Source organism: Lepus europaeus, chromosome 8 (genome assembly GCF_033115175.1).
Source record: "Lepus europaeus isolate LE1 chromosome 8, mLepTim1.pri, whole genome shotgun sequence".
Classification (NCBI taxonomy): domain Eukaryota; kingdom Metazoa; phylum Chordata; class Mammalia; order Lagomorpha; family Leporidae; genus Lepus; species Lepus europaeus.
In genome coordinates, this window is record NC_084834.1 from 12,315,572 (window position 1) to 12,602,727 (window position 287,156).

Consider the following 287,156-nt stretch of genomic DNA (forward strand, 5'->3'; position numbering starts at 1 on the left):
GCCAGGAGCTGCTTCTGGGTCTTCCATGCAGGTGCAGAGGCCCAAGCACTTGGGCCATCCTCCATTTGTACCATACTCCACTGCTTTCCCAGGCCATAGCAGAGAGCTGGATTGGAAGTGGAGCAGCCAGGACTCAAACCAGTGCCCATATGGGATGCTGGCACTGCAGGCAGTGGCTTTACCCGCTACACCAAAGCACGGGCCCCAAGAGAGCAATTAAGAGAGAGAGAGAGATTGAGAGATACAGAGATTGATCTGCTAGTTCGCTCCTCAGATGGCTATGACAGCCATGTCCACCAGGGGGCGCCGGTGCAGCAAGTGGCTGCTTCCCCTGAGTTCTTCACGCAGGTGGACACCTGTTCCTGCTAAACGTGTGTCCCTAAGGTGTTTTACAGCTGTCCATAGCTTGCTGGTTCTTTTTAAAAGATCTATTTTATTTAACTGAATGGCAGAGTGAGAGACAGGGAGTTCAGACAGAGAGCTTCTACCCACTGGTTTGCTCTCCAGATGTCTGCAATGACCAGGGCTGGGCCAGGCCAGGGCCAGAGCCAGGAGCTCCATCTGTGTCTCCCTCGCCGGGGGCAGGGACCTAAGCACTTGGGCTTCTCCTACTCCCTTCTCAAGAGCTGGACTCCACTGGGCAGTGTGATATGGCATCCCACACGGCACTGGCCCCTGTCCCGGCATCCCACACGGCACTGGCCCGTCCCGGCATCCCACACGGCACTGGTCCCTGTCCCGGCATCCCACACGGCACTGGTCCCTGTCCTGGCGGCTCCACTTCCCATCCAGGGCTCTGCTGTGGCCTGGGAAAGCAGTGGAAGATGGCCCAAGTGCTTGGGCCCCTGCACCGGCATGGGAGACCCAGAAGAAGCTCCTGGCTCTGGATCAGCGCAGCTCCGGCCGTTGCAGTGACCCAGGGGATGAAAGACCTCTCTCTCTCTGCTTCTCCCCCTCTCTGTCTGTAACTCTCTCTCTGATAAATAAAATCTTAAATATTACTTGAAGGCAGAGTTAGAGAATTTTCCATCTGCTGGTTCACTCCCCCAAAGGCTGCAACGGCTGGCACTAGGCCCATCTGGAGCAGGGGCCCAAGCACGTCGGCCGCTGTCCTCCACTGCCCTCCCGGGCCATACAGAGAGCTGGATGGGAAGTGGAGCAGCTGGGTCTCGAACCGGCGTCCCCCTGGGATGCCGGCGCCACCACAACGCCGAATACGGTGCCCCGACCGGGACTAGAACCCGGTGTGCCGGTGCCGCAGGCGGAGGATTAGCCTAGTGAGCCGCGACGCTGGCCCGAAAATGTGATTTTTTAAAATCATCTTGGGGATTCTTAGATTGATAGTCCTGAGCAGATCTCCCTCATGACCCTGCACTACTGCAGAGTGACTTATGCCCACGTCCTGCTGCTGTGGCTGCTAAACAGCACCCTGAGAATCAGTGCAAGATGGCGCAAGTACTGGGGTGTCTACCACCCAATGGGAGATCTGGAAGAGGTTCACTGCTCCTGGCTTCAGCCTGGCCCAGCCCAGCTGTTGCAGGTATTTGAGGGAATGATCTAGAAAATGGAAGATCTCTCTCTTTCTCTCTCTCTCTCTCTCTCTCTCTCTCTATATATATATATACACATATATATATACACATACATTTATAGTACGTATGTTATATACACACATACATATATGTCTAATGAAATGCAGATTAAAATAATGTCACTTAAAATAATCAAGTATGGACAAATTGACTCAAATACATACATATATCTGTCACTTTTCATTTCAAATAAATACACTTTTTTTAAAAGTCTCACTTTTAAATTTAAAAGGCAGAAGGAAAATATTGTTCACCTCCATTCCTGAAAGAATGTCCTTCAAAACGTATAGGATAAGGGGACCAGCATTGTGGCGTAATGGGTTAAGCATCCCCCTGAAATGCCTGCATCCCATACAGGCACTAGTTCTAGTCCCAGCGACTCCTCTTCTGATCCAGCTCTCTGCTATGGCCTGGGAAAGCAGTAGTGGCTTGGATCCCTGCACCCGCATGGGAGACCCAGAAGAAGTTCCAGGCTCCTGGCATTGGATTGGCCCAGCTCTAGCTGTTGCAGCCAATTGGGGAGTGAACCAGCAGGTGGAAGACCTTTCTCTCCGTCTCTCCCTCTCTCTCTGTCTGTCTCAAATAAATAAACAAAATCTTTTTTTAAAATGTTCAGGATATGAATCCTAGCCACACATTCTTTGGCCGCATAAACTATCCAGAAGCCAAAGAGTCTCATGTGTCTCAGCTTCTCTTAACTAGAGATGTGTCCGTGTTCTAGTCCTCTAGACATGTGAATATTAAGAATAGAAATGAGAATATTCCAATCCCCTTGTTACACTATAGTTTACCCTAAGCACTTATTCCTGCTGTAAACATTTAGCTTTTTTCTAGAAAGTCACAGAAGTTGTGTTATCATTTTGGCTCAGGGCAATAACTAGAAATGTGGCTGCCCATCTTGCTGTGGTTGTTCGTGAAGAGACAGGTGTTTCTGAGGCAAGTGAAGGCAGTAATTCTCTGACATCACACACAATTCTCTCAGGAAGCTCAGGGCTTCTTGGAAGAATCCTGGGAACTCCTGGAAGTTTGTTCTTTTCCTCTCTAATAATTTTAAAAATCCAATAGGTCAAGTTTATTGTCTACCTATTGTCTGCAATCTAAGGTCAGTGCAAAAAAGGGACTTTGTTTTCAGTATTTATAAAATAATGAGTAAATTTACAAAGTGTTCTTTAGGGGCAAACCCTTGGGCCGGCATCGCTCTGCCCTGGCTTTGGCCTTTGCGCAGTCCCAGTGGTTTGGGCGTTTAGGGAATAGGCTCATGGGTCCGAGCTCTCCCCACCTTCCAAAAGGAGGGTTCTTCAACCTCTTTACAACATTGACTTTCCTTGGTTAGCTTCAGTATGTGAAGTTGCCATTCTTTTATAGATCCGAATAATTTAAATTTGTAAATTCACGTGCTGTAATGTAATAAGTAATGACAGAATTATGCTCTGACTCCTCTACCAGATTTTCCATGTGTTAATTTCTTCTTAAACTGAGTTTTGAAAATTTTTCAGTAGAACAGCTGATATCTATAAAGTATCATCATGATGACTAGAGTTTTGGATTAGATTGACACTCAAATTAAAAAAATCTGTAATATTTTTGTATCGGAAAATTTATATGCCTGATATTATGGAAATTGAAACCTTCTTTCCTAGATGCAGTTTTTTTTATTATTGGGTGTTATATTCTTTTAGATATGGATTATTGGTTATAAAATTATCAAATTTTAACTAAAGTTTTTGCTTATTATGGATTTTTCTTTGTGGGCCCTATTAATAATTTTCTCATAGTTATGAAGTTTCAGCAATTGTATTAAATATTGGATTTCAATTTATATTAAAATGTTAATTAAATATTAATAGGCATGAATATTAAAACAAGAGATTAATGTTAATGTCATAACTTTATAAATATATAATTTAATATTTCTTAATTAATGGTTATATATTAATATAGTAATTATAAAGATAACATTACAATGATCAGAATGTAATCCCATTTGGATTCAAAGGAGTGTGTGTACTTCTTACTTAAACAGGTGGTAGGGCCGGCGCCACGGCTCAATAGGCTAATCCTCCACCTGCGGTGCCAGCACCCTGAGTTCTTTTCCCCGTCGGGGCACCGGATTCTGTCCCTGTTGCTCTCTTCCAGTCCAGCTCTCTGCTGTGGCCCAGGGAAGGCATTGGAGGATGGCCCAAGTGCTTGGGCCCTGCACATGCATGGGAGACCAGGAGAAGCACCTGGCTCCTGGCTTCGGATCAGCACAGTGTGCCGGCCACAGCGTGCTGGCTGCAGTGGCTAGTGGGGGGTGAACCAACGGCAAAAGGAAGACCTTTCTCTCTGTCTCTCTCTCTCACTGTCCACTCTGCCTGTCCAAAAAATAAAAAATAATAAAAAATAAACAGGTGGTAGGCTGAAGAAAGAAAGAGAGAGAGGGAGAGTTAGTTGAGAGATTATGGTATGCCATAGCAAAAAATCTTTAACAAAGTGCTCTCCAGAGGTGAGAGAACATGATCTGTAGCACTTCCCAAAGTCTGTGGTATAATGGGAAGCCAGGAGCCAGGAGTGCCCAAGTATTTGGGCCCACTTCTGCTGCCTTCTCAGACCACAGCAGAGAGCTGCACTGGAAATGGAGCAGCCGGGAACTCGAACCGGCGCCCATGTGGATGTGGGCGCTGCGGGCGGTGGCTTTACCCGCTCCCCCACAGCGCCAGCCCCTCCTGGGAGCCTTTCCCCGTGGGATCCAGCTGTCTGCTGACATGCCTGGGAAAGCAGAGGGAGACGGCCCAAGGCCTCAGGCCCCTGATCGCAGAGTGGAGCACGGGATACAGCCCCTGGCTTCTGCTTCGGCCTGGCCCAGCCCCGGCCTTCGTGGTCACCTGGGGGTTGAACCCCCAGATGGCCGATCCTGGAGAGAGAGCAAGAGGCAAGAGTGCTCGCGATGCCCCATGCTCTGCTTCTCTCCCCAAGCGGCTTGCACGGCCAGCGCCGGGCCAGGCAGAAGCCAGGAGGCTTGACCTCCATTCAGGGCGCCCAGGAGGCAGGGAGGCGTGCGTGGTCCCTGGGTCACAGGCTGGAGAGGCCGCACTGCAAGCGGCCCTGGGGCGTCGGACGCTGGACGCGGCCGGCAGCGCGCAGGCGCGTCCCGTGGCGCCATGGCGGCCGCCCGTGGGGAGTGCGCCTGCGCCTGGCGCTGGGACCCGGAAGTGGCCGCTGGTGCCCCGCGGTGCTCAGGTGGGAGTCCTCTGCGCGTCCCGTCGGCTCCTGCCGGAGAGCCTGCGCGAGCCTTCGCGAGCCTTTGCGAGCCGTCCTCCAGGCTGCCGGCGGAGCCTGCGGGAGACCCAGCGTCCCCGGGCTCAGGCCGGGCTCAGAGAGGCTGCGGCCCGAGGCTGCCACGCCGTTTCCCAGGCGCAGTTCTCTTCTTCGGCCCCTCGTGGAAGCAGCGGCCTTCGCGGGCCTCTGTCCTGCCAGCAGACCAGGCCCCCTTGGCGGTGAGTGATGCGGGGCTGCTGGGTTTCCCGCTGGGAGTCTTCCCTGCCAGCGTGCCTGTGGCTCTCGGGTCCCGAAGGCGCGGGTGGAGTCGCGGTCTTGGTGTGCGGATGGTCGGTCTGGAACGTTCCCCAGTGTGCGAGCAGCTGTGCGAGAGCAGAGGTGGCTCCGTCTCCTGCCGGAGCGGCCCCGCACTCCTGTTTGCGTTTGGATGGCCCGGCCGCCCTGCTCTAGACCCCCGAGACTGTTGACGGGGAGGAATCAGAGCGAAAACGCTCGTCTGTTTCCTGGTCCAGGAGGACAGTTTCTGGCTAACTGGCATTTGGTGTGATGTTAGCCTTCTGTGGGTTTTCAGTGAGAGGCCATTGTCAGGCCGAGGTTTACCTTCTGTTCCTGATTTGATGATTTCTTTTTCTTTTTTTTTTAATATCGCCAAAGTAGTGGGAGTTTTTGTGAACTAGGTTTTCTGTGTCAATAGGGATACTTTGTGGGCTTTCCCCATGTATGTTCTGTTCTGTGATATATTGATTGTGTATGGTAGCCATCCTTGCATTCCCGGAGTACCGCTCCGTTGCACCCAGCGTGCTAAGCTTTGGTTGTGCTTCTGGAGCGCGTTTGGTGATATTTTGTTGAGGAAAGTGACACCGCAGTCATGACAGATACGTATGTGCCTTTTCTTTATGATGTGTTTGTTGTGGATGTTGGAAAAATGTTGGTCCGATGGGATAAGATGGAAGATTTTTCCCCTTCATCTCCTTTTAGGAAGGGTTTGCAAATCATGGATTTTAACTCTCCTTCACACCGGAGTTGTGTGTTAATAGGCTAGGTGATGCATATAGTATCAAGTTCGATATAAACTTTGGTAGTTGGCCTTGATGTAGTATTTTATTTATAGCTATGTTTTCCTTATTTTTTTTTTAAAGTTCTTATTTGTTTATTTGAAATTCAGAGTTACATGCAGAGAGAGAGAGAGAGAGAGAGAGAGAGAGAGAGAGGGAGAGATCGAAAGAGAAAGTAAGTCTTACATCTGCTGGTCCTCCCCAAATTGGTGCAATGACGGGAGCTGAGCAGATCCAGAGCCAGTATTCAGTAGCTGGGGCACAGTGGCAGGTTTTCAGAATGGAGCACCAGATAGAGTCCTTGGCTTCTATTTCAGCCTGTCCCAGCCCTGGCCTTTGTAGCCACCTGGGAGGGGGGCGAACCACCAGATGGGTGATCACTGAGAGAGAGCAAGAGTGCTCGAGATGCCCCATGCACTGCTTCTCTCCCCAAGCCACTTCAAAGGCCAGCGCCGGGCCAGGCAGAAGCCAGGAGGCAAGAACTCCATTCAGGACTCCCAGCAGGGAAGGAGGCAGGGTCCTAGTACCAGGGCCATCAGCGGCTGCCTCCCTGGGCCCCAGCCTGGAGTAGCGGGACTGGAATTGGGTCATGGGCACCCCACACTGAATGGAGCTGCGTGCAGATGCGAACCAAGGCACCATAGTGGCCGACTGTGGGGAGTGAATTTGCGCGCTGTGCTGTAACCAGGAATTGTACTCATTGTACTCATCTCCTGCTCAGCCATCCTCAGATGCAAGTCTGCGCCTCATCTGTTCCTGCCCAAAAGCCTGTTCAAGCCTTGAAGAGCCGTCCTCGATGCTGCTGGCGGAGCCTGAGGGAGACCCAGCGTCCCCGGGGTCAGGCCTGAATCAGAGAGGCTGCCGCCCGAGACGGCTGCGGCAGTTCCCTTGCACTTGTGGACATTGGTAGGCGTGGTCTTCTTCTTCGGCAGCTTCCGGAAGACTACCCCTCGGGACTCGGTTGCTGTTCCAGAGGAGCAGAAGGGCTTGTTCTTTGGTGAGTTGGGCGCGATGGCCATCCTGTTGCGGGGTAGGTGGGGCCTGGGGTGCAGATAGCGGGCAAGGGGTGTGCATGTGAGGGCTGGAGGGGAGAGGAGGAGGAGAGAGGTGGCCAAGAGAGATTTGGGAGGAGAGAGGAAGGGGGGAGAAGGAAAAGGTGGCGTGAAGGTGGGGTGGCATGGAAGGAAGGGGAAGAACAGTGTGTGGGGCAGCGTAAAGGGAGGGCGAGTGTGACAGGAGTGCCGGAGTGCGGGTGGAAGCGGGGACTGGGAGAGGAAGGACTTTTCCCACGGCCCGGGTTCCGTTTTGGGGGTTTCCTGGCCCTGGCCGCAAGCAGTCTTGGCCGCGTCCGTGAGAAGCGGCCTTGACTTCTGGCCTCTCTTCCCTGGGTTGTTCTGAACTGTAATGTGTGTGCGGGAAAACTGGCCTGGGGCACGTGAATTAACTTGCATGTAATCCGGTGAATTTTCACAGACCGCACACAAGGACTAGAAAGCAGAAGCTTAGAGAAACTCCAAGAATCCCTCTGTGCTCTGTTGCAGCCTGTCCAAGGTTCTGACACCTCATGGTAAGTACTGGATTTTTTTTTCTTGTCAAAGATTGGTATGAAAGGCAGTTACAGTCGAGGCCGTGGCGGAGAGAGATTCAGTGTGTGGGTTCACACCCCAGGTGGCTACGATGTCCTTGGGCTGGGCCAGGCTGAAGCAGAAGCCAGGTACTTTATCCAGGACTCCAGTGTGGGTTCGGGTGCCCAAGTCCTTGGGCCTCTTGCTCTGCTTTCCTAGGCTTGTTAGCAGCCAGCTGGATCACGAGTGGAACAACCTGGGCATTTGGGGGTGGGGGCGGGCCGAGCCATGGCATAGTGGATGAAGCTGCTGCCTGCAGTACCAGCATCCCATTTGGGTGGTGGTTCGAGTCCCAGCACCTCCACTTCCGTTCCAGCTCTGCTGTGGCCCGGCCCAGCAGTAGAAGAGTGCCCAAGTCTTTGGTCCCCTGAAACTGTTTGGGAATCCTGGAGGAAGGTGCAGGCTCCTGGCTTCAAATCTGCTTAGCTCACATCTGCTCATGCTGAAAATGGAGAGAAGTGGAGAAAGTTTATAGTTGGCACTGATGGCAGAGTTACAGACAGTGAGAGGGAGAGACAGAGAGAGAGGTCTTCCGTCCTCTGGTTCACTCCCCAAATGGCCGCAGCGGCTGGAGCTGTGCCGATCCGAAGCCAGGAGCCAGGAGCTTCTTCCTGTCTCCTGCACGACTGCAGGGGCCCAAGGACTTGAGCCATCTTCCCCTGCTTTCCCAGGCCATAGCAGAGAGCTGGATCGGAAGAGGAGCAGCTGGGACTAGAACCGGCGCCCACATGGGATGCAGGCGCTGCAGGCAGAGGATTAACCCACTGACCCACAACAGCGGCCCCGAAAGCTATTTATTTTGTTATGAAAAGTTTTTAAATAGGTGGGTAAATGCTTATAAAGTGTTAAGGATCACCTGTTAGTTGAGTCTATGATTATATGAGCATATACGTCCTCTGTTGGTAAGCTGGCATAAAAAGGGGTATTCATAGGATTGATTTTGAATACTTGTTTTCTTATTTTCCAAAATAGTTTTAAATACATTTATTCTCCTTTTTCTTTTTTAATAATTTTTTGACTTCTATTTTAACTTGAAAAATTTTGTTCTATTCCTGTTGATGCTACCATTTGAGAACCTACACATATGCTCTACTGTACCAACATACACAGATACTTTATTTTTTTAACTTTTATTTAATAAATATACATTTCCAAAGTGCAACATTTGGATTATAGCAGCTTTTCCCCCAGTAACATCCATCCCACCTGCAGCCATCCCATCCCCCACTCCCTCTCCCGTCCCATTCTTCATCAAGATTCATTTTCAGTTCTCTTTATGTACAGAAGATCAAATTAGTATATACTAAGGAAAGATTCCAACAGACTGCACCCACACAGACACAGAAAGTATAGAGTACTGTTGGAGTAGTAGTTTTAGCATTAATTCACAGAGTACAACACATTAAGGACAGAGATGCTACATGGGAAGTAAGTGCACAGTGACTCCTGTTGTTGATTTAACAATTGACACTCTTATTGATGACCTCAGTGATCACCAGAGGCTCTTGTCATGAGCTGCCAAGGCTATGGAAGTTCCTCTGGAGTTCACCAACTCCGATCTTATTTAGACAAGGCCATAGTCAAAGTGGAAGTTCTCTCCTCCCTTCAGAGAAAAGTACCTCCTCCTTTGCTGGCCTGTTCTTTCCTCTGGGGTCTCATTCACAGCATTCTTAAATTTAGGTCACTTTTTTTTTATGCCAGAGTGTCTTGACTTCCCATGCCTGAAATACTCTCATGGGCTTTTTAGCCAGATCCAAATGCCTTAGGGCCTGATTCAGAGGCCAGAGTGCTGTTTAGGGCTTTGGCCATTCTATGAGTCTGCTGTGTATCCTGCTTCCCATGTTGGATCCTTCTCTCCCTTTTTAATTCTATCAGTTAGTAGAAACAGACACTAGACTTGTTTATGTGATTCCTTTGACATTTAATCCTCTCATTATGATCAATTATGAACTGAAACTGATCTTGGGCTCTGCACCCCATGGGAGACCAGGAGAAGCCCCTGGCTCCTGCCATCGGATCAGCGTGGTGCGCCAGCCACAGCGCGCCAACCACGGCGGCCATTGGAGGGTGAACAAAAGGCAAAGGAAGACCTTTCTCTCTGTCTCTCTCTCTCTCACTGTCCACTCTGCCCTGGGGACGGGGCAGGGAAGTAGGAGCAGTTAATTCCATTAGGGTGGGGGTGGAGCTGACACCGGTACTTGGCCCATGGGGCTCAGGACCGAAGCTTGCAGGCCTGGGCCTAAGTTGGCGTGTGAGGCATGGATGGCGCCACATAGGCTGCCCCTTTTACTAACAGTGCTGGCGGAGCCACTCTCTCAGTCCCCTCCTGTCTGACTCGAGTCCAGTCCCCAGGCAGAGCCCTGGGAACCTGCCCTGGAAGATGGGCATCCCAGCAATGGAATTGCAAAGCTATCTGCCTCCAGGACCTCGCCATGGCCGAACTTGGCACCCCAGTCCAGCCCGCCCACTGTGCACTCTCACCTGTGAGGATGGGGTCTTCCACTCTGCCCCCTCTTACCATCCCCGCTGCTTCAGATCCTGGTGGACAGTGGAGGCAGGTCAGAGGCAGTTGGGTGTGGTTAGTGGGGCTGGAACCATTGAATGGCTCAGCATGGAGATGGATACAAAAAAAACTACTCAGGTGACAACACTGTCTAGCTTTAATACACCAGTAGCACTTAAATGGAAAACCCTTCTGTATGGGCTAAACCCCTGTTCACGCTGCCACGCCCCCAACCCCCAGGCATTTCTAGCCTGCTCACCTCTCAACCACATCCTCTCCCCTCCCCCACAGGCCCAGCTCCCTGCTTTCCTGCTTGTCCCTGCTTGACACCCCAGGGCCTTTGAACATGCCCTTCCCTGGCCTTCTCTGCCCAGCGATGCTGAGTTCTTTGAGATTCTACACGGCTGTGACAATCAACTGCCTACATGGGGCCTGCACAGAGCAGGTGGTTACAATGTGCTGGTGGACCTGGATCTCCTCCCCCCCTTCCCTCTTTCCCCCTCATTCCTCCACTTCCAGGCTGACCCCTCTTGCTAAAGCCCGTAAGATTATAAAGCAGAAAGAAAGGCAGTTCTGTATGCAGTGTCTTGTCTGGTTATGCAGAAAATCATGCTCCTGTGGAATACCCAGATGGCGTGAGACCGTGCCCCGGCGCTATCCACACTGCCTTAAAGTTGGGGTCCATTTTTGTATGAGACGTGCTAACAGGACACCAGGCGATGTGCCAATGCATAGCTGTGTCCTGAAATGATCCAGTCAGGGTAACTTGTGTCGGTCACCCTAGGCGCTGAGCACTTTTGTGTGGGGGAGGCTATTCCAGATCCTTTCTTTGTGTTTTGTACACACCAATATATTATTGTTAACATAGTCACCCTATGGTGGATTGAACACCTCTCCTGCTCTAACATTGTGCCTGTCCGTCAACCTCACCCCATCATCTCCTTCCTGTCATGCTGGGCCCCTGGCGGTCACTATTCCACTCCCAACTTCTAGAAGGCCAACTGCTTTAGACTCCAGGTCGGCTGATCCTATCTCTCTGTGCCTGGCTTGTCTGTTTTTTTTTTTTTTTTTACATTTGAAAGGTAGAGTTAGACAGTGAGAGAGAGACAGAGAGAAAGGTCTTCCTTCTTTCCGTTGGATCACTCCCCAAATGGCCGCTATGGCCAACGCGCTGCACTGATCTGAAGCCAGGAGCCGGGTGCTTCCTCCAGGTCTCCCATGCAGGTGCAGGGGCCCAAACACTTGGGCCATCCTCCACTGCCTTCCTGGGCCACAGCAGAGAGCTGGACTGGAAGAGGAGCAACCAGGACTAGAACCCGGCACCCATATGGGATGCCAACAACACAGGTGGGGGATTAACCAAGTGAGCCACAGCGCTGGTCAGTGCCTGGCTTGTCTTAGTCACCACAGCATTCTCCTGTCCCACACGTGGGCAGGATCTCATCCTTCCCACGCTGATCAGTATTCTGCATAGACCCTGCATGTTCTTTATCCATTCATCAGTCGACGGACACTTCTGTTCACTCAGCTCTTGGCTATTGTGACGACCATGATAAAAGAGCAGAGCACTTGTCTATGTACTGATTTCATTTCCTTTGGCTGCATACCTGGTAGTGAGATTTCTGAATCATATGGTACTGCTATTTTTAATTTTCTCCAGGATTCCTCATACTGTTTCCCACAGTGCCTATGCTAATTTACATTCCCACCAACAATGCACGAGTCTCCTTCCTCTGCCAACATGTGCTATCTTTTGTCTTTTTGACAGTAGTCATTCAAACAGATGTGAAGTGCTCTCGATCGTGTGTTTGATTTGAATGTCTCTAATGACTAGTGATATTGAGCATCTCTCCATACGACTCGTGGCCCTTGGTGCGATCCCTTCTTTCGCCCATGTTTAAACAGAATTATTTCTGTGTGTGCTGTTGAGTCCCTTACATAATTGGGAATGTAACCCCTCATCAGACGTGGTTCGCGAATGTCGTTTCCCATGCTGCTCTCTGTCGATTCACTCTGTTGATTGTTCCTTTGCTGTGCAAGGCTTTTTCGTTTGTTGCAGTCTCATTTGTCTACTTTTAGGTTTATTGCCTACGCTTTTTGAGGTCGCACCACCTAACTTCCTGCCCAGACCAGGGTCGTGAAACTTTCCCCTATGTTTTCTTCTAAAAGTCTCAGAGTTTGGATTCTCACAGTGAAGTCGTTAATTAATTATATTTACACTTTTTTTTTTCATTTTATTTGAAAGACGGAGAGATGAAAAGAGAGACAGACACAGAGAGATCCTCCATCTGCTGGTTCATTCCCCAAATACCTTCAACAGCAGAGCTGGGTCAAGCGGAAGCCAGAGCCTGGAACTCCACCTGTCTTCCACGCAGGTGATGGGAGGCGAGCACTTGAGCCATCACCCTGTGCCGCCCAGGGAGCACGCTAGCAGGAGGTGGAATCGTGGTGGAGGAGCTGGGACTCCCATCAGGTACTCTGATACGGGTTGTGGGCACGCGTGGGGTGGCTTAAGTACTGCGCAGACACCCGCCTCTCAGTCCTCCGTCCACTGTGGGTGTGTCATTACAGCTTACCTAAGCCCCTCACGGTAGCGCACGGTCAGTTTTCTACAAACCTAGTCGACTGCTGTAGGACTTCTCACTGGAAAATATTTCATTTACACTCAGTATAATTGCGTGTAGGTAAAGACTTAGTACTGCCATTTAACAATTGTTTTCTAGCGGTTTTGTGTGTCCTTTCTTCCTTTCTCCCGTCGTGTTTTCCTGTGCTTAAGTAATTTTCCCTAGTGCTATGCTTGGATTGCTTCTTTGTATTTTTAGCGTGTCAATGATAGGTTTTTGCTCTGTGGTTACCGTGAGGCTTACAAAGAATGTCATATAGTTCTAATGAGCAGTTTTTAGCAGGTAACAACCTGGGTTGCATTAAAACTACTGTGCCACACTATAAAGGCTCTCTGCCCTCTCTTGTCTCATTCTGAACTTTTGATGCCACAATTTCACGTTGTGTATCACTTAGCAAATTATCATAGTTATTTTTATTTTAATGGTTTTGCCTTTTACCCTTCACACTAAAGATATAAATTGTCTATACTTCACCATTATATTATTAGGATATTGTGAATTTGAATATATACTACTTTTTCTTTTAAAGATTTATATATTTATTTGTAAGGCAGGGTTATGTAGAGAAGGGGGAGGGAGGGGGAAAGAAGGAAGGGGAAGGGGGGAAGAGAGAGAGAGAGAGAGAGAGAGAGAGAGAGAGAGAGATCAGCATCTGATGGTCACTCCCTGAATGCCCGCAGTGGCCAGGGTGGGCCAGGCAGAAGCCAGGAGCCTGGAACTCCATCTGGGCCTCCCACGTGCGTGCAGGGACCCAAACACTTGGTCCATTTTCTGACGCGTTAGCAGGGAGCTGGATTGGAAGCCGAGCAGCATCCCGTCCGCGCTCCTGTGCGACCCTGCGGTGTCAGGCGTAGAGCGTACACTTCTGCAGTGGGTCTGAGGGCTGCAGGTGTCTTCGTGCTACTCAGGAATATCCTTGTCTTTCAGCTGGGAGAGCCCTGGTTAGCATTTCTTTAAGGCAGGCCAGGTGGCGATGAACTCTCCTAGTCTTTATCTGGTGACGCCTTTATCTCTCTTTTGTTTCTGAAGGACAGGTTTGCTGGGCACCCTATCCTTGGTAGACAATGTTTTTCTATCCACACTTGGAATACATCATTCCACCCTCTGCTGGCCTCCTGGTTTGTACTGAGAAGTCTGGGGCCATCTATGCTGAAAGTCCTTTATATTCTGTTTGCTTCTTTTTCTTGCTGTATTAATACCCCCTCCCTCTCTTTCTGACAATTCACTTATATGACGTCTTGGGGTAGTCTGATTTGGACAAAATCTTATTGGTGTGACCCTTGAGCTTCCTCTGCTGAAGAGGCACATCTTTCTCCATATACGGAAAGTTTCCTGCCATCATTTTAAAAATAAGCTTTCTATACCTTTGTCTTTCTCTCATCCCCCTTTATTGCTAAAATCTTGTACATTTCTGATGTTATCACATAAATCCCATAAGCTTTCTTCCTTCCTCTTTGTTTCTTCATTCTTCCTAAGCTTTCTTGATTCCTCTTCATCGTTTTCTTGAGGCAGCTCCTTAACTCCTTTTGGTTCTATATCAGAGAGGTCGCATATCTCCATCCCACTGAGGAGAGTTGTGGCTTCGAATTTTGTCTGTTTGATGTGGGAGTGTTTCTCTGCTGGTTCTTTCTTTCTTTCTTTTTTTTTTTAAAGATGTATTTTATTTATTTGAAAAACAGAGTTACAGAGAGAGGCAGGTCCATCCGCTGGTTCACTCCCCAAATGACTGTAATGGTCAAAGCTGAGTTGATCCAAAGCCAAGAGCCAGGAGCTTCTTCCAGGTCTCCCACCTGGGTGCGGGTCCTTGGGCCATCTTCTACTGCTTTCCCAGGCCATAGCAGAGAGCTGGATCGGAAGAGGAGCAGCCGGGACTCGAACTGGCGCGCCCTATGCAATGCTGGCACTGCAGGCCAGGGCTTTAACCAGTTGCGCCGCAGCGCCAGCTCCTACCTGCTTGTTCTTGACACTTGACACTTGTGCACGTGCACCAGTGTCCGCTTGTTGTGGACTGAGTCCTGACTTCTCTCTTTGCGGTCCCCTTGGTTTCTGCCTGTCTTTCTGTACCAGGCCTGTCTGGAAGTCTGATTCCGGAGCCAGGTCAGCACTGGAGGCATCCGAAGTAGGCCCAGACTCACTATAAGAGTCCTGCAAGGCTGGCACAGCACCTTGGCTTGGAAGGACATGGGGAGTCCCAGGTAGGGTGCCAGGCCTGTGTGGGAAAGGTAGCCAAGGACCAGAGCCTGGAAGCTTAGCTTGCAGCCCACATGGGTTTGTCTTCCAGGAGATCCCTGCATAGTTGGGACAGTCCCCTGACGGCAGTGATGGGGGGGGGGGGCTTAGAGTGAGCTGTGAGACAGAGGCCAGCATGCATCTCACAACAGCCCCCTCTACAGGTGAGTGCAAAGGGAGGGACTGGGCACAAACTGAGTCCCCTCCCAGTGCACTCATCAGGAGTTCTCCTGGGCTGGGAGATACGGGGAGGTATCCCACTGGTCCTTTTAGCAGAGCAACTAAGCTGGGGCTGCAGCCGAGGGGGGCTGGAGCTGGGCCACAGGGGCTCTTTGAGGCCCACCGCTGAGACTGAAGTAGATGGGCAGATGAGCATCTCTGTGGAGGCACCAGGGTGCACACAAGGTTGACCTTGACTCCCTTGGCAGGTGGTGGGCACGGCAGGCACAAGGGAGAAAGGGCTATAGCCAAGCCCCCTGGGGGAACAGGACCATCTCCAGGCTTGAATCCAGAGGCATGATTGGCAGGTCTGCCGTCAGGCTATGGGTATGTGCACTCCTGAAATGACCCTTTGCAAAGCTTGGACTCCAGCAGACTTCCACAGCGCCAGCCACGATCCGGAGGCTCCTACTAAGAGACGTTTCTCTGTGCAAAGGTGCAGACTTTCTGTTGTCTGGGAGCAGCAGTATGTCCCAGTGGGACAACTTGCTGATTTTGATAAACACTAGTTAGAACATTCCCTTTAGGATTTGTTTCTCAACCAAGTTGCAGATACAGTTTTTGTGTCATTATTGTTTTTTTTTTACTATAGTATTGCTGTTAATATTCCGAAGTGATTTTTAATGATTTCATACCATGCAAGTAAGTGTTCTGAAACTGTCACGTCATGGGGTCATTTTCCTAATGCTGGTCATTAAGTAGTTTGCAGCCTTTACTGGTGAAATCATACCAGGAAAATTATCGCTGGGAAGGGATATTTATGAAGCAGTTGCCATGTTGGTTTTGCTAATTGTTCCAGAGGAGGAAACACCAGGATCTTCGACCGGAAGTCACTTTCCCGGAGTGCCAGAGCTAGTGGGCGGTCCAGCCTGGATAAACAGAGGGCTCACTTAGCACCTGCAGGGGAACTTAGGACCCTCAGTGTCTCACACCGGGGGTCTCCATCAGAGTCTCACTCCCTGGAGGGTCTCCATCAGAGTCTCACTCCCTGGGCCTCGCATCTGGAGGAAGAGTGTTTGCAGTTTGCCCTGAGTCGCTGCTGGGTACCCTTGTGTTGAGTTGAAATGAAGACCTGGGAGATGACTCAGAACCCAGCGGCGAGGGAGGGCTACAGGCTGCTGGGTAGGGGCAGGTGTCTCCCGCCCCCTCCTCCACCTCCAAGTCCTGTGTTGCTGCACACGCAGGGCCAGGCCACGGCTTCACAGCACGCTCGTGCCATCTCAGGACCCGGGCTCCAGCCTCCTGCCGTGGACAAGTCCCTCCCTTTCTCTGACTTGTCTCGACTGCAGGAAGCGCCTTGCTCCCAGGGTTGCTAGACAGGGAGGGCTTGAGCACAGTGCTGGCCCACAGTTCTTGCTGCCCGGTGTGGTCCTGAGGGGCTGCAAGGCTGCAGGGAGGAGGGCTGTGCTGCCCACACCCCTCCCTCAGAGCTGGGAGAGGGCTCCAGCTGTCCCCTAGGAGGCTCTGAGAATGCCTCCTGCCTTAGGACAGCTTCCCTGGAGGCCATTATCCGGTCCCAGCCTGATCCTTGTCTTGGCTTTGGAACACTCCGGCCCCATCACTCATCTCAAGGTCTGGACCGACTTGCATTGTAAAAAGCACAGCAGGTCCCCGCCAAAAGGCTGGGCCGTCCCCAGTCAGCACAGCGGAGGCTCCCCGCAGGTCCCTGCTGATGTCCTAGGCAGCCTGTGTGCTTGTGGTGTAGACACCCCAGAGCGGGAGACAGATGAGGCGGAAGTGAATTACGAGTGTGGGCCAGGTGGTGGCAAGAGCTGTGGGGACGGTTCCAGGTGATCAGGGCACAGTGCAGGCAGGGTTAGCACAGGGAGTGGACAGCTCAGGTCCTTGGGGGCGGGGCACTTGTCTCATCCCCTCCTGAGCTGTGTGTCCCTTTCTACCTGTACTATAGTTGCTTGTAGATTCCGTTTCTCTACGTGTGCACAAAAGCCAGAGGTTGTGCCCCACTGACCCCTGTGACCTGCGAGGGCTCCATGATGTCACCAGTGTTTGTTGACTTGAGTCACATTAAATGAAACCACGTGGAAGCCAATGACACATGATGCAAGTAGAATTAGCTTCAGTTGTTATCACTAATGCTTGCCCAGACTCACGAGGGTGCAACAGCAAGGAGTGTGAATTTATAGAACTGGGGCAGGGACTCCACACTGAGTACTTGTGAAGTTAAAAGGGCAACTCATCGGCTGGGAGACCAAAGAACCCAAGAGACATGGGTGCAGTCTCTGGGGAAAGGGATTTGTTTTATTTTTCATTTATTTGAATGGCAGAATTAGAGAGAGAAGAGAAACACACAGACGAATGTTCCATCTGCTGCTCACTCCTCAAATGGCCACAGCTGGGCCAGGACGAAGCCGGAGCTTCTTCTGGGTCTCCCACATGGGTGTAGGCACCCAAGCACTGGGGCCATCTTTGCTGCTTTCCCAGGTGCAGTAGCAGGGAGCTGGATCGGAAGTAAAGCAGCCGGGTCTTGAACCAGCACCCATGAGGGATGTTGGCATCACGTGGCTTACCCTGCTGTGCCACACGCTGGCCCCTAAAGAAAGGGATTTGGAAATAGATGTCCAGGGGCGTGGGTGTTTGACTGCCTTGTCCTGGGAGGGGGCTTTGTGTTCAAGGAGCCGTTCTGGTCCCAGACCACTGAGGCTCTGTGGACAAGGTTTGTACAGGCTTTGTGATGAGGCTTCGTGTTTCTCATCATCACAAAACGGTGGGTGCCGGCACTAGCACTGTTACCCAGCGTGGACACCACGGGGAGAACGTCTGCTTCTGAAGACACAGCGCCCCCTGGCGGTGTAAGCCTCACACAGCCAGGAGTGCTCGCACTTCAGCGCCAAGTCCTCAAACCACAGTGGTTTTGGAACTGCCGGGAAACATCAGACAAAGTCTGAACCAGGCATTTCATCCAGGGCCAGGGAAACAGAGGTGACATCGTCCATAGTACGATCGCTTGTCAGGTTCAAACCTTTCTTCGTCACATACTGTTGGCTGGAGCTGCTTCTCCCCTAACTGTCCATCATCATCGCGAGCAGCGTCCGTGAGCATGCCAATCGGTGGGCCCTGGGAGCTCAGAGCTTCCCGTAGCCCTGTCCGATGAAGAACACACGGAAAGCAATCTCACAGGCTCCCCGGAGGTGAATTTGTGTCCAGTTACATCCGGGGTTCTATGAGTCCTTTGTTACATGACCATCCCACCCTTTGCTGCCCTTGGAGCCCATTTTGGGTCCGATTCAGGCTCTGAACACCCCTGTTTCCTCTGCCTTGAAGCCAAACCCTAGCCAGCGCAGTTCCAGCGGCCTGGGATCGTCTTTGTCTGACAGGAAGGGCAGCCTGTGTGCTCACCACAGCAGGCACACCCCAGGGCAGGAGACCGATGAGGCCGAAGCAAATTACAATGAGTGGGAGCCAGGTGGCAGCAAGAGCTATGGCGAAGATTGAGGCTGAGAAAGCAGATAGCGGTTTGAGGAGGGAGAAATTGCGTTCATCCATCCGGATGCGGTGGTTCCTCGCCGAGGGTCAGGGGCCTGGACAGGGAGCCGTGTGGACAACCACGGGAGAAGGGCCCATGGTTCTAGGCCAGGATACATCATGGCATCTAACCCGTCTGGTTCCGAGCCTCGTGTCCCCTCCTGTCCATGTTAGAAGGTTGTTTGCATATCTGGTTCATGTCTCTGCGAGGACTCCTAGACACTGCTCATGCTCAGAAACCATGAGGCCACGTCCCTGCAAAACTGTGGCCACCTAGGGACCTGCAGCGATGAGCCCTCAAGGCCATCCGTGTTTGTTGATGTGAGTCAGCAAGCAGAAGCCGTTAACACACTGTGCAAGCAGATTTCGTTTTGATTGGTATTATTAAGGATTGCCAGACTCGTGAGGCTGACCCACCTCTGCCATTTTCCTTTCCTTTTTTTTTTTTTCAAGAGTTATTTATTTACTTGAAAGTCAGAGTTACGCAGAGAGAGGAGAGGCAGAGAGAGAGAGAGAGAGGTCTTCCATCCGATGGTTCACTCTCCTGTTGGCCGCAACAGCTGAAGCTGTGCCGATCCAAAGCCAGGAGCCAGGAGGTTCCTCCAGGTATCCCACGTGGGTGCAGAGGTCCAAGGACCTAAGCCATCTTCCACTGCTTTCCCAGGCCACAGCAGAGAGCTGGATCGGAAGTGGAGCAGCCGGGACTCGACCCGGCGCCCATATGGGATGCTGGCCCTGCAGGCCAGGGCATTAACCTGCTGTGCCACAGCGCCAGCCCCTTCCTTTTCTTTTTTTTTTTTTTTAAATTTTTATTTTTTTTTGACAGGCAGAGTGGATAGTGAGAGAGAGAGACAGAGAGAAAGGTCTTCCTTTTGCCGTTGGTTCACCCTCCAATGGCCGCTGCGGCCAGCACATTGAGCTGATCCGAAGCCAGGAGCCAGTTGCTTCTCCTGGTCTACCATGCAGGTGCAGGGTCCAAGGACTTGGGCCATCCTCCACTGCCTTCCCGCGCCATAGCAGAGAGTTGGCCTGGAAGAGGGGCAACCGGGATAGAATCCGGTGCCCCAACCGGGACTAGAACCCGGTGTGCCGGTGCCGCAAGGCGGAGGATTAGCCTGTTAAGCCACGGCGCTGGCCTCCTTCCTTTTCTGTTCCTTACTACGAATCATTGCTGCGACCAACACATGTGACAGCACGAAACAGTGGCCTTGGGAGCTCCCAGCTTCCCCTAGCCCTCTCTCCAAGCCAATCCATTGCCTTCCAGAGGGTGGATAATTACGTGTCATTAGGTCTAGCATTGTAGGGAAACCTGTGCTCTGTGGCTCATGCACCCTGTCCGGTCCTTGGAGCCCATGTGGGGTCCAGGTCCACCTGCTGCTGCACCGGCCTCGAGGCCAGGCCAGGGTCCGTGCAGCTCCAGCTGTAGGAAGGTCCTTCTACTAAAGGAGAGCTTGTTTCCTCCTGCGAGGGCTCCCCCTGCCTGAAGTCCCGCCCCGAGGAATCAGCCCTTTGAATCAAACACTGATCTCTATATGAGTGTTGCTGACTCCCAGAAATGGCACGCCAGAGCCGCAAAATCAGCCCTGAGAGCTGCCACATACTGAATTTTGAGTCCATGCCTAAGAAACTCGAGGGTGAGGGCGCCCCAGGGTTGGCCTGGGCTGGACACGAGGGGTTGGGGTGGCCTGGACATGGGGGGTGGGGTGGCCTGGGAAGGAGCATGAGAGAACCTTCTGGGCTGTTGAAAGCATTTGATTTCTTGGTTTTAGTGGTGCTTGTATTTGTCCTGAACTTGGGAAAACTGAACAGATGCGCACGAGTGACTTCATTTCCTGTAATGTTTCCCATCCTAGAATTAATTTTGCAATTACTGCTTTGGAGGTTGTTGTATGGACTTAAATTTATTTCCAGTACCTATGGGTCGGCACCAAGGAGTTTAGGTGTTGCATCCCACGGTGAGCCAATGTTTCCCTTTGTAAGAAACTGCCCAAGTGGTTGCCCGAAGTGGCTGTGCCAGTTTCTGTCCCCACCAGCAATGGATGACAATTCCTGCTGTCCTCAGCCTCTGCTGCACGTTGGGGATGTTGGTGCCCTGGGTGTTGGCTGTTCTGATTGGCACATGGTCCTATCTCCTTGTGGCAGTTCCCCATGGCCTGTGACACGGAGCATCTCATGTGCTTGTTTGTGGTGTGTGTCTGCAGCTCTTTTGCCTTTTTTTGAACTAAGCATTGGGCTTTTAGTGTTCCTTGTGTATTTTGGACCCAAGTCCTTTTTCAGATATGCATTTTGAAAGGGTTTCCTCCCCATCAGTGTCTTTGTCTTTTCATTCTCCAATTTTTCACCATGCACCTAGAATGCCATCACATCTCCCTGGCTCCTTGAGTGTGTGTGTGTGTGTGTGTGTGTTAACGAGCAGCATTAAGAAGGGGGAGTGGTTAGGGCCGGTATTGTGGCACAGCAGGTTAAGCCACTGTCTGCAGTGCTGGCATCCCATACGGGCACCAGTTCCCGTCCTGGCCGCTCCACCTCCCAGCTAATGCACCTGGGAAAAGCAGCAGCAGATGGTCCAACTGTACGGGGCCCTGCATCCTCGTGGGAGACCCCGTGAAGCTCCTGGCTTCAGCCTGGTTCAGCTGTGGCTGTCGTGGCCCCTTGGCAAGTGAACTAGCAGATGGAAGACCTCTCTCTCTGCCTCTCCATCTCTCTGGTAACTCTGCCTTTCAAATAAATAAATAAATAAATCTTTAAAAAGAAGTGGGGTGGAGGGGGGCACTCAAATGTATATCACTCAATGCAATCCTCTAGGAACTTCCATTTTGATTTGGGAAAGAAAAATGACTTAAGTGTGCAATAAGAAGAAAAAACAACAGGAGACTCAGAGCACAGTGCCTTGTGCCATGCACCGAGCGAGCCCGGGGAGACTGGAGGGTCTGGGGCATCGAGAAGAGGGAAGGAACCGGACCGGCTGGGAGGAAGGGGCAGTGCATTCCGGCTCAGGGGTGGGTGGCAGTGGTGTCACAGTGGCACAGACGGGAGATCAGCTTTGCTCTTCCTCACGCTACAGAGCATCCCAGCACTGGCTGGAGGCATCGCTATGGAGCCCCCAAATTTGGCCCGTTACTAATACTGGGGTGGTGGAGGGGAGTGGGAGGCATGTATTTCAAAGTCCAGAACACAGCGCTGGGCTGCTATTGCTTAGTTCCAGGGCTCCTTGAAGGGTTCGCAGTGAAGGTTCTTTCGGCTTGAGATTGGGCCCGGGAGGTGCATGTTCCGTTCCTGTCCAAGCGCCTCGTTGGCCGGCAGTGTTCGTTGGCAATGCTATGTTCTTTACGGAATTTTGATGATGACAAAGTGGGCACCATGAGTCTCGGGGCTGTGTGCCCGTGGTGGTTACCTCTTGCTCAGGGCCTGGGTTCCAGGAATGGAAACCCCTCAAGACAAAGCAGAACGTCAAAGTGTTATCTACGGGGAGATAGATGATCTAGTGAGTCTCTTCTTCCCCCTAAAGACTTAGTGTTTTATCTATTTGAAGAGCAGAGTTACAGAGATAGGAGAGGGGAGAGAGAGCAAGTGAGAGAGAGAGAGAGATCAAGATATCTTCCATCTACTGGTTCACTCCCCAAATGGCCACAATGGCCAGGGCTGGGCTGGGCCAGGCCGAAGCCAGGAGCCTGGAACTTCTTCCAGACCTTCCACATGGGTACAGGGGCCCAGGCACTTGGGCCACCTTCTGCTGCTTTCTCAGGTGCATTAGCAGGGAGCTGGATGGGAAGTGGAGCAGCCGGGACTTGAACTGGCGCCCATACGGGATGCGGGCACTGCAGGCAGTGGCTTAGCCCGCTACCCTACAGCACCACCCCAATCTCATGAGTCGTGTGTGCCTGTAGGGCCAGCTGCATCCCGCTCTCAATGCCATGAGTGAGTTTTAGTGAGATGTGATTGACCAATCGTCAATACAAGGCAAGGAACCTTTAAGCCAAGGGAGGGAGCCCCGAGGGCCATGGAGACCAGGACCAGGTGCGATCTGGCAGCGATGGGCAAGGCACTGACCAGGGCTCGGTGCCACTGCTGAAGGGCGGCCCCAGGACACCTGGGAGCAGGGGCAGTGGGGTGGGGCCAGAGTCAACCTTGGCCGTTTGGACAGGAATGCAGCGTGTGGGCGACAGGTTCTGCAGACAAACCTGGCCGACGCTGTAGTTGTGTTGTTTCCCAGAAATTCCTGCTGGCTCCCAGCGCTGTGGCCAGCATCCCGCTGAGAGGAGGCAGCCTTTCCCATAGCACAGTCATTTAGAGGGGAAAGAGAGAGAAAAAAAAACCACACCAGCAAACCTGGGGCGCATCTCCTTCCCGGACCTGTGGCTTCCGCCAGCTCTGACCACCTGGTCTCACAGAAGCAGCTGAACACAGGCTAGACCCAAACGGCAGCTTCCAGGCAGAGCCGGCTTTCGGGAGGGCCCGGGCCCCAGGCCGCAGCCCAGGGGCGCCTGGCCAGTGCCCCGGAAAGCATCTGAGCCTCTGCCCATGTGGCTCAGGGTTGGCTGAGGACACAGCCTGACTGCATCGCATTCCAGTTCCTGGTATTTATGAGCCTCCTTCGTGCCCAGACCTGGTTCAGCGCCATGGTGGAGGTGAGGGAGGGGCCCACCAGAGGGGCCCACCCTGCTCCCCTGCATCTCCCTGCTCCCGGATGACAAGGCCCCATGGTTGGGGTGTGCCTTTGCCATTCACATTCCTCTGTTTCTCACTTCTCGCCTGCCCATGAACTTCCTGAACACGTCCAGGGTTCCATTGTGATGCATTTCTAATATATTCTGAGTTTATCATTGTGTGTAGTTTTCTTAAGGATTGCTCAAGGCGTTGGAGTCTATGTGAGGATACTTCACAGACCCCTGGGCAGTGGAATTCAAAGAGAACTTTATTTCAGTGCAGAGATTGTGCATAACACACACTTGTCATGAACTTGAAGACCCCCTCGTCCACGTGAGTCCATGTGACGTCATTGTCATTGTTTTCCTGCCTGTTTTTACAATTTTTTTTAAAAAAATTATTTATTTGAAAGTCAGAGTTACACAGAGAGAGAAGGAGAGGCAGAGACAGAGAGAGAGAGAGCTCTTCCATCTGCTGGTTCACTCCCCAGTTGGCTGCAATGGCTGGAGCTGTGCCGATCCAAAGCCAGGAACCAGGAGCTTCCTCTGGGTCTCCCATGCGGGTGCAGGGGCCCAAGGACTTGGGCCATCTTCTACTGCTTTCCCAAGGCATCAGATGATGTTAAATATTTTGCCTTAACCATCAAATATGATGTAAGAAGCCTATGAGAATACTGTAGTATTCTTCTTGGTCTCCCATGTGGGTGCAGGGGCCCAGGCTCTTGGGCCATCCTCTGCTGCTTTCCCAGGCCGTTATCAGGGAGTTGAATCAAAAGTGGGGCAGCTGGGTCTCGAACCAGCACCCATTTGGGAAGTTGGCATCACAAATCAGCTATGCCACAATGCCAGCCCATCTGGGAGCAATTTTAATCTGCGCCAGTTGGCAGTTCTGGGTATAGAGAGGTCAATAAGGAAACTCCGAGAACTCAATGCCTGCCATTCCTCCTCTGGAGACTCCCAGGCAGTCTACTGTCTTCATCTTGCCTCTCTGGGTCTCTGCTGGTTTTGGTCTTGGGTTCACGTGTTTTGTTTTGTTTTGTTTTGTTTTGTGTGTGTGTGTGTGTGGTTGTAAAAATGAAGACTGGGAAGGAATGGAGCTGCTTAATCTTGGCAAGAACTGGAAGTTTCCATTCATGAAAGAAGGAAAGTTTGGATGCATTGGGAGAAGTTCGATGCTACAGTTTTTGTGTGAGTCGGTAACTGGGGCAGGGGAAGATGTACCTCTTTTGCGTGATGTTACGATCACAGTGGTAATTCGTGTCCAGCTGAAGAAGTCTCATGGCACGGGGCCAAGGCTTCAACAGCCTAGGGATTTTCTGAAGGCTAAATCTTGCTCTTGCCAATATCGCTTTGTGTTCCTGTTTATGTCTTCCTGCTACGTAGACTCCCTGGAGTCCTTGTGTTATCACAAGAGGTCAAAGTCCATGCCCGGCTGACTGCTTATGAGAGGCAGTGGATTTGATATACAAAAAAATTATTTACTTATGAGGGTGTGCCAGTGTGGAATCAAAATTTCCCAGCAACAAATGGAGCAATAATGCTGGCACTGCACATCTTTATGACTCGAGCTGATACCAAACCTTTGAACTGTGAACTAAAGGATGCAGAATCTCACTGCAGTAATTTGCGCTCTTGGCACAATTCCACGCAGACCCGCAGTTCCTGAGGGAAGACCGTGACTGTGCCCTGACCTCGCTGGTTTTATGCAGGTGGGATGTGCGGACAGCACTGAGACTGAGCTGTGAGGGGACTTCAGAAAGTTCATCGAAATGGCAGTAAAAGATATGTTTATTTTGGTGAAACAGCTTTTTGAAATCCATTCATAAGATTGGTCTTCAAAAAGTTTTTGAAAAACATATATCATGAAACAATTACGCATGGATTTCGAAGCATTTTTGGCATCCAAGTCAACTTGTCTTTTCAATCCATTTTTCCACAAACTTTTTGAAGTCCTTTGTAAAGCTCGGTACAACACATGGTCTATCCAGCTAGCATTGCTCCCCTCTTTTTGGAAAGATTCTCGTAGCAAACCTGCTGGCACTTGGCCTTAGACCGCCGGCCTCCGGAACTGTGCAGGAATAGGCTTCTGTTGTGTAAGTTACTCAGTCTGTGGTGGATTGTTATGGCAGCCCCCACAGATGGATACCGAGGCCTGTTAAGGTGTCTTGTGATATTGTCAGTACTGGGTTTCCAAGCCCTGTGGAACTTCCCCTAGGAGCATTCTGCCATAGGACAGCCACGACTACCTAACGCACCATGAGAGGTAGGAATTGTGGATCTGTTGACAGCAGGGTTGGTGACAGAGGGAAGTCTGGAGCTTGGCCTGTCCAACAGAGCAGGTGTGAATCCTCTCATTGTCCCTGGGGCCAAAACTACCAGGGCGGTGGGTTCCCTACCCTATCAGTCAGATTTTCATGATGACAATGAAATACCTGAGGCAGCTAACTTTACAAACAGCAAAAGTTAATTTAACTCATGGTTTTGGAGCTTCAGATTCAAGTTCAAGTGACCCTGTTGGTTTGGCATCTGGTGAGGATAACAGATGGCAATGGTGGAACTTGTGAGGAGAGCGGATCACATGGTGAACCGGGAAGTGGTGGGGAGAGGGAAAGGGGGAGGGGGAGGGGGAGGGAGGCTGGGATCAAACTCAGCTTTTACAATCAACCTTCTCTTGAGAACTACCTTCCAAGGGCATATTCCCAACAACCACCCACTAGGCCCACTTCCTAAACACCATAATTGGATTCAGTTTTATCTTTTGGTACCATTAACTTATGACTTCAGGGGATTTTCTTTCTTAATATATTTGAGAGGAGAGGGAGAGGCAGAGGGGTAGAGAGAGGACAGAGATAGATAGATAGATAGATAGATAGATAAGAGAGAGAAAGAGAGAGCACCCATTCATTGGTTCACTGTTCAAAAGCCTACAATGGCCAGGACTGCGATAGGCCAAAGCCAGGCCCTGGGAACTCAGTCTAATTATGTGGGTGGCACAGATCCAATTATATGAACCATCACCTGCTACTCCTGGGGTTGCATTACTAGAAAGCTGGAACCAGGAACCAGATCCAGGAACTGAGCCGAGGTACTCCATATGGGATGTAGACAGCTTAACCAGTGCCTTAACCCTTAGGCCACATACTTGCCATACACTTTGTCCACAATGTATACTGAGCACCCAGTAGATGTTAGATATTCTAGGATCTGGGCACATATGAATTTAAACTCCTACATGGGTTTAGGAACTGAATCATGTCCAAATCATAGCACTCACCAAGCACATAAAACCCATTTGTTCTGTCAATAGATAGCCATGATCATCTGGAAACACAAAATATCTACCCCAAATAGGAAACGCAAGAGAAGAAAAAGGGGTCTTTCAAAGCATCTATACATTGTTCATCCATACAGAAGTGTTCAGGATTTCTGTAGTTGGAGATTTTTGTGAAAGAAGGTTTGATAATGAAGATTTATGATATTCAGGGGCTGGTAACATGGCTCAGCAGGTTGAGTCACTGCTTGTGATGTATACATCCTGTATTGAAGCACCAGTTGGAGTCTTGGCTGCTCCACTTCCAATCCAGCTCCTGGCTAATGCATCTGGGAAAGCAGAGGAAGATGGCCCAAGTGCTTGGGCACCTGCCACTCACATGAGAAACCCGGATGAAGTTTCTGGTTCCTGGCCCAGGCTTGGCTGTTGTGGACGTCTGGGGAGTGAATCAAAGGATGGAAGACTTCTCTTTCTCTCTGTCTCTCCCTCTCTTGCTGCCACTCTGTCATTCAAGCAAATACAATAAATCTTTAAAAAAGAGCATTTATGATGATCGTGGTAAGCAGGTTGCACTCTTCTGCACTTGAAGTGTGTTTGTGGTGTCAGGATTATAAGACAGAATGTCCATGGCTTTGACACATTGCAATGACTTATATTCATTTCTGGGATAAGCATTGCCGTACCTCTCTGATGAGCTCCTGTATTTGTGCAAGTGTATAAAATGAATCTGTGACTGAGTTTTCTTTACATTTGGCCCTGTGGAGCCTGTGGAATGGTGTGCAGAGCATACAAGCCATGGCTGGTAGCTGTCATAGGCTTAAAAAGTGCTCACATAGGGAATACGACTCATTGTTTGGTAACCTCACAGAATTAGCAGTATGGCAAGAAGACACGAATTTATTTATTCAGCCTGCATGCCAACATTAGGACAGAGTTTGGTTTCATCCTCAATGCTTGGCTTGATACTGTGACATTTTTACATGGTTAAGAAGCACACAAAACCAAGTATGTCATATTTAGTCATTCATTTTTGTTTAACTGGAAGAAATTCCAAAAATGTACTGAGCATACTACTTTGAGCTGTCTTTCCTTTTTCTAAGATTTATTTTTTTATTTGAAAAGCAGAGTTACAGAGAAGGAGAGACAGAGAGAGAGAGACATCTTCCATCCACTGGTTCACTCCCCAAATGGCCACAATGGCTGGGTCTGGGTCAGGCTGAAGCCAGGGGCCAGGACTTCCATCTGGGTCTCCCATGGGGTTGCTCTCCACTGCTTTTCCCAGGTCATTAGCAGGGAGCTGGATCAGAAGTGGAGCAGCAGCTGGGACTTGAACTAGTGCCCATATGGGATGCCAGCATCACAGGTGGTGGCTTTACCCACTGTGCCATAATGCCAACCCCATGGAATGGTCTTTCAGTCTAGAGAATAACTCCGTAAAGGGCCAGCGCTGTGGTGTAGCAGGTAAAGCTGCTGCCTTCAGCGCCAGCATCCCATATGGGCGCCAGTTTGAGTCTCGGCTGCTCCACTTATGATCCAGCTCTCTGCTAATGCATCTGGGAAAGCAGCAGAAGATGGCCCAAGTCTTTGGATCCCTGCACCCACGTGGGAGACTTGGAGGAAGCTCCTGGCTCCTGGCTTCGGATTGGCCCAGTTCTGGCCATTGCAGCCATTTGGGGAGTGAACCAGCGGATGGAAGATATCTCTCTCTCTCTCACACTCTCTCTCCCTCACTCTCTCTCTCTCTCCCTCTGCCTTTCAAATAAATCTTTAAAAAATGAATAACTAGCCGGCGCCGCGGCTCACTAGGCTAATCCTCTGCCTTGTGGCGCCGGCACGCCGGGTTCTAGTCCCGGTCAGGGCACTGATCCTGTCCCGGTTGCCCCTCTTCCAGCCCAGCTCTCTGCTGTGTCCAGGGAGTGCAGTGGAGGATGGCCCAAGTCCTTGGGCCCTGCACCCCATGGGAGACCAGGAGAAGCACCTGGCTCCTGGCTTCGGATCAGCGCGGTGCGCTGCGGCGGCCATTGGAGGGTGAACCAGCGGCAAAAAGGAAGACCTTTCTCTCTGTCTCTCTCTCACTGTCCACTCTGCCTGTCAAAAAAAAAAAAAAAATGAATAACTATAAGCATCCACATGGAAGCAGGTAATTTTTTACACCTGAGTTCTGTATTCTTGGCCATTGTGGATTGGCTCAGTGATTACACCAGGCTCAAAAGGAGCCAATGTGATTCTTTTCTGACAGTACTGGCCATGGGGGTTGCTAAGCAGAGACGAGATTTCTCTGATGGATAGAGCAACAGATATTGGAACAATGATTTGAGTCCTCCTGACTGTTCCACTTCCAACCCAGCTCCCTGCTAACGCATCCTGGGAAGACAGCAGATGTTGGTACAAATGCCTGTGCCCCTGCCCCCTGTGTGGGAGACCTGGATGGAGTTTCTGGCTCCTTGTCTTCAGCCTGGCTCAGCCTTGGAAAGTGAACCAGTACATGAAACAGCCTCTTTGTCTCTGTCTCTCCCTTTCTCCCATTCAGCCTGTCAAATCAATCAATCAATCAATCTTAAAAAAAAAAAAAAAAAACACAGGCAGACAGGCAGATAGGTTAGCAGACATCTCCAAACACATATTCTTGCTCCTTCCTGCTAAGCCTGACTCTGGTGGTCCCGGTGCTTTTCTACCTTATCCTATTTCAGCTACTGTGCTGATAGAGCTCTCCCGCCATCTAACCAGGGGAGGGCCTCTCTCTGCCCTAGGACCTCCAGAAGGGACACCGTCCTGCCAACACCCTGGGGAGACCCATTTTGGACTCAGGACTTTCAAACCTGTGAGGTTACTACTCATCTTGCCGTCATTTGTTGGTAGCGGCAATAGGAAATTTAATAAAAGCACAACTGACGATTCTTAGGTCATTCATCTGTCACCTATGCTCTTTTTTCAATTGCTTCCAACTTTGGAAGGATACAAAGGGTCATAGGTACTAATCGACAAAAACACCAACACTACTTGCCCCAGTTTTGGGGATAAAGTGCACGTTGGAATCCAAAGGCAAGGGGGCCTATCTGACGGCTCCAGAACTTCAGTGACTGTCTCCATCTGGGCCCCAGACAACTTCCTTCTCTGATTTACTTGCTACTTCACTGTGCTCCCCTCTTTGAAATATATGTTCTGTGTTTTTCATGTAAGTAATACAGTGTGAATAAACAAATATTTTTTTTGGAATTACATGGGAGACAGAGAAACATACAAACCCAGCAGACTTGGTAGAAAAGCATGAGATAAGGGATATAAACCCATGGGGGCACAAAGGCTCAGGAGAGACTTCCGGGGATGGTGGGCCTGGGCCTGCACAGTGATCCTTCCTTCCCTTGATAAAGAAACTGGCACGGTGCTGGGACTCTTCCATTTTCTTGGCATGTTCATGGATGTTACATTAGGAGAAAAAGGTGAAACTAGGAGTTTGTTTCCAAAACTGCTATATCTTTTTCTTTGACTGAATGAAGTTATCTTTTGCAATGGAGTGAGTTTTCCACCTGAAAATGAAATCAGTACCCAAGTTGTATTGACACAGTCTTCACAGTATCTCTCAAATACGTTAGCTTTTCTCTTTCCACTACTGTGCCTCCCCAGGCCCAGGCTATGGAACTATTGTTATTTTCAAATAATTCATTTTGGCTTTATTGGTCCTCTCTCCTTTTTTTATGCATGGGTGGATTTTCTGTATTAATTATCTCCTCTTACCTTCTTTAAAAAGTCACTTGCTTGTTACATTTTTTTTTCTCACTGTTCTTTTAATTCCTTCAGCTAAGTTGAATGCTTAGCTCACTAATTTTCATTCTAACTTCTTTCTGATATGAATATTTGAAAATATGAATTTCTCGGTAAATGTAATTTTAGAGGTATTTTATACCTTTTTTAAAAGTTTTATTTATTTATTTGAAAGTCAGAGCTACAGAGAGAGAGGAGAGGCAGAGAGAGAGAGAGAGAGAGGTCTTCCATCCACTGGTTCACTCCCCTGACTTTTGGTCACATGGCTGGATCTGCACTGATCTGAAGCCAGGAGCCAAGAGCTTCTTCCTGGTCTCCCATGTGGGTGCAAGGGCCCAAGGACTTGGGTCATCTTCCACTGCTTTCCCGGGCCATAGCAGAGAGCTGGATTGGAAGTGGAGCAGCTGGGCCTCAAACTGGTGCCCGTATGAGATGCCGGCACTGCAGGCGGAGGCTTTACCCATTATGCCATAGCCCTGTATTTCATACCTTTTTATGAATATCTTTAGGGCTGTTTAATCTTAAGAATTTTAGTTGATTTAAATGAATGCTTTTTGGCCCATCAATGGTATAGAAGTTGTCTTAACTGCTAGATATAGGATATGTCAGTTTAATTATAATTTTTTTTAAGATTTATTTTATTTATTTGAAAGAGTTACAAAGAGAGGTAGAGCCAGAGCCAGAGAGAGAGAGAGAGAGAGAGAGAGGTCTTCCATACACTGGTTCACTCCCCAAATGACCACAATGGCCAGAACTGCTGGCACTGCAGGCAGTGGCTTTACCCGCTACGCCACAGTGCCTGCCCCTTAACAGTTTCTAAGCAAAACAAAGCAAAATAAAACAAAAAGGATAACGTGAGTGACTTTAGGAAGTGGCTGAGCTAATCTTTTATATATATATATATATATATATGTTTTTTATTTGACAGGCAGAGTTAGACAGTGAGAGAGAGAGGTGCTGCGCTGATCCGAAGCCAGGAGCCAGGTGCTTCCTCCTGGTCTCCCATGCGGGTGCAGGGGTCCAAGCACTTGGGTCATCCTCCACTGACCTCCCAGGCCATAGAAGAGAGCTGGACTGGATGAGGAGCAACCGGGACAGAACCCGGTGCCCATATGGGATGCCGGCGCTGCAGGTGGAGGATTAACGAAGTGAGCCACGGCACTGGCTCTGAGCTCATTTTTGGAGTAGTTAATAGTTGGGCATTACCAGGGTGTAGGTCAGGCAGGGACGTGTGTGTGTGTGTGTGTCCTCTCTCTCTCTCTCTCTCTCTGTGTGTGTGTGTATGTGCATTTGCTTTTGACCTTTGCCTCCAATGGCAGAGACGTGCGTTTACCTAGGAGGCACCGGCAACATACATGAGACAGCCCCGGGAATCTGTGATAAGCCATACAGCCTCACTCTTGTACCTTCTCTGGGAAACGAAACTTAAAGCTTGGTGACTCAGCTGGTGCAGAGGGTGGCACCAAGGCTCTTCCTGAGCTAGGAGGAAGCTCAGCCTGCCCTCCCATGTGTTTGCAGGTCCCACAGCACCCCGTAACTGCTGCTGGCTGTTGCACGTGGAAGGGAGAACTACAGACCACAGGTAGGGGGTTTGGTGCCTGTGTGAAGGAAATGGTGAACAAATGACAGCATGCATTTTGTGACCATTTTTTAAAAAGATTTATTTCATTTATTTGAAAAGCAGAGAGAGAGATATATATATATCTTGGGGCTGGCGCTGTGGAAGAGCAGGTAAAGCCGCCGCCTGCAGTGCTGGCATCCCATATGGGTGCCAGTTCGAGTTCCGGCTGCTCCACCTCCGATCCAGCTCTCTGCCATGGCCTGAGATAGCAGTAGAAGATGGCCCAAGTCCTTGGGTCCCTGCACCCATGTGGGAGACCAGGAAGAAGCTCCTTTAGATCAGCGCAGCTCCAGCCATTGTAGCCAACTGGGGAGCGAACCAGTGGATGGAAGACCTCTCTCTCTCTCTCTCTCTCTCTCTCTCTCTCTCTCTCTCTCTCTCTCTCTCTGCCTCTCCTCTCTTTGTGTAACTCTGCCTTTAAAATAAATAAATAAATCTTTTTTTTTTTTAAGAGAGAGCTTCCATTTTCTGGTTCATTCTCCCAATGACTGCAACAGCTGGGGCTGGGCCAGGCATCCTCCTTAGCAGGGAGCTGGAATAGAAGCAGAGCAGTCAGGACTTGAACCGGCACTCTGATATGGAATGCTGGTGCCACAAGTGGTGGCTTAACCTACTGTGCCACAGTGCCAGCCCCAGGGGCTACTGAACTTTTAAGAAGCACAAGTGGTATTGGAAGATGTGTGGGGAAGGAGGGCTTGGATGGGAGAAACTCAGCTCTTCTGTTTCTTAGCTGCAAGACCTTGGACAAGCTGAAAACCTCCCCGATCTTCTGATTACTTACCTGTAAAACTCAGGACTACAAGAGGATGTGTAGGAAACCACAGGCTGTTCTATTAAAGCAAGAACTGATATGTGCAAAATACCAACTTTAAATGCTTCTTTACCAAAAAGCAAAGAAGGAGACATCAATGAGATTACATGCTGTAGGGTCTTTCCTTAGTTCTATGGTTGGGATAATAGGGGGGAAGGGGCATTTGAGGAAAACTGATTTTTAAGAAATTTTATTTACTTATTTGAGAGGTAAGGAGAGAGAGCGGGAACTCCCGTCTGCCAGCTTACTCTTCCAATGCCTGCAGCGGTCAGCTGGGCTAGGCTGAGGTCAGCAGCTGGGAGCCCCATCCGGGTCTCCCAAATGGGAGGCAGGAACGCGACTACCTGAGCCGCCAGGTGCTGATCCATGGGGTTTGCATCAACAGGAAGCAGGAAGCAGGAGCAGAGCCAGGCCTCGTTCCCAGGTGCTCTATATGAACTGTGGCCATCCCAGGTGGTGGCTTAGCCACTGGGTCAGATGCCCACCCTGGAAGCTGACGATTGTACAGATCTTACAGGTGCAGACCAATGTGGATGTCTGAGTATGGCCACTAGTTCCTTCTCGATGGAATTCATGAGTGGGCTTGATAGAATCATGTTTATGCCTGTTCTATCTGGAGACGAGGGAGGGTTTTGATTCCCTTTTAGAGGCTCACATTGAGCAAGCTTGGGGCAGGTGCTTCGTTCCAACTCTGCCTTCTCAGATCTCCTGTTGACCTCCTAACTGTTGACCTCCTAATGCTGTTCTCTTCCTGGAATGCTTTATCCTGCTCCCACCTACCAACCTCCTAATCCATTCTCAAGCTGAAGTTCAAATATTGCATAACCTGAGAAGTCTTACTCAGCTGTCCCAAGCACTTCCTGATTTAAGCTTCCACAGCGTCAGGTCCGTCCCCTAGCTTATACCACAGCACTCATGCTGCCTTGTGATGGATCTGCTAACTTATCTTTCTACTTCTCCAGACCACGCCCTTTCTGGAGTTGATGTCTTCAAGGCTACTGCCTAGAATAGTGTCTGACATTGTAGTAAATGTCCCCTAAATGATGATTGAGTAAATTAACTAATGAAGTCGGTATTCATCAAGATGAAATTATATTTATAGGAAACTTTACTTTCTGAAAAAAAAAAAACAAGAGCCAGGAAGTGCTGAAAATTTATGGATTTGTGGCAGAAATGGTCAGCACTTTTACATCTTCCCATTTTCTATTTATACGCTTTTGCTTTTAGCAGGAAGCTAGTTTTTAACTTTTTAAAGACAAAGGGACTCAGGCACAGAGAGATAAAATGATTTCTCAGTTATGCAATCGTTGACTCTTCCCGATGATGATAGTATTGGGTGAGGAATCGTAAGATCCTTCCAACGCTCATTGACACGGATGATGGCATAGGACTTCTGTTGAAAGACCAAGAGCTGCTGGGTCACCTTTTAGGAGGAGAGTGATAAAGGCCTGAGGAGGAAAAGAAAGACAGGAAATTGAGGAGAAGAACAGAGGTCGCAGTGGGATTATTATAGGATGGAGTAGCTGTGGCTATATTTAGACACCAAGGGGAAGAAGCCAGGTAAAAAAAAGTGGGGGAGGAGAACATGTGGAAGAGGGAGGCAACCTTTAGACAAGGTCCAGGAGAGAGCAGGTGTGGACGAGGGAACACAAAGGGAACAGTTTATGCAAGACAGAAGCCAATAGAAATCGACTGTGGCTATCAGAGAGGAGAAAGGGAGGGGGTGAAGGCACATGTGTGAAGGCACTTCCAAAACTTAGTGGAAAATGGAATTTCAAATTCACTTTGTTTTGGCACAAGATATTTGAAATCCATGCATAGTTTTTTTCATAATACACATTTCCACAAACTTTTTGGAGATCCTAATGCTTATATATGAAGGATTGTGGCAGGCAATCGAGCCTCACAGAATGTGTCTTGGGATGAGTGTTTAGCATAGTGTTAAGACACCCACGTTCCACATGGGAGGACCTGGGTTTGGTTCCTGGCTCCTGCTTCTGTTTCCAGCTTCCTGCCAATGCAGATCCTGGAAGCAACAGTGATGGCTCCAGTAGTTAGGTCTCTGCCACCCACTTGGGATACCTGGCCTGAGTTCCTAGCTCCTGGCTTCTACCCAGCCCAGCCCTTCCATTGCCCGCATTTGGGAAGTGAACCAGTGGATGTGTGTGCGCGCTCTCTCTCTCTTCTCTTTCTATCTCTCAAGTAAATAAATAAAATAAAAAAAGAACTGTGTCCTAATAGTGCATGATAAATCATCAGTACGGAAAGCCAGCATGATATTCTCTGAAATGTTATGCTGGTCAAGGTACCCGCTGTACTGTGGTAGTGAACAGGAAATTTAACAGAGCCCTGAGAAAAAAGTGACATTCTTCCTAGGTAAATGTGTGCTACTTTCTATCTTCTTTATGAGTAAGAGTAGAAAACAAATGGATTTACCAGTGTGGCAGCCCCATGACAAGTGCCAGAGGCTATAGTGATGTGCTTCAGTACAAAGCAGGTGTGCTCGAATGGGCATCCATTTGTTTGATTTTTTTCGGTAGGCTGTTCACTGCTCTCACGTCCATGACTTCTCCCCTTTAGCCTTATATTTGCTACCGGCATCCCTTGTTTAGCACCTTCGTGATCTACTTGCAAAGGCACCCTCAGTCCTGAGGAAATGCAGTAGCCAGCCCCTCAGTCCCTCTGCCATCTGAGCTATTTCCTCGTGGAGCAGGGACTGCACTTTTCACATAGGCGGTGTTAGGGAGGAGCTCTGGGTGACTGCCTGGAGTCAGTGGAAGGGGTAGGGACAGGTCTCCGGGAAAGTGAACCTCATTTGGTGGCGTGGCTCATGGACGTGGAGCGAGCAGAGGCTGTTATCCCTTGGCAAGAGGGGGCGGGCAGCTTCATCAGCCTAGAGAATTTTTGAGGGATTGGGGGTTCAACATGCATGAGATTGTTGACCTAAATACCCATCCTACACTTTTTTTTTCCTATCAAGAAAAAAAATGGACACCTGCCAAGGCTGTGTATGAGATTCTAAGCATGATTTTCATCACACTGCCCTGAGCAGTAGGGAGAGGAGAGCCTGCCTTCAAATATTTGTCTTGAGGTGTTCTGAATTCAGGACACACCTTAAGTTGGCTGGTGGATGCCCTCTTTGTGAAAATTTTCTGGTGTTATGGATGGAAGAAAATCATTACTGCTCCCATAATTTTTTTTTAGAAATTTATTTATTTGAAAGTCAGAGTTACAGAGAGAAGGAGAGGCAGAGAGAGAGGGAGAGCGAGAGAGAGCAAGCGCTTCCATCTGCTGGTTCCCTCCCCAATTGGCAGCAATGGCCAGAGCTAAGCCGATCTGAAGCCAGGAGCCAGGAGCTTCTTCCGGGTATCCCATGCAGGTGCAGGGGCCCAAGGACCTGGGCCATCTTCCACTGCTTTCCCAGGTCACAGCAGAGAGCTGGATCAGAAGTGGAGCAGCTGGGGCTTGAACCGGTGCCCATATGGGGTGCTGGCATTGCAGGTGGCGGCTTTACCTGCTATGCCACAGCCCCGACCCCTGCTCCCATACTTTTTTTTTTTAATTTTTGACAGGTAGAGTGGACCTTGAGAGAGAGAGAGACAGAGAGAAAGGTCTTCCTTTGCCATTGGTTCACCCTCCAATGGCCACCGCGGCTGGCGCACCACGCTGATCCGAAGGCAGGAGCCAGGTGCTTCCTCCTGGTCTCCCATGGGGTGCAGGGCCCAAGGACTTGGGCCTTCCTCCACTGCACTCTCGGGCCATAGCAGAGAGCTGGCCTGGAAGAGGGGCAACCGGGACAGAATTCAGTGCCCCAACCGGGACTAGAACCCGATGTGCCGGCGCCGCAAGGCAGAGGATTAGCCTATTGAGCCATGGCGCCGGCCTGCTCCCATTCTTTCAAGTGCTGTAGCTAAAGCATTTTTTTCAGTGCCTTACCCTCCAGCTGTGCTTCACTAGAATTAAGCACAGAGTAAAGCATTAGCGACTGTGATCCTGCTGTGTGCCAAGGCTATGGGCACCTGTCTTAGCCCCAGCAACGGGATCACCATGCACCTTCCATCAGGGAGGGATCCAGCTGCAAGATTCAGTCCTGAAGATAGACTCTCAATGACCACTCCTGATCTCAATGCTCTTGGTCAAGGTTCCCAAGAAAGCAGAGACTGAGATCTAAAAAAAAAATGTGCTAATAGTTTATTAAGACGTGCAGTTTCAGGAAATCCAAGGTCAAGAAGAATGAGGTGGAGCAAGAGGAAGAGCCAACACAGAGGTGCAGCACAGAGGTGTTCATGGCTTAGTGTCCAGCACAGCTAATAATTCATTCCCTTGGGGTCATCTTGCAAGAGGCCATTTAAAGTGGGGTGGGCATTTGACCCAGCAATGAAGACCCCAATTAGGATGACCGCATCCCGCAGTTGAGTGCCTGGACTTAAGAATGACCTTCAACTCCCGAGAGCAGGTGTGCTTCAGTATACAGTGACGTGATGAGCTCTTCCCGCCAGCAGACACTGTCTCACTGTTGGCACCTCTGCTGGGGCCGCTCCTGCAGTATTTCCTGTTGAAAGGACACATAAAGCGAGGGCACATACGCTGATTCGAGTAAGAGAGTGCACGTTTCAGAACCTCAGCTGAGGACGTCACGAAAGTCACTGAGTGCGCAGAAACCAACAAATCCCTAATTTTAATTGGATGCTAATTCAGGGTAAGCTGGCTGACTATGCGCTCAACTCTGAGAGAGAATATGATTACTAACACTTCAAATGCTGCGAATTTGTCTTTGGAGACTCTTCCAAAAGGAAGGTGCAAACAGAACTTTCTACTATTTTCTAGATTTCTTGCTTCACATTCTTCTGTAGACATTATTTTTTTCTCTCTGTAAATGTGACTTTCATGCATGAGAGTACTTTAAAAAGTTTGTGGGAAATGTTTATTATGAAAAAACCATGCATGGATCTCATTGCTTTTACACAAAAAAAAGTCCTTTTAGTTCAATTTTTCACAGGCTTTTTGAAGCAGCTTCAGGTATTTTCAGAAGTATTTTGTGCCATGCAGTGGTGCCAAACCATCTTTTTTTTTTTTTTTTTTAAGATTTATTTGCTTATTTGAAAGTCGGAGTTACACACAGAGAGAAGGAGAGGCAGGGGGGGAGGTCTTCCATCCACTGATTCACTCCCCAGTTGGTCACAACGCCTGGAGCTGTGCCGATCCAGAGCCAGGAGCTTCTTCTGGGTCTCCCACGTGGGTGCAGGGGCCCAAGGACTCAGGCCATCCGCCACTGCTTTCCCAGGCCATAGCAGAGAGCTGGATCAGAAGTGGAGCAGCTGGGGCTTGAACCAGCGCCCATATGGGATGCTGGCACTGCAGGCAGCAGCTTAACTCGCTATGCCACAGTGCCGTCCCCACACCATCTTCTCTTGAATGACTTTGCAGCGAACATATTTGGGGGAAGGATTATGAAAAATATCCTCTTGAGTAAATACGAACTGGGAAGATTTAGAGAGAGAAGGAATAAAGCAGATGTTACTTTTGAAAGAGTGAACTATCGTGATATCTTATTTTTAAAGAAATGGGTGATGCTTAATAGGTTTGCTTTTATAGATCATGGCTACTGCACCTGCTGTGGCAGGTGAAAAGTCAAGCTCCAGTGACAGTGACAGTGATACTGAAAATGATAGCTCCGAAGCCAGTGAGACCACGGAGAGCGTGTCCTCCTTTGATCAGTTTGAAGAAGAAGATGACCTGAGCTCAGAAGGCGTCGTAGAAGAGCCGACTTCCAGGCAGCTGCAGTTTGAAATGAATGAAGAGACACCTCCAGGAGCTGAAGCTACAGTTGAGAACAGCTGTCAGTTGGGAGAATCAGGTGAGGGATTATCCATGCATGCGAGTTTCTTACATGCTTCTCCTTCTCTTTGGGAAAAGATTTATTTATTTATTTCCAAGGTAGAATGACACAGCAGAGAAGAAGAGATACAGAGGGGGAGATGGGGAAAAGGAGAGTGGAAAGAGAGAGGTCGATCAATCTTTCTTTCGCTAGTTCACTCCCCAAATGGCCTCAATAGGCAGGACTAAGCCAGGAGTCAGGAACTCCCTCTGGGTCTCCCACGTGGGTGCAGGGGCCTAAGCACTTGGGCCACCCTCTGCTGCTTTCCCAGGAGCATTGTCAGGGAGCTGGATGGGAAGTGGAGCAGCCGGGACTCGAACTGATGCCTAGATGGCCTGCTAGCGCTGCAGGCTGGGACTTTAGCCCACTGCGTCACAGTGCCGCACCGTGGCAGAACTTTTGAAGGTAGATACAGATATTTAGAAATTTATATAACCATTTATTTAACATCTCTCTCTTTCTCTGTCTCTCCATATAAAATATTCACATGAATTGACTTTGGAAGTGGCACATTGTTCAAGTTTTGTTTACATGTGTATTTTTGCAGATTTGTTAAAAAATTTATGTATATCATAAAATTCATTTGTGACTGAGAATTTATGAAAAAACTCATTTCAAAACTGTATGATTTGGCTGCCCTGGCCCACAATCATTCTGTTAGTGAGTGGGGTAGGCAGGCTGTCTTTATGGAGACAGCGATGTGTCTTTGACATTCTTAGGAACGTTCCGTTGATGTGTTTGCGCTTTGCATAAAATACAAATATAGTCAAAGGTATCAGCAGAAATTGTCTTTTAAAACTGAATATGAGGGGTTAGTGTTGTGTCACAGCAGGTTAAGCTGCTGCCTGCAATGCCAGCATCCCCTGTGAGCACCAGTTCAAGTCCTGGCTGCTCCACTTCCAATCCAGCTCCCTGCAAACGTGCCTGGGAAAGCAATGGAAGATGGCCCCGATGTTGGGGCCCCTGCTATCATGTGGGAGACTTAAGCAGAGTTCTGCGCTCCTGGGTCGATCTCTCCCTCCCTCTCTGTTGCTCTGCCTTACAAATAAATCTTAAAAAAATGAATATTAAACCTCTGTTATTTATTTTGAAAGGCCTTATTGAATGTGGGGAAATTCTAAAGAAACTCTCCAGGCTCCTTTGGTACTACCTGTCAAAATCCGAGTAAGTATAACACAAATAGTTCAAAGTCATACATCACTGCATGCTATTTCCCTATGCATGGCGTATTTTATTTTATTTTTTAAATATTCTTCCTTCTAAGTTGTTTTGTGTAACCTTCCAATGGGGCAAAAAATTAATGTTATTAAAAATAGAGAAATCTTTCCTTGGGAAATGTTATGGTCTAAGTCATTCAGGAGCCAGGAGTAAGTTATTAAAGAATTTGAAGAGGGGTGTAAGTGGAGAAAAGACTCAATTTTCTTTTAATACTGCACAATAAAAAGTAGCTGTTTCACTGACATTGTATTCCATTTAAAACACTGCGCAAGTTTCATGAAACTTGGCACAAGTTGACCAATGGTTAAACATTATATAATATCAGCAACGATGACTGCACCAAGCCAGTGTGTTGTGTTGTTTTCCTGACAATCATTTGTGTGTGCTTGTTAATGTGCTAGGGACTTTGCACACCACAGTGAAGAGAGTAAAAATGTCCTGCCACTGGTGGTTTATTGAGTCTAATCTTGGCATTTGGTGCCACATTCCATTTTCTCAATTAATTTACAATAGAATAAGTTTAGAATCAAAATGGAATTTATAATACTACAATACCAATTGTATTCAACTACAAAGTAAAATAAAAACTCAAAACATTCTTTATAACAAGCATATTTTAAGTATAGATTATGGCCTAAGCATATTTTGGTTCTAACCACTCATGTTTATCTCATCAATCCTCACAGCAATTGTATGAAGGATTAGCTGCTCTGAATTCTTTTTTTTTTGCAAGTCAAGAAACTGTAGCACAGGATAGACAAGCAACTTGTCTAAAGTCACATAGGACCAGGCTTAGAATCCAGAGCATTTGGTCTTAGCCAAAACATTATGTGTTGAAATTTGCAGAAAGTGAATTCTGAAAGAATACATAGAGAGTTAACATTTTCCTACTGTGTTTGAGTTTTTAGTTTGAGAGGAGCAGGATGGAAAAGAGAGAGAGAGGGAGAGAGGGGAGAGAGAGAGAGAGAGAGAGAGAGAGAGAGAGAGAGAGAGATTCCACCTGCTGGTGGGTCTCCCACGTGGGTGGCAGGGAACCAGCTACCTGAGCCATCACCACTGCCTCCCAGGGTGTGCTTTAGCAGGAAGCTGGGACTGGGAGCTGGAACCAGGACTCAAATCCAGGCACTTGCATGTAGGTTATAGGCATCCTAACAGATAGGCCAAATGCTTTCCTTTAATTAAAAGAAATTATATCTAGTAATAACCCACGTCCTAGCAGTTCTTGTTTTTATACATCACCAGATGTAGCTGGAATAACTTCTGATACCTGCTAAGCCTGTGTAGCTCTATGATGACTTTGGAAACCGCTTGGTGCTACCCTATAACTTGCAACTCAGTAATTCCATTTGCCTGAGTTCAGTCAAGTGGGCACTGAGGAAACCTGTGTTTCAGGAAGCTACAAGAATAGTCCTTGCAGCACAGTTTGCAGTGTAAAAAAAATGCATAGAAACAAGTCAGATGCCCATGGGAAGGAGGACACAGAATCAATTGTGATGTACACATCACAGTGCAGTAGTTCAGGCATAGCATCCTATAACCACATGCAGGATTTCAATAGTAATTAGTACTTGAGTTAAACAAAGAAATTTCAGAAAAGACGTGGGATGCCTGACAAATTAGGCATAATATACATCGTAAGAACTTAAAAAGTGAAGTGAGACTGAGTAAAATTGAATTCAAGGTGGTGGCTGCCTCTGAGGGGAGAGGCTGGGTAATGAGCTTTGGAAACAAGTCATTGGGAAGATATAAGTTATGAAAAATCTTGGGTGCCGGGTTCTAGTCCCGGTTGCTCCTCTTCCAGTCCAGCTCTCTGCTGTGGCCCAGGAAGGCAGTGGAGGATGGCCCAGGTTCTTGGGTCCCTGCACCCGCATGGGAGACCAGGAGGAAGCACCTGGCTCCTGGCTTTGGATCAGTGCAGCGCCGGCCGTAGCGGCCATTTGGGGGGTGAACCAATGGAAGGAAGACCTTTCTCTCTGTCTCTCAATTTCTATTAATTCTACCTGTCAAATTAAAAAAAATTTTAAAAAAGTTAAAAATCTTTTTGTTGCTGGGTTGAGTGAAGACGTCACAGATGTTGATTGTACATTAGCTTAAAAAGCAAATGCTGGCCAGTGCCGTGGCTCAATAGGCTAATCCTCCCCCTGAGGTGCCAGCACCCCGGGTTCTAGTCCCAGTCGGGGCCCCATATTCTGTCCTGGTTGCCCCTCTTCCAGTCCAGCTCTCTGCTGTGGCCCGGGAGTGCAGTGGAGGATGACCCAAGTCCTTGGACCCTGTACCCGCATGGGAGACCAGGATAAGCACCTGGCTCCTGGCTTCGGATCAGCACGGTGCGCTGGCTGCAGCGGCCATTGGAGGATGAACCGACGGCAAAGGAAGACCTTTCTCTCTCTCTCTCTCTCACTGTCCACTCTGCCTGTCAAAAAATAAAATAAAATAAAAAGAAAGCAAATGCCGTAGTTCCATGCATATAACCGAACAAGGATAATGACTGATTTAGTGTTTCACATTTGAAATACATAACAGTAAGCCTGTCAATCTAAAATGTATATAGAGATGCTTTTTTTTTGCAGCAATTTAAACATACGCGTACACTGAAGTGAGTTTCAGTTCCACTCTTAGGATGTCAGGCTCCAACCAGGGGCTTATTCTATTATCAAAATCATGGCAATGCCCTGGAAAACTGTTAAAGATAACAGAAATTTGTGATTAGTTTTTCTTTAAATTTCTTAGACTGGAAGAAGAGTTGCCCACCCAGTCAAACTAGATTTTCTCTGAGGCTGCTGCTCTGTCCACAGTCTTTGCCTGTTCTGTATTTTATTCAGGATGGTCAGCTTGCTGAAAGACTTTGTTGAATCTGAATTTTTTTTGATTGATGGAGATTCCTTACTCCTCACTTGTGCTCTCCGTGTGAACCTCAAGAGGGGGCAAAACCTCCACTTCTTCTACATTATGGAGCGATTTCTGCACGACTTTATTCAAAAGGAAGCCAGATTTGTAATTGTCTTTTTTAAGGTAACAGATATTTCATTCTCCATTCTCATCTTGGAAAATACATTCAATCATTTCAAAACGTGGCCCCAAATTACTTAATTATTAGCTATATTGCTTCTTCAGTCTGCAACTAGAGGCTCTGCTGGAAGGGCTAATACTAAATATTGTACAGAGCAGAATGGCCAACGAGTGTGTTCTTACCTACTTACACTTGTAGAGGCTGCATAAGTACATGTTTAATCATCTTAACTCTTTCTGTTAGTACAGTAATTCCCAGAAGCTTCACAAAAATAGCTAGACACTCATGTTTTATCTCTAAGATTAACATTTGTTTCCTTTTTTTTTTACAGGATGCAGAAAATATATATTTTAACTTCCCTCATTTTCTGGCCCTTCGTACTGCCTTGATTCAACATTTAGAATACAATACTGATGTCACTGTTCATACCGAGTTTTCCAATTGTTTGTCTCCAGAATGGGACAGATTTCTTGAGGAATGCTACCCGCATTTCTTGGTCGTCTCAGATGAAGGAATAACCGCTCGACAAACAGATTTTTTAAACATTTTTATCATTCATGCTCTTCAGAAGAAAATCAATATAGTACAGCCCTTGGGGCTAGAGTCAGATGTTCTTAGAATTTATGGATACCATACCTCAAGTCGCTTTGAGCACAGACAATTCTTTGAAATGGTAAGTCAGGTTGAACTGCCTAAGAAGTGAGCCGTGTAAATGTGGAAGAAACAACCCTGATAATGTAAGTCCTTGTTCAAAGAGGTTGGGCCTAAGAAGGCTCTGAAGGAATATTTTAACATGGGAAGCAGGAAAGTTTTGCTGTGGCTTTACAAGTCAGGTTAGTGGAAGTGAGTTCTGAGTTTTGGCAGAGAGAGGAATTGTTGTTGGGGATGAAGCCTTTGGGTGATTCGGCGAGATGAGGAACAAGAGTGTGGGCCAAGTTTAAGGGCAAGAGGCAAGGGAGGCTGGTGCCGCGGCTCACTAGGCTAATCCTCCACCTGCGGCACCGGCACCCCAGGTTCTAGTCCCTGTCGGGGCACTGGATTCTGTCCCGGTTGCCCCTCTTCCAGGCCAGCTCTCTGCTGTGGCCAGGGAGTGCAGTGGAGGATGGCCCAAGTCCTTGGGCCCTGTACCCCATGGGAGACCAGGAGAAGCACCTGGCTTCTGGCTTCGGATCAGCGCAGTGTGCCGGCCGCAGCGGCCATTGGGGGGGTGAACCAACGGCAAAGGAAGACCTTTCTCTCTCTCTCTCTCTCACTGTCCACTCTGCCTGTTAAAAATTAAAAAAGAGAGAGAAAGAGACAATGGAGGGGAGTAACCCAGAGAAGCCAGACACGATAGCACCATGGTGGGAAATTCTGTTTCTCCTGCATAAATTATACCAATGTGTGTGCACATGACAGCTCATACAGACACACACTCAGATGTGTACTTGTTTGAATATGTATTATCTAGGAGCGTTCTTCAAAATGTTCGTGGATGATAAGTTTGGTGCAAAAAATCTAACATGCATAGTTTTTTTTAAAATAATTTGTTTGTTTTTGTAAGATGGACAAATTTTATCTACACAGTTTTAGAGCATAGTGATACTTCCCACCCTCCCCTCCCTCGTGCCCATGCTCCCACATTCCCCCCACTTCCTTTCTTATTTTTTTTCTTTTAAAGATTTTTATTTATTTATTTGACAGAGTCACAGAGAGCAGAGAGGGAGAAGCAGAGGGAAAGATCTTCCATCCACCAGTTCTCTCTCCAGTTGGCTGCAACGGCTGGAGCTGAGCTGATCTGAAGCTAGGAATGCAATCCAGATCTCCCACATGGGAGGTGGGAGCCCAATTCCTTGAGCCGTCACTGGTTTCCCAGGGTGTGCATTAGCAGGAAGCTGGAGTTAGGAACTGGAGCTGGGAATCAGATCCAAGCATTCCCGAGTGGGATGTGGGTGTCAGTGTCAAGGCTCAATGCTCATACCATTTGGTACTTTTTAAATAGTTGCTTTTATGGAACTAGATAGAGGTTTTTTTTTTTTTTTTTTTTTTTGTTAGATTGCAATGTCTTCATCATTAGTTCAAGAAGACATAATGGAAGTTTATTTGATTTGAATTAATGGCTTTCTTTTTGTTTTCCTGTAGCCAAATAAACATGACTTTCCACCTTGTATTTAATTTAACTAGGGGTTTGTGATGTATACACATACGTGTTTTGTTTTTTTTTTTTTTGTATCTGTGTGTGTAGCATGAGAAACAGCTGCGACATGCCTTACATGCCCATGTGGTTTCCCAAACGTCACAGGAAGCAAGAATATCTGTGTGTGGTCGTTTGAAACTAAATGTGGAAGACCTGCAGAAAGAGGTAATGACCACGCTCCTAAAACTGAAGTTCAGCGGGCAGGAAATATACCTTTGATGGCTTATTGCTTCTAGCAAACAGCCCTGTCCTACGCTCGCCTTCACGCCCCCTGACTCCCTAGCCTTCCGTCTCTGGGAAGTGTTCTCTTGCAAGCCGCGTTCCTCTGAGGCAGAAAGGGTCTTGCTAAATTGATATCAAATATCCTGAAGTTGGTTAAAAATATTTTCTACAAAATACTTCGTATGCAATGTGTGTGATACTGGCCAGAGGCCAGTGCTGTGATAATGTTAACGATCCCAAGGCTTACTCTTGTGATGGGTGAGGTGGCTCTTGTGGACGCTGGCTTCCTGGAAGACGGGAATTGTTCAGATCTTGAAAGGAAAGGGATCTTTGGGGTTAGCAAATGCAAGGAAGCCATTGGCCTTTGGGAACGTCTCCGGAAGGTAACCGAAGCCAGTGGTTACTCTGTACTTCTGATTTCTTGAATCATGCCATCTCACATGGTTCCACAGTCCATAGAACAGTGTTTTTGGAAGACGAGGTATGACGTGGTGATGAGGTGGGGTTCGCCTGACTGTGGAGTCAGTAGACGTACGAGCATCCAGATATGTAGTGTCCCCTATCCTAAGGTGAACTAAAAGTCCCCACGTCTTTGGCTTCTTCTGGCCATTCTCCCTGCATTCGCTCTCTCACTTAACCATACAGCAATTTTTGTGACACAGATGCGTCGTTCCACGTGTCGTGCTAGGCGCTGGACTTACAGTGGCGGACAAGACAGAAAGGGGTCTTGTTTTCACAGGAATTTTAACCTATGTGAGCCAAGTAACCAGCTGTAACGTTGCAACGGAAGCAACTGCCACGGAGAAGGGTGCAGGTGATCCCTTGAGAAGCTGTGAGAAGGGAAGGGACTGGGCCGTCTAAGCAGGAAGTTAGACCTGCAGTGTAGCGTTCACTGCGGCTCTAGCTATGGTTTTTATTCGTGTCCTCTCTCTCATTCCTGTTTCATTCCTGGGATTTTTAACATCCTGTGCTCAAGTGTTACTGTGTACTTCTCTCCTTCCCAAACTTGTAGCCCTTCCTGGGGCTCAGTGGCCCTCCCCCACTCCTTAGGCCCCCAGGAGCACACAGAGTAGAACTAGGGCTGCCAATTTCATCCTCTGAGCTCCTCTGATTTCAAAGGGCAGCCTATGTGTGCTGGGATCAGACTTCCAGGTGGAACCGTTCGCTCTGTTTTATTCTAGTCATGTATCCAACAGCCTGTTGGATGTCTCCATTGTAGTTTTAGTCGGAGTTGCAAATTTAGCACCATGAAAAGAGACCTTTCTCCCACACCATTTTATCGGAGCTTTCACTATACCAGTTAACAGCATCTACATCCTTTAAGGTGTTCAGGCCAAAAAGTTTGGAGGAATCCTTGATTGCAGTCTTTCCCTCAGACTCCATCGTGTGCTCTTTAAAATCCTGTCACTGTCTATCCCGAATCTGGCGATTTCTCACCATCTTCCCCAGGATGAGATGCGTCTGAGGCTCTATCATCCTTCACATGGACAAATGCAGTAGACCAGAGGAGTGTAAACACCCAGTTGTCTGTCCGCTTCTGCTGTCCTTCTCCAGTGATTTGCTTTCTACATAGTAATCCAAGTGACCTTTTATTTATTTACTTGAGAGGCAGGCACACACACAGTGAGAGAAAGAGAAAGGGAGAGAGAGAGAGAGAGAGAGAGAGAGAGAGAGAGAGCAAGAGAGCGCTTTTGTCCTCTGGTCCATTCCCCAAATACTTGCAATGGGTGGTGCTGGGCCAAGCTGAAGCTGGGAGCTGGGAACTCAATGCAGGTCTTCCAGGTAGGTGGCAGGCACCCCATTGCTGGAACCATCACTCTGCTTCCCTGGATCCATATTAGCAGAAAGCTGAAAATCAGAAGCCAGAACTGGGACTTAAACTCAAGCACTTCAATATGGGAGGTGGGCATTTAATTCCTAGGCCAGATCCCCACCCCACCCCCAGCCCTGCAACACACTCCTTCAAAATATAAATCTGAACCCGAGGCTCCCCTGCTTGGGACTCCCTGGGGGATGCTCTTTTCAGTCTTAGTGTAAAGCCCCCATGAGACCCCACATAGCCTGTAGACACTGAACTGACGTCTTTAAGTGAAAGAATTGAGACCAGGTGACTTGTTCAATGACTGTTTCAAGCTTTTAGGAGGTGTTGAGTCTCCTGGTTCAAATCCTGATGCCTCACCACGGACTCAGATAAACGTCTTCAGTCCCCATGGCCCCCGTCTACTCCTGTCCGCGTCTCTTGCTGAGCGCTGTGATTTATCGCGCCTTTGCAACTTTCCCCCAAATACAAGGGTTCTCATGATCACGCCTTTGGTAGTAGTCGTTCGTATCAGTTTAGGGGAGGAGAGCTGTTGATCGTTAGCAGTGTGTATCCCATGCGTCTCAGTGACTTCACTGGCCCCTGGGAAGTGTCTGGGCTGACAACACTGAAGAATCCACAGGTTAATCATACAGAGACCTGTGGATTTGCCATGGCCTGTAGATCAGCAGGAGAAAGAGTTATTAATATTAAAATGGCACTTAGGACCTTATTAAATACCGGCTCAGCATCATTTTCCAAATTCCGCAGGCCTATCTTATATGTTTTTCTTTAAGTTTTTGAAAGATAAAATTTCAGTATTTTTCTAGAATTAATTACTATGTCAGCTTTGAATCTTGTTTCTTGGAATCACTGTTTTTCTTTTTTTTGACAAAGTGTTCTATTTCAGGTGCATCAAACGCTGTCCTTGCTTCAGGACCTGTGGCCACAAGGAGCTGAAATCCGAGGTGTTGTCTGCTCTGTTTCGTGCTCGGTGGCACTAAAGCTCTACAAAAAAATGTTACTAGATTTAGAAGACCGTGAAAGCCCAAACACATACACAGAAAACCGTGACACACAGGTGAGACTCCTTCAAAACCGATGAGCCGGTCTCATGCCACTTTTGATGATGTGACAGCGCTTGTGGGTGGTGGCCCTATGCACAAGCTCCAGGTCAAACAGAAAATACGACGTGTGGATCACATGTTTGCTGGCTAAGCATGGAATATCATTATGATCTCATGCTTATGAAAGCTGGCAAGACTCTTTATAAGATAGTTGAGATGAAACTGTCATCTCTTTCATCCCTGATCGCAGGACCAATATCTTCTGTCCCCTGGCTCAGAGCTGGTCATCATTGCTGCTCGCAATCTCCTGGGCCAGTTTCAAAGCATACGTGGTGACATTGCACAGAAGTTAGCATTTGTCAAAGCCAATAGGCACTGGGTCCTGACAATGAGCCCACTGTCCACTTTGTGGCTCAGCATCAAATTTTCTGTAATGATAGGGTTGCTCCTATTTGTAACAGTAGTGAGCTTGTAGAGTCTGAATTACTTGTCAATGCTTGCTGTAGCGGGCATACAGTCACCAACTTTTTACTGTTCTTGATGGTCTACTACATGGTAAGTAAAAGTCAAACAGCTACTCGGGGCAGAGCTGGGATGCAACCCATTTTTTCCTTTTCTGTTCTGCTACGTTGCTTTACCATATAGATCACAGCCGTGCTCAGCCCTGGTTCTACATAGGAACAGATGTGACAAGAAGCAGCTTTTCTGCAACCCCTGGTACTTCTGCTCTGAGGACATGAATAACTAGATGCTGGACATGTCCTTAAACAGAGGCCATCCCCTACCATTTTATCAAATGCAAGGTTTAGATACAGTGAATTTCGGAACTCCATGTATTAGGCAAAGCTCTCACTCCTAGGCAACATAGCTAGTTGTGTTGTTTTTCATCCATCACATGCTTAGTAGAATTTTTCTAGAGATAAAATTACCCCCAAAAGAATTAAATCGTCACATGGGAGAATTTTGGGTAAGGTGCCTTAAAATACTGTTACTGCATGTCTGAATTTTTTTTCAAGAAAATTTGACTTCTCGTTTGTATTTTTCTCTTTAAAATTTTTTCTTTCTTTGTTTTTATTTATGTGAAAGGGAGAGCAGAGAGAGAACACGAGCAAGTGCAAGCGAGCCCATCTGCCAATTAATTTCTCAAATGCCCACAACAGCCAGGACTGGGCCAGGCTGAAGCCAGGGCTGTGATCTCAGTGTGGTTCTCCCAGCTGAGTGGCAGGCATCACCTGGGGTCTTAACATTAGTAGGTTGGGTGTTAGTAGGAAGTTGGTCTTGGAAGCAAAGCTGGGACTCCACCCTCGACACCTGTTACGGGATGTAGGTGTCCAAGCAGACTCAACTCCTGCACCAAAGGCCCACCCTTGTATCTGAGTTTTTACATTGCCTACGTGCAAGTGGACATTTTAAAAATTCGTGTTTTTCTAGGATTTGAAGGAGGCACCCACACTCAGTGAAGCAGCAGACCTGTGCCGAATGTACTGTCTCAGTGTGATTTTCCTTCAGTGTTTACCTCTGATCCAAAGAGCTAAGAGTAGAATCATTACTCATAAATGGGACGCCACACTTTTTCCATTTCTAAGAATGGTAAGTGAACCACCTGGAAATTCATAAGTGCTCAAAATTCAATAAGGCAAAACGTGGCCGGTGTAATCCTGTGTCTCTACTGATACTGGTTTGCTTTCTATAGTCATCTTAAAAGGTTCTTTGTTTCCTGTATCCATCTTCAAAATGGCTACCAACAAACAATGCGTGTTTCCTGGAAAAACTGAGTCCTAGGTAAAAGCACTCAATACAAAAATGCAGTCCTCCCTAGTATAAAACAACCCCCACATTGCAGAGTTCATTGAGAAAACAACAACTCTAACGAGTATTATGTAAATAGTGAAGTAATGAATAAGGAGTTTACATTCATTGCATTTCACACTTTGTAGCCAGTTAAAACAGAGAGGACAGGAATAGAAAAGTCCTTTGTTTCATTGCATTTCACACTTTGTAGCCAGTTAAAACAGAGACAACAGGAATAGAAAAGTCCTTTGTAAGTTCTTAGGAAACTTAGGAAAATTTGAAAACCTTGGTTTTTGTACTTAGCACAGTTTGATGCTTTTATGTAGTTTGTTGTGATCTCACTTTTTTTTTTTAAGATTTATTTTATTTCTTTGAAAGACAGAGTTACAGAGAGAGGTAGAGACACAGAGAGAGGTCTTCCATCCACTGGGTCACTCCCCAAATGGCCACAGAGAGAGAGAGAGAGAGAGAGAGAGAGGTCTTTCTTCCACAGGCTCACTCCCCAAATGGTTACAACGGTGGGGGCTGGCCCAGACTGAAGCCAGGAGCTTCTTCCAGGTCTCCCACGTGGGTTCAAGGGCCCAAAGACTTGAGCCATCTTCTACTGCTTTCCCAGGCCATAACAAAGAGCTGGATCGGAAGAGCAGCAACCGGGACTCGAACAGGTGCTCATATGGAATGCCGGTGCTTCAAGCCAGGGTTTTAACCCACTGCGCCATAGTGTGTCGGCCCTTGAGCCATCTTCCACTGCTTTCCCAGGTGCATCAGCAGGAAACCGGATTGGAAAAAGAGTGTCTGAGACTTCAACCAGCATCCATATGGGATGCCTAGTGCAGGCCCCGTGGACCTAACTCTTGAAATGATACCATAAACAACTTTTAATTGTAAATCTGTAGTAAAGAAGTTAAATGCCCACTACTTTTATATATTTATTAGTTCAAATCAATGAGGAAGTATTTATTGAAATTATGATTTGGATGAGTTCAGAAGAAACATTTAATGTTAGCACTGAAAAATACCTCAAAGGTTATACATGGTTATTTCAAAAAGTTCATGGAAAGGGGCTGGCACTGTGGCATAGCGGGTAAAGCTGCCACCTGCAGTGCCAGCATCCCATATGGATGCCGGTTCAAGTCCTGGCTGCTCCACTTCCAATCCAGCTCTCTGCTATGGCCCGGGAAAGCAGTGGAAGATGACCCAAGTCCTTCGGCCTCTGCACCCACGTGAGAGACCTGGAAGAAGCTCCTGGCTCCTGGCTTCGGATCGGTGCAGCTCCAGCCATAGTGACCATCTGGGGAGTGAACCAGTGGATGGAAGGCCTCTCTTTCTCTCTCTCTGCCTCTGCCTCTCTGTAACTCTGCCTTTCAAATAAATAAATAAATAAATATTTTAGTATATGTGCTGCTGAAGGGAGCACAATAAATAAATATTTTTTAAAAATTTCATGGAACTACAAGGTATTGTGAATTTCCACAAACTTTTTGAAGACCCCTTGGATATTGCCCTTGTTATTTTGCAATGGGATGGACTGGAAGAAGGTAACTGGCTCTAGGCTCTTGATCTTCACTGTATGTCCTTTGTCTTTGTATAAGGAGTAGATCGTGCTCAGGGAAACTTAATTGACACAGTCACATTTTTGGAAGATTGTATATCATTAGCACCTGTTCTTCTCTCTCTTTTGTCCTTTTGTATTTTTTTTCCAGCTAAAGCAATGTGAATTTCTCATCCTAAAGCAATTAAAAGTTACAAATAATTGGAGTGTGGATTTCACTGGCCTCCCTGACTTAACTGATAATATTTTATGGAAAAATATTGCTTATTATTATGAAATTGAGTATCATAGAGGTATGTTTTAAATAGCTGTTCATTAAATAGTTTTTTAAAATTCATTGTCCATGCCTGAATGAGAATTGTATCTAGTAAATAATGACAGTGGGATAGTCATTCATCAATTAGGTTGAATTACATAAAAAGTTTCTCTGAAGATATGTTTTATTAAAAAGATTTATTTATTTAAAAGTCAGAGTTATAGAGGGAGAGGAAGAGAGAGAGAGAGAAAGAGAAAATTTTCTATCCACTGGTTCCCTCCCCAGATGCCTGAAATGGCCAGGTCTGGGCCAGGCTGAAGCCAGGATTGAGGAGCTTCTTCTGGGTCTTTCATGTGGGTGGAAGGGGCCCAAGTACTTGGGTAATCTTATGTTGCTTCTCCCAGGCCAGTATCAGGGAGCTGGATTGGAAGTGGAACAGCTGGGGCTTGAACTGGTGCCCATATGGGCTGCTGGCGCCACCCTGGAGATATTTTCTGTTGAAAGTCTGTATTTTCACAAGGTTCAGTTGAGGGTCTTTATGAGAGTTTTTTTTTTTTTCAAGAATAATTATGGGGTAATTGATTTGTTACTTGGGGAAAAAAAGGAAGATAAATGGAAAGGAACTATGGAGTTGTAATTTATTCTGTGTCTTCCATATGAGGTGCTTCAAAGTGTTCATGGATAATAGAATTAAATGCCACATATTCTCTCTTATGTGGAAGTAAAAAAAAAAAAAAAAAGAGGCTATCTGAACTTAGAATAGTGACCATAGTGACCAGTAGTGCCTGGGGGGAATGGAGGGAGGGAATTAGAGGGAGGTTGGATATAGGGTCTAAAACCCCACTAGACAGAAGTAACTGGTCCTAGTGTTGCACAGCACAGGGAGAGACCATAGCCCATAATAATGATTGCACAGTGCGGAGAGGAGCTGGAGGTGGGCATACTGATTTCCTGATTTGATCAGCTTTCACTGTTGAAATATTGCACCATGCATCATAATGGTGTGCAAGTATTGCATGTTAATTAAAAATGCAAGAAGTAAAGTATAATAAAATAAGTTGATTTTGGTATTAAAATTTCTGGAATCTCCAAAAAGTTTGTGGAAAATGAGTATGAAGAACACCTTATGCATAGATTTCAATTATTTTTTGCACCAGAATCAACTTTTAATTCCATTTTTCCATGCAGTTTTTGAAGAACCCTCCTACATCAGATATTGTCTATGTGTTGGAAAATGACAATGTAGCTTTGTTGCTGGCTGCTTCAGATAAGATGTTGTTCCCATGGAAACTGAAGTGGCGTACCAGCTTGGAGCATTTTCTGAAGGATGCTCTTCCCTGGTGCTTCCCTAAGCTCGACCTCAGATCCCATATTAAGACCATTGGTTCATTTTTCATTGGCCCGCTGGTTTTATTTTTGAGTTTTTAGGTTATGTTATTTTATTTGAAAGTCAGAATGCATGTGCGCATGTGAGAGCAAGAGTGAGAGTGAGAGTGACAGCGAGAGAGAGAGAGAGAGAGAGAGAGAGAGAGAGAGAGAGAGAGAGAGAATGTCTTCCATATGCTGGATCACTCTCCAAATAGCCACAATGGTTAGGGCTGGCCCAGCCAAAGTCAGGAGCTTGGAGCTCCACCTGGATCTCCCATGTGGGTGGCAGGGGCCCAAGCGTTTGGACCATCATCTGCTCCTTTCTCAGGAGTGTTAGCAGGAGGCTGGATGGGAAGCAGAGCACCTGGAACTCCTACTAGTGCTCCAATATGGGATGCCAGTATCACGGGTATCCAGGATGGGATGTCAGTATCACAAGTGGCAGCTTAACCCACTGTACCACAATGCTGCTCCCTGCTTTTTTTGTGACAGAAAAATATAACAATAGCAGTATCAATTTTATTTTTGCTTTAGGGGTCTTCAAATATTGAGTACATAATGAAAACATCATATTCTGTCCTGCGTTAAGCATCTAACATTAGAATCTAGTACCTATAAACTTTAATAACTCAGACACCTGTAACACATAAATTCAGACTTTGATTATGAATTGGAATATGTTACCTTCTCCTCCCTAGGACTCGACTTGGAATTGGGTGACGCTCTGATGCACAAATATCACAAGCTGTGGAACACAACGTTAGCCTTGTCAGAGGATAGTGACTTTGGAGACTCCATGCCCGTGAGGACAACTTCCAGACTGTTCCTTACACAGAAGGAAACATTGCCTGAAGGTGCTGACAGTTTGCTAGAAAAGATTTGCTTGTTATTTGAAAGAGAAAATGGCACAGAAAGAGAGGGAGAGGAGAGAGATCTTCGATCTGCTTTTTCACTTTCCAAATGGCTGCAACCTCTGGGCTGGTCCAGGCTGAAGCTAGGAGTCAGAAACTCCATCCAGGTCTCCAACTGGGGTGACAGGGACCAAGCACTTGGGACATCTGTTACTTTTCCAAGAGCATTAGCAGGGAGCTGGATCAGAAGTGGAGCAGCTGGGACTTGAAACAGCGCTTACGAGATGCTGATATTGCAAACAGCTTTAACTTGCTGCACCACAGTGCCAGCCCCAATAGTTTTTTAAAAGTGGATATCATTCCAGGTGGAAAGAGATTAGCAGTACAATCCTTGTTTAGAAAATAGGTCTGGTATTCATAAGTTTTACCTTTTGGCTGGGATAGTCATATTGAATAGCTTCTACTCCTCTAGCAACTCCTTTGCCTTGCGATTGTTTTATTTATTTTTCTATTTGGTTTCCCAATCAACCTTGCTGGTGGTATTATCAATCTCATTTTAGAGGTAAGATCTTGGGAAGGTTGTTGTAGATCAAACAGCAAATTCATGGAAGAGAGAGGATTTGAATCCGTGTCTGTCTGTCTCCATAGTCAGGTACAGAAAACATATTGTCATAGCTTTACTATTTTTTTTTTTACCAAAGGCAACTTTTTCCCTAAAGCTCTATGAAGAAATAGCTTAAATTTAAATAGGTCTTAAGGTGTTGTGATTGACAGATCAGATGAGTTCATTCATGCAGAAAAAGGTTTGGGATTTGAATGAAATATACAAAAGTTCTTTTGAATTTTAGCTAACCCAAGATGTGGAAATAAATCAATGCATTTTGTTGGTTCTGATGTTTAAATTTAAAACATTTTTATTAAACAAATTTATTTCCCGTGGTTCGGCCTATGGAAAAATAAGCAGAGATCTTTCTGTAGTCTAGAATAAATATTTGTCTTTTCTAGGTTACATAGTGATTCTTTGACTCTTAAAATAAATTCTACCTAAATCCATTCAGATATGAGAAGTTTTCAAAAAAATTTAATGGAAAATGAGTATTAGGGAAAAACTATGTGGGATTTCAACAACTTTGCACCAAAATGAACTTATCTTTTAGTGTCCTCACACTTTAAATAGTTCATGGAAAATGGAATTTTAAAACAAACTTACATTTTGCAAGATTTTGAAATCTACGCCTATGAGTATTTACATTTGTGAGTTAATATGTGGAGCAGAAATGTGATTTGAACGTCTACTTTGTAGAAATTCTATTCAGTTTGTATTTATTTAGTAATGAGAGATTACTTAGATTACTTAGGCTTAGTATTGCTATTGCAGAAATGCCTGCATCAGAATGGTGAATTTTAATTAGAGTTTAGTGTTCAAATATCAATTGTATTTCTGAATATTGCCAGGATCAAATCAAGAAATTCCCAAGCTTGGACTAATTCCTCTGAAATCCGAGGTTATAGAAGATTACGCTGGAGATATTTGGTCCGAACTACCTTTTGTAAGCAGGTATTTATCTTGCTTGTGATAGCTCTGTGGCTGTAACCAAATATCTTTGAGTATGATGGACTGCATCTATTGTATCTATTATAGATATGTGGTGAAAATTCACATTGAGAGATACTTTTTTTTCAACTTGATTGATTGGTATGATTTTAAAAACATTTATGTGTTTGCTTTAAACAACTCTACACCGCTTACATATCTTTACCTTTTTCTCCACAATAATGTCAGCATAATTAATAGAATAATGAAAGCAGTGGGTGGTTGAGGTGTGGCTGTAGCAAGGCCATAAAAATTCAAGGCCTGATGTGGGATACATCATCTATGTGGATCTTAAAGTCAGCAAAAATGATCAGTGGTAAGGAGGAAGATGGTAGCTTTGTCTTCAGTGAGAACAAGGAGGTGACAAAGAGAATTGTTGGGTGGCTGGGTTCAGGTTCTTGTCTATAATGCAAGAAAGAATTTGATCTTTAGATGTGAGTGATGTGAGTAAAGGTCGGCAGAGGAATAAGATTTATTATCTGTAAAGTGAAATTACACACTCAACAGGAAGCGCAGGTGTACCTGAGAGTGAGCTGCACCCAGCGAGGTTTGAGTTACCTCTTTTAGATGAACTTGAGAGACGAGAAGGATAGAATATTCATAGGAGGTGTTATGTGGGGCAGGGTTTTCCAGGGGTGGGGGAGAGTTGGTATTTGGGCACCTCCCATTTACTTGCCTTTTTAGGAAGTCTTGGAAGAGTCTGGTGTCAGGTGCGTGGAGGGAGTGAAGTGTCAGCAGTGATGTCATTGTAACTGGTTGTGGGTATGGTCAGCAGTCATAGGTTCCGGGCATCAGTTCTGTGATGATTGTGATTTTGGTTATCTTAGCCGCAGCACAAAAGGGGAGGGATTTGGGGAGTAGGTGAGGTCCTGGGGGAGGGGCTGGTGGCGCTTGGTTCCCTCTTTGTCTGTGACAAAGCTGATTCAGCAGAGAAGGTTATTGGAGTTATTTTAAATTAATTTATTCATTTGAAAGGCAGAGTTACAGAGAGGCAGAGGCAGAGGGGAAGAGAGAGAGAGAGAGGAGAGGTCTTCCATCTGCTGGTTCCCTCCCCAGATGGCTGCAATGGGTGGAATTGTGCCGATCTGAAGCCAGGAGCCAGGAGCTTCTTCCAGGTCTCCCAGGCAGGTACAGGGACCCAAGCACTTGGGCCATCTTCCACTGCTTTCCCAGGCCACAGCAGAGAGCTGGATCAGAAGTGGAGCAGCTGGGACTGGAACTGGCGCCCTTATGGGATGCCGGTGCTGCAGATGGCAGTTTTACCTGCTATGCCACAGCGCTGGCCAGGATTATTGGAGTTAACACTAAAGTAAGGTTGCTTATCTGTGCTCCACACCTTTATTTGCTAAAATTGTCAGTGTCACATTGGAGGCATAGGTTTCCGTGTTATAGAAGTGGGGATGGTGTTCTTGAGACAGCAGTTAAGTGTATTAAAAGCCCAAAAGTAAGAGGATAATTGGTTGAAAAATTAGCCAAACCGAAGAGATAACAAAGGAAGCAGAAAAAATTCCAAATGTAAATGTATATATGGCAGACAGGATAAAGCAAATCCTTGTGAAAGTAGCAAATTACTTTGCAAATGGTATGTTTTAAATATCTATATTTATAAAAAATCAAAGTCTCTCTGTACATAACACCATGCCATAAGTCAAATCTTGGTGGTCACAAATCTAAATGTGAAAGACAACAGTCACATTTTCAGAAGACAATACAGGGAAATATCTTTATGGTGCCAGAGAAGAGATGTCACGGCCTTCAAAGACAGTATAAAACTCCAAGTCATTAGGAAAACAATGATACATTTGACATTATAAAAATCAATAATAACAAAACAGATTTTGGAAGTCATTTAGAAGGTATATAAGCATCACAGGGTTAGCATAAAAGATTTAGGATGAAGATGTCCTAGAACTCATGAGAAAGAGAGGAATGACAGTAGAGAAAGAGGAATAGGGAGGAATAGATCATTAATAGAGAAGCTAGCAGGGAATGGCCTGTAAAACTGTAAAAAGATATCTAAAGGTCCTTGTGGTTTATTCATCTAATAAATGAAAATTAAAGCTACAGAGAGGCCCTATTCAACACTCTTCATTTTGATAAAATTTATGACTAAGTAAGGCCAGAGGTCTGAGGCGGTGGGCACGCTGGTGGCAGAAACAGAACCAGTAAAAGCGACACAGGTTCAAGATGTGCTTTGTCTGCAACCTGCAGCGTCCCTGGAGAAACTGATGTTTGAGTGAGGGTAGTTTGCATCAGTGCCACTGCAGGATTGTTTGTATAGATGCAAGCCATCTGTAGGACAAGGAAAAGAATATTGTGGAACAGAATATAAATTTAAAAAAATATTTATTGAGAGGCGGACACAGACACACAGAGAAAGATACACACACACACACACACACAGCTCTCCTCTATTGATTTATTGATTCACTCCCCAGATACCTGCAATAACTGGGTTTGGACTGGGGCTGCTGCCCACCCAGCGTCTGCATTAACAGGAAGCCAGAGTCGGGAGCTGGAGCCAGGAATCGAATCCAGGTGTTTCCAGTGTGGGTGTTTTAACCGCTGGGCTAAATGCCTGCCCCAGTAGTGGGATATTCTTACAATGCAGTACTCCACAGTACAAATAAATAACTGCATACGCATACATATACACACAGCCATGCACACCTCCACGTGGGTGAATTTCCAAACCACACTGCTTATGCAACTAAGTAAGCTAGAGAATGTTGTGACTCTCATTTATGGGCACGCTACTTGTAATGGTGTATGCACATTTATGTCATGCATGGGCATGATATACATATAAGGAAGAAGCTGCTTTTTAGAACAGAGAATGAGGAGTCGTCTTTGATGCAGCAGCTTAACTCACCACTTGGGATGCCTGCAATCGGAGTGCCTGGTTCAAGGGTTGGCCACTCCACTTCCAATCTTGCTTCCCGCTAATGTGCATGCAGGGAGACCGCAGATGATGGTTAAGGTCCATGAGTCCCTTCCACCCACTTGGGAGACCTGGATGGAGTTCTGGCTCCTTGCTTTGGCCTGTCCCAGCCCTGGCTGTGTGGGCATTTGAGGAGCAATCCAGTGGATAGAAGATTGTTCTCTATCTCTGTCTCTTGTCTCTGTCTCTCTCTCTCTGATTCTGTCTTTCAAGGCAAAAAAAAAAAGACATAAACATAAAAAAAGAGAAAAATAGAATTTCTGAGAAATATATAGGGGGCTTCAAATATATCTACAGTGGTTTATTTTTTCTTTATTTATTTGACAGATAGAGTTAGACAATGAGAGAGAGACAGAGAGAAAGGTCTTCCTTCCATTGGTTCACTCTCCAAATGGCCGCTATGGCCAGAGCTACACCGATCCAAAGCCAGGAGCCAGGTGCTTCTTCCTGGTCTCCCATGCAGGTGCAGGGGCCCAAGGACTTGGGCCATCTTCCACTGCTTTCCCAGACCATAGCAGAGAGCTGGGTCGGAAGTGGATCAGCTGGGTCTCGAACTGGCGCCATTAGGGGATGCCTGCACTGCAGGCAGCAGCTTTACCCGCTGCCCCATGGCGTGACCCCATGACTAGTATCTTGAATCTGCTCTCAGTTGCTGTCTCCTGGGCCCTGTAAACTCACTGTGTGCAATGCCAACGCCCACTGTCTGCTCTCACAGGCACCTGGAGGTCTCTCCGTGCGTCTCCATCATTCTCTCTTCTCTTCCCATGTTTTTCTCATCATCCTTGGCGATGCCCTTGACTTCCCTTTCTGTTTCTCATCTAATCTCGCAGCCAAATCTGTTCCTGTTCCTGCAAGATGCTTCTAGAGCCTGGCCTTCCTTGCTCACCCTGTACTGTGCAATCAACCCCCCATCACCCTGAGTGATCTCCTTCACAGTGGTGTCCAAACATCCGCTGCGGGGAGAGATCAGTTTGTTTCTCCCTGCTCAAACCTACTAAGGAGCCTGACTCCCTCAGATGGAAAGGACTCCAGGGTCTGCTGCTCTGTCCTCTGTCTTACTCTCCCTGCCCCCTTAACCTCATTTGAGCCTAATCTGTCCTCCTCTGAGTACTCCTCCAGGCTGGCCTCCCGGCTGTTTCTTGTACACAATAGCTCTCCCAGCTCACAGCCTTTCTTTCTTTTCTTTTTTTTAAAGATTTATTTTATTTATATGAAAGAGTCACAGAGAGGTAGAGCCAGAGAGAAAGAGAGGGAGAGAGAGAGAGAGAGACCCTCCATCTGATGGTTCACCTCCCAAATGACTGCAACAGCCAGAGCTGAGCTGATTTGGAGGCAGGAGCCAGGAGCCTCCCACGGGTCTCCCACGCAGGCATGGGGGCCCAAGCACCCGGGCCATCCTCCACTGCTCTCCCAGGCCACAGCAGAGAGCTGGATCGGAAGTGGAGCAGCCAGGACTTGAACCGGCACCCATATGGGATGCTGGCCCTGCGCCACAGCATTGGCCCCTTCACAGCCTTTCTGCCTGCAGTTCTGTTGGTTGCCAATGTTCTGAGCCAGACAACTTTGTACCCTCTGCTCCCATAGCTTCTCAGCCAGGCATTCTTCACCACTCTGCTTTAAGTGGCACCTCCTCCTCCTCCTACTCTGTCTCTCTGTGTGATTTTTAATCCGTATCATGTACCATCTACCATAGTGTGTATTTTACCTTTGCATTTCTTTATTGTCTGCAAGTCTCTGTGAATATATGAACTCTGTAAAGGGCTCAGTGTCTGGCCTAGTGTTTAACGTGCTCCTGTGCTTCTAGGAGCACCTAGATTCACTTCCTGGCTCTGTTCCCGATTCCAGTGCCATGTTTCCATGCACCCTGGAAGACAGCAGTGATGGTTCAGGTAGCTGAATTCCTGATACCCATGTGGGAGGCTGGATTAAATTCCTGGCTCCCAGCTTTAGCCCTGCCAGCCCCAGCCAGTAGGGAGTAACCAGTGGTGAGCACACTGTCTGTCCCTCTGCCTTTCAAATAAAATAAATAAATAAACACTCATTGAAGAGATTTTTATTCTAATTTGTACGCTGATATGTTCTCAGCATCCATAAGAGTTTCTGGCATATAATTAGGACTTAATGGATGTCTTTGGAATGAATGCATGGTAGATTCATGGTTATCATTTATTCTCTAATATTTTCTCTATGTTTGAAATATTACACAAATACACATACATACACACAAATAAAAAGCTGCTTTTTAAAAAAAGATTTATTTATTTATTTGAAAGTTGGAGAGGGAGACACACACAGAGAGAAAGAGAGAAAGAGAAAGAGAAAGAGAGAGAGAGAGAGAGGTCTTCCTTCTGGTAATTCACCCCCCGCCCCCAAATGCCTGCAACACCAAGGGTTGGCCAGGTGGAAGTAAGGCGTCTGGAATCCAATCCAGGTCTCCCACATGGTTGCAGATATCCAAGTATACTTGACCCATCATCAGCTGCCTTCCATTGTGGGTTAGCAGGAAATTGCAATCAGAATGGGAGCTGGGACACAAACCAAGGTGCCTGGGTATGGGATACAAGCATCTCAAGTGGGGTCTTAATTGAACACTGACCTACACACGTGTTTAATAAATTATACTCCCTCCCTCCCACCGCAGTGATGACCCAGCTATCACCTGGCTTTCTAAGAAGAGAGAGTTTGATGAGCTCATACATTGGCATTCCTCTCGACCTCTAAGTGATGATTTTGAAAGGACAAGAAACAGAGATAGTGGTGAGTATAATTCATACTAGGGAATGTTTCCAGCAGTTTTCTTGTTTAAACGAGCATCATGTGCAGAAGGGACAAAATTACTCATCTGAGGATAGTGACGTCTCACTTATAGTCTCCTCTCTCTCTACCACTGTATGCACTTCCAGTGGCTTGCAGGTACAGAAATGGGAAAAAGCTAGTTTCTGTAGGATGAAAAATTCTCATAAATCCATTGAGGGGGAAAAAAGTCATTGTGTGCAGCCAAGTCATTGTGTCTAGCTTTCTAATTTTCTTAGATTGTTACAAGTTACTTTATTATGTTATTATTGAAATTCCTTTTGTTCTTTACTGGTTTGCATAAAAATCCCCACCGTATTGTTTCACAGGACCTGGTGTTTATATTAATCAGGCACATAGTGTTGTAATTGCCAAAGTTAATAATTGTATTTATTACTTGTTATAAAACAATGGTTCATAATTGTATTCATTAATAAAAAATATTTAAATCACCCAAGAATTATTTTGGGTGGTAAGGTATCATGGACCAATATAGTTTTTAGACTTGTCTTCTTGGATTTCAAACTGGTGAAGAAAATGGATAGAGGTATGTATACACAGATATATACAGAGAAAAAGACCAGGGCGTGGACACTAGCAGCCTGACTGGTGTTGCCAATCTGGATTTATTCAGTGTCTGAATTCAGGCGTGCCCTGTCCCTGTCCTTGGCTCTGTGCTGGGCTCTGGACTTGCTCTTGTAGCACTCCTAGGGCAGAGGGAGAGGCGGGATGAGAGCAGCCATGAGAGAGGTCCTTACTGAAAATTCTAGGGAGTGGTACAGTCGGGAGCAAAAGGCAGGGAGGGAGGTGTCCAGGTGTCCGCCTGGAGGACTGGGGACGACTCTAGCCAAACTGGAACCATGCGGAGAGTCCTGCCGGAAGTGAGAGGGGCTGTGACCGGAAGTGGGAAGGGCTGTGACCGGAAGTGAGAAGGGCTGTGACCGGAAGTGGAAAGGGCTGTGACCGGAAGTGAGAGGGGCTGTGACCGGAAGTGAGAAGGGCTGTGACCGGAAGTGGGAAGGGCTGTGACCGAAAGTGGCAAGGGCTGGTGACCGAAGCGGCCCGAGAGTCCCAGTGACGTCAGACAAGTCGGGATCCTGAGGAGGTAGGGGTTTCGTCTTTCCCAGAACCGAAGAACAAGGGGAGGCTGCTTAAACGTCTGCCCCGGTGAGCCCGGCGCTCAGGTTGACGTGTTTAAGGGGAAGGATTTTTGCTTCCACCTTCGTCGTGCGCTCTGTGGGTGGGTGGCCCGTCGGGGCCTTGAGCATCTTGAACTGTGTTCTTGGCTTCTGGCATCTTCCGTTCAGTTCTCGCGGAGCAGTCCCAGGAACGGCCTCAGAGCAGTCGGGGAAGTTGACGTGAGAGTGGAGCTGTGGTTTGAACTAGACGTGCCAACTTAGTGCAGTGATGATGTTGAGGGCGTGGGGCTGCCTTCCGAAGGGGGTTCTCAGCGGGGCTTGGTTGTTGGAGCCCAGTTGGACCCCCGTTGCTCTGTAGCTTCCTGGCTCAGCTGCTGTGCAACCCTTCCTCTGCCTGAACTCTGTGCCCTGCCTTGACCCTCAGCACGGCCTGAACCATGGGGCTGCCCAATGCTGGGCTTGATGCAGAGTAAACCTTTTTTCTTCCTGCAGTTAGTTTTCTTTTTAAAGATTTATTTATTTATTTTAAAGGCAGAGTTACACAGAGAGAGGAGACGCAGAGAGAGAGAGAGAGAGAGAGAGAGAGAGAGAGAGACAGAGTGAGAGTGTTTCATCTGCTGGTTCACTCCCCAATTGGCTGCAACGGCCGGAGTGGCACCTATCTGAAGCCAGGAGCCAGGAGCTTCTTCCAGGTCTCCCACGTGGGTGCAGAGGCCCGAGGACTTGAGCCATTTTCTGCTGCTTTCCCAGGCCGTAGCAGAGAGCTGGATCAGAAGTGGAACATCTGGGACTCGAACCGGTGCCCATATGGGATGCCGGCCCTGCAGGCAGAGGCTTTACCCACTGCGACACAGCACTGGCCCCCTGAAGTTAGTTTTCTCAGGGATTTTGTTCTAATGATAAAAGCTGGCGAGAACACCTGCTCAGGCCTCTGATTTTCTTCAGGACGTGGTGTATGTAGTAGGTGTGGATGGGTGAGTGGCTGACACTCACCTTGAGGCCATGGGTGTCCCCAGCTATAAACGCCTTTGAGTTCAGCGCTGCCGCAGGCTTAGAGTGGTCTGGGAACTGGTGACATCTTGTTTCCAGAGTCCATTCTCTCCTAGAACAAGAATCTGGCTGAGTGGTTGTAGCCAAGTGTTTCTGGCCAAATTTGGGTATAGTTTTCAGAAACTCTGTTTCCAAGTTCATGCAGTGTTCATGTGCTTCGTTTTGGATCCTGTGTCCAGAGATAGCAACCATGTCCAAGAGCAGGTGTTTGTGGCTTTGATGCGCTGTAGGATGAGCAGGTCATATGTCACCCTCAACTTACTCTATGGGATGCAGCCATAATGCTTAGTAGTTGTAATAAAATGAATAAGTAAATAACCGATGTGATTTTTAAAAAGATGTGTTTTATTTATTTGAAAGCAGAGTTACAGAGAGGGGGAGAGAGAGAGAGAGAATCTTCCGTCTGCTGGTTTTTTCTGCGAATGGCCACAACTGCTGGCTGGGGCAGGCCAAAGCCAGGAGCCTGCAACTCCACCAGGATCTCCCACATGGGTAGCAGGGGCCCAAGTACTTGGACTGTGTTCAGCTGCCTTCCCAGGTGTATTAGCAGGAAGCTGGATCAGAAGTGGAACTGCCAGAACTTGTACTGGTGCTCATATGGGATGCTGGTGTTACAAGCAGTGGATTAACTCTGAGTCACAATGCCAGCGCCAATAACAGATGTTAATTTGGATCATCTCATGATATTTAAATATGGTTCAATAATTTTACTTTACATTTCCACATCTCAACCTCTAGAATAGTAATAGCTTCTAATTAGAATGTTATGAGTTTTGGCCGGCGCCGCGGCTTGACAGGCTAATCCTCCGCCTTGTGGCGCCGGCACACTGGGTTCTAGTCCCGGTTGGGGTGCCGGATTCTATCCCGGTTGCCCCTCTTCCAGGCCAGCTCTCTGCTGTGGCCCAGGAGTGCAGTGGAGGATGGCCCAAGTGCTTGGGCCCTGCACCCCATGGGAGACCAGGAGAAGCACCTGGCTCCTGCCTTCAGATCACTGTGGTGCGTCGGCCGCAGCACGCCAGCCATGGCAGCCATTGGAGGGTGAACCAATGGCAAAGGAAGACCTTTCTCTGTGTCTCTCTCTCACTATGCACTCTGCCTGTCAAAAAAAAAAAAAAAAAAAGAATATTATGAGTTTCTCAAGGAATTTGTCATAGCCTTTCTCATGAATGCTCTAGGAATGCAACTTTTATATATAAACAGTAGAGTCATGATATTTTAATAACTTTATTTCCCTCAGCTAAATCCAAAGATGCCAAAGAAAGAAGGGATACACAGAAACTGTATCGTTTTTATCATATGTTTGGAAGGTCTTTGGTAGGAAGTAACAGATCAGTAAGGATTACAAGAGCGGGCTCGCTGCCATCTCCAGCAAATTCTTCCAGGCAGAAGAAAAGACAACATCAGGTATGTTCTTGGGCTAGTGGAACTCATTGCTCTGGGGGTCTTGAGACTCTACTCCCACCCTGTGAGACCTGCGTTAACTTTACTCAGCATGACAACACTGGTAATCTCATGTTATTGGAGAAAAAAATTATTTTGTTTAAAAAAATACTCCCAAGTACTAACCATGAATTATAACAGATAAAGGAACTTATTCTCCTTTTAGAACACTGGGAAAATGAAGGGAAGTGTAACAAAGAGAACAAAATCCTAATGGGACCGTCACAGAATTGAGCACTCATAATGTTTTGGTGAATTCCCTCAGTCACACTTCTCTCCAGTGTTATTAAACATCTTTTGAAACATAATTTTGTGGATGGATACTCTTCCATAATATGGCAATGTGATGATTTGTTTAGTTATTTCTTTGTTGGAATATAGAAAAACAAGTAAGGAAAAGAAAAGAAAAGAAACATCCACATTCTCACATCCCACAAGTAACTGTATGAATATTTTGGCATATACCTGTGCAGTCCTATATTGCCTGTTGTTTTTTCTATATGTATTCCACATCTACTAATAGTATAGCTGACTTCTTTCTATATCATTAAATATACAATAAATTCACAATAGCATGTTATTTCCCAAATTTTAAGCAACTTTAATAGAAAAATTGAGCACACACACACAGAGCTAATTCAGGCTATTCAGAAAGGTACTTAAAGTATGAAAAATAACTAACATTTTACCTTCTTCTAAGACTTGGTCCTATTAACTTTGGTGAACATTCTTCCAAATACTTCCAGTCTATACCCACTTACTAACATGCACAGTTTTACAGTTTACATATGGCTTTATACTTTTTTCCCATTGAACAGTGTGCTTTCTAAAACGTTTTATTGCAATGAGTGAAAACTAAACTTTCCCTTTAATATTTGCATAATAGTCCATGTTTATTTTTCTGTGTTTCCTTTTTAATATGTGTGCATTATTTTACTGTTATAACCCTGGTGCTCTTTTCTGTTTAACCACAGAGATACCCAGTATCATTCTGTGAGTGTGCTTGCTTTTTTGTTTAACATCATCTCCACAAGGGATTTTGATTGCAAATTCAAATACCAGTGATATGAGTATTAGTCTATTTGTGTTTTTTCCCCTGTGACTTTCTGTTTGATATCCTTTACTACTTGCCACTGTAGTTGTTATTTTGCTTATTGACTGCTAAAACCTATGATGAGGGTATTTCAGAAAGTTTGTGAGAGAGTGGACCTTTGGCACAGTACTTAAGTTGCTGCTTGGGATGCCTGCATCCCGTATTGGAGTGCTTGGTTCAAGTTCTGGCTGCTCTGCTCCTCATCCAGCTTCCTGATAGCACACACCCTGGGAAGCAGCAGGTGACGACTCAAACACTGGGGTCCATGCCCCTCAAATAGAAGACCCCAGCCCAGCCCAGCCTTGACTGTTGTGGGCATTTGGGGAGTGGACCAGCAGATGGGAGATCTCTCTTCATCTGTCTATCTTTCTGCCTTTCAAATAAAGTTTAAATTAATAGATATTGAAAAGTTTATGTTCAAATAAAATTAGATAACTATTTCAGTGCAAAAATTTTGAAATCCAAGCATTTTTAAAATAATATACATTTTGGTGCATTTTTGAAGCTCCCTCTGTATTTGGTAAAAACACTTTCTTAGTGCTCATTTTGGTGCTTTAAGCAGTGCAGTCGTCGGGCTGTTATCCTGTAGACCGTACTCTGTAAGCATACTTTCTCCTCTTGCGTAGGGTGTGCACTCCCCTGAGGGGAGCTGGTATCATTTGCTAGTGCTCAGATGTTCTTAGATGGCCTGTATTTCCATACTGGGGGTGGAAGGCTGGGCTAAGTAAAGATGAGCCCTGAGAACTGCACAAGAGAGTTAGCCAGAGAATGGCCATGGTGGCATTTCCCATTGCAAGCAGTATTCCAGCTATTGCAATTTTAGGTCTGATTTTTGTCTATTCATAACTGCTTTCATCATATCCTGTTCTCTTGGCTACCACTGCACAAGAGTTGTATTTGATTTATATACAGTGCAATGTGTCACACCCCAGGGAGTTTTTGTAATTGAACCAGTTGGCCTGGTCATATAAAAGATACTTATCCTAATTGGACCTTTGTTGGGTGTTTCTTAGACTCAGCACAGATTTGGACTGCCAAACACTGGCTTTTAGTATAATGGGCTAAGGGATTAACAGCTGAGAAGATAGAAAAAAGGAATAGCCAATTACCGTCTTTGTGTATAAAAAAAGATATTTACATTTAATTCTTTGCAACACCAAAGGTCCAATTTGATATCCTTAAGTGCTCTGAATGCTAAGCTAATAATCCGAGATATTAAATATTTCCTTCCAAATATAAAAAGTATTAATCTGGAAACAATTGCTTTTATGTTTATTTAATTTTATTTCTATTTTTTAGAAGAAAACTGCAGAAAAACTTATTGAAGAAAATCAAAAGAGACAACTAGCTAAACTAGAGAGAAAGGAGGAAGAGAGATGGAATAATTTGTCTCTCTCTATTGAAAAAGAAATTAAAGAGAATCTTCACTCTGGAATCAAAAGACTAGAAGATTTTCTCCAGATATGTGCTGTTAAATCTGTAAAATTTATTGCAGAAATGGTTGGATTGGATGCCTGTTTCAAATTATGGAAAGAATGCTGTCTAAAACCAGGTATATAAGGACATCAATTTTAGAAGTTTCTTGAAATCAGAGATTAATAAGGACAGCAAAAGAGCTGGCATTGATTCTTCTGCGATTATGGAACTCTTTTGAAGTCTTAGAAATTAGAAGGATTTCCTCTTGTTGGATCCACAGTTGTTTGTGTGTGAAAGGCATTGGTGGAAAGAGTCAATTCAAAAGTCAATGCAGCAGACAGTTTTCATAGCCAGCCATTGGTCAAATACCATACACACACACACACACACAATTGTTAAATTCTCACAATTCTTTGGGGTAGGCTTCCTATCTTGATATAATACGTAAGGCCCTAGGAGAACCAATTATGTGCCTGAATGTCAGTGACACAGCAACATTTTTAATGAAAGTCTACTTCACTCTATATGCACAAATTGAATAAGTAATAAATTGGGATATAACCACAGTGTTGTGGCTGAAGGCCAGAGAATGAGCAATTTTGATTGGAGATAAGATAAAAAATATTTATCTCTTAGTTGTGGTCACATAAAAGTAATTATTAGAAGAGTAATAAAAGAGTATAGAATGGTCATGTTCTTAGAAAATTATTGTATCATTTTATGTAGATTATTTTGTTTAATCTTGATAATAGCCATGTGAGGTGGGCCCTGTGCTTAATATCTCCATTATAGAGAGAAAGAAAACAAGGCTGAGAGAAGTACTTTGCCATGTTTCTATGTCAGAAACAGGTGCGTTAATTTGCATTTCAGGTATGTGATGAATTTTGTGAATATGTGCCCTGTAGTTTTTGTCAAAGCAGGCATCCTGTTTTTTGCTTGCTAAGTCTAGCAGCACTTTTAGAATCTAAGAGCCCACACTTTTAATTGTCATGCAGAACTAGGAGTTAGGAGTTCTTTGATTATTGTGAGTGGTTCATGTGAATATGCTTTCTTTAAAATCTTAAAATTAAGTCAGCGCTGGGGTAGAGTGCGGGTTGTTATCACTCTCTTGCTTCACTTAGGTCATGCAATTGTTTTACTTCAACAGAAGCAGAATCCAAAGATATAAATGTGGTAATTCAGATGATGAAGAGGATTCACATACTGCACGAGAAATACTCAGAGTTGTTACAGAAAACACACAGGCAAAAATTAGCCAAATATCTAAAATATATCGGTTTTGACAACTTGGCACACACGTTATGTCCTCAGGTAAATGCCACGGAAGATATTACTTGACATTATTGTGAGTGTGTATGTGTGCGTTTGTGTGTGTCTGTGAAATATTTTATGGGATATATTGAGAATCAATACCTGTCACCAGAACTGTATATTCTGAATATATTGAGAATCAGTATACATTAGATTAAGCTAATAGTTCAGTTAACCATGCATTGTTCTGTGTAGACACAGGTCTAATGTCTATGACTGTGTATTTTTCTAGGAATCATATTTATCCACACAGCTGACTTCCCATCTTACCCAGGACACCAGGGCTATACGCGTCGGGTCCCTAGTTACCTCTGTTACTATTTCCAAGTGGATTGTGTTGAGTGCAGAGAACTGCGTTTGCCGCAGAGTTTTGCGGCAGCTGTTTTCAGTAGTTCATCCCCTCAGCTCATAGCCGGGCTGCTGCTTTTCCCTGTGCCTGTGCCAGATGAATGCAACGCTGTGGCGAGTCTTCACTGGAGAACATCCAGTATTGTGTAGCCGTTCTTCCACTCTTCTCCCTACCCAGGAAGCCACTAAGACATGTCCTTATTTCTCTCTCTTTTTGTTTTTTAAATTTTAAGGTATACAAATTTTGTGTATTTCACATATACAGATTTAGGAACATAGTGATACTATACCCTCCTTCCCACCCATGCTCCAACTGTTCTTCCTCCTCCCTTTCATGTTCCCACTCTCAACTTTTACAATGATATATTTTCAGTTTACTTTAAACTCCTAAGATTAACCCTGCTACACTAAATAGTTCAACAAATAGTATGAAGGAAAAAAAAAAAACACTGTCCCTTAACAGTAGAGACAAGGGCTGTAAATTTTGTAAAAAATCTCAAAATGTCAATTTAATTCCAATACATTACATTTTAAGTACTCTATGAGTTACTACAGATCAGGAAAAACATATGGTATCTGTCTTTTTGGGACTGGCTTACTTCACTAAGTGTAATGGTTTCCAGTTGCATCCATTTTGTTGCAAAAGACAAGATTTCATTTTTTTTTTATCACTGAGTAGTACTCCATAGTGTATATAAACCATAATTTCTTTATCTAGTCATCAGTTGTTGGACAACTGGGTTGATTTTGTAGCTTGGCTATTGTGAATTGAGCTGCAAAGAACTGGGGTTACAGATAACTCTTTCACATATGTCATTATCTGAATTTTTTTGTTTGTATTTTATTTATATGTTCATTGTTTCAAAAATTTGTGTGCAAATTTCATAGAAGTGGAACACTTTTTGGTCAAGGTTCTTGTCATGCCTTATATTTAGTTAACTTTTAGAAGAGAATAAATCTTCCATACACTGATTCACTCCCATAATAGTTGTAAAGCTAGGCCTGGGCTAAGGTGAAGCCAGGAGCCAGGAACTCTATTCTGGTTTCCAATGTGGATCACAGATTCCTGAATGCTGCCTTCCCAGGTGCATTAGCAGAGAGATGGGACTGGAATGTGGATGCTGACCTTGCCGGTGGGAGATTAACCCCTTGAGCCACAATGCTGGCCCCAGAAAAAAATTGTAGATCAAAATATCTCTTCAAGGGGCCAGTGCTGTGGTATAGAGGGTTAAGCCACCACCTGCAGTGCCAGCATCCCATAGGGGCGCTGGTTCAAGACCCGGCTGCTCCACTTTCAATCCAGCTCTCTGCTATGGCCTGGGAAAGCAATGGAAGATGGCCCAAGCTCCTGGGTCCTGGCTTCGGATAAGCACAGCTCTAGCCATTGTGCCCAATTGGGGAGTGAGCCAGCGGATGGAATACCTCTCTGTCTCTACTTCTGCCTTTCTCTCTCTGTAAGTCTGCCTTTCAAATAAATAAATAAATCTTTTAAAAAAAATCTTCAAGTAATGCCTTCAAAATAGTGTATTTAGAAATTATGAAGACATGCTTGGGGTACTGCATGGTCTTAGAGTGGAGATATTTCTGTAAGTAGAGAAATATAAGGATGTGGGAAAAGATACCAGCTCAGGGTGAGAAGCCAAAAAGAGGAGACATAGGTAGCTTTCCACTTTCTGTGCCAAATCTCCCCATTTTAGGCTTTCTGACTTTCCTTAGGCTTCATTGGGACCCCCGTCTTTGCTAGGTTAGCCTTGCTGGGAATCTCAGCAGGGCCTGTGACCCCTTCCTTGGTGTATCTCGCTCTGCTCATCTCAGGAATACTTTCAACCAGTCTTTGGTGATTCTGTAGATTCACTAAGGGTTTGAGGTCAGGTTTCCTATCACGCAAACATGGAAGGAGCCCTACATCTCTATTCCCCAAGTGCCACAGACAAAATTTAACTATCCCATCTAATAAGTCTTCTATCAGGAAGACTGACATATTTTACAAGGCCTTTGAAGCCATGAGGATAGAGAAACTAATTTCATTGGAGAGAATTATCTTAATGTAGGATGTGAACATCAAGAGTGGAAATTATGAGTCTGTCGCACGAATCTCTTCCTTTGGTTATTCTATTCCTACCTTATGTTGCACAGGTGTAGGGTTTGTCTGAAGGGAGGAGAGCTGTTCCTCACTTCTTTAAGAGACTTGGGGACCTATAAGCGCTAGGAAAGCAACTCTCTCTCTAAAAAAATAAAACAAACAAAAAAAAAACCTTGATGGTGATGATCAGAACAGGAATCTAGCTATTTCCAACAGCTGTAGATTTGAAATAGGATATTTGCTTAAACATTGAATGACCAAAACTGCTGTTACTTTTTAATTTCTTAAATGAGAAAGTAACTAAATTTTAAAAAGCTTGTTTTTAAACATTTTCAATTAATGTTTTTGGCAATTTTTAAATGAAGTCTTCTCTGCTCCAAGCCATCATTGTATCCAAACATGTCTTGGTGTTGATTGACAACCAGAACACTTTGGCACGGAAGTTTTATGTTTTCCATGCATGGCTAATATGATCATAATCCAGTTTTGTCAGAACTCCAAGAATGGAGGCTCAGCCAAGCACGTGAATTTCCTGTGATGTTGAGGCCCTGTAGTAAGAGCTGTTGACCCATTGGGTGGAATTCTCTGAGTAAAATAGTTTGACTTGTAAGATGATAGGTACTTATTATATAGATCTTTACAGAAATTTATTTTTACCAAAGATGCCTTTTTAAGGTCAGAAAAAAAAATTCCTTAAAGGAAATACAGTTTTAGTGTGTGTATGTGTGCATGAGTGTGTGTGTGTAATAATTGTGGAACAGTTATCAAAGATTTTACTAATTTGTAACAAAAGATCAATTTCATATTGTCTTTTACTTATATGCCATGGAAAATGATCTTGCCATAAAAATATTTAAAAAATTATACTGAATATAGCCTCAGTGTTCCCTGTGCCATTGTAATGATATATTAAGTTGAGTGGCACTTTTACCCTCTGGTAACTCCAACATTGGGTTATCCAGTTTTAAGATTTGCAGCTTATTGAAAGAACATGAAACAATAATCTCATTGAGGCAAAGCAAAGTACAACAGGATTGGGAATGATTTCTGCACGCCCAGGTTAAGAACTGTAAAGTCGTACAAAGGTCTAATGCACCATACTTGTTTTAGGAGAAGGAGTCAGGTGCTGAGAAGGATATTTATAAATACTCAGTTCACATGGGAGCAGCTCGGTTTCAGTTAACGCACATGGGCCCTTACTTGTTTCGAGAAGAAAGAAGTGATCCAGATCCCCGGGTGCATCATTTTATACCAGACACATGGCAGGTATTTCTCTAAAAGATCTGTCATATGGAAAGGCAAAGACGCTTTGGTAAACTGTGTGTTCAGAGCTCATTGTGTGCGACAAATTTTGAAAATGCCTGTTGTTCTAGAAAGTGACTTAATGACAAGAGAAGTAAATCGTGTCTTGGCCCAATAGATAAAGCAATGCAGTGAAGAGTCAGTTGAGTGACAGATACACTGGTTCTCTTAAATGGAGTGTGGGAAGCAATGCATTGAGAAGCAGCAGTTTGACCTGGTTGTGAAGCCATTGGTCAGGACGCCGCGTCTCAAACCATAGTGCTTGGGTGTCACATGCAGCTCCTGACTCCAGCTCTTGCTAACGCACGCTAGGAGGCAGCAGTGAAAGCTCAAGTGATTGGGATCCTGCCATGCACAGGGGAGACCTGGATTGAGTTCCCAGTTTCTAGGCATTTGGGGAGTGAACCAGCAGATGGGACCTGTCTTTGTCTATCTGTGTCTCTGCCCCTCAAATGAAAAAACAAAAGCAAAAACAAAACAAACAAGAACCCAGCTATACACTCCAATTCTGTGCAGCCACTTAATTCACATAACAAAATAGGTGCCTGATGTATAATTGGCAAAAATATACTGTTTTTTTTTTTTTTCAAAGTAGTGTTGCTTTTGGGTTGTCCAATTGTTCAACCACAGAGTCACTCATAATACATCATGATATGTCACGGATCCTATTATGTATTTGCATACATTTTTTGAAAAACTGCCTTTCCACACCTTAATCATTCACTGACCATAATTAATGAAACATGCAAATAAAAAGAGCAGCAGGTTTTGGTAATTCTGTATCAGCATGAGGTTTCCCTAATCTATGAACTAAAAGAACTCCAAGAGCCAGGCTACAGACCCGTGGCACTGTCCTCTGCTGTATTAGAGGGTTTTTCATCTAAGTTTCAGTAAGGACTTTCCTGTCTCCAGTGATTTGGGTTATTTGCACATAGCCGGAAGTGGTGATTCCTGCCATCTTGAGCACTAGCAGGTCTCAGAACTGTAAACACTAGTCTAAGAGCTAGTTGAAGCTAACTTAAAAATGGACAGTAAAGGTGCATTTTCCAATGAAAGGTGATTTTTTTTGCCCTTCAGAGGGAACTCCTGGATGTCGTAGATAACAATGAGTCGGCTGTGATTGTTGCTCCAACCTCATCAGGGAAAACCTACGCCTCCTACTACTGCATGGGGAAAGTCCTACAGGAGAGCAATGATGGAGTGGTCGTGTACGTTGCACCCACAAAGGTATCGTGCCCTGCGACACTGCGCTGTTCTAGGGATGTTCCTCTGCTGTAGCTGTGTGTCCCACCTGGTAGTGCCCAGCCTCCAGTGTCACACAGTCGTGGACTTGGGTGCTCATGTGCTGTGTGACCTTGGCCAGTTTCCTGGCATGTTTTCCACCTGCAAGGAGACCCAGCACCACTTACTTTGTGCTGTTGTTCCGAGCATGACCTGAGACGAGGCACACCAAGCATCCAGTGTACTGTCTGGGCATGAATAATGATGCGTAAATGGTGCCATTCACAAGCATTTGTTTATTCGTGTTCTCTCATAAATCTCCCTAGGGCCAGCACTTGTGAAAGACAGGGCTGGACACTTCTGAGTCTTGTCAATGGGAACCATTTGGTGTTGGTGCCAGGCTTGTGTACTTAAGAGAGGACAGACAAGTTCATGAGAGAGAGAGAGACACAGAGAGAGAGAGGGCGAGAGAGAGAGGGAGCAAGAGAGAGAGAGAGAGAGGCGCTTCTCCCCTGTTTTACCAGCTCTGCGGTTGGGCAGGTGCCTGATGGAAGAGCCCTGGATTCTTACAGGGGCCGTGGGTTTCTTCCTTTGCAGCAGCCTGGGTGAAGTAGAGTTAAATGGCTCTTGCTGAAATAAAATATGTTCTTTTTGTCTTGAAAGGGGTTTTGGGGTACGCTCCTTCCTCTCACTTTCCCTAGCAAAATACTTAATTCCCAGGCTTACGGCTGCACTGCGAGGAAGCCAGTGTGGGGAGGGGCCCTGTGTCCCACAAGCCACATCCTTCACTGATGAGGACGTGGAAGTTTAGTGAGCTTCAGCGCTGTACCCATTACTGTGCAGCGTTGTAAAATACAGGCGCCGTCTGATTTTACCTGTGTCAGCACATATCACACTGACGGGACGAGGAACCACTGTTTGTGTTTTTGTTGCTGGCTGTCCCATCAACAGGCACTGCATTGCATTGTGTAACATTTAGAAAACTTAAATGGAATCGGTGGAAGGATTTGCTGTGAGGTATTGCCTTATTAGGACAGAACTGTTACCAGTTCGGTACTGCATTGTTGCGTATCAGTGGTTCAGACGTGGGTTTACTTGAACCAGTTTTTTCAGCGTTGTTGATAATTTACTGAGTAGCCGCTCACTCTGTCTTTTGTGACTCCAGGCTCTGGTTAACCAAGTGGTGGGAACTGTCTACAATTTGTTTACTAAAGCACTGCCGAAAGGCTCAGTGGTGTGTGGAGTTTTCACAAGGGATTACCGCCATGACACCTTGAACTGTCAGGTACGTCACAGCTGTCCGTGTGATGAGTCGTAGTGTGAATGTGGCTCTCTGGGAGACACGGTGGGGTTTTAATGGGGTAACATGAAACCCACAGCTACCCTGATAGATGTATTGGGCTAGATAGTTTGTGTAATTTTTCTTATCTAAGAATTTGATCACTGATGATATTTTAATTCAGTATTAATTATTAAATGTTTACATTACATAAATGATACGTAAAGAGAATGCGTTACTTTTCTGAAATTTTAACCTCAGGAAGCAACTTCCTCTTTAGTAGTGATGGTTACAGGGCATGGTGACTTTTGTATTCCCAGAATACTGTGCCAGAGATATTTCTTTTTTTTTTTTTTAAAGATTTATTTATTTATTTGAAAGAGTTCTACAGAAAGAGAAGGAGAGGCAGAGAGAGAGAGAGAGGTCATCCATCTGCTGGTTTGCTCCCCAACTGGCCGTAATGGCTGGAGCTGTGGTGATCCGAAGCCAGGAGCCAGGAGCTTCTTCCTGGTCTCCCACATGGGTACAGGGGTCCAAGCACTTGGGCCATCTTCTACTGCTTCCCCAAGCCATAGCAGAGAGCTGAATCAGAAGTGGAGCAGCTGGGACTAGAACATGGGATGCTGGTACTGCAGGCAGCGGCTTTACCTGCTACATCACAGCACCAGCCTCAAGAGAATGTTTCTTAATGAAATAAACTTAACTGTTTTTGAGTGTATCAGTGGCAGCATATGTGGGGATCAGTTGTACATATTCATTTTACTTTTACATTAATGAAATATTTTTTTGAACATGGAAATGTAAGATGGGTATAGTGTGTCATAAAATTTCTTATTAATGTTTGGAAATTAAAACAGCTTTTCTTTTTTTTTTTTTAAAAAAAAACCAGATATTAGTAACAGTGCCTCAGTGTTTGGAAATACTCTTGCTATCACCTCATTATCAGAAATGGACAGAAAGAATACGATATGTCATATTTGATGAGGTATGTTGCTTTTTATTCCTTTTATCTCAACAGAATATTTTATGTCAACCAAGACCACATGTACCGTATGTACTTTAATAAAGATGGCATTCATATGGTTAGTTACTAAAATAAATATAAGTTGTTTATAGAAGGGTTTACCGATAAGATCTGGGAGAGTTGAGGCTGGGTTAAATCTACATGCAGAATATAGGTGGTAGGTGTTGGGTACCGTGATTTGGATGCCACTTGATATGCTTGTCTCATATCAGAGTGCCTGGTTCGAGTCCTCACTCCATTCCGAAGTCCATCTTCCTGCTAAAGCCCCCACCCTACGAGGCAGCTGCTGATGGCTCAGGTACATGGGTCCCTCTCCCTGATGAGAGAGACCTGGATTGAGTTTCAGGCTCCTGGCTTTGGCCTGGCCCAGCTGTGGCTTTTGCAGGCATTTTAGGAGTGAAACAACAGATGGAAGATCACTCTCTCTCTCTCTCCCTTTCAAATTAATAACATAAAGAAATAATTTTTATAAAAGAATATATAATGGTGGCAGAGAAAACTGTTGGACACACCAATAACTAATAGAAAAGACTTTCTGATTTTTTATTAGGCAAAGAAATTTATCTGAGTGAACAAACTACCTTTTTTTAAAAAAAAGGTTTTATTTATTTATTTGAGAGGTACAGTTACAGACAGTGAGAGGGAGAGACAGAGAAAAAGGTCTTCTTTCCATTGGTTCATTCCCAAAATGGCTGCAATGGCTGGAGCTGTGTGATCCGAAGCCAGGAGCCAGGTGCTTCTTCCTGGTCTCCCAGACACGTGCAGGGGCCCAAGCACTTTGGCCATCTTCTACTGCTTTCACAGGCCATAGCAGAGAGCTGAATCAGAAGTGGAGCAGCTGGGACTAGAACTGGCACATATATGGGATGCCAGCACTGCAGGCAGAGGATTAACCTATTGCACTGTGGCACTGGCCCAATAAACTACCTTTTTTTTTTTTAAAAAAAAAGATTTATATATTTGAAAGTCAGAGTTACACAGAGAGAGGAGAGGCAGAGGCAGAGAGAGAGAAGGTCATCCATCCAATGGTTGATTCCCCAATTGGCCGCAATGGCCGGAGATGTGCCAATCTGAAGCCAGGAGCCAGGAGCCTCCTCCGAGTCTCCCACTTGGGTGCAGGGGTCCAAGGACTTGGGCCATCTTCTACTGCTCTCCCAGGCCATAGCAGAGAGTTGGATCAGAAGAGGAGCAGCCGGGACTCAAAGCAGCGCCCATATGGGATGCCAGCGCTTCAGGCCAGGGAGTTAACACTCTGTGCCACAACACTGGCCCCAAACTACCTTTTTAAAGAAAAGATTTACTTGTTTGGCCAGTGCTATGGTGCAGCGGGTTAAGGCCCTGGCCTGAGGTGCCGGCATGCCACGTGGGTGCTGGTTTGAGGCCCAGCTGCTACACTTCTATTCCGGCTCTCTGTTGTGGCTTGGGAAAGTGATGGAAGATGCCCCAAGTCCTTAGGCCCCTTTACTCGCATGGGAAACCTGGAAGAGGCTCCTGGCTCCTGGCTTCAGATTGGCATGGCTCCGGCCATTGCGGCCATTTGGGTGTGAACCATCGAATGGAGGACCTCTCTCTCTGCTTCTCCTCTCTCTGTGTAACTCTGACTTTCAAATAAATAAATAAATCTTAAAAAAAAAGAAAAAAATGAAAAGAAAAGATTTACTTGTTTATTTGACAGGAAGAGTCAGAGAGGGAGCAACAGAGAGATCTTTTATCTGGTTTACTCCCCAAGTAACTGCAAGGCTAGGGCAGGGCCAGGTTGAAGCCTGAACCCAGGAACTCCATCTGGGTCTCCTACATGAGTGGCAAGGGCCCAAGTCCATGGGTCATCTGCTGCTGCCTTCCCAGGCACATTGGCAGTGAGCTGCATTGGAAGCCAAGAGCCAGGACTTGAAGTGGTGCTTTATTGTGGGCTGCCAGTGTCCCAGGTGGTAGCTTAACCCATTGTGCTTCAGTTCTGGCCCCAGAACTAATTTGTTTTGTAGGTACTTTTCTCTTCACCTGTCACCAGGTATGTACAGGGCAAGATTAGTCATATTTGCTCTATTGCCGATTTAACTTCCAGTTAGCACTATTTTGATGCAAACTAATGGGAAGGAAATAAGAAGCAAACTACAAATGGGCAAACCAAACAAGCAAATTTAAAATAGGGAGGCTGCAGAATTAGGAAGATGACTTGTAATTTGAATTCAGTTGTTTTTTTTTTTTTTAACACATGCACAAGCACTGAAGTTTATACATAAAGTACTGCTTTAGGAACCGTTCTTTCTTTTAATAATTCAGTTTAGAATGACTTTTTGTTTTCATCATGATTTATTTTGTGTCTAGGAGTTATCTAGCAACACATTTCTTAATTTCTAAACCTTTTTTTGTTTCAGTATTTAAGTTTTACAAGTTCCATGCATTTCATATATACAGATTTAGCAACATAGCAGCACTTCTCCCTTGCCCCTCCTACCCATCCACTCTTAGTTTTTACAAAGGTCTGTTTGCCGTTTACTTGATGATCATGTAGTTAATTCTACACTAAGTTAAATATTTCACCAAATAGTATGGAGAAAAACAAAAAGAAAAAAAGCCCGAAAAGCACTGTTTCTGAATGGAAGAGACAAGGCTATAAACAATCATCAAGTCTCAAAATGTCTATTTCTCTCTAATACATTACATTTCAGGTGCTCTGTTAGTTACCTCAGATCAGGGAAGACATATAATATCAGTTTTTTGGGACTGCCATATTTCACTAAGTATAGTGGTTCTAGTTGTGTCTACTTTGTTGCAAAAGACAAGATTTCATTTTTTTTTTACAGCTGAGTAGTAATCCATAGTGTATGTGTACCATACTTTCTTTATCCAGTCAACAGATGATGGACATCTAGGTTGACTCCATATCTTAGCTATTGTGAATTGTGCTGCAATGAACATGGGGGTACCGATAACTCTTTGATATGCTGATTTTATTTCCCTTAGGTTAATTCTCAAGGGGGATGGCTGGGCCATATGGTAGGTCTATATTTAGATTTATGAGGTATCTCTATACTGTCTTCCACAGTGGCTGCACCAGTTTACATTCCCACCAACAGTGGACCCAGGGTATCTTTTCCCCTACATATTGCCAGCATTTCTTGTTTGTTGATTTCTGTATGAGAGCCATTCTATCCAGGGGTGAGGTGAAGCCTCATTGTGGTTTTGATTTGCCTTTCCCTGATGGCTAGTGATCTTGAGCAGTTTTTCATGTGTCTGTTGGCCATTTGAATTTCCTCTCTTAAAAAATGCCTATTCACATCCTTTCCCATTTCTTAGTTGGATTGTTTTTTTTTAATTGAAATTCTTGAGCTCTTTATAGATTCTGGATGTTAACGCTTTATCAGCTGTGTAGTTTGTAGAAATTTTTTCCGATTCTGTCAGTTGCCTCTTCACTTTGCTGAGTGTTTCTTTTGTAGTGCAGAGGCTTCTCAGTTTGATGTAATCCCATTTGTCAATGTTGGCATTGATTGACTGTGCTTCTGGGTTTTTTCCAAGAACTCTTTGCCTATCCCAATGTCTTGCAGTTTCTCCAGTGCTCTCTAGTAATTTCATGGTATCAGATCTTAGATTTAGGCTTTTGATCCACTTTGAATGGATTTTTGTGTGAGGTAGAAGGTAGAGGTCTAGTTTCCTACTTCTACCTATGGAGATCCAGTTTCCCAAGCACCATTTGTTAAAAGAGACTGTCCTTGCTCCAAGGATTGGTTTTAGCTCCTTTGTCAAAGATAAGTTGGTTGTAGGTGCATGGACTGATTTAGCAAATTTCTATTCTGTTCCATTAGTGTACAAGTCTCGTTTTGTGCAAGTACCAGGCTTTTTTGATTATGTATGTATGTATGTAGTATGTCCTTTTTTTTTTAAGTAGCCAGACCATTTTTTGTACTTGGTACATTTTCTTTTTTCTTTCTTTCTTTCTTTTTTTTTTTTTTTGACAGGCAGAGTTAGACAGTGTGAGAGAGAGAGAGAGACAGAGAGAAAGGTTTTCCTTTTTCTGTTGGTTCAACCCCCAAGTGGCTGCTACAGCTGATGCGTTGTGGCCAGCGTGCTGTGCCGATCCAAAGCCAGGAGCCGGGTACTTCCTCCTGGTCTCCCATGAGGGTGCAGGGCCCAAGCACCTAGGCCATCCTCCACTGCACTCCCAGGCCATAGCAGAGAGCTGGACTGGAAGAGGAGCAACCAGGACTAGTAACTGGTGCCCCAAACAAGACTAGAACCCAGTGTACCAGTGCTGCAGGCAGAGGATTAGCCTAGTGAGCCGTGGCGTCAGCCCTGTAGTATGTCTTATAGTCAGGTATTGTGATGCCTCCAGCTTTTTTTTTTTTTGTATAAGAATGCTGTATTATTTGGGGTCTCTTGTGTATCCATGTGAATTTCAGCATCATTTTTTTCTAGAGCTGCAAAGAATGTCATTGATATTTTGATTGGGATCACAGTGAATCTGTAAATTGCTTTTGGTAGTAAGGAAATTTTGATTATGTTGATTCTTCTAATCCAAGAACATGGAGGATTTTCTCCCCATTTTTATTGTCCTCTTCTATTTCTTTCTTTAGTGTTTTGTAATTTAAATCATAGAGTTCTTTGACAACCTTGGTTAACTTTTTTCCAAGATATTTGATTCTTTTTGGAGGTACTGTGAATGGGACTGATATTAGAAATTCTTTTCCAGCTGTGACATTGCCTGTGTATACAAAGGCTATTGACTTTTTCTTTGGTAAAGCAGCAGGATATAAAATCAGCAAACTCTTTTATGAGTTCCAATAGTCTCTTTGTGGAGTCTTGGATTCCCTATATGTACCATATTTAGGATCATGTCATCAGCAAATAGGGATAATTTGATTTCCTCCTTTCCAATTTGTATCCCTTTGATTTCTTTTTCTTGCCTAGTGCCTCTGGCTAAAATTTCCAGAACTATATTAAGTAGCAGTGGTGAGAGTGAGCATCCTTGTGTGGTTCTGGATCTTCGAGAGAATGCTTCCAGCTTTTCTCTATTCAATAGGATACTGGCCATGGGTTTGTCATAAATTTCCTTGATTGTGTTGAGGATTGTTTTATCTGTACCCGATTTGCTTAAGGTTTTCATCATGAAAGGATGTTGTATACTATCAAATGCTTTCTTTGTGTCTATTGAGATAACTATATGGTTTTTGTTTTCATTTTTTAATGTGATGTATCACATTTATTGACTTGTCAGTGTTGCATACCAGGGATAAATCCCACTTTGTCCGGGTGGATGATGTTTCTGATGTGTGGTTGGATTTGATTGGCTAACATTTTGTTGAGGATTTTTGCATCTATGTTCATCGGTGCTATTGGTCTGTAGTTCTCTTTCTCTGTTGCATCTTATTCTGGCTAAGGAATTAATATGATGCAGGATTCATTGAAGGAGTTGGGAGGATTCCCTCCCTTTCAGTTTTTTTGAATAGCTTAAGAAAATTGGAGTTAGTCCTTTTTAAATGTCTGATAGAATTCAGCAGTGAACCCATCTGGTCCTGCACTTTTCTTTGTTGGGAGGGACTTTATTTCTGATTCAGTTTCTTCTTGGTTATGGGTATGCTTAGGTTCTCTGTGTCTTCATGACTCAATTAGGTAGTTGCATGTGTCCAGGACTCTGTCCATTGCATCTAGGTTTCCCACCATGTTGGCATACAGCTCTTTGTAGTGATTCCTGATTATTCTTTTTATGTCTGTGGTGTCTGTTGTTACATTTCCTTTTTCATCTCTGGTATTTATTGATTTGGGTCTTTTTTTTTTTTTTGGTTAGTTGCACCAATGGTCTATCAACTTTGTTTATTTTTTCAAAAAACAGCTCTTTGTTATGCTGATCTTTTGTATTGTTTTTTGGTTTCATTTTTAAAATTTCTTCTCATTTTTTTCTCTAATTTTAATTATTTGTTTCCTTCTACTAGTTTTAGGTTTGGTTTGCTGTTGTTTTTCTAGATCCTTGAGATGGAATGAAAGTTCATTTATTTGGTGCCTTTCCAGTTTCTTGATGTAGGCACCAATTGCTATCAATTTTCCTGTTAACACTGCTTTTGCTGTATCCCACAAATTTTGGTATGTTGCATTGTTGTCTTCATTTGTTTCCAGAAATTTTGTGATTTCTCTTTTGATTTCTTCTATGACCCACTGTTCATTCAGGAACATGTTGTTCATTCTCCATGTGTTTTCATATAATGTAGAGATTCTTGAGTTGTTGCCTTTCAGTTTCATTGCATTGTGGTCCAAGAAGATGTATGATATGATTTGGTTTGTTTGAATTTGCTGAGACTTGCTTTATGGCCTAGTATGTGGTCAATCCTAGAGGAAGTTCCATGTGCCAGGTAGAATAATATGTACTCTGTGGCTGTAGGGTGGAAGGCTCTGTAGATAGCTAATAGGTCTATTTTGTCTATGGTATTGATTAACTCTGTTATTTCTTTTTTGATATTCTGCCTCATTGATCTGTCCATTGCTCAAAGTGGGGTATTGAAATCCCCCATTACTATTGTATTTGAATCTATATCTCCCTTCACATTTCTTTTAAATAACCAGGTGCCCTGTTATTATGTGCATATACATTTATAATAGTCACATCTTCCTGTTGAATTGATCCTTTAATCATTGTATAGTGCCATTCTTTATCTCTCTTAATAGTTTTTGTGTTAAAGTTTATTTTGTCTGATATTAGGATGGCCACACCAGCTCTTTTTTGGTTTCTGTTAGCGTGGAATTTCTTGTTTCATCCTTTCACTTTCAGTCTGCATGCATCTTTGTTGGAAAGATATATTTCTTATAGGTAGCAAGTAGATGGATTTTCTTTTTTAATCCATTCAGCCAGTCTGTGTCTTTTAATTGGTGAGTTCAGGCCATTTACATTCACCATGAGTATTGTTAAGTACCGACTTTGCCCTGCCATGTTTCCATAAATAGTTCTGTTTTTGTATTTTGTTTGTACTTTTGCTGGGTCATTTTCTGCATTCAACTACTTTTGTAGGGATGTTCCTGTTTCTTGTTTTTGTGTGTAGCACATCATTGAACATCTTTTTAGGGCTGTGCAGGTAGTTAGAAATTCTTTGAATTTCTGTTTGTTGTGGAAGATCCTTATTTTTCCTTCATTCATAAATGAGAGCTTTGCAGGGTACAGTATTCTGGGTTGACAATTTTTTTCCCTTAGGACGTGGAGTATGTCTTCCATTCTCTCCTTGTCTTTAGGGTTTGTGATGAGAAGTTGGAAGTGAGTCTAATTGGGTTTCCTCTGAGTGTGATTTGTCTTTCTCTCCTACAGGAGAGATCTTTTGTTTATGCATTACCGAGGAGAGCTATGCTACAATGTGTCAAGATGCAGATCTTTTCTCTTCCTGTCTGTTGGGAATTCTGTGTACTTCCTGTACTTGGATGTCTCTTTCTCCAGATTGCAGAAGTTCTCTGTTATTATTTCATTAAGAAGGCCTTCTAATTCTTTCTCTCCATGCCTTCTGACAGTCCTAGGATCTGTGTGTTGGGTTGTTTGATAGAATCTTGTATATCTCCTACCATGTTTTTCAGTTTCCTAATTTCTTCTTCTTGTGTTTGGTCTGACCTTATTATTTCCAGAAAACTGTCTTCTAGTCTGATATTCTTTTTTCTGTCTCACTTATTCTATTGTTAAGACTTTCCACTGCATTTTTTATTTGAACTATGGAATTCTTCATTTCTAGTATTTCATTCTAACTTCTCTTTTTTTAAACTTTTATTTAATAAATATAAATTTCCAAAGTACTTCCCTCCCACCTGCAACCCTCCCATTTCCCACTCCCTCTCCCATTCCATTCGCATCAAGATTCATTTTCAATTATCATTATGTACAGAAGATCAATTTAGTATATATTAAGTAAAGATTTTAACAGTTTGCACCCACACAGAAACACAAAATGTAAAGTACTGTTTGAGTACAAGTTATAGCATTAATTTGCATAGTATAATACATTAAGGATAGAGATCCTACATGGGGAGTAAGTGCACAGTGACTCCTGTTGTTGACTTAACAATTGACACTCTTGTTAATGGCATCAGTAATCACCCTAGGCTCTTATCATGGGTTGCCAAGGCTATGGAAGCCTTTGAGTTCACCAACTCCAATCTTATTTAGACAAGGTCATACTGACTTCTCTTTAATATCTCAATTTCTTGGGAACACTTTTCATTTAGATTGTGAGTTTATTTCTGATTGCTTCTAAGTAATCTGGTGATTAATTTTCTGAATTCCATATCTGGCATAACCTCAGTCTCTTCTTCAGCTTCTATTATTGAAGAGTTGTAGTGTTCCTTTGGGGGGGACTCATATTGTCTTCCTTATCCTTATTAAGGTTTTTTCTTTTTTTCTTTTTCTTTTTTTTTTTCATTTCTGGTTGCTTTTCTCTTTAATATGTGTCTTGGTGCTTGTGGTGATGTAACCCGTGAATGGCAGGATTCTTGTCTTCATAAGAAAGAATTCAGGCGTGAGACAGAGTAGTGGAAAAGTAAAATAGCAAAGTTTATTAGGGAAGGGACATCCGTAAGAACGGATGGGCACCTCTCCAGACAGGACCTGAGAGAGAGTGCCCAGTCGCTTGGACTGGGGGGGAGGGAACAAGGTTATATTGTTGAGTGGAGAGATTACACCTGGCCAGGCAGGCGGGCGGCTCAGCAGAGAGGCAGAGGGCTGAGCGCACCGTCCGGTGGAGGCTGGGGGTTTTTAACGAGATGAGTATTTGTCTTCACACATCTCCTCCTGAAACAAAGGATTTTATGGATGCAAATATTAAGAAGCTCCTATCTGAGTTTTCCTCTGAAGGTATCAGACAGGAGGCAGCCTAGCTGGCGCCATCCTATCCCAGGATCTGGAGCAGGGTGTTTAAAATGCAGATACTGGGCTGCGATTGTGGAAGATTGTCAGGCAGAAGGGGCGGGGACCCCCACCTGGCAGATTATCGGGTAGGAAGGGGCAGAGTAGGATGCAAACACTGGGCTGCCCCTGAAACGTTATCGGGATGACTTTGAGATGCAGATGCATATGCTGGACATAGATGTCTTCTCTTTAAGCCTTTGTGTCATACACACATAAGCTCATATCTGACTTCCTACCTAACAGTGAGATTTCCCACTGCTATGAGCTGCTATGTGTCTGTGCGTTGCAAATGGAAGCACGCAGGGCCTCCTCCAGGAGTCCTCCTGTTCACTTCTTGATCTTGATGGGGGCAGGTACGAGAGCTCTGATGCACTAAGCCCTGCCTTCTGGGGTTGGGCTTGCTTCTCACTTGTGCATGGAATGAGCCTGAGATTTCGATATTTAGGACTTCTCCTTGTTGTACAGCCTGCTGGTGGTGATGGGGAAATTACTCTGGAATGTTGTGATCCTGTTCCTGGGGTCTTGTGAAGTGGCCCCCCCAATTGATGGGCATGAGCATGAGCAGCAAAGGCAGCAGCCCCCTGCTTACATTTGAAGATGTAAACAAACAATATGGCTTCTCCCAGCAGGCTGCAGGTCTGGTTGTGGGGCAGGGGAGACATGGATGGTAGGGGGTGCCCAACCTCTCCATTTGTTCCCCTGTTCTTCCAGCTTGGAACTTCAAACACAGTTCGCCAGGCTCCTCCGCCCACTTCTACCTGCAGCTCCGTGGACTCGAGACCTCGTGTCTCACCTGGTCTGCTGGGGGTGGGGGTGGTGTCAGTCTCGAGGTTCGGTTTCTCCACTGCTCTTCCACCACTTTTTGCTCCCTCAGTGTGGGCCTGCTCAGTCTCTGTTGGACTCCTGGGCTTCTCTGCAGGAAATTCTCATGGCTCTGTCACCACTGGCTATATCCCCTTTCCTTATTAGCTATTTTGCCCTGTGTGACTCGTCCTGTTGCCTTGGTCTGACACCCCCCCCTTTAGATCCATTAACATTTCTTTAAATAACCAGGTGACCTGTAACTAGGTGCATGTACATTTACAACAGTCACCTCTTCCTGTTGAATTGATCCCTTAATCGTTACATGGTGCCCTTGTTTGTCTTTTTCAGCAGTTTTCACGTTGAAGTTTATTTTGTCTGATATTAGGGTGGTATACCAGTTCTTTTTTGGTTTCTGTTTGCATGGAGTATCTTTTTCCATCCTTTCACTTTCAGTCTGTTTGTATCTTTGTTGGTGAGAGGTGTTTCTTGTAGGCAGCAAATAGATGAGTCTTGTTTTTTAATCCATTCAGCCAGTCTGGTTTTTACTGGAGAAGTGAAGCCATTTACATTCAACATGACTATTGATAAGTAACAACTTGGCTCTGCCATTTTTCCATAATATTCCCATTGTTTACTTTGGATTTCTTTTGTACTTTTACTGGAGGATTTTCTGCCTTTATGTTCTTTCATAATGATGGCTATCTGTCTGTGTTTCTGTGTGTAGCACAGAATATTTTCTTCAAATAATACCAGCTTTGATTTTTTCTTTAGAATTTTTGTATATTTCCCTCTTTCTTTTCGCATTGTATTAGGACAGGGGTGCCTAGATAATTCTTATTTTCTGGTTTTAATGGAAACTTGGGGCATAATGAACCACAGCAGTTTGGTAGGCTTTCAAGTTGTGTAGTCAACTCTTGTTACTCCTGGTATTTATTCTCTACAAAGTTGCCGTGAATATTGAATTACTGAAAGCTGCAGTTCTCTGGTTAGGAGATATATATATATATATTTGGTCAAAACTGAAGTGCTGGACTGACATTGTGGTGTAGCAGGTTAAGCCACTGCCTGTGACACCCACATCTCTTATCTGAGTGCTGGTTCCAGTCCCGACTGCTCTGCTTCAGGTCCAGCTCCCTGCTAATGCACCTGGGAAAGCAGCTCTAGAAGGTGGCCCAAGTCCTGGACCCCTGCCTCCCACCTGGGCTACCCAGGTAGATTCCAGGCTCCTGGCTTTGGTCTGAATCAGGCCTGACTGTTGTGTCCATTTGAGAAGTGAATCAATGGATGGAGTCATTCTTTCTCTCTCTCTCTCTCTCTCACTCTTGCGCTCTCTTCCCCCCATCCCTATCATTCTGCCTTTCGGTTTGATAAAATAAATATTTAAGAAAATCCTGAGTATAATTTGTATTATAGATTTGTTTGCCAATGTCCTTGGGAAGTAACCCTAATTCTAACGCTAACCCTAAACCTATTTAGGTTGGGGTTAGGGTTTCAGCATTGAAAACCTATTCTATATATTCTTTTCCTGTAGCGCCGAGGAGCTGTTTTAAACACTGTTCTGCTCCCCGTGATCTGCAGTTGTCTCCTCTGTCAGCCAGCACTACTCTCAGGAGAGAGCTGGCCACTCTGCTGCTTTCTCAATGTTCTGTTATTATCAGGTATCACCTGATGAACCCGCACAGCTGCTTTTTTCATCCTTTGCATCGCTTCACCCCATAGAGTGGATGTGGCTTGAACATTTTCCAGGCAGCCCCCTGTACACATCAACGGATGCTCTGTTCTTTCTGATGTGCTGTATTATTAATTTATTAACATAAAACTCCTGGCCAGCAACCGTGCAGCTCATGCCTCTAGCACACCTATTTTCTCCAAATACTTCACTTTGCATTTGTGTACTTTTTTGTGTGTGTGCATAGGAAACCAATCAGTATTTTACCATTATTCTCAAGGCCATTTTTACTTTTTCAGAAATCTGAGGCTGCTGGTTTTTAAAAATACTTTATTTATTTGAAAGGCAGAGTTATGGGTCCTGGGGAGTAGGAGAGGGAGAGGGGGAGAGAGAGAGAGAGAAAGAGAGAGTGGAGAAAGAGAGAGACTCTTCCATTTGCTGGTTCACTCTGAATGGCTACAGCAGTTTCTTTCTTTCCTTTTTTTTTTTTTTTTGCTTGGGGACATTTTAAATGGTAAAATCCCCAACAAACACTATCAAAATTGCAAAAACAATGGCACTTATAATAGACAACAAAAAGAACATATATTTAATGTATGAGTACTAAAAGAAGAAGGCATTATGTGAAATTCTATGATCTCTATTAGGATTATACATCCTAGTGATTCTGATTTTTTTTTCTTTCCACACATGTCTGCAAAACACCATAAAAGCACTACAAGTATTGATTTTAGGGCTATAAACGATTTTAGCAAGTAGATATATTTGTAAATACAGAATCCATGAATAATGAGGATTGGCTGTATGGTAAGATAGTTAAAAGTTGTCTACCAGGAAATAAAATAGTCTTGAATAAAATGTCCAATACTTTTAAACAGCACTGGGTGGTCCGCGATCATTTAATTTTAAATGTAAAGGCACAGATAGGTAGGGAGAGCTATGCCCTGTGAATATAAACAGAAAGCTGGAGTGGCTGTGTTAACTTTGACAAAGACTTTAGAGCCAATAACTTTATTGTGGCTAAATTCCTATTAAGGTGAAGGAGTGAGATCTCCAGTGTGTATGCACCAAGCACGTGTTAAAGTCAGCCAGAAAAGGAGTGTGAAGGCTGACAGGTGCACCCGGTGGGGCGCCATCAGCAACCGACTGAGTCAGCAGAAAGGAAGTCGGTGAGGACACTGAACGGAGCAGCACTGTCAGTAAACCAGACGTCACGGACGCCTGTGGAGCAGTTCATGCAACAGCAGCCGAACACACGTGGACTGTTCACCACATTCTGGACCGTAAAATACACCTTCACAAACTGAAAGTAATGGAAACCATACAGCATGGGCTCTCAGAACACACTGAAGCAGAGCTAGAAATCTAAACAGAAAGAAAGCTGGAGACGCCCCAGAAGACGCGCAGACCAAACCGCAGACTTCTTAGTAACAAATGGAGCAATCGGAAGATCTCAAGAGAATTTAAAAGTTTTTCAATGAAAACACAGCTGATCAAAATTCTTGAGAAATAGTGAATACAATGCTCAGGGAATGTCTATCATACTGAGTTACGCATGTGCAATAAGAAAAAATAACTGAAATCAAGACTCTAATCTTCTACCATAGAAAACTGCACAAGGAAGAACAAGTTAAACAGAAGAAAAGAAATAAAAAGTGGAGCATAAATCAATAGAATTACTGTAGGAAGTCAACAACAAAAATCTGATTCTTTGAGATGATCAATAAACCCTATAAGGCTGTAGCCAGAGAGACAAAAATACCAACATCAGAAATGAAAGAGAGTCCATTACTCATGCAGGGAAAAACACAATCTGAATAGATCTACGTATATCCATTAAAGAAATTCAATAATTAATTCAATAATTAATACCATTCCACAGCAGAAATCACCAGGCTCAGATGGGTTCGCTGGTGAATTTATCCAATTTCTTTTTCTTTTTTTTTTTTTTTTTGACAGGCAGAGTGGACAGTGAGAGAGAGAGAGAGAGACAGAGAGAAAGGTCTTCCTTTGCCGTTGGTTCACCCTCTAATGGCCGCCGCAGTAGCGCGCTGCGGCCGGCGCACCGCGCTGTTCCGATGGCAGGAGCCAGGTGCTTCTCCTGGTCTCCCATGGGGTGCAGAGCCCAAACACTTGGGCCATCCTCCACTGCACTCCCTGGCCACAGCAGAGAGCTGGCCTGGAAGAGGGGCAACCGAACCGGGACAGGATCGGTGCCCCGACCGGGACTAGAACCCGGTGTGCCGGCGCCGCAGGAGGAGGATTAGCCTAGTGAGCCGCGGCACCGGCCATACAAACATTTCTTTTATGTTGTCTATGTTTATCTTTGGGCACACCAAAAATTTTCTTTACACAGTTTTCTTTTTTTAAAGGATGATACATGGATGTTTAATACCTCCATATTATTTCTTAAAGATTAAATCTTTCGGGGCTCGTGCTGTGGCACAGTGGGTTAAGGCTCCAGCCTGCAGTGCCAGCATCCCATATGGGTGCCAGTTTGAGTCCCAGCTGCTCCATTTCTGATCCAGCTCTCTGCTATGGCCCAGGAAAGCAGTAGAAGATGGCCCAAGTCCTTGGGCCCCTGCACCCACGTGGGAGACCAGGAAGAAGCTCCTGTATTGGATCAGCTCAGCTCTGGCTGTTGTGGTCATTAGGAGAGAGAACCAGCAGAATGGAAGACCTCTCTCTCTCTGGCTCTACCTTTCTCTGTAACTCTTTCAAATAAGTAAAATAATTCATTAAAAAATAAAAGAAATCTTTTAAAAAAAGAATCCCAACTTTTTTCTTCTTCCTTTTTCTTTAAAAAATTGCGAATTTTTCATATTTTTAAAAGGTGTATTTTTCTTCATTTGAAAGAGTAACAGAGACAGGGAGAGACAGAGAAGGAGATCTTCCATCTGCTCATTCACTCCCCAGATGGCTGCAACAGCTAGGACTGGTCTGGGCTGAAGCCAGGAGCCTGGGACTCCATCTGGGTCTCCCGGGTGGGTGGTGGGGGCCTAAGCACTTGAGCTGTCTTCCTCTGCTCTCCCAGGTGTGTTCGCAGGGAGCTGGCACAGAAGCACAGCAACTGGGACTTGACTTGGCTCTTGTAGAAGCAGTAGCTTAGCCCTCTGTGTCACAGTGCCGGCCCCTCCTTTCTTCTCTCTAAGTCCCTTTTATAAACTATTAGTCTCATTCATTGAGCATCCATTTATTAAACACCTGTAGCCAAACTCCAGTGTCTAGGAAGTCGCAGTCCAGCAGTCGGGAGAGAAAACTCAATAACCATGCAAATGAGATAGTGGAAGCCAGGGCCTGGTTGAGTTTGGAGGGCTCAGAGAGAAAGTCTGACAGAGGAAGGCTCATTTTTCACAGAGTGTTGCAGGAAGAGAATTTGGATAAAAACTAGGAGAAATCATTGTCCAGGTAGGGGGATGATTTGGGCTAACAGAGATATGAACAAACGGAGCCCTTTGGCAAAATAGGAAGGCATCTGATTTGACTGAAGTAGAAATGAAACAGGGCAGGCAGCAAACCAAGGCAGAGGCCAAGAAGGGTGCTCCATCCAGAGTCTGTGGTGTTTAGTAGTTAGCGGTGAGGCTCTGGAGGGTTTCGGACAAACATGCTGAGCTCAGATCTGTCCATTGCTGTTGTCCATTTTGGTGATTTTTCTTGTCATTCTGCTTGTTTGCCTCATTAAAACAAATATGCTATTTTACAAACACAGGAGAGTCTTAAAACAAGGGGAAGCCAAAAAACATTTTAGTAAAATGATTAGACTTACCAAATCCCTGGAGTGCTCCCCCCAGCATTTGGGCATCCATCATGGGGTTGAAGTTAGGAGCTGGGAAGATGGTCCCTTGCACCTGGTGGGAGAGTCCATAAGAAAGTGAGTGTGATAAGTTGCATGAAAGGTTTCAACATTTTTTTTTGCCAGGTAAATAACAGTGGAAATCTACTCTTTTTAAAATTTTTAAAAAAAATTTATTTAAGTTATACAAGTTTCATGAATGTCATAGATACAGAAAACCTATTCTTTTTAATTAAACATTTAAAAATATTTTGACTTGTATTTTAAAATATTTTAAAAGCAGAGAGGCAGGAGAACTCATAAGTTTATCCTCCAAATGCCTGCAACATCCAGGATGGGGCCAGGCAGCAGCTGGAAAGTTGGAACTAAATTCGAGCCTCTCATGTGGATGGCAGGAATCCAAGTACCTGACCCCATTACCTGCTGCCTCCCAGAGCATATTGGCTTGAATCTGGATTGGGACTGGAAGAACCAGGACTCAAACCAGGCCCTCAGGTATGGAATGCAGGTGTTCAAATGAAGTTTTAACCAATGTGCCAAACACCAGTCCCTTATTTGTTTTAATTAAGACACACACAAGTCTATTCAATGAAAGCCCTAATTATATGTTAGTTGTAGACAGCTAATTTGGTTGTGTTTATTTTACCTATTGGCTTTCATAATGTTGACATCTACTATTTTAGACAAGAAACTGATGCACCCAAAACCAAGAGTAGAAAAATATAGGAAACAAATGAAAAATACTTGTCTTGTTAACAGCAAGAATCATTTTCTTAGGAATTGGAGAGTACTTCACAGAAAGTGAAAAGGAAGCTTTTGGGGGGAGAGTTCATGCCATTTACACAAATTATAAGCAGTGCAGCCTTTTTTGCACATAAAGCACCCTAAAATCACATTAGGGGAAATTGAAAATGTTTGAATTTGGGTTATGAGAGTTATACACATGTGGGTCATCTAGGTGGGCAGGGTTATTTAGCTTGCACTCATAGCTGCAGGGGCAAACCAAAACCAGAGTGACAGGCCCTGGGAATTCTCCCTCTTGCCAGCAATAAAATGGCAGAGAAGTGAGGGCAGGCTTTGGGTCCACATGGCCCATTTATTTTAGACAGAGCTGGCCCAGGCTGGGCACCATAGGATCACAGTCAGACCAGGAGAGCTTTCAGCAAAAAATGTGTTATGAAGAAAGGCAGCTCTCCCGGATGTTGTCAGCGTAACCAGAATCATTGTGAAAAAAAATATGCCTTCCCATAGCAAATGAACCCAGGAGGCCGTGAGAAGGGCTCATTCGCCATGCTGTTCAGCAATATCATCTTAGCTGGAGACAAAGCTTTCAAACAGTAGAAGGTTGGTTAATTAACGAGAAAGGACTAGACCATAATTTCTACTTAAACATACACACGCCAATACCCAAGTGCTCACGGGAGGATTAAGAACAGTGTTCGCTAGCTCAGAATTCAACTCATTTTGAACTCGATTTCACTGATGCTAAGAAACATGGAGTTCGCTATTTGAAGGAGGCCAAAAGCCTCATGATGATTGTGAGATGGCCATGTTTTCATATTTAGAAGTACAACGGTGTTAGTGGAGTGAACTCTTAAATGCCTGTTTGGAAAGGTACATGTAATTAAGGGAAAAGCACAGTCTGTATCTTACAGAGTTCAAGTACATTCATGTACAAGTGCTCCTGAATCCCATGACAAAGCTAATCTGCCTTGAGCTCTTCTCTCACTAACATCCTCGCACTCACGACGTTGTTGTTTGTAGTTAGTACCTTATATTTTCCCAGTTTGGTACCTGTTCCTCAAATTGGGACAGATTGTATCATTTTATAATGCATTGTTGTGCCAAGTAATTGTTCTAGGGCTTCATTCTTTTATCTTTCAAATTATATTTTATGTTCTTTGTCTGCATAAGTTGTGTCAGAACTTGACCAAGATTGTCTGTGTACTGAATGTTCTTTTTAAACTATTCCAATTTATTAGTGATGTCACTTGTATTAAATGGTTGATTTAAAAATCATTTAGTGAAATTTTTGGCTGAATAAACTGGCTTTACATATGATCTAATAGAAGTTTAAAAAAATTTCTTTTGCAAATACAGAGCATATATGAATTAAGTAGATTTTTTCCATCATTATATTTATCATATTGGATAAGCAATAATAAGTAAATAAGAGAGAGAAAAATTAGCCTGAAAAATAAGGTTGGTGAAGAGCTTTTCATAGTTGACAGAGCAGAAATTTCTTCCTTATGGGTGTGTGAACAAGCAAGTGATCTGGAAAGTGAGGGCACAGGCATGATTTGCTCGTTGTATATTGAGTAGAACATAGAGTTGTGGGTGGCAGGTACAAGATTACTACGGGATGTTAAAAGTCTTAAGCAGGATATTGATAGCTGATTTGAGTTCCAGTGAAAGAAAAAAAAAACAGTGCAGTTGGCAGGGCGACTCGTTGAGAGTCCCAGCTGACATGTAGTGCGGACCTGGACCCAGGCAAACAGTGCGTGCTCCAGGAACGCAGCTGCTCCGCTAACAGCATCTGATCTGACCTGCTGGTTTTCACAGTTTAACTTACCCAGTGAAACTGAGAGAACCACAGACGGTTGCTTCAGGTGTGTATTCAGAATGTAACACCGCTAAAGCAGCGCCCTTTCCATGAAAAGGTCTTACGTTTTTGTGGTCATAGGGCCAAGTGGAAAATTTGAAAAACAAGTACACTGTTCAGCATGACAGTGAAAAATACTATGTGTGTGTGTATGCGAAGATTTTATTTTCCTTGATTTGAAAATGGACAGGGTTGGAAGTAGTATCACTCATCTAAGGCAAAGTAGGATCTAATGCCTGTCGTTTCAATTTGAATTCTTATTTATTTATTTAATTTATATAAGGTGAACAGATTTCATGTATTTCTTATATATGGATTTAGGAGCTTAGTGATACTTCCCACCCTATTCTCCCTCCTGCCCATGCTCCCACCTTCTCTCTTCCTTCCTTTCTTATAATTCCTTTTGATTTTTGCAATGACATTTTCAGTTTATTTTATAATTGTAAGCTTAACTCTCTACTAAATAAAGAATTCAACAAGTAGTAAGAAGGAAAAAAACACACTGTTCATTCACAGTAGAGACAAGGACTGTAAGCAATAATTCTCAAAATGTCCATTTTGCTTTATATACATTACATTTTTTATGTTACGCTATTAGCACAGACCAGGTAAACATATGATATTTGTCTTTTTGGGACTGGCTTATTTCACTAAGTATAATGGTTTCCAGTTGCATCCATTTTGTTGCAAAAGACAGGAGTTGATTCTTTGTTATGGCTGAGTAGTATTCCATAGTGTATATATACCACAATTTCTATATCTAGTCATCGGTTGATGGACATCTGGATTGATTCCATATCATACCTATTGTGACTATAAATGTAATCCAAATACAAGTTTTGCTCCTAGTCATATATAAATTGGAGTTTTGATAGAAGAATAAATAGTCCATTTTTAGCAAACTGAATCAACTACCACATAATCTAACTGTGCAAAACAGTAGGAATGATTTGGATGTGTAACATTGCTTTCTTCTGAGAAGCCACCGCTCCCTGGCAGTGGAGTGGTATAGCAGCTAAGCAAGCTGATCCAGTGGTCGACTCCCCACAGAGACACCAACATGAGCAGCGATTCACACTCAATTCAACTTCACAAGAGCTAAGGAAGCCAACTGAGAGACCGCAGGGCCTGGTTTGCACATAATAGTGAGCAAAGAGCCACTAAGGAAGTCAGGAAGGAAAGAGCTGACACGGTGCCTCTTCCCCAGTTCTATGAAACATAGCTCCAAGTCTCTCACCTGGGGGAAGGAAAGGAAGTTAAGTATACCCCTTAGACTTGAAACCCAGTGCTGGAGACAGCCTATGGCCTGTGCCTCAAGACTCACACATGAATTCCGAGCCTTTGGACCTCCATAGCCAGGCTGGCAAAGGAGTGACTACCTGTATCACCTCTCCCCCAGCCTCCAGCAGACAGTGGAACAAGAGTCCAGTCACCACCAAAGAGTAGGGAATGAAAGGAAGCTTAGGGCTTTGCTTTTTTTTTTTTTTAGATTTATTTTTTTATTTTTATTTGAAAGAGTTAGGAGAGAGAGGGAGAGAGAAGGAGAAAAGAAGAGAGAGAAAGGATCTTCCAGTTGTTGGTTCACTCCCCAAATGGCCACAATGGCTGGGGCTGGGCCAGGCTGAAGTCAGGAGCCAGGAGCATCTTCCAGGTCTCCCAAGCACTTAGGCCATCCTCTGCCGCTTTCCCAGGCACATTAGCAGGAGCTGGATAGGAAGTGGAGCAGCTGGGACATGGACTGGCACTCATATAGGATGCTGTGTTGCAGGTGGCAACTTAACCAACTATGCCACAATGCTGCCCCAGGGCTTTGCCTTGAAGCTCAGTGCTGGCCCTACTATGATGAGACCTGGCACTAGATAAAGCTCAAAGGCCTCTGTCCCTGGGACCATGCTCACGGTCACAGCATGTAGGTCTGCCCTGGTGTCAGGTGAGATCTGGAACAGGCTCATTTCTGCCCTTAACACCACCCAGCATTGAGGAGACATGGTGTCTAACCTGACACCATGCAGTGCTGGGAGATTCAGAGTTCTACATGTGATGCAATTTAGTGCCAGCCTGGGTGGCCAAGGGGCTGCCCCACCAAACTATCCCCAACTGTGGGCAGAGAGAAAGCAGCAAGACTCCAGCAGCTGGGAAGTAGGGCACCAAAGTGAACACAAGATTGTATCTTGGAAATGGTATAAGCACTGGGCAGATACCAATTGTCCTTGTCCTAGGCCAGTGCCTATAAACAGAGCCCTGGACCCACCTGGATCCTGGTGGATACTTGTGGCAGTAGCAAAATGAGACATATACCCCCGTCAGCATCAGCTGTGGTTGGTTGCCATAGCCTTGGGCTGCAAGCCCACCGTAGCTGCAAAGAACCCTATGGGAAAGTGGGCTTCGGCCCTGCTCCATGTGTACTGGTCTCAGCAGGCTGTGGGCTCCAGGTGTGAAGTAGTATCAGGGCACAGGCAGCCCCAGGATTTGTCACTCCTTCCTTAACCTCAAGCAATATAACACTGAAAAAAATAATTGTCTGCATGGGGGAAGAAAAAGAAGACAAGTCCTGAAACATTTCATAGAAACCTAGTGCTGACACTATGGAGATTCATGTGTCCCTGCCGGACTTTAGGCTTGGTGGTACCATGACTCTAGCCATGCCCTTGGCAATGTGGGGTCTTGAGTGGCTCCTCCAGGACTCCAGGCCAGTGCTTCCAAATCTCAGCCATAGTGGACTAAGAACCAGTGCTCTTGCAGCCGTGGCTTCTGCCCCACAGACTACTACCAAGACCCACACATCCCTGTGGAGACTGAGAAGAGCAGCCATGCCCCCAGTGCTCTGCCGACAATTGCTGTGAAAGATTTAGGGAGACTATACCACAGCATCCAACTGGAGATGAAGCCAAAATAGCCCACAAAACAACACCTGAAGACCCATATTCAGGAAAAAGTCTTTTACAAAGAAAGCCGCTCAAAAATGATAGAAAAAATTGATCTGACACATGTGCAGATATTGACAGACACAGGAAGATGCAAGGCAGTATTACTTCTTAGGGGAATACAGTAATGTTTCATAAACAGACTAAAGAAAAGGAGGTTGATGAGTCAAAAGCATGATTAAAAGGATACTCATGGAGATACAAGAGAATACATACAGACATTGAACAGAATCAGCAAAGCAGTGAATGATATGAATGAGAAATCTAGTGAAGTGATAAATCTTGAAAAAGAACCCAGCAGAAATCTTGGAAATGAACAACTTAGTAAGTAAATAAAAATACAAATGAAACCTCAATGAAAAACTAGTTCAGACAGAAGAAATATTTGAAACTTGAAGACCTGTCTTTTGAAATACCACAATCAGAAAAAAAGACAAAAAAATGAATTTCACTGAGAGCTTTGGGACATCATTAAATGAACAAATGCTTAGATTATGGGACTCCAAGAGGGAGTAGAGGCGTAGAAAACATAGTCAATGAAATAATAACTGGAAAGTTCTCCAATCTTGACAAAGATTTAGAATCTTAGAAGGTTCTTGAGACCCCAAATAGACATGACTAGAAAACATTCTCGCCACAAGACATCATAGTCAAATTCTTAAAAGTACAGCACAAAGAGAATTCTGAAATCCACAAGAGAAGGGCATCAAGTCACACTTAAGGGGAGCAGTAGAAAAGCAGCATGGTAGGTAGCAGGAACTTCACAGACCAGTAGGGAATGGAGTTTCATACCCCAAGGTTAAGGAAAATCAACCTGCCAACCAAGACTGACATACTCAGAAAAGCCATCCTTCATAAATAGAGGAGGAATAAAGGCTTTCTAAGGCAAGCAAAAAACATCACCACCTGCCAGCCTTATGGTAGATGCTTAAGGGACTTCTACAAATAGAAGCAAAATAAAGGTAACTACCATCATGAAAAGACATACAAATTTAAAATACACTAGAGAAAGGGTAAAGGATATTCAACATGAGCAGAAGAAACATCAGAGTCATATCCTTGAATGTAAATAGACTAAATTGCCAAACTATAAGAGATAGACTGGGGCTAGCTTTGAGGCACAGCAGGTTAAGCTGCTGCCTGCAGTGCAGGCATTCTCTATGGGCACCGGTTCGAATCCTGGTGCTCCACTTCCTATCCAGCTCCCTGAAAATAGGCCTAGGAATACAATAGAAGACAGTCCACATGTTCGGGCTCCTGCGTCCACGTGGGAGACCTGGAAGAATCTCCTGGTTCCTGGCTTCAGTCTGGCCCAGCCCCAGCCATTGTGGCCATTTGGGGAGTGAACCAGCAGATGGAAGAGCTCTCTCTCCATCTCTCCTTCTCTCTGTAACTCTGCCTTTCAAATACATAAATAAAATAAATCTTAAAAAAATTTAATAGAAAAACCAGACTGGCTGAAAGGATTAAAAAAGAAGACTCAATGACACTTTGCCTGAAAGAAACTGATCTCACCAATAAAGATATGCAGACAGAAAATAAAAGGAGAGCAAAAGATAGCCCATGTAAATGGATAACAAAAGTTAGTAGGAGTAGCTACACTTTTATTAGACAAAATAGACAAAAACTATAAAAACAGGTAAAGAAGGTCACTATGTAATGAAAAATGGATCAATCTAGCAAGAAAATACTACGGTTGTAATGTCCAAATGTCCCTTGGCAGAATGTGCCCCCACCCCCCACCCCCCAACTGTTAGATTCATCAGGAAAAGAAGACAGAAGACTCAAATCTGAGAAGTAGATCAGAGAAGAAAAAGGTGATATTACAACGGATACCGCAGAAATACGAAGGTCATTGGGACAAATATTAAATACATCAACAAACTTCAAAACCTAGAATATATGAACAAATTTCTGGATGCGTATAACTTACCAAAACTGAACTATGACTACACAGAAAACCTGAATGGACTACCAGTGAGTAACGACATTCAATCAATAATAAAAGACTTCCAGTGCAGAAAAGCCCAGGACCAGAAGGCCTCACTATGAAAGAACTTTTAAGGAAGAACTAGCACCAGTTCTTCTCACATTTTTGAAAAGGTGGAACTCTTCCAAACTCATTCTATGAGGCCAGCATTACCTGGATTTCAAGACCAGACAAGGATACAACAGAAGAAAATTACAGCCCAATCTCTCTGATGAACACAGATGCAAAGGTTTTCAACAAAACAGTAGCAGGTTGGATCCAACAACACATGAAGCAATCAATCGCCCTGGCCGGGTGGAATTTACCCCTGGGATGCAGATGATGCAATATACATGAATCCATTAGCATGATACATCACACTAACATAATGAATGTGGGAAAGCTGAGGACGTTTTCTCTAAGATCTGGAATTGGACAAGGATAGCCACTCCCACTGTCCTTATTCAGTATGGCACTAGAAGTTTTAGCTAGAGCCACTAGACATGATAAACAAACAAAGGCATACAAATAGGAAAGAAGTAAAAATTTTGTAGATAATGTATATGACCAAGAGACTGCTAGAACTGATCAACAAATTCAGTAAAATTGCCAGACAATAAATTGACACAAGAGTCAGTAACATTTTTATATTCTAATAATAATAATACACCAGTAATAATAAGCCAGGGTTGCTTTCCAATTACAGGAAGGCACACTTCAGATTTTTCAAGTACTTTTTTTTTTTAAAAGATGTATCCATCTATTTATTTGAAAGGCAGAAAGAGAAAGAGAGAGAGAGAGATTGAGATCTTCCATCTGCTGGTTCACTCCCTAAAGGTTGCAAACAGCTGCAGCTGGGCTGTGTTGAAGCCAGGAACCTGGAACTCCATCCGGGTCCCCCAGGTGCTCCCAGCCACCATGCTATGCCACAATGCCAGTCCCTTCCTGACTCTTCTTATAAGTGTCTAAGAGGTTGTACCTTGTTTCCTGAGATCGTTTTATAGGCTGACACTCTCACACTCTTTGCTATTTCCATCTCTTCGTCCTCATCACAAATATAAATAGTACTAAATGCTTGGAACTAAGAGGAGAACAAAAGATCTGTGCGTTAGTCTTTTATATGAAGGACAATACATGTATCAGTAGAAACAATAGGTAAAAATATAGCTATCAATGATTGAATATAAAACAATCATTATAGAAATATTTCCAACTTACAGAGTTGCTATGATCTTTGTTGCATAAAATATTGTTCTTTGTTACCCAGATAATTTAGAATTAATGTTATAAAATATAAGTGCAGAAAGACAGGAATAACAACTTTTGCTTCTTGACATTTTTTCTTACTCCAAATCAAGAATGAATATGCCATGCAGGTATCCTTACACATTTCAGCAATACTTTCAGAATTGGTTCCTTCCCAGTTAAAAACATATACACATACATAGTTTTCCTTTTAAGCAATTCTCTGAAATTCTTCCACATCATGAAATCGCATTGAAGGAGAAACCCCCTACAGTACAGAATATATTTTAGGAGGCTTTAAACACCCTCAGCCAGGTTCTCAATAATTTAGGCAATAACTACCCATTCACTCCCATGACTGATTAGGAAAGGGAACAACAGTGGTTCTCCCTGGAATCCCCACTGCTCTGAGAGAGCAATCACATTACAGTCACCCTCCCTCGGCTTGGTCTAAAGGATTTTTCAGGCGCTGAGAACAAGGCATAAATCAAAGTGAGTAAGAACCTGCAGCGTTCAGATAGCTTCCTCCCCACTCGGACACCTCTCGCCATGAGGCTGATCATCTCAGCCAGAAAAGAGGGAATGCATATGACTTTAAAAAATTGTTATTTCTTTATTTTCATTTTATTTGAAATGGAGAAAGAGGGAAGGAGAGAGTGAGGGGTGGATATGTATATATGTATATATATGTATATATATGTATATATATGTATATATGTATATATATGTATATATATATGTATATATATGTATATATGTATATATGTATATATATATGTATATATATATAATATCAGTGTTTGAGTTGAGTTGTACTCATGATTGGCAACAGACTACTTAATAGTGATTTCTGAGAGACTGAGAGAGAGTGAAAGAGTGAAAACCCAATTCCCATTAGCTGGTTTGCTTTTGGGAGCAAGGTGTCTAATACTTCAAGTTTTATACAGAGTACACAGAGAAACCCCTGTATTGCCATGAAGGGATCAGAGTTTTGTCCACAGCGGGGTTGTCTAGTGTCAAGAAGGGACAGGATGCATGGCTGGCTGGGTGTTTCTTGTCATCATCAATTAGAAGAAATGGCAACCAAGCCTCAGGTGAGTTAGAGACCCTTTGCCCTTGGCTCCTGTGCACTTCTGCTCTCAGGAAAGAATCTTTCCAGAGACAGAATCACTGAGATAGGATTTTTGTGAATTTAGCTGGATTCTTAAAGGAAAGTATGACTTTAGTTTATAACTGTATTATACTTGCAAAGAAAATATCTGTATTATCTAATCAAAGTAAAATTTAATGAAGTGATGACTAGCTCATTAGGAATAGTACAGATAGTGATATTAAGAGGTTTAATTATATTAGTTTTCAAATTGTTGCAGAGTGTATATAAATAGGAATCAATTATTAAATTAGTTGCCATAAGATTTTCACTAGTAGATAGAAGTTAAGGAGCTTAAGAAATACATGTAGGGGAGCCAGCACTGCAGTACAGCAAGTTAAGTTTCTGCCTGCAGTACCGGCATCCCATGTGGGCACTGGGTTCAAGTCCTGGCTGCTCCACTTCTGATCCAGCTCCATGCTAATGCACCTGGGAAAGCAGCAGAAGATGGCCCCAGTCCTTGGGCCCCTGCACCCATGTGAGAGACCTGGAAGAAGCTCGTGGCTCCTGGCTTCAGCCTGGCCCAGCCCTGGCCATTGCGGCTATTTGGGGAGTGAACCAGCTCTCTCTCTCTCTCTCAGTCTCGACTTCTTTCTCTGGATCTCTGCCTTTCAAGCAATTAAGTAAATCTTACAAAAAATAGATACAGGAGAACTTATTTCACCTACCCAGCCTTTTACAATGAAGAAACAAGTCAGTCTTCTCTAACATCATTTTACTATTTTTGGAAGCAATGCTTTAGGAAGATGCTTAAGTTTAACTTATGAAAGAAAAAAAAATTCTCACATCTTGAATTTTTATGTCCTTTTTTGGTATCTCAGTGAACAAAGATGATTTTAAACTTACAAAGTTTTTCTATTATCTAAGTTAAGAAATATTAAATGAAAGTTATTAATTTTGAAATGTTTGCAGGTCCTCTTAAAACCTTGTCATACTTTTATAACCAGGAGATTATAATTGATTTTGTACTAGAATCGACTTAGGTAAGGAAAAACGTATTTTGCAAAAATAAAATCACTTCCCAGTATGCTTGACAGAAACAAGCTCTCCATTTTCATTTGTGTGCCATTGAAGACGTGAGTGACATCTGTCCAGCGGTTTATCTCCAAGCAGTCCACTGCGGAATTCCTGGGAAGGTCTTAGGATTGGGCACAGCTGGAGTTCCACCTTCCATTTGGATCCTGCTCTCCTTCACTGTTGGGAGTTGATTTTGGGTTTACCCTCCTATAAGAATCATTACCATCTCTCCTCTCATCAAAATGCTTCCACTGTTCATATAGTTTTAAAATAACCTGATAATTTCCAAAATCTTCTCGGTATCCCCAGGAAGCTCAGCAAACCACTGTCTGGCATTCTGTTGTACAACACAGGCCACGTGGAGGTGAGCTATGGACAAAGTGCCCTTCTGTAGGCGTCTCTCACTCTATCCAGCAGGGGGAAGCCACGCGGCTTCTTAGCCCATGCCCTGCACATACTGGAGCAAAGGTCTAGGAGGGTGATAAAAACTGAAGCAACAGCCCATTAATTCTGGAATATGGAGTTCACATTTCAATATAGGATTCATCCCATGAGCAAGTTCCTTTGGAAAAGTATCTGCAAATCCACCTTTCCATACAGAAGTAGCAGCAGAAACCAATCTTGCATTTGAGACTACTCCAAATTCCTCTCCTTGGGTGCCAAAAACACAGAGGTAGAAGCCATTCATACAAGATTTATGCTTTTCCGAGAATATCCGGCATAGAATGTCTCAGAATAGACTGTAGCAGTGGCAATAACTGGTCTTAATTTAAGATGTTCATCTAATGCCTAGACAATATCTGTAAAAAATATTTGTAATTTTCCAATACTCTTCTTGTGAGAGAAATTTCAAGTTCTTTTGGCACCCCTTCAACAGCTCTTGTTTATCTTGAATCTGATGCAAATAGTGGGAGCTGGGCCAAGAGTGCCCTGCCGGGAACACAGCTTGCCCTGATAAAAAAAGCACCAGCCCATGGAGCTGCCTGTGGAGCCCCCATGGACCTGCTAAGCTCTGCTCAGCTTTTCTGATCAGCTTCTCCAGAATCCAGAGTAAAAGCTCTAGGATTCAAAAGTCTTAAAGCCAGCAAACAACCTATAATTTAAAAGAAGGGAAAAAGGAGAAATGTCCTCTCTGCATGCTTTCCCAAACACAATACTCAAGAATGATTCCAATCAAATGAAAGCCGAAACCATATAATGAAGTAAAGGGGAGAACAGAAGTAGTTCAATACCCGTGGCACCAGAATCCCCAAACAGAGACCAAACAGCACTTGCTGAGTTTTCAACGTGAGCCAAGAACTGTGCTAGCTCATTTATGTCACCTTGCGCTCCAGTGTCGTGTCCCCTTAAAAAATGATGCTGAAACCTAATCAGCATGTGTCTGCGCTCCTGACTGGGATGGGGTATTCTTTCAAACAGCCTTGGCAGAGGGAGGGTTCCCATGTGCCTTCTGCACATGACAGCCACCCAAATGAGAGGACATAGGAGTGGGAAGCATTGAAAAATCATTGGATAATTAATATATACTTAATGTCAACGGTGTGGCAAATGAGGATGCCTGTGACAAAAAAGCTGAAGAAAAGTTATTTGTGATCTCTCTACCAATTATTGTCAGATATTTTCTTTTTTTTTCATTTATTAAACTTTTATTTAATGAATATAAATTTCCAAAGTACAGCTTATGGGTTACAATGGCTTCCCCCCTCCCATAACTTTCCTCCCACCCACAACCTTCCCCTTTCCCGCTCCCTCTCCCCTTCCATTCACATAAAGATTCATTTTCAATTCTCTTTATATACAGAAGATCAGTTTAGTATATATTAGGTAAAGATTTCAACAGTTTGCCCCATATAGCAACATAAAGTGAAAAAACTACCATTGGAGTACTAATTATAGCATTAAATAACAATGTACAGCACATTAAAGACAGAGATCCTACATAATATTTTTTAAAAATTAATTAATTTTCTATGCCATTTCCAATTTAACACCAGGTTGTTTTTTTTTTCATTTCCAATTCTCTTTATATACAGAAGATCAATTCAGTATATAATTAGTAAAGACCTCATCAGTTTGTACCCACACAGAAACACAAAGTATAAAAATACTGTTTCAGTACTAGTTATAGCCTCACTTCACATTAGACAACACATTAAGGACAGATCCCACATGGGGTGTAAGTACACAGTGACTCCTGTTGCTGACTTAACAATTTGACACTCCTGTTCATGGCGTCAGTAATCTCCCTAGGCTCTAGTCATGAGTTGCCAGGGCTATGGAAGCCTTTAGAGTTCGCCGACTTTGATCTCATTCCGATAGGGTCATAGTCAAAGTGGAAGTTCTCTCCTCCCTTCGGAGAAAGGTACCTCCTTCTTTGATGGCCCCGTTCTTTCCACTGGGATCTCACTCACAGAGATCTTTCAGTTAGGTCTTTTTTTTTTTTTCCCATGCTATCTTGGCTTTCCATGCCTACTATACTCTCATGGGCTCTTCAGCCAGATCCGAATGCCTTGAGGGCTGATTCTGAGGCCAGAGTGTTGTTTAGGACATATGCCATTCTATGAGTCTGCTGTGAATCCCATTTCCCATATTGGATCCTTCTCTCCCTTTTTGATTCTATCAGTTAGTATTAGCAGACGCTTGTCTTGTTTGTGTGATCCCTTTGACTCTTAGACCTATCAGAGCCATCAATTGTGAGCTGAAATTGATCACTTGAACTAGTGAGATGGCATTGGTACATGCCACCTTGATGGGATTGTGTTGTAATCCCCTGGCACATTTCTAACTCCACCATTTGGGGCAAGTCCGATTGAGCATGTCCCAAATTGTACATCTCCTCCCTCTCTTTTTCCACTCTTAAATTTAACAGGGATCACTTTTCAGTTAAAATTTAAACACCTAAGAATAATTGTGTGTTAAATACTGAGTTCAACCACTAGTACTAGAACAACAACAACAACAAGAAATACTAAAAAGGATAAAGTATTACATTGTACATCTAAAGTCAGGACAAGAGCTGATCAGTTCATTGTTTCTTATAGTGTCCATTTCACTTAACAGGTTTCCCCTTTGGCGCTCAGTTGTCACCGATCAGGGAAAACAAATGATATTTGTCTCTTTGGGACTGGCTTAATTCACTCAGCATGATGTTTTCCAGATTGCTCCATCTTGTTGCAAATGACCGGGTTTCGTTGTTTCTTACTGCTGTATAGTATTCTATGGAGTACATGTCCCATAATTTCTTTATCCAGTCTACTGTTGATGGGCATTTGGGTTGGTTCCAGGTCTTAGCTATTGTGAATTGAGCTGCAATAAACATTAATGTGCAGATAGTTCTCACAAGAGCAAGTGGTTTGCAATTTCTCTTCTTCCATTGCCCATATCTTTTGACATAGTCGTAAGACATTGCTCCAGATAGAATCACTCTGACTTACTACTTGGTAATTTACCTTTCCATATGATCCTGCAGGGTCCTTGGTGAAGCCTGTCGTGCTATTTTCTTATCTTTAAAGTAAATGCAAGGTGTCAGGTGCATAACAATAACATGAGCAGATCTAAAAATACTGCTCAGCTTTCCTTACAGACGATCTAATTAATACTAAGATGCTGTTACTCCCTTTTTATTTCATCAGTAGTATATTATTTATAAATAACTGATATGACATTTAAATATAATAAGCATAAATGCATTATTTAATAACTGATACATTTGAGCCTAACGAGCATATTTAAGTACCAACTAAAATAGTGTGTAAAATTTGCAAATCATGTTTTTTGAGGTGAGGGAAACTACTAGGATTTGAATAGCACCTTTATATACTTTATCTAATTTGGTGGTATCAACAAGACTGTATCAGATAAGGTAAGTTTTCCTGGTTCTCTATTATATATGAAAAATGATGATTCAATATTTATACAAAACTACTGGCTTAATAATTGGCCACCCAGGTTAACAGTGTTATTCTGACTTTAGACCTAGGACTCCACTGGTGTAGCTGTTAATCTTTTGAAAATATTCTTTGTTTGCTATTATTCTCATATTTCAAAAAATTAAGGAAACTTTATATTTGCATATGAGCTAATAACCTTTTAAGCTGTTGAAAGGCCTACTACACATGAATTAATCTAGGGGTGATAAAACATATAAAGACTTAAAATTTTGAAAAGGTTATATGTGAGGCAAATTCAGTACAGGCTCTAAGTGAGTTCTGGTGTTTGGGAAATGCACCCAGCCCCGCATTTCACATGTAAGGCAGAGATTATGCTGACTGTTAATGTGTGAAGAATTTCATTCCAGAGATAGATTAGAATAATTTCTACAAAACGATGTTGTTGTCTCAGGTGAATGGTGATTCTAATATTGTAGCACCTTTTGTCTAATTTGATATTTTTAGAGAGGTTGGTCGTTAGCACTCTGAAAGCATAGTAATCTGTTTCACAAATAGAACCAGACTGCTGGTGATTACAGATTCTTCAGGTTTCAGTAGCAGACATCAATGATATCGCTATGCAGTGTGAACTGTATGTTCCTGAGGTGTTAATGAGGAAAAGAGTGGTTCTTTGCTTTATCAATTTTTCTTCCCTTTTGGACACTGATAAAAGACAATGGAAAGTATCATAAAGTTCTATTTGCGACAGATTTTTACGTTTAAGAGAATACCTGGTTGTGGCTAGTTTTACTTTATTTTATTTTTCCTTTCTCTGAGTGAATACTGGCTACAGCAAGATAATATGATTGCAAGGAAAGTCGATATTCAGAGAAATAAAACCTTGACTGGGTGATCCATAAGTAGGTTGTTTAACTGCATAAGGAGTCTTCAAAAGTTCATGAAAAATGTGTATTATGAGCAAACTTGGCATGGATTTCGAATAGTTTTGACCAAAAGGAGCTTATTTCTTAACTTATCTTTTAAAAATTTTTTCACAAAATTTTGGGAATACCCTTGTATAATAAAGATAGTGTTTATTTTCCTGTTAATGAAAACACGAACAAAATTTAGAATTTACCTGGACAGACATGATTAATATTTATTACCAAGGTAAGGGCAGCTTTATTGAGAGTGCTTTTTACCTTTAGCTGTTTTAAATAAGTGTCTTGCATAGTGTTTCTATTCTATTCAGTGAATAAAAAGATATAAAAACCTGTAAAACAAGAATTACATGGGAAAAAAAAAACCCTCGAGGTATCATTAACATGGGTTGAAGGCATTCCATTGTGAGAAGGTGTTTTATAGACATTGTTTGAACATCTTCTATAATTTACTTGGGGCATGGAGACAAAAGCAGCACTGCTAGTCTTGATTGGTTTTATATAAGTTGGTGAACAGGTTTCTACTTATAAAATGAGGAGTATTGATTACACGATAGGAAAATAAGATAATTTAGATAATTTAGTTGCATGTAGCTGTAATCATTTTAAAAGTTTAAAGTATTTGAAACTAAATTTTGATTTCTCAAGGGTACCTTGTTTTATATAGACATAGATTTGCAGTGTAAATGTTAATCAATGTTCTAATAAATATCAATTAATAAGTGATCTCATTATGAAGTACATGTATCAGAAGGTATAGGAAGGAAAAGATGATTCAAAAACATTGATGGTCATCAAATTATGTGATACGGAGTCTTTCTCTCTGAATTTTCAATATTTAAATTATTCTTTCATCTATTTGCCAAATCATACAACAATGCCTGAAAAAGATGATCACCCACTCAAAGAGGGCATTGCACTGCTTTTTTTTTTTTAAATTTGACAGAGAGTTAGACAGTGAGAGAGAGAGAGACAGAGAGAAAGGTCTTCCTTCCATTGGTTCACTCCCCAAATGGTCGCTACAGCTGGTGTGCTGTGCCAATCCAAAGCCAGGAGCCAGGTGCTTCTCCTGGTCTCCCATGCGGGTGCAGGGCCCAAGTACTTGGGCCGTCCTCCACTGCACTCCCGGGCCACAGCAGAGAGCTGGACTGGAAGAGGAGCAGCTGGGACTAGAACCTGGTGCCCATATGGGATGCGAGTGCCGCAGGCAGAGGATTAACCAAGTGAGCCACAGCACTGGCCCTCATACTGTTTTGTTTTAAAGAATACTCAATTGGCTACTTATTTTTATACAATGAAGCATTGGGAAGGCCCCTAAATATTTTTTATATGAACTCAAGTCCAACTTTATCTTCAGCTATAAATTACATTTGGGGTGCTTTAATATAATTTTCTTCATTTAAAAAAGGTATTAGCTGCAATGATGGACAGAGTAACATTTAAATTTTGGTACTTTACCAAAAATAGAGATCATATGCCTAAGAGATGAAAGCTCATCAAAATTCATATGGTACTTTATATTAAAAGGAAAACTTCTGCCGTGTCAGTATGCTTTGTTGAATGGGAAGCAGTTATGGATAGGCACGCACACATACAAACTCACACACACATACACATGCACACATAAGGATATATGGTTTACTTTCTATAAAGTGAGCATTAGAAGTGTTCACTTATAAACAGTAGAAAGAAAGGGGTTAACGATTAGAAATGTTCACTTATAAACAGTAGAAAGAAAGTGGTTAATGATCAAGAGGGTTATATAACAATTAGAAAATGAAATTATTAATGTGCAGAGAGGTATTCACTAGGAAAAAAAAACTATAAACACTTAAATTGCTCCATTTCCTTCACTAAAACTGATGCTTTTGCTTCACTCTAATACTCTCCTTCACTGATTTTTCTGTATATGTTCATTTCACCCCCAAAGATCTATTTAACAGATTTATAATCAAGCAAATCAGTATTTTCTCCTTTGCTAGATGTGCTTATACTATTGTCAATAGAGTCCATGTGAAAGGAATCTCAAGGAGGTGATGGTTTCCCAGCACCCTTTGCTCTTTTGAAGAGGCTCTCTTCTTTCTTTTTCTTTTGTGACTTGGGGGATGCTCCCTCTCCAAACTCCATGAAAGTGTCAATGCTTAAATGTGACTAGCTTCAGTTCCTCCAGCCCATGGGAAATACATCTACAAATAACAGCCACTTCTATGTCCATTGCATCTTTGTTCTGCATGGTTGGCCATATTCTGACTGGGAGAGGAAGGGTAGGAAAAGAAGCATGCGTCTAACCCAGTGAGTGAAAGTTGGAGGAAACAGCATGTGACCAGGAATGGTCTGGTGTTTGCCTGCTTCCAGCGCTGGGATAAACAAGGGGCTGGCAGTGAAGACTCCTCCTCTCCTTTCTGCCCCTTCTCTCCAGATGAGGAGCACATCTCACTAGCAAACGGCAGGCCTGATTTCAGCTCATTTTTGTTCCTCGCTGGACATTGCAGCAAGTCACCTAGAGTCTCCTGCTTCATACTTTGTGAGTTAATTATTTATTGGTATGTTGCAAGCTTGAGTTATTATGAGATGCATTCAAGTCCTGGCTCCACTCCTGATTCCAGCTTCCTGCTAAAGCCTACCCTGGGAGACAGCAGGTGATGAATCAAGTACTTGAATCCCTGCTACCCATGTGGAAGACCCAGACTGAGTTTCTGGCTTCTGGCTTTGTCCTGTTCCAGTCCCAGCTGTTGTGGGCATTTGAAGAGTGAAGCAGTGGATGGGAGTTCCATCTTTATTGTCTCTGCCTTTCAAAAAACTTAGATATATATATATATATATATATATATATATATATATATATATAATTATATACATATATTTTAATATATATATTTTAAAATATCCATCTGCAAACTTGGAACCTGGAACAAACCCAGCTGGGGATTTCATTGCCCACAATAGTAGAACTGAATGCATTCATCTCCCTGCTCCCCTGCCCTAAACTGGGAACAAGGCAAGAATGGCCCCTCTCAGAACTTCCTTAGTATACTCCTGAAAATCCTAAGCAGTGAAACAGGAGAATCAAAAGAATTAGAAAGCATACATATTGGAAAAGAAGCAAAATGATGCCAACAGTAAGTAAAGAAGGCCCGTAGAAATGAAGCCATATTATTTCCATGCCTGGAAGGCTTTATATTGTTATGATGTTGAGTCTCCATAAGTTGGTTGATGGTTTCTGCAAAATTGCAGTCACAATTCCACTTTGTAGATCTTGATAATTTTATCCTACTGTTTTTTTTTTTTTGTGGAAATATAAAGTACTTTGAATAGCTGAAACAAATTTTAAGAAGGAAAAAACTAAAGGAATAATGCTAATTGATTTTAAGAAGTATTATAAAGCCATGATGATAACAAAAGTGTGGTATTGGTTGGAAATCTGTAAAAATAGATTGGTGGAACAAAAAAGGAAATTCACGATTGACATGTACAGATAAGAAATTCTTGACAAAGTTTGCAATGACAATTCAATGGAGAAATAATAGTTTTCCCCCAAAATTACACTAGAATAGTTGTCATCACATTAAAAAATCAAGCTCAACAATATCTTATACCTTACACAAAATTTAACGTAGCTATCATTGACCATGTAAGTAGAAATGCAAGTCTAGAACTTCTAGAAGAAAATATAGGAGAAATTCTGATATGTGTGATTTGGGCTAGACAAAGAATTTTTAGACATAACAACAAAATATGAGGTATAAGGCAAAATAGATAAATTGGGTTTTGTAAAAATTGGAAATTTCTGCTCAGTTCTGCTAAAGGAATGAAAAGTTACAGAATGGGAATAAATATTTGTAAATTACATTTCTTGTGGACAAATTCATCTAGGATATGTAAAAGGCAATAATTATTAAAAATGTCAAGCTTTATAGACACATCCCCCAGAAAGGTATGACAAATGAGCATATAAAAAAGATGACCAATTTCATTATCCATAAAGAAATGTGAAGTAAAACAATAATGAGATGCTACTTTAACACATTGATTGTAAGAATATAAAATTATACAGCCACTTTAGAAAAATTGTTGGTTTCTTTTTTTTTATAAAGATTTATTTATTTGAAAGGCATAGTGACAGAGGGAGGTTGCTGGTTTCTTATAAACATACTGTTGCCTTAGTATGAGTATGTTACTGTTAAGTATTTACTCAAAAGAAAAGGAAGCTTATCTTTATTCAGAATTTTTCTTATGAATATTTATAGGAGCTTTATTCTTGATCACTAAAATCATGAAACAACCAAGATATCTTTCAGACAAAATAGATAAATTATATTACATCCGTAGAACAGAAAACTGCTTAACAATAAAAAAATTATGGGCTAGTACAGCAACATGGATAAGTATTAAATGCATTGTACTAAGTTAAAGAAGCCAGATTCAAAAGTTTTCATTGTCTCTGATTTCATTTAGATGACATTCTGGAAAAGCTGGAGCTACAGGAAATGAAAATATTCAACATTTGCTAGAGTTTCGAGTCTGGGGACAGTAGGTGAGTGCAGATGTGGGATGTGAAAGGGTTTTTGGATGATGGAAGTCTTCTATAAGAGAATGTATTGGACACATGACTCAAAATTCAAAATTGTATACTACAGGTAATATATTTTATTACTAGGAACTTTAACAAAATCAGCATGTATGTGAGGGGAACCCGACAGGGCATGAAATTTGAAGCAAATTATACTATGCTAGAAAATTACATATTGAAAATGAATATCACAACCACAATAAAGTCACTGAAGGGAAAGGACAGGTTGTAGCATTTTGATAGAATATTGTAAAATTAGAAATGAAAAGCATTCAGAAAATGTGCTCTTCTGAGTGAAGGTGTTTCTCATGGGGCCATATCTTAGTGAACTTTAAACTACTTGAATGGTAGCGTTGAAAAAATAAGAAGGTGTATTTCACATATTGGTAGTTATGGTTTTATTATCAAGAGAGAAGTTATAAATAATGAGGAAGTTGCTGGAATTGTGATGTCCATTAGGTCAGAGTTATTGGAATGAAGCTAGAGGATAGTGATAGAAAGATATAGTTACATACATTTATATGAAAATACATATAGGTGGGTAGAGATAATTGGGTTAGTGTATAAAAATATTACTTCGCTTTGTACCCTGAAGGGACTTATGAGCAATGACATCCCAGTAACAATGAGTATACCTAACATTCAAATCTTGATCTTAGCCTTCATCCAAAGGAATCAGAGATCCTTGAGAAGTAGTTAATTCCAGGGTTGGGGTAGGAAAAAATACTGGATGAGACTAGTGTATCTTGTACCAGCTCAAAGTTAGGAAAAGCTTACACTAAAGGCAATGCTAAAAATAAGAGTCATGGTGGAAGTGTTCCCAGTGGCCAAAGATAGAAACATTTGAGCTACTCAACTATTAATGATGATAATGGATTATAAACTCAAGAATGAAATACATACCCTCTTGTCTTTGCAGTACGGATAAATACATCAGTAAAAATGGTTTAAAAAGACATCTCTTCCAAAAAGAATAATTTTTGGAAATTAGTAAGAGAAAATTTAGAAAGAATAACAAAGTTAGAAAAATATCATCATACAACACCACAGGAATAATCCTGCAGGTAAAATCCACTGTAGATATTCAAATCGTGATAGAAAATTTAAAGAGCAACAGGATGACTGGATGTCCTCAGAGTGTTTGCACTCAGTAAATATTTGTTAATTGCAAAGAGAGTCATACCATCTTCACGGTGAAGAAATCTGCAAAACACAAGTGAGCTAAGTGCATGGTAACTAAGTGATCCTCACCCTCACCAGGAATGACATGTCCACTTCATGTCTCCTCTCCTAGGGTGCACATTAGAGGGGTACATTGCACACATGTTGTCCCTCCTAACAAGATCCATTCTGAACCTAATCAAGAAAAGTATACGGTTCCGTATTGAGGGACATTCTATATACAATTGATGTGGCTCTTCATCAATCTCAAGATCTTAAATCAAAGACTAAGCAACCATCACCGATTAGAAGAGATTAAGAGACCTGGAAAATAAATGCAGTGTAGAATCCTACATTAGTTCTTGGAAGAGGAAAACAAAAGAATACTTCCAGAAAACCTGGTGTAATCCCAATAGTGATTCAGGAATAGCATTATGATTAGTATCCTTGTGATAACTTCAGTATCATCTTATAAAATGTAAACTGGGAAAGCTGGAGAAAAAGCCAGTGGGAATTTGACTTATTTTTGTAACTTATCTGTAATCTGAACTTTTCTCAAAATAAAAAATTAGGGACTGATGCAGTGTAGGGGTTTAAGCCATGGCTTGAGAGGCCAGCATCCCATATCAGAGCCCCAGTTTGAATACCAGATGAATTCTGATCCAGTTCCCTGCTAATGAGCCTGGGAAAGCAGTGGAGGATGGCCCAAGTGCTTGGGTCCCTGCCATGCATGTTGGAGACCTGGATGGAGTTCCTGGCTCCTGGCTTCAGCTTGGTCCAGCCCTGGTGTTTGTGGACATTTTGAGTTCACACTCAGTCCCACTGGTTGGGGCCATTTTGGGAGCGAACCAGTGTATGTAAGATTTCTCCTTCTCTCTTTTTTTTTTATTTTTGACAGGCAGAGTGGATAGTGAGAGAGAGACAGAGAGAAAGGTCTTCCTTTTGCATTGGTTCACCCTCCAATGGCCGCCGCGGTAGCGCGCTGCGGCCAGCGCACCACGCTGATCCGATGGCAGGAGCCAGGTGCTTCTCCTGGTCTCCCATGGGGTGCAGGGCCCAAGGACTTGGGCCATCCTCCACTGCACTCCCTGGCTCTCTTTTTCTCTTTGTCTCTTCTTCTCCTTGTCACTTTGCTTTTCAAATAAGCAAATATGTTTAAAAAGTTGAAACTGTGTTATTTATAGGTGCAAATCAAGTCTCATGAAACCAAACATTGGAAACTTTAAATCAGAAATTATTACATTGTCTTCCATTTAGCTCTAAACAGTGGTTAAACAGGATACCACAACAAACAAAGCTGGAGGATTAAGATACAGGTTCAAACATGAGACTAATCAGGGGGTGTAACAGAAAACACATCCCCTTTGTGTTTTGTTTTTAAGATTTATTTATTTATTTGAAAGAGTTACAGAGGGAGAGGGAGAGTAGAGGGAAGGAGGGGAGGGGAGAGAGCGAGAGAGAGATGTCATCCATCTGCTGGTTCACTCCCTCAGACATCCACAAGGAACCAGTGTGCCTATATGGGGTGCTAGGGTTGCAGGCCATGGGTTTACCCACTTAGCCACAACGCCAGTGCCTTCCATAAGTTTTTTTTTTTTTTTGACAGGCAGAGTTAGACAGTGAGAGAGAGAGAAAAACAGAGAGAAAGGTCTTCCTTCCGTTGGTTCACTCCCCAAATGGCCGCCATGGCCGGCACACTGCGCTGATCCAAAGCTAGGAGCCAGGTGCTTCCTCCTGGTCTCCCATGCGGGTGCAGGGACCAAGCACTTGGGCCATCCTCCACTGCACTCCCGGGCCACAGCAGAGAGCTGGACTGGAAGAGGAGCAACCAGGACAGAATCCGGTGCCTCAACCGGGACTAGAACCCGGGGTGCCGGCACTGCAGGTGGAGGATTAGCCTAGTGAGCCGTAGTGCCAGCCCTCCCATAAGTTTTTAACTCTGCTTGGAAAAGCACCCATTACAAGGGGGAAAAGCAAAGCTCTCAGAGCTACAAATGAGTCAAACTGTAGGGGTCTCAAAAAGGGATGGCGTTTGTGAGTAGGGGTTCACGGTCATGATGGCTTTGTGGAGTGGGTCTCACATGTTAACACACTCAAGTGCTACAAGGTCTCACCAGGGAGTGTGATCCTGTAGGACTGTCTTCTGTCCCACTCTGAGCCAAGAAGTTTCTTGCAAATCCAAATGGGGTGAGAGGAAAATAAACTGCCACATAGCTGAGGAGCTTCGGACCTTGGATTTATCCTTTCTACCTGTCTGTCTAAACCACAGAGAAAAAGAATCTCAAGTGAGAAGTGAAATTGACACTTTCGGTGCGTTGACTTTGAACAGCCCTTGTCTCGACTGTTGAGGAACAGCTTTTTTTTTTTCTTCCATACTATTTGTTGAACTCTTTACATTTCCATGCATATAAAGTGTCTTCAAAACATTTGTGAAAATTGAAAATTATAAAAAAAAACTATGTATGGATTGCAAATGTTTTTGCACTGAATAAACATATCTTCTAATTCTATTTTCCTGTGAACTTCTATGAAGTATCTCACATATAAGAAAAAGACCATGTCCATCAAGTCACGAAATCAGAAGTCATTGAGGATCTTGAGGGAAAAATCCGGCATAGTCACAGTCATCCTGGCATTCGCAATACTCAGGATCAAATAAGACCAGAACTGTAGAGGCGTGAGATGCTGAAGATGTTCTACTGGCTGTCTAAGTTGTGACAGGTTCAGTTGTGACTCCCCGTTTCAAAGCTAGTAATTCACATATCACTGAGCATTCGATTCTAACCCTTTTTGCTGAGAAGAGATTACTTTATTAGCTGTGAATATTTACTTTCCTATGTCTGAGCTGCATGCCTGATTAAACACCAGCAGTCAGAACAGCAGGTGATGGAAAGTACACAAAAGGTGTGCCTGCCCCCAGGTACGAATGCCTCTACTTGTTACCACCTGTGTCTGTTTTCCTACTTACCCTTTATAACAATGATATTTTGAGCCTGGTATCTAAGTGATTGCCTAGAGGAGCATGAATGAATATTCAAAGTCCCTGAAAAACTGAATGATTATTCAAGAAGATGCAATTGTGACCGGGTGACCACAAAAGAATGATGCAGCTTTAATTACAGTATGATCTATGTGTCTTTAAAAACCATTAGTAGCAGATATGTGTCTGCTAGGGTTAACATGCTTTCTTTTTTATAACTTGAAAAATATCATTACATTGCTTTTAATTCTGGCCTATTTCAAAATAAAATAGCACAAATGTTTCAATTAAAGGCTAGGATGATAACACATACTGAGGCATCCTGTTACTTTATTATCTATTGCCACAAAATAAAGAGGAATAGTCAATCCATTGTAGTTGTGAGTGAAGTTCATCCAACTTTATCCATAATAGGAGTGCAGAGAACACATTATCTTGTCTACAAATTACTTTTATGTTTTGTACATGAGACTTGTCATGGACTGTTAATTTTTTTCTGGGTCCATCTAGTATAATTACCCGAATGTCTGAGGACATAAATAAAAGAGTAATCGAGAAAGAATGTATTCAAAGCTATGTATTGTGCTTATGTGTGAAGCTGGTCAAGAAAATGGGCCCTAAGAAGCACTTTGTACTCCTCCTGGGACAAGAAATACTATAAGCTATCAGCAAAGCTTTATGAATCATTGGAAATTATTCAGAAGAGACTGAGACTGGGAGATTGACAGCACAAACCCTAAAAAAACTTTAAAAAATTCAGTAATTCCTTCCTTTTGGATGATTCAGGTTGAGCTACTTCTGACTGCAAAGATTTTCTGCTGATGGAAGAATTCCATAGGAGAGAGAAGTTCGATTTGCCAAGGAGGCTGACCTCCAAAATGAGACATCCGTGAGTAATGCCCTGTAAATGGATTCTTTTCCGCATTTTCCACGCCACCTAATTACAGAAACACATGACTTATTAAAAAGAGTGTGACTCATTGCTCAAACATGATTTCTCTTATCTTATGATTTAATGAAAGACGTATGGTTTTTGAATTTGGTAAACTGATCATCTAGTGATTTCCTTTCTGTAAGGTTTGTTAAATGCATTGACCAATTAGGATAAATAATATAAAAATACAGGTAACTATCATTTCTTTATTCATTGAGGATTTTAAAACTCTTATGCTGTTTAAATTCAAAGAGAGTTCTAGGTTGAAATTTATGATTATTTGAAAGAATATAATATATTAATGTTACTGATAGAGGTGAAACAACAAAAATAGTTTTCCAGATAGTTCTATAATCATCTAGAAAATTCTAGCATTCCAAAGAAACTAATAAGTCTAGAGAGATGTCTTATTTCTACAATATCTCTGATCTGCATTGTGAAAGCATGTGGGAAAATACACATGCTACTCCTAATTTATTTCTTACTACTGTTCTTGCTATTTCTCAAAGAAATGGTGACCCTGGACCAAAGGCTCTTGTCAAAACCTCCTCTTGGGTGATTTTGCTTCCTAGTCCATTACTTTATCCAATTTCGAATGTATGATGGTTCCTGTACATCAGTGGAATGCGGGTCTCGAGAGGGCACCATTTTTGACAGTCATCTTCACAGCTGGATCCCCAGTGCTTTGAAGGGCAGCAAAGCGTGGATCAGCAAGACCAGGTAGAAGCCACTGCATAAATTTGGTGGGTGATGACTATGTAAGGTGTGAGAGAAAAAGGAGAGTCAGGGAAGCTGTACACTTTTGCTCTTGCATCCTCCCCACCCCCTGTACTAATAAGAATGAAGTTTCCACTCACAGAGTATGTAGGTACTTAGTTAAATGCATTTGGGGGTCAGGAACAAGTGCCAGGTTCAGATACAAATTCAACAAAGATTATGATTAAAACCATTATATCTGATGCTATGACCCAAAGAGTGACTATAAGTAGAGAGGGGAAGAGTTTCCAAATTGTAGTTCTGTATTAGTAGTTTATGTGTCCAGTAAGATGAGCAGTGAGATTTGGGTATGGAATTCTGCCATGTGGAGATCACCACCTACCATAGTAAGAGGAGTTTAGGTGAGGGTTGATGGGAGATGTCCAGTTAGGGTGGATTTAGGGAGAGAACTGGAGGAAACAAATCAGATATAATGAATGCAATACAGTTTTTAGTTTTTTTTTTTTGCCATAAAAAAGCAAAACTGGCAGTACATTGATGAAGGAAGTAAGTTTATAAAAATTTTTACCATGCTAGAGTCTATTTACAAATAAAGATGATGCTGAGTTTAAGATTAAATAAATTTACATTCATGAACTTTTGATATTCAAATTTATTCATGAAATTTGGGATAATTATAGAATAAATTTATAATAAATTTATTCAAATGTATTCATGAAATTTGGGATACTTATACAACCACTCACACACATGCACACACACGTATGTATAGTCATTTGTAATCAGTGGAAATTTCGCCCCCTCTCTTAAGAGCAGTTGTCCTGGGCTGTGAAGCTGAAGGCTTCTGAGTTAGAGTTGAATTCAAGTTTTGGCTTTGGTGCTTAATAAAACTGAATAACACCTCACTTTTGGGAGCTGTTTTCTAAGCCCCTATTTCTGTTCTTAGTGATTTATCTGCCAATTAATTCTCAAGAGACCCTCAAATGGCAGGAGCTATTATCACACCCTCTTAATAGGTAGGAGAATTGAGATGCAGGAAGATGAAGTCGCTTGTGCTTGGTCAGGTGGATCCTGCATGCTGAGTGTAGGGCTGACTGTGTGGGTCACCTCTGCTCCACGGCCATGCTGCCCAGATCCTATATTAAAAGCCATAGTGGTCATTATAATGGGAGTTTTTGAAAAGATTCCAGACCAGAGCATGCCCATATGTCACTTCAGTGAAGAGCGAACACCTTTAATTTTCCAGTCCAATACTAGTTAAGCGTCACAAAGCTTCCGTAAAGGTTGAAGCCATGGCCAGTGTGATTCATAACTTCTGTTGAATCAGTGTGTAAAGTTCAGAAAATGTGGTCTTGTGATAGTGAAAAGCAATCTGAAGAGTGAATAATAACCTTTTAATAATATTTGTTCAGTAAGTCATAATGCAGATAAACAATCAAAGTTAGATTTCGTGGATGGAACTTTTCCTCCCAGGAATACTTGGCCATAGAAAAAGTCTGCTTTGAAAATAACCTGGCTTTCTCAGCAGCCTCTGCTCCCAGGTGAGTTTCCTCTCAGCCTACAATCACTGTGGGGTAATACGAGAGGTCTTGAAAAAGTTCATGGAAAATGGGCATTATGAAAAAAAAAACAAAAAACCTATGCATGGATTTCAAAATTATTTTTGCAATAAAATAAATACATCTTTTAATTCCTTCTGCCATGAACTTTTTGAATTGCTCTCATATGCCCTGAATTTGTTTCTTTCCTTAAAGAATTGTTTGTTTAGGGGCCGACTCTGTGGCATAGTAGATGAAGCCTCTGCCTACAGCGCTGGAATCCCACTTAGGCACTGGCTCAAGTCCCAGATGCTTCTCTCCCAATCCAGCTCTCAGCTAATGGCCTGGGGAAGCAGTAGACGATGGCCCAAGTGCTTGGGCCCCTGCACCCACGTGGGAGGCCTAGAGGAAGCTCCTGGCTCCTGGCTTTGGTTAGTCCAGCTCTGGCTGTTGAGGCCATCTGGGGATTGAACCAATGGATGGAAGACTTCTTTGTCTCTCCCTCTCTGTTGGTAACTCTGCCTCTCAAATAAATAAATAAATCTAAAAAAAATGTTTATTTAAGACTCAGACAAAAGGAGAGCAGGAGTGAGAGTGAGAGCAAGAGAAAGCTCCAGTGCCCTGGCTCACTCTGCAAATGCCTTCAAGTGTCTGGGACAGGGCTTAAGTTGCGAGTGGTGAGTGCAGTCCAGGTCTCCCATGTGGATGGAAGGAATCCTATGATTTAACCCATCACTGCTGCCTGCCAAGGTCTACACTAGCAGGAAGCTGGATTAAAGAGCCAGAACATTGTACTGAACCCAGGTGTGCCAGTGTAGGACCTGAGAGTCTCACGCAGCAGGCCAAATGCCTGCCCTGTTTCTGATTCATGGAGTGCTTTTCCATCACTACGTGAAATTCATTGTTGAAACCCAAGGCATCTGTCCTTCCTAATTGGGCCTAAATGCTCTTGAGCCATTCTGGAGGCAAACTCATGAGTAGGAGCATCTTTGTAAAGATACTGCTGCTAATATGACGTCTCTGATTTGTGTTCACAAAGAATCTACTCTGCTTCCAACATGAAGCTGGAAATTACATAGCGTGAAAATACTTAGGTGCTTCTCCCTCTCTGTCTAGTGCTTGGCATGATGGTTTTGGAGTTTTACAAAGTTCTATATCTGCACTTTCTGGCTTTTTGCCATTGGGAAGATTATTTAACCCCTTCAAGTCTCAGGGTTTTCATCTGGAAAATGGGGATGACAGTACTCTCTCGGAAGGCTTTGAATACTAAAAATTATGTAGGTAGAAGCACCGAGTAGAATTTCTAGAACCTCCTAAAAAACCTTCAAAACCTTTGCGTGTTAAATGGTGTTCTTGCAAATCAATTTTCTGTATCACGTTACATAAGGCAGGCAAAACCCCAGTTGTATAGTGAGTGCTCAAGAAATCCTAATAATGATTTTTCTTCATGTAAAACAATGCAATTTCAGGTGTGGAATATGGTCAAAACGTTAGCTTGCTTTTAACACTACTATGATTATCATTTTTCTGTCAGTCATTGATAAGAGAGCAGGCATTGTGGCACAGCAGGTGAAGCCACTGCATGGGACATCCCCCTCACATGTTGGAGAGCCAGTTCCAGTCTGGGCTGTGCTGTTTCCCATCCAGCTTCCTGCTAGTTCACATTCTGGGAGGCAGCAGATGATGGCTCAAGTACTTGAGCCTCTGCCACCCACATGGGAGACCTGGGTGGAGTTCAGGTCTCCTGGCTTTGGCCTGGGCCAGCCCCAGCTGTTGCAGGCATTTGGTGAGTGAACCAACAGGTGGAAGATTCTCTCTCTCTCTCTGTCTCTGCCCCACCCAACCCCCATCATTCTTCCCTTTTAAATGATAAATAAATAGGGGACTTCTGTCCTAAATTGTATAACACGGGCATAAAGGTAATTTAATATGTAAAAATTGGCAGAAGTAGGAAAAGGCACAAAGGAATAGAAGAGTAAGTAGGATTAAAGTTGATTTAGAGGACAAAAGGATTTCATTACATTAATAATCATACAGTAAGTAAAATGCTAATATTCCCAAAAAAAGGGTCTCTGTTGATAATGAAACAGGACAAAATTAGTCAAAATTTCTCTAGAAGAAACAATATGGCTAATGAGGCAGTGTGTTTTAGTAGAATACAGTCTGAATTCTAGGGACCCATGGATGCCTGGATTTGGATGTTGGCTTGGGCAAGTTTTTTTTTTTTTTTTTAACACACTTTAATGAGATTTTCTCCATTCTAAGATGGAAAGATGGATATTACAATAACATCTTCCTGAAATGTAATTTATATCTAATTAATGAACCAAAATATTTCCATGTTTGCAGAAATCACTTAAAATCCTGCTTTCAATAAGATGGTTTTACATTCCAGCAAATAAAGTAGATCTTTATATGTAATAATAAATATATACTTCTTGGGGCTGGCACTGTGGTATAGCGGGTGAAGCCGCCGCCTGCAGTCCCAGCATCCCATATGGACAGTGGTTTGAGTCCTGGCTGCTCCACTTCCTGTCTGGCTCTATGCTGTGGCCTGGGAAAGCAGTAGAAGATGTCCCAAAACTTTGGGCCCCTGCACCCACGTGGGAGACCTGGAGGAGGCTCCTGGCTCCTGGCTTCGGATTGGCACAGATCTGGCCATTGTGGCCAGTTGGGGAGTGAGCCAGTGGATGGAAGACCTCTCTCTCTCTGCCTCTCCTTCTCTGTGTAACTTTGACTTGCAAGTAAAATAAATAAATCTATAAAAATAATAAATATATTTTTTAAGTAAATAATAATCTATAAATAATGTGAATTTATATGGAGTGTATAATAATAAAGTAAATTTACCTTCTTTTTGAGGATTTATTTTATTTATTTGAAATGCAGAGTGATAGAAAGAGAGGGAGAGACAGAGAAAGAGAGATCTTCCATCCACAGGTTCACTCCCCCAAAATGGCTGCACCAGCTGGGCCCAGGCCAGGCTGAAGCCAGGACCTGGAACTCCATATGGGTCTCCCACATGGATGGTAGGACACTAGGCATTTGGACCATCTTCTGCTGTTTCTCCCAGGCACGTTAGCAGGCAGCTGGATTGGCAGTAGAGCAGCTGGGACTTGAACCAGTGCTGTGATATGGGATGCCAGCAGAGAAGGCGGCGGCTTAACCTGCTGCACCACAGCTCTGGCCTCTCTATTTACCTTCTTAATGTCAGAAGCTCACTTAAACTACCTTAATCATTGGTGACCATCTGACCCCATCACTGCAGAAAGTAATTCTAAATATTAATTATGCATATTTCTAACAGAAATGTAACAACCTTTCTGTGGTTCACACCTCTTGATTATATTGAAATTTTCTGTATTTTGCAATAGACAGTAAATAAATACCTGGGTGACTCTCAGAAGTGATAGCGCTTATATCAAGTGTGTACATTCAGATGTCATATATACTGAGTTAGAACAGCTCAGTAGGGGTCTAACAAGAAATACAGTTAGTAGTTATCTGCTGTGGGACATTTCTCTCTAGCGAGGAGTTGTCTCTTGTTGAGAACACCAGATCCCAAATAGAGATGAAATAGATGAAAATGGCCTGAAACATGGATCTCCTTAATACCAAACTCCAATCACTCAGACCTTATGTTTTAGATAGAAAATGCTTTATAATTAATTATATTGATGATGTGAGACCATTTTACCATATACAGTTGCTGAGAACATATGCAAAACATAATATTTATGCAAATATAGACAGCCAAGAAGACTTAAATTTTTAGGAATGCTCAAATCCAACTCTTTAATCCTCAGTTTCCTGTATGTGCTCTAGAATAATAGCAAATCATTACAACTGTTAAAAAGTTTTCTATCATAATCTATAATAATCCTGGAAATGTAATTTAAAAATTCTTTAAATATTTATTTTAATAAATAGACATAAATAGTAAGATTAGGCTATCTAGCACATAGAATAATATGAATTTGTTCTAAATTATTTTACTTGAATAAATGGAAAGAGAAAACTACATGCGTTTACAAATTTAATCATTTACTACACTGACATTTTATTTCTTTGTTGTAAAATACAACTCTCTTGTAATTAATAAAACAAAAATGGGAACTTTCCAATGCAAAATGAGATCTAGCAATCTGAAGATGAAATTAGTATTGCTAAAACAGTGGAATGTAGCCACATTTGAAGCCTTCATTTCAATATTTAATTTGAAGCAAAATAAATAAATAAAATTTTGTAAGAATTAATACTTTGTGACTGAGTGAATTGTATAATACACATACACACATAATTTTTTTTTGCCAAAGCTTATTTAAATAATAATATGATTTTTTTTGACAGGCAGAGTGGATAGTGAGGGAGAGAGAGAGAGAGAGAGAGAGGTCTTCCTTTTTGCCGTTGGTTCACCCACCCAATGGCTGCTGCGGCCAGCACACCACGCCAATCCGAAGCCAGGAGCCAGGTGCTTCTCCTGGTCTCCCATGGGGTGCAGGGCCCAAGCACTTGGGCCATCCTCCACTGCCTTCCTGGGCCATAGCAGAGAGCTGGCCTGGAAGAGGGGCAACCGGGATAGAATCCGGCACCCCAACCGGGACTAGAACCCAGTGTGCTGGTGCCGCAAGGCAGAGGATTAGCCTGTTAAGCCATGGCACCAGCCAATATGATTTTTTTATATAAAAATTTCCTGGAGGTGCCGGCACTGTGTCATAGTAGGCTAAGTAGGCATCCCATATGAGTGCCTGTTTGTTCCAGGCTACTGCTCTTCCAATCCAGCTCTGTGCTTATGGCCTGGGAAAGCAGTAGAAGATGGGCTAAATTCTTGGGCTCCTGCACCCACGTGGGAGACCCGGAAGAAGCTCCTGGCTCCTGGCTTCAGATTGGCTCAGCTCCGGTGCTGTGGCCATTTAGGGGGTGAACCAGAGGATGGAAGACTTGTCTCTCTATTTTGCCCTCTCTTTCTGTAACTCTACCTTGCAAATAAAGAAATAAATCTTTAAAAAAAAAGTTTCCTGCAAAGCCTTTTTCCATAATATAGATTAAAAATCAACATGTAGATTTATATTTTTGAGGTCATGTGAAAAGGATACATGTTCAGTTAATATATATTTAGATGTCTTTTTCAATTCTTTTATTTTTTTAATTTTTTTTTTTTTATTTTTGACAGGCAGAGTGGACAGTGAGAGAGAGAGACAGAGAGAAAGGTCTTCCTTTTGCCATTGGTTCACCCTCCAATGGCCACCGCGGCCAGTGCGCTGCAGCGCACCGCACTGATCCGAAGGCAGGAGCCAGGTGCTTCTCCTGGTCTCCCATGGGGTGCAGGGCCCAAGCACTTGGGCCATCCTCCACTGCACTCCCGGGCCATAGCAGAGAGCTGGCCTGGAAGAGGGGCAGCCAGGACAGAATCCGGTGCCCCAACCGGGACTAGAACCCAGTGTGCCGGCACCGCAAGGCGGAGGATTAGCCTATTGAGCCACGGCGCCGGCCTTTTTCAATTCTTAACATGTTTGTGCACTGTTAGAGTAGTAGTATGAACTGATTTAGGAAAGGGGAAATATGAAATTATTAAACTGAGGTAACCATTGCTCATATTCAATAGGTGATTATTCAAAATCAACCCAGGTAATTAATCTTAAGAGAACTTTGGGTTAAAATAAAAAAAAAGATGAGAATTAGTCTAATTTCTTAATTTTTGTTAAAATGTTCTAAATAGACATATAAAAATATCCTTATTTATGGGGTACTGTGTGATGTTTCTATATTTGTCTACTTTGTGTAATGTCAAATTAGGATAAATTTGTCATCTCAAACATTTAATATTTCTTTATGATCAAAAAATCAAAAATTTTGTTGGCTAGTTTTTTTGAAATAATAATCTTATATAGCGAAATTAAACTGGAGACAAAAATCTTAAAACCTTTGTTTGAATTCTGAGTCAAGCTAAGTAGGAGAGTGCACACAACCAAATTGCTTCCATGGGATAATATACTAGTACAGAACTGAAATTTAGTAATAGTAACTCTATTTAATCATTACATTAAATACCTACTGATTAAAAAGTTAATGAAAACATCCATATTTTCTGTAGAAAATATCAAGTAACACAAGTGAAATTTTATAGGTAAAGATCAGATCTTGAAAGATTAGAAATTTTTACAGAAATAACCAGTATACTTACATAGTCCCCACAAAACATTTTGATGACAATGGCTAACTTCAAGGCAGATAACAGGACTCAGCAAGTGTTCAGTTGCATAGACGAGTCTCACTGTGAAGCCAGAAAGAACTGAGGGTCACGACTCCCTCTGACTTATAAGCGTCAGGCAAGACAATGGAGGCATGGCTGCGGATAGAGCATGACTCAAGATAACAGTGCTCTGGTTAGCCACCAGTTGTGAGCAGGCACAATTGCACAAAATAAATAGAACCATTAGCCTAATCCCTGGTTGTGTGTTGATTTAAGAAATATAAATTAGCCAAACAGTGAAGGAAGGGTAACCTTTGGAGAAAGCCGATGACTCATGGGAAGGCAAGCTGATTAACCACAAAGTTAATGATTTATTTTCTGCTCGGTCATTGTTAACACCCAGACTCTTTTAGGCGTTCTGGCCCTGGGTTCATATTATAGCTTGCTGGATATGATGTGCATCTATACTATTTTTTTCCCTAAAGATTTATTTTTACTTATTTGAAAGAGTTACAGAGAGAGGTAGAGACAGAGAGAGAGGTCTTCCATCCACTGGTTCACTCCCCAGATGGCCGCAATGGCCGGAACTGCACCCATCTGAAGCCAGGAGCCAGGAGCTTCTTCTGGGTCTCCCACATGGGTGAAGGGACCCAAGGACTTGGGCCATCTGCTACTGCTATCCCAGGCCACAGCAAAGAGCTGGATTGGAAGAGGAGCAGCCAAGACTAGAACTGGTGCCCATATGGGATGCTGGCACTGCAGGCCACAGTTTTAACTCACTGTGCCATTGCGCTGGCCCCTCTGTACTATTTTTAAACATTTCAACTACTGCAAATTTGGCCTTATGTTTAAAAGCAATGTATTTAGGGCAGACGTGCTTGCCCAGGGATAAAAATCTTGGAGAAGTATATTCACCACTGTTTTTCACATTTAACTTTCAAATGTATTATTTTCATGTTTAACTTTATTATGTTTTGAGGAAAAAACTAACAAACAAAAACCACTTTCAAAGTCCAATATAATGTTGGGATTCGCTTGTCCTCCTAAATTACATGCATCATTCCAAAAATAATAAAAAGTGTGTTACATTGCTATGGTTTGAACAAGATTTGGCTCCTGAACTCATGAGATCTTTAAACCCCCAAATTGTAAGTTAATGATATGAAGAAGGTGGAGCTTAATCCAGTTATACTGTTAATCCAGGGTGGAGGTTGCTCGTGGGAGACCCAAGGTTGCTGGGATAGACCCTGGGGAGGTAGCTGTCATGAGAACCTTTTGGAAAAGCAGAATTGGGCTGAGCCACTGCCTCTGCCTTCTGACTCACCACACTGTGCTCTGTCATTGCCACCTGCCAGTCTCACAAAACACCCAATCCAGGAGGCCACCCAATTCTGGACTTGATCCACCAAAACCATGAGCTAGAAATATGCCTCTCTGTCCTTCATAAATAGTTTGTCTCAAGTATTTCATCGTAGTAACAGGAAACTTACTGATTATCTGTCTATCTATCTATCTATCTATCTATGTCGCTGAAGTGCCACTTAATGAATAATGTAATACTCATTTAGTCTATATAAATTCTTAAAGATTTTGAAGAAGATTTAAGGATAAATATTGGTTAAAATAACAGAATATTGCAAGATAAATATTAAAATTGATGAGCATCCACAATTCTAGAACTATTTTACCGAAATGGTGTTAGTTTATGGATAAAAATCTTTAAGCAAGATATATTCACACACACCTATACACATGTATCTTTTATACAGACACAGATACACACACATACTTACACATACAGTGACAAAATATCTAAGTTCTGCAGCATCCATTTCATAATAGGGGATCGGATAAGCACAGACTGCTCAGAGGCACTTGGTGTCTAGCCAGGCTTATTGGAGTTAATAAGGTTATGTAATGTACGAACATAAGACTTCAGGGTTTAATATGCCTGCATGAGTTTGAGGAGCCAAATAATCTTTAATCCATAACAACTATTAGGAACGATTATATGCCAATGGATTGGATCATCTAGAAGAAACAGCTAAATTCCTCAACACATCCAACATACTAAGGCTGAATCACAAAGAAATACATTACGCTCCTTACTTCAGTGAGAAATTTGACTATTCTTTTGAAATCCTGTCATGTGAATCATGTATCTTCATTTTACTAGGCTCAGCTTCTAGAGAGCTGTGTTGTTCCTTTATTGAGAACATTCCTCTTGTTTCTTTGTCTCCCTTGTAGCTCTGTGTTGATTTCTGAACACTAATACAACAAACTCTCTCAGTCTTGTCAGATCTGTCTCATGTAGGACTTGTTTCTCCCCAGTCAACCTGGCTAGAGATTCTAAGTACCTCTGTGCAATTTTCTATCATCTAACTCAGTGATTTTTATTCCTGGTTGCCTGCAAGAGATTAGAGAGTATCTGGTATGTTATTAACTTGAGGGTTGAGATAGAAGCCAGTCCTTTGGTTGCATTTGGAGAGACTGGGTTATTAGACGTGTGTTCCAGTTCCTCCTTTCCTTGTGGAGTACCTGAGAGCCAGAGCTCATTTCCCACCTGTTTAGGCTGCTTACTGTGGACCTAGGAAGACAGCCACTGAGCCTTTACAAGTTTAAAGATCACAGTTCTGTTCTCTGTGGTCTAGGAGACTCGGGAGTGTGCAGCCCTCTCACTTCCTTCAACTCCTCAAGCTAGGCGACTTAGGGGCCAGTCCCTTGCACAGGAGATATAGCAGTTGAGGTGCTCTGTGTGTGCAGAAAGTACTTTAGGGGGGATCTGCATGGAGTAAGACATTCAACCAAGCCCGAGTCTCTTGCCGCTTTGCTTGGGGAGACTTCTGATCTGGAGTTTCAGATTGGAGCAAGCTAAGAGAGAAGGAGTAGGGAGTGCCTATTTTCTTATTCAGGCATGGAGAAGCATCCTAACTTCCTTCCAGTGTGAGATTGCCTGGATTTATCACTGCAGATCGCTGAAGTGAAAGGTCTGTTGAGCTTATTGCTTTTTTGTGTTTAGGCTCAAGGAAGTTTATTCTTTATGTGCTGTGTTGGCTTCCAGATACAGGCTTGTTAGAGGCCAGAACCCCAGGGAGCACCTGGAAAACTGTGCAGACAAACCCTTTGCGGGGGAAAGTTGGTGACTGGATTGATCCTAGGGGCTACGTCTGCTGGGAGCAGTCACACAGTTTATCTCCTCCTCAACTCCCTACTCCGATGCCTTTGTTCATTGTGCTCAAAGGAAATGTTCCAATGCCCAGGTCCTGCCAGTCTTCAAGCAATGTGATGTGAGACAAAACTCTGCAGCAAGCAGTGCATAAGGTGGGCATTGTATGTGTGGTACAGACCCTGCCCACTCGAGATCCAAGTGGATGTTGGAGACTCCTTCTCGATCATAAGGTGCAGTGTTGCTGGTAGACTTCACGATCCAGTTTGTCTTTGCTTTCCCTACCCATATAGCTGTGGACACTTGCTCAGTTGTCTGGTGTGTAGAACTCTTTCAAATAGAGTCTGGCTTTCTCCTGGAGAAATTGATTTTCTTAGGGAGTTGATTCATGTTTTGATGTTTACTTAGTGTGAGAAGAGGGACCCTCAGGAGCCTCCTGTTCTGCCATATGACTGATAGCAGATTCTAGGTTAAACTCAAATTCCCGTGTGGTGTACTATAGTAAATAGTAAACTCCTTCACAGAGGAGTTCTGTGTTAATAGGCTAGGTGATGCATATAGTATCAAGTTCGATATAAACTCTGGTAGTTGGCCTTGATGTAGTATTTTATTTATAGCTATGTCTTCCTTTTCTTAATTTTTTATTTTAGTTTTTTGAAGATCTTATTTATTTGAAATTCAGAGAGAGAGAGAGCGAGCGAGAGAGAGAATATCTAGATCCAGAGGTCTTCCATCTGCTGGTCTGCTACCCTATTGGCTGCAATGGGCGGGGCTGAGCGGATCTGAAGCCAGGAGCCAGGAGCCTCCCCGGGGTCTCCTGCATGGGTGCGGGTGCCCAAGTATTTGGGCCCACTTCTGCTGCCTTCTCAGACCACAGCAGAGAGCTGCACTGGAAATGGAGCAGCCGGGAACTCGAACCGGCGCCCATGTGGATGTGGGCGCTGCGGGCGGTGGCTTTACCCGCTCCCCCACAGCGCCAGCCCCTCCTGGGAGCCTTTCCCCGTGGGATCCAGCTGTCTGCTGACATGCCTGGGAAAGCAGAGGGAGACGGCCCCAGGACTCAGGCCCCTGATTGCAGAGTGGAGCACGGGATACAGCCCCTGGCTTCTGCTTCGGCCTGGCCCAGTCCCGGCCTTCGTGGTCACCTGGGGGTTGAACCCCCAGATGGCCGATCCTGGAGAGAGAGCAAGAGGCAAGAGTGCTCGCGATGCCCCATGCTCTGCTTCTCTCCCCAAGCGGCTTGCACGGCCAGCGCCGGGCCAGGCAGAAGCCAGGAGGCTTGACCTCCATTCAGGGCGCCCAGGAGGCAGGGAGGCGTGCGTGGTCCCTGGGTCACAGGCTGGAGAGGCCGCACTGCAAGCGGCCCTGGGGCGTCGGACGCTGGACGCGGCCGGCAGCGCGCAGGCGCGTCCCGTGGCGCCATGGCGGCCGCCCGTGGGGAGTGCGCCTGCGCCTGGCGCTGGGACCCGGAAGTGGCCGCTGGTGCCCCGCGGTGCTCAGGTGGGAGTCCTCGCCGCGTCCCGTCCGCTCCTGCTGCAGAGCCCGCGCGAGCCCTCGCGAGCCTTCGCGAGCCGTCCTCCAGGCTGCCGGCGGAGCCTGCGGGAGACCCAGCGTCCCCGGGCTCAGGCCGGGCTCAGAGAGGCTGCGGCCCGAGGCTGCCACGCCGTTTCCCAGGCGCAGTTCTCTTCTTCGGCCCCTCGTGGAAGCAACGGCCTTCGCGGGCCTCTGTCCTGCCAGCAGACCAGGCCCCCTTGGCGGTGAGTGATGCGATGCGGGGCTGCTGGGGTTTCCCGCTGGGAGTCTTCCCTGCCCGCGTGCCTGTGGCTCTCGGGTCCCGAAGGCGCGGGTGGAGTCGCGGTCTTGGTGTGCAGATGGTCGGTCTGGAACTTTCCCCAGTGTGCGAGCAGCTGTGCGAGAGCAGAGGTGGCTCCGTCTCCTGCCGGAGCGGCCCCGCACTCCTGTTTGCGTTTGGATGGCCGGCCGCCCTGCTCTAGACCCCCGAGCCTGTTGACGGGGAGGAATAAGAGCGAAAACGCTCGTCTGTTTCCTGGTCTAGGAGGACAGTTTCTGGCTAACTGGCATTTGGTGTGAGGTTAGCCTTCTGTGGGTTTTCAGTGAGAGGCCATTGTCAGGCCGAGGTTTACCTTCTGTTCCTGATTTGATGATTTCTTTTTCTTTTTCTTTTTTTTTTTTTTAATATCGCCAAAGTAGTGGGAGTTTTTGTGAACTAGGTTTTCTGTGTCAATAGGGATACTTTGTGGGCTTTCCCCATGTATGTTCTGTTCTGTGATATATTGATTGTGTATGGTAGCCATCCTTGCATTCCCGGAGTACTGCTCCGTTGCACCCTGCGTGCTAAGCTTTGGTTGTGCTTCTGGAGCGCGTTTGGTAATATTTTGTTGAGGAAAGTGACACCGCAGTCATGACAGATACGTATGTGCCTTTTCTTTATGATGTGCTTGTTGTGGATGTTGGAAAAATGTTGGTCCGATGGGATAAGATGGAAGATTTTTCTCCTTCATCTCCTTTTAGGAAGGGTTTTCAAATCATGGATTTTAACTCTCCTTCACACCGGAGTTCTGTGTTAATAGGCTAGGTGATGCATATAGTATCAAGTTCGATATAAACTCTGGTAGTTGGCCTTGATGTAGTATTTTATTTATAGCTATGTCTTCCTTTTCTTAATTTTTTATTTTAGTTTTTTGAAGATCTTATTTATTTGAAATTCAGAGAGAGAGAGAGAGAGAGAGAGCGATATCGAAAGAGAAAGTAAGTCTTACGTCTGCTGGTCCTCCCCAAATTGGCTCAACTCGGGAGCTGAGCAGATCCAGAGCCAGTATTCAGTAGCCCAGGCACAGTGGCAGGTTTTCAGAATGGAGCACCAGATAGAGTCCTTGGCTTCTATTTCAGCCTGTCCCAGCCCTGGGCTTTGTAGCCACCTGGGAGGGGGGAGAACCACCAGATGAGTGATCACTGAGAGAGAGCAAGAGTGCTTGCGATGCCCCATGCACTGCTTCTCTCCCCTAGCCGCTTCAAAGGCCAGTGCCGGGCCAGGTAGAAGCCAGGAGGCAAGAACTCCATTCACGACTCCCAGCAGGGAAGGAGGCAGGGTCCTAGTACCAGGGCCATCAGCAGGTGCTGCCTCCCTGGGTCCCAACCTGGAGTAGAGGGACTGGAATTGGGTCTTGGGCACCCCACACTGAATGGAGCTGCGTGCAGATGCGAACCAAGGCACCATAGTGGCCGACTGTGGGGAGTGAATTTGCGTGCTGTGCTGTAACCAGGAATTGTACTCATTGTACTCATCTCCTGCTCAGCCATCCTCAGATGCAAGTCTGCGCCTCATCTGTTCCTGCCCAAAAGCCTGTTCAAGCCTTGAAGAGCTGTCCTCGATGCTGCTGGCGGAGCCTGAGGGAGACCCACAGTCCCCAGGGTCAGGCCTGAATCAGAGAGGCTGCCGCCCGAGACGGCCGCGGCAGTTCCCTTGCACTTGTGGACATTGGTAGGCGTGGTCTTCTTCTTCGGCAGCTTCCGGAAGACTACCCTTCGGGACTCGGTTGCTGTTCCAGAGGAGCAGAAGGGCTTGTTCTTTGGTGAGTTGGGCGTGATGGCCTTCCTGTTGCGAGGTAGGTGGGGCCTGGGGTGCAGATAGCGGGCAAGGGGTGTGCATGTGAGGGCTGGAGGGGACAGGAGGAGGAGAGAGGCGGCCAAGGGAGATTCGGGAGGAGAGAGGAAGGGGGGAGAAGGAAAAGGTGGCGTGAAGGTGGGGTGGCATGGAAGGAAGGGGAAGAACAGTGTGTGGGGCAGCGTAAAGGGAGGGCAAGTGTGACAGGAGTGCCGGAGTGCGGGTGGAAGCGGGGACTGGGAGAGGAAGGACTTTTCCCATGGCCCGGGTTCCGTTTTGGGGGTTTCCTGGCCCTGGCCGCAAGCAGTCTTGGCCGCGTCCGTGAGAAGCGGCCTTGACTTCTGGCCTCTCTTTCCTGGGTTGTTCTGAACTGTAATGTGTGTGCGGGAAAACTGGCCTGGGGCACATGAATTAACTTGCATGTAATCCGGTGAATTTTCACAGACCGCACACAAGGACTAGAAAGCAGAAGCTTAGAGAAACTCCAAGAATCCCTCTGTGCTCTGTTGCAGCCTGTCCAAGGTTCTGACACCTCATGGTAAGTACTGGATTTTTTTTTCTTGTCAAAGATTGGTTTGAAAGGCAGTTACAGTCGAGGCCGTGGCAGAGAGAGATTCAGTGTGTGGGTTCACACCCCAGGTGGCTACGATGTCCTGGGGCTGGGCCAGGCTGAAGCAGAAGCCAGGTACTTTATCCAGGACTCCAGTGTGGGTTCGGGTGCCCAAGTCCTTGGGCCTCTTGCTCTGCTTTCCTAGGCTTGTTAGCAGCCAGCTGGATCACGAGTGGAACAACCTAGGCATTTGGGGGTGGGGGCGGGCCGAGCCATGGCATAGTGGATGAAGCTGCTGCCTGCAGTACTAGCATCCCATTTGGGTGGTGGTTCGAGTCCCAGCACCTCCACTTCTGTTCCAGCTCTGCTGTGGCCTGGCCCAGCAGTAGAAGAGTGCCCAAGTCTTTGGTCCCCTGCAACTGTTTGGGAATCCTGGAGGAAGCTGCAGGCTCCTGGCTTCAAATCTGCTTAGCTCACATCTGCTCATGCTGAAAATGGAGAGAAGTCGAGAAAGTTTATAGGTGACACTGATGGCAGAGTTACAGACAGTGAGAGGGAGAGACAGAGAGAAAGGTCTTCCGTCCTCTGGTTCACTCCCCAAATGGCTGCAGCGGCTGGATCTGTGCCGATCCGAAGCCAGGAGCCAGGAGCTTCTTCCTGTCTCCTGCACGACTGCAGGGGCCCAAGGACTTGAGCCATCTTCCCCTGCTCTCCCAGGCCATAGCAGAGAGCTGGATCGGAAGAGGAGCAGCTGGGACTAGAACCGGTGCCCACATGGGATGCAGGCTCTGCAGGCAGAGGATTAACCCACTGACCCACAACAGCGGCCCAGAAAGCTATTTATTTTGTTATGAAAAGTTTTTAAGTAGGTGGGTAAATGCTTATAAAGTGTTAAGGATCACCTGTTAGTTGAGCCTATGATTATATGAGCATATACGTCCTCTGTTGGTAAGCTGGCATAAAAAGGGGTATTCATAGGATTGATTTTGAATACTTGTTTTCTTATTTTCCAAAATAGTTTTAAATACATTTATTCTCCTTTTTCTTTTTTAATAGATCTTTTGACTTCTATTTTAACTTGAAAAATTTTGTTCTATTCCTGTTGATGCTACCATTTGAGAAACTACACATATGCTCTACTGTACCAACATACACAGATACTGATCCCTGTTAAATATCAGAGTGGAAAAAGAGAGGGAGGAGATGTACAATTTGGGACATGCTCAATCGGACTTGCCCCAAATGGTGAAATTAGAAATGTGCCAGGGGATTCCAATACAATCCCATCAAGGTGGCATGTACCAATGCCATCTCACTAGTCCAAGTGATCAATTTCAGTTCACAATTGATGGCTCTGATAGGTCTAAGAGTCAAAGGGATCACACAAACCAGACAAGTGTCTGCTAATACTAACTGATAGAATCAAAAAGGGAGAGAATGATCCAACATGGGAAGCGGGATACACAGCAGACTCATAGAATGGCAGGCGTCCTAAACAACACTCTGGCCTCAGAATCAGCCCTTAAGGCATTCGGATCTGGCTGAAGAGCTCATGAGAGTATTGTAGGCATGGAAAGCCAAGATACCATGGAAAAGAAAAAAAGGAAGAAGACCTAAATGAAAGATGTCTGTGAGTGAGATCCCAGTGGAAAGAACGGGGCCATCAAAGAAGGAGGTACCTTTCTCTGAAGGGAGGAGAGAACTTCCACTTAGACTATGACCCTATCGGAATAATATCAAAGTCAGCGAACTCTAAAAGCTTCCATGGCCTTGGCAACTCATGACTAGAGCCTAGGGTGATTACTGACGCCATAAACAAGAGTGTCAAATTGTTAAGTCAGCAACAGGAGTATTTTTTCAACTTTTATTTAATAAATATACATTTCCAAAGTACAACGTTTGGATTATAGCAGCTTTTCCCCCAGTAACATCCATCCCACCCACAACCATCCCATCCCCCACTCCCTTTCCCATCCCATTCTTCATCAAGATTCATTTTCAGTTCTCTTTATGTTCAGAAGATCAAATTAGTATATACTAAGGAAAGATTCTAGCAGACTGCACCCACACAGACACAGAAAGTATAGAGTACTGTTGGAGTAGTAGTTTTACTATTAATTCCCAGAGTGCAACACATTAAGGACAGAGATGCTACATGGGGAGTAAGTGCCCAGTGACTCCTGTTGTTGATTTAACAATTGACACTCTTATTGATGACGTCAGTGATCACCAGAGGCTCTTGTCATGAGCTGCCAAGGCTATGGAAGTTCCTCTGGAGTTCACCAACTCCGATCTTATTTAGACAAGGCCATAGTCAAAGTGGAAGTTCTCTCCTCCCTTCAGAGAAAAGTACCTCCTTCTTTGCTGGCCTGTTCTTTCCTCTGGGGTCTCACTCACAGTGTTCTTAAATTTAGGTCACTTTTTTCTTTTGCCAGAGTGTCTTGACTTCCCATGCCTGAAATACTCTCATGGGCTTTTTAGCCAGATCCAAATGCCTTAGGGGCTGATTCGGAGGCCAGAGTGCTGTTTTGGGCTTTGGCCATTCTATGAGTTTGCTGTGTAGCCTGCTTCCCATGTTGGATTGTTTTCTCCTTTTTAATTCTATCAATTAGTAGAAGCATACAGTAGACTTGTTTATGTGATCTTTTTGACATTTAATCCTCTCATGATCAATTATGTACTGAAACTGATCCCTTTAGACTAGTAAGATGGCATTGGTACATGCCACGTTGATGGGATTGAATTGGAATCCCCTGGCACGTTTCTAGCTCTACCATTAAGGGCAAGTCTGGGTGAGCATGTGCCGAACTGTACATCTCCTCCCTCTCTTTTTCCACTCTGATATTTAACAGGGATCAGTCCTCTGCCATTAGGGATAGTTTGACTTCCTCCCAGTTTGTCTCTAACGTTGAGAAAGGAGAGACAAAGTACCAACGTGATAACGTGCACGTAGAAAATGTCAAGAGGGACCTCAGACACTACCTTTATGTATTCTATCATGCTTTGTGGAAGACACGGTTTATTTAGTTCAAACATGCTCCATCTGTTAAATGCAGGGCTAGACTGTGGAGGGCAGAGGTTGGGGAGCAGACCTGTGTTCAGTGGAGAACTCTGTAGATCACAGGTGTCTCAAGTCCCTGTGCGAGTGGGTACCCAAGTGTCTGAATAAATAGACTACATTGATTTCCTCATGTGTCAGTCATAGATAATACCACACGGAACGTTTGTAAGGCAGAAGAGAAAGAATGGGTACCAACACCTTTTCTTAGCGTGAGTTAAATTTTTTTTTCAAATTCTGTGTTAATAGGGTGTATGTAATGCATATTATATCAGATTCTAAAGGAATTGTAGTAGTTGGCCTCAATGTAGTATTTTATTTATAGCTATGTCTTCCTTTTCTTAATTTTTAATTTTTTTTTGAAGATCTTATTTATTTGAAATTCAGAGAGAGAGAGGGAGAGGGAGAGGGGGAGAGAGAGAGAGAGAGAGAATATCGAGATCCAGAGGTCTTCCATCTGCCCGTCTGGAACTACTTGTTTTATTTCTGTAATCCAGTCGTTGAAAAACAAAAACCACTCCCAATGCGTGAGTCATAGAAAAGCAGTTTTACTTTATTTGAACACTCTAGGGAGAAAATCAGAGGAGTATGTACTGTATGTAAAGAGAAAAACTCTGTCAAATTTTAAATCGAATGGTGGAATAAATTCCATGACAAAAGTGAAGCAAAGTACTGCCCTGTGACCCTATCGCACTGGAGCCTGGCCTCGCTGTCTACTTGGTACAGACAGCAGGAGCTCTGGAGAAGCCTGGAGCCACAGCCCGTGTGCAAGCCTGCGCGTGCTTGGTCTTTGTTTTCTGATTGGTTGGCGCCTGAAAGGAATACAATCAGAATTGACACATGCTGTCGAATACTGAGTTTATAAAAAGGGTGCTCAGTGTTGCTCTTTCCCTTTTCTCTTCTTGGCATCCAGCGTCGTGGAGTTCTTTGTTGGAACATGTGCTGAGCACTGGCGCTAAGCCTTCGAACAAGGAGGTGAGCAGCCAAGAGCAACACCTGCAGGAAGGGCCGGGCTGCCGGTGTCGGAGGAGTGGCAGTAGATTCAACAGGACCCTCAGGTTTGTCCCTCCTCGCCTGGTGAGTCTTCTTGAAATGTTTGTGCGTATCATATGACAGCCCTGGCCACAGGCAGGGGGCACTTGGGCCTTCAGGAGCCAGGGGAAAGGAAGAATAAATTGTGTATTCTATTGTATGTTATAAATTGAATGCCGTATATTCAATTTGTATTATATATTATAAATTTCATACCACATGTTCTATTAGGTTTTAAATTGTATATCGTAAAATGTGTATGTGCTCAGAGGTATCACATACGGTTCCAGACGGAATGAGCCTACCTGGCTGAATTGTCATGCCAGGATGGGTGAACCAGCAGGTGAGTCATCTTCTGCCGGGTGGGCAATTACAATGCCCAGTGACTGTGTGTTAATCTCCAGGTTTCTTGTGTTATTTTCTGGATTTGTAGTTCTACTTGGTGGCTAGGAGCTGAGAAAATGGATCTAGTCATCCAGAAAGGAAGTTCCTGCTCACAGGAGAGACAGAGGTCTTCCACATGCTGGTTCACTCCCCAGTTGGCTGCAAAGGCCGGAACTGTGCCAGTGTGAAGCCAGGAGCCAGGAACCTCTTCTGGGTCTCCCACGTGGGTTCAGGGGCCCAAGGACTTGAGCCGTCTTTTACTGCTTTCCCAGGCCATAGCAGAGAGCTGGATCGGAAGTGGAGCAGCCAGGACTTGAACTGGTGCCCGTGTAGGATGCCATTGGTGGCCTCGCCCGCTATGCCACAGTGCCAGCCCCAATCATGAATGTTTTAACAATCATTTCTGTCCCATGAAGCCTACCAAAACCCCACAATATTAACCTAAGGTCCTTAACTTTAAGGATGCATTTTAAGTTTAGGAACCTATTTTTGAATGCTTTATTTTTCCAGCCTTTTCACAGTGTAACTGAGAAACAAAAATTCTATCTGTTCAAGGCACGTAATCTGTGTTTCAGTATGAGTCTGATCTCTATATTGCATTTTCCGACAAACCGTTTGACTCTCCTGGTACTTACAGTACACTATGAAAGGATTAGTACAATGAGGCCACTTAACAAATTCATCACTTTTACTGTGTTTTGTAAATTTTTTAGATTTTATTTATTTATGTATTTTCCCAGACAACTTTTATTTAAGGTATACATACTTTCTGCATTCAATAATTACAGCTGTAGCAGCTGTATTTATTGGTAGTGGTAATTCTTCTACCGTACCTGCCCTCTGATTGACACTCCTATATGCTTTTTATAGTGTTTTTACCATGATAGTTATCTTAATGAGAAAGCCCCACAGGCCTAAAGGGTTAAATACTTGTAAAATCCTATAGGTGCTTTCAAAACTACTGTGAAGTAATCAAGTGCCTCTTGTTGGTTGAAGAGTTTACAATTTTAAACTTGGGAACTTAAAGTCTTTTGTCATCCACAGTTATATATGATTTGCTGCTCATAAAACTAAAGCGTTGTTGGTTCTGTGTTTAGCTGTCCTCCTATAGGTTCCTATGGACTTTTTCCAGCCACTTCTATTGTATTCAGCACTTTGGGATGGCTCTGTAAACAGATGAAGCCAATAATGTATTAACAGTACCAACTGAGAGAAAGTATGGTTAACTGTGGTTACTAAAAACAAAAAGCAATTCAAACCAATTGGCAATCTACAAAAAGAGTTAAAGATTTTAAAAGCTATTATTAAAATTGCTATACTGGTCTATTATGTTATGTTATATGTGTGTACATATTGTATGTCCACATGGGGAAATTTTATTAAGAATTTCATTTTAATTGGCTTATAGATAAGATTGTCCATAAATTTAAGCTGCTAAAATTAATCAAAGATACATTTTAATTCGTGTGACCTGAATCTGTGTATCATATGTTTTAAACGTGTTGGTAGAAAGAAACTAAAAACATTTTATATGTTTGTGCTAAAGTTCACTGGTTAAACAAACTACACCATGTTAGATATTTAAGAGGTGTTTCCAAATACATGATTCTTAAAATTTATAGAAGGCATTGGACCTTCTGGTAAATGTTTTCTTAAGTTGTTATCTAATGGTTGAAACTATTTGCTAAGTATTCATGTAATATTGGTATTGTCAGCAAGCGATCTAGGACTTGTTCCCTCATTTCTCTATTCTAAGCCCAACTTGTTCTTTCATTTCTCTATTCTCCTCAAGGTAGGAAACTAATTCTATTATAAAGGAATCTGTAGGACACACAATTTAATCTTTAGACCTTATAAAAGAGATGGCTAATATTTTTCTGTAATAGCATAGCCAAAATAAGAGGTTAAATAATAATCTCATAGCTAGATTTACTTCGCCATCAGCGAAGTGAACAGTAAGTAGAAAAAACCTCCCTTTCAGACCAAAGGGAAAGAAAGTTTTTAAGTGAGAATATAATTTTCCTCATGGGCATTGTTTACCTTAGAAAAACTACTACAGAACATGTCTTTGACTATAGACTTGTAGTTCAGGCCACCGAAGATTAGAGATGGGACTTGGGCACTCCCTTGACTTGCATCCTCTGGTCTGCTTTAACAAAAACCAGGAGGCAAAGAAAGCTAGGCATCAGAAGCAATGAGTGGCAGGCCTATTAATGGCTGATCTGTACAGTGATCTGCCCTCCAGGAGACCCAACAGGCCAGTCTACTTCAGTGGCTTTCCATGTGGTAAGCCTGGGCTTCAGCAGAAGTTAACTTGTGAAGAGCCTTGGCAGCTCTGCCAAGAGTTGGATCACTGGAAATGGACCTGCCCTGGAGTCGAAGGATGCCCAGGTCAGAGCCACAGATCTTATTGGCTCTAAGCTGAAAAGCCCTTCACTCAGCCCAACTTCCAAAGTGACCACTGCAGCTGAGGGGACGGCCAAGTAGGGTCAGCAACATTGCAGGCAGAACTGTAAATTTCTTGTTAGAGATGCCCCCTGCCTTTACCTGGCCAGCTCTCCTCCCAGGCCAGCCAAGTGATGAAAGTCAACAGAGTGCCTTCCCCTAGGAGGTTCACACCTCCCTTAGGATATACCCCATGTGAAGAGATAGATAGGTCTGGGCCTCTTAACTTACAAGGCCTAAAGCCCAACAGATTATTATCAAGCCCCTTCTATCAGGTTCTATTTGCCTTTCAATCAGAAAACTTAATTGTAGCTTAGCACCTTTCTTAGCTCCTCTAATAATGACTCTGTCCTTTGTTCTAGACCCTGTCTAGTGTACTTGGGCCTCATTCCTTTGTAATCATAACCTCTACCTCCAATGGTTCTACTCCCAACCTGTGTGTACTGATGGTCCTCTTCCCCACTTAATGCTGTATAATTGTTCAAACCTGGTAAATGCCACTCTTAGGATCATTGGTTACTATCCTCACTCTGTCTTTTATGAACTTGTCTAAATATGATCAGAGTCGGCAAACTTGGAAGGCTTCCATAGCCTTGGCAACTCATGACGAGGGCCTAGGGTGGTTACTGGCACCATGAACTAGAGTGTCAATTTGTTGGGTCAACAACAGGAGCCACTGTGCACTTGCTCCTCATGTGGGATCTCTGTCCTTAATGTGCTGTACATTGTGATTTAATGCTATAACTAGTACTCAAACAGTATGTTTCACTTTGTGTTTCTATGTGGTGCAAATGTTAAAATCTTTACTTAATGTATACTAAATTGATCTTCTGTATATAGAGAATTGAAAATGAATCTTGATGTGAATGAAAGGGAAGTGGGAGCGGGAGAGAGGAGGGTTGCGGGTGGGAGGGAAATTATGGGAAGAGGAAGCCATTGAAATCCATAAGCTGTACATTGGTAATTTATATTCATTAAATAAAAGTTAAAAAAAAAAGAATACTGACCTAGGCAGTTACAAGTACAGAATAGAATATGAACTGTTTCCCTAGGGTATATATTAGAGTTACAAAACCGTATCTTGTAATAACTGCAAATTTGATTTTTTGTTTGTTTGTTTGACAGGTAGAGTTATAGACAGAGAAAGAGAGACAGAGAGGAAGGTCTTCCTTCTGTTGGTTCAGTCCTCAAATATCCGCCATGGCTAGAGCTGGGCCATTCCGAAGCCAGGAGCCAGGTGCTTCTTCCTGGTCTCCCATGCGGGTGCAGGGGCCCAAGCCCCCGGGCCATCCTCCACTGCCTCCTGGGTCACAGCAGAGAGGTGGACCTGAACAGGGGCAACTGGGACTAGAACCGGTGCCCAAATGGGATGCTGGGCGTCGCAGGCAGAGGATTAACCTAGTGAGCCATGGTACTGACCCCTGCAAATTTCATTTGAAAGGCAGGAAACAGAGAAAAGGGGAGAGAGGGAGAAAGAGAGTATGGCAGAGATAAACAGGGTGAGCGAGAGGATGAGGGATATCTCATCTCATGCATTATTTCCCTCCTCAAATGTCCTCAGTGGCAGGGCTGGGCCCCAGGTCTCCCACTTTGGCACTGGGGCCCACGTCCTTGGATCATCTTCTAGTGCTTTCCCAGGCACATTAGCGAGGAGGTGAATGGGAAGTGGAGCCGTTGGGACTTGGTCTGGTGCTTATACAGGATGCTGGCAGTCCCGGTGGAGGCTCAAGCTTTTTTTACACCCGAGCTCCAGCCCCATAACCATATATTTGTATCGTTTGAGTACCCTCTCTTCAGTTTCATGCTCCCAGTTCATCACAGACACCATCCTACTCTCTGTTAGTTTGACTTTGTATATTCCACATGTAAGTGTGATCATGTAGTATTGCTTATTTCTGTGTCTTGTTTCCCTCATGGTAATGTCCTATAGTGCCATACTTTTGGATGCATCTGTGACAAGTAGTAATATTTCCTTTCTTTTTAAGGTTTGGCGAGGATGGCACTGTGTGTATATCCCATTTTCCCTTATGGGTCCCTCAACAAACATTTGGATTATTTCCATATTGTGGAATTGTGAATGATGCTGAAGTGATGTGGGGGTGCAGACAGTTCATTGAGATGATGATTTTCTTTTGGATTCATGGTCAATAAAGGTTGTTCCTTTTTAAATTGTATTTGAGGAACTTCCATATTGTTTTTCATAATGGACGGTACAACGTGCATTCCCTCCAATAATGTGTGTTCGTTTTTTCTACGTTGTGCCCAATACTTGTTATCTTGTAACTTTTTAACAGTAGCCATTTAACAGATAGGAGATAATAACCATTGTCATCTTGATTTGCATTTTGCTGATGTTAGCAATGTTCAGAACTTTTTCACATACCCACTGGGCACATTGTATGTCTTTGCTGGAAAACATTGATTCAGTCCTTTGTCCATTTTTAATTGTATTCTTTGCTTCTTAGTGGTGCACATTCCTTGTATTACTCCCTTGATCGCACATCTGGTTCACTAACATTCTCTCCTATTCATTGGTTTACCTTTTCATTTCATTGATCTTTGCTTTACTACTTTACTAGTTTGTTGTAGTTTCATTTCCTTGTATTTGCTTTTGCTCTCTGTGCTTAATTGTTAACACATGAGCAACCACTCTTGAGGCTAAAGTCAAGGGTTTTTCTATTTTATAATTTGTAAGGGTTCAGATCTTCTGTGTGGACTTTCAGTTCATTTTGAGTTGATTTTAATATGTGATGTAATAGTGATGCAGTTTCTGTTTTGGACATGTGGATAGCCAGGTTGCTTCTGCCTCAGATGTGGGCCCTTTCATCCAGTGACTGCATGTTTGGCAGCCCTGGTGGGCCAGGGTTCCCAGTGTCTTCAGTTGGATCCGTTAAACAGATGCTGTGGCTGGAGTTGACCAGGAGCTTGGCAGAAGCTGGCAGAAGCCAGGTTGGCCCTTACTGCTGGCTCATGGTCTGAGTCCCGTGCCTCCGTCCTAGCTTCAGTGCTCTGATGTTCTGTTCTATCTGTGGTACTAGGTCCCCAGGAGACACTGGGCCTCATTGCACACTGGGGTTGTTAAGTGTACACTCAACAGACCTGGGTACCAATATCTCAGGCAGAAACAAACTGAATATCCACATACAGATATCTGAAGCTGTATTATGATATGGCCCTTGTGCCAGAGAAGACAATGGGCTGGTTGAAGTTAGGGAGGTTGTGGGAGGCACACATGGAGGCATGTATGGTGATTGGGGAGTAGGAGACCATGCAGTGATGGGGTCAAGACAGGGGACTGTGGCCACCTTCTCTGGAAGCCAGGGCTATATGAGGCTATGTCGGAAAGGTTTTGAAGGATGGATGTTTGGCATAGTGGGAAAGACAATGCTCAGGATACCAGTGGCAGCAGGGATGGTTTAAGTAGTGGGATTCTTGCTACCATGTTGGAGACCATCTCCCAGCTCAGCCTGGGTCAGATCAGCCCTTGAGTACTGTAGGCATTTGGGTAATGAACTGCTAGACGGGTGGGTATCTTTCTCTCTTCATCTCTCCCCTTCTCCCCTTCTCCCCTTTATTGTTTCTCTGTGTTTTGCCTTTGAAACCAATTGCAATATTAAAACTAGGTGGAAAAAAAAATGGTTTACGGATGATGCTGTATCCCAGTGGCAGTAGATCATTGAGTCATTTCCTAGAGTCACACAGTGGGCTGTGTGTAGCTCACAGTAATCTCTGTTAGATCTTTTATTAGCAAACCAAGTAAACGAGCTCAAGGCTCTAAGCATAAAATAATGTCCAAAGAGAAATGTAGATTTGATCAGTACAAATTTTATATAAGTATTGAAATGTCACACTAGCCCGTACATATGTACAACTCTTGTGGATAAAATGCAAGTAAAAATACCTGCATGTTACTTGGTGTATAAGGTTAAGGGGTTTTAAATGAATAATGTCACAACTAATATTATGGTATTTGAAAATGGTTAATTAATACAAAAACATAGCCTGTAAATGACTGAATGGTTCTTTCTTGGCGTGCTCAAAGGCTATTATGCTGCATTTTAAGTTGGTGATGAATATTTATTTTAGATTATTTCCTTTAATTAAGAAAAATGGGAGTATGTTTTCACGTGTATGTGAACTTGAATAGCATCAGAGCAATACAGTAATTCGAGATAAGCTTTTTTTCATAATTGAGATTTTATTGGATTTTGAGAATCACTACAGAGACATTTCAGTTTGTATACTATTCTTAACAAACCAAAGATTTAGAAAGTAAGGGCTTGTCATTCTCTTTAAATCTTTTATTATTTTTGAAATAGTGTATTTTTTTTTAACTTGCCTCCTAAGAGCTTTATATTCCACTCAATAAAGAGTTCAGCTAGTAAGGAAGAATATAGGCAAGGGCCATAAAAATTATCAAACAAAAAAAGTCCTATCTTTAGGATCAGTTGTGTACTTAAACTGATCACTTTTAACTAGTGTCATTAAGTGTCAAAGGGATCACATAAAATAAGACCAAATGTCTGCTAATAGTAATAGAATTAAAAAGGAGAGAATGATCCAACATGGGAAGCAGGCCACACAGCAGACTCACAGAATGACAAATACCCTAAACAGCATTCTAGCTCAGAATCAGCCGTTAAGGCATTTGGATCTGGCTAAAAAGCCCATGGAAGCATTTCAGGCATGGAAAGCCAAGACACTGTGGCAAAAAGTCACCCACATGAAAGATCTCTGGGAATAAGATCCCAGGGGAAAGAAACGGCTGTCAAAGAGGTCAGTATCTATCTCTGAAGGAAGGAGAGAACTTGCACTTTGATTATGGCCTTGTCTAAATAATGTTGGAGTTTGTGGACTCAAGAGGCTTCCATAGCCTTGGCAGCTCATGACCAAGAGCCCAGGGTGCCCACTGACGTCAAATGTAAGAGTGTCAGTTGTTACATCAACAACAGGTGTTGCTGTGCACTTGCTCCCCATGTAGGACCTCTGTCCTTAATGTGTTGTACTATGAGAATTAACGGTAAAACTAGTCTTCAAACAGTACTTTCAACTTTGTGTGTCTGTGTGGGTGCAGTCTGTTGAAATCTTTACTTTGTATAGAGTTGATCTTCTGCATGTAAAGATAATTAAAAATGAATCTCAATGAAGAATGGGATGGAAGAGGGAGTAGGAGTTGGGATGGTTTGTGGGTGGGAGAGAGGGTATGGGGGAAAGAACGGCTATAATCCAAAAGGTGTACTTACGAGATTTATATTTATTAAATCAGAGGTTTATATAAAAATGTCTACTACACTCATACACAGTAAATTTTAAAATGATCATGAGTTATTAAAATTATAGTAGCATATCATTCTTTTTTTTCTCTCTCTCTTTTTTTTAACAAGCAGAGTAGATAGACAGAGACAGAGAGAAAGGTCTTCCTTTTTGCTGTTGGTTTACCCTCCAATGGCCGCCACGGCTGGCGCGCTGTGGCCGGCGCATCACGCTGATCCGAAGGCAGGAGCCAGGTGCTTCTCCTGGTCTGCCATGCGGGTGCAGGGCCCAAGGGCTTGGGCCTTCCTCCACTGCACTCCTGGGCAATAGCAGAGAGCTGGCCTGGAAGAGGGGCAACCAGGACAGAATCTGGTGCCCGGACCGGGACTAGAACCCGGTGTGCTGGTGCCTCAGGTGGAGGATTAGCCTATTGAGCCACAGGCTGGCCAGCATATCATTCTTAAGAATTTGTTTGACAAAGATATAAAAGAAAGTGTGACAAAACTGTATTTGCAGCAATACTGATGCACACAGGCATTATTTTCTTTTTTGTATTTTTTTGTTATTTTCTGATTTTTTAAAAAAGAAAATTTTAGCTCCCATATATAAAGGAGAACATCTAATATTTGTCTTTCTGTGTCAGGATAATTTCACTGAGCGTGAAGTCCTTCAGTTGCAACGATTTTGATAGAAATGACAACATTTCAATTTTTTTTATAGTTGTGTAACGTTCAGTTCTACATATATGCATCCAGTTTTGCCAGCACCATTTACTGAATAGATTATACTTTTTTCCAATGTATAGTCTGGGCACTTTCATGAAAAATCAGTTGGCTCTCCCTGTGTGGATTGATTAATTAATTTTCCATGATCATGCTGCTTTGATTGCTATAGCTTTTTAGTAAGCTTTGAAGTCTGGTATTCTGATGTGTCCAAGTTGATTTTTTTTATTTTGCTCAGGATCATTTTGGCTATTATTGATATTTTGTGATTTCTGATGGAATTTAAGATTATTTTCTCATTCTGTAAAAAAAATGTCATTGGTGTTTGATAGGAATTTCATTTAACTTGTAGGTTGCTTTATATGTATTTTAATTATACTAATTCTGGCAGTCCATGAGCAAGTTCTATTTTTTTCCATTTTGGGAGTCCTTGATTTATTTCTTCAATGTTTTAGAATTTTCATTGTAGATATCTTTCACTTATTTGGGTACATTTATTCCTAAATGTTTTATTTTTGTCCCTATTGTGTATGGGATTAATTTTTACATTTCATTTTTGGCAAGTTGGTTATTAGAATATAAAGAAGCTACTGTGTTTTGTATGTTGATTATGTAACCTGTGACTTTACTGAATTGGTTTTTCATCGTGAAGCATTTTTTTGGTGGAGTGTTTATAGATTTTTCCATGCACAACATCATGGATTCTACAATGTTGTTGAATTCAGTTATTGTTAATAGTTGTGTTGAGGAATATTTCATGTTATGAATATAAGAGCATGTCATAGAGGCTTAAAAGTTTACCTGTGGAAAATTTCTCTGTCGTTTGCCATGGGGGAATTAGAGTAGTACCTGGCAGACTCGTGGACTGACATTGCTGATGAAGTGCATGGGTTCACCCATTAGTTTATCCCTGCTTTCTGTGCCCCCCCCGACTCCCAGTGAGACAGTGAGGCTTCTTACAAGGTTGTGTGCTGAGTGTTGCTGTCTGCAGCGTATAAGTAACATGGTCTCATGGGATCATTTCAGACATTTGTACTTGCACCTGGGTGATGCAGAGTCTTGTGTACTGTGAGATGGTAAGTCTGGAGGCACCAGATGACTGCCGGCTGCCCCTCACATGCTGCCAGGCACCACCCAAGGCCTGGTTAAGAAAGTAGTTGCCTCCTCTGCAGCTGTCTCGGATGGTGAAGTGCCGTATCTCAGACACCAAGGAAGTCCACATAGAGGTACACACCTTGCTGTGGATGGAGACACAAAGCCTGCTCAAAGACTGGACAGGGACGCATTGAGAAGGGCAACCTTGCCGTGTTCCTGACAGGAAGTCATCTATCAATCACCAGGCAACAGAGTTGGCAGCTGGCAGCTCTCACGGAACTACATCAAGATCCTGTCCGACTTGTCTGGAAAGCACAAACAGATGGTGTCATGTTTGCACAGAGGGTGACCATAAACTGTCCCTTTTTCTACTGCAGTGGGTGTCCAGAGCATGTTAAACACCACACTACAGAAGGAGCCTCTATATTTCCATGTATGGTGTACAATTAAGAAAAAAGAGAGCTACTGAGGCTGTTAGGCATTCTTCAGCGACTGTGTGCGGCCCCCACCCCTGAATGGCAAAGCTGCCCATAGGACAGTCCCATACAAGCTACCTTGGACCCAGTGGAATTATTTATTCACTTACAAGCATTATTCATTGTTTCATTGAATGACAAGAAAACAGATTTCCCATTGGCTGGATCACTCCACTTGAGTGGCAAGGGCTCAAATATCTGAGCCATCCTCTGTTGTTTCCCAGGGTATGCATAAGCAGGAACCTGGATCTGAATGCACGACCAGGTATTGATCCTCTGTAATTACTCTGTAATGGGATGCTGGCACCAAAGATGATGTCTTTAATTGCCATGCCAAATACAATGTATTGATGCCTTTATATTCTAATTTATTAGAATGGCAGTGTGAGATAGAGAAAAATGTTTCCATCTGTTGGCCTCAACCCCGGAGCCTGCAAACATTATGGAAGGGCTAGGCCAAAGTCGGAAGCCAAGAGCTCCATCCACTTCTCTCACATGGGTGGAAGAGACCTAAGTATCTGACCCAATGCCTGCCACCCATCAGAGTGTACATTAGCAGGAAACTGGACTGCAAGACGATTGTACGGAAATCCAGGCACTCTGATATGGGGCGTTGATAACCCAAATGGCATCTTAACAACTCTGTCACAGTTCCTTGGCTATTGTTACATTATAATGATTTTTTATTTGAAAAAAAAAAAACATTACGGAGGGAGAGATATAGGGATATCATCCAATCCACTACCTCACTCTCCAAATGGCTGCATCAGCTACAGATTAGCCAAGGTGAAGCCAGGAGCAGGAACTCCATCTTCTTCTCCTACATGGGTTGCAGAGGCCTGAGATCTTCAGACATGATCCACTGTCTTTCCTTGCACCTTAGGAGGAAGCTGGAGTGGAAGCATAGCAGCTGGGGCATGACCCAGGACTACAATATGAAATGGAAGCTTTGTTAGCTGACACTTTACCTGCAGTTCCACAACGTCAGCATTCCCATCATTATTTGTAAGAGCATTTCCACCACAGGACCAAGCAAAACTTCTGGCCCTGTTGGCTTCCACTTCAGAAGTTAATCAAGCTATGCAAGCGCTAAGTACTCTGGGAAATACCAAGGTAGACACGTAGGTGTTCACAGCCAGAGTTTCCTTCAACGTCTCCCTGCAATCCAGTGCTATGTAATCGAATGTGGTGCTCTCTGACTTGCTCTGATCCATTGTGCACATGATGGGACCTATTCTGAGCATCAACAACAAAGTCAATGGCTTTGCAGGCTGCACTGCTGCCTACTGGCTCATTTCAGGCAAGTCTCATGAGTTTCTCTAGACACCACTGATGCCCTTCTAGACAGAAGACCACCAGAGATTCAACAATGGTAGGCTTCTTCTGCACACGAAGGGTAAGCTGTCATCACCAGGCAACTTTATGGATGACAAGCACCGTGTAGTAGGGTCACATTATAAAGCCTTGTGGATCATTGGGCACTAACTCCTACAGCATTGTGATCTTTCCCAGTAGAGTGCATCTGCCCAAACAATATTCATTGACAGACTATGGAGAGGACATGCCCTTGGGTCGACTGCCATGGCCATCATGAAGACAGGACCCAACCTCTTCCCATGAGTCCTTGTGTTGCTTCTGCCCACTGCTCAGCTGTCATTTCTGTTCCTTGGTATGGACAGTCTAACGCTTCTGTTCTTAACCTAGAACAAGCCCAAGTCTTTTGTACTGATGTGGCATGCTTGCCTAGAGCCTGGACATTTAACACATACCCCCCTATATTGTCAGCACCCTAAAATAGCCACTCAAGCAAGACAAGTGGGGAATTGGCATAGCTGTCCCTGACGTAGTAGTAGTGTCTGAAATATGCTGAGTCATCTATTAACTCACCCATCAAGCACCTTCTCAAAGCTGGAGGATAAGATTGGAGGCATCCTGCAAATTACCACCACCTCAAGAAGGTCATGCCTCGCTGTGAATTTGCCTTACTTGACATTGCCAGACTGCCCCTGAGAATTTTGCCATTATTGATGTGGCAAGCACTTTATTGTGTCCCGTGGAGATTTGGGGCCGTTTACTTTTTAACTTGAAGGCCAACACTGCACCTTTATGAGACTCCCAGTGGGCTGCCTCTCTGATCCCCCAGGGCTCGTGGTCTGTGTTAACAGGCTGTGGCTGGCCTTCAGTTGTCATCTAGCATCCACCTGTGACACTATGTTGAGGACATCGTTTCAACTGATAATCAAGAGAGGAGGAAAAATGGGCCTCAAACATCAGCATCTGACAACTTGCCCCTGTCGGTGTGGACCTTAGCTTGCAACCTCAAATTTTTGGTCTACGTTTTGAAAAAGGAATTCAGAAAAATTGCTCAGCAAATCCACATATAACTCCTTCTCCTCAGTGACTCTGTTTCAACCAAGGAAGCCCAGCACATTTTCACTTTCTGATAACACCAACATCCTCACCTCTAGTGAACCCTAAGACCCACCTATCTCACCAGTCACCCACAAGGATGCTCCTTGGTGGAGAGTTTGTGGTTCTGAGGCTCACACTGGTAAAGGACTTGAACTTAGCTGTGAGCTTTTAGTGACACTACTGTTTGACTCACAGAGAGTTTGGACTACCTCACTCAGCATCATGAGCTGGGTCCTGGCCTCCAGCCACTGGGAATCTCTAGTTAGATGAAGTGGGCAGGACGTGTGATCATCCTACTGGTTCTTGAGCAGCCCACCCTCACTCAAGGCCATTTTGAAAGTCACATGTCCTCCAATTCTTGGGACATCACCAATTGCTAGTGGCCTTTGTGTGTCCTCAAACTGGACAATTCTTACCCTTACATTGGAGTACCCCCTTTGGTGGGACACTGTTGATATCTGTGCTACGGGCCTAACCTCACTGACCAACTCTCAGCTATTTTGATTGCCAAAATTCTACTGCCTTTTAATGTAGTAAAACTGCACTATGTATTCTCTACATCCTTGCTTTCATAGTGGAGTCTCCCTGGCTTATATTATTTGAGACATCATAGGCCTGTCGACTTGGATTTTAGCTTGTAGCTTTCCTATTGTATCCAAGTCAGTGGTGGAAGTCCCCAAGGAATGCCTGCTGTACAGACAAAACTGTCATTCCTCTTTGTCGCATGGTTGCACTTGGAGTGGTGATTATTCACATGCTACCTGGCAAGTGGATTTTATTGACCTGCTGTAGCAAATGGCAGGTGCTTCCTGTTATGTAAGCCAACACCAGACTTCTCCTTGCTTCTTTCCTCATGGCTGAAAATGTCATCAGAGTCTAAGTACTTCATCCCTGGTGCATTAAACATGGGACCAAAAGTATTGAAATACTTAGTTCCTGTCCATTTGGTGTATACACAGCAATGGAGTTTCTAGTTCATGTGAAGGTTATGTTTTTTTTAAATTTTGAAGTTAACAATAATTGTACATACTTAAGGGCTGCTGTATGATATTTTGGTACATGTCTGTAATGTGTCCTGATGAAAAATGGGGTGATCAGTATTTCCCTTTGTTTGTCAGTACTTATGATTGAAGTCTTGGGATTTCTTCTGTATGTTCATACAACACGTACTCCGTTATTGTGAGCTATCCTCTCCATTATTCTGTGTAACATTAGGAAGTTATTTCTTTGATCTTACTCTGATTCGGTACCCATCATCAAAACTCCTTGCATTTTCCCTCCAACCTCTTACATCCTTTATTAATTATTACATATTCAGATTGGTGTATTTTAAAGATTTATTTATTATTTTTATTTGAAAGGCAGAGCTGCAGAGAGAGGGAGAGACAGACAGATGTTTTCTTTCTGCTCATTTACTACCCAAATGGCTGCAGTAGCTGCAGCAGAGCAAATTCAAAGCCAGGAGCCAGGAGCTTTTTGTGGGTCTCCCAAAGTGGATGTAGGGGCCCATGCACTAGGGCCATCTTCCATTGCTTTCTCAACCCATAACCAGAGAGCTGGTTCAGAAGAGGAGTAGCAGGGGTATGAACCGGTGCCCACATGGGATTCTGGCACCACAGGCAGAGCCTTAACCTACCATGCCACAGCACTGGCCCCCGATTGTTTTTTTAGCTTGTGTTTGTGAGGGAGTGGGTACAGTATTTGTCTTTCTGTGTCTGGATTGTTTTCACTTACTTCCAGTTCCATACATCTTGCTTCAAGTGACAGGACTTCATTCTTTTCAAATGGCTGGATAGTATTCCCTTTTGCATATATACAACAAACTCCTGACCGCTTCGTCTGATGAACTCTCCGCTCATTTTGTTTGCCAAGATACTATTCCCTTTTAGTGAGACAAAAATGCAGTCTACTTTATCTGCATTCCTGCCCTTATAGTGGAGACTGTGGTACGAGAATGAGTTTCTGCTCCCGGGCATATCTGATTTGGGGACATCTTATGCCTGTCAATTTGGATTTCTGATTGTGGTTTTCCTATTCCATCCAACTCAGTTGGAAAAGTCCCCCAGGAATGTCTGCTTTGCAGACAAAACTTAAATCATTCCTTTTTCTCCCACGGTGGCATTTGGAGAAGTGGTTACTCTCACATGCCGCTTGGCAGGTGGGTTTTATTGGTCTGCTGTTTCAAGAGGCAAGTGATTATCGTTGTTGATGGGCACACCAGATGCTCCTTGCTTTTTCCTTCATGGCTGAAAATGTGCTTCAAACATGGGACTGTAGATACATGAACTACTCCCTGGTGCTTCAGACACGGGGCTATAGGTACACAGAACTACTTATACTTAGTTCCTTTCTGTGGGACATGTACCCAGTGGTGGTGTTGCTGGTGCACGGTATTGTTCTGTTTTCTGAAAATTTTGACATTAGCAATAATTCCACATACCTGAGGTCTACAGGATGATGTCCCGGTGCATGTCTGCACTGTGTCCTGTTGAAAAATGGGATAATCAGCATTTCCCTTTCTTTGTCACTGTTTTATGACAGAAGGCTGGAATTCCTTCTGTGTGTTCATGTAATATGTACTAGGTTATTGTGAGCTAGTCTCCTCACTGTGCTGTGTAACGATAGGAACTTATTCCTTTGATCCGACTCTGATATTGTGCCCCTCATCGAAACTCCCTTCATCCGCCGCAGTGCCTGCCATCCTTTATTAATCATTATGCAGTCAGGTTCTTAGCTTGCGTATGTGAAGCTGTGCACGTGTTCTTTGTCTTTCTGTGTCTGGCCTTTTTCACTTAACATGATATCCTCCAGTTGCATACATTTTGCTGCCAAGGACAGGATTTCATTTGTAAATGGCTGAATAATATTCCGTTTGGTAGATACACAACAAATTCTTGATCTCTTTATCAGATGATGGATTCGTTGGTTGATTCCATAATCTGGCCTTTGTTAACAGTGCTGCAGTAATCATGGTGGAGCAGGTGTCTCTTAGATCCAGTGATTTCATGTCTTTTGGATGTATACTGAGTATTGAGATTGTTGAGTCATATGGCAGTGCTATTAGTTTTTAAGAAATCTCCACAGTGTTTTCCTCAGTGGTTGTACTCATTTGGATTCCCACACTTGGTATATGAGAGTTCTCCTTTCTCCATATCCTTGCTAGAATTTTTTACTTTTTTTTTTTTGATAGGCGTTCTAGTTTTATGAGGTGATATCTTTTTTTTTTTTTTTTTTGACAGGCAGAGTGGACAGTGAGAGAGAGAGACAGAGAGAAAGGTCTTCCTTTGCTGTTGGTTCACCCTCCATTGGCCGCCACGGCCCACGCGCTGCAGCCAGCACACCACGCTGATCTGAAGGCAGGAGCCAGGTGCTTCTCCTGGTCTCCCATGGGGTGCAGGGCCCAAGCACTTGGGCCATCCTCCACTGCACTCCCGGGCCACAGCAGAGAGCTGGCCTGGAAGAGGGGCAACCAGGACAGAATCCGGAGCCCGACCGGGACTAGAACCTGGTGTGCCAGCGCCGCTAGGCGGAGGATTAGCCTGTTGAGCCACGGCGCCACCCCTTTTTGGGGTTTTGATTTGCATTTCGTCTTCTTTTTTTTTTTTTAAGAGATTTTATTTACTTGAGAGGCAGAGTTACAGACAGAGAGGTAGGCACACAAAGGTCTTCCATACACTGGTTCAGTCCCCAGATGGCCACATTGGCGAGAGCTGAGCCCATCCAAAACCAGGAGCCAGGAGCTTCTTCCCTCGTGGTTGCAGGGACTCAAGCCCTTTGGCCATCTTGCACTGCTTTTCCAGGCCATATGCAGAGAGCTGGATCAGAAGAAGAGCAGCCAGGACATGAACCAGTGCCCACATGGAACGCTTAGCCTAGAATGCTGCAGTGTGGGCCCCTATTTTCATTTCTCTGGTGGCTCTTAATAGTTTTTTTTTTTTATATATATTTGTTGGTCATTTCCTTTTTTTTTTTCTTTTGAGAATTGCCTTTTTAGGCCCCTTGTGCCCATTTCTTAACTGTATTGGATGCTTGATTTTGATTTTGTTGAGTTACTGATATTGTGGCTACTAACCCTTTGTTGGATAAGTAAGTAGTTTGCAAGTATTTTATCCCTTTCCATTGGTGGTTTATTCACTCTATTACTGTTTTCTTTGCTGTATAGAAGCTTCAGAGTTTGATCTAGTTTTACTTTTGCTACCTGAACTTCTGGGGTTTTAAACAAAAAGTCATTGCCTCTACCTCTTTTAAGAGGTGTCTCCCTATGTTGTATTCCAGCAATTCCGTATTTTCGGGTCTTTGATCCATCTGAGTTGATTTTTATATGTTGTGAAAGATAGGCATTTAAATTTCATTCTTCTATATATGTATATCTAGTATTGTCAGCACCACTTATTGAAAAGACTTCGGGATTTTCATCAAGAATCAGGTAGCTGTTATGTATGTATGTTTGTATTTATATATTTTTTCTCTGTTTTCATTGATCTTTGTATCTATTTTCATGCCAGTTGCATCCTATTTTAGTTACTATAACTTTGTGAAATCAGGTATTGTTATCCCCCAGGTTTGTATAGGATCACTTTGACTTCTCTGGGCCTTCTCTGGTTCCATATGAATGTTAGAATTTTTGTTTCTGACGGTTTAAAGAATGTCATTGGTATTTTGATAGGACTTGCATTGAATCTGTAGATTTCCTAGCGAATATGAAGATTTCAATGTTAATTCTTCTAATTCACGATCAGGGGATGTCTTTACATTTTCATGTGTCTGACGATTTATTTCAGCAGTGCTTTATAATTTTATTGTGATCTTTCACTTATTTGGTTGTATTTATTACTAAATATTTAATATTTGTAGCTACTATAAATTTAGGTTTCTTTTTTCCTGTTTTTACTTTTTACTTAAAATACACAAATTTCATATACTTCATATATAGAGGTTCAGGAAGATGGTGATACTTTCCACTCAACTCTCCATCCCACCCGTACTCCCACCTTCCTTCCTTTTCCCTCTCCTGTTCCCATTCTTATTTTTTACAAAGATCTTAAACTAACCTTTACAGAGGATCATTATTGGTGTGTAAGAATGTAACTTTTTTTTTTTTTAACATTGATTTGGTATCCTGTGACTTATTGGTTTATCACTCCCAACATATTTTTACTGTGGTGTTTTCTGTCTAAAATCAGGTCTTCTGAAAAAACAGGTATTTTGATTTCCTCCTTCCCAATTTTCATCCTTTATTTCTTTACTTTACCTGAGTACTCTGGTGAGTACTTGAGATACTATATTGACTAAGAATGGTATATGTGGAGTTCTTATCTTGTTCCAAAACTCTGGTGAAATATTTTCAGCTTTTTCCCATTCAGTATGATATTGGCTATTGTTTATCGTATAGCTTTGATAATTTTGAGCTATATTTCTCCTGTACCATGTTAGTAGATTTTTTTTAATCATTAAGGGATTTTGAATCCTGTGACAGGAGCATTCCCTGAATCTGTTGAGATGTTCATTTGTTTTGTGTTGTTCGTTCTGCTGATGTGATTTCATTGATATTTTTATAGATGTTGAACCACACTTGCATTCCTGTGATAAAACACATATTACATGTTGTGTGTGTATATGCATACATCATACATATGTGTTTGTGTGTATATGTATATATCATACATATGTATGTATATGTATATATCATACGTGTGTGTGTGTGTGTGTGTATGGTATCTTTTTGATGCATTGTTGCATTCATCACATTTGCAAAGCCTCACAGTCTAGAAAGTGGTTGAAATAAGAAAGCTTGAACTCACTACCCATGCTTTTTCAATCCTAGAAAATCCAAAACATTTTCCCTAGGCCACAGAATGACAGACTGTACTAAAGAAAATATTCAAAACCTAATTCCAGGGACTGGCACCGTGGTGTAGTAGGCTAAACCTCCACCTGCAGCACTGACATCCTATATGGGTACCAGTGCATGTCCTTCCTACTCCTATTCCAATCGAGCTCTCTACTATGGCCTGGGAAAGCAGTAGAAGATGGCCCAAGTGCTTGAGCCCCTGCACCCATGTGGGAGACCCGGAGGAAGCTCCTGGATCCTGGATTCAATTCGGCCCACCTTTGGATGTTGTGGCCATTTGGGGAGGGAAACAATGGATTTAAAACCTTTCTCTCTGTCTTTCCCACTCTTTGTCTATAACTCTCTCAATTAACTAAATAAATCTTCCAAAAAAAAAAAAAAAAAGAACTTCCAATGACAGTAAACCTTTCTGTATAGATATAACAATGTGAAATTCCTTCTGTATGGCATGGTCTAGTTTTGTATTCATTCAATAAATGTTTTTTCATATATTTCAAACTGAACCATTAAAAATTCATAAATTGGAAATTTAAATCAAAGAATAAGATCTCATATAGGCCAGTGCCGCGGCTCAATAGGCTAATCCTCCACCTTGTGGTGCCGGCACACCGGGTTCTAGTCCCTGTCGGGGCACCGGATTCTGTCCCGGTTGCCCCTCTTCCAGGCCAGCTCTCTGCTGTGGCTCGGGAGTGCAGTGGAGGATGGTCCAAGTGCTTGGGCCCTGCACCCCAAGGGAGATCAGGATAAGCACGTGGCTCCTGTAAATTAAAAAAAAAAAAACATATAAATTTCATCACGATTTTTCTAAAGCCATGAGTACAAGCATCCTGACAAAAGAAACTAAAAATGTGTTCCAGAATTTTGCTAGTTCCTTGGTTGATTTATTTTTATTTATTTTTTAAATTTATTTATTTATTTGAAAGTTGGAGTTACACAGAACAAGAAGGAGAGGCAGAGAGAGAGAGAGCGAGAGAGAGATTTATGGTCTTCCATCCACTGGTTCATTCCCCAGTTGACCGCAACTGCCGGAGCTGTGCCAATCTGAAGCCAGGAGCCAGGAGCCTCTTCCAGGTCTCCCTTGCAGGTGCAGGGGCCCAAAGATTTGGGCCATCTTCTACTGCTTTCCCAGGCCACAGCAGAGAGCTTGATTGGAAGTAGAACAACCTGAACTTGAACCAGTGGCCATATGGGATGCTGGCATTGCAGGCGGCGGCTTTACCTGCTATGCCACAGCACCAGCACTTAAAGTTCCTATTTAGACAACCAATCATTCCATCATCATCCAGTAAAATGACTACTCTGTCCATGACTGTACTGTCAAGAATCAATTAATGTGAGTTGTGAAAGGATTTTCTATAGTCTAGATGGAGAACATGAGACTTAATGGAGGTGACCAGTGTATATCTAGACTCTCTGAAAGGCTCAGTTTGATCTATAAATATATTCTCATAAAAAAACCCACACATTAGGTATCTTTATAGTAGGCCATGAAATATGTTGGAGTATATATAAATCCTATAACTTTGCTTTGTTGAATTTCATTATGGCTTCCCTGTGTCTTTATAGTCCCATACTAAGTTTAGAATCAAGTGTGTCAAAGTTAATCAAAATGAAACAAAAACTTTTGTAATGTTTATAAGTTTTGATTGAGATCATGTAAATATATGTATCTGGGAAGGACCAAGAATTTGATGCTATCACTTCCTTGAATGCATGATATCTATCTGTGTATACAAATTTTAGGTGGTATTTAATTATTGTCAGAAATGTTTCATAATTGGTAATATACTAGGTTTGCATATATTGTGTTGAATTTACTTTAAAATAATTTGTCCTTTATATACTATCATAAAGGATATTTTAATTTGACTTTCTGGTTTTTTGTCAGCACATGGAAATGTAATGGATCTTTTTCTACTAGATTTTCTAGTATTCTTCAGATATTATACCAACTATAAAGCCTTGTTCTCTGTGAAAAGAAAGCATTTTATGTCATTCTTTACAATGAGCATGCTTTGAACTCCATTTTTCGGTTGCTGGGACACCCAGAAAACTGTTGCGTAGTGATGACAGTGGGCATTCCTGACTCCCAAGTCTTAGGGAGAAAGTAGTCAGTAGTCACTTATCTCTTGTTATAAAGTGCTGCGTAGGTGATCAAAATGCTCATTATCATGAAAAACTTCCTTTTTAATTCTAGTTGTATGAGAGACAGTTTGTCTTGAATATATACTGAGTTTTGTCTCACATTACTTCTGTATTTATTGAGGTCATCATATACTTCTTCCCTTTATTCTGTAATGTACATTGCATAATGTATATTGTACATAACTATTTATATATAGTATACAAGATATAAATGGTATACGTTCTGAATGTTATACCAATCTTACATTCCTGAAATGTAAAAAACTCCTTTTCATGATGTATTTTCAGTTTTACATATTAACCAAATGAATTTCTAAACACTTTGCTCAATATTTTTATGCCTCTATTCATAATGGCCTCCCCAGATGCAGTCTTGTGAACTTCTTGGGGCCACTATGCACTGATCTGGTTATGCCTTTCTTTGCACTGAGATCTAAAAAACGCCATAAGGCAGAAAGTCTGAGCTGATCAGTACTAGTTGTTGCTCCTGTTTTAAAAGAGATTGATCGTATCTCTGATATCTTTGTCTATAAATAAGCCTACCAACTATGACGATGAATGGACAAACAAGACAATAAAAAAGGAGAGAATTTTTTAAGAATATCTTGATTTGTGTTGCATGGGTTGTTTTCAACACTGCTTGCATAGACTGCAAAAATATTATAACCCAGGTTTCATCATCAGGAGTTTTAACTTAACTGTTCTGTTTTAACTTAATGTAACATTTCCTTTGCTATGTTTTTTTCTGTGTTAATTTTTTATCTTGTGAAGGAATACATAAAATCACAGTTGAGAAATTACATTGGAAGCCAACTAAGTACAATTAATTTCTGCACAGCACTTCTAGATAGCTGTCTCTTCCCCTCTAATGGAGGTTAAATAATTTGCACAACTTCATACACCAAGGGAGTAGAGAGTCTTTATGATTTGTTGATCAACAGCATTCCTGTTATTTGTACCATGCTGCACTGCCTTCTCAGGCCAATGTTATGTATTTATTTCCTTAGTTTAGTATTTAGCTGAACCTCTTACTCATATCAACTGGCTGTTCTATTCAATTAAAAATTCCCTCGATGGTGAAAACTCTGTGATTGATATTTCTAACATCTGACCATGGTCCTCACTACATTGCACAATATGATTCTTCTCAACCATTTTCCTGGCTTAGGCTTAAATCTTGTTAACTGTAATTGAAAGAATTATCTCACAGAAGCAACCATAAAATCAAATTCATTGCTAGCTTAAGTTTTGTTTACTGAACTGAGATGGCTTCTATCAGAGTGTTGTCTTACAAACAATAGACACTGATCATCAATGACTTAAGAAACAGAAACGTAATGGAGTCGAAAAGTGGGGAGTGGCTGCCTGCATTAATGGATGGGAGAGTAAATGAGACTAGGAACACAGAAATGTACAGAAGGATGTTCAAAAGTCGGTACTGGGTTTAAATCATGCCACAGGATGTGTCTGATCAAGAGTGGCAGGAACGCTTACCCCGAGTACTGAATACTGATGTTAGCACTTTGGTTTTCACCAGCACAAGGCACTATACATCCAAGGAGTTTTCATCTAGATCTGTTTTTCTGCCATGTTCACCTGATATTTGATGATCTCCTCTATGTTCCTGCTTCCCACTTAGGATTCTCTGCCTCAGACTGACCAGTCTCAATCACATGCAAATACCCAGCTAGATAGGAAAAGTGAAAGCAGAGGCTGCTCAGCTTCTCTGCAGTGGTCAGTTCTTCCAAAATGGGGAGGGAGAGCATAGATTGGTTTGGAGTGAAGAGGAGTCAACTGTGCTTTCATCCCTCTTGGTTGGGTTCCAGGAAGGGAAGAATTCCATGTGAATGTGTTGTTTTGTCATTAGCAAACAGCATGGGGTTCTGGAATCTGGGCCCTGAAGACCTCTGCTTTCCTGTTCCCATCAGAAATCTGGTTCTAAGAAGTAACAAAAGACCATCTTTTGATTTACTTACATTTCATTTCCTTCTCCAAGTAATCTAAATTCTGCCTTTACATTAGTTCATCATTCAAAAATCTACATATTCTAACTGTATTCCATTTGTCTGAATAGAAACATTGCAAAATTTTATTTCACTTTTTGCTTTTTACTTTTATGTCATAAAATTATATGAAAACCATGATATATTTTCTTTGGTACTATTGTAAAAATAGTGTTTAGGCATTTCTCATATAACATCAGGCTTTAGATTTATTTCTATTTTTTTAGGGCTGAGAGTTAACAATCAGAACAAGAAAAATATTCACTTTGCTAAGCAAATGGTATCTTACTTCATTTTAGCTAATGTGTGTGAGACAGCCCAATTCAAATAGAAAGTAGCTTTTTACCATACTCGCTTTCTTTTGGCAAGGGCGTAGTGAAGTCAGAATCGCCAGTCCTGTTGGGTGACTCCCAAGGCAGAGTCCTCTAGGGATTTGCAATTTAAACGCCCAGAAGCATGGCACTGGCGAAGGAAATGCCCTGACCACTGCTGGGCCACTTCCAAGGCTTTGCTCGGATGTCTCTGGTGAGGCTCCCATGCCTCCTTGCTCACCCAGCAGCAGTCCAGGCACCAGAGCCATCCATGGGTGGGGCTGGCGCAGCTCCAAAGGCAGCCGCTGCAGCCTCTGGGACCCTCTCACTAAGCTTCCCCCATGGAGAGGAGGCATCTTCCTGGCCTTGCCTTCAGAGCCAGCCCCAGGTCTGAGAGACTGAGTCAGCCTGGGGCCCACCTACTGCGGAACAGGAGCTGCAGAAACCTGAGCTTGGCTGCTTCAGAAGAGGATTGCTGGACAGTCTCCCAGGGTGCAACCCGGGCATCGCGGTGACCATTCGCGCACCTGGTACTCGTGGGTGCCCCTGTCAAGCGCCTGGAGCTCCCCCTGAGCAGCCGAGCTGGGAACGGATGGCTACTTGTGATTGCTGCCCCTTCGGAGCTTCGAGGAGCATGCACTGAGGAAACCCTACCCCACTCCTTATCTGAGGGCAGAGAGTCCCCGCGCTGTGGGTGCCAGAGCCTGCCCAGGGATGCCAGGCAGTTGGGCCTTGACCCACCGGCCAGTGAGCGAGGGGAGAGCAGCCAGCAGGAATGTGCCCCTTTTCCCTGTGCATCCCTGCCATGGGCAGGCCCCAACAGGGTGCCCAGGTCCTGCGGACCTGGCCCAGTGGCCTGCCACCACCGGACCTCGCTTCGAGGCCTGTGACAGATGTCCTGGCCCAAGTTGCCTGGCCCTCGGTTTGACAGATTGTGATGGGTCGCCTGGGGACCAGGGCAGTTGAAGCTGAAGGGTCACTTCACCATGGTGTGTGTGTGTTGCAGGAGGCGGGGGCCACTGGATCATAACTATCCACACAGGAGAGCTGGGGGAGGGCAGCAGGCGCAGCTGGCCAGCGCTGGTGGGGTTACATTAAATTTTCTAATGCAGCAAAAATGATAGTTTCTGCAGGCATGTTTTTACAAATTGTTAGTACTCTGTTTCTCGGAGCCCATAGGCAGAAGTGGCATGGAAAGTGGAAATGTCTCACTCTTTGCACCCCAGTGAAGGCAGGCCAGAAAAAAGCCTGTCAATGGACTTCCTTGGATGCTGGAGACTGCCCCTCTGCACCTGGATTCTGGAATCCTTCGGGCGGGCACCTGTCTTTCTCTCCTCTGACTTCTATTTACACTCCCCAGATCGTTGAGATGATAAATAGCATAGGACTCAGGGGAGATTCTCTCTCTCTCTGAATTTCAGATGTCTCATCTGTAGAATTATTTTTAAGTTTTTTTTTTTTTTAAGGTGGAAGTAATTTAAAGTATAATACCATGGTGCACACACTAGGTGCTCCAGAAATTAAAAAAAAGTATTTTTACCTCAGGAAAATAAAATTAGGTTTAACTAGGAATCTGAACGTCAAAGAAGGAAAACAAATCATCACTAAACCACAGAGCAGCCCTTGTAGTTTTTTTGTTTATAAGCTGGGTCCCCTTTTTGTTTTTGAAATCCTTCTTGTGATTCAGCTGACCTTTCATTTTTTTATTTTAAGGGTTTTATTTGATTTTCAGTTAGTCTTAACAGATTCAGTATAGTTCATAGATACAATTCTTGGGAATAATAGAGGAAGGAGGAGAAAGGGTGGGAGAGTGGATGGGAAGAAGGGTAGGGTGGGAGGTATCACTATGGTCCTAAATTTGTACGTGTGAAATACATGAATTTTGTTTACCTTAAATGAAGTCTAATACAAATGTTAAGTGAACGAATGTCATGTATTTAATATATATGCAGACTTAGGAGCATAGTAATGTTTCTTCCTGGTCTCCCACATGGTGGGCATAGGGGCCAAAAAACCTGGGCCATTCTCTTCTGCTTTCCAAGGCACATTAGGAAGGAGCTGGATCAGAAGTGGAACAACTGCTACTCGAACCAGCACTCATATGGGGTGCCAGTGCTGCAAGTTGCAGCTTAACTCCCTATACCATAAAGCCAGGCCCAGTTCCCCTTTCATAGCAGCTGTCACAATTATAATTTATATTTTTAGTGGGATGATTGCATAAATGACCATCTCCGGTGCACTTTAGCATCAGGGTGTTCATAAGGCACCCATCATCCAGTGTTTTGTGTGGTATGAATACTGTGAATTTTTTAAGAAAGATTTTGTTTAATGAATACAAATTTCATAGGTACATCTTTAGGAATATAGCAGTTCTTGCCCCCATACTCACCCTCCCACCCCCCAGTCTCATCCCACCTCCTGCTCCCTCACCCATGCCATTCTTCATTAATATTCATTTTTACTTCTCTTTATATACAGAAGCCCAACTCTGTATTAAGTAAAGATTTCAACAGTTTACACCCTTGCACACACACACAAAGTATAATGTACTGTTTGAAGACAAGTTCTACAGTTAATTCTCATAGTACAACTTGTTAAGGACAGAGGTCCTACATGGGGAGTAAGTGCACAGTGACTCCTGTAATGTTGACTTAACAGTTGACACTCTTATTTATGACATCAGTAATTGCCTGAGGCTCTTGACATGAGCTGCCAAGGCTATGGAAGCATTTTGAGTCCACGAACTCTGTCAGTATTTAGACAAGCCCACAAGCAAAGTGGAGGTTCTCCCTTCAAAGAAAAGCTCATCCTTCTTTGATGGCCTCTTCTTTACCCGCAAATCTCACTCACAGACGTCCTTCATGGTGATCATTTTTTTGCCACAGTATCTTGGCTTTCCATGCCTGAAATGCTCTCATGGGCCTTTCAGTCAGATCCAAATGCCTTAAGAGCTGATTCTGTGGTCAGAGTGCTGTTTAGGGCAATTGTCGTTATATGAGTCTGCTGTGTGGACTGCTTTCCACGTAGGATCATTCTCTCCTTTTTAATTCTCTCTATTGTCATTTGCAGACACTTGGTCTTATTTATGTGATTCCTTTGACACTTCATCCTATCTATATGATAAGTTACACACTTAATATGATCACTTTGATTAGTAAGATGGCATTAGTACCACCCAGCTTCATGTGATTTGGAGTCCCATGGCAAGTTTTTAGCTTTACCCTTAGGGGTAAGTCCATGGAAACTTTTTGCTGAACTGTACATCTCTTCTCTTTCTTATTCCATTTCTTATTTTTTTTTAACTGGGATCTATTTTCAAATGGATTTAAACAACTATGATTAATTCAATGTTAAGTAAAGAGCTCAACCAATGGCATTAAGTAGAAAAAGAGCATAGTGACAACAATAAAATCATAAACTGTTTCTCGACAGTCAAGACAAGGGCTATTCAAGTCATTGCTTCTCTTAGTGTCAATTTCACTTCTAGAGGTTTCCTTTTAGGTGTTCTGTTAGTTGTCACAGATCAGGGAGAAAGTGATATTTGTCCCTTTGGGACTGGCTTATTTCACTAAGTATGGTGTTTTCAAGATTCCTCCATTTTGTTTCAAACGATGGGATTTTTTTTTTTTTTACCGCAATGTAGTATTCCATAGATTACATATCCCATAATTTCTCTATACAGTTTTCCATGGATTGGCATTTAGGTTAATTCCATGTCTTAGCTATTGTGAGTTGAGCTGCAATAAACATGGAGATACAGATAGCTCTTTTGTTTGATGATTTCTTTTCTCTTTGGTAACTTAGAAGGAGTGGGATGGCTGGGTCATATGGTAGGAAAATATTCAGACTTCTGAGGTTTCTCCAAAGTGTCTTCTAAAGTGGTTTTACCAGTTTGCATTCCCACCAACAGTGGATTAGGGTACCTTTTCCCCCACATCATCACCAGCATTTGCTGTTTGCTGATTTCTGTATGTGAGCCATTCCAACCGGGGTGAGGCGAAACCTCATTGTGGTTTTGATTTGCAGTTCCCTGATGGTTAGTGATCCTAAACATTTTTTCATGTGTCTGTTGGCCATTTGGATATCCTGTTTTGAAAAATGTTTAAGTCCTTGGCCCATCTCTTAACTGGGTTGTTTTTTGTTGTTAGGGAGTTTCTTGATCTCTTTGTAGATTCTGGTTATTAATCCTTCTTAGTTATATAGTTTGCAAATAATTTCTCCCATTCTTTTGGTTGCCTCTACACTTTCCTGTTTCTTTTGCCATACAGAAAGTTCTCAATTTGAAGTAATCTCATTTTTAATTTTGGCTTTGACTGCATGCACCTCTGGGGTATTTTCCAAGAACTCTTTGCTTGTGCCAATGTCTTGCAAGGTTTTTCCAATGTTCTCTAATAATTTGATGGTGTTGGGACATAGATTTACGTCTCCAATCCATGTTGAGTGGATTTTTGTGTGAGGGGATAAGGTAGGGGCCTTGCTTCATACTTCTGCGTATGGAAGTCCAGTTTTTCCAGCACCATTTCAGGAAGAGACTGTCCTTGCTCCTGGGATTGGATTTTTAGCTCCTTGATCAAAGATAAATGGGTTGTAGATGTGTAGATTGATTCCTGGTGTGTCTAGTCTGTCTGTTCCATTGTTCTATCCATCTGTTTTTGTATCAGTACCAGACTGTTTTGATTATAACTGCCTTGGAGTATGTCTGGAAAACTGGTACCATGATGCCTCAGGCTTTATTTTTGTTGTATAAGCTGACTTGAGCTATTCGAGGTCTCCTGCGTCTTCATATGCATTTCAGCATCATTTTTCTAGATCTGAGAAGAATGTCTTTGGTGTTTTGATCAGTCTTGCATTGAATCTGTAAATGGATTTCAGAAGAATGGACATTTCGATGATATTGACTCTACCAAAGCATGAACATGGAAGGTTTTTCCATTTTTTGATATCTTCTTCTATTTCTTTCTGTAATGTTTTGTTATTCTCATTGGAGAGATCTGTGACATCCTTGGTTATATTTATTCCAAAGTATTTTACTTTCTATAACTATTGTGAATGGGTTCGATCTTAGAAGTTCTTTCTCAGCTGGCATTGTTTGTTTATACAAAGGCTGTTGATTTTTGTGTGTTGAATTTATATCCTGCTACTTTACCAAACTCTCCTATAAGTTCCAGTAGAGTCTTAGTGGCATTTTTTTGAATCCCCTACGTATAGAATCATGTCATCTGTAGCTAGGGAATTTTGACTTCCTCTTTCCTAATTGGTATCCATTTGATTTCTTTTTCTTGCCTTAAGGCTCTGGCTGAAACTTCCAGGACTATATTGAGTAGCAGTGATGAGAGTGGCCATCCCTGTCTGGTACTGGATCTCAGTGGGAATGCTTCCAAGTTTTGCCCGATTTGCTTAGAGTTTTCATCATGAACGGCTGTTGTATTTTATCAGATGCTTTCTCTGCATCTATTGAGATAATCATACGGTTTTTGTCAGCATTTTTCGAATGTGATGTGTCACATGGATTGATTTGTGAATGTTAAGCTATCCCTGCATACCAGGGATAAATCCCAGTTGGTCTGGGTGAGTGATCTTTCTGATGTTGGATTCAATTGGCTAGAATTTGTTGAGGATTTTTGCATGTATGTTTTTATTCTCTTTCTCTGTTACATCTTTTTCAGGTTTAGGAATTAAGGTGGTGCTGGTTTTAGAATGAATTTGGGAGGATTCCCTCTCAACTGTTTCGAATAGCTTAAGAAGAATTGCAGTTAATTCTTCTTTAAATGTCTGGTAGAATTCAGCAGTGCAGCCATCCAGTCCTGGGCTTTTCTTTGTGGGGAGGGCCTTTATTAATGATTCAATTTCTGTCTTGGTTATGAGTCTGTTTAAGTTTTGTATGTCTTCATGCCTCAATTTAGGTAGCTTATATGTGTCTAGGAATTTCTTCTACATTTCCCAGTTTGTTGGGATACAGCTCTGTGTAGTCATTTCTGATGATTTGGTTTTATTTCTGTGGTGTGTGTTGTACATTTCCTTTTTCATCTCTAATTTTATTGAGTTGGGTCTTTTTTTTTTTTTTTGGTTAGTTGGGCAATGGTGTGTCAATTTTGTTTATTTTTTTAAAAAAAGTAGCTCTTCATTTTGCTTATCTTTTATATTTTTTAATTCAATTTTGTTGATTTCTCCTCTATCTTTTTTTTTCCTACTAGTTTTGGGTTTGGTTTACTGTTGTTTTTTCCAGATCCTTGAGATGTACATAGCTCATTTATTTGGTGCTTTTCCAGTTTTGTGATGTCGGCAGCTATTGCTCTAAATGTTGTTTTTAACACTGCTTTGCTGTATCCCATAAGTTTTGATATGTTATGTTGTCTTCATTTGTTTCCAGAAATTTTTTGATTCTTCTGTTGACTTCTTGTTTGACTCACTGTTCATTCAGGAGCATGTTGTTCAGTCTCCATGTTTGCATATGCTCTAGAGATTCCTGAGTTGCTGATTTCCAGCTTCATTCCGTTGTGGTCTTAGAAGATGCATGGTATGATTTAGATTTTTTTTTTTTGAATTTGCTAAAACTTCCTTTATAGCCTCATATGTGGGCAGTCTTAGAGAAAGTTTCATGCACTGCTGAGAAGAATGTGTATTCTGCAACTCTAGGATGAAAAGTGTTATAGATCTCTGTTCAGTCCATTTGGTGTATAGCATCGATTAAATCTGCTGTTCTCTTGTTGACGTTCTTTCTGGTTGATCTGTCCATTGCTAAAAGCAGAGAAGTGAAGTTCCCCATTACTATTGCATTGGAGTCTAAGTCTCCCTTTAAATCCTTTAACATTTCTTTTAAATAGCCAGTTGCCCTGTGATTAGGTGCATATATGTTTATAGTAGTTACATGTTCCTGTTGAATTGATCCCTTAATCATTACATAGTGCCCTCTCTCTCTCTCTTTCTCTCTTAAAGAGTTTTTTATTTGATAAAAGAGCTGTCTGCACTTAAATGTTTATTGTAGCTCAATTCACAATAGCTAAAACATGGAATCAACCTAAATGCCCTTCAACAGTAGACTGGCTAAAGAAATATGGAATATGTACTCTATAGAATCCTATACAGCAGCCGGTGCCGTGGCTTAACAGGCTAATCTTCCACCTTGCGGCGCCGGCACACCAGGTTCTAGTCCCAGTTGGGGCGCCAGATTCTATCCCGGTTGCCCCCCTTCCAGGCCAGCTCTCTGCTATGGCCCGGGAAGGCAGTGGAGCATGGCCCAAGTCCTTGGGCCCTGCACCCGCGTGGGAGACCAGGAGAAGCACAGGCTCCTGCCTTTGGATCAGCGAGATGCGCCGGCCGCAGCAGCCATTGGAGAGTGAACCAACGGCAAAAAGGAAGACCTTTCTCTCTCTCTCTCACTATCCACTCTGCCTGACAAACAAACAAACAAAAAAAGAATCCTATACAGCAGTTAAAAAAAAAGAAAGAAAGAAAGAAAGAAATTCGGTCATTTGAAACAAAATGGAGAAATCTGGAAAACACCATACTTAGTGAAATAAGCCAGTCCCAAAGGGACCAAATATCATATGTTCTCCCTGATCAGTGACAACTAAATTAGCATCTAAAAGGAAATCTGAGACTGGCACCACTGCTCAGTAGGCTAATCCTCCGCCTAGCGGTGCCAGCACACCGGGTTCTAGTCCCGGTCCGGGTGCCAGATTCTGTCCCGGTTGCCCCTCTTCCAGTCCAGCTCTCTGCTGTGGCCCGGGAATGCAGTGGAGGATGGCCCAGGTGCTTGGGCCCTGCACCCGCATGGGAGACCAGGAGAAGCACCTGGCTTCTGCCTTCAGATCAGTGTGGTGTGCCGGCTGCAGCACGTGGGCCACGGCGGCCATTGGAGGGTGAACCAATGGCAAAGGAATATCTTTCTCTCTGTCCCTCTCTCTCTCTCACTCCACTCTGCCTTTTAAAAAAAAAGGGGAAATCTGTAGACGTGAAATAAACACTATGAGAAACAATGACTTGATCAGCACTTGTCCTGACTGTAAAGGAAAAACTTACTGTTTTATTCCATTTAGTATTTTTTTTATACTTAATACTATTGGTTGAACTCTTTCGTTTACACACAAATATTCTTAGGTGTTTAAATTTAACTGAAAAGTGATCCCTGTTAAATATAAGAGTGGGAATAAGAGAGGGAAGAGATGTATAGTTTGGCACATGCTCTCTCAGACTTACCCCAATGGTAGAGCTAGAAATGTTCCATGGGATTCCAAATCAGTCCCATCAAGGTGGCATGTACCAATGCCATCTTACTAGTCAAAGTGATCAGTTTCAGTTCATAATTGATCAAAAAGTTAGGATTAAGTGTCAAAGGGACCACATAAACAAGACTAGTGTCATAAATAAGAGTGTCAATTGTTATATCAACAACAGGAGTCACTGTACACTTGCTCCCCATGTAGGACCTCTGTCCCTAATATGTTATACTATGCAAATTAATGGTAAAACTAATCTTCAAACAGTACTTTATACATTGTGTATATGTGTGGGTACAAACTGTTGAAATCTTAGTATATACCAAGTTAACCTTCTGTATATGAAGTGAGGCTATAACTAGTACTGAAACAGTATTTTTATACTTTGCGTTTCTGTGTGGGCACAAACTTATGAGGTCTTTACTAATTATATACTGAATTGATCTTCTGTATATAAAGAGAATTGGAAATGAAAAAAAAAAACAACCTGGTGTTAAAATGGAAATGGCATAGAAAATTAATTAATTTGAAAAAAAATTATGTAGGATCTCTGTCTTTAATGTGCTGTACATTGCTATTTAATGCTATAATTAGTAATCCAATGGTAGTTTTTTCACTTTGTGTTGCTATATGGGCAAAATGTTGAAATCTTTTCCTAATATATACTAAACTGATCTTCTGTATACAAAGAGAATTGAAAATGAATCTTTACATGAATGGAAGGGGAAAGGGAGCGGGAAGGGGGAGGATTGCGGGCGGGAGGGAAGTTATGGGAGGGGGGAAGCCATTGTAACCCATGGGCTATACTTTGGAAATTTATATTCATTAAATAAAAGTTAAAAAAAAAAAAAAAAAAGCAAATCACCATAGCCTAGCATGTAGTAGGTGCTTAATAAATGCTCAATGAATAAAGTGTTAATCATGAGGCATGAGGGTACTATATTTTCTCTTACATATGAATAAAAGATAATTTAAAAAAAAAATAATTGAAAATGAATCTTGATGAAGAATGGGATAGGAGAGGGTGTGGGCAATGGGATGGTTGCAGATGGGAGGAAGGTTATGGGGGGGAAAGCCGTTATAATCCAAAAGTTGTACTTTCAGAATTTATATTTAAAAATAAAAGTTTTTAGCTGGCGCTACGGCTCAATAGGCTAATCCCTCGCCTTGTGGCACCAGCACACCGGGTTCTAGTCCTGGTTGGGGTGCTGGATTCTGTCCTGGTTGCCCCTTTTCCAGGCCAGCTCTCTGCTGTGGCCAGGGAGTGCAGTGGAGGATGGCCCAAGTGCTTGGGCCCTGCACCCCATGGGAGACCAGCAGAAGCACCTGGCTCCTGCCTTCAGATCAGCATGGTGCGCCGGCCGTGGTGGCCATTGGAGGGTGAACCAACGGCAAAGGAAGACCTTTCTCTCTTTCTCTCTCTCTCTCTCACTGTCCACTCTGCCTGTACCAAAAAAAAAGATAAAAATAAAAGTTTTTAAAAAAGAAAAAAAAAAGATTGATTCATTTGAAAGAGTTACATAGAGAGAGGAGAGGCAGAGGCAGAGGCAGAGGCAGAGAGAGAGAGAGAGAGAGAGAGAGAGAGAGAGATCGGTCGATCAGTCTTCCATCTGCTGGTTCACTCCCCAGTTGGCTACAATGACTGGAGCTGCGCTGATAGACTTGGGCCACCTTTCTACTGCTTTCCCAGGCCATAGCAGAGAGCTGGATTGGAAGTGGAGCAGCGAGGTCTCAAACCAGTGCCCATATGGGATGCTGGCATTTCAGAACAGGGTGTTAACCCATTGTGCCACAGCACCAGGCCTATCCTTTGTCTCTTTTAACAGTTTTTGTGTTAAAGTCTATTTTATCTAATATTAGAATGGCCACACCAACTCCTTTTGGTTTCTGTTGGCATGGCATATCTTTTTCCACCCTTACACTTTCAGTCTGCATGCGTCTTTCTTGATGAGATGTGATTCTTGTAGGCAGCAAATAGATGTTTTTTAAATCCATTCAGCCAGTCTGTGCCTTTTAATGGGGGAGTTGAGGCCATTTACATTCAAGGTGACTATTGATCAGTAATCACTTTTTCCTGCCATTTTTCCAAAAATATTCCCATTTTTTAGTTCGAATTTTCTTTGAACTTTCACTGATTCATTTTCTTCCTTCACCTTCTTTCATAGTGATGTCAGTGTTTCTGTGTGTGACTCATCCTTAAGCATTTTTTGTTGGGCTGGACAGGTGGCAACAGATTGTTTTAATTTCTCTTTGTTAGGGAAGGTCTTTATTTCATTTTCACTCGTAAATGAGATCTTTGCAGGCTATAATATTCTGGGATGACAGTTTTTTTTCTCCTAAGACTTGGACTATGTCTCACCATTCTCTCCCAGCTTGTAGGGTTTCTGATGAGATGTCTGCTGTGAGTCTAACTGGAGATTGTCTGAAAGTAATCTGGCGTTTCTCTCATGCACATTTTAGAATCTTCCCTTTAGGTTTTACTGTGGTGAGTTTGATTACAGTGTGCTGTGGTGAGGATATTTTCTGGTCATGTCTATTAGGTTTCCTGTGTGTTCCTTGTACTTGGATGTCCTTTTATCTCTCCAAACTAGGGAGGTTTTCTGTTAATATTTCACTAAAAAGGTTTTCTAATCCTTTCTCTCTCTCCATGCCTTCAGGAACTCCTAGAACCCGAATGTTGTGTGTGTGTGTGTGTGTTTATAGTATCCTGTAGATTTCCAGCTGTGTTTTTTAGGCTTCTAATTTCCTCTTCTTATCTTTGGTTTGACTGTATTCTTTCCTGTGCTTTGTCTTCCAAGTCCTATAGCCTTTCTTCTGCTTCACCAATTCTATTGTTAAGGCTCTCGGTTGCATTTTTGTATTTGTTCTGTTGAATTCTTCATTTCATTTGGATTTCTCCTTATGATCTCAATTTCATGGGAGAAATTTCCTTTCATATGCTGTTTGGATTTCAGTAGTTTGTGCATTTGCTTCTGATTATTTCTGTGTAATCTTATGATCAATTTTTTGAGCTCCATTTCTTGCATTTCTTCCATCTCATCATCTTCACAATCTAGCATGGAAGCATTGTGTTCTTTTGGGGACTTCATGTTGTCTTCTTCCTTCTTGTTTCTTGAATTGCTGCATTTGTTGTTTGGCATTTGTGGAGATACTCATTGTACTTTTATTTTTTTTTACTCTGGTGGGTTTTATATTTGTACTGTGACTGTGTAGATAAGTGGAATGTCTGCTTTTGAATCTCTAGAGGCTTGTAGTGGATGTGGTCAGAGAGCTCTGTTCAGTTCTCCAGGGTTAAGGGCATGCCTATGTTGACACACCCAGGTTTGGCATGATAAATCTCACTCTCTTTTTTATCAGAAGGGAAAGTTACTCTGCTCAGCCGAGCTCCTCTCCTTAATGGAGACCAGTGCCTTAGTGCTAGCCCCAGTGGCTATAATATTCATCCACTCTGTCCCAAGGAGCACACAAAGGATCTGTGCAGTCCTCAGTGTAAGTTCAGATTCCCCAGCGATGTCTCTGTCCAGGTAACCAGGAAGCCCTGAGCGTGTGGAGTCTCCCAGTGTGAGTGTCCAGAGTCCCAGCCTCACCGTGGATCCTGCCTCACACCCTCAGTTTTTTTCACAGTCCCAGTAGAGAAGCCTCACATAGTCACAGGCTCCTATCCCCCTTGTTAGTTCTCCCCACCAGTCAGGGTCTCCATTTGGCTGTTGCTGGGCACAGACACGAGCTGGCACAGCTGTTACATGTCTAAAATGGTGCCTGCTCTATCGGCTTGTTACAGGATGCCATTGTATAGTGATTGTCCTTTTTTAATTTCCCTCCTCTAGTTTAGCCGGTACACTGTCCCCCATGGGGTTCCAAGCTGGGTTCCCTCTAGGTTCTTGGTTTTTTTGCCAGTGGCTTGGGCTTCTGCAGTCTGGTCTCACTCCCACCCCCCTTTCCAATGCTGGTGTGTAGGCTCTGCTGCTGGAGTCCTGAGCCTGGGCACCCACACCCTCTATGTATGTCCACCATGTCCCTTTAATTTTGGTAGCGTTTCCTTTGCTGCTTTCTCCCTAACTCTTCTCTGAGACTATGCTCTCTCCACTTTTTTTATTTTAAAGCTTTTATTTAATGAATATAAATCTCCAAAGCACAGCTATAGATTACAATGGTTTCCCCCCCCAGAACTTCCCTCCCACCCACAACCCTCCCCTTTCCCACTCCCTCTCCCCTTCCATTCACATCAAGATTCATTTTCAATTCTCTTTATATACAGAAGATCAGTTTAGTATATATTAAGTAAAGATTTCAACAGTTTGCCCCCATACAGCAACACAAAGTGAAAAATATTGTTGGAGTACTAGTTATAGTATTACATCACAGTGTACAGCACATTAATGACAGAGATCCTACATGATATTTTTTTAAAAATTGATTAATTTTCTATGCAATTTCCAATTTAAAACCATGTTTTTTTTTCCATTTCCAGTTTTCTTTATGTACAGAAGATCGATTCAGTATATACTATGTAAAGATTTCCTCAGTTTGCAGCGATTGAGATCCCAGTGGAAAGAACGGGGCCATCAAAGAAGGAGGTACCCTTCTCTGAAGGGAGGAGAGAACTTCCACTTTGACTGTGACCCTATCGGAATAAGATCAAAGACGGCGAACCTTAAAGGCTTCCATAGTGTTGGCAACCCATGACTAGAGCCTAGGGAGATTGCTGATGCCATAAACAAGAGTGTTAAATTGTTAAATCAACATCAGGAGTCACTGTGTACTTACATCCCATGTGGGATCTGCCCTTAATGTGTTGTCCAATGTGAAGTAATGCTATAACTAGCACTGACACAGTATTTTTACACTTTGTGTTTCTGTGTGGGTGCAAACTGAGGCAATCTCTCCACTTTTTTTAAAGCTATCTTCTCCTGGGCTAGAACAGTAGGCTCCCTCCCTACTCCGCTGTCTTGGAACCCAAGACCAAATACTGTGAAATTGAAAACCAGAGCTTGACCATGTATGGGGCAAGTTTTCTTGCTTTTGAAAGGAGATACAAAATAACCGTGGTGGAAATGTGCTGATGGTAGAATGTGGGACACGAGAAGAGTGTTGCTTTGAAATGAAGAGCTCCGCAACAGGTGTTTTGGGACAGGCATTTTGGTGCAGCTGCCTTTTGGAAGCCTGCATCCCATAGCAGAGTAGCTGTGTTCAGTCCAGCCTCTGCCTCTACTTCTAATCCAGTTTGCTGCTATTGCGCATTCTGAGAGGCATCCATTGTTGATTCAAATACTTGGACTCTGCCACCCTCCCAGGAGACTTGGCTGGAGATCCAGGCTTCTGAACTTGGCCAAGCATAGCCACAGCTGCTGTGGGCATTTGGAGAGTGATCCTGCAGATGGAAAACCACTTTCTTTCCCTATAGATTTCAAAAAAGTAGAGATAATTGAACAATGTAAAGGAATATCTTGCTGTGTGTTATGGATTAGTTATCAAAGTGTTTGGCTCAGAAAGTGGTGGGAGTCCCTCATATATTAAAAAGTGGTTGGGGTCAGGCTGGTGCCATGGCTCACTAGCTAATCCTCTGCCTGCAGCACCAGCACCCCGGGTTCTAGTCCCGATCAGGGTGCCAGTCCAGTCCAGCTCTCTGCTGTGGCCCGGGAAGGCAGTGGAGGACGGCCCAAGTGCTTGGGCCCTGCACCCACGTGGGAGACCAGGAGGAAGCACCTGGCTCCTGGCTTCGGATCGATGTGGTGCACTGGCCGTAGCAGCCATTTGGGGGATGAACCAAGGGTAAAGGGAGACCTTTCTGTCTGTCTGTCTCTCTGACTAACTCTGCCTGTCAAAAAAAAAAAAAGTGGTTGGGGTCCTTGAAAGATGGTACTTTGATATTGAGTGTGATCAGACTATGATGATGAACGGTTTGGCAGGAATAAGACTATCCTAAATTTCCTTTTATTACCACATGAGTCCTAATGATTTGGAATTAGATTCATATGAAGTACCATTTTTTTCTCAGGTATGTTTTACGAGATATGTTCAGTCTCCTATGGAAAAGAATTGTCCTCTCCTTGCTCAAATTTTTAAAACAAATTCTGAAATAATTTGATTCACATAGCTAGCTCATTTCTATCCCTTATGCTTTATATATCTAAAGAGGTCAAAAATATTTTCATCTATTTGCTTAGCACTATGAGATGAAAGAACGCAAGAAATTTCCCTCTATTCTCAAAAAGTATACAATTGGATCAGAACTATCACTTGGTGAGATGCATAATTACAAACAAAACCAAAGTATGCGTAATGAAATGAACCAGTTTGTTTACCTCATGATCCTCCGTCATGTATGTTCCTCTTTTCAGATCTCAAGCTCCAGAGAGGCCAGGACCTTGTTTCAGTCATCCCGGCACTTGGCACACAGTATTCTGCACATTTAGACATGCTCAACAACTGATATTTGAGGATGCTCAATAAGTAAATTTTGATTAGTGCAAGCAGACTAGCCAGAAATAAGCATCTTGATAATCCTTATATTATTATATGTTTGAAAAGGGAACATATTCTTGTCTCAAGCAAATACTCTTTTCTCCAAGCTCTCCCCCCCCCCCCCCCCCCCAGTTCTTGTGATTTCTGGCTATAGGCACTCTCCCCTCTAGCCTGGCTTGGCCATCTACCCTGTAAGTGTAGTCAACTTCATTTCCTTTCAGCAGATTTTATCATCAGTATTACTCATGTGCTCACCAATCAAAGTGACACTGTGGTAGAGATATGAAAGTAAGTGTGGTGCAGGTGAGCATTCAGGACTCCTCTTTGTAATTTGTAGCAAATTACTCAAATATTCCACTCTTTTGTTGATCTGTGAATATTTGAGAAATGAATTTTCCTCTGTAAACATTGCTTTGTCTCCTTTAGACTGGCAGAGGACAGTGCAGCAGCCCCCACACAAAACTACAATTTGCACATGGCTAAAGTCCGTGGTTATCTTACAGCATCCTGGGCACGTGAAGTAGGAATTGGTCTCTGCAGCAGGTGCTGCTTCTTGCATTTCCTGTTCATTTCTGTAGAGAGATGGAGGAGCTCCTTTGCTTGAGGTGAGTTCACCTGGCGAGTCATCATGGCTAGAAAGGCTAGTTAGTCTGTCATTTATTTATATAGGTAGGATACTTTTAGCATAATTGATTTGAGTCTATATCCTTGGATTTTGAACTTAACTATTCATAGTGGTAAATAGGAAACTACGTGTGGTATACTAGATGGCCCATTTAATCAATTGTTCAGACACATTTTTACCTATAAAGGATGATTGCAGATGCTTTCCTAGATTGACATGTATTGTTATGATACTCATACTTCATTTAAATGTATGAAATTCCCAATGTATTGTGTAAACTTCTAAAGGTCTCAGTCACCCTAGGTGGAGAATGTTCATGATTCTATGAACATTATACTGTTGAGCATCATTCTAGACATACTTTCCTATGAAATCAGAGCATTCCTCCTAATTACTTCAGGAGTCTTTGAATAACTCCGAAGGTACTTTCAGTTGATTAGATAAGTGTTAATTTACATCCCCCTTCCTCTCCTAACAACAGTTTTAAAGTATGCATTATTTTGAAATAAAAAAATGTTATTTGGGTTTTGTTTAGTTTAGCAAATGTTAGATTGCAGTGCTGTTATACACCTTTAGTCTTTATATATTTAAACGCCATGCTTAATACATTGCCTTCATCAATAGTGTCATAAGGTGTATTCTTTCTGTTATCACCTATTTTTTCCAAGGTCACTTTAAAATAAATTTTAGAATGTATATTCTCATCTCTACTCTAAATCTTATCCATTTTATAATATTTTACTATAATTTTTTTATATATTTAAAAAAATTTTTAATAGGCAGAGTGGACAGTGAGAGAGAGAGACAGAGAGAAGGGTCTTCCTTTGCTGTTGGTTCACCCTCCAATGTCCGCTGTGCCCGATGCACCATGCTGATCCGAAGCCAGGAGCCAGGTGCTTCTGCTGGTCTCCCATGGGGTGCAGGGCCCAAGCACTTGGGCCATCCTCCACTGCACTCCCTGGCCACAGCAGAGAGCTGGCCTGGAAAAGGGGCAACCAGGACAGAATCCAGCACCCAGAGTGGGACTAGAACCTGGGGTGCCAGCGCCACAGGTGGAGGATTAGCCTATTGAGCCGTGGCGCCAGCCAATATTTTACTATATTAATGTCTTAATAATAGATGTTGTCCTAAGGTCTTTCTGTATGTAACTCATTTAATCTTCACCTTTATTAAGCAAATGCACATAGTCTTCATCCATTCATCAAAAATGACTTATTGAGCATCTGTGAATGTGCAGAATGCTGTGTGCCAAGTGCCAGGACGAATCCAGCAAGGTCCTGGCCTCTCTGGAACTTGAGGTCTGAAAAGAGGAAAATACATGACTGAGGATCATGCAGTAAGCAAACTGGTTCATTTAATTATGCATATTTTTTCTGTTTGTAATTATGCAAGATTATGGTTTAACCATAATCTTATAATTATAACCAAAGAATTATGGTATTAACCAAGATTATGGTTCTGATCCAATTGTGTGCTTTTTAAGAATAGGGGGAAATCTCTTGCATTCTTTCACCTCATAGTGCTAAACAAATATATATCAATATTTAATGATGGTTACAGGAATGCTTTTATGGAACACCATAACCTGAGAGTTGTTGGAATTACCTAGTGGGATTTCAGGGGGCTAGAAAAGATCACCCAACAAATGGAGTTTGCTAATAAGGGAAGTACTCATACACAAATGGAAATAGTGTTGATTAGGAGCAGTCAGACAGCTAGGTTTCCAAATAGCCTCAGTGAGCCCTGTTAAGACTGAAACATTCAGTTGACCTCTAGGGCTGTTCAGTACCTCTAACACTTGAAACGTGGATTCAGAAGGAAAGCAGGAATAGTGTTTTAGTAAAACATGGAGATAAAAATTCTGGTAGTCTTTTTATGAAATATGTTAAAAAAATTCTTCTAGAAAGCAGAGACTGCTTGAAACATTATATGTCAATTTGGTAAACAATGGCAATAATGAGATCTTCCCCAAAACACTCCATGACACTTTAATGTCAGTCTTTCCTGTCTGTATTTGGCAAACCAATGATCTTACTATTACTACTTATATGGTTAATTATAGCAGTGCATCTAGAAGTGAAGTCCAGAAAGTAATGCCCTAGAATGAAATGTTGGTCTCGGTAGTAGGAGATGCCAACCAGTCTGTTGCTTCCAGCTCCTTCTGTAGCACCGGTTTTGCTTGAGCTGAGCCATTAACCTTTAAAACAGCCCAAACTGGGTTCAGAAAGGTAGCAAAAGGAATGACAGGAAAGGCTGAAAACCTGAGAGCAAGGGCTGCTTCTGGGTTCTCATTGCAAATGTGTGGACCCTGAAAATCTTTATGAAGTAAGGGAGCTATTGATGTTAGTGAGCTTGATCATTTCAGGAAAAATGGCCATGAAAGCTCTGTATGCCTTTTCACATCATGAGGTGTTTCACTAGGCATTCTGTGAAATGACATTTTTAAAGGTTGACATGCATTTTCTTCATTCCCTGTCAGCTAGCATCTTTAGCACAAATTCTTAGAGCTTTATATCATCTATGTGTTGCTGTACACTCTTGTGGGGTTTTTAATGTCCTATTTTATTTATGTAGTTGAAATTTAGAGTGACTAAGGACAGAAGGAGAGAGAGGGATGGGGGGAGAGAGAGAGAGAGAGAGAGAGAGAGAGAGAGAGAGAGAATGTGTATACCTCAAAACCAGTGGTTCACTACCCAAATATCTACAATAGACAGTACTGGACCAAGTCAGATCAAGATCCTAGAACTACAGCAGGGCTTCCCACATAAGTAGCAAGGGGCCCGAGTCCTTGGACCATAATCCATCGGTTTTCAAGGTTCTCTAATAAGGAGCAAGATAGAAGGGCAGCTGGATCTCAAATCAGCATTCCAATATGGAGTGTGGCATCACAAGTGGTGGTGGACTCATCCACTGCAACATCAAGCAAGCTTGTCTCAACCTCCTGTGCTGGGAGGCTTACCTTATGTAGAAGACATTGAAACCGAATGCTGAGGAGTCACGGCTGACATCCACACATTGCTCTACACAGAAAATGCAGCATTCTAAGAGTGCGGTGGGCCGCTGGTCTGGATTAGCTATCACTCAGTTTTTCTTATCATAGGTAGAGGAATGAAAACCTGTTGCAGTTGAGCCCATCAACATCAGTAGTTGAGACTTAAACCATACCTGAACTTTGAGTGAGATCCTTTTCCTAGTGTTGTCAGTCTGAGAAGCCAGCCTCCATGGGAAAGCTTAAGCAGAGTATACTCACCCATGAAATTTGGATTTTGCTGCATTCAAACAGAGAATATCAACAGTAAGTATTTTTTGTTCTATCTGTTTACTTTTTGAAAGTCCGAGTGATGCACATACGCATACACACACACATACATGCACACAGGGAGGGGATAGAGAAAGAGAGGTAGGTAGATAGGTAGATAGATAGAGATATCAAAAATCTGTTCACTCCTCCAAATGCCTGCCACAGCTAGGTCTGGGCCAGGCTGAAAAAAGGGATCATGGATCTACCCCCGGGTCTCCCACATGGGTAGCAGTGAGCCCAAGAGCTTGAGGCGTGATCCATCAGTCTCACAGGTATGTTTGCAGGGAGCTGGATTGGAAGCAGAGCAGCTGGGACTTGTACCACCATTTTGACTTGGGCATCACAAGTGGTGGCTTAACCCACTGTGGCACCAGGCTGGCTCAATGAGTATTTTGTTTCTCATGCAAATTTGTAGACAGCTAGAGTGGGTCTATTTCACAGGTCTCATTCTGCCATTGGAGGGCTAGTGGCTACTCTGGACTCTTAAGATTAACTCAGAATCATTCACACTACCTTTCACCAACGTTTCCATATTTGCCATGTCTCATGGCCAAGCCAGAGAGTACAGTTGTCTCTCTGGTCCTTGAGGATCGGTTCCACTCACCTGTGGATACTAAATTCCAAAGATATTCACATTCCTTACATATAATGGTATATTACTTCCATTTCATCTGCTCATATATTCCTGCATACTCTAGACCAACTCTGGATGACATTATAATATCTAGTACAGTGTAAATAGTTATACTGTTTTGGGGGGAGGACTGACAAGAAAAAGAATCTTTACATGTTCAGTTATCTTTCACTTTACTTGAGTAGCCTGAAACTTTACCTTGTAGCCTGAAACTGTCAGAGACAATATTGTGTGAGTGAATGAGCATGGGTAACATTAAGTATTTGACCTGTTTTTGACCCAGTAGTGGTCATTTGCCAGCCTTGTAACAGATCACAATTTACTCTTGGGCACCACTATTCAAGACTCCCCTAGCTCAGAGAGTTGTTGATTTCTTTCAAGTTTAAGCTCTCTTGAAAAATATCATTATTTGTTTTCATCCATACGATCTCACGTTGGAGATTTCTCCAAATTTATGTCAATTCCATATTTTTCTAAACCACAGCTTGCCATTTCTTTGAGGTATTATCTGGGAGAATTTTGATCTGAAAACTTGGGCAGGAAGGCTTTTAAAAATGTAGTATTTTGCTTAGAGTGTATAAAAAGGCTCATAGTAGAACAAGGGTTCCATACCTGTCTTGTTAATCATTTTCTCGCTATATAAACATGCATGCTGAACAGAAGCTGCCTTTACAATTAGAATGCAGTGAAGCTGCTTCTGTTCCTTATCACGACCCTGTTTTAAAATATAGGCTCAGAGACCATTAGCATCATAGGGTACATATTCCCAAGAGACATTTTTCACTTCTGCTTTCATTTGCAATTTCATTTCAATTGTAGTGTTGAATATTTTCCCCATGTCTTGTGTATGAAAGGACAGAATGGTGGTAGAATGCTACACTGTAACTCCTAAATTCCCAACAAGGTGTGACTAATGCTGTCAGGTTTAAATTAAGATGAATTTCTTCAAGCTCGTTAAGACTGTGATATTCAGCTTTTCTAGTAGGAAGTTCACATGGGGGATTTCTCAATTCAAGAATATTAACACACTGAGTAAAAAGACACATGCTTTGTTGTTTCTAGGTTCTTTGTTTGAGTAATTTCATTTAATGTCATGCATTCCTGAGGAAGCTGAACTGTGGGCTCAATGGGATCCCAATTGTGCTGTAGTTTGACATTTACCTGGTCCCTTCCTTCAGTCCCCAGCGAAGGAAGTTCATCCTGTGGCTTCCCAACAAGCACATCCAATAAAGTGTTTCTGAACCATTTTCTTTTCACCTTTTGCATCCTTTTAGCAATTGAGTATCCAGGACACAGGAGATTCCCTTCACATGCTTTCCAAATTTACCCATGTCTGATTGTGTGATTTCTATTTACACTTTCCTCAGGTATTCCACTGTTAGATGATTGACTACAGAATGGAAGGAAACAGAAGGCAGAAGCCTTTATCTGAACCTTTCTTTGCTTAAAGAATCCATCAGGTAAGATCTGTGACTGGTGTGAAACTGAATTTTCTATCAGAAAAGTATTCAAATGAACATCGGATCAAGAGAGTCCTTGAGGAATTTGAGGAATTCTGTTTTGTATTACTTGTAAATAATCTGTGAAATATGTGAAATTGTATCTCAAGTAATTTTGTTCACTATCACCATAATAACCATTTATGTTGGAACAACTGTAGAATGGATACTGTTCTCTCTCTTTCAAATTTTTTATTTACATTTTGTAAAATTGGAACAGTAGGGATCCTTCCATTCTGCATGATTGAAAGCCAGCAGTATTTGCTGGTGCCTATTTTTAAAGTGTACATAGAAAAGCTACCTTATATCTATGAGTGTTGACAATTGTGTTCCAGTCTGGCCAAAACCTTGTGACCTAGCAATAAGATCATAATAAAACATCTAGGTAGGAAAATGAGTTGACCTTTTGATAACCCAAGTCAACTTTTGTTACCATGTTACCTATTTTTGTCCTCTATCATTGGATCTATTTTCAAATAAGAGAAACACGATGTATTTTCAGTTATTTGTATGAAATACATTTTTATCTATGTTTATTTGTGCCCTTTGCTATGCAACTTGTTTCCACAAAGGGACTTAACCAGCTCAAAATCTTTTTTTCAATTGTCATTCATGTTCTGTGTTTGAAAGACAGAGAGGCTAACAAGTAGAGTCCTTCCATTTGCTGGTTCTTTGCTCAAGTTCCTGGAGTAGTGAGGGGGTAGATCAGGCTGATGCCAGGTTTAAAGAACTCAGCTCAGGTCTCCCACATTGGTGGCAGGGATCCAGGCTCTTGAGCCAGCAGTCCTGCCTCCTAGAAGGAGTATATGTAGTAAGGTGGAATGGGCAGTTGATCTGGGACTTGATACTGGCACTGTGGTAGATGATGCTGGCATCTTAACTGCTGAGCCAAACACCCATCCTGAATCTGTGTTGTCTTGGAATATTATCTGTGTACCCAAAACCCTGCAAGTATAAACTGGACAACCCCTAATCTAAGTCCATGCAAGAATACTACCTCAAACACCCTTGAAAACTGTCTACATATGGATATACTTGCTGGAAGCCAAGAGGTAGGTGTGTATTTTTCTGTGATAAAGCAGCTCTTCTGATACCCAGAGAGCCCCAGAGGGGGAACCATCCAGCAGAGCGACAGAGAAACCCTATCTAGACACTGAGAGAATACTTCCAGGGTTTCTGGAGTGCTATTTGTGGGTCAGGCAGGCATCAGGGATTGAATTATCCTATTCCATGCTTTATCTCACACTTCATCACAACACTTTGAAAGTCATTATCTTCTTTTTACAGATATAAGAACTGAGGTGCGGAAATATTAAGTAGCTTGCCAAAACTCAAACATCCATAACCTATCTCCAGTCCCAATTCCAAAGACCCTATTATTTTACCATCTGCCCTTGCCTCCCAGAGGTGAGGTGACAGGAGAGGGTCCCCTGCATCAGCACACAAGCTTAGCTGCAAGAAGAATAGAATGCTATGTGTTGGAGAAGTGACAATATTTGTGTATCCAATTGCCAGTCTACTCTATGGACATAAGGAATGGAGTAACTAACACCCTGCTCCCTCAGCACTGTTTCAATAGGCAGTATTCTGAAAAAATCTTTTTCATGAGACGTTGCCTTGAGTAGTTTATGAGCCCAGGGTACTATAGTCATAGCATCACTACATTTCTTCCATCATGATTTCTTCTCTCATTCCTTTATGCATTTTTTGTAGCCCAATTGTGTGTTTAATTTGTGTTTAACATATTATCCTATCCCCCTCTACTCTGTTTCAATCGACTTGAGAGACAGACATGGGAACTAGGAGATCTGATTTAATGTGTATATTATCATCACCAGTATTCGTTTCTTTAGGAAGGCTGAGTAGGACATGCTTTATCGCTTTATCCTCCATTTTGTGATTTCTTTTGCTCATTTCTATAAACTGTGGGAATGGTGATTAATATTGGGAGCCTGATTTTCCACTGTGATGTTGGAACTCTGCCTTGAATGAAAAGAGAGAGGAGAGATGCAGCTAGAAGCAGCATTTCAGGGTGCGCTTAGATATTTTACAATGGTTTTGATTTGTTCAAAAATGTTCTCAAATATTGTTCATTTTATGAACTTAGTTTTGTGACAGCACTTCCAATTTGGTGTTCCAGAATGCACTCATCTCAATGAAGTACCTGCCTTGTGCCAAGGTCCTGAGAGGTAAAATAGGACTTCCTATTCTTGCCAGCAGAGGGCAGCAAAGAACACTGGAGCAGGTGCTTGATATCAGCTACTGAGGATGTTTCCCTTGGTGGAGGCAAAGATGAGGGTGTTCAGAGGACCAACATGAGAAAGGATCATTACAGGGATCCAGGAGGGAGACCAGACCATATGGGGAGTGTAAGGGTTCTCCCAAGGGCTCATAACTGCCAGCACAAGTAGACATCTGGAGAGTCATTGATTATAACCTTTTCTTGGTATTGACTGCTATTTCCAGGCTGTCTGATGCCAAGGTGTGGCTGGCTGCCTAAGTTAACAGGCAACTAAAAGCATATCTGGGCACTAATAGAAACTGGCTGCCTGAGAGTTATCAACAAGCTGCCCACAGAGGCTGAGGGGTCCAGAAGCAGCCCCGTGAGGGTGAAGGATGAATGGGTGTGAGGGCTCACCAAATCCAGCTGCAGAAGAGACCGAGGCCCCGGGTACATGCCAGGAAGATGATTCTGCGAAATACATATACATGCATATGTATATAATACCAAGGATATTTTCCCCTTGTCTTGGGGGTGGGGGGCACTGCTTAGCTATGGAAACACTGTGTGATTTAGGAATTAGACAGTTCTCACTTTACCAACTGTTAGGTATCTGGCCCCCAGTCACACAACTTCACTGAGCTTCAGTTTCTCCACCTGTCAAATGGAATTAATAATTTTTACCTCAGAAGCTGGTGTTGAGGCAAGGGGAGGCTGTGTATAAACTACCTTGCAAGAAGCTTGACGTTTTGTAGTTGCTCAATGGATTTGATTGCGTGACGTATTCTCCCTCCTTTCTCTTTGGCCACGGACAAACATCCATGATAGTGTTCACTATTTTGGAAAATAATGTCTCCCTGTCTTTTCTAAGCATCCTTGGTGTTAAGCAGGAATTACTATGTGAGCTAGCTTGCTAAATCTTCTATGCTGTTACCCCATTTTATAGTTGTGGCAATCCTTTGCGGTGCAGTATCACCTCTGTTGTGCAGGTGGAGACACTGAGACTCTTCTAGCATAGCTCCTTTTACCAGCACCCTGTGCATGGCGAATGCTGAAGAGGGGGTTCAAAAAGTACATAGTTTGGTTGCAGCCCTCCTGCCAGTGTTGCTACAAAACCTTCTTTCCTGTGTAGATAGTTCATCACCCATTTACTTGTTTTGAGGTTTAATTTATATAGGTATGTATGTATGTATATATATATTTGAGAAAATCAACTTTGAAGAACCCAAGAATAGTGCATCCTTTGTGAGCGCTTAGACATTACTATAGCTTATGAGACATAGATAACATCCTCCACTGAATACATTAAAATGAAGTAAATCTTTGCAAACAAGTTTTCCTATTAACTCTCATCATCCAAGAATTTGAGGACAGAGGTCCTGCATGGGAAGTTAATGCACAGTGACTCCTGTTGTTCATTTCACAGTTAACACCCTTATGTGTGATGTGAGAGATCACCCATTTAAACACTTAGGGGGGAAAATTGAATAAAAGAATTTTGTGTTTGTGATATGTTAAAATAAAATAACCTTATAATTGACACAGCATCACATCGATACTATCTCTTCATTTGGTATTTAGGGCCGAAAGGTCAGTGTTCAATGACAGAAATGAAAATAGACTGCTATGGTCAGAGTTCTTCCCCCACCCACCCAGTTCTCCTGTTGAAGCCCTTATCTCTTGCTCTTTCTGTGCCATGCAAGGACACAGTGTGAAGATGGTTGTCTGTAAGCCAGGAAAAGAGGCTGAGTCAATGGGGCCCCATGCTCTTGGATTTTCAACCTCCAAAACCGTCAGACAAGTAAACTTCTTTCTTTGACACATTACCTAGCCTAAGGGGTTTTGCTACAAGAGCAGAAAATGGGTGAATCATGTTTTATTTTAATGTTGAACAAATTATTTTTGTATAAAATATTATATAATTATACTAAAATATGCAAAGAAATACTATTGCAGTATAGCTTTGAAATACAATGCCGCTTGGGCAAACTGGAGGAAAGCTTGCTGAAATCTCTGTTTCTTACAACTATGTGCAAAGGAACAATCATCTCAGTTTAATTTTGAAGAATTGAATGACGGTGCCAAAATCTAGAAAACCAATATATCAGTTTGAGAGTTTGTCAGTTATGGCATGAGCCTTAGAACCTTGACATCACAATGGTGGGTGATCTTGACTACTGCGGAACCCACAGTCTTCAGAGACTTGTTCATAGTTTCTGTTGAATAGTACAGACAGAGTCGAAGATTATGAGACATGGAAAATAATGTCAGAGCTTCTGAAAGTCATCCGCCAGTCCCCAGCGCAAGGTAGCCTTTTCCTATACTACTTGTGGTCATTTAAGCAGGCTGGTCGTCCCAGGAAGAGTTCTGTTCTGTTTTCCCTAAAACAGAGGAAGTAATTCCTGACTTTGGTGCTGGTTTCATGAGAAGCTACTTTTGTTCTTTGCTTTAGTGCTACGGAGCTCAAAAGAGCAGGCTTTGTACTATCAGGGGAGACACTTCCTTGGCTTCATGGCAAAGAGTTTTCTCTGAAAAGATCTCAAAAGAGGCTGTCCTTTTTATGAAAGAGTTTTATGTTCTGCTCAGTCCAACTGGTTTTACCTATTATGGCCACAGAGCCCCATTGGTACATGGTCCTAACTCAACCAGTTATATCTAAGCCTGTCTGATGTTAAGAGATGTTTGTGGAGGTTACCAGCAGTATTTCATGTTGTCTAGCACTTCTCTCCCCTTGCCTCCCAATTTGAACACTAATTTAGATAAGACGGGAAGCATTTTACTAAGTGGGAATCAATGTATCCCTATTATGTAAATTATCATGCTAACAGGGGTCCACGTTACAATGACTTCTTTACCAATCGCTGTGTCATCTTGTTTTACATGTGATAGGCTGAAAATTGCCTTGTGTTCCCTCTTCTGAAACCATGTTTTAAGAGCTTGGTGAGTCTCAGCTGAGGTGTCCATCCTAGTGTTCTTTACAGAGGGCAGTGTGGTAGTTGAATGGAAATACTCTCTAGAGATATAAACTGCTTTAGAATATCAGGGGCATGTGATTTAATTTTCCTTTGAAGGCAGAAGGCATGCCTGTTGCTTTTACTTAGAATGAATTAGCAGCAGATATGTATGGAGAACTTCACAGTTGAAGATTGCTTTTGATATTTTACTGTAACTTGCACTAAAACCAGGCAGATTGATATTGTTCCAAATTACATGTTCTCTTTTATGATATATGCTCCCTTTCATACACAGCCAGTTAGAAACAGACAAACTCTGAAATTTTCAATAATCTTCAGTACTTTCTTTCTTTATTCTTAGAATGTATCTATTAAGGAATACAAATTTTCATAAGTACAATTTTAGGAGTATAGTTATTCTCACTGTATCAGTCCTCCCACCCACACTCCCATGCCTCGTCCCCCTCACTCTCCCCTTCCCAGTTCTATTCTCCGTTAAGATTCATTTTCAATCAACTTTGTACATAGAAGACCAACTCTATATTACGTAAAGATGTCAACAGTTTTCACACAAGCACACATATACACATACACAAACTGAAAACTGGTTTTACAGTTAACTCTCAGTACAACTCATTGAGGACAGAGGTCCTGCATGGGGAGTCAGTGCACAGTGACTTCTGCTGTTAATTTAACAATGAACACTCTCATGGATGACGTCAGTGACCACCTGAGGCTCTTGAAATGAGCTGTCTAAGCTATGGAAGGCTTTTTTTTTAATAGAAACGTTTATTTCATAAATACAAATTTCAAAAGGACAACTTTTGGATTATAGCGGTTTTTTCCCCTATGGACAAGGCCATAAGCAAAGTGGAAGTTCTCTCTTTAGAGAGAGAACTTCTCTTTAGAGAGAAGTACATTCTTCTTTGATTGCCACTTTTTTTCCACTGGGGTCTCACAGAGATTGTTCATGTAGACTATGTTTTAGCCACAATGTCTTGGCTTTCCATGCCTGAAATGCTCTCACAGACTTTTGATCCTCAATACTGCCAAGTGCACACTAGCAGAATCTTTCATATGCACATTTCTGCTAACTGCGTATTCAACAGAATTTCAGCTTTTTCTTTCTCATGCTCCTCAGACATGTTACAGCCTTCGCTTCTTGCTGATTGCAAATCCGCATTCAAATTTTTAGATGCTTATGGCAATGGCACCTAGTCTCAGGAAGCAACATTCTTTTTGTTAAAATAATAGAGGTACAACAATGACCAGAAACAGAGAGATTGAAAACCACAGGAATTCCTTGTTACGGACCTGTAGGGCACAGGTTTATTTGGGATTCTCTGGGTCCACTTCATAGGGCCCTCTAAGCTTGGTCCACGTGTTGGGAGATTGCTCTGGGTTAGGATCTGCTTCTGAGCTAATTCAGAACATTGGCTGAATTCCCTGACTTGTAGTTGAGGTACCTTCCTCCTCCAGCTGTCACCTGGGGGCTGGTATTTGCTCCTGGGAGCTGACTGTATCTAGTCTCATGTTTCTGTGCAGCTCCTGCCCATATGATAGATTCATTCTCCCTTGCCCTTCAACTCTCTCTGGCTTCCCCTTCTGTGCCATGTCCTGAGTCAATGTAGATGATAATCTCTGATTTGGGGACCTCTTGGGGGTTAGTTTAAGCCTCCTATATGAGGGAATGTAGTCTCCCTATTTGAAGGTTCATCACATTCATTCTGTCTTCACAGTCTCTTTTTGCAGATAGCACAGTCATAGGCTGCAATCATTAGGGTGTGAGGCTTTTGGATGGGTTGTTTTAGAACCCTCTGTGTACCACAGACTTTCTGGAAAACATCCCTTCCATCCTTCCACCAGCAGTTGTCCATGGTTCCCAAGACCTCCATGTTAGTGAGTCCGATGATGAGTCCTCAGTAACCACCTGCCTTACCTTCCATAGCGTTTGATGGGAGTGATGGCTCCCTTCTTGTTATCTTCTCAGTTCTCCACTTACCTGACACCTCTTGGTCTGAGCGGCTGTCTTCTTTTGCACGCCTGTAAGACGATACTTGCCCTAGGTTCTCCCTTGGATGTGTTCCCTGTCCAGCTCTCTCAGTGCCACCTGCTCTTTGAGACCTGTAAAACCTGAAACCCCATTGGCATCTGTAGTTGGAGATCCTTGTCTGAGGAATTGAGATGACAGTTTTATCATGTGTCACTCCTAATGATTGACATCAAACTAGTCTGTGCCCATTGACTAGCTACTCTTTGGTGTTTGCTGTTGAGCAGAGATGCTGATTCTCAGGAGCCTGGCACCTCAAAGGATGCAAGTGCTTCAAATGGACCTGTCCGAAGACTACTGGTGCACGGTCCGATAAAGTTAAGAACGGGTGATAAGAAAACAAAGCGTCAGGCTTTTTTGTACAAGGGTGAGCTGAAGATTTCCAATGTTCGGTAGGTACATATGATGCATGCTATCCTGATCATCGTGAAATATATTGTCTCTAACAAAATTCATTTTCATGCACTCTTTCTCAGCAAGTAGCATGTTTTTACTTTGTTTTTGCCAGTGGTTTCATTCTTCACTTAGTAAACAAGCAGTCATGGAAGTTTTATTCTGTATTGTGCCCCTGTAGACAGTGCAATCAAGAATGGGAGAGACGGGGTTCCTCTCTCTCTCTTGTTTTGAACATTTATTTATTTATTTTAAAGGACGAGTTAGAGATGGGGCAGTGAGAGAAAGAGAAGGGTGGGGGAGAGAGAGAGACAGAGACAGAGACAGAGAAAGTCTTCCATCCACTGGTTCACTCTCCAGATGGCAGCAAATGCCAAAGCTGTGCCAGTTTGAAGCCAGGATCCAGGATCCAGGAGCTTCTTCCAGATCTTCCACATGGGTACAGGCGCCCAAGGACGTGGGCCATCTTCTAATGCTTTCCCAGGCCATACCAGAGAGCTGTATTGGATGTTGAGCAGCCGGGACTTGAACTGGCACCCACATGGCATGCTGGCACTGCAGGCAGTGGCTCTACCTGCTACGCCACAGTGCTGGTCCCAGGATTCTTCTTTCTTGAGACTTGCCTAGAGATGATAAAACTAAGAAAGAGACAGTTGAAGATTGTAATAATATGCATCTGATAGTAGCAAATAAACAGTGCCATGTGGAGAGTGTCAGAGAAGAGTCCCACTAGGGTGCCTATGTGAGATGCAACATTGAAACCGTTCCTCTGGTGTGAGAAGCAGCCACCTGTTCTAGACTGGGTGTCCCAATTTGCCTGGCCGAGGGGACTGCAGGCCATCATGTATGCAGCTTGACCCTTTGGGAGCAGGGCTTTAGCAAGGCGGATGTTTCTGGAGCTCATTGTAATTGACCAGGTCAGAGGTGAGACTGAGTAAGTGCTCAGGGTTCTGGTCACAGAGGATCTTGACAGATCCCAGTAAGGGGTTGAGGAATTCCTTTGAAGGGGTTTCCTTATGGAAATGACCATATCAGGTAAATATTGTAGCGTATCATTGTGGCTGCTGGGAGATAATGGATTGGAGAGCTGGCAACAATATAGGAGGGAGACTGTGTCCTGGAGATGATAACCCAGATCACCGATACCAAGGACCCCAACTTGGGAGGGACAGTGAAAGCAAAAGGTACAGAGGCAGATTTAGTGTGCTGGTTGGAGATAGACACAAGTGGTCACTCCTACTGTCAGCCTTGAACACAAATGCAACCAGTACATAGCCTGGAATAAGGCAACTGCTTAACACATGTGTGCAGGGAAGGGGTAGGAAGGAATAGACTGATCTGGACATCTGCTTATCTGCTCCATGTGTGTTTTCATAATTTACAAAATATTATATAAGGCAAAGACGAGTTCCAGAAACAAAATCTCACCAGGAAGCTTTGCAGTGAGTAAAGAAAAATAAAAGTTGCCAGTGCTGCCCTCCCCTTGGCTTCCAGTTCTGCCCTGTCCTAGAGCAGAGCAACAAGGATTGGCAGTGCACCGGCCATAGCGGGCATTTTGGGGGTGAACCAACGGAAGGAAGACCTTTCTCTCTGTCTCTCTCCCAGTTTTATAAAATGCAGTCTCATCTTAGTGACAATCATATGAGGTATGTTGGATCAGGGGTGTGTTAAGCGCAGTATGGTGTGTTCAGGGTATCTTGTACCTCCTCTTGCCTAATCCTTGCCTTCATTATCTGAGATGGGTCTGCATTCTTGTTTTCCAACAGGCTCTGATGCTGAGAGAGCCCCAGTGGCTGCCTCAAGGTCACCACAGTAGTCGTGGGCCCATGATTTTTTTCCTTAAGATTTATTTTATTTATTTGAAAGTCAGAGTTAGAGATGTGGAGACAGAGAGGTCTTCCCTCCATTGGTTCACTCCCTAGGTGGCCACAACAGCCAGAGCTGCGCCGATCTGAAGCCAGGAGCCAGGATCTTCTTCCGGGTCTACCGCCTGGGTGCAGGGGCCCAACGACTTGGGCCATCTTCTACTGCTATCCCAGGCCATAGCAGAGAGCTGGATTGGAAGAGTAGCAGCCAGGACTAGAACTGGCGCCCATATGGGATTCCGGTGCTTCAGCAGGCCAGGGCTTTACCCACTGTGCCACAGTGCTGGCCCCGTGAGCCCATGTTTGAAACTAGATCTCTTTATTATAGTACCGGCTCTCACCCAGCTGCCTCAACACTTTGTATTCTTTTGGATCCCATGGCAGATTTTATGACAATTTCATTTCAATAGCTTTAAATCATAGGGAGCCCTGTGGCCAAATCCCTGAACATCCTCCTTAAGGCTTAGAGCTCTTCACATCTACCACTCACCTGAGAGTTAGATTTGTAAAGGAACAAGGCAGCATGCCAGAGGGCGAAAGTGGGTCGGACCAAACCAGTACTGAGCAATCTCACTGCTGAAGCTGCGATATCGTCACCTTGTGCTCTCTGCAGAAAAAAATGAGAGGTGATTTCTTCCCTTATGGATAAGACGTTGAGCACTTGGACTAAGGTACACTTTGTTTTGTGCTTTTATCGTGGCTGCAGTCTGTAGGCCACAGTATTTTTTTAAGCCAGAATCTGTGGGGCAGATGATCTGAACCAAATCTTAAGAAGGGAAATTTGAGCTGGTGTTGTGGCTCACTTGGCTAATCCTCCACCTGCAGCGCCGGCACCCCGGGTTCTAGTCCTGGTTGGGGCACCGGATTCTGTCCCAGTTGCTCCTCTTCCAGTCCAACTCTCTGCTGTGGCCCGGGAAGGCAGTGGAAGATGGCCCAGGTGCTTGGGCCCTGCACCCGCATGGGAGACCAGGAAGAAGCACCTGGCTCCTGGCTTCGGTTTGGCAGTGCACCAGCCATAGCGGGCATTTCGGGGGTGAACCAACGGAAGGAAGACCTTTCTCTCTGTCTCTCTCTCTCACTGTCTAACTCTGCCTGTCAAAAAAAAGGGGGGGGGGGATTTGAAATAAGCTGTCTTTAGAGAAGGAGTGGAGAGGGTCCCCTCCCCCCGACCCGGCCAGGATCAATTTGAATATTTGTAGCATCTTTCACAGGCTGGAGAAAATCATCAACTTAAAAATTTAGCCTGCTAGGGATTTATTGAATTTTGAATCCAACTTGCAGTTAGTTGCCTTGGCAGTGCCAGCCTCAATGACTTCACAGGCTTTGTACAGCCCAAGGACCAGACATTCACCATCCCAGCTTTCAAGGTGCAAAATTTGTAGAAGAATTAAGATTCAAATGTGTTTGTGATATCTGAAACTAAGGTTATTCCGAGATTATGTATGTATAGTCTGTCTCTGTGAAGAAGAAAATTTTATAAATAATTCATCCATGATTTAATCTTTGTTCAACCCCTCAGACACTCTGTTGAAGTCAATCAGATGTGCATGACCAGAGAATGAGTGATTCTCTTAAAATGTAACACCTTTAAACTATAGAGTATGGCCTCGAGTCCACAGTCAGCATTCAGAAAGAGACCAATGCATCTGTTGCCACTGGCTGCCATTAATCTTGTGTGTGGGGGCCCCTTGTGGGCCAGCCTTCATTGAGCACATGCTTTTGTCAAGGTCCACCTGACTCTTGCCTGTGCTGTGCACTGAGAGGGAATAGATGGATGTAAGGTGTTCTTGGTTATGGAACATGGAGAATTGGGGTTTGCTCAGGAGAAGATGTGCTCTTATTTAAGAAAAAAAAAAAAAAACCATCTTGCTTGATGATCTTTTTAGGTACGGCAAAAATATTTACTACAAACATGTAATCCCTGTCAATGAAATATGGATTTCCAAATGCATTGTTGAGGAAGGTGATACCAGTGCCTCCAGGTGCCTGAATATTGGGTGGCCAATGGTCAACTACAGGGCCAAGTTCTTGTAAGTATCACTGCTGAGTCTTGTAACTTTACTTTGATATGGAAGGATATAACCCTTATTGCCTTTTCTAACAAAGATAGAGAAATGCACCTAAATTTTCTTCCAAACTTGTTTTTTTTTTTGTGGGTGGGGTGGGGAGGGAATGATAAGCATTTTAATTTGACCCTGTAATAATCTGCTGCCTCATGCTTTGACTTCCAGCCATGGCACTTGTCTGACACATATTTTCCCCAAGAAGTTTTTATGTGCCAATATGTGTGGAGAGAATGAAATGGGAACTGTGGAATGATTTGCTTTGGTCTGGAGCAATGGTTTTCCAAGGGCTCCATGAGCTACTTGGGGAGTGGGTATTTTGGATTAGTAAAAATAGATTTGAGAGAGCAAGGCTCTGGGACCCCTCTCCAATATCCTCCATCCTCTAGGTCTAGGCTTTTGTGTGTTTCAACTAGTAGAGTAGATCAATTCAGCTTGGAAAAATCCTTTGATTCTCCCAAAGTAATGCCCTAAAGAAATAATACTTGATTATACAAATTAAATTATATCCTGGGTTGCTAGAATTGCTATTTGGTGTCTTCAGTGATACAGCCACCTGAAACAAAGATTTGATTCATGGGATGTGGGTGAGTTTTCCAAGGCCCATTTTGAGGCTGGTATGAGGAAAGGAAACGGGGCTCCATTCCCTAGACATCTTGTGTCTATGTTTTTGTGTACACAGGTACCTTGCAACCCCTGCCTGCTGCTCTGAACAGGCACAAACCATATGTCCTGTGTGTTTTTCACATAGACAGTTCATCCCAGGCACTTCGTGCTCTTTTTTGCTCTGCTCTCCTCACTCCCTCCAGGTCTGTCAGGTCGTATTGAAGTTGATACAAAGGAGATATATCCAAACTGTTAATTAACTCAGTTCTGTGATGGAACTGCTTGCAAATATTACTGAGAAGAAAGACATGCTTGTACCACTGTCTGCATGTCTTCTTGGCCATGACAACTTTGCTCCCTAGGTTCTCAGATCCTATTGCTTAATGTCTTCTTAATCTTGCAGGTGAAAGGAAGCTGCCTATTTGGGCATATGTGGTGCCTTTGATGAGGAGTTCCACTAGACAGTTTTTTGAATGAGGGAGAAGCGTGGGCACGAGGTGGACATAGGCTGTATTGGCTATGAAGCTATGTAAACACATACAACACATTTACAACACTGCCCAGCTCCGAGTACATTTCCTGTTGGCTGTTATCACTCTTATGCAAATTGGCATAAGTAACCAGTGGTGTTCAAGTCCATATGAAGGTGGAAAGCCAAGGAAATGTCCACTTTGCTGTGGAAGCATGTCCTGAGAAGGCATAGAAATGCAGCGTGGAGGAGCTCTTGCTGGTAGAAATAGGAAATGTGGCAGCCCCTGCAGAAAAACGTGTTGCTTCCATGAGTTCAATGTAGGATGACCACAGGACTGAGCAGTTCCACTCTGGAATGTAGGTCCAAGGAAAGTGTAAACATACATACATTCTATGTTTGTTCCTAACTCTGACTTTTGGGCACAAATGTTCCTAGCAGTGGTGTTCATTAGAGCCAGACATTAGCAACAAATCACATGTTCATGACCTGATGAATGGATAGTTAGGATGTGTAGGATCTGGGGGTGGTGGGGAATAGGGCGTGGCTGTTTACTAGCGAGCAGGGTTTGCTCTCGGGATAATGCAGATATTCATGAGCAAGGTATTACAGATGCTGCCGGCACAGGACCCAGTCATATAAATGGTCGGTTTTATTTTCCATGTAGTTAATCACTCCCCAGCTGTTTTGGATGCTAGTAAATTATAAGCCCATGTATGTTTGAAACTGCAGATCTTTCTCACTTTGGATTTCAAATACATTCATGATGTAGCAGAAAGGATATAAAACATTAGTCACCAAACACTAGGTGCTTTGACATTCTTCAGCACATCATAGCACTGAAATGATTTTCGAGGTATTTATTTGACATCTGACAATTCTGCAGCCTCTGTGCAGTACAGTGGTATGGATTTCCCCGCTAAAGGGAGCTCAGAGCATTCCATTCACATGCCCAGTCTCTTCAGTATGACCTAATCTGATCATAATGCTTTTTCCATTTGAATAGCACTTCAAGCTACAAGAGCACTCTGAGGTTTAATGACCTCCACTTTCGATGGTGGATACTGAGACTCATGTCAGTTCAGTGACTCCTGTGATCACTGAGCTAGCATCCCATAGTTGCAATCCAGGGTTTCGTTTCAAGTCAGCTTCTCCTTCCCTTTAAGAACTCTTTCCCATCACTGTCATGTGGCTGTACAAGAGCGGACTCCACCCAGAGCCCTTGTATGCAAGGGCACTACTTAGCCTGAGTCCCTGTCACCCACAATTGCCTGCTGGTGTGTTTATCTGCAATGGTAGTCTTAATCAGTTGGAATTAGTCTTTCATGTAGCTTACTATTTTCTCTGACTTCTCTGCTTGCAGTTCCAGAACATTCATGGAAAAATGGGAACGCTTGCTGGACAGGTATTTCTCTAGCATACACGTTTTGAATCTTCAGTGTGTGATAGGAGGCATAAATCTCTGCGAGCAGTGCCCCTACATGATTCCCACTTAAAAATGCTCTTCCCACTTAAAAATACTCTCAGATGATCTTGCAATCCTTGGTTCCTCTACATGTGCTGTAAGTCATGTTCCCTCATTCACATGAATGTTGTATTCATTGTTGAAGAAGTTCAAGATGTATCTTTCATCTTTTCCTCCGTACAGCCTATGGATCAGAGCTAACAATATTCCCAATATGTATTAAATGTCTATAAATGTAGCTAGTACTGAGCTACTCAGTAGCTGAGTGGATCTACTCAGTGCTCTACTGAGTGAGTCTGAAAGCACCTGTTGCTTCCTACACTTGAAGCCATGAAGGTGGTCCAGATAGGTAAACTTTGAGGGGTGGATCTGCTGCCCAAACCACACATCAAGACACTCCCTATTATTTTCCAGGCCATGCCGTCTTTCCCTACTCATCTGGTTTTGTTGTTCTTGGTTTGGCTTTTTAAAGATTTATTTATTTATCTGTTTGGGAGGTAGAGCTACAGAAAGAAGGAAAGGTGGAGGGTAAGATCTTCCATCCACTGGTTCACTCTCCAAGTGGCCGCAGTGGCTGGAGCTGGGCTGATCTGAAGCTAGGAGCCAGGAGCTTTTTCCTGGTCTACCGCGGAGCTACAGGGGCCCAGGCCTTGGGCCATCTTCTACTGCTTTCCCAGGCCATAGCCAGGAGCTGGATTGGAAGAGGAGCAGCCGGGCCTCGAACCGGTGCCCATATGGGATGCCGGTGCCACAGGCGGTGGGTGATGTTACCTCGTATGCCACAGCGATGCCACTCCTCATCTTTTGACCTTGCTGAGTTCTACAAATCTAAATATAAATAATATAAAAGTTATTTATACATAAATATATTTATATCCTGTAAGTATGCTATAGATATCTGTGCACAGAAATACGTATGTATGTCTCTGTATCAGTATATGTATTAGCTAGCTCAAACAAGAGTTTCGTGTGTGTATATATATATATATGTATATATGTACATATAAATGATGAGAAATATATAGAAAATTTTTGCCACATGAATTGATTTGATGAGAAAGATTATCTAATTCATTAATTTTTGTTTCTTAATGATTTTTATCAGGTGTATAACTGAGTCGAAAGAGAAAGATCAAAAGCAGACCACACTTCTGCAGATAGAATCACTCACCGATAGCAACATTCCTTATGTAAGTGTGTTTCAGACTCCACATTTTAAATTCCAATTTCCTGACTTTGAAAGAGAGGTAGAGACAATGGGGATAGAGGTTTTAGGTAGAGAAACAGGTAGAGATCAAGCAGTATGGGAAGAGGAACAATATAATGGAACAGAGGAGGGGATGAGAAGAAGAGGGAGGAGAGAGTGAGATTGGAGTGACAGAGAGAGATGGGAGAGAGAGAGTATTCAGAAGGGAACATGGAGAAATATATCTTTACCTACACATGCAGTTTTTTTGTGTACGTAAAAAGTAAACGTTAGGTTATATGAAGCATTGGGAATCCACGATAACTCAATGCTTATGCTTAGAAAGAATATTTCCTGTTAAATATCCACGAAGTTTCATGTTTTCATAAAGTGTTTTTCCCAAGCCAGTATTCTGGGAATTTAAATATTTCTCTTCATTTGTCACTGCTTTCAAACAATGGTTTTGTTTGTTCCCAGTTTTTCAATATTTATTTCATGTTAAAATATTTTTATTTATTGGGAAGGAATTTTAAAACCCTGAAATGTGTGAAAGAGTGATAGGAATATCACACCCAAATGTGCTGATTTGATAGCATCCTGTCCTATTTTTGTTCCATAATTTATTTTCTCTGTCTCTCTCTTGATATGTGTCTGGATATGCTTCTTTCTGAAGGCAGTTACATATGCTGCATGCCTTTATCTTCGAATACCTGTGTATTCCCAAGATCAAGATATAGTCTTAGATAAACACCATACAGTCCTCACCTGGAAATTGAACATTGGTATAAATAATATTGTCACCTGTTGTTCATGTCATGTTCCAATTGATTGTTCTAGTAATGCTCCCTTTGTGGAACAGAATCCACTCTCGGAGTTAGGTATTGCATTGAGCTGGTTACGTCCCATACCAAAGTCTGTCAGGATTGAATTAAACTTGAAGGGGTGAACCTTTGGAGAGATCGGTGTGTGTCTTCCTCATTTTTGTATGTTGTAGGGAAGAATAGCTTCAGTTGGATCACATTTGATTTCTAACATTAAGACACACTAGCCCAGATCTTCATAACGGTGACCATGATAACACTGATACGCTATTTGACTTTTTCTTTACAGCAGCTTCAGATCACAAAATGTGGTATTTGCAGTAGAAAAAGCCTAGTCCAACACAGCCATTTACCAGCAGCTAATCAGAGCCAGGCATCTTTTATGAGCTGTTTTCCATAACCAGAGGAATTGCTTGAAGAAGTTGAGAATGGAGTTCTCCTGTAGGGAGGAGCACCCTTGTCTCAACCTGCTTTGGTTTTAGTTGTGGCAAATGGTTGCTCATCCTGGAATTTTTCAAAATCAGTTTCATTTATGTATGGTTTTCATAAAATAACCATACCTAATGCTATTCATTCACACTTGAAAATCTGAGTTTTCTCTAATTTTATCTTGATTTTATCTTACAGAAACTTGCCATTTCCTGTAGTAAAGTTCTGGTGCCAACCAATTTTCTAATTTGCTTTCATCCAAAAATGTGTTGATTTCAGCTTCACCTTTTTTTTAAAAAAAATTTTTTTTATTTATTTGAAAATCAGACTTACACAGAGAGAGGAGATGCAGAGAGAGAGAGAGAGAGAGAGAGAGAGAGATCTTCCATCCGATGGTTCACTCCCCAATTGGCTGCAATGGCCAGAGCTGCATGGATCTGAAGCCAGGAGCCAGGAGCTTTTTCCAGGTCTCCCACACAGGTGCAGGGGCCTAGGGACTTGGGCCATCCCAATGCTTTCCCAGGCCACAGTAGAGAGCTGGACTGGAAGTGGAGCAGCCAGGTCTTGAACCGGCACCCATATGGGATGCCAGCACTTCAGGCCAGAGCGCTCACCCACTGCACCACAGCGCCGGCCCCTCAGCTTCACTCTTGAAAGGTACTTTTGCTGAACCTGGAAAGAATATCATATTTCTCTCTCTACGCCTTGCAGATATCCCACTGTGTTCTGATCACGATGCTTTCTGATAGCTTGAGTGATCCATGGTGACTGTCTTATTTGCCTATTTTTGTATCCCTGCTTTCAGGATCTGTGCTCCTTCTCTGACTTACAGTAATATGACCACAATGTGCCAAAACATGGTTTTCTTTGAATCTATTTTGTTTGATATTTTCTGAGTTCCTTTAATTTGTAACTTTTTAAAAAAGATTTATTTATTTACTTGAAAGTCAGAGTTACACAGAGGGAGAAGGAGAGGCACACACAGAGAGAGGTCTTCCATCCACTGGTTCACTCCCCAGATGGCTGCAACGGCTGGAGGCACTCCGATCCGAAGCCAGGAGCTAGGAACTTCCTCCGGGTCTCCCACGTGGGTGCAGGGCCCAAGGACTTGGGCCATCTTCTACTGCTTTCCCAGGGCACAGCAGAGAGCTGGATGGGAAGTGGAGCAGCAGGGACTTGAACTGGCACCCATATGGGATGCCAGCATACAGGCAGCGAGCGACCTTACCCGCCATGCCACAGCACCAGCCGCTAATTTGTAACTTTTTATTTTTGTCAAATTTGGGGAAATTTCACAGTGAGTGCAAACATTTTTTCCTTCTTGTAGGCAGCAAATAGATGGGTTTTGTTTGTTAATCCATTCAGCCAGTCTGTGTCTTTTAACGGGGGATTTGAAGGCATTTACATTCAAGATGACTATTAATAAGTAACTACTTTGCCCTGCCATTTTCCCAAAAATATTCCTGTTTTTTACATTGAATTTCCTTTGAACTTTTACTGAGGGATTTTCTTCCTTTACCTTCTTTTGTAGTGATGACCATGTTTCTGTGTGCAACACATCCTTAAGCATCTTTTGTAGGGCTGGACGGGTGGTGATAAATTCTTTGAATTTCTGTTTGTTATGGAAGATCTTTATTTCACCTTTGCTCAAAAATGAGATCTTTGCAGGCATAATATTGTTGGATGACATTTTTTTTTCTTTTAAGCCTTGGAGTATATCTGCCCATTCTCTCCTTGCTTGTAGGGTTTCTGATGAGAAGTCTGCTGTGAGTCTAACTGGAGATCCTCTAAAAGTACTGTGGCATTTCTCACATGCACATTTTAGAATCTTCTCTTTCTGTTTTACTGTGGTGAGTTTGATTACAATGTGGCATGATGAGGATATTTTCTGGTTATGTCTATTAGGAGTTTCGTGTGCTTCCTGTACTTGGATGTCGCTTTCTTTCTCCAAATTAGGGAAGTTTTCTGTTATTTCATTAAAAAGGCATTCTAATCTTTTCTCTCTTTCCATGCCTTCAGGAACTTCTGGAACCTGTATGTTGGGTCACTTTATAGTAACTTGTAGATTTCCAACAGTGTTTTTTAGGTTTCTAATTTCCTCTTGTCTTTGGTTTCATTGTATAGTTTCCTGTGCTTTGTCTTCCAAGTCTTATATTCTTTCTTCTTTTTTTTTTCTATATGCAGAGTGGGCAGTGAGAGAGAGAGACAGAGAGAAAGGTCTTCCTTTGCTGTTGGTTCACCCTCCAATGGCCGCCACGGCTGGTGCGCTGCAGCCGGCGCACCATGCTGATCCAAAGGCTGGAGCCAGGTGCTTCTCCTGGTCTCCCATGGGGTGCAGGGCCCAAGCACTTGGGCCATCCTCCACTGCCTTCCTGGGCCACAGCAGAGAGCTGGCCTGGAAGAGGGGCAACCGGGACAGAATCTGGTGCCCAGACTGGGACTCAAACCTGGTGTGCCGGCACTGCAGGCGGAGGATTAGCCTATTGAGCCGCGGCGCTGGCCCATATTTCTTCTTCACCGATCCTGTTGTTAAGGCTCCCCACTGCATTTTTAATTCATTTTATTCAATTCTTCATTTCATTTTGATTTCTCTTTAAGGTCTCAATTTCATGGAGGAAATTTTCTTTCATGTCCTGTTCAGATTTCAGTAGTTTGTGCATTTGTATCTGATAACTTCTGTGTAATCATGATCAACTTTTAAACTTCATTTCTTCTGCCTCAATGTATTCACAATCTAGTATTGAAGGGTTTTACTCTTTTTCAGGGTGTCATGTTGTGTTCCTTATTCTTGTTTCTTGAACTGGTGGGTTTGTTGTTTGGCATGTGTGGAGATACTCGTTGGTTTCTTCCTTTTCTTCTTCTTTTTTTTTTTTTTGTCTAGTGGATTTTATCTTTGTACTGTGGCTCTGTAGATAAGTGGAATGTCTACTTTCAGTGAATATCTAGCTTGTAGTTGGTGTGGTCAGGGAGCTCTGTTCAGTTCTCCGGGGTTAAGGGCATGTCTGAGGTGATACACCCAGGTTTGGCACAGTAAATCATCTCTCTCTCTCTTTTTTATCAGAAGGGAAATTTTTTCTACTCAGCCGAGCTCTTCTCCTTAATGGAGACCAGTGCCTTAGCGCTAGCCCCAGTGGCTATAATATTCATCCACTCTGTCCCAAGGAGCACACAAAGGATCTGTGCAGTCCTCAGTGTAAGTTCAGATTCCCCAGCGATGTCTCTGTCCAGGTAACCAGGAAGCCGTGAGCATGTGGAGTCTCCCAGTGTGAGTGTCCAGAGTCCCAGCCTCACCGTGGATCCTGCCTCACACCCTCAGTTTTTTTCACAGTCCCAGTAGAGAAGCCTCACACAGTCACAGGTTCCTATCCCCTTGTTAGTTCTTCCCACCAGTCAGGGGTCTCCACTCGACTAGTTGCTGGGCATGGACACCAGGTGGCACAGCTGTTACATATGTCCAAAATGGCACCTGCTCTATTGGCTTGTTACAGAATGGCATTGTAAAGTGATTGGGGAGAGAAATTGTGTCCATACTTTTTTTTTTTTCTCTTATAGCTTGGAAGGTACACTATCCCCGTTGGGGCTCAAAGCCAAGTTTTCTCTAGGCTCTCTTTGCAGCTTAATCACCAGTGCCTTGGACTACTACTACTACTGTATGGTCTCACCTCACTTTTCAATGCCAGTGCGTAGGCTCTGGGCTGCTGAGCTGGCTCTCGGCTATTGGAGTCCCAAGTTGTGGGCATCCATGCCATCCATGGAAGGTCCACCATGTCCCTCTAATTTTGGTAGAGTTTCCTCTGGCATTTTCTCCCCAACTCTTCCCTGAGACTACACTCTCTCCACTTTTTAAAAACTATCTTCCCCTGGACTAGAGCAGTAAGCTCTAATTTTTTCAGTCATACCTTTCTTCCTTCTTCAGACTGGCTGTTTCCAGTTTATGTATTTTCAAATTTGTTGTCTTCCTATTTGCCATCTCACTTGTGCTTTTTAGTCCACCCACTGCATTGTTCTTTCAGATATTTTTCACAGCTAAAGTTCCCATTTTGAAATATCTTCTGTTTTTGTGCTGGGACAGCCTCTACTTTTTTTTTTTTCATTTTCAGCACATTTGTTTCAATGTCTTGGAGCACATAGCTGCTTTTGTTTCATAATATTCATATGAAACTCTTAGAGATCTGGTCACATTTCCCTAGGCTGTTATATATCAAATAACATCTCATATGGAAAAGAAATGAAACTCATTTCCATATTTTCTAATTATTGAATAGTTATTTAAATTACATGCTTATAAGCATCTCCATCTATTGTGTTCATAGAGAGAACAGGATCAGAAAAGAAGGCCCATATCCTTGTACTGCTTATTTTGCATTTAATGATTTCCATATACCATGAAAATTCATTATGTTACAAACCAGATAAATTGGAAAAAGATGAGTAAGCCTTTAAAAGAGTTTTTTTTTCCTTAAAAAACTCTGTAAAAGTGTTCATATACAGTTTTAAAATTCTGTGGGTATCTCAAAAAAGAACTCAAATGTCTAGAATTTTCAGCCTTGAATTCTGGGTTCATGGAATCAATACATTTTGACAATGAAAATCTAAAAAGGATGATCTGACTAGGAGAAGGTATTCCCTACATAGTGGTTTACAGAGCAAGAATGCCTGTGAGAGCCAGTTCTTACTCTCATTTGATGAGGACTGAACATATGACATGCAAAGAAATCAATCTAAACATAAAAACACAACTCATCAAGAGAAGGAGAGAGACTAACTCCTTGTTGAACTATTCCCTGCATGATGGAGACTCTTTGGGTGTTGGGCTCTTTCTGAATTGAGGTTCTTTCTCTTTGGGCCTTAGCAGTTATATTTTTAGTACCATAACTCCTCTATTAGAAATATGTTAATTGATTGAAATTCTTTCTTCTGGCTTTGTGTTATGTAAAGTAATAAAAATCAGTTATCATTAAGGTTTGGTGCTTCATATGTATTTTGCTTTGTCATTACTCAAACTTTACTCTGAATCCAAGAGTTTCATAATTATGTAATCATATACTTTAACATTCTCCTGTATTAGCAGTTTTTTCTTCTTTTCCCTTTTACAGTCTGGAATTATAACAGTTACCAATTTAGACACCGTGAATGACGTTATCCATATGGCACTACCAGTGCTAGGATTAAGTGTAAGTAATCTGAAAGATACTTTTAGTTAGTTAAATAACAACTTTGGTTTTTGAGATGAATATGTGTTCCCCTTGATCCAGATACATGCACACATGCTTACAGTGCATATTTGTAAAATACAGTTCCGGGCAAAGATACCAATCGTAGGCAGCAATATATTTTGTCCCAAAACCATGTGCACATGTGGGAATGGAAAACATCGGAGATATATTTGTCTATGTATGGGTATTGCTCTTCTGTTCGGATTTTAAATTTCATGTGAACTGAAAGCTACAATTTAATGAAATTGGAGTATAATTTCAGATTGCTATTGTCATGTATTTTATTTTTGTGTATATACACACACACACACACACACAAATATCTTACGTGCTTCCTAATACGAAGGTTATAAGCTTGTCTGTTGGGTTGCTATTTCTGTATATTCTGGTTTCTCCAATCCCACACCTATCATCTCAGTGTACACAAACCTAATAGACATGTCTAGTTGAATATTTTTTTTAATTTTTGAGGGTCAGAGAGGACAGAGATAGCAAGAGAGACAGACAAAGACAGAGAGACACACAGAGAGGAAGACACAGAAATACATAGAGAGGGTGCTCCCTTCTGTTGGTTCAATCTCTAGATGCCCACAGCACCTAAGGGTGGTCTGAAGCTAAGGTCTGGATCCAGGAGTACAATTCAGGTATCCCACGTGGGTGGCAGGGACCCAGTTACTTGAGAATTCATAGCTGCTTCCCAGAATGCACATTAGCAGGGAGCTGGAATGAGGACCTAGAACTTGGATTGGAACCCAGCTGTTGTGGCGTGAGTCTCAGGCATCTTAAGACCACCATGCTAAAATCTCACTCCTTGTAAATTTTGACATGAAGAACACCTGCATAAAAGCCGTATGCCTTAGATGCTGATTCAGGGAATGATATATCTGGTGCCTCTAATAAATTATTAAAGAGCAAGATAAGAGTTGAATGAAAGTTTGCTATTTGGGGAATGTGTGTGCACACCACATACATGTCTTTTTTAAAAACTTCTTTTATTTGAGAGACATAGACACACAGAAGAGTTTATGTCTATGGTTTCCCTCGACAAGTGCCTACAGCAGCAGTGGAGCTGATGCCTGGAGCTGAGAACTTAATCCAGGTCTCATGTGTAGATGATGGAAAGCCAGCTAAATCCACTAAAACACAGCATTCTTCAAAGAGACCGGAGATAGCTGAGAGTGGAATGATCAGGATTAGACTTCCCTTTACTAGTGAAGTGGCATAAATATGAGTCCTTATTCCTTAGGTCACTTGGGGTAATAGCATTGTGATCCTTGTCAAAAGTCATATGGCATGAATCTGGGGTGTAGTCTTGGAGGCTCAGAGAGGGACCGAAGTTACTTTGGTCAGTCCTGTTAACTCGAAGAGCATTGGCACTGGTCCCAATTATTTTCTTCTTTGGAAATGTAGAAACGCTAAAGAAATACATCCTTGATCTGGCTAAAAAGCCCATGAGAGTTTCTCAGGCATGGAAAGCCAAGACACTGTGGCAAAAAAAATGACCTAAATGGAAGATCTCTGTGAGTGAGATCCCAGTGGAAAGAACAGGCCATCAAAGAAGGAGGCACCTTTCTCTGAAGGGAGGAGAGAACTTCCACTTTGACTGTGACCTTGTCTAATAAGGCCGGAGTTGGTGAACCCAAGAGGCTTCCATAGCCTTGGCAGCTCATGACAAGAGCCTCTGGTGATTACTGACGTCATCAATAAGAGTGTTATTTGTTAAATCAATAATAGGAGTCACTGTGCACTTGCTTCCCATGTAGGATCTCTGTCTTTAATGTGTTGTACTATGTGAATTATAAGACTTATCTTCAAACAGTACTTTATGCTTTGTGTGTCTGTGTGGGTACAAAGTGTTGAAATCTTTCTTAGCATATACTAAGTTGATCTTCTGTATATAAAGCGAATTAAAAATGAATCTTAATGAAGAGTTGGTTGGGAGAGGGAGTAGGAGATGTGATGGTTTGCAAGTGGGAGGGTGGTTATGGGGGGAAATGCTTTCAAAATTTATATTTATTAAAGTTTTCTAAAAAAAAAAAAAAAAAGGAAATACATCCTTGAAGTATGCCCTGACAAAGACTTGTGATGCTTAGTTCTTTTTGTCTCTTAGGGCTCAGAAACGGACTACCAAATGTGGGTCTATTCAAACCAGAGAAAGAACTCTTACCCACTCATTGGTAAGTGTCCAGCAAAATAAAAAATGAAATGTATTGCTTCAAAACGGTAACTATTAATTTCCAGACTATGCATTGTCTGTTCTTAAGCTTAAATATCTTTACAAGGGAGAAAACAACCTCATGTAGTCAGTACTCATTTATAAAATTAATTGCCAAGTGTGTACTCTACCCCGGGTGCCTGACAACATATCTTCATACAGCAATTTAAGTTGTAGTTGGAGAAGAAACTGAAGTTTTATTCTCTGCTTTTCCATGTGGATAACACAACTGTCTTGGAATAGTCCTTTTTTTTCTTTTTTATAATGAAATGAAAATGGAGTTGAATTTCATCTCTCCAAACATTCGATTGATGCCTATATACTGGTTTGTATTCCCCTTTTCTATTTCTTGTCTCATAGGTAACCTCTATTTTTAAGTCTTGCAAAATCTGTCACGTCTGTGTCCAAGTATACCACTCTCCCTCCTCCTTCCTTTCTTATTCTTTCTTTTAAGTTTTATAATAACATACTTTCAGTTTACTTTAAAATTATATGCTTAACCCTCCACTAAGTAAAAATTTTACCAATAGTAAGAAAGAACAACAACACTGTTCTAAATAGTAGAGGATCAGATTATTATTTACAGACAAGGGCTTTAAACAATAATCACATCTCAAAATGTGAATTTTTCTCATATACATTAAATTTTTGTACTCTGTTTGGTACCAGAGATCAAGGAAAGCATATGATATTTGTCTTTTGGGGGACTGGCTTATTTAACTAAATATAATGGTTTTCCAATGCATCCCTTTTATCGCAAAAGACAGAATGTCGTTCTTTTTTGTGGTTGAATAGTATTCCATAGTATGTATATAGCACATTTTCTTTACCCAGTCATTGGTTGATGGACAGTTGGGCTGATTTTATATCTTAGCTATTGTGCAATTCAGCCACAATAAACATGGGGGTACAGATAACTCTTTCATGCACTGATTTCATTTCCCTTGGTAAATTCCCAGGTGTGGGATGGCTGGGTCACATGATAGGTCTATTTTCCTGTTTTTGAGGAATCTTCATACTGTGTTCCATAATGGCTGTATTAACCTACATTTCCACAGATGTGTATTAGGGTATCTTTTTCCTACGTCCTCACAAACATTTCTTGTTTGTTGATATTTGCATGAATTCCAATTTAATTAAGGTAAGGTAAAACCTCATGGTGGTTTTGTTTGCATGTCTCAGGTAGCTAGTGATCCTTAGGATTTTTCATGTGTCTCTTGGCTACGTGAATGTCCTCTTTTGAAAAATGCCTGTTCAAGTCCTTTGAGCATTTTGTAGCTGGGTTGCTTGTTTTGTTGTTGTTGAGTTTCTTGAGCTCTTTATAGATTCTAGATCTTAATCCTTTATCTGCTGTATAGTTTTCCAGTGTTTTATTCCATTCTGTCATTTGCTTCTTCACTTTGTTGAGTGTTTGCTTTGTAGAAGTTTCTTACTTTGGTGTAATCCCATTTGTGTATTTTTGCTTTGATCTCCTTGCTTCCAGGGTCTTTTTCAAGAGGTGTTTGCCTATGCCAGTGTCTTGCAGAGGTTCTCCAATGTTCTCTAGCAGTTTGATGGTATCATGTCATAGCTTTAGATTCTTGACCCATTTTGAGTTGACTTTTGTATAGGGTATATAGCTATATAGGTAGGGTTCTTATCTCATACTTCTGCACATGTATATCCAACTTTCCAGCACCATTTGTTGAAGATACTGACCATTCTCTAGGTATTGATTTTAGCTCATTTGTCCAAAGATCAGTTGGTTGTACATGTTGAATTGGTTTATGAAGATTCTATTCTGTTTCATTGATCTATGTATTTATTCTAGTGTCAGATCCAAGCTGTGTTGATTATCAATGCCTTGTAGTATGATTTTTTAAAAAAATATTTATTTATTTATTTATTTGAAAGTCAGAGAGAGGAGAGACAGAGAAAGAGAGAGATCTTCCATCTGATGGTTCACTCCCCAGTTGGCCGCAATGGCCAGCGCTGTGCCGATCCAAAGCCAGGAGCCAGTAGCTTCTTCCAGGTCTCCTATGTGGATGCAGGGGCCCAAGGACTTGGGCCGTCTTCTGCTACTTTTCCAGGCCATAGCAGAGAGCTGGATTGGAAGTGTAGCAGCCGGGTCTTGAACCAGCATCCATATAGGATTCCGGCACACCAGGCCAGGGCGTTAACCCACTGTACCACAGTGCTGGCCCCTGTAGTATGCTTTGAAATCTAGTATTGTGATGCTCCCAGTTTTGTTTATGTTGTTTAGTATTGTTTGAGCTTGTTGGGCTCTCTGGTGTTTCTATATGAATTTTAACATCATATTCTTTAGATCTGAGGAGAATGCCTTTGGTATTTTCATTGGATCACATTGAATCTGTAAATTTCTTTCTGTCATATGGACATTATGATGATAAGTCTTCTGATCCATGAACATGGAAGATTTTTCCATTTTTCTCTGTTTTCTATTTCTTTCTTTAATGTTCAATAATTTTCATTGTAGAGATCTTTCACCTTCTTGGTTCAATTTATTTCAAGGTGTTGACATTTTTGTAGCTATTGTGAATGGGACTGATCTTACAAGTTCTTTGTCAGGCTTGGCATTGTCTGGGTACACAAAGTCTATTACTTTTTTTGCATTGATTTTATATCCTGCAACCTTACCAAGCTCTCTTATGAGTTCCAGTAGTCTGTTAGTGGAGTTTCTGGTTCCCCTGTGTTTGTGAGTGTGTGTGTGTGTGTGTGCATGTCATCTGTAAACACATATATATTTATTGTGAAATTATGCCAAGAAGTTATTTGAGCATGATTAACAATTAAGATAATCACATTCAAACTCCTAAAAGGTTTTCTGATTAACAAACATGTACAGTTCAGCCATTCTTTTTGTTGAATTTTCTAGCACTTCATCTTGAGGTTGTTGATAAAAACATTATACCCCTCCTAAAAGAGTTGTTGAATTAACCTATATAAAGAAGAAACCATTCATGAATCATCATGTGTTTCAGTGTCTCTCATAGAAACAAGCCCCGGAAAGGAAAGGAGGCGAACCATTTGTCATAGACTTTGTAATATAATGCTGGTGATTTCTATGAAAATCATACAATATTACTTACCGGGGCAATCTCCCTATTCTTCTTTCAACAGTCATGTAAAGAAACTAATTTGTAATTTATAATGTTTTCAAGTCACTTACAAAATTTGAAAAACAAAGTTTCTGTTCTTTCCGAATGTACTTTGTCAGTCTCAGAATCCAGGAATTGCTAAATACATCTGAGGACAAAAGCCAACCACCTATTTTATGATGTTTTTCCTTTTTTTTTTTTAAGGGAAAGGGTTTATTGGAGAATACCCTACAGACCAGAGTGAAGGGGCGGCGAAGGAAAAAGAGGAGACTGTAAGAGAGAGAGACAGAGAGGAGAGAGGAGGGAGGAGAGAGGCGAGAGGATGAGAAGCCAACAGAGCAGGGAGCAGAGCCAAGAGAGCATGTATTCAGGAACAGGCCCTTTTAAAACTTTGCCTGAGGGCGGGCAGGGAATCCCATTAGGATGGGGGTGGAGCCTGGCTCAGGTAGCTGGGCTGTGCAGCCACCTGGCTAAAACTGCACCAGTTTCCTAACATTCCCCCCTTTTGTTTTTTATAAAGCAGGATTTCTATGGGGTTACATTAGTCCCAAAAGCCCAGGGAGGGTAGAGGGATGATGATCTGTCTTTAGAGCTACTTCCTGCTGGCATGGGGCGATGTCTCAGGCTGCTGTCTCCTGGGTGGGGAGCCGAGTATCTTCCTGTAGCAGCATTTGGTTGACTGCCTGGTTGTTGAAGGCCTTTCCTTTGTTCCATTATAACTTGCTGTAAACACTTAGACACTGTAGTATAAAAGACAGGGTTGAGAATAGTAACCAATGATCCTAAGAGTAGCATTAACCATTTCATAGAGGAGAGGAAATTGAGGGGGGGGTCTCTGGATCCTTGTGGGGACAGTTTGATGGATGTGGCTTAAAGCTGGTCCCAGCCAAGACTGGGAGAAAAGGCCACTTAGCTTTTGTAGGTAGCTGGGCTTGTCTGTAGAGAAATTCTGAACAATCATACAACATTAAGTGGGAAGAGGACCATCAGTACACACAGGTTGGGAGTAGAGCCATTGGTGGTAGAGTAGACGCTATAGTTGCAAAAGAATGAGGCCCAAGTGGGCCTCTGATGTTTTTCCTTAATTTTGACATCTTTGTAACAAGATAGCAATAGAGATAGTGTGAAAATCAAATACTGTAAATGAATTTATTGAGTAGATGGCATTTGTTTATGTCAAATGTTTTTTTCTGGAGGATGATTTGGACCTGAACAATAGCATGCATGGTGACTGGCTCTAAGAAATCCTAAGAGTGTATCTGTCATTGGTGACCCCTAGCAGTCATTATGGACGTGTGTTTAATATACTCTCAGTTCCTGATCATCTTTTTCTGTCCTGGTTATGCTGATGGTTTGGTTTTATTAATATTGCAGTGATAGAAGCTTCTTTTACCATGAAAGAGACAAGGTGCTATAATTCGTGCTCTGAACAGAGTATTAATGTCCCATGAAATGGAAAATTTAACTAATATGTCAGAAATTGAAGAAAGGGAGCTTTCACTTTGTTGTTGAAAAGAAAATCCCTTTGACAGCACAGAATCATGAAAACATGTTCGAAGTTTAGTTTTTGAGAGGCAAAAATAGAAACAGAATGTTAAATTGCTAGTTCTATCCTTAAAGGTCCACAAAGATTGGAGGTGTCCTAGAGCAAGGAGCCAGAAGGCAGGTCATCAATCCAGTCTTCCACGTGAATGGCAGGAACATCAGTATTCAAGACAACAGCTCTGCATCTTAGGGTCTGATCTGCATTTGCAGAGAGCTTCAGTCAGGATCCATGATCAAGGACCAAACCAGGTGGTTCCGTGTGGGACACAGGTGTCTTCATGGACATCTCAATTGCTAATACCCACCAGTAGCAGAGGATCTTTGAGAATTTCTTGGGTTGCCAGCAATTTAAAAATGAGAGAGGAAAGCAATGACTGTACATGTACTCTGTGAACATCAGTTGGTAGGATGGCTCTGGGTCTCTAACACTCTGCAGCACTCCCTCAGCTAGTTGGCTGTGAGGGGCTCCCGAGAGGGCCCAAGTAGGAGGGAAGTGTAACAGCAGACCATGGCCCCAGTGCTCTTGAGAATCACAGGCTATAAAACTAACAGAGAAATGAAGTCTCTTTTCATGATCTAACATCGTGGGCGAGAGATTCTAGATTACAGCAACTCATGACATATATGGCCCAATCATTTAAAAAATGCAGACCACTGATGTTTACTCATATGAGGATGGTAAGTATGGAAAGGGGCGGAATCTGGTTTAAATTGATCACATCTTTTTTTTTGTGAGGTGTAAAAATCTAGTTGGAGGCAGATTTTAGGAGGCCTTATACTTTACAATGGAAATAACAAGTCATCAATGTGTAGTGCACTGAGGGATCTTGGTCTTCTAAGCTAGGCAATGGGTTATTACTTCTGTTTGCGTTGGAAAGGTCCTCTGCCTAGGTACCTGCTTTATGCAGTGCCTCCCCAGAGAGAGCACACCTGATGCTCACTCCCAAGACACAGCTCTCTTGCTTGCAGAAGCCCCAGGAGAACTTGAGCTGTCCACGGTGCTGTACCCACACTGACAACAAGGCATGTTTGATCATACCTGTCACCATCAGCCTGATGTATATTGAGATTTTTCTCTGCCTAGGGTATGAATGTCCATATGCTATTCAAGCAAGTTACCATCGAGCTGCTCTTCATAATCATGAACCGGGGAAGTCCACCTCCACCCTGAGCATGGAGGATCCTGTTCTGGACATCTTGTCTTATGGAGGGATCCAGTTCGTTTTGAAGCCCAGGCACGTGGCTGAAAGGCCGCGCCGCTGCGGTAAGTCTAATTTCCAGCAGGGTTCTGCTCTCTGCTCATCCATGCATTCCTGAGAAAAAATTCATGACAGAGAGCTGTTCTCTATGAGGGAGGAGGTGTGCATAAGTACAGGGACCCCCACCACGCTGCTCCTCTCAGAAAGGAACCCACTGCAACATTGTTGAGAAATCAACTGTAACAAATACTCACCAAGAACCAGGCTTAGAGAAACTATTCAAAATCAGAACCCATCTCACTTCCAGGAGGATTGTGGTGGTTCTTCTACATTAGAACTTTTGTCTCCTCTGGATACCCTGAGCATTTGCTCCATAAAATAATGCATGCACAAACCTATGTGTCTCCAGAGAGAAGTTTCTTGGGGCCTGGCATCATGGTACAGTGGGTTAAGCTGCATCCTGCAATCCACATCAGAGCATTGGCTTCAGTCCTGGCTCTCCCAGTTCTGATGAAGCTCGCTGGCTTTATCAGAATGTGCCCGGGAAGGAAGCAGAAAATGGCCCAAATACCTGGGTCCTTTGTCTCGCATGTGGGAGACCCAGGTGGAGTTCTAATCTCCAGCCCTATCCCTGGTTGTTGTGGCCATTTGAGAAGAGAACAGAGTGATGAAAGATGTCTTTCTCTGTGTGTTATTCTGTATTACAAATCAATCTTTACAATGAAGAGCATCAGGTGTGAAGGCCTGGAAATGAAGACTAACCATTCCAGAGGTTACCCCTGAATCTGGAGTGAGAGCAGGAAGTAATCAGTTTACTGCATGCCTTAGACTTACCTTATATGGAAGATCTCCAGCTTGGTGAGAAACTGTGGCGTTGAATTTGGATCTCTTCTGGCTTGGGCTGAAGTGGCTAGGGGGTTGCTTCCTGAATTGATCTCTTCATTATGCCCATGGCATGCTGGCTTTCTCCAGGCTTCAGATGCATATCTAGACCAGACATGGACTGAACAGTTACGATCAGGGATGTTTCAGCTTTTTGCTTTCCATTCTCTCCCTACTTGTCAGTATTCTTTTGAGAGACCTTTCTCTGAAGAACAGTTTTTAGTAAGGTGGGAAATATTGTGGCAAGAATATAATAATTTCCACTGTGAATGGTGTTCGTACTTTTCTTGTTGTGAGGATATTCTGTGAGTTATATAGCTTATAAATGTGTTTTTGGTTGTAACTTGTGAGCATAGAGCAATATTCTATAAATGTTGCTCCTATACAAGATTGTAAATCTTAACTTTTTAAACATCTACAACCCCCATTTGGGCAAGAGAATGCCACCACCAGAAGTATCGCCAGGACTGTCAGAAAGGCTCAGTGGTTTTGAAGTGAGCTGGTTGAATTACGCAACGTGTCTCATGGAAAATGGCTGCTGTTTCCATTGGTCACAGAAGCAGCATGCGCTCTCACTAAAGAATGTACCTTATGAAAGCCTCAGCTAAGCACCGAAAGTATTTTTGTTTGAGAAAGATTGTAATGGCACTCATCTCTCTTTGTTCCCATATGTTCTGGATGTATAGATTCATATCAAGGCATGGAGCATGATGCTTAATTGCTTAGCCATGTGACAACTAAGTAGTGGATTATGTCCCAATAGTTTTTTAAATAATGAAATCAGGTGAGTCTTAGGTGCACCAGGTTGCACACAAGTTAAACCATGTATTCTTGCCTGTTTTAAACAAAAAGTTGGATATGGTAGTATGTATGAGCAGCCTCCTGCATTTGAGATGGCATTTGCTTTTTTCTTGTCTCCTTTTAAAATGGTGGAATTTTGAATGCTTGGTGTTGGATTTCTTTGTGACCGCATGCTCTCTGGAGAGTACTAACTAACCAGAAAGAGAATGGAGATAAAGTTTACTTTAGGGTGAGGAAACTGATGTGTCGGATCCTTTACACCATTAGATTGTAAATGATTATAGAAGAAAGCAATTTTCTTCAGGGTTGTGATAACTTGTGTGCCATGCTGAGTAATACATTATATTAGTGCAGTGAGGTGTAGATAGCATCATTCTTATACAAGTTGAGTCAAAGGGAAGTCCCAAGAATTGACTAACTGGGCTGGCTGATGAAGTGGCACATCTTGGAGCCTATCCTGGCTTCCTCAATGATACAGCACCATGAGGATTGCCCTCCGTTGTTTGTCTGATGGTGATGCATTCAGGGGCCCAGAAATGCCAAGAAGATGGCTGATGAAAGATATTTGGGGAGGGGGCCGATGGTGTGGCACAGCGGGTTAAAGCCCTGGCCTGAAGCGCAGTCGTCCCATATGGGCACCAGTTCTCATCCCGGCTGCTCCTCTTCTGATCCAGCTCTGTGCTATGGCCTAGGAAAGCAGTAGAAGATGACCCGAGTCCTTGGGCCCCTGCACCCATGTGGGAGACCCAGAAGAAGCTCCTTGCTCCTGGCTTTGGGTCGGCATAGCTCTATCCATTGTGGCCATCTGGGGAGTGAACCAGTGGATGGAAGTCCTTTCTCTGTCTCTACCTCTCTCTGTAATTCTGTCTTTCAAATAAATAAAATGAATCAAAAAAAACCAGATTGTTTTTGGCAATTTCCCCTATCTGTCTATCACACTGCACCTTGACTCCTCTGGTGCCTTTTATGATATTCAGCATAAATGGGTCATTTAAGAAGAAAAGTTTAGGTGCCTTCTTAAGAAAACGTGCACAGCTGAGCAGTAGATATTCCAAACTCATGTTTTCTTTGGTGATTCTCTTGTCTGTGGAAAATTCTTCTTCAGCATTCACCTGGCAGAGCTTGATGGGTAGCTAAAATATAGTCTGTATAGCTTGGCAGGGTGGCACAAGGAACAAGGTCCCATGGGATCCTGCCACTCGTTTGGGAACCAAGTGAAGAAGGTGGAATCAAGTCACCTGGGGAACAGGTTAAGCTTTGTAACCCTGAAGAGTGAGGGAGGGAGGCAGAGGCTGGTGGAGTGATATCAGGGAGCTTGTGTCATGAAGTGCAGATCTCTTTGATGGGAGTGAGTTGCTGGTGGTTGGGCATTCAGACTACCAAACAGGAAATCTCATAGGGAAAGGTGACTTAGCATGAAGTAGATTATGAGACTCCACTTAGTTTGAATGTCAACTGTATTTTTTAGCTTTTCAAATGAGTTCTGACACCTGACTCCACTGGGTAAACTTCAGAGGATGTGTACAACTCAATGTGAGGTGTCTCATTATGCAAAAAAAATAAAAAGCAAAAACTGTAGGTAGCACTGCCAGAATTGAACCTGAGCAGCTTCCTCAAGTCTTTATATTTCATTTCTGGTTGATTAATTGATTGTTTGATTTGAGAGACCATCACACACATGCCCAAGAGAAGGAGGGAGGGAGGGAGGGAGGGAGGGAGGGAAAGAAGGAAGGGAGGAGAAGGGAGGAGAGAGTTGAGATGAGTTTCCTATCCTCTGATTCACTCACTAAATGTCAGCCGTGGCCATGGGCCAGGGACAGAACTGGAATCTGGTATTTATATCATGTCTCCTTTATGACAGGCAGGGCTAGAGCTGGAATTTGGGAACTTATTCCATGTTGTGCTTGTTAGAGGTAGGAACCCAAATTTGTTAGCCATGCATAGTGCCTCAGAGGGCCTGCATTTGCAAGAAGCTGGAATTGAGAGCCAAAGATGGACATCAGCTCCAGATACTCTGATATGAGCCTAGGGCATCTTAACAATTAGGCTAAACACCTGATTCTAACTGCCAGCTTATAGGGAACTGGGAAGAAAAGTTCATGAACGTCACGTGGATGGAACTAGCCAATTTCAGATCGTAAGCTCTTGTGCACCACAAATGGATCAGTTTCTGTCTTTTCTAAGGGTGGAAACAGAATCTGTCATTGATCCTCCACAGCTAATGGTCTCACTTTCTCCTCAGGCTTTCCCACGAACTGGCTGTGTTGCTGGGGCATTACCAGAAGCCATAATGACGTGCCCCAGGACGCCGCTCCTGCTCTTTCAGTGCCAACATTCCTGAGAGTGTCTGGTGTGGAGGACCTGATGCTCACGCTTTGGGTAGGTACCATTTTGATCTCCTGAAGCCCTCCTGAGGAGTGAGCGTTCTGAGGGTTGGTGTCATCATCCAAAAGTGTTTCCGATGAGGCCATCGTTTGTCAGTCCCTGGCTTTGGCTGACATGCCTTCTGAACGTGACCTCAAAGAAGAACAGTCAGATCCGTTATCGTGGTCTTACTTGAAACGCAACAGGAGAAACAACCGTTCCGTTTATTCTGCTGGTTTCAGCGATGTTACCCAGTCACCTGCTCACACACAGCAAAAGGAATGTTTCTGAATCTCTTTGAGTCGACATCCCCCGTGTTCCCCTTTTAGCCTCTTCCTTGAAGTGTTCCTTCATTTCCTTTTTGTCTAGATGACTCGAACTTATAACTCAAGGTCCCTCACTGTGGGTGTGGTTTGTATTTCAGATGATTAGATGGATCATCTGCCATTTATTTATCCTTCTATCATAAGAAATTGTGTCAGAGGAAAGCCACAGAATGTGGCCTGTGTTATTTCCCGGGAGGGCATTTGAGAGTTGGCACATTGATTGTCCAGCACATCTACACGCACTATGCTAGATGTAGGGCATTTTATGCTAGGTGGGGAGGAATGTATCAAGTTAGTTCCATGCTAGATGGTGGTCCAGCCCTTGCAGCATTCACAAGTTGAAGGAGTTGCTAGGATCCTCATCACTGTGACATCATTCATGGATAAAAGGAAAGCTTGAGTAAGGTAATGTACTATGCCCAAGGTCTCATGAAAAGTAAGGGACCTAATAGGTGACAAATTCCTGGAGATACCTGACTGTGACACTCCTGTTCCCCTCTTGGCATGAAGATGGGGCAGAAGGACTTGGAAGTCAACAAGTGTGGCAATGAGATTTTCCTAGTTGGGCAAGGTCATCAGTACTAGGAAATAATGAGAACAGCGTGGTGAAACAGGAGAGAGTGATTCACTGAAAGCTTGAAGCAGAGAAGTTTGGTTTAAAAGTTCCATTCCTTGAGAATGAAAATAGGTTAAAGCCAGCATTCAAAACAATTCAGTGGGTGGACACAGATCAGAGGGATGGGTCGAACATGTATTTAGAGACACTGAAACAAATTTTCTTCTCTCACTTCAGCTCCTGCTGTATTAGTTCACATACTCTTCTTTACAGGGGCTAGCTTTTGTTCTGGGCTTGTGGATATGAAATGTCCTTTAATTAGCTTTCCTTTTTCTTTCCCACAGGAGTTGATCCGCCTTATCAAGCAGAAAGGGCCAAAGACAGAGAATATTTTTCAAAAAGTTGGTGACATAAAGTCATTTATAGCCCTGAAGGAAAGATTCAATACAGGAGATAGAGGCGACTGGGGCAATGAATCGCCACTTGTGTTAGCAACACTATTAAAGGTAGGGGGATTCTGGCATCATCTATGCACAATATGGAAGCTGTGTGATGGGTTTCATTCCTCGTGACATCTCAAGAAGAGTAATAGGCCTAATCAGTTAAGCGCCTGAGAAACTGAAAAACACATCAGAATGTCCAGGTTGTAGGCAGCTACTCCCTTCATTGGACAGACTCTGCTTGTTAGATAGCTTTCCCCAGTCTTCAGACTCCATGCTTGCTGTCCTCATCTGAATGCTCCGTGCAGAATTATGCTAGCATAGTTCCTAATAATTGCCCAAGCATCTTCCAAATAAACCCTGGTTATTCATATAGAATTTTGGCCAGTACAAATCTCCTGCGTTTGCCAGATTTGACAGTGTCTTCCTAATGACATCAGAGTTTCCCAAAGAAACTTTATTTGAAATTTTGAAAACCATTCTAGGTGTTTTCCACAATAAGCAAACATTGCTTTTAAAATGAATTACACATACACATAAATGCCAAGAAAATTCCATTCTTTCCATTGTCATTCTTTCCCCTGTCTCTTATGCCTTTGCTTCACACGTGGTATCAGGACTCTGCTATTTGGAGCTGCCTTCATTTTGACTACTGTTGGCATCTTATGTTCATTTCCATTGTACTTAAGCCAATACTCATAGTTATAGTTACATAGCAACGAGCCCCAGCACAAAGCTCAGCTTGTAAATCTGACTTTGAAAGTGTTGCAGCAGGCAAAGCTACGTTAGACGTTTTAAAATGTTGGGCCTGTGTTGTGGCATAGCAGGGTATGCTGGGGGTTGGAATGCTGGCGTCGTATATCAGAGCACCAATTCGAGTCCTGGCTGCTGTGCTGCTGATCCAGCATCCTGTCAATGCATCTGGGAAGGCAGTGGAAGATGGCCAAGGTACTGAGGTTCTTGCCTCCCATGTGAGAGGCAAGGATGATGCTCTTGGCTTCAACCAGGGTCTGAACTGGATTTTGGAGCCATTCCTTTATGTAGGATCTCTCTCTGTCTCTCTTCCTCATTCATGAACAGTGTGTGTGTATGTGCATGTGTGTCTCGCTCTCTGTGCCTCTGCCCATTGAGCACAGAATTTTCTTTTTTTATTTATTTGAAAGTCAGAATTACAGAGAGAGGAGAGGCAGAGAGAGAGAGAGAGAGAGAGAGAGAGAGAGAGAGAGAGAGGTCCTCCATGTGATGGTTCACTCCCCAATTGGCTGCAATGGCCAGAGCTGCACCAATCTGTAGCCAGGAGCCAGGAGCCTCCTCTGGTTCTCCCACGTGGGTGCAGGGGCCAAAGGACTTGGGCCACCTTCCGCTGCTTTCCCAGGCCATAGCAGAGAACCTGGCTGGAAAAGGAGCAGCCAGGCCTCGAACCCGTGCCCATACCATATGGGATTCCGGCACTTCAGGCCAAGGCGTTAACCTGCTGCAAAACAGTGCCAGCCCCGAGCAAAGAATTCGAAAAACCAAGGTGGTGCAAAATACACATGTATTTCAAAGTTATATGGTAAAATCACAAGTATCCAGGTTCATTTCTATGAGGGAAAATTGAATTGTTGGTATTTTCAACAGCTTGAAACAAAAATCTGGTAATGTCGTAATCACTACAAAAAGTATCCTTACATTCTTCGAAACACTCATTACACTTGCTCTTTCCTTACCCTCCATCAATGCTTGGCCACATGTTAAATGGTTACACTTCTGTAATGACTTACAGGCCCACACGTACATCACTCAATCATAAAAATATACACTAGGTTAGACAGTCACATGTTTGTGTTGTTTGTGTTGTACATGAAGTTGATGTCATTTTCCAACAAGATATAGGGTTTACCCCTCTGAGGACTTTGGAGTCTGATTTTTGATAAATACCATGTGAATCACCTGGAGAGTTGGTCCAGGCTAAAAATAAATGCAATCATCGAGTTGAATTTGCCATTGAGCTACCTAGAAGCAGAGGTACAACAGCAAATCGTCTTCACATATTCTCCTTGGCTCACAGTGTGGCTTCCACAACATGCCCCGTCTATTCATCCTGCAGCACAGGGAAAGCCAAGAGAGGACACATACCCCACATGCATGGAAGTAAGTACTCAGCAGACAAAGCTACTCCTGAACCATCCCAGACTTCCACATCATTCAGAGCTCCACACATCTTGGACATACTCCTTGGGAAACAGTCGAAGGCTGTAACTACAGTGGGAGAGTATTGGACACGAGTGACATAGTCAAGGTATAAGAGGGCTTGGATTTTGTCCATTTTCTTCACTGTTCTATCCCCAGTAGTCCAAACTGGATATGACATAAATGACTATTGAAGAAATACTAGAATGAGCGAGCAATGTCTGGATTATGAACACAACACTTACTGAGAGGCATTTCCTACACTCACTGCTATTTAAACGTGTCATGGGCCATATAGTAAGACCAGTGGAAAGAAAGCTAGCAACGGGATATGAACTGGAAATATAAATCCCACCATCGTCTGGTTATATTTGTGAAGAGTTGATCAAGGGCAGCGCCGTGGCTCACTAGGCTAATCCTCCGCCTGTGGCGCCAGCACACCGGGTTCTAGTCCCGGTCGGGGTGCCAGATTCTGTCCCAGTTGCCCCTCTTCCAGGCCAGCTCTCTGCTGTGGCCAGGGAGTGCAGTGGAGGATGGCCCAAGTGCTTGGGCCCTGCACCCCATGGGAGAGCAGGATAAGTACCTGGCTCCTGCCATCGGATCAGCGCAGTGTGCCGGCCGCAGCACGCTGGCCGCGGCGGCCATTGGAGGGTGAACCAACGGCAAAGGAAGACCTTTCTCTCTGTCTCTCTTTCTCACTACCCACTCTGCCTGTGAAAGAAAAAAAAGAAGGCCGGCGCTGTGGCTCAATAGGCTAATCTTCCACCTAGCAGCGCTGGCACACTGGGTTCTAGTCCCAGTCGGGGTGCCAGATTCTGTTCCGGTTGTCCCTCTTCCAGGCCAGCTCTCTGCTATGGCCCAAGTGTTTGGGCCATGCACCCTGTGGGAGACCCGGAGAAGCACCTGGCTCCTGGCTCCTGATCAGCGTGGTGCGCTGGTCGCAGCGCACTGGCCGCAGCGGCCATTGGAAGGTGAACCAATGGCAAAGGAAGACCTTTCTCTCTGTCTCTCTCTCTCACTGTCCACTCTGTTTAAAAAAAAAAAAAGAGTTGATCAATGAGCTAGTGAAAAGGAAAGTCGAATGAGGCTATTAGGAGAGTATTTTGCCCCAGGGAACAGACATAGTCAAAATGTCCAGTCCTTACTTCCTATTTTATGTGAGTACACGTGTGTATATTTAGTTCATTTGGTTCGGAACCTTTGCTGCTAAGACTTAAAAGGATTAGTCTGAAATCAAAATGTGAAGTATGTATGTTTACATGTCCTCAGTGCATAATATGATTTAGGATGACCCATAAGCAGATCTGTCAGTTTGTACTATTTTACTAAAATATAGGCAAAGAAGACTATAGAGATTTGTTTTATATGTTTGAATGGCAGAGTGATAGAAAGAGACGCGTATGGGTCTGGCAGTGTAGCGCAGTGCATTTACCTACTGCCTGCAACACAGACAACCTATATGTGCACTGATTTGAGTCCCAGCTGCTTGCTTCTGGTTGAACTTACCACGAATGGACATGGGAAGGCAGCAAAAGATGGCCCAAATACTGTGGTCCCTGCCCCTCACATAGCAGAGCTGGGTGGAGTTCCTGGCTTGTGGATTCAATGTGGACATTTGCAGAGTAAATTCGTGTATGGAAGATTTCTCTCTGTTTCCCTCTCTCTCTCTCTCTCTCTCTCTCTCTCTCTGTGTGTGTGTGTGTGTTTCAACTCCATCTTTTACATAAATAAATAAGCTCACAATAACACACACACACACACATGCTCATACAGAGATATCAATCTTCCACATGTAGGTTCACTCCCCAGTTTTTTGCAGTGGCCCAGGTTGGGCTGGGCCAACCTGAAGCCAGAACCCAAAACTTGTTTCAGGTCTCTGAAATAGGGCAGAGCCCCAAGTACTTGGGCAGTTACCCACTGCTTTCTCAGGCACTTCAGCAGTGTGCTGAATCAGAAGTAGAGCAGCCAGGAATTGAAGGGACCCTCTGATATGAGTTGATGGCATCCCTGGCAGCAGATAAATCCACTATGCCATAATAACTACCCCCCAAAAGATGATTGAGACAATAAGATGAGGTTTTTCTTCCCTTCCAAAACTTCTCAGACTCTGAGAAGTCAGAAGAAAGTCAGAAGAAATTGAAGCACCTGTTTCTGCATGTACACAATGGTGGGAATGAGAGGCCAAACTCTATGGAGGTCACAGTTTGAGCGTCTAGAGAAAAAGCGGAGATTAAATGAAATATTGCAATTACATGTTTTCTTTGTAACTTCTCCAGTCTATACTTGCCAACAAATTGATATAACTTCTTTTTTAATCTCTATAAGGATTGCCTTCGAGCCTTTCCTAACACCCTGTTTTCAGCTGACCTCTATGATCAGTGGCTGAATGTTCTTGATGAAGGCAATGACGAGGAGGCCAGAGACATCCAGAGGTGATTCTATATAATTGGTACTGTACTCCAGACATGCCTCAGAAAGCAACCGACATAGTCTGAGAAAAAGATTCTCTTCTGCTCTCGAGCATGAACCACTAAAAGAGTGCACATTGTGAAGAGGGTTCTTGTAGTCCCACACACCACAGCCAGAATCAGAAGACATGTAGACTCTACCATTGTCATTGAGTTCTTATTTCTCCCCAAATAGTGTTGTTATCGAGTTGTTGATATTGTACACATTCTGAATGTATGACATTGGTGGGGAGGAAGCCTGCTGGTGTCAGAGACATGGTACAAGAACAGTTGACCACGGGTCTGACCGTCATATTGTCAGGAGCAACTAAGTGGAGATCTCTGTGTGTGCTTATGGAATTGAAGTCAGTCAAGCACTTTTGTATACATTCATGCCTGGGATGTGTTTGTTCCATCACTACTTTAGACTCTTGGCTTGAGGCAGCATTCTTGCACTATTACCTTTCAAAGAAGGGCAATGCTTTCAATTAATTGCTGTTGAATTTCCTCAGTAAGCTCTCACCTGAGAACATTCTGTAACACAACATCTGTTTTTAATATACCTGTGTTCAATTAGATATTGACAGAGTTATCCCAAGTGAAAACACAGCAAAAAATCATAGGAATTTTTTTAAGACTTACAGCTCCTTTTGTCTGTATTTTCATTGGATTATGTGACTTGTTATAAGACTCCATTTTTTTGTGTTTAGGCTTTTAGCCCATCTGCCCAGAGCTAACGCAGCTGTCCTAAGACACTTGTTTTCATCATTATATGCAATCTCACGTAATGCATCATACAATCAAATGACTACATCAAAGTTAGCTTTGTGCATCACCCCGAGCCTTCTGTGTGTCTGGCGATCTACTTCAACAAGCCCAGCCCTCGAAGGCGAATTGAGGAGAAAGGTAATGAGGTACCCTGTTTGTATGTGTTGAGGAGCACAGTCCCATTGGGAAAGTGAAAGTCAGGATTTGCATTCTGATGAGCCTTTTTTTTTTTTTTTTTTAACCGTGAAGACTTCCATTTTACAGTGTCAGGTCACTTATTCTGTATTGGGAATTGTGGAAGGGTGGGGTGTTATGCAGGAAATTGATAGCAGTGAGTTACTTCTTTCCTATGTAGGAAACAGAAGAGTGATATGACTTAAACATGGAGAGAGAAGAAGCTCATGTAACATGATAGAAGGAAACCAAGTTTTGGTAGTTGGGCAATCTAAGGTGCAATTCTGTCTCTGTCACTGAGAGCCATGCAGACTTGAACCAAGTTTTCTTCATGGCTTCCTGAGCTGAGTGATGGCAGTGGTGATAATAGTGGTCAGTAGTGGTCAGCAGTGACACTGCCTTGTGTGCTTGGGCAAGATGAGCACACTTATCCTTCCACCAGTGACCTTCATCCACCTGCTGTGGCTCATTCAGAGAAATGTTTGTGTACAATTTCATCTCTGCTACTGGAATGTGAAGGTGAATCAAGGTTTCTGGAGCATTGTAGTGGGCCCATAACATCTCCAGTATACTCACAGCTCTTCTCAAGCTCATGCAGAATGTAATGCTGGGTTGAGGCAGAGCCATGCTGGTGGAGAGACTTCAGCTAACCAAGCAGACAGTTTCTTTGCACTGACTCCTTTCACGTCAAAGGATCCACAAAGAAACTCTGCTTCTCAAGCTTAAGATGATTCACTTGAGAAGCACATTTCACATGTGTTCTTCTCTCGAGTACTTGACATGTTTTAGTGTGGAATGATTACATCTTCACTTCAAACATCCTGCATAGGTTAACTGACAGTTATCCTATTTTTGCCAAAGAAGCAAGTGATATCAAAATATTAGCCATTTAACTAGGCCACAAGATATGTTGGTCTTCTAATGAGAAGTGTTTTTGGACAAGGTACATAGTATTCTTGAAAGTGTAACTGTCATTTAGGAGATAAAATTGGTTCGTATGTGTTAATGTCAAGTGCAAATTTTTGTTAGAATCCAGAATTTCACATTTTTGTGATGTTCACAGTTCACATAGGACTTGTGCTCCTAAACAGACCAAGTGGAAAAGAGCACCCCATGTCCGCCCTTTTGTGTCACAGATTTCCCTTGTGGAATTTATGATTGCAAGTTATCCCAGAATATTTGGAGATGACCAGAAGTCTAAGAAGAGCTGTATGAATTCCAAAAGAAACTTTGGAGAGAGTAGCCGGCAAGTCATCGCCACTGCGGGGCAGAGTGCTGCCGGCCTAGGTGAGAGTTCCCTGAGGTGGGATCTTAGGGCCAGCGTGCCAGGTTCTCTGGGAGAATTTCACTGCTTTGCTAAGAACCAGACTGCAAGCCTGCCAGGTGTCACGGGAGAAGCTCGAGCGATGTCCTGTAGCTCAGGGCTAACCCCAAGAATAATGCCACCCCTCCCATGACGCCACCTGCTCTGTCTTCACAAGGGTAGCGCAGATCAGGAGGTTTTATGGTGTCCTGAGACCAAAGGACAGATAAGATGATGTACTTGACTTACCACGCCACTGTTGCAAATAATGTGTGCATCGGAGAGATCATGTGTTGATATAGTCTACGGATCCATTTTCTAACCAAATTTAAGTGTAGCCCTTACAAATGAGTGCCTCTTGTGCTGAGGAAACATGGACTTCAAGTAGTATGTGACTTGGCTGCTAAACATATTCAGATGAATGCACACTTTTTCATAATAGGTATTTATGATACAACCAGAAACAGTGTGTGCATAGACAAGTTCATACTTTGAAATGCATTGCAACATACACTTCCTGAATTACTCTCTCACACATAATCAGTGTGTTCCTGTTGAAGCATCGGCGAGACTAGCAACACTACCGGTTGTCTTTCTCTCCCCTTGGTACTCTGTGGTAGCTGACACATCCCAAGTCCCAGTGCTCTTTGAAACCCTTTGAAAGGGAACAGTGTTAGGGATGAACAGAAAAGACCTCATGTCCTTCCCAGTGTTCCAAATTTGGTGCCTTCATGTACCAACGTGTCATCTTTATATGTTGTGTACATAAATAGTACTCAAAGTTAAAAAGAAAAACCTCAGAATAAATATAGGATAGGGATTTGTTTTGCTCAAGAAAGTAGTACATCTATAAAACATTTTTTTCATTAATTGTTCTTTCATAAGCTGGTCTTCATGATGTCTCAGAAACTGCAAGACAATCTCCAATATGAGTCAATGATGTTATTCTATCCTTGGCTCCCTGTGGAAAACTGATGGGTACTTTTCCAAAGTACAAGATTCTTCATTTAAATGATTTCAAGAATTAAACCTCAAACTTTTAATTCAAAACAAGAATTGGTTTGATTCACAATGATTATTCAACTTGGGCATCATTTTCTCAGAGACATACTTCGATATACTTAGTTTGATGATGTCTCAGAACTTATGCAACCCACATTGGGAGCAAATGATATTTACATTTCAAACAAATTCTTCTCCTGCAATCAGATACTGGAAAGTGACTGAAAATACACTAACACTACTTTTGTTTTCTCTTCAATGGACAAGATGACACTGTCACTGGAGTCTGAACCCATTAAAGGTATGGTGTCTGGCCAGAACTTTCCAGTGGAGACAGAAGTCAAGCCTGAGCTTGTAAAGGGACCACCTGTGTCTTCTGTCTTCGCAATCTGCGTTACTGAAGAGTACCAAGAGCGTGCTTCCTTTAAATGTCCCTAAATTTCCTTTCACCTAACGCTAAAGGATAGTTTATAAAAGGTTTGCACCTTGTTATCAATGTGCTTGAAATCTTCAGTTTCTTTCCTGGAAGGCTAGAATTCCTTGGTAGAAAATTGCCCATGAGGCACCTACCCTAAGACAAACATTTTTGAATCCAGTTATTCTGTAACTGTCTCATAGTTGCAAAATTCAATCATTGATTTTCAAGGTAGATTTTCAGTATCTCTGTCCTTATCCTTTTTGCACCTCTTAAAGTCATTCCCATGTTTTGTATATAAGTGGAATTTAAATAAAAACAAAACACCTGAAATGAATTTAGAAAGGAATTTTCTTGCTCAAAATATTCAAATGGCCAATAGACAGGTGAACAAAGGCTCAGGATCGCTAGTCTGCAGGGAGATGCAAATCAAAGCCACAATGATTTTTCACTTCAGCCCAGTTAGAATGGCTATCATCCAAAAATCAAAAAGCAATAAATGCTGGTGATGATGTGGGGAAAAGGTACCCTAACCCACTGCTTGTGGGAATGTAAACTAGTAGAACCATTATGGAAGACAGTATGGAGATTCCTCTGAAATCTGAAAGTAGATCTACCATATGACTGAGCCATTCCACTCCTGGGAATTAGCCCAAAGAAAATGAAATCAGCGTGTGAAGTGTCATCTGTACCCCCATGTTTATTGCAGCTGAATGCACAACAGCTAAGATGTGGACTCAACCCAGATATTCATCAACTGATAATGGAATTAAGAAAATGTGGTATATACACACTATGGAATACTCCTCAGCCATAAAAAGAAAAGAATGAAATCCTGTCTTTTGCACAGAAATGGGTACAAGTGGGAACCATTAAGCCTGATGATACAAGCCAGTCCCGAAAAGACAAATATATTTATTTTCTCTGCTATGTGGCAGGTGATGTAGAATACAAAAAAATACTTAGGAATAAAACAGATACTTTGTGATATGATTGTGCTTTTTAGGCCTTGTGTATACTTCTGTGGAACTGTAGTCTTCCTACTTTGTTACTTGTTGACTATATGGTTAGTGATAAATTAAGCCTGTGACTGTAGAGTGGACTGAAAGCTTTTCTTTGTAAAAATTAAAGGAAAAGTAGGGAAGAAAAGAGGGGGTTGAGAGAGTGAGGGGGGGGGGGAATTATGATTCCCTTCTTAGAACTGTAGCTGTGAAATACATGAAATCTGTTCTCTCTCTATTAGTAACAATTCTAAAGATGATTCAGTTTGTGCAGTGGGTTCTCATCATATCTAGTTTCCTTTTCTTCAGTCTAACACTCTCCCAACTGAGCTATTTTGGCTGCCCCCAGTATGTTTTCTTTTTCTTTTCTTCATGAGGTCTCAGAAACCTCAGGAAAATCCCCTTTATGAGTACATGAAGTTGAGATTTCAGAGTTGATTTTACTTGTATCTTACACTGAGATGAGTCTGTTTTCTGAACATATTCTAAGACAGCTTTAGATTTTTCCACAGTGGAATCAGTAAAACCAACATGAGAATCTGACCCAATGTCACAGAATGTGACTGACCCAAACCCTCCACTTGGCAAAAAGGCTATGCCTTCTGACGGGGTACCCTTATCCCCTGGCCGCCGTCCCTCCTGTGCTGAGTGCGTTGGGTGGCGTGCCCCACCCGTGTGCCCCGTCTGCCCCTTCTGCTGGGGGGGGGGAGCGTAGGCATGCTGGTCGGTCTGCCGGTCCCCGCGGTGGGGACCAGGCGCTGCTCTTTCGGCCCTACCGCGGCCCGCACCTCCCCCCTCCGTGTCGGGGGAGGATCCCGGTGGGCCGGGCTGTCGGTCCATCGCTCGTTTTGGGGGCCTGTGTGCATGCCTTCTGAACCTTGTCTTCTGAGTTACTGAAGAGAACAACCGGCGTGGTTCCTAAGCATGCACTTGAATCTTCCTTGCACTGCCTTGAACGTCTGCTACAAACCAACTTGCCAAAATGTATAATTTTCCTAACTGGAATTGAACTCCTCCATTGATAACTCTCTTGCTAGAGAATGACCAGTGTGACCACTAAACTAAGGCAATGGTTTTGACTTCATATTTTTCTTGACTTGGCTTCCATGGGAACACTGACTATGCAGTTTGCCTTTATTTTTCTTGTGCTTCTATTTCTGGAAGGAAAATTACAGTTCAAAATGACATCCAAGGACAAAAAGGAAACATCTAAGAGAGAATTTAGAATAGGAATCTTTTTTTCTTGAGCAAAAGTAAGTTCACCCAGCATTTTCCCATAATGCATGTTTGCATGTGTCTCCTTTCATGTGCTTGTATCATATTTGGATTCAGAATAACTTCATTACCAGTTATCTGATGTTGAGAAGGGTCTGCTGTTGGAAAATACACTATGATAGGTTTTGTTTTTCCTTCAACATGAAAGTTCACACTTCACTTGGAGTGTGGCACAGTGTAAGATGTGGTGACTGAACAAAATCTTCCACTGGCAAATAATGCCGAGCCGGAGCTGGCCAGGGCCCACATCTGTCTTTTGACCTCTTCATTCTGAACACTGGATGTGTCCAGTTAGCAGAATTACTTAGGATTTCATTTTATGTTCTCTACCCATCTTTTAATGTGACATTAAGAGCTTCTTTTTCACAAATGTTTGAGTGTGTGTTTCCTAACTAGCTTGACGTCTTCAGTTTCTGCCTTGGAAGGGCAGATTCCCTTGAAAGAAAATTGCTGATGAGGCACAAACACTGAGACAACCATTTGCTTCTGCTGGCATTGTGACTGTTTCACAGTCGTACACCAAATCAGCACTTTCCAGGTTGCCAAGATTTTCATTTTCTGTATCCTCACACATTTGCAACCTCAAATCGTAACTCCAGTGTTTTGTAGAATAGTGCTACTCCAATAAAAATAATATACCTGCAATGAATTTAGAAAATCTTTTGTTTGGCTCCAAAAGAATTCTGTCTTTGCATCTTGTACTCATGATATGTATTTCCCTCTCCTTTTCTTCACGAGGTCTCAGAAACCTCAAGGAAATCTCCATTATGATTGCCGTGACCTCTGATACGGTCTGTTTTCCAAAGCTATCCTAAGACAGCTATAGATTTTTCTTCAATGGATTAAATAAAATCTACCTGGGAATTGGACCGAGTGTCTGGGAGTGTGACTGGCACAAACACTTCCTTCACTGGGCAAGGAGACCAAAACTAAGCATGGAATGAGCCCACCTATGTCATTTGTCCTCTGTCTTCTGAGTTACTGAAAATAACAGTTGCCAGGGTTTTTTAGGATTTTATCCCATCTTTCCTAAAATTCCTTGAAACCTCCACAAGAACTAACTTGCCAAAATGGTTGAGCAATTTTCCTAACTTGGATTGAAGTCGTCTTTTGCTGTGCAGCAGGGATTAAAATGCCTAGATAGGGAGTCACCCTTGTTGTCTCTATGCCAAGACAGTGGGTTAGCAAAGTAGCACTTTTTCCTTGGCTCTCACTGGGATACTGGCCACTTCCCTAATTACAGGATCTTTTCATTGCATCTATGCCTATCCTCTTTTTTTGTGAAAGGGGAAGGGCAATTCTCAGCACAGAAATGACCTGAGGAAGGGCCCATCTGTATAGAGTCATAGGAATTGGTTCCATAATCACTGGAATCATCAAGGCTTGCCAGTAGGACAAGGAGGAGGTCAACGTTGTCTCTCTCAGCACCAAGAACAAGGTCTTGGCTGTCACACTCTCCGGCAAGACTGAAACTGAACTCTCGGTGCACCAGAGATATACAGATAAAGAAACCCATATTCAGCTCAAGCCCAACTTCTATCCTTATGAACTGCAGCATACTATACCACTGGGACACTCATAGACACAGTTACCATTGGTGAACATTGGTGAACGCTGAGAGACTAGACGCCTAGAGCAGCTTAACTCCAACCAAAGCAAAAATCCAAGTGATAACCCTGCATATGTCTAAACCATGAACTCTTTTCAATAAAAACTTATTCATAAAGAGGAGAAATGAAGAAACATTTCTATGCCCAGACATGCTTTTCTCTGACAACTGAGATACTGAATTAAAGAGATGGCATGGTGGTTTTGCATTTTCACCTTTCATCCCTAAATGCTTGGAGCCATCCATCAAATACTGAATTTACCAAATATATGAGGGCAAGGCTAATGACAATTGAGGTTTTCAGTTGCAGTGAAGGAGGGAAAAGATTAATTCACAGAGACTGTCACCATGATCCCTACTAAGAAAGTGAACTGGGCATCATATTGTACTTTCTTGGCTCCCTAGCACAACAAATAGGCAAATGATAGTTAAAAGAAATTTCATTACATCTGTGGCTTACAGTGTTATCTTCTGAAAAGGGATGCACTAATTGAAACATGGAACGAGTGGGTTCTGCAATCCTGCCTGAGACACACTTATTATTTGTTTTCAATGGAGTTTGAAACCCAACATGACAATTTTTTTTTTTTTTTTGCCTCGGCTGGTCTCAGAACCCCGGGAAACGTGTCCACAATGCATGGCTGTTGCCTGAAGTGAAGTCATGGATTTGATCTCTGCTGCTGGAATGAGAGTGTTCTTAAAGCATGCCTAAACACTTTGAGATTTGTCTGAGGTGGAGTACATGAACCCAACATGAGACTCAAAGAGTGCCAGGAATGGGACAGGCCCCAATCCTCCAGTAGGGAAAAAGGCCAGACCCAAACAGCTGTGCGGCCACGCTTGCCTTCTGCCCTGTGAGTGAGCAGAGAGGAGATTGTGCAGCTGCCTAAGAATTTCCCCCATTTCTCCCACATGCCGGGAGCGTCAGCGAGGGAGGGACATGACTAAGCATGGGCTGAACATGGCTCATGAGAACTGGGGCTGGCAGTAGTGTCCTGCAGGGAACAGAGAGTTCCTAGAGGTGTACTCACCTGGCCCCTCAGAGGAGACTGTGGTCTGGGTGAAATAAGGTTCTATCTTTGCTCCCACTGGAACACCAAGGTGGCACATGCAAGTTCCTGCATCCTTTCACTTCACATGCCCTTTAACTTTCCCGTTTGTTGCAAAGTGATTCCTTCTCAAGAAATAAGTGCCTCTGCTATCAAGCTGTGATGGAACCGTGGATATGTGCCGAGGAAGGATGTGTCTCCTGGTTAAAGAGTGCCAGAATGCTAGTCAGGTTAACCGAGACTGCAAATTGTACTTCCCATTACACCTAGAGCTTACATGCACCACTACTTACATGAGGGTCTCCACTTGGCTTGAGCACTTTAGATCATTAACGTGGCAAAACACACTGGAGAGTGGGATGAAACTAAAGCATAAGTGGCCCAACGTAGGGGGAAACTCGACACCGGCCATGGCACCTCCGCACCATGGCCCTGGTACCACCAGTTTCCATTCTCAGGGATACATTGTGGCCTAGGCACACATCAGTGCTGTCTCCGCACTGACCTAAGAACCCATATTAGGCATGAGGAAGTGTGGTGCTGGGAGAACTTTTCTCTGCCTGGTCCTCTAGGCAGAAACAGGTATGTTGCTGAAAAGACCCTTACTCGGACCAAGTATGCTATGTCTCTTCTTCTTCCGCAGATGCCGAGCCTGACAACCGAGAACCAGTGCCGGACGTGCCACAGCCAGGCGTGACTATGAATGCTGAAACCAAGCCCCGCCACGGTAGGGGCCCGGGCGTCTTGTGTCCTCTGCCCCTGGGTGCCCGCGGGGTTGCCGGAGCTCCTGGAGCGAGAAGGGGGCTTTCCTAGTCCCTCCGGGACCGGGAAGCGGTCGCCCAGCGACTCCTGGTCCCGAACCCCTGGCCGGTGCTCTGGAGCTGCGGTGGCATCCTCGGCTCTCTGCCAGGAAGGATGTGCTTCCTGGCAGAGAGAGGGGCCGCGGTGCGAGTCGGGTGCTCCGACACGGGGCCGTGTGTGCTCCCGGGTTCTCAGCTTGGCTGCACGCTGCCTGGGCCTGTGTGCAAGGCGTCCGTTTCTCCCCGCTGGGGTCTCCTAACCCGTCCGGGAGGGGGCTATGCTTCCTGTTCCCCACGTCTGCTCCTGCCATGGCCCCGTCCGGTGCAGCAGTCCCACCAGCATGCCTTGAGTTGCCACGCAGGCTGCGAGTGCAGAAGGCTCCCGGGACCTGGCGTGGAGTGCCCCACTGCCCCTGGTGGCCCAGTGTGCGCAGGGGACTTAGGCGCGGGCACGCCGCGCTCCGCAAGGATGGTCCTCTGGGCCTCTGCTTCTCCTGAGATGTCCTTGCCCCGGCCCCTCCCCGGCCCGGCCCTGGTGCCTGCCTTCAGTTTCCCTTCGGTGGGATTTTTTGTTGCGTAGGCACACGCCCGTGCTTCTCCTTACTGACCTAGGTACCCACGTTAGGCGAGGGGAGATGTGGGGCTGGGAGAACCTTTTCTGCCTGATCTTCTAGGCGGAGGCAGGTGTGTTGTCTGAAAAGACCCTCACTCAACTCAGGCCAAGTATGCTATGTACTCTCTCTCTTCTTCCGCAGACACGGCGGAGCCCGGCACCCGGGAACCTCTTCCGGACGTGCCGCCTTCGCGCATGGATGCGCCCGACGTTTGCACCGAGCCCGACCACGGTAGGGGCCCGGGCGTCTTGTGTCCTCTGCCCCTGGGTGCCCGCGGGGTTGCCGGAGCTCCTGGAGCGAGAAGGGGGCTTTCCTAGTCCCTCCGGGACCGGGAAGCGGTCGCCCAGCGACTCCTGGTCCCGAACCCCTGGCCGGTGCTCTGGAGCTGCGGTGGCATCCTCGGCTCTCTGCCAGGAAGGATGTGCTTCCTGGCAGAGAGAGGGGCCGCGGTGCGAGTCGGGTGCTCCGACACGGGGCCGTGTGTGCTCCCGGGTTCTCAGCTTGGCTGCACGCTGCCTGGGCCTGTGTGCAAGGCGTCCGTTTCTCCCCGCTGGGGTCTCCTAACCCGTCCGGGAGGGGGCTATGCTTCCTGTTCCCCACGTCTGCTCCTGCCATGGCCCCGTCCGGTGCAGCAGTCCCACCAGCATGCCTTGAGTTGCCACGCAGGCTGCGAGTGCAGAAGGCTCCCGGGACCTGGCGTGGAGTGCCCCACTGCCCCTGGTGGCCCAGTGTGCGCAGGGGACTTAGGCGCGGGCACGCCGCGCTCCGCAAGGATGGTCCTCTGGGCCTCTGCTTCTCCTGAGATGTCCTTGCCCCGGCCCCTCCCCGGCCCGGCCCTGGTGCCTGCCTTCAGTTTCCCTTCGGTGGGATTTTTTGTTGCGTAGGCACACGCCCGTGCTTCTCCTTACTGACCTAGGTACCCACGTTAGGCGAGGGGAGATGTGGGGCTGGGAGAACCTTTTCTGCCTGATCTTCTAGGCGGAGGCAGGTGTGTTGTCTGAAAAGACCCTCACTCAACTCAGGCCAAGTATGCTATGTACTCTCTCTCTTCTTCCGCAGACACGGCGGAGCCCGGCACCCGGGAACCTCTTCCGGACGTGCCGCCTTCGCGCACGGATGCGCCCGACGTTTGCACCGAGCCCGACCACGGTAGGGGCCCGGGCGTCTTGTGTCCTCTGCCCCTGGGTGCCCGCGGGGTTGCCGGAGCTCCTGGAGCGAGAAGGGGGCTTTCCTAGTCCCTCCGGGACCGGGAAGCGGTCGCCCAGCGACTCCTGGTCCCGAACCCCTGGCCGGTGCTCTGGAGCTGCGGTGGCATCCTCGGCTCTCTGCCAGGAAGGATGTGCTTCCTGGCAGAGAGAGGGGCCGCGGTGCGAGTCGGGTGCTCCGACACGGGGCCGTGTGTGCTCCCGGGTTCTCAGCTTGGCTGCACGCTGCCTGGGCCTGTGTGCAAGGCGTCCGTTTCTCCCCGCTGGGGTCTCCTAACCCGTCCGGGAGGGGGCTATGCTTCCTGTTCCCCACGTCTGCTCCTGCCATGGCCCCGTCCGGTGCAGCAGTCCCACCAGCATGCCTTGAGTTGCCACGCAGGCTGCGAGTGCAGAAGGCTCCCGGGACCTGGCGTGGAGTGCCCCACTGCCCCTGGTGGCCCAGTGTGCGCAGGGGACTTAGGCGCGGGCACGCCGCGCTCCGCAAGGATGGTCCTCTGGGCCTCTGCTTCTCCTGAGATGTCCTTGCCCCGGCCCCTCCCCGGCCCGGCCCTGGTGCCTGCCTTCAGTTTCCCTTCGGTGGGATTTTTTGTTGCGTAGGCACACGCCCGTGCTTCTCCTTACTGACCTAGGTACCCACGTTAGGCGAGGGGAGATGTGGGGCTGGGAGAACCTTTTCTGCCTGATCTTCTAGGCGGAGGCAGGTGTGTTGTCTGAAAAGACCCTCACTCAACTCAGGCCAAGTATGCTATGTACTCTCTCTCTTCTTCCGCAGACACGGCGGAGCCCGGCACCCGGGAACCTCTTCCGGACGTGCCGCCTTCGCGCACGGATGCGCCCGACGTTTGCACCGAGCCCGACCACGGTAGGGGCCCGGGCGTCTTGTGTCCTCTGCCCCTGGGTGCCCGCGGGGTTGCCGGAGCTCCTGGAGCGAGAAGGGGGCTTTCCTAGTCCCTCCGGGACCGGGAAGCGGTCGCCCAGCGACTCCTGGTCCCGAACCCCTGGCCGGTGCTCTGGAGCTGCGGTGGCATCCTCGGCTCTCTGCCAGGAAGGATGTGCTTCCTGGCAGAGAGAGGGGCCGCGGTGCGAGTCGGGTGCTCCGACACGGGGCCGTGTGTGCTCCCGGGTTCTCAGCTTGGCTGCACGCTGCCTGGGCCTGTGTGCAAGGCGTCCGTTTCTCCCCGCTGGGGTCTCCTAACCCGTCCGGGAGGGGGCTATGCTTCCTGTTCCCCACGTCTGCTCCTGCCATGGCCCCGTCCGGTGCAGCAGTCCCACCAGCATGCCTTGAGTTGCCACGCAGGCTGCGAGTGCAGAAGGCTCCCGGGACCTGGCGTGGAGTGCCCCACTGCCCCTGGTGGCCCAGTGTGCGCAGGGGACTTAGGCGCGGGCACGCCGCGCTCCGCAAGGATGGTCCTCTGGGCCTCTGCTTCTCCTGAGATGTCCTTGCCCCGGCCCCTCCCCGGCCCGGCCCTGGTGCCTGCCTTCAGTTTCCCTTCGGTGGGATTTTTTGTTGCGTAGGCACACGCCCGTGCTTCTCCTTACTGACCTAGGTACCCACGTTAGGCGAGGGGAGATGTGGGGCTGGGAGAACCTTTTCTGCCTGATCTTCTAGGCGGAGGCAGGTGTGTTGTCTGAAAAGACCCTCACTCAACTCAGGCCAAGTATGCTATGTACTCTCTCTCTTCTTCCGCAGACACGGCGGAGCCCGGCACCCGGGAACCTCTTCCGGACGTGCCGCCTTCGCGCACGGATGCGCCCGACGTTTGCACCGAGCCCGACCACGGTAGGGGCCCGGGCGTCTTGTGTCCTCTGCCCCTGGGTGCCCGCGGGGTTGCCGGAGCTCCTGGAGCGAGAAGGGGGCTTTCCTAGTCCCTCCGGGACCGGGAAGCGGTCGCCCAGCGACTCCTGGTCCCGAACCCCTGGCCGGTGCTCTGGAGCTGCGGTGGCATCCTCGGCTCTCTGCCAGGAAGGATGTGCTTCCTGGCAGAGAGAGGGGCCGCGGTGCGAGTCGGGTGCTCCGACACGGGGCCGTGTGTGCTCCCGGGTTCTCAGCTTGGCTGCACGCTGCCTGGGCCTGTGTGCAAGGCGTCCGTTTCTCCCCGCTGGGGTCTCCTAACCCGTCCGGGAGGGGGCTATGCTTCCTGTTCCCCACGTCTGCTCCTGCCATGGCCCCGTCCGGTGCAGCAGTCCCACCAGCATGCCTTGAGTTGCCACGCAGGCTGCGAGTGCAGAAGGCTCCCGGGACCTGGCGTGGAGTGCCCCACTGCCCCTGGTGGCCCAGTGTGCGCAGGGGACTTAGGCGCGGGCACGCCGCGCTCCGCAAGGATGGTCCTCTGGGCCTCTGCTTCTCCTGAGATGTCCTTGCCCCGGCCCCTCCCCGGCCCGGCCCTGGTGCCTGCCTTCAGTTTCCCTTCGGTGGGATTTTTTGTTGCGTAGGCACACGCCCGTGCTTCTCCTTACTGACCTAGGTACCCACGTTAGGCGAGGGGAGATGTGGGGCTGGGAGAACCTTTTCTGCCTGATCTTCTAGGCGGAGGCAGGTGTGTTGTCTGAAAAGACCCTCACTCAACTCAGGCCAAGTATGCTATGTACTCTCTCTCTTCTTCCGCAGACACGGCGGAGCCCGGCACCCGGGAACCTCTTCCGGACGTGCCGCCTTCGCGCACGGATGCGCCCGACGTTTGCACCGAGCCCGACCACGGTAGGGGCCCGGGCGTCTTGTGTCCTCTGCCCCTGGGTGCCCGCGGGGTTGCCGGAGCTCCTGGAGCGAGAAGGGGGCTTTCCTAGTCCCTCCGGGACCGGGAAGCGGTCGCCCAGCGACTCCTGGTCCCGAACCCCTGGCCGGTGCTCTGGAGCTGCGGTGGCATCCTCGGCTCTCTGCCAGGAAGGATGTGCTTCCTGGCAGAGAGAGGGGCCGCGGTGCGAGTCGGGTGCTCCGACACGGGGCCGTGTGTGCTCCCGGGTTCTCAGCTTGGCTGCACGCTGCCTGGGCCTGTGTGCAAGGCGTCCGTTTCTCCCCGCTGGGGTCTCCTAACCCGTCCGGGAGGGGGCTATGCTTCCTGTTCCCCACGTCTGCTCCTGCCATGGCCCCGTCCGGTGCAGCAGTCCCACCAGCATGCCTTGAGTTGCCACGCAGGCTGCGAGTGCAGAAGGCTCCCGGGACCTGGCGTGGAGTGCCCCACTGCCCCTGGTGGCCCAGTGTGCGCAGGGGACTTAGGCGCGGGCACGCCGCGCTCCGCAAGGATGGTCCTCTGGGCCTCTGCTTCTCCTGAGATGTCCTTGCCCCGGCCCCTCCCCGGCCCGGCCCTGGTGCCTGCCTTCAGTTTCCCTTCGGTGGGATTTTTTGTTGCGTAGGCACACGCCCGTGCTTCTCCTTACTGACCTAGGTACCCACGTTAGGCGAGGGGAGATGTGGGGCTGGGAGAACCTTTTCTGCCTGATCTTCTAGGCGGAGGCAGGTGTGTTGTCTGAAAAGACCCTCACTCAACTCAGGCCAAGTATGCTATGTACTCTCTCTCTTCTTCCGCAGACACGGCGGAGCCCGGCACCCGGGAACCTCTTCCGGACGTGCCGCCTTCGCGCATGGATGCGCCCGACGTTTGCACCGAGCCCGACCACGGTAGGGGCCCGGGCGTCTTGTGTCCTCTGCCCCTGGGTGCCCGCGGGGTTGCCGGAGCTCCTGGAGCGAGAAGGGGGCTTTCCTAGTCCCTCCGGGACCGGGAAGCGGTCGCCCAGCGACTCCTGGTCCCGAACCCCTGGCCGGTGCTCTGGAGCTGCGGTGGCATCCTCGGCTCTCTGCCAGGAAGGATGTGCTTCCTGGCAGAGAGAGGGGCCGCGGTGCGAGTCGGGTGCTCCGACACGGGGCCGTGTGTGCTCCCGGGTTCTCAGCTTGGCTGCACGCTGCCTGGGCCTGTGTGCAAGGCGTCCGTTTCTCCCCGCTGGGGTCTCCTAACCCGTCCGGGAGGGGGCTATGCTTCCTGTTCCCCACGTCTGCTCCTGCCATGGCCCCGTCCGGTGCAGCAGTCCCACCAGCATGCCTTGAGTTGCCACGCAGGCTGCGAGTGCAGAAGGCTCCCGGGACCTGGCGTGGAGTGCCCCACTGCCCCTGGTGGCCCAGTGTGCGCAGGGGACTTAGGCGCGGGCACGCCGCGCTCCGCAAGGATGGTCCTCTGGGCCTCTGCTTCTCCTGAGATGTCCTTGCCCCGGCCCCTCCCCGGCCCGGCCCTGGTGCCTGCCTTCAGTTTCCCTTCGGTGGGATTTTTTGTTGCGTAGGCACACGCCCGTGCTTCTCCTTACTGACCTAGGTACCCACGTTAGGCGAGGGGAGATGTGGGGCTGGGAGAACCTTTTCTGCCTGATCTTCTAGGCGGAGGCAGGTGTGTTGTCTGAAAAGACCCTCACTCAACTCAGGCCAAGTATGCTATGTACTCTCTCTCTTCTTCCGCAGACACGGCGGAGCCCGGCACCCGGGAACCTCTTCCGGACGTGCCGCCTTCGCGCACGGATGCGCCCGACGTTTGCACCGAGCCCGACCACGGTAGGGGCCCGGGCGTCTTGTGTCCTCTGCCCCTGGGTGCCCGCGGGGTTGCCGGAGCTCCTGGAGCGAGAAGGGGGCTTTCCTAGTCCCTCCGGGACCGGGAAGCGGTCGCCCAGCGACTCCTGGTCCCGAACCCCTGGCCGGTGCTCTGGAGCTGCGGTGGCATCCTCGGCTCTCTGCCAGGAAGGATGTGCTTCCTGGCAGAGAGAGGGGCCGCGGTGCGAGTCGGGTGCTCCGACACGGGGCCGTGTGTGCTCCCGGGTTCTCAGCTTGGCTGCACGCTGCCTGGGCCTGTGTGCAAGGCGTCCGTTTCTCCCCGCTGGGGTCTCCTAACCCGTCCGGGAGGGGGCTATGCTTCCTGTTCCCCACGTCTGCTCCTGCCATGGCCCCGTCCGGTGCAGCAGTCCCACCAGCATGCCTTGAGTTGCCACGCAGGCTGCGAGTGCAGAAGGCTCCCGGGACCTGGCGTGGAGTGCCCCACTGCCCCTGGTGGCCCAGTGTGCGCAGGGGACTTAGGCGCGGGCACGCCGCGCTCCGCAAGGATGGTCCTCTGGGCCTCTGCTTCTCCTGAGATGTCCTTGCCCCGGCCCCTCCCCGGCCCGGCCCTGGTGCCTGCCTTCAGTTTCCCTTCGGTGGGATTTTTTGTTGCGTAGGCACACGCCCGTGCTTCTCCTTACTGACCTAGGTACCCACGTTAGGCGAGGGGAGATGTGGGGCTGGGAGAACCTTTTCTGCCTGATCTTCTAGGCGGAGGCAGGTGTGTTGTCTGAAAAGACCCTCACTCAACTCAGGCCAAGTATGCTATGTACTCTCTCTCTTCTTCCGCAGACACGGCGGAGCCCGGCACCCGGGAACCTCTTCCGGACGTGCCGCCTTCGCGCACGGATGCGCCCGACGTTTGCACCGAGCCCGACCACGGTAGGGGCCGGGCGTCTTGTGTCCTCTGCCCCTGGGTGCCCGCGGGGTTGCCGGAGCTCCTGGAGCGAGAAGGGGGCTTTCCTAGTCCCTCCGGGACCGGGAAGCGGTCGCCCAGCGACTCCTGGTCCCGAACCCCTGGCCGGTGCTCTGGAGCTGCGGTGGCATCCTCGGCTCTCTGCCAGGAAGGATGTGCTTCCTGGCAGAGAGAGGGGCCGCGGTGCGAGTCGGGTGCTCCGACACGGGGCCGTGTGTGCTCCCGGGTTCTCAGCTTGGCTGCACGCTGCCTGGGCCTGTGTGCAAGGCGTCCGTTTCTCCCCGCTGGGGTCTCCTAACCCGTCCGGGAGGGGGCTATGCTTCCTGTTCCCCACGTCTGCTCCTGCCATGGCCCCGTCCGGTGCAGCAGTCCCACCAGCATGCCTTGAGTTGCCACGCAGGCTGCGAGTGCAGAAGGCTCCCGGGACCTGGCGTGGAGTGCCCCACTGCCCCTGGTGGCCCAGTGTGCGCAGGGGACTTAGGCGCGGGCACGCCGCGCTCCGCAAGGATGGTCCTCTGGGCCTCTGCTTCTCCTGAGATGTCCTTGCCCCGGCCCCTCCCCGGCCCGGCCCTGGTGCCTGCCTTCAGTTTCCCTTCGGTGGGATTTTTTGTTGCGTAGGCACACGCCCGTGCTTCTCCTTACTGACCTAGGTACCCACGTTAGGCGAGGGGAGATGTGGGGCTGGGAGAACCTTTTCTGCCTGATCTTCTAGGCGGAGGCAGGTGTGTTGTCTGAAAAGACCCTCACTCAACTCAGGCCAAGTATGCTATGTACTCTCTCTCTTCTTCCGCAGACACGGCGGAGCCCGGCACCCGGGAACCTCTTCCGGACGTGCCGCCTTCGCGCACGGATGCGCCCGACGTTTGCACCGAGCCCGACCACGGTAGGGGCCCGGGCGTCTTGTGTCCTCTGCCCCTGGGTGCCCGCGGGGTTGCCGGAGCTCCTGGAGCGAGAAGGGGGCTTTCCTAGTCCCTCCGGGACCGGGAAGCGGTCGCCCAGCGACTCCTGGTCCCGAACCCCTGGCCGGTGCTCTGGAGCTGCGGTGGCATCCTCGGCTCTCTGCCAGGAAGGATGTGCTTCCTGGCAGAGAGAGGGGCCGCGGTGCGAGTCGGGTGCTCCGACATGGGGCCGTGTGTGCTCCCGGGTTCTCAGCTTGGCTGCACGCTGCCTGGGCCTGTGTGCAAGGCGTCCGTTTCTCCCCGCTGGGGTCTCCTAACCCGTCCGGGAGGGGGCTATGCTTCCTGTTCCCCACGTCTGCTCCTGCCATGGCCCCGTCCGGTGCAGCAGTCCCACCAGCATGCCTTGAGTTGCCACGCAGGCTGCGAGTGCAGAAGGCTCCCGGGACCTGGCGTGGAGTGCCCCACTGCCCCTGGTGGCCCAGTGTGCGCAGGGGACTTAGGCGCGGGCACGCCGCGCTCCGCAAGGATGGTCCTCTGGGCCTCTGCTTCTCCTGAGATGTCCTTGCCCCGGCCCCTCCCCGGCCCGGCCCTGGTGCCTGCCTTCAGTTTCCCTTCGGTGGGATTTTTTGTTGCGTAGGCACACGCCCGTGCTTCTCCTTACTGACCTAGGTACCCACGTTAGGCGAGGGGAGATGTGGGGCTGGGAGAACCTTTTCTGCCTGATCTTCTAGGCGGAGGCAGGTGTGTTGTCTGAAAAGACCCTCACTCAACTCAGGCCAAGTATGCTATGTACTCTCTCTCTTCTTCCGCAGACACGGCGGAGCCCGGCACCCGGGAACCTCTTCCGGACGTGCCGCCTTCGCGCACGGATGCGCCCGACGTTTGCACCGAGCCCGACCACGGTAGGGGCCCGGGCGTCTTGTGTCCTCTGCCCCTGGGTGCCCGCGGGGTTGCCGGAGCTCCTGGAGCGAGAAGGGGGCTTTCCTAGTCCCTCCGGGACCGGGAAGCGGTCGCCCAGCGACTCCTGGTCCCGAACCCCTGGCCGGTGCTCTGGAGCTGCGGTGGCATCCTCGGCTCTCTGCCAGGAAGGATGTGCTTCCTGGCAGAGAGAGGGGCCGCGGTGCGAGTCGGGTGCTCCGACATGGGGCCGTGTGTGCTCCCGGGTTCTCAGCTTGGCTGCACGCTGCCTGGGCCTGTGTGCAAGGCGTCCGTTTCTCCCCGCTGGGGTCTCCTAACCCGTCCGGGAGGGGGCTATGCTTCCTGTTCCCCACGTCTGCTCCTGCCATGGCCCCGTCCGGTGCAGCAGTCCCACCAGCATGCCTTGAGTTGCCACGCAGGCTGCGAGTGCAGAAGGCTCCCGGGACCTGGCGTGGAGTGCCCCACTGCCCCTGGTGGCCCAGTGTGCGCAGGGGACTTAGGCGCGGGCACGCCGCGCTCCGCAAGGATGGTCCTCTGGGCCTCTGCTTCTCCTGAGATGTCCTTGCCCCGGCCCCTCCCCGGCCCGGCCCTGGTGCCTGCCTTCAGTTTCCCTTCGGTGGGATTTTTTGTTGCGTAGGCACACGCCCGTGCTTCTCCTTACTGACCTAGGTACCCACGTTAGGCGAGGGGAGATGTGGGGCTGGGAGAACCTTTTCTGCCTGATCTTCTAGGCGGAGGCAGGTGTGTTGTCTGAAAAGACCCTCACTCAACTCAGGCCAAGTATGCTATGTACTCTCTCTCTTCTTCCGCAGACACGGCGGAGCCCGGCACCCGGGAACCTCTTCCGGACGTGCCGCCTTCGCGCACGGATGCGCCCGACGTTTGCACCGAGCCCGACCACGGTAGGGGCCCGGGCGTCTTGTGTCCTCTGCCCCTGGGTGCCCGCGGGGTTGCCGGAGCTCCTGGAGCGAGAAGGGGGCTTTCCTAGTCCCTCCGGGACCGGGAAGCGGTCGCCCAGCGACTCCTGGTCCCGAACCCCTGGCCGGTGCTCTGGAGCTGCGGTGGCATCCTCGGCTCTCTGCCAGGAAGGATGTGCTTCCTGGCAGAGAGAGGGGCCGCGGTGCGAGTCGGGTGCTCCGACATGGGGCCGTGTGTGCTCCCGGGTTCTCAGCTTGGCTGCACGCTGCCTGGGCCTGTGTGCAAGGCGTCCGTTTCTCCCCGCTGGGGTCTCCTAACCCGTCCGGGAGGGGGCTATGCTTCCTGTTCCCCACGTCTGCTCCTGCCATGGCCCCGTCCGGTGCAGCAGTCCCACCAGCATGCCTTGAGTTGCCACGCAGGCTGCGAGTGCAGAAGGCTCCCGGGACCTGGCGTGGAGTGCCCCACTGCCCCTGGTGGCCCAGTGTGCGCAGGGGACTTAGGCGCGGGCACGCCGCGCTCCGCAAGGATGGTCCTCTGGGCCTCTGCTTCTCCTGAGATGTCCTTGCCCCGGCCCCTCCCCGGCCCGGCCCTGGTGCCTGCCTTCAGTTTCCCTTCGGTGGGATTTTTTGTTGCGTAGGCACACGCCCGTGCTTCTCCTTACTGACCTAGGTACCCACGTTAGGCGAGGGGAGATGTGGGGCTGGGAGAACCTTTTCTGCCTGATCTTCTAGGCGGAGGCAGGTGTGTTGTCTGAAAAGACCCTCACTCAACTCAGGCCAAGTATGCTATGTACTCTCTCTCTTCTTCCGCAGACACGGCGGAGCCCGGCACCCGGGAACCTCTTCCGGACGTGCCGCCTTCGCGCACGGATGCGCCCGACGTTTGCACCGAGCCCGACCACGGTAGGGGCCCGGGCGTCTTGTGTCCTCTGCCCCTGGGTGCCCGCGGGGTTGCCGGAGCTCCTGGAGCGAGAAGGGGGCTTTCCTAGTCCCTCCGGGACCGGGAAGCGGTCGCCCAGCGACTCCTGGTCCCGAACCCCTGGCCGGTGCTCTGGAGCTGCGGTGGCATCCTCGGCTCTCTGCCAGGAAGGATGTGCTTCCTGGCAGAGAGAGGGGCCGCGGTGCGAGTCGGGTGCTCCGACATGGGGCCGTGTGTGCTCCCGGGTTCTCAGCTTGGCTGCACGCTGCCTGGGCCTGTGTGCAAGGCGTCCGTTTCTCCCCGCTGGGGTCTCCTAACCCGTCCGGGAGGGGGCTATGCTTCCTGTTCCCCACGTCTGCTCCTGCCATGGCCCCGTCCGGTGCAGCAGTCCCACCAGCATGCCTTGAGTTGCCACGCAGGCTGCGAGTGCAGAAGGCTCCCGGGACCTGGCGTGGAGTGCCCCACTGCCCCTGGTGGCCCAGTGTGCGCAGGGGACTTAGGCGCGGGCACGCCGCGCTCCGCAAGGATGGTCCTCTGGGCCTCTGCTTCTCCTGAGATGTCCTTGCCCCGGCCCCTCCCCGGCCCGGCCCTGGTGCCTGCCTTCAGTTTCCCTTCGGTGGGATTTTTTGTTGCGTAGGCACACGCCCGTGCTTCTCCTTACTGACCTAGGTACCCACGTTAGGCGAGGGGAGATGTGGGGCTGGGAGAACCTTTTCTGCCTGATCTTCTAGGCGGAGGCAGGTGTGTTGTCTGAAAAGACCCTCACTCAACTCAGGCCAAGTATGCTATGTACTCTCTCTCTTCTTCCGCAGACACGGCGGAGCCCGGCACCCGGGAACCTCTTCCGGACGTGCCGCCTTCGCGCACGGATGCGCCCGACGTTTGCACCGAGCCCGACCACGGTAGGGGCCCGGGCGTCTTGTGTCCTCTGCCCCTGGGTGCCCGCGGGGTTGCCGGAGCTCCTGGAGCGAGAAGGGGGCTTTCCTAGTCCCTCCGGGACCGGGAAGCGGTCGCCCAGCGACTCCTGGTCCCGAACCCCTGGCCGGTGCTCTGGAGCTGCGGTGGCATCCTCGGCTCTCTGCCAGGAAGGATGTGCTTCCTGGCAGAGAGAGGGGCCGCGGTGCGAGTCGGGTGCTCCGACACGGGGCCGTGTGTGCTCCCGGGTTCTCAGCTTGGCTGCACGCTGCCTGGGCCTGTGTGCAAGGCGTCCGTTTCTCCCCGCTGGGGTCTCCTAACCCGTCCGGGAGGGGGCTATGCTTCCTGTTCCCCACGTCTGCTCCTGCCATGGCCCCGTCCGGTGCAGCAGTCCCACCAGCATGCCTTGAGTTGCCACGCAGGCTGCGAGTGCAGAAGGCTCCCGGGACCTGGCGTGGAGTGCCCCACTGTCCCTGGTGGCCCAGTGTGCGCAGGGGACTTAGGCGCGGGCACGCCGCGCTCCGCAAGGATGGTCCTCTGGGCCTCTGCTTCTCCTGAGATGTCCTTGCCCCGGCCCCTCCCCGGCCCGGCCCTGGTGCCTGCCTTCAGTTTCCCTTCGGTGGGATTTTTTGTTGCGTAGGCACACGCCCGTGCTTCTCCTTACTGACCTAGGTACCCACGTTAGGCGAGGGGAGATGTGGGGCTGGGAGAACCTTTTCTGCCTGATCTTCTAGGCGGAGGCAGGTGTGTTGTCTGAAAAGACCCTCACTCAACTCAGGCCAAGTATGCTATGTACTCTCTCTCTTCTTCCGCAGACACGGCGGAGCCCGGCACCCGGGAACCTCTTCCGGACGTGCCGCCTTCGCGCACGGATGCGCCCGACGTTTGCACCGAGCCCGACCACGGTAGGGGCCCGGGCGTCTTGTGTCCTCTGCCCCTGGGTGCCCGCGGGGTTGCCGGAGCTCCTGGAGCGAGAAGGGGGCTTTCCTAGTCCCTCCGGGACCGGGAAGCGGTCGCCCAGCGACTCCTGGTCCCGAACCCCTGGCCGGTGCTCTGGAGCTGCGGTGGCATCCTCGGCTCTCTGCCAGGAAGGATGTGCTTCCTGGCAGAGAGAGGGGCCGCGGTGCGAGTCGGGTGCTCCGACACGGGGCCGTGTGTGCTCCCGGGTTCTCAGCTTGGCTGCACGCTGCCTGGGCCTGTGTGCAAGGCGTCCGTTTCTCCCCGCTGGGGTCTCCTAACCCGTCCGGGAGGGGGCTATGCTTCCTGTTCCCCACGTCTGCTCCTGCCATGGCCCCGTCCGGTGCAGCAGTCCCACCAGCATGCCTTGAGTTGCCACGCAGGCTGCGAGTGCAGAAGGCTCCCGGGACCTGGCGTGGAGTGCCCCACTGCCCCTGGTGGCCCAGTGTGCGCAGGGGACTTAGGCGCGGGCACGCCGCGCTCCGCAAGGATGGTCCTCTGGGCCTCTGCTTCTCCTGAGATGTCCTTGCCCCGGCCCCTCCCCGGCCCGGCCCTGGTGCCTGCCTTCAGTTTCCCTTCGGTGGGATTTTTTGTTGCGTAGGCACACGCCCGTGCTTCTCCTTACTGACCTAGGTACCCACGTTAGGCGAGGGGAGATGTGGGGCTGGGAGAACCTTTTCTGCCTGATCTTCTAGGCGGAGGCAGGTGTGTTGTCTGAAAAGACCCTCACTCAACTCAGGCCAAGTATGCTATGTACTCTCTCTCTTCTTCCGCAGACACGGCGGAGCCCGGCACCCGGGAACCTCTTCCGGACGTGCCGCCTTCGCGCACGGATGCGCCCGACGTTTGCACCGAGCCCGACCACGGTAGGGGCCCGGGCGTCTTGTGTCCTCTGCCCCTGGGTGCCCGCGGGGTTGCCGGAGCTCCTGGAGCGAGAAGGGGGCTTTCCTAGTCCCTCCGGGACCGGGAAGCGGTCGCCCAGCGACTCCTGGTCCCGAACCCCTGGCCGGTGCTCTGGAGCTGCGGTGGCATCCTCGGCTCTCTGCAAGGAAGGATGTGCTTCCTGGCAGAGAGAGGGGCCGCGGTGCGAGTCGGGTGCTCCGACACGGGGCCGTGTGTGCTCCCGGGTTCTCAGCTTGGCTGCACGCTGCCTGGGCCTGTGTGCAAGGCGTCCGTTTCTCCCCGCTGGGGTCTCCTAACCCGTCCGGGAGGGGGCTATGCTTCCTGTTCCCCACGTCTGCTCCTGCCATGGCCCCGTCCGGTGCAGCAGTCCCACCAGCATGCCTTGAGTTGCCACGCAGGCTGCGAGTGCAGAAGGCTCCCGGGACCTGGCGTGGAGTGCCCCACTGCCCCTGGTGGCCCAGTGTGCGCAGGGGACTTAGGCGCGGGCACGCCGCGCTCCGCAAGGATGGTCCTCTGGGCCTCTGCTTCTCCTGAGATGTCCTTGCCCCGGCCCCTCCCCGGCCCGGCCCTGGTGCCTGCCTTCAGTTTCCCTTCGGTGGGATTTTTTGTTGCGTAGGCACACGCCCGTGCTTCTCCTTACTGACCTAGGTACCCATGTTAGGCGAGGGGAGATGTGGGGCTGGGAGAACCTTTTCTGCCTGATCTTCTAGGCGGAGGCAGGTGTGTTGTCTGAAAAGACCCTCACTCAACTCAGGCCAAGTATGCTATGTACTCTCTCTCTTCTTCCGCAGACACGGCGGAGCCCGGCACCCGGGAACCTCTTCCGGACGTGCCGCCTTCGCGCACGGATGCGCCCGACGTTTGCACCGAGCCCGACCACGGTAGGGGCCCGGGCGTCTTGTGTCCTCTGCCCCTGGGTGCCCGCGGGGTTGCCGGAGCTCCTGGAGCGAGAAGGGGGCTTTCCTAGTCCCTCCGGGACCGGGAAGCGGTCGCCCAGCGACTCCTGGTCCCGAACCCCTGGCCGGTGCTCTGGAGCTGCGGTGGCATCCTCGGCTCTCTGCCAGGAAGGATGTGCTTCCTGGCAGAGAGAGGGGCCGCGGTGCGAGTCGGGTGCTCCGACACGGGGCCGTGTGTGCTCCCGGGTTCTCAGCTTGGCTGCACGCTGCCTGGGCCTGTGTGCAAGGCGTCCGTTTCTCCCCGCTGGGGTCTCCTAACCCGTCCGGGAGGGGGCTATGCTTCCTGTTCCCCACGTCTGCTCCTGCCATGGCCCCGTCCGGTGCAGCAGTCCCACCAGCATGCCTTGAGTTGCCACGCAGGCTGCGAGTGCAGAAGGCTCCCGGGACCTGGCGTGGAGTGCCCCACTGCCCCTGGTGGCCCAGTGTGCGCAGGGGACTTAGGCGCGGGCACGCCGCGCTCCGCAAGGATGGTCCTCTGGGCCTCTGCTTCTCCTGAGATGTCCTTGCCCCGGCCCCTCCCCGGCCCGGCCCTGGTGCCTGCCTTCAGTTTCCCTTCGGTGGGATTTTTTGTTGCGTAGGCACACGCCCGTGCTTCTCCTTACTGACCTAGGTACCCATGTTAGGCGAGGGGAGATGTGGGGCTGGGAGAACCTTTTCTGCCTGATCTTCTAGGCGGAGGCAGGTGTGTTGTCTGAAAAGACCCTCACTCAACTCAGGCCAAGTATGCTATGTACTCTCTCTCTTCTTGCGCAGACACGGCGGAGCCCGGCACCCGGGAACCTCTTCCGGACGTGCCGCCTTCGCGCACGGATGCGCCCGACGTTTGCACCGAGCCCGACCACGGTAGGGGCCCGGGCGTCTTGTGTCCTCTGCCCCTGGGTGCCCGCGGGGTTGCCGGAGCTCCTGGAGCGAGAAGGGGGCTTTCCTAGTCCCTCCGGGACCGGGAAGCGGTCGCCCAGCGACTCCTGGTCCCGAACCCCTGGCCGGTGCTCTGGAGCTGCGGTGGCATCCTCGGCTCTCTGCCAGGAAGGATGTGCTTCCTGGCAGAGAGAGGGGCCGCGGTGCGAGTCGGGTGCTCCGACACGGGGCCGTGTGTGCTCCCGGGTTCTCAGCTTGGCTGCACGCTGCCTGGGCCTGTGTGCAAGGCGTCCGTTTCTCCCCGCTGGGGTCTCCTAACCCGTCCGGGAGGGGGCTATGCTTCCTGTTCCCCACGTCTGCTCCTGCCATGGCCCCGTCCGGTGCAGCAGTCCCACCAGCATGCCTTGAGTTGCCACGCAGGCTGCGAGTGCAGAAGGCTCCCGGGACCTGGCGTGGAGTGCCCCACTGCCCCTGGTGGCCCAGTGTGCGCAGGGGACTTAGGCGCGGGCACGCCGCGCTCCGCAAGGATGGTCCTCTGGGCCTCTGCTTCTCCTGAGATGTCCTTGCCCCGGCCCCTCCCCGGCCCGGCCCTGGTGCCTGCCTTCAGTTTCCCTTCGGTGGGATTTTTTGTTGCGTAGGCACACGCCCGTGCTTCTCCTTACTGACCTAGGTACCCACGTTAGGCGAGGGGAGATGTGGGGCTGGGAGAACCTTTTCTGCCTGATCTTCTAGGCGGAGGCAGGTGTGTTGTCTGAAAAGACCCTCACTCAACTCAGGCCAAGTATGCTATGTACTCTCTCTCTTCTTCCGCAGACACGGCGGAGCCCGGCACCCGGGAACCTCTTCCGGACGTGCCGCCTTCGCGCACGGATGCGCCCGACGTTTGCACCGAGCCCGACCACGGTAGGGGCCCGGGCGTCTTGTGTCCTCTGCCCCTGGGTGCCCGCGGGGTTGCCGGAGCTCCTGGAGCGAGAAGGGGGCTTTCCTAGTCCCTCCGGGACCGGGAAGCGGTCGCCCAGCGACTCCTGGTCCCGAACCCCTGGCCGGTGCTCTGGAGCTGCGGTGGCATCCTCGGCTCTCTGCCAGGAAGGATGTGCTTCCTGGCAGAGAGAGGGGCCGCGGTGCGAGTCGGGTGCTCCGACACGGGGCCGTGTGTGCTCCCGGGTTCTCAGCTTGGCTGCACGCTGCCTGGGCCTGTGTGCAAGGCGTCCGTTTCTCCCCGCTGGGGTCTCCTAACCCGTCCGGGAGGGGGCTATGCTTCCTGTTCCCCACGTCTGCTCCTGCCATGGCCCCGTCCGGTGCAGCAGTCCCACCAGCATGCCTTGAGTTGCCACGCAGGCTGCGAGTGCAGAAGGCTCCCGGGACCTGGCGTGGAGTGCCCCACTGCCCCTGGTGGCCCAGTGTGCGCAGGGGACTTAGGCGCGGGCACGCCGCGCTCCGCAAGGATGGTCCTCTGGGCCTCTGCTTCTCCTGAGATGTCCTTGCCCCGGCCCCTCCCCGGCCCGGCCCTGGTGCCTGCCTTCAGTTTCCCTTCGGTGGGATTTTTTGTTGCGTAGGCACACGCCCGTGCTTCTCCTTACTGACCTAGGTACCCACGTTAGGCGAGGGGAGATGTGGGGCTGGGAGAACCTTTTCTGCCTGATCTTCTAGGCGGAGGCAGGTGTGTTGTCTGAAAAGACCCTCACTCAACTCAGGCCAAGTATGCTATGTACTCTCTCTCTTCTTCCGCAGACACGGCGGAGCCCGGCACCCGGGAACCTCTTCCGGACGTGCCGCCTTCGCGCACGGATGCGCCCGACGTTTGCACCGAGCCCGACCACGGTAGGGGCCCGGGCGTCTTGTGTCCTCTGCCCCTGGGTGCCCGCGGGGTTGCCGGAGCTCCTGGAGCGAGAAGGGGGCTTTCCTAGTCCCTCCGGGACCGGGAAGCGGTCGCCCAGCGACTCCTGGTCCCGAACCCCTGGCCGGTGCTCTGGAGCTGCGGTGGCATCCTCGGCTCTCTGCCAGGAAGGATGTGCTTCCTGGCAGAGAGAGGGGCCGCGGTGCGAGTCGGGTGCTCCGACACGGGGCCGTGTGTGCTCCCGGGTTCTCAGCTTGGCTGCACGCTGCCTGGGCCTGTGTGCAAGGCGTCCGTTTCTCCCCGCTGGGGTCTCCTAACCCGTCCGGGAGGGGGCTATGCTTCCTGTTCCCCACGTCTGCTCCTGCCATGGCCCCGTCCGGTGCAGCAGTCCCACCAGCATGCCTTGAGTTGCCACGCAGGCTGCGAGTGCAGAAGGCTCCCGGGACCTGGCGTGGAGTGCCCCACTGCCCCTGGTGGCCCAGTGTGCGCAGGGGACTTAGGCGCGGGCACGCCGCGCTCCGCAAGGATGGTCCTCTGGGCCTCTGCTTCTCCTGAGATGTCCTTGCCCCGGCCCCTCCCCGGCCCGGCCCTGGTGCCTGCCTTCAGTTTCCCTTCGGTGGGATTTTTTGTTGCGTAGGCACACGCCCGTGCTTCTCCTTACTGACCTAGGTACCCACGTTAGGCGAGGGGAGATGTGGGGCTGGGAGAACCTTTTCTGCCTGATCTTCTAGGCGGAGGCAGGTGTGATGTCTGAAAAGACCCTCACTCAACTCAGGCCAAGTATGCTATGTACTCTCTCTCTTCTTCCGCAGACACGGCGGAGCCCGGCACCCGGGAACCTCTTCCGGACGTGCCGCCTTCGCGCACGGATGCGCCCGACGTTTGCACCGAGCCCGACCACGGTAGGGGCCCGGGCGTCTTGTGTCCTCTGCCCCTGGGTGCCCGCGGGGTTGCCGGAGCTCCTGGAGCGAGAAGGGGGCTTTCCTAGTCCCTCCGGGACCGGGAAGCGGTCGCCCAGCGACTCCTGGTCCCGAACCCCTGGCCGGTGCTCTGGAGCTGCGGTGGCATCCTCGGCTCTCTGCCAGGAAGGATGTGCTTCCTGGCAGAGAGAGGGGCCGCGGTGCGAGTCGGGTGCTCCGACACGGGGCCGTGTGTGCTCCCGGGTTCTCAGCTTGGCTGCACGCTGCCTGGGCCTGTGTGCAAGGCGTCCGTTTCTCCCCGCTGGGGTCTCCTAACCCGTCCGGGAGGGGGCTATGCTTCCTGTTCCCCACGTCTGCTCCTGCCATGGCCCCGTCCGGTGCAGCAGTCCCACCAGCATGCCTTGAGTTGCCACGCAGGCTGCGAGTGCAGAAGGCTCCCGGGACCTGGCGTGGAGTGCCCCACTGCCCCTGGTGGCCCAGTGTGCGCAGGGGACTTAGGCGCGGGCACGCCGCGCTCCGCAAGGATGGTCCTCTGGGCCTCTGCTTCTCCTGAGATGTCCTTGCCCCGGCCCCTCCCCGGCCCGGCCCTGGTGCCTGCCTTCAGTTTCCCTTCGGTGGGATTTTTTGTTGCGTAGGCACACGCCCGTGCTTCTCCTTACTGACCTAGGTACCCACGTTAGGCGAGGGGAGATGTGGGGCTGGGAGAACCTTTTCTGCCTGATCTTCTAGGCGGAGGCAGGTGTGTTGTCTGAAAAGACCCTCACTCAACTCAGGCCAAGTATGCTATGTACTCTCTCTCTTCTTCCCCAGACACGGCGGAGCCCGGCACCCGGGAACCTCTTCCGGACGTGCCGCCTTCGCGCACGGATGCGCCCGACGTTTGCACCGAGCCCGACCACGGTAGGGGCCCGGGCGTCTTGTGTCCTCTGCCCCTGGGTGCCCGCGGGGTTGCCGGAGCTCCTGGAGCGAGAAGGGGGCTTTCCTAGTCCCTCCGGGACCGGGAAGCGGTCGCCCAGCGACTCCTGGTCCCGAACCCCTGGCCGGTGCTCTGGAGCTGCGGTGGCATCCTCGGCTCTCTGCCAGGAAGGATGTGCTTCCTGGCAGAGAGAGGGGCCGCGGTGCGAGTCGGGTGCTCCGACACGGGGCCGTGTGTGCTCCCGGGTTCTCAGCTTGGCTGCACGCTGCCTGGGCCTGTGTGCAAGGCGTCCGTTTCTCCCCGCTGGGGTCTCCTAACCCGTCCGGGAGGGGGCTATGCTTCCTGTTCCCCACGTCTGCTCCTGCCATGGCCCCGTCCGGTGCAGCAGTCCCACCAGCATGCCTTGAGTTGCCACGCAGGCTGCGAGTGCAGAAGGCTCCCGGGACCTGGCGTGGAGTGCCCCACTGCCCCTGGTGGCCCAGTGTGCGCAGGGGACTTAGGCGCGGGCACGCCGCGCTCTGCAAGGATGGTCCTCTGGGCCTCTGCTTCTCCTGAGATGTCCTTGCCCCGGCCCCTCCCCGGCCCGGCCCTGGTGCCTGCCTTCAGTTTCCCTTCGGTGGGATTTTTTGTTGCGTAGGCACACGCCCGTGCTTCTCCTTACTGACCTAGGTACCCACGTTAGGCGAGGGGAGATGTGGGGCTGGGAGAACCTTTTCTGCCTGATCTTCTAGGCGGAGGCAGGTGTGTTGTCTGAAAAGACCCTCACTCAACTCAGGCCAAGTATGCTATGTACTCTCTCTCTTCTTCCGCAGACACGGCGGAGCCCGGCACCCGGGAACCTCTTCCGGACGTGCCGCCTTCGCGCACGGATGCGCCCGACGTTTGCACCGAGCCCGACCACGGTAGGGGCCCGGGCGTCTTGTGTCCTCTGCCCCTGGGTGCCCGCGGGGTTGCCGGAGCTCCTGGAGCGAGAAGGGGGCTTTCCTAGTCCCTCCGGGACCGGGAAGCGGTCGCCCAGCGACTCCTGGTCCCGAACCCCTGGCCGGTGCTCTGGAGCTGCGGTGGCATCCTCGGCTCTCTGCCAGGAAGGATGTGCTTCCTGGCAGAGAGAGGGGCCGCGGTGCGAGTCGGGTGCTCCGACACGGGGCCGTGTGTGCTCCCGGGTTCTCAGCTTGGCTGCACGCTGCCTGGGCCTGTGTGCAAGGCGTCCGTTTCTCCCCGCTGGGGTCTCCTAACCCGTCCGGGAGGGGGCTATGCTTCCTGTTCCCCACGTCTGCTCCTGCCATGGCCCCGTCCGGTGCAGCAGTCCCACCAGCATGCCTTGAGTTGCCACGCAGGCTGCGAGTGCAGAAGGCTCCCGGGACCTGGCGTGGAGTGCCCCACTGCCCCTGGTGGCCCAGTGTGCGCAGGGAACTTAGGCGCGGGCACGCCGCGCTCCGCAAGGATGGTCCTCTGGGCCTCTGCTTCTCCTGAGATGTCCTTGCCCCGGCCCCTCCCCGGCCCGGCCCTGGTGCCTGCCTTCAGTTTCCCTTCGGTGGGATTTTTTGTTGCGTAGGCACACGCCCGTGCTTCTCCTTACTGACCTAGGTACCCACGTTAGGCGAGGGGAGATGTGGGGCTGGGAGAACCTTTTCTGCCTGATCTTCTAGGCGGAGGCAGGTGTGTTGTCTGAAAAGACCCTCACTCAACTCAGGCCAAGTATGCTATGTACTCTCTCTCTTCTTCCACAGACACGGCGGAGCCCGGCACCCGGGAACCTCTTCCGGACGTGCCGCCTTCGCGCACGGATGCGCCCGACGTTTGCACCGAGCCCGACCACGGTAGGGGCCCGGGCGTCTTGTGTCCTCTGCCCCTGGGTGCCCGCGGGGTTGCCGGAGCTCCTGGAGCGAGAAGGGGGCTTTCCTAGTCCCTCCGGGACCGGGAAGCGGTCGCCCAGCGACTCCTGGTCCCGAACCCCTGGCCGGTGCTCTGGAGCTGCGGTGGCATCCTCGGCTCTCTGCCAGGAAGGATGTGCTTCCTGGCAGAGAGAGGGGCCGCGGTGCGAGTCGGGTGCTCCGACACGGGGCCGTGTGTGCTCCCGGGTTCTCAGCTTGGCTGCACGCTGCCTGGGCCTGTGTGCAAGGCGTCCGTTTCTCCCCGCTGGGGTCTCCTAACCCGTCCGGGAGGGGGCTATGCTTCCTGTTCCCCACGTCTGCTCCTGCCATGGCCCCGTCCGGTGCAGCAGTCCCACCAGCATGCCTTGAGTTGCCACGCAGGCTGCGAGTGCAGAAGGCTCCCGGGACCTGGCGTGGAGTGCCCCACTGCCCCTGGTGGCCCAGTGTGCGCAGGGGACTTAGGCGCGGGCACGCCGCGCTCCGCAAGGATGGTCCTCTGGGCCTCTGCTTCTCCTGAGATGTCCTTGCCCCGGCCCCTCCCCGGCCCGGCCCTGGTGCCTGCCTTCAGTTTCCCTTCGGTGGGATTTTTTGTTGCGTAGGCACACGCCCGTGCTTCTCCTTACTGACCTAGGTACCCACGTTAGGCGAGGGGAGATGTGGGGCTGGGAGAACCTTTTCTGCCTGATCTTCTAGGCGGAGGCAGGTGTGTTGTCTGAAAAGACCCTCACTCAACTCAGGCCAAGTATGCTATGTACTCTCTCTCTTCTTCCGCAGACACGGCGGAGCCCGGCACCCGGGAACCTCTTCCGGACGTGCCGCCTTCGCGCACGGATGCGCCCGACGTTTGCACCGAGCCCGACCACGGTAGGGGCCCGGGCGTCTTGTGTCCTCTGCCCCTGGGTGCCCGCGGGGTTGCCGGAGCTCCTGGAGCGAGAAGGGGGCTTTCCTAGTCCCTCCGGGACCGGGAAGCGGTCGCCCAGCGACTCCTGGTCCCGAACCCCTGGCCGGTGCTCTGGAGCTGCGGTGGCATCCTCGGCTCTCTGCCAGGAAGGATGTGCTTCCTGGCAGAGAGAGGGGCCGCGGTGCGAGTCGGGTGCTCCGACACGGGGCCGTGTGTGCTCCCGGGTTCTCAGCTTGGCTGCACGCTGCCTGGGCCTGTGTGCAAGGCGTCCGTTTCTCCCCGCTGGGGTCTCCTAACCCGTCCGGGAGGGGGCTATGCTTCCTGTTCCCCACGTCTGCTCCTGCCATGGCCCCGTCCGGTGCAGCAGTCCCACCAGCATGCCTTGAGTTGCCACGCAGGCTGCGAGTGCAGAAGGCTCCCGGGACCTGGCGTGGAGTGCCCCACTGCCCCTGGTGGCCCAGTGTGCGCAGGGGACTTAGGCGCGGGCACGCCGCGCTCCGCAAGGATGGTCCTCTGGGCCTCTGCTTCTCCTGAGATGTCCTTGCCCCGGCCCCTCCCCGGCCCGGCCCTGGTGCCTGCCTTCAGTTTCCCTTCGGTGGGATTTTTTGTTGCGTAGGCACACGCCCGTGCTTCTCCTTACTGACCTAGGTACCCACGTTAGGCGAGGGGAGATGTGGGGCTGGGAGAACCTTTTCTGCCTGATCTTCTAGGCGGAGGCAGGTGTGTTGTCTGAAAAGACCCTCACTCAACTCAGGCCAAGTATGCTATGTACTCTCTCTCTTCTTCCGCAGACACGGCGGAGCCCGGCACCCGGGAACCTCTTCCGGACGTGCCGCCTTCGCGCACGGATGCGCCCGACGTTTGCACCGAGCCCGACCACGGTAGGGGCCCGGGCGTCTTGTGTCCTCTGCCCCTGGGTGCCCGCGGGGTTGCCGGAGCTCCTGGAGCGAGAAGGGGGCTTTCCTAGTCCCTCCGGGACCGGGAAGCGGTCGCCCAGCGACTCCTGGTCCCGAACCCCTGGCCGGTGCTCTGGAGCTGCGGTGGCATCCTCGGCTCTCTGCCAGGAAGGATGTGCTTCCTGGCAGAGAGAGGGGCCGCGGTGCGAGTCGGGTGCTCCGACACGGGGCCGTGTGTGCTCCCGGGTTCTCAGCTTGGCTGCACGCTGCCTGGGCCTGTGTGCAAGGCGTCCGTTTCTCCCCGCTGGGGTCTCCTAACCCGTCCGGGAGGGGGCTATGCTTCCTGTTCCCCACGTCTGCTCCTGCCATGGCCCCGTCCGGTGCAGCAGTCCCACCAGCATGCCTTGAGTTGCCACGCAGGCTGCGAGTGCAGAAGGCTCCCGGGACCTGGCGTGGAGTGCCCCACTGCCCCTGGTGGCCCAGTGTGCGCAGGGGACTTAGGCGCGGGCACGCCGCGCTCCGCAAGGATGGTCCTCTGGGCCTCTGCTTCTCCTGAGATGTCCTTGCCCCGGCCCCTCCCCGGCCCGGCCCTGGTGCCTGCCTTCAGTTTCCCTTCGGTGGGATTTTTTGTTGCGTAGGCACACGCCCGTGCTTCTCCTTACTGACCTAGGTACCCACGTTAGGCGAGGGGAGATGTGGGGCTGGGAGAACCTTTTCTGCCTGATCTTCTAGGCGGAGGCAGGTGTGTTGTCTGAAAAGACCCTCACTCAACTCAGGCCAAGTATGCTATGTACTCTCTCTCTTCTTCCGCAGACACGGCGGAGCCCGGCACCCGGGAACCTCTTCCGGACGTGCCGCCTTCGCGCACGGATGCGCCCGACGTTTGCACCGAGCCCGACCACGGTAGGGGCCCGGGCGTCTTGTGTCCTCTGCCCCTGGGTGCCCGCGGGGTTGCCGGAGCTCCTGGAGCGAGAAGGGGGCTTTCCTAGTCCCTCCGGGACCGGGAAGCGGTCGCCCAGCGACTCCTGGTCCCGAACCCCTGGCCGGTGCTCTGGAGCTGCGGTGGCATCCTCGGCTCTCTGCCAGGAAGGATGTGCTTCCTGGCAGAGAGAGGGGCCGCGGTGCGAGTCGGGTGCTCCGACACGGGGCCGTGTGTGCTCCCGGGTTCTCAGCTTGGCTGCACGCTGCCTGGGCCTGTGTGCAAGGCGTCCGTTTCTCCCCGCTGGGGTCTCCTAACCCGTCCGGGAGGGGGCTATGCTTCCTGTTCCCCACGTCTGCTCCTGCCATGGCCCCGTCCGGTGCAGCAGTCCCACCAGCATGCCTTGAGTTGCCACGCAGGCTGCGAGTGCAGAAGGCTCCCGGGACCTGGCGTGGAGTGCCCCACTGCCCCTGGTGGCCCAGTGTGCGCAGGGGACTTAGGCGCGGGCACGCCGCGCTCCGCAAGGATGGTCCTCTGGGCCTCTGCTTCTCCTGAGATGTCCTTGCCCCGGCCCCTCCCCGGCCCGGCCCTGGTGCCTGCCTTCAGTTTCCCTTCGGTGGGATTTTTTGTTGCGTAGGCACACGCCCGTGCTTCTCCTTACTGACCTAGGTACCCACGTTAGGCGAGGGGAGATGTGGGGCTGGGAGAACCTTTTCTGCCTGATCTTCTAGGCGGAGGCAGGTGTGTTGTCTGAAAAGACCCTCACTCAACTCAGGCCAAGTATGCTATGTACTCTCTCTCTTCTTCCGCAGACACGGCGGAGCCCGGCACCCGGGAACCTCTTCCGGACGTGCCGCCTTCGCGCACGGATGCGCCCGACGTTTGCACCGAGCCCGACCACGGTAGGGGCCCGGGCGTCTTGTGTCCTCTGCCCCTGGGTGCCCGCGGGGTTGCCGGAGCTCCTGGAGCGAGAAGGGGGCTTTCCTAGTCCCTCCGGGACCGGGAAGCGGTCGCCCAGCGACTCCTGGTCCCGAACCCCTGGCCGGTGCTCTGGAGCTGCGGTGGCATCCTCGGCTCTCTGCAAGGAAGGATGTGCTTCCTGGCAGAGAGAGGGGCCGCGGTGCGAGTCGGGTGCTCCGACACGGGGCCGTGTGTGCTCCCGGGTTCTCAGCTTGGCTGCACGCTGCCTGGGCCTGTGTGCAAGGCGTCCGTTTCTCCCCGCTGGGGTCTCCTAACCCGTCCGGGAGGGGGCTATGCTTCCTGTTCCCCACGTCTGCTCCTGCCATGGCCCCGTCCGGTGCAGCAGTCCCACCAGCATGCCTTGAGTTGCCACGCAGGCTGCGAGTGCAGAAGGCTCCCGGGACCTGGCGTGGAGTGCCCCACTGCCCCTGGTGGCCCAGTGTGCGCAGGGGACTTAGGCGCGGGCACGCCGCGCTCCGCAAGGATGGTCCTCTGGGCCTCTGCTTCTCCTGAGATGTCCTTGCCCCGGCCCCTCCCCGGCCCGGCCCTGGTGCCTGCCTTCAGTTTCCCTTCGGTGGGATTTTTTGTTGCGTAGGCACACGCCCGTGCTTCTCCTTACTGACCTAGGTACCCATGTTAGGCGAGGGGAGATGTGGGGCTGGGAGAACCTTTTCTGCCTGATCTTCTAGGCGGAGGCAGGTGTGTTGTCTGAAAAGACCCTCACTCAACTCAGGCCAAGTATGCTATGTACTCTCTCTCTTCTTCCGCAGACACGGCGGAGCCCGGCACCCGGGAACCTCTTCCGGACGTGCCGCCTTCGCGCACGGATGCGCCCGACGTTTGCACCGAGCCCGACCACGGTAGGGGCCCGGGCGTCTTGTGTCCTCTGCCCCTGGGTGCCCGCGGGGTTGCCGGAGCTCCTGGAGCGAGAAGGGGGCTTTCCTAGTCCCTCCGGGACCGGGAAGCGGTCGCCCAGCGACTCCTGGTCCCGAACCCCTGGCCGGTGCTCTGGAGCTGCGGTGGCATCCTCGGCTCTCTGCCAGGAAGGATGTGCTTCCTGGCAGAGAGAGGGGCCGCGGTGCGAGTCGGGTGCTCCGACACGGGGCCGTGTGTGCTCCCGGGTTCTCAGCTTGGCTGCACGCTGCCTGGGCCTGTGTGCAAGGCGTCCGTTTCTCCCCGCTGGGGTCTCCTAACCCGTCCGGGAGGGGGCTATGCTTCCTGTTCCCCACGTCTGCTCCTGCCATGGCCCCGTCCGGTGCAGCAGTCCCACCAGCATGCCTTGAGTTGCCACGCAGGCTGCGAGTGCAGAAGGCTCCCGGGACCTGGCGTGGAGTGCCCCACTGCCCCTGGTGGCCCAGTGTGCGCAGGGGACTTAGGCGCGGGCACGCCGCGCTCCGCAAGGATGGTCCTCTGGGCCTCTGCTTCTCCTGAGATGTCCTTGCCCCGGCCCCTCCCCGGCCCGGCCCTGGTGCCTGCCTTCAGTTTCCCTTCGGTGGGATTTTTTGTTGCGTAGGCACACGCCCGTGCTTCTCCTTACTGACCTAGGTACCCACGTTAGGCGAGGGGAGATGTGGGGCTGGGAGAACCTTTTCTGCCTGATCTTCTAGGCGGAGGCAGGTGTGTTGTCTGAAAAGACCCTCACTCAACTCAGGCCAAGTATGCTATGTACTCTCTCTCTTCTTCCGCAGACACGGCGGAGCCCGGCACCCGGGAACCTCTTCCGGACGTGCCGCCTTCGCGCACGGATGCGCCCGACGTTTGCACCGAGCCCGACCACGGTAGGGGCCCGGGCGTCTTGTGTCCTCTGCCCCTGGGTGCCCGCGGGGTTGCCGGAGCTCCTGGAGCGAGAAGGGGGCTTTCCTAGTCCCTCCGGGACCGGGAAGCGGTCGCCCAGCGACTCCTGGTCCCGAACCCCTGGCCGGTGCTCTGGAGCTGCGGTGGCATCCTCGGCTCTCTGCCAGGAAGGATGTGCTTCCTGGCAGAGAGAGGGGCCGCGGTGCGAGTCGGGTGCTCCGACACGGGGCCGTGTGTGCTCCCGGGTTCTCAGCTTGGCTGCACGCTGCCTGGGCCTGTGTGCAAGGCGTCCGTTTCTCCCCGCTGGGGTCTCCTAACCCGTCCGGGAGGGGGCTATGCTTCCTGTTCCCCACGTCTGCTCCTGCCATGGCCCCGTCCGGTGCAGCAGTCCCACCAGCATGCCTTGAGTTGCCACGCAGGCTGCGAGTGCAGAAGGCTCCCGGGACCTGGCGTGGAGTGCCCCACTGCCCCTGGTGGCCCAGTGTGCGCAGGGGACTTAGGCGCGGGCACGCCGCGCTCCGCAAGGATGGTCCTCTGGGCCTCTGCTTCTCCTGAGATGTCCTTGCCCCGGCCCCTCCCCGGCCCGGCCCTGGTGCCTGCCTTCAGTTTCCCTTCGGTGGGATTTTTTGTTGCGTAGGCACACGCCCGTGCTTCTCCTTACTGACCTAGGTACCCACGTTAGGCGAGGGGAGATGTGGGGCTGGGAGAACCTTTTCTGCCTGATCTTCTAGGCGGAGGCAGGTGTGTTGTCTGAAAAGACCCTCACTCAACTCAGGCCAAGTATGCTATGTACTCTCTCTCTTCTTCCGCAGACACGGCGGAGCCCGGCACCCGGGAACCTCTTCCGGACGTGCCGCCTTCGCGCACGGATGCGCCCGACGTTTGCACCGAGCCCGACCACGGTAGGGGCCCGGGCGTCTTGTGTCCTCTGCCCCTGGGTGCCCGCGGGGTTGCCGGAGCTCCTGGAGCGAGAAGGGGGCTTTCCTAGTCCCTCCGGGACCGGGAAGCGGTCGCCCAGCGACTCCTGGTCCCGAACCCCTGGCCGGTGCTCTGGAGCTGCGGTGGCATCCTCGGCTCTCTGCCAGGAAGGATGTGCTTCCTGGCAGAGAGAGGGGCCGCGGTGCGAGTCGGGTGCTCCGACACGGGGCCGTGTGTGCTCCCGGGTTCTCAGCTTGGCTGCACGCTGCCTGGGCCTGTGTGCAAGGCGTCCGTTTCTCCCCGCTGGGGTCTCCTAACCCGTCCGGGAGGGGGCTATGCTTCCTGTTCCCCACGTCTGCTCCTGCCATGGCCCCGTCCGGTGCAGCAGTCCCACCAGCATGCCTTGAGTTGCCACGCAGGCTGCGAGTGCAGAAGGCTCCCGGGACCTGGCGTGGAGTGCCCCACTGCCCCTGGTGGCCCAGTGTGCGCAGGGGACTTAGGCGCGGGCACGCCGCGCTCCGCAAGGATGGTCCTCTGGGCCTCTGCTTCTCCTGAGATGTCCTTGCCCCGGCCCCTCCCCGGCCCGGCCCTGGTGCCTGCCTTCAGTTTCCCTTCGGTGGGATTTTTTGTTGCGTAGGCACACGCCCGTGCTTCTCCTTACTGACCTAGGTACCCACGTTAGGCGAGGGGAGATGTGGGGCTGGGAGAACCTTTTCTGCCTGATCTTCTAGGCGGAGGCAGGTGTGTTGTCTGAAAAGACCCTCACTCAACTCAGGCCAAGTATGCTATGTACTCTCTCTCTTCTTCCGCAGACACGGCGGAGCCCGGCACCCGGGAACCTCTTCCGGACGTGCCGCCTTCGCGCACGGATGCGCCCGACGTTTGCACCGAGCCCGACCACGGTAGGGGCCCGGGCGTCTTGTGTCCTCTGCCCCTGGGTGCCCGCGGGGTTGCCGGAGCTCCTGGAGCGAGAAGGGGGCTTTCCTAGTCCCTCCGGGACCGGGAAGCGGTCGCCCAGCGACTCCTGGTCCCGAACCCCTGGCCGGTGCTCTGGAGCTGCGGTGGCATCCTCGGCTCTCTGCCAGGAAGGATGTGCTTCCTGGCAGAGAGAGGGGCCGCGGTGCGAGTCGGGTGCTCCGACACGGGGCCGTGTGTGCTCCCGGGTTCTCAGCTTGGCTGCACGCTGCCTGGGCCTGTGTGCAAGGCGTCCGTTTCTCCCCGCTGGGGTCTCCTAACCCGTCCGGGAGGGGGCTATGCTTCCTGTTCCCCACGTCTGCTCCTGCCATGGCCCCGTCCGGTGCAGCAGTCCCACCAGCATGCCTTGAGTTGCCACGCAGGCTGCGAGTGCAGAAGGCTCCCGGGACCTGGCGTGGAGTGCCCCACTGCCCCTGGTGGCCCAGTGTGCGCAGGGGACTTAGGCGCGGGCACGCCGCGCTCCGCAAGGATGGTCCTCTGGGCCTCTGCTTCTCCTGAGATGTCCTTGCCCCGGCCCCTCCCCGGCCCGGCCCTGGTGCCTGCCTTCAGTTTCCCTTCGGTGGGATTTTTTGTTGCGTAGGCACACGCCCGTGCTTCTCCTTACTGACCTAGGTACCCACGTTAGGCGAGGGGAGATGTGGGGCTGGGAGAACCTTTTCTGCCTGATCTTCTAGGCGGAGGCAGGTGTGTTGTCTGAAAAGACCCTCACTCAACTCAGGCCAAGTATGCTATGTACTCTCTCTCTTCTTCCGCAGACACGGCGGAGCCCGGCACCCGGGAACCTCTTCCGGACGTGCCGCCTTCGCGCACGGATGCGCCCGACGTTTGCACCGAGCCCGACCACGGTAGGGGCCCGGGCGTCTTGTGTCCTCTGCCCCTGGGTGCCCGCGGGGTTGCCGGAGCTCCTGGAGCGAGAAGGGGGCTTTCCTAGTCCCTCCGGGACCGGGAAGCGGTCGCCCAGCGACTCCTGGTCCCGAACCCCTGGCCGGTGCTCTGGAGCTGCGGTGGCATCCTCGGCTCTCTGCCAGGAAGGATGTGCTTCCTGGCAGAGAGAGGGGCCGCGGTGCGAGTCGGGTGCTCCGACACGGGGCCGTGTGTGCTCCCGGGTTCTCAGCTTGGCTGCACGCTGCCTGGGCCTGTGTGCAAGGCGTCCGTTTCTCCCCGCTGGGGTCTCCTAACCCGTCCGGGAGGGGGCTATGCTTCCTGTTCCCCACGTCTGCTCCTGCCATGGCCCCGTCCGGTGCAGCAGTCCCACCAGCATGCCTTGAGTTGCCACGCAGGCTGCGAGTGCAGAAGGCTCCCGGGACCTGGCGTGGAGTGCCCCACTGCCCCTGGTGGCCCAGTGTGCGCAGGGGACTTAGGCGCGGGCACGCCGCGCTCCGCAAGGATGGTCCTCTGGGCCTCTGCTTCTCCTGAGATGTCCTTGCCCCGGCCCCTCCCCGGCCCGGCCCTGGTGCCTGCCTTCAGTTTCCCTTCGGTGGGATTTTTTGTTGCGTAGGCACACGCCCGTGCTTCTCCTTACTGACCTAGGTACCCACGTTAGGCGAGGGGAGATGTGGGGCTGGGAGAACCTTTTCTGCCTGATCTTCTAGGCGGAGGCAGGTGTGTTGTCTGAAAAGACCCTCACTCAACTCAGGCCAAGTATGCTATGTACTCTCTCTCTTCTTCCCCAGACACGGCGGAGCCCGGCACCCGGGAACCTCTTCCGGACGTGCCGCCTTCGCGCACGGATGCGCCCGACGTTTGCACCGAGCCCGACCACGGTAGGGGCCCGGGCGTCTTGTGTCCTCTGCCCCTGGGTGCCCGCGGGGTTGCCGGAGCTCCTGGAGCGAGAAGGGGGCTTTCCTAGTCCCTCCGGGACCGGGAAGCGGTCGCCCAGCGACTCCTGGTCCCGAACCCCTGGCCGGTGCTCTGGAGCTGCGGTGGCATCCTCGGCTCTCTGCCAGGAAGGATGTGCTTCCTGGCAGAGAGAGGGGCCGCGGTGCGAGTCGGGTGCTCCGACACGGGGCCGTGTGTGCTCCCGGGTTCTCAGCTTGGCTGCACGCTGCCTGGGCCTGTGTGCAAGGCGTCCGTTTCTCCCCGCTGGGGTCTCCTAACCCGTCCGGGAGGGGGCTATGCTTCCTGTTCCCCACGTCTGCTCCTGCCATGGCCCCGTCCGGTGCAGCAGTCCCACCAGCATGCCTTGAGTTGCCACGCAGGCTGCGAGTGCAGAAGGCTCCCGGGACCTGGCGTGGAGTGCCCCACTGCCCCTGGTGGCCCAGTGTGCGCAGGGGACTTAGGCGCGGGCACGCCGCGCTCTGCAAGGATGGTCCTCTGGGCCTCTGCTTCTCCTGAGATGTCCTTGCCCCGGCCCCTCCCCGGCCCGGCCCTGGTGCCTGCCTTCAGTTTCCCTTCGGTGGGATTTTTTGTTGCGTAGGCACACGCCCGTGCTTCTCCTTACTGACCTAGGTACCCACGTTAGGCGAGGGGAGATGTGGGGCTGGGAGAACCTTTTCTGCCTGATCTTCTAGGCGGAGGCAGGTGTGTTGTCTGAAAAGACCCTCACTCAACTCAGGCCAAGTATGCTATGTACTCTCTCTCTTCTTCCGCAGACACGGCGGAGCCCGGCACCCGGGAACCTCTTCCGGACGTGCCGCCTTCGCGCACGGATGCGCCCGACGTTTGCACCGAGCCCGACCACGGTAGGGGCCCGGGCGTCTTGTGTCCTCTGCCCCTGGGTGCCCGCGGGGTTGCCGGAGCTCCTGGAGCGAGAAGGGGGCTTTCCTAGTCCCTCCGGGACCGGGAAGCGGTCGCCCAGCGACTCCTGGTCCCGAACCCCTGGCCGGTGCTCTGGAGCTGCGGTGGCATCCTCGGCTCTCTGCCAGGAAGGATGTGCTTCCTGGCAGAGAGAGGGGCCGCGGTGCGAGTCGGGTGCTCCGACACGGGGCCGTGTGTGCTCCCGGGTTCTCAGCTTGGCTGCACGCTGCCTGGGCCTGTGTGCAAGGCGTCCGTTTCTCCCCGCTGGGGTCTCCTAACCCGTCCGGGAGGGGGCTATGCTTCCTGTTCCCCACGTCTGCTCCTGCCATGGCCCCGTCCGGTGCAGCAGTCCCACCAGCATGCCTTGAGTTGCCACGCAGGCTGCGAGTGCAGAAGGCTCCCGGGACCTGGCGTGGAGTGCCCCACTGCCCCTGGTGGCCCAGTGTGCGCAGGGAACTTAGGCGCGGGCACGCCGCGCTCCGCAAGGATGGTCCTCTGGGCCTCTGCTTCTCCTGAGATGTCCTTGCCCCGGCCCCTCCCCGGCCCGGCCCTGGTGCCTGCCTTCAGTTTCCCTTCGGTGGGATTTTTTGTTGCGTAGGCACACGCCCGTGCTTCTCCTTACTGACCTAGGTACCCACGTTAGGCGAGGGGAGATGTGGGGCTGGGAGAACCTTTTCTGCCTGATCTTCTAGGCGGAGGCAGGTGTGTTGTCTGAAAAGACCCTCACTCAACTCAGGCCAAGTATGCTATGTACTCTCTCTCTTCTTCCACAGACACGGCGGAGCCCGGCACCCGGGAACCTCTTCCGGACGTGCCGCCTTCGCGCACGGATGCGCCCGACGTTTGCACCGAGCCCGACCACGGTAGGGGCCCGGGCGTCTTGTGTCCTCTGCCCCTGGGTGCCCGCGGGGTTGCCGGAGCTCCTGGAGCGAGAAGGGGGCTTTCCTAGTCCCTCCGGGACCGGGAAGCGGTCGCCCAGCGACTCCTGGTCCCGAACCCCTGGCCGGTGCTCTGGAGCTGCGGTGGCATCCTCGGCTCTCTGCCAGGAAGGATGTGCTTCCTGGCAGAGAGAGGGGCCGCGGTGCGAGTCGGGTGCTCCGACACGGGGCCGTGTGTGCTCCCGGGTTCTCAGCTTGGCTGCACGCTGCCTGGGCCTGTGTGCAAGGCGTCCGTTTCTCCCCGCTGGGGTCTCCTAACCCGTCCGGGAGGGGGCTATGCTTCCTGTTCCCCACGTCTGCTCCTGCCATGGCCCCGTCCGGTGCAGCAGTCCCACCAGCATGCCTTGAGTTGCCACGCAGGCTGCGAGTGCAGAAGGCTCCCGGGACCTGGCGTGGAGTGCCCCACTGCCCCTGGTGGCCCAGTGTGCGCAGGGGACTTAGGCGCGGGCACGCCGCGCTCCGCAAGGATGGTCCTCTGGGCCTCTGCTTCTCCTGAGATGTCCTTGCCCCGGCCCCTCCCCGGCCCGGCCCTGGTGCCTGCCTTCAGTTTCCCTTCGGTGGGATTTTTTGTTGCGTAGGCACACGCCCGTGCTTCTCCTTACTGACCTAGGTACCCACGTTAGGCGAGGGGAGATGTGGGGCTGGGAGAACCTTTTCTGCCTGATCTTCTAGGCGGAGGCAGGTGTGTTGTCTGAAAAGACCCTCACTCAACTCAGGCCAAGTATGCTATGTACTCTCTCTCTTCTTCCGCAGACACGGCGGAGCCCGGCACCCGGGAACCTCTTCCGGACGTGCCGCCTTCGCGCACGGATGCGCCCGACGTTTGCACCGAGCCCGACCACGGTAGGGGCCCGGGCGTCTTGTGTCCTCTGCCCCTGGGTGCCCGCGGGGTTGCCGGAGCTCCTGGAGCGAGAAGGGGGCTTTCCTAGTCCCTCCGGGACCGGGAAGCGGTCGCCCAGCGACTCCTGGTCCCGAACCCCTGGCCGGTGCTCTGGAGCTGCGGTGGCATCCTCGGCTCTCTGCCAGGAAGGATGTGCTTCCTGGCAGAGAGAGGGGCCGCGGTGCGAGTCGGGTGCTCCGACACGGGGCCGTGTGTGCTCCCGGGTTCTCAGCTTGGCTGCACGCTGCCTGGGCCTGTGTGCAAGGCGTCCGTTTCTCCCCGCTGGGGTCTCCTAACCCGTCCGGGAGGGGGCTATGCTTCCTGTTCCCCACGTCTGCTCCTGCCATGGCCCCGTCCGGTGCAGCAGTCCCACCAGCATGCCTTGAGTTGCCACGCAGGCTGCGAGTGCAGAAGGCTCCCGGGACCTGGCGTGGAGTGCCCCACTGCCCCTGGTGGCCCAGTGTGCGCAGGGGACTTAGGCGCGGGCACGCCGCGCTCCGCAAGGATGGTCCTCTGGGCCTCTGCTTCTCCTGAGATGTCCTTGCCCCGGCCCCTCCCCGGCCCGGCCCTGGTGCCTGCCTTCAGTTTCCCTTCGGTGGGATTTTTTGTTGCGTAGGCACACGCCCGTGCTTCTCCTTACTGACCTAGGTACCCACGTTAGGCGAGGGGAGATGTGGGGCTGGGAGAACCTTTTCTGCCTGATCTTCTAGGCGGAGGCAGGTGTGTTGTCTGAAAAGACCCTCACTCAACTCAGGCCAAGTATGCTATGTACTCTCTCTCTTCTTCCGCAGACACGGCGGAGCCCGGCACCCGGGAACCTCTTCCGGACGTGCCGCCTTCGCGCACGGATGCGCCCGACGTTTGCACCGAGCCCGACCACGGTAGGGGCCCGGGCGTCTTGTGTCCTCTGCCCCTGGGTGCCCGCGGGGTTGCCGGAGCTCCTGGAGCGAGAAGGGGGCTTTCCTAGTCCCTCCGGGACCGGGAAGCGGTCGCCCAGCGACTCCTGGTCCCGAACCCCTGGCCGGTGCTCTGGAGCTGCGGTGGCATCCTCGGCTCTCTGCCAGGAAGGATGTGCTTCCTGGCAGAGAGAGGGGCCGCGGTGCGAGTCGGGTGCTCCGACACGGGGCCGTGTGTGCTCCCGGGTTCTCAGCTTGGCTGCACGCTGCCTGGGCCTGTGTGCAAGGCGTCCGTTTCTCCCCGCTGGGGTCTCCTAACCCGTCCGGGAGGGGGCTATGCTTCCTGTTCCCCACGTCTGCTCCTGCCATGGCCCCGTCCGGTGCAGCAGTCCCACCAGCATGCCTTGAGTTGCCACGCAGGCTGCGAGTGCAGAAGGCTCCCGGGACCTGGCGTGGAGTGCCCCACTGCCCCTGGTGGCCCAGTGTGCGCAGGGGACTTAGGCGCGGGCACGCCGCGCTCCGCAAGGATGGTCCTCTGGGCCTCTGCTTCTCCTGAGATGTCCTTGCCCCGGCCCCTCCCCGGCCCGGCCCTGGTGCCTGCCTTCAGTTTCCCTTCGGTGGGATTTTTTGTTGCGTAGGCACACGCCCGTGCTTCTCCTTACTGACCTAGGTACCCACGTTAGGCGAGGGGAGATGTGGGGCTGGGAGAACCTTTTCTGCCTGATCTTCTAGGCGGAGGCAGGTGTGTTGTCTGAAAAGACCCTCACTCAACTCAGGCCAAGTATGCTATGTACTCTCTCTCTTCTTCCGCAGACACGGCGGAGCCCGGCACCCGGGAACCTCTTCCGGACGTGCCGCCTTCGCGCACGGATGCGCCCGACGTTTGCACCGAGCCCGACCACGGTAGGGGCCCGGGCGTCTTGTGTCCTCTGCCCCTGGGTGCCCGCGGGGTTGCCGGAGCTCCTGGAGCGAGAAGGGGGCTTTCCTAGTCCCTCCGGGACCGGGAAGCGGTCGCCCAGCGACTCCTGGTCCCGAACCCCTGGCCGGTGCTCTGGAGCTGCGGTGGCATCCTCGGCTCTCTGCCAGGAAGGATGTGCTTCCTGGCAGAGAGAGGGGCCGCGGTGCGAGTCGGGTGCTCCGACACGGGGCCGTGTGTGCTCCCGGGTTCTCAGCTTGGCTGCACGCTGCCTGGGCCTGTGTGCAAGGCGTCCGTTTCTCCCCGCTGGGGTCTCCTAACCCGTCCGGGAGGGGGCTATGCTTCCTGTTCCCCACGTCTGCTCCTGCCATGGCCCCGTCCGGTGCAGCAGTCCCACCAGCATGCCTTGAGTTGCCACGCAGGCTGCGAGTGCAGAAGGCTCCCGGGACCTGGCGTGGAGTGCCCCACTGCCCCTGGTGGCCCAGTGTGCGCAGGGGACTTAGGCGCGGGCACGCCGCGCTCCGCAAGGATGGTCCTCTGGGCCTCTGCTTCTCCTGAGATGTCCTTGCCCCGGCCCCTCCCCGGCCCGGCCCTGGTGCCTGCCTTCAGTTTCCCTTCGGTGGGATTTTTTGTTGCGTAGGCACACGCCCGTGCTTCTCCTTACTGACCTAGGTACCCACGTTAGGCGAGGGGAGATGTGGGGCTGGGAGAACCTTTTCTGCCTGATCTTCTAGGCGGAGGCAGGTGTGTTGTCTGAAAAGACCCTCACTCAACTCAGGCCAAGTATGCTATGTACTCTCTCTCTTCTTCCGCAGACACGGCGGAGCCCGGCACCCGGGAACCTCTTCCGGACGTGCCGCCTTCGCGCACGGATGCGCCCGACGTTTGCACCGAGCCCGACCACGGTAGGGGCCGGGCGTCTTGTGTCCTCTGCCCCTGGGTGCCCGCGGGGTTGCCGGAGCTCCTGGAGCGAGAAGGGGGCTTTCCTAGTCCCTCCGGGACCGGGAAGCGGTCGCCCAGCGACTCCTGGTCCCGAACCCCTGGCCGGTGCTCTGGAGCTGCGGTGGCATCCTCGGCTCTCTGCCAGGAAGGATGTGCTTCCTGGCAGAGAGAGGGGCCGCGGTGCGAGTCGGGTGCTCCGACACGGGGCCGTGTGTGCTCCCGGGTTCTCAGCTTGGCTGCACGCTGCCTGGGCCTGTGTGCAAGGCGTCCGTTTCTCCCCGCTGGGGTCTCCTAACCCGTCCGGGAGGGGGCTATGCTTCCTGTTCCCCACGTCTGCTCCTGCCATGGCCCCGTCCGGTGCAGCAGTCCCACCAGCATGCCTTGAGTTGCCACGCAGGCTGCGAGTGCAGAAGGCTCCCGGGACCTGGCGTGGAGTGCCCCACTGCCCCTGGTGGCCCAGTGTGCGCAGGGGACTTAGGCGCGGGCACGCCGCGCTCCGCAAGGATGGTCCTCTGGGCCTCTGCTTCTCCTGAGATGTCCTTGCCCCGGCCCCTCCCCGGCCCGGCCCTGGTGCCTGCCTTCAGTTTCCCTTCGGTGGGATTTTTTGTTGCGTAGGCACACGCCCGTGCTTCTCCTTACTGACCTAGGTACCCACGTTAGGCGAGGGGAGATGTGGGGCTGGGAGAACCTTTTCTGCCTGATCTTCTAGGCGGAGGCAGGTGTGTTGTCTGAAAAGACCCTCACTCAACTCAGGCCAAGTATGCTATGTACTCTCTCTCTTCTTCCGCAGACACGGCGGAGCCTGGCACCCGGGAACCTCTTCCGGACGTGCCGCCTTCGCGCACGGATGCGCCCGACGTTTGCACCGAGCCCGACCACGGTAGGGGCCCGGGCGTCTTGTGTCCTCTGCCCCTGGGTGCCCGCGGGGTTGCCGGAGCTCCTGGAGCGAGAAGGGGGCTTTCCTAGTCCCTCCGGGACCGGGAAGCGGTCGCCCAGCGACTCCTGGTCCCGAACCCCTGGCCGGTGCTCTGGAGCTGCGGTGGCATCCTCGGCTCTCTGCCAGGAAGGATGTGCTTCCTGGCAGAGAGAGGGGCCGCGGTGCGAGTCGGGTGCTCCGACACGGGGCCGTGTGTGCTCCCGGGTTCTCAGCTTGGCTGCACGCTGCCTGGGCCTGTGTGCAAGGCGTCCGTTTCTCCCCGCTGGGGTCTCCTAACCCGTCCGGGAGGGGGCTATGCTTCCTGTTCCCCACGTCTGCTCCTGCCATGGCCCCGTCCGGTGCAGCAGTCCCACCAGCATGCCTTGAGTTGCCACGCAGGCTGCGAGTGCAGAAGGCTCCCGGGACCTGGCGTGGAGTGCCCCACTGCCCCTGGTGGCCCAGTGTGCGCAGGGGACTTAGGCGCGGGCACGCCGCGCTCCGCAAGGATGGTCCTCTGGGCCTCTGCTTCTCCTGAGATGTCCTTGCCCCGGCCCCTCCCCGGCCCGGCCCTGGTGCCTGCCTTCAGTTTCCCTTCGGTGGGATTTTTTGTTGCGTAGGCACACGCCCGTGCTTCTCCTTACTGACCTAGGTACCCACGTTAGGCGAGGGGAGATGTGGGGCTGGGAGAACCTTTTCTGCCTGATCTTCTAGGCGGAGGCAGGTGTGTTGTCTGAAAAGACCCTCACTCAACTCAGGCCAAGTATGCTATGTACTCTCTCTCTTCTTCCGCAGACACGGCGGAGCCCGGCACCCGGGAACCTCTTCCGGACGTGCCGCCTTCGCGCACGGATGCGCCCGACGTTTGCACCGAGCCCGACCACGGTAGGGGCCCGGGCGTCTTGTGTCCTCTGCCCCTGGGTGCCCGCGGGGTTGCCGGAGCTCCTGGAGCGAGAAGGGGGCTTTCCTAGTCCCTCCGGGACCGGGAAGCGGTCGCCCAGCGACTCCTGGTCCCGAACCCCTGGCCGGTGCTCTGGAGCTGCGGTGGCATCCTCGGCTCTCTGCCAGGAAGGATGTGCTTCCTGGCAGAGAGAGGGGCCGCGGTGCGAGTCGGGTGCTCCGACACGGGGCCGTGTGTGCTCCCGGGTTCTCAGCTTGGCTGCACGCTGCCTGGGCCTGTGTGCAAGGCGTCCGTTTCTCCCCGCTGGGGTCTCCTAACCCGTCCGGGAGGGGGCTATGCTTCCTGTTCCCCACGTCTGCTCCTGCCATGGCCCCGTCCGGTGCAGCAGTCCCACCAGCATGCCTTGAGTTGCCACGCAGGCTGCGAGTGCAGAAGGCTCCCGGGACCTGGCGTGGAGTGCCCCACTGCCCCTGGTGGCCCAGTGTGCGCAGGGGACTTAGGCGCGGGCACGCCGCGCTCCGCAAGGATGGTCCTCTGGGCCTCTGCTTCTCCTGAGATGTCCTTGCCCCGGCCCCTCCCCGGCCCGGCCCTGGTGCCTGCCTTCAGTTTCCCTTCGGTGGGATTTTTTGTTGCGTAGGCACACGCCCGTGCTTCTCCTTACTGACCTAGGTACCCACGTTAGGCGAGGGGAGATGTGGGGCTGGGAGAACCTTTTCTGCCTGATCTTCTAGGCGGAGGCAGGTGTGTTGTCTGAAAAGACCCTCACTCAACTCAGGCCAAGTATGCTATGTACTCTCTCTCTTCTTCCGCAGACACGGCGGAGCCCGGCACCCGGGAACCTCTTCCGGACGTGCCGCCTTCGCGCACGGATGCGCCCGACGTTTGCACCGAGCCCGACCACGGTAGGGGCCCGGGCGTCTTGTGTCCTCTGCCCCTGGGTGCCCGCGGGGTTGCCGGAGCTCCTGGAGCGAGAAGGGGGCTTTCCTAGTCCCTCCGGGACCGGGAAGCGGTCGCCCAGCGACTCCTGGTCCCGAACCCCTGGCCGGTGCTCTGGAGCTGCGGTGGCATCCTCGGCTCTCTGCCAGGAAGGATGTGCTTCCTGGCAGAGAGAGGGGCCGCGGTGCGAGTCGGGTGCTCCGACACGGGGCCGTGTGTGCTCCCGGGTTCTCAGCTTGGCTGCACGCTGCCTGGGCCTGTGTGCAAGGCGTCCGTTTCTCCCCGCTGGGGTCTCCTAACCCGTCCGGGAGGGGGCTATGCTTCCTGTTCCCCACGTCTGCTCCTGCCATGGCCCCGTCCGGTGCAGCAGTCCCACCAGCATGCCTTGAGTTGCCACGCAGGCTGCGAGTGCAGAAGGCTCCCGGGACCTGGCGTGGAGTGCCCCACTGCCCCTGGTGGCCCAGTGTGCGCAGGGGACTTAGGCGCGGGCACGCCGCGCTCCGCAAGGATGGTCCTCTGGGCCTCTGCTTCTCCTGAGATGTCCTTGCCCCGGCCCCTCCCCGGCCCGGCCCTGGTGCCTGCCTTCAGTTTCCCTTCGGTGGGATTTTTTGTTGCGTAGGCACACGCCCGTGCTTCTCCTTACTGACCTAGGTACCCACGTTAGGCGAGGGGAGATGTGGGGCTGGGAGAACCTTTTCTGCCTGATCTTCTAGGCGGAGGCAGGTGTGTTGTCTGAAAAGACCCTCACTCAACTCAGGCCAAGTATGCTATGTACTCTCTCTCTTCTTCCGCAGACACGGCGGAGCCCGGCACCCGGGAACCTCTTCCGGACGTGCCGCCTTCGCGCACGGATGCGCCCGACGTTTGCACCGAGCCCGACCACGGTAGGGGCCCGGGCGTCTTGTGTCCTCTGCCCCTGGGTGCCCGCGGGGTTGCCGGAGCTCCTGGAGCGAGAAGGGGGCTTTCCTAGTCCCTCCGGGACCGGGAAGCGGTCGCCCAGCGACTCCTGGTCCCGAACCCCTGGCCGGTGCTCTGGAGCTGCGGTGGCATCCTCGGCTCTCTGCCAGGAAGGATGTGCTTCCTGGCAGAGAGAGGGGCCGCGGTGCGAGTCGGGTGCTCCGACACGGGGCCGTGTGTGCTCCCGGGTTCTCAGCTTGGCTGCACGCTGCCTGGGCCTGTGTGCAAGGCGTCCGTTTCTCCCCGCTGGGGTCTCCTAACCCGTCCGGGAGGGGGCTATGCTTCCTGTTCCCCACGTCTGCTCCTGCCATGGCCCCGTCCGGTGCAGCAGTCCCACCAGCATGCCTTGAGTTGCCACGCAGGCTGCGAGTGCAGAAGGCTCCCGGGACCTGGCGTGGAGTGCCCCACTGCCCCTGGTGGCCCAGTGTGCGCAGGGGACTTAGGCGCGGGCACGCCGCGCTCCGCAAGGATGGTCCTCTGGGCCTCTGCTTCTCCTGAGATGTCCTTGCCCCGGCCCCTCCCCGGCCCGGCCCTGGTGCCTGCCTTCAGTTTCCCTTCGGTGGGATTTTTTGTTGCGTAGGCACACGCCCGTGCTTCTCCTTACTGACCTAGGTACCCACGTTAGGCGAGGGGAGATGTGGGGCTGGGAGAACCTTTTCTGCCTGATCTTCTAGGCGGAGGCAGGTGTGTTGTCTGAAAAGACCCTCACTCAACTCAGGCCAAGTATGCTATGTACTCTCTCTCTTCTTCCGCAGACACGGCGGAGCCCGGCACCCGGGAACCTCTTCCGGACGTGCCGCCTTCGCGCACGGATGCGCCCGACGTTTGCACCGAGCCCGACCACGGTAGGGGCCCGGGCGTCTTGTGTCCTCTGCCCCTGGGTGCCCGCGGGGTTGCCGGAGCTCCTGGAGCGAGAAGGGGGCTTTCCTAGTCCCTCCGGGACCGGGAAGCGGTCGCCCAGCGACTCCTGGTCCCGAACCCCTGGCCGGTGCTCTGGAGCTGCGGTGGCATCCTCGGCTCTCTGCCAGGAAGGATGTGCTTCCTGGCAGAGAGAGGGGCCGCGGTGCGAGTCGGGTGCTCCGACACGGGGCCGTGTGTGCTCCCGGGTTCTCAGCTTGGCTGCACGCTGCCTGGGCCTGTGTGCAAGGCGTCCGTTTCTCCCCGCTGGGGTCTCCTAACCCGTCCGGGAGGGGGCTATGCTTCCTGTTCCCCACGTCTGCTCCTGCCATGGCCCCGTCCGGTGCAGCAGTCCCACCAGCATGCCTTGAGTTGCCACGCAGGCTGCGAGTGCAGAAGGCTCCCGGGACCTGGCGTGGAGTGCCCCACTGCCCCTGGTGGCCCAGTGTGCGCAGGGGACTTAGGCGCGGGCACGCCGCGCTCCGCAAGGATGGTCCTCTGGGCCTCTGCTTCTCCTGAGATGTCCTTGCCCCGGCCCCTCCCCGGCCCGGCCCTGGTGCCTGCCTTCAGTTTCCCTTCGGTGGGATTTTTTGTTGCGTAGGCACACGCCCGTGCTTCTCCTTACTGACCTAGGTACCCACGTTAGGCGAGGGGAGATGTGGGGCTGGGAGAACCTTTTCTGCCTGATCTTCTAGGCGGAGGCAGGTGTGTTGTCTGAAAAGACCCTCACTCAACTCAGGCCAAGTATGCTATGTACTCTCTCTCTTCTTCCGCAGACACGGCGGAGCCCGGCACCCGGGAACCTCTTCCGGACGTGCCGCCTTCGCGCACGGATGCGCCCGACGTTTGCACCGAGCCCGACCACGGTAGGGGCCCGGGCGTCTTGTGTCCTCTGCCCCTGGGTGCCCGCGGGGTTGCCGGAGCTCCTGGAGCGAGAAGGGGGCTTTCCTAGTCCCTCCGGGACCGGGAAGCGGTCGCCCAGCGACTCCTGGTCCCGAACCCCTGGCCGGTGCTCTGGAGCTGCGGTGGCATCCTCGGCTCTCTGCCAGGAAGGATGTGCTTCCTGGCAGAGAGAGGGGCCGCGGTGCGAGTCGGGTGCTCCGACACGGGGCCGTGTGTGCTCCCGGGTTCTCAGCTTGGCTGCACGCTGCCTGGGCCTGTGTGCAAGGCGTCCGTTTCTCCCCGCTGGGGTCTCCTAACCCGTCCGGGAGGGGGCTATGCTTCCTGTTCCCCACGTCTGCTCCTGCCATGGCCCCGTCCGGTGCAGCAGTCCCACCAGCATGCCTTGAGTTGCCACGCAGGCTGCGAGTGCAGAAGGCTCCCGGGACCTGGCGTGGAGTGCCCCACTGCCCCTGGTGGCCCAGTGTGCGCAGGGGACTTAGGCGCGGGCACGCCGCGCTCCGCAAGGATGGTCCTCTGGGCCTCTGCTTCTCCTGAGATGTCCTTGCCCCGGCCCCTCCCCGGCCCGGCCCTGGTGCCTGCCTTCAGTTTCCCTTCGGTGGGATTTTTTGTTGCGTAGGCACACGCCCGTGCTTCTCCTTACTGACCTAGGTACCCACGTTAGGCGAGGGGAGATGTGGGGCTGGGAGAACCTTTTCTGCCTGATCTTCTAGGCGGAGGCAGGTGTGTTGTCTGAAAAGACCCTCACTCAACTCAGGCCAAGTATGCTATGTACTCTCTCTCTTCTTCCGCAGACACGGCGGAGCCCGGCACCCGGGAACCTCTTCCGGACGTGCCGCCTTCGCGCACGGATGCGCCCGACGTTTGCACCGAGCCCGACCACGGTAGGGGCCCGGGCGTCTTGTGTCCTCTGCCCCTGGGTGCCCGCGGGGTTGCCGGAGCTCCTGGAGCGAGAAGGGGGCTTTCCTAGTCCCTCCGGGACCGGGAAGCGGTCGCCCAGCGACTCCTGGTCCCGAACCCCTGGCCGGTGCTCTGGAGCTGCGGTGGCATCCTCGGCTCTCTGCCAGGAAGGATGTGCTTCCTGGCAGAGAGAGGGGCCGCGGTGCGAGTCGGGTGCTCCGACACGGGGCCGTGTGTGCTCCCGGGTTCTCAGCTTGGCTGCACGCTGCCTGGGCCTGTGTGCAAGGCGTCCGTTTCTCCCCGCTGGGGTCTCCTAACCCGTCCGGGAGGGGGCTATGCTTCCTGTTCCCCACGTCTGCTCCTGCCATGGCCCCGTCCGGTGCAGCAGTCCCACCAGCATGCCTTGAGTTGCCACGCAGGCTGCGAGTGCAGAAGGCTCCCGGGACCTGGCGTGGAGTGCCCCACTGCCCCTGGTGGCCCAGTGTGCGCAGGGGACTTAGGCGCGGGCACGCCGCGCTCCGCAAGGATGGTCCTCTGGGCCTCTGCTTCTCCTGAGATGTCCTTGCCCCGGCCCCTCCCCGGCCCGGCCCTGGTGCCTGCCTTCAGTTTCCCTTCGGTGGGATTTTTTGTTGCGTAGGCACACGCCCGTGCTTCTCCTTACTGACCTAGGTACCCACGTTAGGCGAGGGGAGATGTGGGGCTGGGAGAACCTTTTCTGCCTGATCTTCTAGGCGGAGGCAGGTGTGTTGTCTGAAAAGACCCTCACTCAACTCAGGCCAAGTATGCTATGTACTCTCTCTCTTCTTCCGCAGACACGGCGGAGCCCGGCACCCGGGAACCTCTTCCGGACGTGCCGCCTTCGCGCACGGATGCGCCCGACGTTTGCACCGAGCCCGACCACGGTAGGGGCCCGGGCGTCTTGTGTCCTCTGCCCCTGGGTGCCCGCGGGGTTGCCGGAGCTCCTGGAGCGAGAAGGGGGCTTTCCTAGTCCCTCCGGGACCGGGAAGCGGTCGCCCAGCGACTCCTGGTCCCGAACCCCTGGCCGGTGCTCTGGAGCTGCGGTGGCATCCTCGGCTCTCTGCCAGGAAGGATGTGCTTCCTGGCAGAGAGAGGGGCCGCGGTGCGAGTCGGGTGCTCCGACACGGGGCCGTGTGTGCTCCCGGGTTCTCAGCTTGGCTGCACGCTGCCTGGGCCTGTGTGCAAGGCGTCCGTTTCTCCCCGCTGGGGTCTCCTAACCCGTCCGGGAGGGGGCTATGCTTCCTGTTCCCCACGTCTGCTCCTGCCATGGCCCCGTCCGGTGCAGCAGTCCCACCAGCATGCCTTGAGTTGCCACGCAGGCTGCGAGTGCAGAAGGCTCCCGGGACCTGGCGTGGAGTGCCCCACTGCCCCTGGTGGCCCAGTGTGCGCAGGGGACTTAGGCGCGGGCACGCCGCGCTCCGCAAGGATGGTCCTCTGGGCCTCTGCTTCTCCTGAGATGTCCTTGCCCCGGCCCCTCCCCGGCCCGGCCCTGGTGCCTGCCTTCAGTTTCCCTTCGGTGGGATTTTTTGTTGCGTAGGCACACGCCCGTGCTTCTCCTTACTGACCTAGGTACCCACGTTAGGCGAGGGGAGATGTGGGGCTGGGAGAACCTTTTCTGCCTGATCTTCTAGGCGGAGGCAGGTGTGTTGTCTGAAAAGACCCTCACTCAACTCAGGCCAAGTATGCTATGTACTCTCTCTCTTCTTCCGCAGACACGGCGGAGCCCGGCACCCGGGAACCTCTTCCGGACGTGCCGCCTTCGCGCACGGATGCGCCCGACGTTTGCACCGAGCCCGACCACGGTAGGGGCCCGGGCGTCTTGTGTCCTCTGCCCCTGGGTGCCCGCGGGGTTGCCGGAGCTCCTGGAGCGAGAAGGGGGCTTTCCTAGTCCCTCCGGGACCGGGAAGCGGTCGCCCAGCGACTCCTGGTCCCGAACCCCTGGCCGGTGCTCTGGAGCTGCGGTGGCATCCTCGGCTCTCTGCCAGGAAGGATGTGCTTCCTGGCAGAGAGAGGGGCCGCGGTGCGAGTCGGGTGCTCCGACACGGGGCCGTGTGTGCTCCCGGGTTCTCAGCTTGGCTGCACGCTGCCTGGGCCTGTGTGCAAGGCGTCCGTTTCTCCCCGCTGGGGTCTCCTAACCCGTCCGGGAGGGGGCTATGCTTCCTGTTCCCCACGTCTGCTCCTGCCATGGCCCCGTCCGGTGCAGCAGTCCCACCAGCATGCCTTGAGTTGCCACGCAGGCTGCGAGTGCAGAAGGCTCCCGGGACCTGGCGTGGAGTGCCCCACTGCCCCTGGTGGCCCAGTGTGCGCAGGGGACTTAGGCGCGGGCACGCCGCGCTCCGCAAGGATGGTCCTCTGGGCCTCTGCTTCTCCTGAGATGTCCTTGCCCCGGCCCCTCCCCGGCCCGGCCCTGGTGCCTGCCTTCAGTTTCCCTTCGGTGGGATTTTTTGTTGCGTAGGCACACGCCCGTGCTTCTCCTTACTGACCTAGGTACCCACGTTAGGCGAGGGGAGATGTGGGGCTGGGAGAACCTTTTCTGCCTGATCTTCTAGGCGGAGGCAGGTGTGTTGTCTGCAAAGACCCTCACTCAACTCAGGCCAAGTATGCTATGTACTCTCTCTCTTCTTCCGCAGACACGGCGGAGCCCGGCACCCGGGAACCTCTTCCGGACGTGCCGCCTTCGCGCACGGATGCGCCCGACGTTTGCACCGAGCCCGACCACGGTAGGGGCCCGGGCGTCTTGTGTCCTCTGCCCCTGGGTGCCCGCGGGGTTGCCGGAGCTCCTGGAGCGAGAAGGGGGCTTTCCTAGTCCCTCCGGGACCGGGAAGCGGTCGCCCAGCGACTCCTGGTCCCGAACCCCTGGCCGGTGCTCTGGAGCTGCGGTGGCATCCTCGGCTCTCTGCCAGGAAGGATGTGCTTCCTGGCAGAGAGAGGGGCCGCGGTGCGAGTCGGGTGCTCCGACACGGGGCCGTGTGTGCTCCCGGGTTCTCAGCTTGGCTGCACGCTGCCTGGGCCTGTGTGCAAGGCGTCCGTTTCTCCCCGCTGGGGTCTCCTAACCCGTCCGGGAGGGGGCTATGCTTCCTGTTCCCCACGTCTGCTCCTGCCATGGCCCCGTCCGGTGCAGCAGTCCCACCAGCATGCCTTGAGTTGCCACGCAGGCTGCGAGTGCAGAAGGCTCCCGGGACCTGGCGTGGAGTGCCCCACTGCCCCTGGTGGCCCAGTGTGCGCAGGGGACTTAGGCGCGGGCACGCCGCGCTCCGCAAGGATGGTCCTCTGGGCCTCTGCTTCTCCTGAGATGTCCTTGCCCCGGCCCCTCCCCGGCCCGGCCCTGGTGCCTGCCTTCAGTTTCCCTTCGGTGGGATTTTTTGTTGCGTAGGCACACGCCCGTGCTTCTCCTTACTGACCTAGGTACCCATGTTAGGCGAGGGGAGATGTGGGGCTGGGAGAACCTTTTCTGCCTGATCTTCTAGGCGGAGGCAGGTGTGTTGTCTGAAAAGACCCTCACTCAACTCAGGCCAAGTATGCTATGTACTCTCTCTCTTCTTCCGCAGACACGGCGGAGCCCGGCACCCGGGAACCTCTTCCGGACGTGCCGCCTTCGCGCACGGATGCGCCCGACGTTTGCACCGAGCCCGACCACGGTAGGGGCCCGGGCGTCTTGTGTCCTCTGCCCCTGGGTGCCCGCGGGGTTGCCGGAGCTCCTGGAGCGAGAAGGGGGCTTTCCTAGTCCCTCCGGGACCGGGAAGCGGTCGCCCAGCGACTCCTGGTCCCGAACCCCTGGCCGGTGCTCTGGAGCTGCGGTGGCATCCTCGGCTCTCTGCCAGGAAGGATGTGCTTCCTGGCAGAGAGAGGGGCCGCGGTGCGAGTCGGGTGCTCCGACACGGGGCCGTGTGTGCTCCCGGGTTCTCAGCTTGGCTGCACGCTGCCTGGGCCTGTGTGCAAGGCGTCCGTTTCTCCCCGCTGGGGTCTCCTAACCCGTCCGGGAGGGGGCTATGCTTCCTGTTCCCCACGTCTGCTCCTGCCATGGCCCCGTCCGGTGCAGCAGTCCCACCAGCATGCCTTGAGTTGCCACGCAGGCTGCGAGTGCAGAAGGCTCCCGGGACCTGGCGTGGAGTGCCCCACTGCCCCTGGTGGCCCAGTGTGCGCAGGGGACTTAGGCGCGGGCACGCCGCGCTCCGCAAGGATGGTCCTCTGGGCCTCTGCTTCTCCTGAGATGTCCTTGCCCCGGCCCCTCCCCGGCCCGGCCCTGGTGCCTGCCTTCAGTTTCCCTTCGGTGGGATTTTTTGTTGCGTAGGCACACGCCCGTGCTTCTCCTTACTGACCTAGGTACCCACGTTAGGCGAGGGGAGATGTGGGGCTGGGAGAACCTTTTCTGCCTGATCTTCTAGGCGGAGGCAGGTGTGTTGTCTGAAAAGACCCTCACTCAACTCAGGCCAAGTATGCTATGTACTCTCTCTCTTCTTCCGCAGACACGGCGGAGCCCGGCACCCGGGAACCTCTTCCGGACGTGCCGCCTTCGCGCACGGATGCGCCCGACGTTTGCACCGAGCCCGACCACGGTAGGGGCCCGGGCGTCTTGTGTCCTCTGCCCCTGGGTGCCCGCGGGGTTGCCGGAGCTCCTGGAGCGAGAAGGGGGCTTTCCTAGTCCCTCCGGGACCGGGAAGCGGTCGCCCAGCGACTCCTGGTCCCGAACCCCTGGCCGGTGCTCTGGAGCTGCGGTGGCATCCTCGGCTCTCTGCCAGGAAGGATGTGCTTCCTGGCAGAGAGAGGGGCCGCGGTGCGAGTCGGGTGCTCCGACACGGGGCCGTGTGTGCTCCCGGGTTCTCAGCTTGGCTGCACGCTGCCTGGGCCTGTGTGCAAGGCGTCCGTTTCTCCCCGCTGGGGTCTCCTAACCCGTCCGGGAGGGGGCTATGCTTCCTGTTCCCCACGTCTGCTCCTGCCATGGCCCCGTCCGGTGCAGCAGTCCCACCAGCATGCCTTGAGTTGCCACGCAGGCTGCGAGTGCAGAAGGCTCCCGGGACCTGGCGTGGAGTGCCCCACTGCCCCTGGTGGCCCAGTGTGCGCAGGGGACTTAGGCGCGGGCACGCCGCGCTCCGCAAGGATGGTCCTCTGGGCCTCTGCTTCTCCTGAGATGTCCTTGCCCCGGCCCCTCCCCGGCCCGGCCCTGGTGCCTGCCTTCAGTTTCCCTTCGGTGGGATTTTTTGTTGCGTAGGCACACGCCCGTGCTTCTCCTTACTGACCTAGGTACCCACGTTAGGCGAGGGGAGATGTGGGGCTGGGAGAACCTTTTCTGCCTGATCTTCTAGGCGGAGGCAGGTGTGTTGTCTGCAAAGACCCTCACTCAACTCAGGCCAAGTATGCTATGTACTCTCTCTCTTCTTCCGCAGACACGGCGGAGCCCGGCACCCGGGAACCTCTTCCGGACGTGCCGCCTTCGCGCACGGATGCGCCCGACGTTTGCACCGAGCCCGACCACGGTAGGGGCCCGGGCGTCTTGTGTCCTCTGCCCCTGGGTGCCCGCGGGGTTGCCGGAGCTCCTGGAGCGAGAAGGGGGCTTTCCTAGTCCCTCCGGGACCGGGAAGCGGTTGCCCAGCGACTCCTGGTCCCGAACCCCTGGCCGGTGCTCTGGAGCTGCGGTGGCATCCTCGGCTCTCTGCCAGGAAGGATGTGCTTCCTGGCAGAGAGAGGGGCCGCGGTGCGAGTCGGGTGCTCCGACACGGGGCCGTGTGTGCTCCCGGGTTCTCAGCTTGGCTGCACGCTGCCTGGGCCTGTGTGCAAGGCGTCCGTTTCTCCCCGCTGGGGTCTCCTAACCCGTCCGGGAGGGGGCTATGCTTCCTGTTCCCCACGTCTGCTCCTGCCATGGCCCCGTCCGGTGCAGCAGTCCCACCAGCATGCCTTGAGTTGCCACGCAGGCTGCGAGTGCAGAAGGCTCCCGGGACCTGGCGTGGAGTGCCCCACTGCCCCTGGTGGCCCAGTGTGCGCAGGGGACTTAGGCGCGGGCACGCCGCGCTCCGCAAGGATGGTCCTCTGGGCCTCTGCTTCTCCTGAGATGTCCTTGCCCCGGCCCCTCCCCGGCCCGGCCCTGGTGCCTGCCTTCAGTTTCCCTTCGGTGGGATTTTTTGTTGCGTAGGCACACGCCCGTGCTTCTCCTTACTGACCTAGGTACCCACGTTAGGCGAGGGGAGATGTGGGGCTGGGAGAACCTTTTCTGCCTGATCTTCTAGGCGGAGGCAGGTGTGTTGTCTGAAAAGACCCTCACTCAACTCAGGCCAAGTATGCTATGTACTCTCTCTCTTCTTCCGCAGACACGGCGGAGCCCGGCACCCGGGAACCTCTTCCGGACGTGCCGCCTTCGCGCACGGATGCGCCCGACGTTTGCACCGAGCCCGACCACGGTAGGGGCCCGGGCGTCTTGTGTCCTCTGCCCCTGGGTGCCCGCGGGGTTGCCGGAGCTCCTGGAGCGAGAAGGGGGCTTTCCTAGTCCCTCCGGGACCGGGAAGCGGTCGCCCAGCGACTCCTGGTCCCGAACCCCTGGCCGGTGCTCTGGAGCTGCGGTGGCATCCTCGGCTCTCTGCCAGGAAGGATGTGCTTCCTGGCAGAGAGAGGGGCCGCGGTGCGAGTCGGGTGCTCCGACACGGGGCCGTGTGTGCTCCCGGGTTCTCAGCTTGGCTGCACGCTGCCTGGGCCTGTGTGCAAGGCGTCCGTTTCTCCCCGCTGGGGTCTCCTAACCCGTCCGGGAGGGGGCTATGCTTCCTGTTCCCCACGTCTGCTCCTGCCATGGCCCCGTCCGGTGCAGCAGTCCCACCAGCATGCCTTGAGTTGCCACGCAGGCTGCGAGTGCAGAAGGCTCCCGGGACCTGGCGTGGAGTGCCCCACTGCCCCTGGTGGCCCAGTGTGCGCAGGGGACTTAGGCGCGGGCACGCCGCGCTCCGAAGGATGGTCCTCTGGGCCTCTGCTTCTCCTGAGATGTCCTTGCCCCGGCCCCTCCCCGGCCCGGCCCTGGTGCCTGCCTTCAGTTTCCCTTCGGTGGGATTTTTTGTTGCGTAGGCACACGCCCGTGCTTTCTCCTTACTGACCTAGGTACCCACGTTAGGCGAGGGGAGATGTGGGGCTGGGAGAACCTTTTCTGCCTGATCTTCTAGGCGGAGGCAGGTGTGTTGTCTGCAAAGACCCTCACTCAACTCAGGCCAAGTATGCTATGTACTCTCTCTCTTCTTCCGCAGACACGGCGGAGCCCGGCACCCGGGAACCTCTTCCGGACGTGCCGCCTTCGCGCACGGATGCGCCCGACGTTTGCACCGAGCCCGACCACGGTAGGGGCCCGGGCGTCTTGTGTCCTCTGCCCCTGGGTGCCCGCGGGGTTGCCGGAGCTCCTGGAGCGAGAAGGGGGCTTTCCTAGTCCCTCCGGGACCGGGAAGCGGTCGCCCAGCGACTCCTGGTCCCGAACCCCTGGCCGGTGCTCTGGAGCTGCGGTGGCATCCTCGGCTCTCTGCCAGGAAGGATGTGCTTCCTGGCAGAGAGAGGGGCCGCGGTGCGAGTCGGGTGCTCCGACACGGGGCCGTGTGTGCTCCCGGGTTCTCAGCTTGGCTGCACGCTGCCTGGGCCTGTGTGCAAGGCGTCCGTTTCTCCCCGCTGGGGTCTCCTAACCCGTCCGGGAGGGGGCTATGCTTCCTGTTCCCCACGTCTGCTCCTGCCATGGCCCCGTCCGGTGCAGCAGTCCCACCAGCATGCCTTGAGTTGCCACGCAGGCTGCGAGTGCAGAAGGCTCCCGGGACCTGGCGTGGAGTGCCCCACTGCCCCTGGTGGCCCAGTGTGCGCAGGGGACTTAGGCGCGGGCACGCCGCGCTCCGCAAGGATGGTCCTCTGGGCCTCTGCTTCTCCTGAGATGTCCTTGCCCCGGCCCCTCCCCGGCCCGGCCCTGGTGCCTGCCTTCAGTTTCCCTTCGGTGGGATTTTTTGTTGCGTAGGCACACGCCCGTGCTTCTCCTTACTGACCTAGGTACCCACGTTAGGCGAGGGGAGATGTGGGGCTGGGAGAACCTTTTCTGCCTGATCTTCTAGGCGGAGGCAGGTGTGTTGTCTGAAAAGACCCTCACTCAACTCAGGCCAAGTATGCTATGTACTCTCTCTCTTCTTCCGCAGACACGGCGGAGCCCGGCACCCGGGAACCTCTTCCGGACGTGCCGCCTTCGCGCACGGATGCGCCCGACGTTTGCACCGAGCCCGACCACGGTAGGGGCCCGGGCGTCTTGTGTCCTCTGCCCTGGGTGCCCGCGGGGTTGCCGGAGCTCCTGGAGCGAGAAGGGGGCTTTCCTAGTCCCTCCGGGACCGGGAAGCGGTCGCCCAGCGACTCCTGGTCCCGAACCCCTGGCCGGTGCTCTGGAGCTGCGGTGGCATCCTCGGCTCTCTGCCAGGAAGGATGTGCTTCCTGGCAGAGAGAGGGGCCGCGGTGCGAGTCGGGTGCTCCGACACGGGGCCGTGTGTGCTCCCGGGTTCTCAGCTTGGCTGCACGCTGCCTGGGCCTGTGTGCAAGGCGTCCGTTTCTCCCCGCTGGGGTCTCCTAACCCGTCCGGGAGGGGGCTATGCTTCCTGTTCCCCACGTCTGCTCCTGCCATGGCCCCGTCCGGTGCAGCAGTCCCACCAGCATGCCTTGAGTTGCCACGCAGGCTGCGAGTGCAGAAGGCTCCCGGGACCTGGCGTGGAGTGCCCCACTGCCCCTGGTGGCCCAGTGTGCGCAGGGGACTTAGGCGCGGGCACGCCGCGCTCCGCAAGGATGGTCCTCTGGGCCTCTGCTTCTCCTGAGATGTCCTTGCCCCGGCCCCTCCCCGGCCCGGCCCTGGTGCCTGCCTTCAGTTTCCCTTCGGTGGGATTTTTTGTTGCGTAGGCACACGCCCGTGCTTCTCCTTACTGACCTAGGTACCCACGTTAGGCGAGGGGAGATGTGGGGCTGGGAGAACCTTTTCTGCCTGATCTTCTAGGCGGAGGCAGGTGTGTTGTCTGAAAAGACCCTCACTCAACTCAGGCCAAGTATGCTATGTACTCTCTCTCTTCTTCCGCAGACACGGCGGAGCCCGGCACCCGGGAACCTCTTCCGGACGTGCCGCCTTCGCGCACGGATGCGCCCGACGTTTGCACCGAGCCCGACCACGGTAGGGGCCCGGGCGTCTTGTGTCCTCTGCCCCTGGGTGCCCGCGGGGTTGCCGGAGCTCCTGGAGCGAGAAGGGGGCTTTCCTAGTCCCTCCGGGACCGGGAAGCGGTCGCCCAGCGACTCCTGGTCCCGAACCCCTGGCCGGTGCTCTGGAGCTGCGGTGGCATCCTCGGCTCTCTGCCAGGAAGGATGTGCTTCCTGGCAGAGAGAGGGGCCGCGGTGCGAGTCGGGTGCTCCGACACGGGGCCGTGTGTGCTCCCGGGTTCTCAGCTTGGCTGCACGCTGCCTGGGCCTGTGTGCAAGGCGTCCGTTTCTCCCCGCTGGGGTCTCCTAACCCGTCCGGGAGGGGGCTATGCTTCCTGTTCCCCACGTCTGCTCCTGCCATGGCCCCGTCCGGTGCAGCAGTCCCACCAGCATGCCTTGAGTTGCCACGCAGGCTGCGAGTGCAGAAGGCTCCCGGGACCTGGCGTGGAGTGCCCCACTGCCCCTGGTGGCCCAGTGTGCGCAGGGGACTTAGGCGCGGGCACGCCGCGCTCCGCAAGGATGGTCCTCTGGGCCTCTGCTTCTCCTGAGATGTCCTTGCCCCGGCCCCTCCCCGGCCCGGCCCTGGTGCCTGCCTTCAGTTTCCCTTCGGTGGGATTTTTTGTTGCGTAGGCACACGCCCGTGCTTCTCCTTACTGACCTAGGTACCCACGTTAGGCGAGGGGAGATGTGGGGCTGGGAGAACCTTTTCTGCCTGATCTTCTAGGCGGAGGCAGGTGTGTTGTCTGAAAAGACCCTCACTCAACTCAGGCCAAGTATGCTATGTACTCTCTCTCTTCTTCCGCAGACACGGCGGAGCCCGGCACCCGGGAACCTCTTCCGGACGTGCCGCCTTCGCGCACGGATGCGCCCGACGTTTGCACCGAGCCCGACCACGGTAGGGGCCCGGGCGTCTTGTGTCCTCTGCCCCTGGGTGCCCGCGGGGTTGCCGGAGCTCCTGGAGCGAGAAGGGGGCTTTCCTAGTCCCTCCGGGACCGGGAAGCGGTCGCCCAGCGACTCCTGGTCCCGAACCCCTGGCCGGTGCTCTGGAGCTGCGGTGGCATCCTCGGCTCTCTGCCAGGAAGGATGTGCTTCCTGGCAGAGAGAGGGGCCGCGGTGCGAGTCGGGTGCTCCGACACGGGGCCGTGTGTGCTCCCGGGTTCTCAGCTTGGCTGCACGCTGCCTGGGCCTGTGTGCAAGGCGTCCGTTTCTCCCCGCTGGGGTCTCCTAACCCGTCCGGGAGGGGGCTATGCTTCCTGTTCCCCACGTCTGCTCCTGCCATGGCCCCGTCCGGTGCAGCAGTCCCACCAGCATGCCTTGAGTTGCCACGCAGGCTGCGAGTGCAGAAGGCTCCCGGGACCTGGCGTGGAGTGCCCCACTGCCCCTGGTGGCCCAGTGTGCGCAGGGGACTTAGGCGCGGGCACGCCGCGCTCCGCAAGGATGGTCCTCTGGGCCTCTGCTTCTCCTGAGATGTCCTTGCCCCGGCCCCTCCCCGGCCCGGCCCTGGTGCCTGCCTTCAGTTTCCCTTCGGTGGGATTTTTTGTTGCGTAGGCACACGCCCGTGCTTCTCCTTACTGACCTAGGTACCCACGTTAGGCGAGGGGAGATGTGGGGCTGGGAGAACCTTTTCTGCCTGATCTTCTAGGCGGAGGCAGGTGTGTTGTCTGAAAAGACCCTCACTCAACTCAGGCCAAGTATGCTATGTACTCTCTCTCTTCTTCCGCAGACACGGCGGAGCCCGGCACCCGGGAACCTCTTCCGGACGTGCCGCCTTCGCGCACGGATGCGCCCGACGTTTGCACCGAGCCCGACCACGGTAGGGGCCCGGGCGTCTTGTGTCCTCTGCCCCTGGGTGCCCGCGGGGTTGCCGGAGCTCCTGGAGCGAGAAGGGGGCTTTCCTAGTCCCTCCGGGACCGGGAAGCGGTCGCCCAGCGACTCCTGGTCCCGAACCCCTGGCCGGTGCTCTGGAGCTGCGGTGGCATCCTCGGCTCTCTGCCAGGAAGGATGTGCTTCCTGGCAGAGAGAGGGGCCGCGGTGCGAGTCGGGTGCTCCGACACGGGGCCGTGTGTGCTCCCGGGTTCTCAGCTTGGCTGCACGCTGCCTGGGCCTGTGTGCAAGGCGTCCGTTTCTCCCCGCTGGGGTCTCCTAACCCGTCCGGGAGGGGGCTATGCTTCCTGTTCCCCACGTCTGCTCCTGCCATGGCCCCGTCCGGTGCAGCAGTCCCACCAGCATGCCTTGAGTTGCCACGCAGGCTGCGAGTGCAGAAGGCTCCCGGGACCTGGCGTGGAGTGCCCCACTGCCCCTGGTGGCCCAGTGTGCGCAGGGGACTTAGGCGCGGGCACGCCGCGCTCCGCAAGGATGGTCCTCTGGGCCTCTGCTTCTCCTGAGATGTCCTTGCCCCGGCCCCTCCCCGGCCCGGCCCTGGTGCCTGCCTTCAGTTTCCCTTCGGTGGGATTTTTTGTTGCGTAGGCACACGCCCGTGCTTCTCCTTACTGACCTAGGTACCCACGTTAGGCGAGGGGAGATGTGGGGCTGGGAGAACCTTTTCTGCCTGATCTTCTAGGCGGAGGCAGGTGTGTTGTCTGAAAAGACCCTCACTCAACTCAGGCCAAGTATGCTATGTACTCTCTCTCTTCTTCCGCAGACACGGCGGAGCCCGGCACCCGGGAACCTCTTCCGGACGTGCCGCCTTCGCGCACGGATGCGCCCGACGTTTGCACCGAGCCCGACCACGGTAGGGGCCCGGGCGTCTTGTGTCCTCTGCCCCTGGGTGCCCGCGGGGTTGCCGGAGCTCCTGGAGCGAGAAGGGGGCTTTCCTAGTCCCTCCGGGACCGGGAAGCGGTCGCCCAGCGACTCCTGGTCCCGAACCCCTGGCCGGTGCTCTGGAGCTGCGGTGGCATCCTCGGCTCTCTGCCAGGAAGGATGTGCTTCCTGGCAGAGAGAGGGGCCGCGGTGCGAGTCGGGTGCTCCGACACGGGGCCGTGTGTGCTCCCGGGTTCTCAGCTTGGCTGCACGCTGCCTGGGCCTGTGTGCAAGGCGTCCGTTTCTCCCCGCTGGGGTCTCCTAACCCGTCCGGGAGGGGGCTATGCTTCCTGTTCCCCACGTCTGCTCCTGCCATGGCCCCGTCCGGTGCAGCAGTCCCACCAGCATGCCTTGAGTTGCCACGCAGGCTGCGAGTGCAGAAGGCTCCCGGGACCTGGCGTGGAGTGCCCCACTGCCCCTGGTGGCCCAGTGTGCGCAGGGGACTTAGGCGCGGGCACGCCGCGCTCCGCAAGGATGGTCCTCTGGGCCTCTGCTTCTCCTGAGATGTCCTTGCCCCGGCCCCTCCCCGGCCCGGCCCTGGTGCCTGCCTTCAGTTTCCCTTCGGTGGGATTTTTTGTTGCGTAGGCACACGCCCGTGCTTCTCCTTACTGACCTAGGTACCCACGTTAGGCGAGGGGAGATGTGGGGCTGGGAGAACCTTTTCTGCCTGATCTTCTAGGCGGAGGCAGGTGTGTTGTCTGAAAAGACCCTCACTCAACTCAGGCCAAGTATGCTATGTACTCTCTCTCTTCTTCCGCAGACACGGCGGAGCCCGGCACCCGGGAACCTCTTCCGGACGTGCCGCCTTCGCGCACGGATGCGCCCGACGTTTGCACCGAGCCCGACCACGGTAGGGGCCCGGGCGTCTTGTGTCCTCTGCCCCTGGGTGCCCGCGGGGTTGCCGGAGCTCCTGGAGCGAGAAGGGGGCTTTCCTAGTCCCTCCGGGACCGGGAAGCGGTCGCCCAGCGACTCCTGGTCCCGAACCCCTGGCCGGTGCTCTGGAGCTGCGGTGGCATCCTCGGCTCTCTGCCAGGAAGGATGTGCTTCCTGGCAGAGAGAGGGGCCGCGGTGCGAGTCGGGTGCTCCGACACGGGGCCGTGTGTGCTCCCGGGTTCTCAGCTTGGCTGCACGCTGCCTGGGCCTGTGTGCAAGGCGTCCGTTTCTCCCCGCTGGGGTCTCCTAACCCGTCCGGGAGGGGGCTATGCTTCCTGTTCCCCACGTCTGCTCCTGCCATGGCCCCGTCCGGTGCAGCAGTCCCACCAGCATGCCTTGAGTTGCCACGCAGGCTGCGAGTGCAGAAGGCTCCCGGGACCTGGCGTGGAGTGCCCCACTGCCCCTGGTGGCCCAGTGTGCGCAGGGGACTTAGGCGCGGGCACGCCGCGCTCCGCAAGGATGGTCCTCTGGGCCTCTGCTTCTCCTGAGATGTCCTTGCCCCGGCCCCTCCCCGGCCCGGCCCTGGTGCCTGCCTTCAGTTTCCCTTCGGTGGGATTTTTTGTTGCGTAGGCACACGCCCGTGCTTCTCCTTACTGACCTAGGTACCCACGTTAGGCGAGGGGAGATGTGGGGCTGGGAGAACCTTTTCTGCCTGATCTTCTAGGCGGAGGCAGGTGTGTTGTCTGAAAAGACCCTCACTCAACTCAGGCCAAGTATGCTATGTACTCTCTCTCTTCTTCCGCAGACACGGCGGAGCCCGGCACCCGGGAACCTCTTCCGGACGTGCCGCCTTCGCGCACGGATGCGCCCGACGTTTGCACCGAGCCCGACCACGGTAGGGGCCCGGGCGTCTTGTGTCCTCTGCCCCTGGGTGCCCGCGGGGTTGCCGGAGCTCCTGGAGCGAGAAGGGGGCTTTCCTAGTCCCTCCGGGACCGGGAAGCGGTCGCCCAGCGACTCCTGGTCCCGAACCCCTGGCCGGTGCTCTGGAGCTGCGGTGGCATCCTCGGCTCTCTGCCAGGAAGGATGTGCTTCCTGGCAGAGAGAGGGGCCGCGGTGCGAGTCGGGTGCTCCGACACGGGGCCGTGTGTGCTCCCGGGTTCTCAGCTTGGCTGCACGCTGCCTGGGCCTGTGTGCAAGGCGTCCGTTTCTCCCCGCTGGGGTCTCCTAACCCGTCCGGGAGGGGGCTATGCTTCCTGTTCCCCACGTCTGCTCCTGCCATGGCCCCGTCCGGTGCAGCAGTCCCACCAGCATGCCTTGAGTTGCCACGCAGGCTGCGAGTGCAGAAGGCTCCCGGGACCTGGCGTGGAGTGCCCCACTGCCCCTGGTGGCCCAGTGTGCGCAGGGGACTTAGGCGCGGGCACGCCGCGCTCCGCAAGGATGGTCCTCTGGGCCTCTGCTTCTCCTGAGATGTCCTTGCCCCGGCCCCTCCCCGGCCCGGCCCTGGTGCCTGCCTTCAGTTTCCCTTCGGTGGGATTTTTTGTTGCGTAGGCACACGCCCGTGCTTCTCCTTACTGACCTAGGTACCCACGTTAGGCGAGGGGAGATGTGGGGCTGGGAGAACCTTTTCTGCCTGATCTTCTAGGCGGAGGCAGGTGTGTTGTCTGAAAAGACCCTCACTCAACTCAGGCCAAGTATGCTATGTACTCTCTCTCTTCTTCCGCAGACACGGCGGAGCCCGGCACCCGGGAACCTCTTCCGGACGTGCCGCCTTCGCGCACGGATGCGCCCGACGTTTGCACCGAGCCCGACCACGGTAGGGGCCCGGGCGTCTTGTGTCCTCTGCCCCTGGGTGCCCGCGGGGTTGCCGGAGCTCCTGGAGCGAGAAGGGGGCTTTCCTAGTCCCTCCGGGACCGGGAAGCGGTCGCCCAGCGACTCCTGGTCCCGAACCCCTGGCCGGTGCTCTGGAGCTGCGGTGGCATCCTCGGCTCTCTGCCAGGAAGGATGTGCTTCCTGGCAGAGAGAGGGGCCGCGGTGCGAGTCGGGTGCTCCGACACGGGGCCGTGTGTGCTCCCGGGTTCTCAGCTTGGCTGCACGCTGCCTGGGCCTGTGTGCAAGGCGTCCGTTTCTCCCCGCTGGGGTCTCCTAACCCGTCCGGGAGGGGGCTATGCTTCCTGTTCCCCACGTCTGCTCCTGCCATGGCCCCGTCCGGTGCAGCAGTCCCACCAGCATGCCTTGAGTTGCCACGCAGGCTGCGAGTGCAGAAGGCTCCCGGGACCTGGCGTGGAGTGCCCCACTGCCCCTGGTGGCCCAGTGTGCGCAGGGGACTTAGGCGCGGGCACGCCGCGCTCCACAAGGATGGTCCTCTGGGCCTCTGCTTCTCCTGAGATGTCCTTGCCCCGGCCCCTCCCCGGCCCGGCCCTGGTGCCTGCCTTCAGTTTCCCTTCGGTGGGATTTTTTGTTGCGTAGGCACACGCCCGTGCTTCTCCTTACTGACCTAGGTACCCACGTTAGGCGAGGGGAGATGTGGGGCTGGGAGAACCTTTTCTGCCTGATCTTCTAGGCGGAGGCAGGTGTGTTGTCTGCAAAGACCCTCACTCAACTCAGGCCAAGTATGCTATGTACTCTCTCTCTTCTTCCGCAGACACGGCGGAGCCCGGCACCCGGGAACCTCTTCCGGACGTGCCGCCTTCGCGCACGGATGCGCCCGACGTTTGCACCGAGCCCGACCACGGTAGGGGCCCGGGCGTCTTGTGTCCTCTGCCCCTGGGTGCCCGCGGGGTTGCCGGAGCTCCTGGAGCGAGAAGGGGGCTTTCCTAG

General features: G+C 47.9%; 1 protein-coding gene and 1 pseudogene across 4 annotated transcripts; one reads left to right on the forward strand and one right to left on the reverse strand.

Annotated features, from left to right (window-relative positions):
* The first annotated feature begins 4,980 nt into the window (after window positions 1-4,980).
* On the forward strand, window positions 4,981-177,876 carry LOC133765850 (probable ATP-dependent RNA helicase DDX60). 4 transcript variants are annotated; one of them, XM_062199408.1, is made up of 29 exons: window positions 4,981-5,068; window positions 6,627-6,902; window positions 7,379-7,472; window positions 12,279-12,506; window positions 31,786-31,849; window positions 38,295-38,556; window positions 39,672-39,741; window positions 42,618-42,807; window positions 43,137-43,478; window positions 45,030-45,146; window positions 47,912-48,082; window positions 49,500-49,658; window positions 51,563-51,704; window positions 53,734-53,889; window positions 55,342-55,444; window positions 61,063-61,178; window positions 64,641-64,807; window positions 67,236-67,488; window positions 68,500-68,663; window positions 72,205-72,360; window positions 73,474-73,623; window positions 74,783-74,902; window positions 75,786-75,881; window positions 111,225-111,303; window positions 116,267-116,369; window positions 131,346-131,621; window positions 132,098-132,191; window positions 136,175-136,338; window positions 177,800-177,876. In XM_062199408.1, the coding sequence occupies exons 6-24, from the start codon at window positions 38,298-38,300 to the stop codon at window positions 111,258-111,260; spliced, it is 2,967 nt and encodes a 988-aa protein (XP_062055392.1). In that variant the 5' UTR covers window positions 4,981-5,068; window positions 6,627-6,902; window positions 7,379-7,472; window positions 12,279-12,506; window positions 31,786-31,849; window positions 38,295-38,297; the 3' UTR covers window positions 111,261-111,303; window positions 116,267-116,369; window positions 131,346-131,621; window positions 132,098-132,191; window positions 136,175-136,338; window positions 177,800-177,876. The 4 variants fall into 4 exon arrangements, with proteins under 4 accessions (XP_062055392.1, XP_062055391.1, XP_062055393.1 ...); XM_062199407.1 differs by lacking the exon at window positions 177,800-177,876 and having other exon boundaries at window positions 136,175-136,975; XM_062199409.1 differs by lacking the exons at window positions 131,346-131,621; window positions 132,098-132,191; window positions 136,175-136,338; window positions 177,800-177,876 and adding an exon at window positions 116,924-116,994.
* Window positions 102,082-109,002, reverse strand: LOC133765758 (cyclin-C-like; annotated as a pseudogene).
* Window positions 177,877-287,156: the final 109,280 nt, after the last annotated feature.

What these genes read in the sequence shown, in the direction of transcription:
- LOC133765850 (XM_062199408.1), top strand. Translation starts at nt 38,298, where the DNA reads ATGGCTACTGCACCTGCTGTGGCAGGTGAAAAGTCAAGCTCCAGTGAC. An exon ending in TGGAAGACCTGCAGAAAGAG is followed by an intron (nt 45,147 to 47,911) that starts GTAATGACCACG and finishes GTTCTATTTCAG; the next exon opens with GTGCATCAAACGCTGTCCTT. An exon ending in AGAAGAAAAGACAACATCAG is followed by an intron (nt 64,808 to 67,235) that starts GTATGTTCTTGG and finishes TCTATTTTTTAG; the next exon opens with AAGAAAACTGCAGAAAAACT.